The sequence below is a fragment of the Gorilla gorilla genome, chromosome 6 (assembly GCF_029281585.2).
Source record: "Gorilla gorilla gorilla isolate KB3781 chromosome 6, NHGRI_mGorGor1-v2.1_pri, whole genome shotgun sequence".
NCBI classification, from domain to species: domain Eukaryota; kingdom Metazoa; phylum Chordata; class Mammalia; order Primates; family Hominidae; genus Gorilla; species Gorilla gorilla.
This window is the reverse complement of record NC_073230.2, coordinates 12,738,416-13,017,656: the sequence shown is the minus strand read 5'-3', so window position 1 is coordinate 13,017,656 and position 279,241 is coordinate 12,738,416. Positions and strand designations below refer to the sequence as shown.

At 54.6% G+C, this 279,241-nt stretch overlaps 4 protein-coding genes and 2 non-coding genes across 20 annotated transcripts; 5 read left to right on the top strand and 1 right to left on the bottom strand.

The window, feature by feature from the left end:
• The first annotated feature begins 51,902 nt into the window (after positions 1-51,902).
• ACTB (actin beta) lies at positions 51,903-55,393 on the top strand. Its single transcript, XM_031006572.3, has 6 exons — positions 51,903-52,019; positions 52,878-53,006; positions 53,141-53,380; positions 53,826-54,264; positions 54,360-54,541; positions 54,654-55,393. The coding sequence occupies exons 2-6, from the start codon at positions 52,884-52,886 to the stop codon at positions 54,795-54,797; spliced, it is 1,128 nt and encodes a 375-aa protein (XP_030862432.1). The 5' UTR covers positions 51,903-52,019; positions 52,878-52,883; the 3' UTR covers positions 54,798-55,393.
• A 12,994-nt stretch (positions 55,394-68,387) lies between these two features.
• FBXL18 (F-box and leucine rich repeat protein 18) lies at positions 68,388-155,409 on the top strand. 4 transcript variants are annotated; one of them, XM_055346457.2, is made up of 6 exons: positions 68,389-68,911; positions 79,353-79,571; positions 82,931-84,474; positions 93,493-93,711; positions 124,397-124,498; positions 150,834-155,409. In XM_055346457.2, exons 1-6 carry the CDS (start codon positions 68,894-68,896, stop codon positions 151,024-151,026), a joined length of 2,295 nt encoding a protein of 764 aa, XP_055202432.1. In that variant the 5' UTR covers positions 68,389-68,893; the 3' UTR covers positions 151,027-155,409. The 4 variants fall into 4 exon arrangements, with proteins under 4 accessions (XP_063564150.1, XP_055202432.1, XP_055202435.1 ...); XM_063708080.1 differs by lacking the exons at positions 124,397-124,498; positions 150,834-155,409 and adding an exon at positions 94,736-100,075 and having other exon boundaries at positions 68,388-68,911; XM_055346460.2 differs by lacking the exons at positions 124,397-124,498; positions 150,834-155,409 and adding an exon at positions 95,012-100,075 and having other exon boundaries at positions 68,393-68,911.
• Positions 88,988-89,098, top strand: MIR589 (microRNA mir-589). The gene has a single exon (NR_106452.1). It is a non-coding gene; the product is annotated as a microRNA mir-589 (primary transcript).
• On the bottom strand, positions 99,490-99,596 carry LOC115932920 (small nucleolar RNA U13). Its single transcript, XR_004069015.1, has one exon. It is a non-coding gene; the product is annotated as a small nucleolar RNA U13 (small nucleolar RNA).
• Positions 155,410-156,058: 649 nt separating the features above from the next.
• LINC02983 (long intergenic non-protein coding RNA 2983) lies at positions 156,059-156,919 on the top strand. Its single transcript, XM_055346469.2, has one exon. The coding sequence runs from the start codon at positions 156,173-156,175 to the stop codon at positions 156,836-156,838; it is 666 nt and encodes a 221-aa protein (XP_055202444.1). The 5' UTR covers positions 156,059-156,172; the 3' UTR covers positions 156,839-156,919.
• Positions 156,920-157,134: 215 nt separating this feature from the next.
• TNRC18 (trinucleotide repeat containing 18) lies at positions 157,135-277,505 on the top strand. Of its 12 annotated transcripts, none has more exons than XM_055346453.2 (31): positions 160,584-160,967; positions 162,927-163,356; positions 189,765-189,920; positions 193,715-193,858; positions 195,030-196,694; positions 206,169-206,271; positions 206,617-206,822; positions 207,200-207,346; positions 207,970-208,160; positions 209,728-210,154; positions 212,860-213,849; positions 221,408-221,583; positions 222,199-222,335; positions 222,510-222,638; positions 224,634-224,805; positions 226,928-227,288; positions 232,091-232,366; positions 238,403-238,651; positions 251,169-251,596; positions 254,240-254,272; positions 258,920-259,072; positions 259,801-259,942; positions 262,954-263,071; positions 263,551-263,626; positions 263,733-263,841; positions 268,127-268,243; positions 269,045-269,209; positions 270,376-271,730; positions 274,882-275,118; positions 275,316-275,390; positions 275,938-277,505. In XM_055346453.2, exons 2-31 carry the CDS (start codon positions 163,170-163,172, stop codon positions 276,142-276,144), a joined length of 8,931 nt encoding a protein of 2,976 aa, XP_055202428.1. In that variant the 5' UTR covers positions 160,584-160,967; positions 162,927-163,169; the 3' UTR covers positions 276,145-277,505. The 12 variants fall into 12 exon arrangements, with proteins under 12 accessions (XP_055202429.1, XP_055202428.1, XP_030868623.2 ...); XM_031012763.3 differs by having other exon boundaries at positions 209,725-210,154; XM_063708077.1 differs by lacking the exon at positions 160,584-160,967 and adding an exon at positions 161,166-161,587 and having other exon boundaries at positions 209,725-210,154.
• The last annotated feature ends 1,736 nt before the right edge of the window (positions 277,506-279,241 follow it).

Here is a 279,241-nt window from a genome sequence, read left to right as displayed (position 1 = left end):
TTAACAAGAGCTGTCCTTGACACACGTGACTTTTGAGCAATAGTGAGAAACAAACAAAAAAACCCTTTGCCCTTTGATGTGAGAAATGCCAGCCCCCTTAAATTATCAGGCCCAGAAAGGCATTTAAAATGTAACAGCAGTCAATGAAACAAGTCATACCAAAAAGCCACATTGCTCTCTCCCAAGCCCCAACCCCACTCCATTCCTGTGGCCAGTGGTCCAAACACAGAATAACTGGAGAAGACAAGGAGGTCAAAGGATCAGGGAACTAAGCATTATGTGAGTCCACCAGCAAGATGTACAGAATGCTGGTGTTTACATTGCTTTTATGGAACTAGCAGAATAAAAATGATAAAAAAAAAAATGTAACAGCAGTCAAAAGGCCGGGCGTGGTGGCTCATGCCTGTAATCCTAGCACCTTGAGAGGCCGAGGCCGGTGGATGACAAGGTCAGGAGTTCGAGACCATCCTGGCTAACATAGTGAAACCATGTCTCTACTAAAAATGCAAAAATTAGCCGGGCTTGGTGCCGCATGCCTGTAATCCCAGCTACTCGGGAGGCTGAGGCAGGAGAATCACTTGAACCTGGGAGGCAGAGGTTGCAGTGAGCCGAGATCGCGCCATTGCACTCCAGCTTGGGCAACAAGAGTGAAACTCCGTCTCAAAAAAAAAAAAAAAGTAACAGCAGTCACGTCTCACTTTCTATTGAGCTAAATAATTACCTCCTGAAGCTACTTGCTACATGGACTCAGGGCTCTGGACCAGCTAATGCCCAAGTGGCCACAGACGCCATCCACCCTGTGGGTCTGTCTACAACATACAACCAATCACTAGCCAAAGTTATTTCTGTAAACCAATGAGAATTCCGAATGAACAGAGCTTGTAATTGTCTCCTGTCCTGATTCGTCCTTTTCTTCTTTAAAAAGTTGAGCCTCCACACCTGTAATTGCAGCACTTTGGGAGGCCAAGGTGGGCGGGTCACCTGAGGACAGGAGTTTGAGACCAGCCTGGCCAACATGGTGAAACCCCGTCTCTACTAAAAGTACAAAAATTAGCTGGGCGTGAGCCACTGCTCCTGGCCTCTTTTCTTTTTTTGGTGGGGTCTTGCTCTGTCACCCAGGCTGGAGTGCAGTGGTGTGAACTTGGCTTGCTGCAACCTCTGCCTCCTAGACTCTGTAGCAGGATGAGCCGCAGACAAACCTCAGACACCGAGTTAAAGAAGGAAGGGGTTTATTCGGCCGGGGGCATCGGCAAGACTCCTGTCTCAAGAGCCGAGCTCCCCGAGTGAGCAATTCCTGTCCCTTTTAAGGGCTCACAACTCTAAGGGGGTGCACGTGAGAGGGTCGTGATTGAGCAAGCAGGGGGTACGTGACTGGGGGCTGCATGCACCGGTAATTAGATCAGAACAAAACCAGATAGGGATTTTCACAGTGCATTTCTATACAATGTCTGTAGTCTACAGATAACATCACCGATTAGGTCAGGGGTCGATCTTTAACTACCAGGCCCAGGGTGTGGCACCAGGCTGTCTGCCTGTGGTTTTCATTTCTGCCTTTTAGTTTTTACTTTTTCTTTCTTTGGAGGCAGAAATTGGGCATAAGACAATATGAGGGGTGGTCTCCTCCCTTAACGCAAGTGATCCTTCCACCTCAACCTCCTAAGTAGCTGGGACTAAAGGAATGCAACACCATGCCCAGATAAGTTTTTGTATTTTTTTGTAAAGACAAGGTATCATCATGTTGTCCAACCTGGTCTCAAACTCCTGGCTGCAAGCAATCCTCCCACCTCGGCCTCCCAAAGTGCTGGGATTACAGGTGTGAGCCACCACGCCTGGCCCACTTTTTCTAATTCATACATGGGCACTGTCGGGGCAGTGGAGTCTCACCTCACCCCTTCCCTGGGCCATTCCCAGACCCCTTCGGGAACTCCCTCCTGCAGTCATGATAGCTTCAAATGCAAGAAAGAGAAAACTCTAACTCAACTGGCTAACCAGCAAGATGTTTCATTATAGCAAGAAACAAGAAGCCCCAAAGAGGGGAGTTTCCAGGGTTGGTTCACTGTAACAGAGCTGGAAAGGACCCTGGAACTTCCCCCACTTCTCACTCTGCCATCCCTGTCAGGTGAACTTTGCCTTCAGGCTCAGGTCCTCAGAATCTCAAGGCAGCTGCCAGGGCTCCAGACATCACATCTCCCCAACACTATCTAAAACAGACTTTTGAGAAATTATGAACCTTCTCACAGTATCAAGTTTTTAAATGCACAAGATAAAATGCATATGATTATAAAGAAAGCCAGTTATGACCGGGTGCGGTCGTGGTCGATCCCACCACTTTGGGAGGCCAAAATGGACAGATTGAATGAGTCTAGGAGTTGAAGACAAGGCTGGACAACATAGCAAGACCCTGTCTCTGCAAAAAGTAATTGCCTCGGCCGGGCACGGTGGCTCACGCCTGTAATCCCAGCACTTTGGGAGGCCAAGGCCGGCGGATTATCTGAGATCAGGAGTTCGAGACCAACATAGTGAAACCCCATCTCTACTAAAAAAAATACAAAAATTAGCTGGGCGTGGTGGTGGGCGCCTGTAATCCCAGCTACTTGGGCAGCTGAGGCAGAAGAATCACTTGAACCCAGGAGACGGAGGTTTCAGTGAGCCAAGATTTTGCAACTGCACTCCAGCCTGGGTGACAGAGCAAGACTCCATCTCAAAAGAAAAAAAATAAAAGAGTATTATGATTTTTTTTTTTTTTTTTTTTTTTTGAGACAGAGTTTCGCTCTTGTCGCCCCAGGCTGGAGTGCAATGGTGTGATCTCGGCTCACTACAACCTTCACTTCCCAGGCTCAAGTGATTCTCCTACCTCAGCCTCCCAAGTAGCTGGGATTACAGGCACATGCCACCATGCTCAGCTAATTTTTGTATTATTAGTAGAGACTGGGTTTCACCATGTTGCCCAGGCTGGTCTCGAACTCCTGACCTCAGGCGATCCGCCCGCCTCGGCCTCTCCCAAAGTGCTGGGATTACAGGCGTGAGCCACCATGCCTGGCCTAGAGTATTAATTTTTTAAAAAATCACCTCAACTTCCCAGGTTCAAGTGATTCTCCCACCTCATCCTCCCGACTAGGTGGGACTACAGGCATGCACCACCACACCGGGCTAAATTTTGTATTTTTGGTAGAGACGGGATCTCACCATGTTGCCCAGGCTGGTCTCGAACTCCTGACCTCACCTGATCCTCCCGCCTCAGCCTCCCAAAGTGCTGGGATTAAAGGAGTGAGCTGCCATGCCGGGTCATGCTGTGCATATTTTACAACAATTAATTTTTTATTTTAAAGCCATGCCTTGTCCTAAAACCATGCCCCTCCCTGCAAGAAGCCGGGGACCTGGTGCCTGCATTAGACCAATTAATGTCTACACTAGCGGCCCTGGCGAGACGTCTCCACTAAAACCCCAAACTAGGTTTCTGTTGGAAGGAGGAGGAGGAAGTTAGGGGCGTCTGCTGCTTTTCCCTCACTCCCTCTCCAGGCCACTCCTTGCATCCCTGGAGCCTCCAGGAAATCTCTGGCTTCCTCTCCAGGGCGCTTCCTCTCTGCTTCCCTGGCTGCACTCCGAAGACCTGGGTAGCCCATTAAATTGAAAATCCAGAGCACTGGGTCCCTTCCTCCCTGCAAGGAGGGCTTAATTTCCAAACTTTCCTGGCAGGTGAAGAGAAACATCTGCCTCCGTCCCGGCCCCGCTGGAGTAGCCAGGAAAACAAGACTTTTGTTTCCATAGTGAAACAGCTGGGCCACCCCCATCCTGCCCTGCTGGGATTTTCCAAGGCTTCATATCCATTTCCAGTTTCCAGACTGAAAACCACGTGGGCCCAGGTGCGGGAGACCTGGGTGCTGACCTTGCTGGTGCCCTCGACTTGCTGTGTGCCCTTGGGTAAGTCTCTTGCCCTCTCTGAGCTGTGAGTCAGTGAAGGGGTTGAATGGGATGACCTCTGAGGTGCCTCCCAGCACCAGTGCCTCACTGATGTGGTCACTACAGGCTATAAATCCACCAGCCCCCTAAAACGATTGACACGATTGACTCCTTTTTTTTTGGAGATGGAGTCTCATGCTGTTCTGTTGCCCAGGTTGCAGTGCAGTGGCGCGATCTCGGCTCACTTCAACCTCTGCCTCCCGGGTTCAAGCAATTCTCCTGCCTCAGCCTCCCAAGTAGCTCGACTACAGGTGCACACCATCACACTCAGCTTATTTTTTGTATTTTAGTAGAGACAGGGTTTCACCGTGTTGCCCAGGCTGGTCTCGAACTCCTGAGCTCAGGCAATTCACCTGCCTCAGCCTCCCAAAGTGCTGGGATTACAGGCGTGAGCCACCGTGCCCGACTGACTTCTTCTTTTTTTTTTTTTTTTTTGAGACAGACTCTTGTTCTGTTACCCAGGCTGGAGTGCAGAGGTACAATCTCAGCTCACTGCAACTTCTACCTCCTGGATTCAAGAGATTCTCCTGCCTCAGCCTCCCCAGTAGGTGGGATTACAGACATGCACCACCACGCCCAGCTAATATTTGTGGGTTTTTTTTTTTTTTTTTTTTTTTTTTTTTGAGACAGAGTCTTGCTTCTGTCGCCCAGGCTGGAGTGCAGTGGTGCAATCTCGGCTCACTGCAAGTTCCGCCTCCTGGATTCATGCCATTCTCCTGCCTCAACCTCCTGAGTAGCTGGGACTACAGGTGCCCGCCACCATGTCCGGCTAATTTTTGTATTTTTAGTAGAGACAGGGTTTCACCATGTTAGCCAGGATGGTCTCAATCTCCTGACCTTGTGATCTGCCCGCCTCGGCCTCCCAAAGTGCTGGGATTACAGGTGTGAGCCACCGCGCCCGGCCATATTTGTGTTTTTAGTAGAGATGGGGTTTCAACATGCTGCCCAGGTTGGTCTTGAACTCCTGACCTCAGGTGATCTGCCCTCTTCGGCCTCCCAAAGTGCTGGGACTACAGGCGTGAGCCACTGCACCAGCCTGAAGCTTGACTTATTTTAATCCAGGATCAACCCGTCATGGCCTGGACCAGCCGTCAAGGAACCTCCTGTCCCCCCGCCAGGGCAGAAAGTGTATCATGGGTGACAAGAGGGAGGCTTTGAATGCAGTTAACACCATCTTCATCCCCCAGAGGCAGGGCCTGAGGTGCCATTCCGCACAAAAGTTTCAGGTAGAGGACAGGGACATAGGACAGGGAAGGGACAGATCCCAGAGGGTGCATTATCAAGCCAGTTACCATGAGGAATCCCACTGAACGTTCATTCCGCCAGGAACATGTGGGAGACTACAGGTGCCGTGCCTCCCAGTCAGCCCATGCTAGGGCCAAAGGGTCTGGAGGACTCCTGCCTAAACCCAAGAGCCATTTGTTGACAGCTGCTCCTGGCCACGTGTGTGGGCACAGGGACACAGACGGGGACACTGGAGGTCAGCTGGATCTCACAAAGAGCTGGAGGATGTTACCTGGGTACAGATAGCAGCAGCTGCACGTGTAGATGCTCCCGGTGGGAACTTGGGCTTCCTTGGCTGGAATATGGGCACAGAAAGTTTCATTTCTGGCTGGGCATGGTGGCTCACGCCTGTAATCACGGCACTATGGGAGGCCAAGGCAGATCACTTGAGGCCAGGAGTTCGAGACCAGCCTGGCCAACATGGCGAAGCCCCATCTCTACTAAGAATACAAAAAAATTAGCCGGGTGTGGTGGCGGGCACCTGAAGTCCCAACCACTCCTGAGGCTGAGGCAGGAGAATCGCTTGAACCCAGGAGGTGGAGGTTGTGGCGAGCTGCGATCGCGCCACTGCACTCCAGCCTGGTGACAGAGTGAGGCTCCATCTCAAAAAAAAAAAAAAAAGAAAAGAAAAGAAACAAAGAAACAAAGGCGTTCCTCACTTCCACTGGAGATCAAATGAAACATGGATCCTGCGTACAGCATTTACTGGAGGCCGTCCAGTGACCAGGCCTTGACTTTTATCAAAATTCCCAGACATTCAAGGTTAGACGCTATGGAAGCTAGAGGAAACAACCTTGTTGATAATACTGCTACGAAGGCTGCCGTTAATCAACTCCATGTAATCAAATCTCTCTTGCGGTCCCACTCAAAGAAACTTCAAAAGATGAACCACAAATAATTACCAAAGATGGGGCACCAGAGGCTGAAAAACAAAACTGGAAAGATCACGGCTGCTGGTGTGACGATAAAAGAGAACTGTGGTTTGGATCTGATAACAAACCAGTTCTTCCAAATTCAGTGAAATATTCAGTTAACCACGGAACACAGTTTGACTCATCGGGTAACCAACAAATTGATTTCTTTTATAAGACAATATTGGTTGGCAGCATTTAAAAGCTGCAAAAAAAAAAAATGAAACAAAAAAAGAAGAAAAAAGAAAAAAGCTGCAAAAAATGCTTATTTGACCAGTGGCCCCTGCCCTAAGTTTATTTCAGGAAAACCTGTAAGTACTGATTCTGGCTTGTGTGTGTCGGTGTGTGTGTTTGTGTGTGACTGGGTCTCACTCTGTCACCCGGGCTGGAGTGCAGTGGCACGATCTTGGCTCACTGCAACCTATTTTGGCCAGTTTCACATAATTTCCATTTTAGTTACCATTCTCAATCTTCTGACCTAATAGAGCAAACAGATGGAACTGTAAAAACCCACTTGGCTTTTGGAGGCCGAGGCGGGAAATAACGAGATCAGGAGTTCGAGACCAGCCTGGTCATAATGGTGAAACCCCATCTTTACTAAAAATACAAAAATTAACCGGCCGGGTGCGGTGGCTCACGCCTGTAATCCCAGCACTTCGGGAGACTGAGGCGGGTGGATCATGAGGTCAGGAGATCGAGACCATCCTGGCTAACATGGTGAAACCCTGTCTCTGTTAAAAATACGAAAAATTAGCCGGGCGTGGTGGCGGGTGCCTGTAGTCCCAGCTACTCGGGAGGCTGAGGCAGGAGAATGGCATGAACCTGGGAGGCGGAGCTTGCAGTGAGCCGAGATCGCGCCACTGCACTCCAGCCTGGGCAACAGAGCAAGACTCCGTCTCAAAATAAAATAAAATAAAATAAATAAAAATACAAAAATTAGCCAGGCATGATGGCACGTGCCTGTAGTCCTAGCTACCCAGGAGGCTGAGGCAGGAGAATCACTTGAATCTGAGAGGCAGAGGTTGCAGTGAGCCAAAATCAAGCCACTGCACTTCAGCCTGGTGACAAAGAGACTCCATCTCAAAAAACAAAACAAAACAAAACAAAAAAAACAACCTACTTGGGGCCGGGCATGGTGGCTTATGTGGGCCTCCCATTTGGGAGGCCAAGGTGAGTGGATCACTTGAGGTCAGGAGTTTGAGACCAGCCTGGCCAACATGGCAAAACGACCTCTCTACTAAAAATACGAAAATTAGCTGGGCATGGTGGCACATGCCTGTAATCCCAGCTACTCGAGAGGCTGAGGCACAAGAATTGCTGGAACTCAGGAGGTGGAGGCTTCAGTGAGCCAAGATCGTGCCACTGCACTCTAGCCTGGGTGACAGAGCAAAACTTCATCTTAAAAAAAAGAACAAGAGCTCGCCATGGTGGCTCACACCTGTAGTCCCAACACTTTGGGAGGCCGAGGAGTGAGAATCATCTGAAAGGAGTTCGAGACCAGCCTGCCCAACATGGTGAAACCCCATCCGGTTAATTTTTGTAGTTTTAATAGAGACAGGGTTTCACCATGTTAGCCAGGCTGGTCTCGAACTCCTGCCCACAAGTGATGCACCTGCCTCAGCCTCCCAAAGTGCTGGGATTACAGGTGTGAGCCACCAAGCCCAGCCTAAAAGTTAAAAAAAAATTTAAGTAAAGATAAACAAGTGACATCAAATTTCTTTCTTTTTTTTTTTTTTTGAGATGGAGTCTCGCTCCGTCGCCCAGGCTGGAGTGCAGTGGCGCGATCTCAACTCACTGCAAGCTCTGCCTCCTGGGTTCACTTCATTCTCCTGCCTCAGCCTCCCGAGTAGCTGGGACTAGGGCGTCCGCCACCACACCCAGCTAATTTTTTTTTGTATTTTTAGTAGAGACGGGGTTTCACCGTGTTAGCCAGGATGGTCTCGATCTCCTGACCTCGTGATCCGCCCACCTCGGCCTCCCAAAGTGCTGGGATTACAGGTATGAGCTACGGCGCCCGGCCCAAATTTCTTAATGTATGTTATTTAACTCCTATATCCCAAATACTATCATTTCAATATGTAATGAACATGAAACTTATGAGAAATTTTAGGTCATTTTCTTCCCCCGATACTACGACATCAGGTTCATCCCCACTTGGCAGGGCTACACTCTCTAACCACTGGGGCCGGAGCTGTGCCCGTGGGCTTCCACAGGCTGCGATTCGGACCTAGACACACATAACCATGCCAGGAGATGTACTGCAGGTTTATGTACTTTGAGTATGGTAAGTTGTTTTTTTTGTTTTTTTTTTTTTTTTTTTGAGACAGGGTCTTGCTCTGTCACCCAGGCGCTGGAGCGCAGCGGCGCAATCTCGGCTCACTATAACCTCCGCCTCCCAGGTACAAGCGATTCTCCTGCCTCAGCCTCTCAAGTAGCTGGGACTACAAGCGTGCCCCGCTAATTTTTATTTTTGTTGTTTTTGTTTTGAGACGGAATCTCGCTCTGTCACCCAGGCTGGAGTGCAATGGCACGATCTCAGCTCACTGCAACCTCTGCCTCCCGGGTTCTAGTGATTCTCCTGCCTCAGCCTCCTGAGTAGCTGGGATTACAGACGGGTACCACCACACCTGGCTAATTTTTTGTGTTTTTAGTAGAGACAGGGTTTCACCATGTTAGCCAGGATGGTCTCGATCTCCTGACCTCGTGATTCGCCTACCTTGGCCTCCCAAAGTGCTGGGATTACAGGCGTGAGCCACCGCGCCCGGCCAAATTTTTCTATTTTTAGTACAGATGGGATTTCGCCATGTTGGCCGGGCTGGAAAGTAACATAAGTTACTTAACGTAAATTTAATCTTAAGCCGAACACAGTGGGTCACACCTGTAATCACAGCGCTTTCAGAGGCCCAGGAGGGAGGAATTTTTTTTTTTTTTTTTTTTTTTTTTGAGAGGAAGTCTCGCTCTGTCGCCCAGACTGGAGTGCAGTGGCGCGATCTCCGCTCACTGCAAGCTCCGCCTCCCGGGTTCACGCCATGCTCCTGCCTCAGCCTCTCGAGTAGCTGGGACTACAGGTGCCCGCTACTATGCCCGGCTAATTTTTTTGTGTTTTTAGTAGAGACGGGGTTTCACCGTGTTAGCCAGGATGGGGGAGGATTACTTGAGTCCAGGAGTTCCAGACCAGCCTGGGCAACATAGTGAGACTCCATCTCTCAAAAGAAATAAAAAAATTAGCCGGGCATGGTGGTGCACATCCATAGTCCCAGCTACTCAGGCTGAGGCACAAGGATCACACCACTGCGCTCCAGCCAGGGTGATGAAATGAGACCCTATCTCAAAAGAAAAAATAGTAAAAAAGAATAAAGAAACAAAAAGACAACAATTATCTTTGTGCGACTGTGTCCTGCAGCCAGGGGAGGTGCCTCGGCCTGGGAAAGGGCCTCCCCAGACCCCAAGCTCACAGCCAGCCTCCCGTGACCCTGGGGCATGGCTCTGAGGACCTCCCTTTCAAGAAGGTGCAATGAGAGGAGATCTCACTCGAGGCTGCGGGGCTTGGTGGGGGTGGTTTGGCCAGGTCTGCGAGGAAGGGACCTTCCCCAGCAGGCAGTCCGCCGGCGGCTGTGATTCCAGCCCTGACAAGACTCCTTATCTCTGCGGCAGCCGGCAGCCCATTGTCCAGGGAAGGAAGACGACAGGAGGCCGGCCAGCCCCGTCCACCCTCCCCAACCCGTCTTCCCCCTCCCCCACCCCTCCCTGTCCTTCCCACCCTGCCAGGCCCCCTCTCTGACCAGACACAGCCCCTGGATAACCAGGCAGCAATTTTACCAGAAGTTGTATAGTGAAAACGCTGTATCACGTTAAAACAAAAGGAAGTGTGTTCTAGACTGAAGTGCACACGGGGCATGAATTTTTAAGCTAAAACAAGAACCGGAGAAAGCCTCCTTCCTTCTCTTCCCTTAGTGCCTTCCCCTTTCCGTTTCCTTCCAGAATAATCAGTCCCCGAGCCATTTGCTGGAGCAGAGCCAGGTGGGCGTCCCAGTGTGGTGGGGGAGGGTGGTGGCTCTGAGCAGCGTGAATGGGGTGGAGGGGGGTTGGGGGTGGTGGGGTAGGAGAGAGCTGGCTGCTTGGTGGACAGTCAAAATGGGGGAGGATGAGATCTCATTGAGGATAGGGAGCTCAATTAGGCGGGGCCGGTGACCTGGGAGGGGTGACTAAGCTGTCCTGGGGCCAGGAGATATCCCTGCCAAAGGACAGCAAGGCTGGAGGACAGGTCTACAAGGTGAAAGGTGACAGTGCCCAGGAGACACGTGCTACACCCGGAGGGGTTGATAAAAGAAGCAGATGTGGCCAGGCATGGTGGCTCCCGCTTGTAATCCCAGCACTTTGGGAGGCCAAGGCGGGCGGATCACCTGAGGTCAGGAGTTCTAGACCAGCCTGGCCAACACGGTGGATCCTCATCTCTACTAAAAATACAAAAAATTAGCTGCATGTGGTGGCCCGTGCCTGTGATCCCAGCTACTCAGGAGGCTGGTGCACGAGAATCGCTTGAATCCGGGAGGCTGAGATTGCAGTGAGCCGAGATCACACCACTGCACTGCAGCCTGGGCGACAGAGTGAGACTCCAACTCAAAAAAAAAAGAAGCAGATATGGTCAGGCATGGTGGCTCCCGCCTGTAATCCCAGCACTTTGGGAGGCCGAGGTGGGCAGATCACCGGAGGTCAGGAGATCGAGACCACCCTGGCTAGCAGGTGAAACCCCATCTCCACTAAAAAAATACAAAAAATTAGCCGGGCGTGGTGGTGGGCGCCTGTAGTCCCAGCTACTCAGGAGGCTGAGGCAGGAGAATGGCACATGAACCCGGGAGGCGGAGCTTGCAGTGAGCAGAGATCATGCGACTGCACTCCAGCCTGGATGACAGAGTGAGATTCCGTCTCAAAAAAAAAAAACAAAAAAAAAACCCAAAAATAATGTATTAACTTCCTGGCCATTTATATAGCAGAATAACCCTGTTTGAAGGAAATACAAGGGGTGATTGTGGCATCAGGCTAGTAACTTATTTTCAGTTTTTTTCTAGGAAAAAAATTAGTTTGTTTTTTATTTTGTTTTTATTTCAGAGATAGGGTGTGACTCTGTCACCCAGGTTGGAGTGCAGTAGAATGATCATAGCTCACCCACCTTGACCTCCTGGGCTCAAGCAATCCTCCCATCTCAGCCTCTCCAGTAGCTGGGACTACAGGCACAGGCCACCACACCTGGCTGAAAAAAATTTCGCACCGTATTTGTAGCTTTAAGTGTGTGATTGCTTCAAAATTTTTCAAAATTTTGAAAGAAATTGGCCGGGCACAGTGACTCACGCCTATAATCCTAGTATTTTGGGAGGCCAAGGTGGGCAGATCATCTGAGGTCAGGAGTTTGACACCAGCCTGGCCAACATGGTGAAACCCCATCTCTACTAAAAATACAAAAATTAGCCAGGCGTGGTGGCGGGCACCTGTAATCCCAGCTACTCGAAAGACTGAGGCAGGAGAATCACTTGAACACAGGAGATGGAGGTTGCAGTGAGCCGAGATCGCGCCACTGCACTCCAGCCTGGGCGACAGCGTGAGACTCCTAAAAAAAAAAAAAAAAAAAAAAGCCGGGCACGGTGGCTCACGCCTGTAATCCCAGCACTTTGGGAAGCCGAAAAGGCGGGCAGATCACAAGGTCAGGAGTTCGAGACCAGCCTGGCCAATATGGTGAAACCCCGTCTCTATTAAATACAAAAATTAGCCAGGTGTGGTCGTGGGCGCTTGTAGTCCCAGCTACTCGGGAGGCTGAGGCAGGAGAATAGCTTGAACCCAGGAGGCGGAGATTGCAGTGAGCCGAGATCGCGCCACTGCACTCCAGCCTGTGCGACAGAAGGGACTCCGTCTCAAAAAAAAAAAAAAAAAAATCCGTCAGCCTGCAGGCTTGATGTGTGCTCAGGGAGCCCTCCCTGGCTTACCTCATAACTGTGTATCAGGGGTGGGGAGGACTGGGATGTAGAGGATTACACCAGCCACAGCTTCTCCCTTTCCTTCCCATCCCTCAGTATTATTTCTGGGCTACCCCCGACTGCTGTATGACTCGGGGCAGTTTACCCTCTCTGAGCTACAGTTTTCTTAACTGTAACAGTTCCGTTACCTAATAAGTCCACCATCCCCCTCCCCTGGGCAGGGAGAGAAAATAGGGAAGGTCTGGGAACTAGGGGGCGGGGGTCAGTCCCTGGGAGGGATTAGAGCCCCGGGGCTGGGGGCTGGGTAGACAGGCTCCGAATTTTCCCCTCCCAGGTGGGATCGGAGGCTATGGCAGCGCGACAGGCCCTAAGCCAGCGCCTTCCTCGAGTGCTCGAGTTCGGTGCTCACAGCCACCATGGCCGCAGTCACTACTACGACCCCCACGTGGCGGCCGCGGCTCAGCCGCGCCGCCAGGGGCTAGGAGCACGCGGAGTTGGGGCGGGCTGTGCTAGTCCGGCTCTTTGTGCCGACCAGGAGGCGTGGCCTCGCGGAGATGGACCAATCATAGGAGGTCTTAGCTCTGGGAAGCCAATGGTGGGGTGGCGGGCGGGGAGTAGGCGGTGCTGGCAAGAGATGGGCAGCTGGGCTCAAGCGGGCTGCGGTGGCTGAGGGTCGTGCGCGGCCTCAGTGGTGCGGTGGGACACCCGAGAGAGGCGTCCCGGGGGAGCAAGGCCTGGGGTCCTGCAGTGGAGGTCAGCCCCCAATTGTGGACGCAGCTGGAGAGGGGGCGCCCTGGGGTTCACGAGGCCTTGCAGAGCGCACACCCTTAGCCACGCCCTGCCTGCCGACCCCTCCCGGTTGTTTCCCTCTCCGGTGAATCTGGATCACAGCCCTCACCGCCCCTCCACTGGTTTCCTGCTGGCAAAGGCAGAGGGGCGCTCAGCAGGAGCTCTGGGGTGGGGGATGGGGGATGCAGAGGTTTCTGGCCTAGATCCCGATGGCTTCCTGGAGAGTCTGCAAAATCCCTGGGTGCAGGCTCCCTTCCCTAAGGTCTCCTGCCACACCCACATCCCATGCTCCTGCCACCCTCCCTGTGTCTCCCGCTGCGCCCGACACCGCCCGCCCCTCCAACCCCCGCCCCGAGCCACATCCTCTACCAAGCCCTCTCTGACTGCCTAGGGATTTCCTTGTAAATCTCTCGTTCCCCCCACGCTCTGCACTGCCACACATTTCAGGACAGCTGAGATCTTCATTCTGGTGCCTAGAGGGCCACCCTATTCCCACGCAGTCATCGCCCTAGGGATGGGCATGTGAACCTGAATTGCCCCATCAGCAGCGATCTCAGGGCTGTTGCTTGGAATTGCTGCCGCAGAACCCTGCTCTCTAGGAAACACCTGGAGTCACCACGACCCCAAGCAGGCATGTGGCCACCTATGAATACAGACAAAGCTGACCCATGGGAAAGACACTGCTAAGGAAGTCACAGGGATATGCAGCTGGAGCCTTGATCATAGCATACCTGATGTCCTGTCACCTCTACACAGTTACAGAAGCCCTTACGACTGTTCTAGCCAGGATGCACTGGTATTTTCCACTTCTTACCCTTTTTTTTTTTTTTGGGGACAGGGTCTTCCTCTCTCACCCAGGCTGGGGTAGTGCAGTGGTGCAATTATGGCTCACTGCAGCCTCCACTGCCTGGGCTCAACCGATCCTCCCACCTCAGCCTCCTGTGCCACTGCTCTCAGGTAATTTTTTTTTTTTTTTTTGAGACGGAGTCTCGCTCTCTTGCCCAAGCTGGAGTGCAGTGGCGAGATCTGGGCTCACTGCAACCTCCACCTCCTGGGTTCAAGCGATTCTCCTGACTCAGCCTCCCGAGTAGCTGGGACTACAGGTGTGGGCCACCACGCCCAGCAAATTTTTGTATTTTTAGTAGAGACAGGGTTTCACCATGTTGGCCAGGATGGTCTCAATCTCCTGACCTTGTGATCCGCCTGCCTCGGCCTCCCAAAGTGCTGGGATTACAGGCGTGAGCCACCGCGCCCGGCCGCTCTCAGCTAATTTTTAACTTTTTGTTTGGGTTTTTTTTTTTTAGAGTCTCATTCTGTCACCCAGGCTGGAGTTCAGTAGCTTGAGCGTGGCTCACTGCAACTTCTGCCTTCTGGGTTCAGGCGATTCTTGTGCCTCAGCCTCCCGAGTAGCTGGGATTTCAGGCACGCACCACCACGCCCGGCTACCTTTTTATATTTTTAGTAGAGACAGGGTTTCACCATGTTGGCCAGGTGGGTCTCGAACTTCTGACCTCAGGTGATCTGCCTGCCTCAGCCTCCCAAAGTGCTGGGATTACAGGTGTGAGCCAGTGCACCTGGCCTGCTAATTTTTAATTTTTTAATTTTTGGTGGAGACGAGGTCTCAGTATGTTGCCCAGCCTGGTCTCAAACTCGTGGGCTCAAGTGATCCTCCTGCCTTGACCTATCAAAGTCCTTGGATTACAGGCATGAGCCACAGCACCCATCGTATTTTCTATTTCTTGCAACACGAAGATCCTAACTGACAATATGTTCACTGCATCTTCAAATCAACCCTGGGAAGATACTATGTCTTACTTTAGAGTTTAGGAAACCAAGGCTCTAAGGAGCTATTTATTCAGGATACCTCAGAAAGGCAGTGGTAAATTGGGACCAGAGTCTGGGCTTTCCTGACTCTCTACTAGGTGCTGTATTTACTAGACCAAGGTGGTGACAACATGCACAGCTGAATCTCAATTTTGCACCATGGCAGACATTACCAATCAACTACCGAATGATTTCCCCCGTAACCCACAAAAGGAGTCTGACTTCCTGTCCTCTTAGGAGATCAGATCTGTTTCCAAGCCATTAAGAGTTCATCCTGGCTCCCCTTCCCACAACCTCATTCCATCTGGACTGAATGCAATCCAGTAGAATCAAGGGAAAAGAGGATTCCCAAACTCCCAAATCCAAGGGCCTCTGCCCAGCTGCAAGCTGTATGGGGGCAGCCACAATCTCCCCTCCTCCCCAAAGTCTCCAACTGGAGACAAGACATAGAGACCCAGAGAGGGGCCAAGATTTCCTGGAATCACACAGAACCCGGGGGGCAGAGCTCAGAAGTGTGGCTGCTCCAATTCCTTCTTTAAAAAAAATTAGAGGGGGCAGGCATGGTGGCTTATGCCTATAATCCCAGCACTTTGGGAGGCCGAGGTGGGCAGATTACTTGAACTCAGGAGTTGAAGACTAGCCTGGGCAACACGGCAAAACCCCATCTCTACTAAAACTACAAAAACTAACTGGGCATGGTGGCACGCGCCTGTGGTCCCAGCTACTGGGGAGGCTGAGGTAGGAGGATCACTTGAGGCCGGGCGTAGTGGCTCATGCCTGTAATCCCAGCACTTCGGGAGGCCGAGGCGGGCGGATCACGAGGTTAGGAGATCGAGACCACAGTGAAACCCCGTCTCTACTGAAAATACAAAAAATTAGCCGGGCGCAGTGGTGGGCGCCTGTAGTCCCAGCTGCTCGGGAGGCTGAGGCAGGAGAACGGCGTGAACCCAGGAGGCGGAGCTTGCAGTGAGCTGAGATCACCCCACTGCACTCCAGCCTAGGCGACAGAGCGAGACTGTATCTCTAAAAAAAAAAAAAAAAAAAAGAGGATCACTTGAACCCAGGAGGTTGAGGCTGCAGCGAGCTGTGATCATGCTACTGCATGCCAGCCTGGGTGACAGAATGAGACCCTGTCTCAAAAAATAAAACTATTAAAATAAGTTAGCTGCGGCCAGACACAGTGGCTCACATCCGTAATCCCAGCAATTTGGGAGGCCAAGGCCGGGGTGGGTATCACTTGAGGTCAGAAGTTTTTGAGACCAGCCTGGCCAACATGGTGAAACCTTGTCTTTAGTAAAAATACAAAAATTAGGCCAGGTGCAGTGGCTCAGGCCTGTAATCCCAGCACTTTGGGAGGCCGAGGAGGGTGGATCATTTGAGGTCAGGAGTTCAACACCAGTCTGGTCAACATGGTGAAACCCCATCTCTACTAAAAATACAACGATTAGGCAGGGCGGAGTGGCTCATGCCTGTAATCTCAGCACTTTGGGAGGCCGAGGTGGGCGGATCACGAGGTCAGGAGTTCAAGTCCAGCCTGACCAACATGGTGAAACCCCGTCTCTACTAAAAAAATACAAAAATTGCCGGGCGTGGTGGCTCACGCCTGTAATCCCAGCACTTTGGGAGGCTGAGGTGGGTGGATCACAAGGTCAAGAAATCGAGACCATCCTGGCCAACATGGTGAAACCCCCTCTACTAAAAATACAAAAATTAGCTGGGCATGATGGTGCACACCTGTAATCCCAGCGCTCGGGAAGGTGAGGCAGGAGAATCGGTTTAACCCAGGAGGCCAAGAGCGCGCCACTGCACTCCAGCCTGGCAACAGAGCAAGACTCCATCAAAAAAAAAAAAAAAAAAAAAAAAAAATTAGCCGGGCATAGTGGCGCACGCCTGTAATCCCAACTACTCAGGAGGCTGAGGCAGGAGAATCACTTGAACCCAGGAGGCAGAGGTTGCAGTGAGCCCAGATCACGCCACTGCACTCCATCCTGGGTGACAGAGCAAGACTCCGTCTCAAAAAAACAACAACAACAGAAAAAACAAAGATTAGCCAGGTGGTAGTGGCACATGCCTATAATCCCAGCTACTCAGGAGGCCGAGGCAGGAGACTCGCTTGAGCCTGAGAGGTTAAGGCTGTGGTGAGGCCAGATCATGTCATCATGTCACTGCACTCCAGCCCGGGCAACAAGAGTGAGACTCCGTCTCAAAAAAAAAAAAAAAACAAAAAAAAAACGGCCGGGCACGGTGGCTCACGCCTATAATCCCAGCACTTTAGGAGGCCGAGGTGGGTGGATCACGAGGTCAGGATTTTGAGACCAGTCTGACCAACATGGTGAAATGCCATCTCTACTAAAAAAAAATACAAAAATTAGCCAGGCTTGGTGGTGCGCATCTGTAATCCCAGCTACTCGGGAGGCTGAGGCAGGATAATTGCTTGAACCCGGGAGGCGGAGGTTGCAGTGAGTGGAGATCTTGCCACTGCACTCCAGCCTGGGCGACAGAGTGAGACTCCATGTCAAAAAAAAAAAAATTAGCCGGGCGTGCTAGTGTGTGCCTATAGTCCCAGCTACACAGGAGGCTGAGGTGGGAGGATCGCTTGAGCCTGGGAGGTGGAGGTTGCAGTGAGCCAAGATCGTGCCACTGCACTCTAGCCTGGGCACAGAGCGAGACCTGTCATATATACATAAATAAAGTAAATAAATAAATAAAAGAAAATAACATTCGAATATTGGACAGGAGGCCAAGCGGGAGGGCTGCTTTGCATAAGGAGCCCGCTTAAGGATTATTTAATTCTTTCCAGGAAACTTTGGTTTGACTTTACTATCTGCTTTTCATTAAGGGCTGAGGCTCAGTGAAGTTACAGGTTAACTTGTGGATTTGTATCTGAGACAAAAGATAACACGAAAAGTTACTCTTGATTGCAGAAAAGACATTAGTCAGGTTGTTGGGTTTTGTGTTTCTGAATTGAATTTAGGAATCTTTCTTCCTTCATTCCCTTCCTTCCTCCCTCCCTCCTTTCCTTTCTTTTTTTCTTTCTTCTTTTCTTTCTACCTTCCTTCCTTCCTTTCTCGCTTTCTAAGATGGGGGTCTCACTATATTGCCCAGGCTGGAGTGCAGTAATGCAATCATAGCTCACTGCAGCCTCGAATTCCTGGGCTTAAGTGATCCCTCTGGCCTCAGCCTCTCCAGTGGCTGGGACTACAGTCATGTGCCTCCACGCTCAGCTAATTTTTTGTTTGTTTGTTTTTGAGACAGAGTTTCACTCTTGTTGTCAAGGCTAGAGTGCAATGGCACGATCTCGGCTCACTGCAAGCTCCAGCTCCCGGGTTCACGCCATTCTCCTGTCTCAGCCTCCCGAGTAGCTGGGACTATAGGCGCCCACCACCACGCTTGGCTAATTTTTTGTATTTTTAGTAGAGACGGGGTTTCACCGTGTTAGCCAGGATGGTCTCGATCTCCTGACCTCGTGATCCACCCGCCTCGGCCTCCCAAAGTGCTGGGATTACAGGCGTGAGCCACTGCGCCCCGTCGACTGGACTCTTATTTTGCATTTTTGAACCCAGTACTTTTTCTCTACTTCAAACGGCTTTTTAAATTTTTTTCTTTTGAGAAGGAGTCTCACCCTGTCGCCCAGGCTGCAGTGCAGTGGCGTGATCTTGGCTCACTGCAAGCTCTGCCTCCCGGGTTCAAGTGATTCTCCTGCCTCAGCCTCCCAAGTAGCTGGGGCTACAGGCACCCGCCACCATGCACGGATAACTTTTTTTTTTGAGACGGAGTCTTGCTCTGTTGCTCAGGCTAGAATGCAGTGGCGCGGCTCACTGCAAGCTCCGCCTCCCGGGTTCACGCCATTCTCCTGCCTCAGCCTCCTGAGTAGCTGGGACTACAGGCGCCTGCCACCACGCCCTGCTAATTTCTTGTATTTTTAGCAGAGACAGGGTTTCACCGTGTTAGCCAGGATGGTCTCGATCTCCTGACATCGTGATCCGCCCCCCTCGGCCTCCCAAAGTGCTGGGATTACAGACGTGAGCCACTGCGCCCGGCCCAAAGGACTTTTAAATGTGTCTGGCTGCCGGGCGCGGTGGCTCACGCCTGTAATCTCAGCACTTTGGGAGGCCGAGGCAGGCGGATCACCTGAGGTCGGGAGTTCGAGACCAGCCTGGCCAACATGGAGAAACCCCTTCTCTACTAAAAATACAAAATTAGCTGGGCGTGGTGGCACATGCCTGTAATCCCAGCTACTCGAGAGGCTAGTCAGGAGAATCACTTGAACCCGGGAGGCGGAGGTTGCAGTGAGCCGAGATCGCGCCATTGCACTCCAGCCTGGGCAACAAGAGTGAAACTGAAAAAAAAATGTGTCTGGCTGCCCAAAGGGCCCCATCACCGGACGAGTCCAGCCCCACCCAGCTTGGCGCGGCAGGCGCGTCGGTTGCGCCACCTGGCGGTCGCCTGGAACCCCACAACCCAACCAACCAGGTAGGGGAGATGGTGCGAGGGAGGGCGCGCGGGTTGCTGGGGTCTAGGATGGGGCTGTACCTGCTCCAGCTCTTAGGAAGGAACAGATCCAGGGCCGCCCCGCTGCATCGTTTGTTCCGGTTTCCCTAAGGAAGGCGATTTGGGGATGGGCCCTCAGGACGCTGTTACTTCGCCCTCGGTCCAGCACCCCACCTCTCCCAGGTGCAGGGGCCAGAGAGCGGATCTTGCCCTGAATTAGGTGAATTAGGCGGACAGCGCGCAGCTTGCCAGTACCTCCAGCAAGCCTCATTCTTGGGACAGATATGCCCATTGTATGCATTGGAAAACTGTGGCTGAGCTTTTAGACTGGGGCTGAGGCTGCTGGTCGGGTCCAGCGCTTGGACCTTCACTCCAGCCTGCCCCAGTCTGAGGTGGAGGGCTGCCCTCTCCCTCTCTCCCAACACACACATGCCCCATCAGCCACCAGGGAAGGGATCACTCTGGAGGGCCTGTTTTATCTCCGCGGACCACTCCCGGCTGCTGGGTGAAAGATTCCCTTTATTTAGAGGAAGAGAGTTAGTCCCGGAGAGGGCCAGGACTGGGCTGAGTCACTCCGGGGGCCCGGACAGGGCCAACCCTGCCTGCTCCAAGCCAAGAGCCTTGAGCCCCGTTTTGAGGGCAGACTCAGCCCCCACCCCATCACCACCCTAAAATCGGTTGCAGGGACGGGGGTTCCGAGAGGATGGGGCCGTCCCACCCTAAGTCTTCCAGCATCATCCCCGCCTCGTCGCCGCTGGTGCCTGTAGATGTCTGGGCGGAGGGGAGAACGCGAGAGTGGGCGAGCTCCACGGTCCGCAGGAGCTGGGAGGAGGGGCTAGCGCGCGGGCAACGCCCCCTCCCCCAGCCGGTCTGGAGTAAGCCTCGCCCCCACCCCAACTCCCAGGAATTCTGCTGAGTCACTTCCGAGGCCACAGCTGCAACCTTGGGAACAATACGAGTCATTCAATTCACTAGGCAGCGGCCCAGCGCTCACCTGGGGGACCTGGCCACGGTCTCTTATTAGAAGCCTCTTCATGGACAACGTGGCCAACCCCACCTCACCCCTATCGTCTCCCCCGGCCACACCCTGGGCCAATCGGGCTCCCACCTCAGGGTCTTTGCAGTAAGCTGTGTTGCATGCCCGATACCTCCTTCCCGCCGGGGCACCTGTAGCCTGCACATCCTCCCACCCTCACTGCCAAGGCCCCTGCTCCAGCTGAGGCTGCGTCAGGGAAGAGCGAGCGAGCGTCTGCGAGCCTGATCCGCAGGTGGCTCGGATTGGCACTTAGATTGGCAACGATGTCCAGGTACAAACTGCAGACCTGGAGCGCCCACAGGCTGGATGGTACTAGGAGACAGGTGTGCGCCCAGGTCTGTGTGGCCGTGCGCGAGACTGCTCGTGGGCAGCGTGGGGATAGGGGCACCGAGTGTGCCTGTCACAATTTCTCTGCTGACCTGGATGTCGGCCACAGAACTATTGTGTGCCAGCTCCGAGCCCACCCATCACAGCGGGCGCGTGACTCCGGCATAGGGGCTGCACACTACATTTCCCAGAATTCATGGCTGCCAGCTTCCTGCTAGGCTGGACCAATAGGAAGTACCATGGCTGTAAGCTTTCAGGGGCGTGGACGCGATTAGCATTTGATGACGCTTAGGGACCCCTTCTCAGAATCAAGGTTAAAAAAAAATTGTAGTAAAAGATACATAACATAAAGTTTACCACTGTAACTTTTTTTTTTTTTTTTTTTTGAGATGGAGTCTCCCTCTGTCGCCCAGGCTGGAGTGCAGTGGCGTGATCTCGGTTCACTGCAACCTCTGCCTCCCGGGTTCCAGTGATTCTCCTGCCTCAGCCTCCCGAGTAGCTGGGATTACAGGTGCAGGCCACCACATCCGGCTAGTTTTTCGTATTTTTAGTAGAGGAGGTTTTCGTTATGTTGGCCATTCTGGTCTCAAACTCCTGACCTCAAGTGATCCACCTGCCCCCTCTTTTCTTTCTTTAATGAGGATCATGTCAGTGTGGCAGAGGGGGCTCAGGTACAGGCTGATCCAGCCACAAACTCTGTATTTTGGTGGCACATCTTGGGGGCTTGGTTTACACACATGAGTAAAACAACCAGAGTTTCCACTTAAACCTTTACATCAGCATACTCTTGGCATTTTGTTTATTTGTTTATTTTTTTGGAGATGAAGTCTTGCTCTGTTGCCCAGGCTGGAGTGCAGTGGTGCTGTCTCGGCTCCCTGCAGCCTCTGCCTTCCGTGTTCAAGCAATTCTCCTGCCTAAGCCTCCCAAGTAGCTGGGATTACAGGTGCCCACCACGCTTAGCTAATTTTTGTATTTTTAGTAGAGACAGGGTTTCACCATGTTGGCCAGGCTGGTCTTGAACTCCTAACCCCAGGCGATGCGCCCGCCTCGGCCTCCCAAAGTGCTGGGATTACAGGCATGAGCCACTAGTTCTGGCCTGTCTTTTAAAAAAAATTTTTTTTTCATGTTTTAAAAAAGTGACATTGTTGTATTACTATCCGCAGGTGGGACCTGCATGAGGTGGTTGGTGTGCTGGGCTCAGGGGATGTGTGGGCTGTGGAGATGATGACAGAAAGGTTGGAAGAAAAGGGGGTGGGTTTGAAGGCTAGGCCCAAGGGGTCCTCAGGTCTGCTTCTGGGAAGGGACAGCCTTGAGGAAGGAGTCATGGCAAGCCATAGCTAGGCCACCAATCAGCTTAAGAAATTCTGAGAAATCTAGCTGCCCGTCATTGTTGGTGCCCAGTTTCTTCATCACGTGGTCAAGGACACCGGGGTCCTTCTGGTTCTTTGTGAAGGCAGCCAGTTCTGCATTCATGAAGCTTAGGAACTCCGTCTTGGGGAGAGTGCAGTTATAACCACGCTTTCCCACATACTTCTGGAAAAGAGAAATCAGGGACTCGATGCTCAGTCTCTGTAGGGCTGGAGATTTTTGCAGGGTTGGAGCTGAGCAAGGCGTGGGAGCCTTAATCAAAGTTTCCTGGCTGGGTGCAGTGCCTCACACCTGTAACCTCAGCACTTTGGGAGGCCGAGGTAAAAGGATTGCTTGAGCCTGGGAGTCTGAGACCAGTCTGGACAACATGACAAGACTCTGTCTCATGGCCGGGCGTGGTGGCTGACACCTGTAATCCCAGCACTTTGGGAGGCCAAGGCGGGTGGATTGCCTGAGCTTGAGAGTTCGAGACCAGCCTGGCCAACATGGCGAAACCCCGTCTCTACTAAAAATACAAAAAATTAGCCAGGCGTGGTGGCGGGCGCCTGTAGTCCCAGCTACTTGGGAGACTGAGGCAGGAGAATCGCTTAAACTCGTGAAGCGGTGGTTGCGGTGAGCCGATATCGTGCCACTGCACTCCAGCCTGGGTGACAGAGTGAGACTCTGTCTTGAACAACAACAACAACAAAAAAAAAAAACAAAAAAAACCCCCGTCTCTTATTTAATTTAATTTTATTAATTTATGTATTTTTGGGGGACACAGTCTCACTCTGTTTCCCAGGCTAGAGTGCAGTGGTACAATCATAACTCACTGCAGCCTCAGCCTCCTGGCTTCAAGCAGTCCTGCGTCAACCTCCCAAGCTACTGGTATTACAAGCGTGAGCCACCACACCCAGCCCACAGTCTCCTGTTGATGGAGATTGCTTCCTTTGCCATGCTTCAGCTGTACAGTATAAGCTATTTCCTTCCAGGCTACCCTCGGAAATCTGAAATCTGCATTTAGGTAAGGGGTGGAGGTCACAGCAGAGGCGGAACCTGCAGGACAGGGCGTTACCATGACCGTGTCTTCCAGCCAGGGAAAGCTGGATTCCTCAGACGCAGGATGGGGTGCCGGCTCTCTGCTTCGTCTGTCTACCCCAGAGCCACCCCGATGTGGAGACTCAGGGTGCCCAGTTGCACAGGAATGATGACGCGGCAGGCTGAGGGGTGGCGGGGCGGGGTGTGCGATTGTGTGCCTGCATGCTGTCTGTGTCCCCTGGGCTGCTTGGGGACAGGCTTGGATCCCATGGAAACTCCCCAGCTTGGCGACTTGTCGGCCATGACCCTGGACAAGTGCTGCCACCCCTCTAGACCTCAGTTTCCTCATCTGTGTTTTATTGTTGTTGTTGTTTGAGACAGAGTCTCGCTCTGTCGTCCAGGCTGGAGTGCAATGGTGCCATCTTGGCTCACTGCAACCTCCATCATCTCCTGGGTTCAAGCAGTTCTCCTGCCTCAGCTTCCTGAGTAGCTGGGGTTACAGGCTCCTGCCACCACGCCGGGCTACTTTTTGTAATTTTAATAGAGATGGAGTCTCACCGTGTTGGCCAGTCTGGTCTCGAACTCCTGACCTCAGGTGATCCACCCGCTTCGGCCTCCCAAAGTGCTGGGATTACAGGCATGAGCCACCATGCCCAACCAGTTTCCTCATCTGTGTAAAGGGGAAAGCAATACCTCCCAGGGTCCCTAGACCATTTAGTGGATGGGTGATGGCAGAACCCTGGGGCAGCTGAGGATGCTTTCCATGGCCACTTGTCTATCAAAGCCTGGGGGGACGCGACCCGAGCCTGGGGGTGGTGAGGGATGATTGGGATGGGGATGCCCATGGTGGGCGGGGCATCCGGTGGGGACGTCACAGGTCCATCTCTCCAGGGATGACAGCAAAGAAGGTTCCCACTAGGTGGCACCCAAGAGCAGTCTCCGTCTAGTCTGTCCTGGCGGCAGTCCCAACTCTCCAGCTGTCATTGGCTTCTCTGCACCCTGGCCCTTCCCTGGGCCTTCCCCAGAAATGAGGCCCTTCCCTGGGCCTTCCCCAGAAATGAGGCCCTTCCCTCCACCCCTCATTCTTGCTTCTTTGGGCACCCATTCCCGGCAGCTGCTTCCTACCCCCTCCCGAGGGCTTACAAGTCCCCCCAGCCATGTGTCTGTCAATCTCCCTTTTTCTCTCCCTGGGTCCCAGCTTCCCCTGACTGCCCTTCTCAGCTGGTCACCTTGGTCAAGTTGCTTGACCTTGCTGTATTTGGGAGTCTTTTCTTTTTTTGGAGACGGGGTCTCACTGTGTTGCCCAGGTTGGAAGTGCGGTGGCACAATCACCGCTCACTGTAGCCTTGACCTCCTGGACTCAAGTGATCCTCCTGTTGTAGCCTCCCTAGTAGCTGGGACTACAGATGTGCACCACCATGCTTGGCTAATTTTTAAATTTTTTTGTAGAGATGGGGTCTTGCTACATTACCAAGGCTGGTCTCAAACTCCCAGCTTTAAGCAATCCTCCTGCCTTGACCTCCCAAAGTGCTGAGATTACAGTCACATGCCACTGTGCCTTGCCTTGGGGTCTTAATTCCCCTATCAGGGTCATGGGGGACTTTTCTCAGAGAGCCTGGGCGCAGGGCTCAATACCCACGGGTGTTCAAAAATAACATCAGGAAAAGTAGCTGTTCTCCTTTTACTTTCTCTTCTCGTCCTTCCCCTAACCCCACCCCCTCAAGCCCTCCTCCCAGGCCGGCTCTGGCCGCCCACAGCCTTCTGGGGCTCTCTGGGCTAAGATCCCGCAACAGTGCTCCAGCCAGGGCTCCAGGCCTGACCGGCTGGCACCTGCCACCCCAGCGTCCTCACTGCCCAGACAGGCTGCCTGAAGATCCGGCCGCCTGGAATCGGAGGTCTGGTGACCTGCCTGCCTGTGTCCCGTTGGGTACACTGGCCCTGAGTCTCACCCGGAGTGACCCTGGCCCCGGGGACAAGACAGGACAGGATGGAACAGCACAGGCAGGGCCTGGGATTGGCTGGCCCCATTTGTCAGAAACACAAGCCTTCCCAACCAGGCCAGGTCGGGCCAGGCAAGAGCTGGGTGCAGAGAGCTGTGGGCGGAGAACCTTCCCATCCAGGACCCTCACCCCAGCAAGTCCTCCCCTTCCCCCGGGGAGAAAGGGCAGCCCCTCACCAGACCCCTTTGCTGAGCACCTACTCTATGCCCAAGCCTCGTACTTAGCACTTTGCCTGCATTATCGCATATCATTTTAATTACCCCCAAAGAGATTATTGCCTCATGGTATAGAAGAAGAAACTGAGGGTCACAGTGGTTGACCACCATGTCCAACTCTGAGCCTTTGTCCTTTCGCTTTCTTCCCTTTTTTGGAAAGTGTGAAATCTTTTTTTTTTTTGAGACGGAGTTTTGCTCTTGTTGCCCAGGCTGGAGTGCAATGGACTGTTCTCGGCTCACCACAACCTCTGCCTCCCAGGTTCAAGCGATTCTCCTGCCTCAGCCTCCGAGTAGCTGGGATTACAGGCATGCGCCGCCACGCCCGGCTAATTGGTTTCTCCATGTCAGTCAGGGTGGTCTCGAACTTTCGACCTCAGGTGATCCGCTCACCTTGGCCTCCCAAAGTGCTGGGATTACAGGCAGGAGCCACCGCGCCCAGCCGAAATATTTCAAAGATACAGAAAAGTACAGAAGGTACTATAATACACCCCGAATCAAGCAATTATTATTTTGCTATGTTTTATTCAGTTGTTTTCTCAAAGAAATATAGGATCTCAGAATCAGTGGATGCCCCCCTCCACCCCCAGCTCATGCTCTTCTCTGTGCCCCCTCCCATAAATACCTGCCCCTACATCTATAAATAATGCCACCTGTTTGCTGTCACCAGAAAATGTGGGGCTTGTTCTAGAACTTCACATAAGTGGGGCCAGACAGTAGGAACCCGTCTGTGTCTGGGGAACACTGAGGTAGACCCCCGTCGTCCACCATAGCCCTAGTCCCTGCCTTGGCGCAGTGACTGATCCCCTGTTGGTCGCACCCACCCTCCTCCCTGCAGGAACGGGTTCTGGGTGGTTTCGGCCTGGGCGTTTTTCACATTTTACAGACTGGACGTCACCGCCTTGCACTTTTCTCCCAAGGAGGCCTCGCTGAGATTTCTCGGAGCAGGCACTTGGGCCTCCCTCGCCGGCGTCTTCCGGGAGGCCACTCCCTGCTGGACCCAGGGACGCCCCGACCCCGGCCGGAGCCCAGCCCCTTCCCCCGCTCCCGGCAGCTCAGGGGTTAAGGAGCCGCGGGCTCATTCCGGAGGGCGGGGCAGGGCGGGGGAGATCCCCTCCCCCACCCGGCCGATACCCCCTTCCCCCCATGGCTCCGAGGGCGCCCCCTCCGCCGCCCCTTCGGAGAAGCCGCCGGGCATTTCGAAAGTCGCGGCCACACCTCGGACCCCCTCCGGGCCCCGCTCCGAAAACGGGAAGCCCGCGGAGGAAGTCGCTGCGGCTGCCGGCGGGCCGGATGACTAAGTTTGGCAGAGCGACCCGCGCCGTTTGCCTTTTATGGCGGACTCGTGGGCCGCGGACGTGGCCGGCTCAGGGCCCACCCTGCCTCTGAGCCACAGGGGCCGCGGGCCGGAGGCGGGAGGGGGCGCGCTCCCCCGAGGGCCCCCCAGGCTCCCCGCTGCCCGGCTCCTCGCCGCCCTCCGCCCCCTAGGGGGTCAGGCCCGGCCCTGGCCTGCAGCAGGCAGAGGGGAAACTGAGGCCCAGAGAGAGGCGAGACCTGCCCCGGCCCCAGAGCCAGGCGGGTGGAGCCAGATGAGAGCCAAGGCTCGGCTTCCCAGCCTCGCCTGGACCGAGCTGACTCACGCTCCCCAGTGGGGTGGGGCGGGAGGGCGCAGCTGCATTTATGGAGCACCCGGTGTTTGCTTGATGGTGTGCCTTATGTCTAAGTCTCACTGCAGTCTTGCCGGGGCGGGCTTAGGTCCGATCCGTCTCACCCCAAATGCAGGTTCTTCTGAGAGGGGTGTATGCGGCACGGCGGGGGCTGGGGGTGCGCCGGGCCCCGCCCTTGCCCCATTCCTCCTGTTCCCCTGCACTGACCCTTGGCTGGGTGTTGTACTTTGCACAACCCGTTGTGCAAACCCGGCAGATGCAAACCTTCTCCCCCCATTTAACAGACAGGGAAACTGAGGCTGTGAGTAAAAGTATCGTGTGCCCAGGGTCACGTAAGAGCTAAGTGGCAGCGCTGCGGGGAGGGGGGGTTCTGGTCTAAGTGCGGGGGAGGGCCCCCCATCCCTGAGGCCCCCAATCCCTATAGGTGTAAATATACACATGCACCCCACTTGCAGAAAGGTTCGTGTGCGTCTATGAGGAGCTGGCTTGCCACCTGGAGGCACGTGTGGCGTTTCCGGCCGTTCAGTCCCCAACCCCGTGGCCCCAGCCGGGCCACGCACGCTGCGGGCCTCAATTTCTTCAATCGCAAAATGGGGACAGAGAGCGCGGGACTCGCGGGGACCGGCGGGGGGTGCTGTGGGCCCGATCCGGAGTGGGGACTGGGGTCAGGGTCGTGGTCTGGGGGCCCGGGGTGGGGGTCGCGGCAGGGGGGCTGGGCTGCACCCCCGGGCCGGCGAGGGCTCGCAGTGGGGGAGGGGAACACGGTGGGCGGGGGCGGCCCGTGGACCCAACGCCCCCTCCCCGGGCGCTCCCAAACCTCGCCTTTTATGGAGAGGAACTCGGGCCAAGTGGGCCGGGCCGGCCGAGGGGCGGGGTGGGGGCCGGTGAGGGGCGGGCTGGGGGCCGGCCGGGTCCGCGCTGGACTCGCACCGGGCCTGGCTTATCTCCCGGAGCGCCTCGCGGCCCTGGGACGCGGGAGGCGCCGCGAGCCGCGGCCCACGTGAGCCGCGCGGGCCTGGGAGCTCCCGATAACAACTATCCACCCAGCCCGGGCAGAGGCGGCCCCCGCACCCCAAGCTGAGACTCTAGCCCTGGCCCCGGGTTCGAACCCCAACCATGCCAGAAGGCCCGTCTGGGGAAGGGGGCGGAACAGCCTCTTCTCGGGCAGCAGAGAGATCTGAGGGATCACCGACTTGGGGGCAGATGGGGCCAACACCTCTAATTAGCTCTGAACGAGCACCCCCCCAGTGCACTTGTGTGTACACACACACACACACTCTCACACACACACAGCTCTGGGACTCCAGAAGGACCCTTGTCTGGGGCCAGGGACTCCCAGTAGGGAAATCTTGCTCCAAATGCCACCCGCTCCGCCCCACCCGGGTTGTCCAGCGTCCACCTAGGGCCCTAGGAGGCCATTGGCTCCATAATACAGATGGCCACTTTGAGGCCAGACACGGCAGGGCTAACCCTGGATGAGGCAAAGGTTCTGATCTGCTGCTGGGCCGTAAGGACTGACTAGACAGCTCCAGACACCAGGAATGTTTTTCTAGATATTCCCAAGGAGGGTCCCCATGAGCCGCCTGACAGGCTGTGATTTACTGGTTTTCTTTTCTTGCTTTTTTTTTCTTTTGAGACAGGGTCTCACTCACCCAGGTCTGATCACGGCTCATGTAGCCTTCACCTCCCAGGGTCAAATGACCCTCCCACCTCAGCCTCCCTAGTAGCTGGGACCACAGGCGAGTGCCACCACACCCAGCTAATTTTTAGATTTTTAGATTTTCTGTAGAGAGAGGGTCTCGCTTTGTGGCCAAGGCTGGTTTCAAACTCTTGGGCTCAAGTGATCCTCCTACCTTGACCTCCCAAAGTGCTGGGATTACAGGTGTGAGCCACCACGTGCATGTAATTTTAAATTTTTTTTGGTAGAGATGGGGTCTCGCTATATTGCCTAGGCTGGTCTTAAACTACTGGGTTCAAGTGATCTTCCCACCTTAGCCTCCTGAGTAGCTGGGACTACAGGTGTCTGACACCACGTCAGGCTAATTTTTGTTTGTTTGTTTTTGTTTTTTGTTTTGTTTTGGTTTTTTTAGAGACAGGATCTTGCTGTCACCCAGGCTAGAGTGCAGTGGTGTGATCATGGCTCACTGCAGCCTCAACTTCGCGGGCTCAGGTGTTTCTCCCACCTCAGCCTCCCGAGTAGCTGGGACTACAGTCACGTGCCACCACACCCAGCTAATTTTTGTATTTTTTTTGTAGAGATGGGGTCTCACCATGTTGCCCAGGCTGGTCTCAAACTCCTGGGTTCAAGTGATCCTCCTGCCTCAGCTTCCCAAGTTGCTGGGATTACAGGCTCAAGTGACCCTCCTGCCTCGCCTTCCCGAAGTGCTGGGATTACAGGCCTGAGCCACTGTGCCCGGCCTCAGGCTGTGACTTCTTACGACCCACCCAGAAATGTCCAGTGTCAGGGTGTCAGGGCTGTGGCTGGGCGTGACCTCTGGTTCAGCTCCCCAAGGAAGGAATGCACTGTGGCATTTTGACACCTCCCTCTTCTGGGAGCCTCCGGGCCTCCATTTCTGGACAGTATCTGCTCCCTGCCCCCAGGCTGAGGGTGATGGCTCAGTGGGCAGGTGGGGGCAGAGGGGGCCTGCTTGCAAAAGCTCAGAGATAGAGGGCCCGCACCCCACCCGGTGCACCCTTAGGGAAGGATGGCTGTCATGATTAAGCCTAGATAGGCGAGGCACAGTGGCTGTAATCCCACCACTTTGGGAGGCCGAGACGGGCGGATCACGAGGTCAGGAGATCAAGACCATCCTGGCTAACACGGTGAAACCCCGTCTCTACTAAAAATACAAAAAAGTAGCTGGGCATGGTGGTGGGCGCCTGTAGTCCCAGCCACTCCGGAGGCTGAGGCAGGAGAAGGGCATGAACCTGGGAGGTAGAGCTTGCAGTGAGCCGAGATCGCGCCACTGTACTCCAGCCTGGGCGCCAGAGCGAGACTCCATCTCAAAAAAAAAAAAAAAAAAAAAAAAAAAAAGCCTAGATAATGCCCGGAGTGGCCCTTGGATGACAGGGAGAGGCCGAACTCCAGACCCTGCCTTTTGCCCTTTGTCCTCTGCCCTGGACTCAGGTCCCTGGGTGTGAGCTAAGGCATGGCCAGGAAGCTCAGCCTCCATCTGATCCGTGAACACTCTGCTCCTCCTCTCTGTACCTCCCCTGCCCTCCTTCCCTGGAACCTACAGAGAGGCCAGTGGCTCCTGATTCCTCCCTCCCTGGGCACGTAGGCAGTAATGACAGCTAACGTTTTACTAACACGGGAGCTGCGGGCAGCGCTGGTCTGATTCCTGGACACGCTGGCGTTGTCCTCCCAGGAACTCCATACAGCAGGTTTCCACCCCATTTTATTTTATTTTATTTTTATTTTATTTTATTTTTTGAGACAGAGTCTCATTCTGTCGCCCAGGCTGCAGTCCAGTGGCATGATCTTGGCTCACTGCAACCTCCGCCTCCTGGGTTCAAGCGATTCTCCTGTCTCAGCCTCCCAAGTAGCTGGGATTACAGGCGCGTGCCACCACGCCCGGCTAATTTTTTTGTATTTTTAGTAGAGACAGGATTTCGCCATGTTGACCAGGCTGGTCTTGAACTCCTGAACTCTAGTGATCCACCCATCTCGGCCTCCCAAAGTGCTGGGATTACAGGCATGAGCCACTGCGCTCGGCCCACCCCATTTTACAGATGAGAAAACAGGGGCCTGTGCCTCTGTTGGGAATCGACAGGGACAGAGCAGGACAGGGCCTGGCTCCTGATGACCTTTGAAGGATGTCTGGGCCAGAAGGGACAGGGGGTCTTAGCCAGGGGCTCACCACCTCCCCTCACCCAGGTGAGCAACGCCCTGATGGAAGGTGTGGGAGCTGCACACACCGACCGCAACTACTGGCCCAGGGACCCGCAGCTATAAAATGATGTGATGACTTTGGGAGGCTGAGGTGGGAGGATTGCCTGGGGCCAGGAGTTCAAGACCAGCGTGGCAAACATAGTGAGACTCCCCCCAGCCATCTCTATAAAAATAGAATAAAATAAAATATAAAATAAACTGGTGTGATGACAGCTGCCCTGCCTACATCTCGGAGTTGCCATGGGGGCAAAATCAAATTATAAAGCATCAAAACATGGAAAAAGCAACACAGACACACAGGTTGTTACTATTATTATTATTATTATTTTTTTTTTTTTTTGAGATGGAGTTTCACTCTGTTGCCCAGGCTGGAGTGCAATGGCGCCATCTTGGCTCACCACAACCTCTGCCTCCCGGGTTCAAGCGATTCTCCTGCCTCAGCCTCCGGAGTAGCTAGGATTACAGGCATGTGCCATCACCCCTGGCTAATTTTGTATTTTTAGTAGAGATGGGGTTTTGCCATGTTGGCCAGGCTGGTCTCAAACTCCCGACCTCAGGTGATCCGTCTGCCTTGGCCTCCCAAAGTGGTGGGATTACAGGTGTGAGACACTGCACCCAACCCATTATTACAACTTCCTTTTTTTTTTTTTTTTTTTTTTTTTGAGACGGAATCTTGCTCTATTGGCAGGCTGGAGTGCAGTGGCGCAATCTCAGCTCATTGCAACCTCCACCTCCCAGATTCAAACAATTCTCCTGCCTCAGCCTCCTGAGTAACTGGGACTACAGGTGTGCTCCACCATGCCTGGCTAATTTTTGTATTTTTAGTAGAGACGTGGTTTCACCAAGTTGGCCAGGATGGTCTCTATCTCTTGACCTCGTGATCCACATGCCTTGGCCTCCCAAAGTACTGGGATTACAGGGGTGAGCCACCACGCCCGGCCCATTATTACAACTTCTAACACAAACTTTTACTTGGCCAGAGGCGGAGAGAAATCTGAAATCCAAGGTCACAGGGTCTGTGTTGGACTCCTCTTGGGTCCTTTATAATGTAGAGCCACCTCCTGAAACACCTTTTGCTTGTCTCCTGCTCTCATACCCTCCATGGCTCCCCATTGCCCTTAGGGAACAAACCCGAAGCTCCTGAGCCCATGCCCAGCCCTGCGGTCCTCCTCTGAGGACACTCCTGCCCCATGCATTCCAGACACCGGCTAATCTCTAGATTCCAAGGCCCTCTCCCACCTCTTAGCTGAGTTCCAGTGCCACATTCTTGCTGTGTGACCTTGCAAGCTCTGTTTTCTTCTCTGGGCCAGGGCTGAGGGGGAGGAAAAGCTCACCTTCCCCCAGCTTTGGGGGAAGGAAGCCCAGAGGTCCCGCGGCTGTTAGCTGGGAGGCCTGATCCAGAGTTCTAGTGCCTACTTTCTGCTAAGTTTTTTGGCAGGTCTTCCAGTGCCCCAGCGCTGGGCCCAGAAGCTGGCCCAGTCAACTTGCCTCTATGTGGAGCCTAACTCCAGGGGAGCCTGTCTCTTGCCTTCATGGGCTCCAGAACCCAAGCTGAGCTCAGGTGTGTAAGCGTGGGCTCTGTCCCTGCCCACCTCAGTCTTCCCATCTGTACAATGGGTCCGGTCCATTGCTTCGAGCACCCAGGGTCCCCTCTGACTTCTTGTCCCATGCTGTGTCTTGGGATGGATCAGGGCAGAGAGAAAGGGGTAGGCAGTGCTAAGAGGGCTCACCCAGCGCCCATGCCCCCACAAGCCTCCTCATCCAACTAGACTTTCTCAATGGAGTTTGTCCAACTAGACTTTCTCACTCCAGATCTCCCCAACACCTTTTTTTTTTTTTTTTTTTTGAGTCGGAGTCTCGCTCTGTCACCCAGGCTGGAGTGCAGAGGCGCGATCTCGGCTCACTGCAAGCTCCGCCTCCTGGGTTCACACCATTCTCCTGCCTCAGCCTGCCGAGTAGCTGGGACTACAGGCGCCCGCCACCACGCCCGGCTAATTTTTTGTATTTTTAGTAGAGACGGGGTTTCACTGTGTTAGCCAGGATGGTCTCGATCTCCTGACCTCGTGATCCGCCCGCCTCGGCCTCCCAAAGTGGTGGGATTACAGGTGTGAGCCACCGCGCCCAGCCTTTTTTTTTTTTTTTTGAGACAGAGTCTTGCTCTGCTGCCCAGGCTGGAGTGCTGGAGTGCAGTAGTGCGAACCTGGCTCACTGCAACCTCGGCCTCCCGGGTTGGAGCAATTCTCCTGCCTCAGTCTCCCAAATAGCTGGGATTACAGGCGTGAGCCACCACGCCCAGCTATTTTTTTTTTTTCTGTTTTTTAGTAGAGATGGGGTTTCACTGTGTTGGCCAGGCTGGTCTTGAACTTCCGACCTCAGGTGATCCGCCTGCCTTGGCCTCCCAAAGTGCTGGGATTACAGGCATGAGCCGCCACGCCCGGCCTCTTCACTTAACTTTACTGGGTGCTGGCCAGGAAAGAAATGGTGTCCAGTCCAGACCTCCCCACCAAAGTCTCTCCAGACGCTTCCCAAAGAGCCCAGGCACATCAGATACTTGCAGTTTCCCCAACATCCCCCCGTGTCAAGCCCCCCCTAAATTGTCTCTTTGGTGGACTCCTATTCAGACTTCAAGGCCCAGCCCAAAAGACCCTTCCTCAGGAAAGCCTTGCCAGTTCCTCAAGCTGGGTTAGCGGCCTCCTCCAGGTCAGCCTCTAACACACATTCAGGATATCAGACAGTCATTGATTCATTCCCCTGGGGGCCTCTGGAGAACACGCTGCAGTCTGGCGTCTGAGTATTAATATTATCAGAGTCCCGGTGAGTCAGTTACAGCCCAGAGACCCAGGCACTTCCTGTGACACACCCTCCTCTCTGACATCCTTGGAAGGTGTGAGCCCCAAGCCGGCCCAGCCCTTTCCTCCCTAGCACTATTCCTCAACATCTCTGGCAGTCCCGGGACACCATTCCTGCCAAGGGTGTGCCCACACCCTCCTGGGACACACTCCTGGGACAGGACGCTCACTCACTTGACAGATAACACATCCCTTCCGGATGTTACTTCTGTCCCTTCTGACATAGAACGGGGTCTGCCCTCTCTCCCTCTCTCCTCTCCTTTCCTTTCCTCTCCTTCCCTCTCCTTCTTCCCTCTCTCCCTCCCTTCCTCCTTCCTTCTTCCCTTCCTTCCCTCCCTCCTTCCTTCCCTCCCTCCCTTCCTTCCCTCTCTCCTTCCTTCCTTTATTCCTTCCTTCCTCCCTCCCTCCTTCTTTCCTTCCTCTATTCCTTCCTTCCTCCCTGCTTCTTTCCTTCCTTCCCTCCTCCCTCCTTCCCTTCCTTCCTTCCCTTCTTCCTTCCTTCCTTTCTTCCTATTTGCAAGTAGGAGCTGAGTTTACTGAGTCCTAACTACATGCCATGATCCCAAAGTGATCAAAACAGTTATCAAGGCCAGATGTGGTGGCTTGTACCTGTAATCCCAGACTTTGGGAGGCTGAGGCAGGGGGATTGCTTGAGCCCAGGAGTTTGAGACCAGCCTGGGCAACAAGGGAAGGCCCCATCTCTACAAAAAGTACAAGAAATTTGGCCGGGCATGGTGGCTAACATCTGTAATCCCAGCACTTTGGGAGGCTGAGGCGGGTGGATCACAAGGTCAGGAGTTCGAGACCAGCCTGGCCAACATTGTGAAACCCTGTCTCATAGTTGAGACAAAAATTAGCCGGGCCTAGCGATGCACGCCTGTAGTCCCAGCTATTCAGGAGGCTGAGGCAGGAGAATTGCCCTGAACCTCGGAGGTGGAGGTTGCAGTGAGCCGAAGATTACACCACTGCACTCCAGCCTGGGTGACAGGGCAAGACTCCATCTCAAAAAAAAAAAAAAAAAAAAAAGAAAAGAAATTAGCCAGGTGTTGTGTTGTATACTTGTAGTGCTAGCTACTCCGGAGGCTGAGGTGGGAGGATCACCTGAGCCCTGGAGTTTGAGGATGCAGTGAGCTATGATTGAACCACTGCACTCCAGCCTGGGCCAAGAGTGAGACCCTGTCTCAAAAAAGAAACAAACAGATGTCATTCCTGCCTGTGGAGCAGTGAGGCAGAGCATAAACCCATCATCACACAGATACACTTAGTTATCCACTGTGACCAGTATGACAAAAAATACTACAAGAGTCCCGACCCAGTCTAGGGATCAGGGAAGACTTCCTGTAGGAGGTGATGCTGACACTGAGCCCTGAAGGATAAGTAAGAAAGAGCTAAAAAAGCTCTGTGTGGTGGAACTGGCACGGCTTTCCAGAGAGGGAGGGGTCTTTTGGGCTGGGCCTTGAAGTCTGAATAGGAGTCCACCAAGGAGACAATTTAGGGAGAGCCTGACAGGAGGGTATGTCGGGGGCACAGCAAGTGCAAAGGCCCTGTGGCAGGCAGGAGTTTGGTGCTCCAAGGACTAAAGACGACCAGGCACAGTGGCTCACGCCTGTAATCCCAGCACTTTGGGAGGCCCAGGCTGGAGTATCACTTGAGACCAGCCTGGACAACACAGCAAGATCCCATCTTTACAAAAAATAAAACAGTTAGTCAGACATAGTGGCGTGTACCTGTAGTCTCAGCGACTTGGGATGCTGAGGCAGGGAGATTGCTTGAACCCAGGAGGTCAAGGCTGAGGTCAAACCCAGGAGGTCAGTGAGCTGAGATCATACCACTGCACTCCAGCCTGGGCAACACAGCCAGAGAGCCAGACTTTGTCTAAATGGATGGATGGATGGATGGATGAATGGATCGATGGATGAATGGATGTAGGCTGGGTGTGGTGACTCATGCCTGTAATCTCAGCACTTTGAGAGGCCAAGGCAGGTGGACTGCTTGAGCCCAGGAGTGCCACACTAGCCTGGGCAACAGACCCCCGATCCGTCTCTACTAAAAATACAAAAAATTAGCCGGGCATGGTGTCATGAGCCTGTAATCCCAGCTACTCGGGAGGCTGAGGCAGGAGAATCGCTTGAACCCAGGAGGCAGAGGTTGCAGTGAGCCAAGATCATACCACTGCACTCCAGCCTGGGTGACAGAGTGAGATTCTGTTTCACAAAAAAAAAAGAGTAGGACATATATTAAGAAGTGCCCTTGGGGTCAACAGAAGTTGAGCTTCAATGCAGGCCCAGGGACACCATGATGGCCAGGGACACCCCGGCCCATCCCGCAGGAGCTCTGTAGCTGGAAGGCCCTTCAGAGGTGCCTGGCATTGGGCAGAGATGGCCAGGGCTCGCAATCCTGTGGCCAGCAGCTGATGGATGTGGCCACCCTGCCACCACAGTGACTTTGGTCCAGGTGGCTCTGCAGCTCAGGGCCTGGCAACAGGTCTTGCATGTATTAGGCATGCCAGTGGCTCATCATAGCAGCCATCGCACACCCTCAAAACCCCTCTGACCCTGCCCGACCACCGGCTCTCCCTTGCTGGGCTCCACAGTTTGAATATCCAGAGTGCCGGGCGCTATCATGAGGTTCTGTCACCGCATGGGATGGGTCCTCTCCCGGTGCACATTCAGGAGTTTTTCTTCCCCTTTGGGGCGCCCAGGAATGGGCACAGCAGCCTTGGGAGGTGCAGACGTCAGTGATCAGCCCTAAATGCTGATGCCCCAGGGCAGATGCCATCAGTGGACTTCCTGGGTTGTGACACCTGTTTCTTCGAATCAGAGAAACCCTGGCTCCGGAGAGAAATTGGGAACGGGGGGTCTTGTCCCTTAACACTTCCCTCCTTCACCTCCCCAAAGTGGCCCAGGATGGAGGGCACAAACCACCCAAAAGGTGTCTCCAGAACCCATGAGCACCACCCCTCTGTCCCTTCTTGGAGCCCTCAACAGAGGCTCCTCCTCTCCTCTAGCCCCCAACCCCAGCAACCCTGTGACGGCGACGAGGTGTCACTGCCTTCATGTCACAGAAATGCGGTGTGCCCAGCCCAAGATTGCTTCCTGGGGCTGCGCCAGACTTGATTTTTTTTTTTTTTTTTTTTTTGAGATGGAGTCTTGCTTTGTTACCCAGGCAGGAGTGCAGTGGCTCGATCTCGGCTCACTGCAACCTCCACCTCCCGGGTTCAAGCGATTCTCCTGCCTCAGCTGGGATTACAGGCGCCTGCCACCATGCCTGGCCAATTTTTGTATTTTTAGTAGAGACGGGGTTTCACCATGATGGCCAGGCTCGTCTCGAACTCCTGACCTCGCGAACTGCCTGGCTCGGCCTCCCAAAGTGCTGGGATTACAGGCCTGAACCACCGCACCTGGCCTTGGACCTGATCTCTTTATCCCTCCCTACAGATCTTCAAGGTGGGCAAGGAACTGGGCCAAGAGGCTCAGTCACTGGCCCCAGCCCACCAAGACACGCTGGCCGGGCTGTGTCCTCAGCAGAGGAGATGACAGGTCTGCTCCTCCTGACTTCCCATGCACGCCTACTACAGCCACGGTGCCTGCTGTGTGCTGGAACCACAATATCCAAGTCAGAGCCCAGCCTCACGGAGTCCCAGTCTGCAGGGTGGGGGCAGCAGGGGCCTTGGGAGCTGGGAGGGGATCAGGGAGGCCCCCAGCCTCTGAAAGCTCTGTGAGGAAGGAGCTGGGTGGGGCCGGTTCTCCCCTGAGTCCCCTGCACACAGCCCAGGGCTCTGGAGAGCCCAGCACCTGCAGGGAGGATTTGCAGGTTGAATACCTGACATCAGGGGCTGAGATGACGGAGGGCTTCTCCAAGGAGACGGTGGCAGTTATCCAGCATCCATGGTGACCCGTGAGCAGTGTGGCAGGGAATGGAACGGAAGGTGCAAATTTGCAGAAACAAGATGGAGCCTGGCCCTGTGTGGGACCTGCAGGGCCCTCAGACTCAGGGAGGGCTGAGGGATGGGGCTGGGCAGGTTGGCAGGCCAAGGAATGCAGCTCAGGTTGCCTTCATTCATTCATTCATTCATTTAGTTAGTTAGTTAAGGGGTCTCCCTTTGTTGCCCAGGCTGGAGTGCAGTGTCACAATCATAGCTCACAGCAGCCTTGACCTCCTGGGCTCAAGCAATCCTCCCACCTCAGCCTCCCAAGTAGCTGGGACCACAGGCATGCACCACCACACCCGGCTTCGCGGTCCTGCATCCCCCCTGGACAGACCAGCCTGGCCCAGCAGAAGATTCAAATTGTGGCCAGGCTTGGTGGCTCACGCCTGTAATCCCAGCCCTTTGGGAGGCCGAGGTGGGCAGATCACCTGAGGTCAGGAGTTCAAGAGCAGCCTGGCCAACATGGTGAAACCCCATCTCTACTAAAAATACAAAAATTAGCTGGGCATTGTGGCAGGCATCTGTGGTCCCAGCTACTCGGGAGGCTGAGGCAGGAGAATCAGTTGAACCCGGGAGGTAGAGGTTGCAGTGAGCTGAGATGGTGCCACTGCACTCCAGCCTGGGCGACAGAGCGACTCTGTATCAATAAATAAATAAATAAAAATAAAAAAAGAAGACTCAAATTGTCCTCAATATCCCAGCGGCATGCAAGGTGCAGCCCCCCTACCCGGCCCTCCAGGCCTGGGCTCTGGCTCGCCACGTGTGCTGTGTGATTCTGGCTGAGACTTCGATCGTCTCTGAGCCTGGTTTCCCCCCCATTTTTTTTTTTTTTTGAGACGGAGTCTCACTCTGTCGCCCAGGCTGGAGTGCAGTGGTGCAATCTCAGCTCACTGCAAGCTCCACCTCCCGGGTTCACGCCATTCTCCTGCCTCAGCCTCCCGAGTAGCTGGGACTATAGGCGCCTGCCAGCACGCCCGGCTAATTTTTTGTATTTTAGTAGAGACGGGGTTTCACCGTGTTAGCCAGGATGGTCTCGATCTCTTGACCTCATGATCCGCCCATCTCGGCCTCCCAAAGTGCTGGGATTACAGGTGTGAGCCACCGCGCCCAGCCCCCCCCTTTTTTTAATTTGAGACAGTCTTGCTCTGTCGCCCAGGCTGGAGTGCAGTGGCGTGATCTTGGCTCACTGCAACCTCCGTCTCCTGGGTTCAAGCGATTCTCCTGCCTCAGCCTCCCGAGTAGCTGGGATTACAGGCATGCGCCACTGTGCCCAGCTACTTTTTGCATTTTCAGTAGAGATGGAGTTTCACCATGTTGGCCAGGATGGTCTTGAACTCCTGACCTTAAGTGATCCACCTGCCTTGGCCCCCCAAAGTGTTGGGGTTACAGGCAAGAGCCACCAAGCCTGGCCTGGTTTCCTCATTTTGTGTCCAGCTTCTAGAGGGTCTGTGACAAGTCCCTGAAAGGCCTGGAAGCCCCCCCTCCCCAGTCAGTGTCATACACATAGGGTCATTTTTTTTTTGTCTTTTTTTGTTTTTGTAGAGACAGGGGTCTTGCCATGTTTACCAAGCTAGTCTCAAACTCCTGGCCTCAAGCGATCCTCCTGCCTCAGCCTCCTGAGTAGCTGGGGCCATAGGCACATGTTATCACACACAGCCAACTTTTTAAATTCTTTCTGTAGAGATGGGGTCTCACTATGTTGCCCAGGTTAGTCTCAAATTCCTGGCCTCAAGCGAACCTCCCAACTCAGCCTCCCAAAGGATTGGGATTACAGGCATGAGCCGCTGCACCTGACCCACACAGGGCCTTGCTGAGGCTTGTGGGCTTGAAGAGGCTGAGTCACTTTCCAAGGACATCCAGTGTATGAGTGGCATGGCTAAACCCTACTTAATATAATGCCTGAAAGTGGCTCCGAGAAGGAAAGATCAGGGTCCTCAAAAGACTATTCTGGGGGTCTCGCAGTGTGGGAAGGATGCTATGCCTATTTCTGCAGAGCCCCACCGGATCTGGGGCGCTCTTCACTCTGGCTTTTTTTTTTTTTTTTTTGAGACAGAGTTTCGCTCTTGTTGCCCAGGCTGGAGTGCAATGATGCGATCTTGGCTCACCAAAACCTCCACCTCCCAGGTTCAAGCAGTTCTTCTGCCTCAGCCTCTGGAATAGCTGGGATTACAGGCATGTGCCACCAAGCCCGGCTAATTTTTTTGTATTTTCAGTAGAGACGAGGTTTCTGCATGTTGGTCAGGCTGGTCTTGAACTCCCAATCTCGGGTGATCTGCCTGCCTCGGCCTCCCAAAGTGCTGGGATTACAGATGTGAGCCACCGCGCCCGGCTTCATTCCGGCTTTGCTGAGCTAAGAGGGCCCAACGCTTAGCACCCTGGCCTGTGCACAGCTGGCTCACTGCTAAGTCCCACCTGAGCCTGGACCAGCCCTCCAGCCTTACATGTCCCGGGTCACAGCCTCAGGGACTTCTGTGTGCCTTTCTTCACTGTCACCCCCAATGCTACATGTCTGTGCAGCCCAGGTGGCCCCAGGGACAAAGGTCCCAACATTGGGCCTTGGTCATCTCTGGCGTTGATGGCCCTTGGCTATCGGAGAGCCCACGTGACATTATTATTATTATTATTTGAGACGGTGTCTCTACTGTTGCCCAGGCTGGAGTGCAGTGGTGTGATCTCAGCTCACTGCAACCTCCACCTCCCCATTTCAAGCAATTCTCATGCCTCAGCCTCCTGAGTAGTTGGGATTATAGGCATGTGCCACCACGCCCTGCTAATTTTTATATTTTTAGTAGAGATGGGATTTCGCCATGTTGGCCAGGCTGGTCTTGAACTTCTGGCCTTATGTGAACTGCCCGCCTCGGCCTTCCAAAGTGCTAGGATTATAGGCATGAGCCACCGTGCCAGACAAGGTGATTTAAGTAGCAAAAATTACCCCCTAGAGGCCGGGCGCGGTGGCTCAAGCCTGTAATCCCAGCACTTTGGGAGGCCGAGGCGGGCGGATCACGAGGTCAGGAGATCGAGACCATCCTGGTTAACACGGTGAAACCCCATCTCTACTAAAAATACAAAACACAGTTAGCCGGGCGTGGTGGCGGGCACCTATAGGCTACTCGGAAGGCTGAGGCAGGAGAACGGCGTGAACCCGGGAGGCGGAGCTTACAGTGAGCCTAGATCGCGCCACTGCACTCCAGCCTGGGTGACAGAGCGAGACTCCGTCTAAAAAAAAAAAATTACCCCCTAGAGACCTGGGAAACGGAGCGGCGGGGCTTCCTCAGGGAGGTCAGGGAGCCCTGCCTGTGCCTTGTCCCCAGCAGAAGCCGAAGTCCCAAGAGAAACCCCAAACCGCTTCTTGCCTGAGCCGGCAAAATCGAAGACCGGCAGGCCTCTGGGACTCTCCCTGCACTGAGGCTGGGTCTGGGGCTTTCCCTGGGCTTGCACAGGACCAGTCTCATGGGATCAGGGCTGGCCAGCTCTGTGCCCCTGTCCCCAGTGGACAGTGCATGCCAGGGAGGTCCCCTCCTGTCCCCAGCACCTGGCACGGGGCAGCGCATGGGAGACACCTCAGGAAGCCCAGACAGCTGGGCCTGTCCCCCACGGGCCGGCTCAGGTTCCTGGCAAGCCCAGCAGTGGCAGAGATTCCTGGCTGAGGAGGGCCTGGCGATGCTGCGCGGTAGCTGTGATCGGATTTCCCCTTGGGCAGGCGGGCCCCGGGACTGCAGGAGCCCATGCCAGCTCAGGAGCACCAAGTGAGCCCTGAATGCGCCCCACGGCAGGGCAGCGTGGCCAACTGCAGCCACTGAGCCTGGCTCTGCCTCTTCCCACTGGCCACTCCAAACCTCAGCTTACCCATCTGAAACATGGGGCTGAGAACAGCAACCACATAGAGGCCGAAGGACTTGGTGGGCCCTTGGAAGCTCGCCATGAATGGTGGCCCTGGGCCAGGACCTGGATAATCATGTTCCAGAACATCCTGGTAATAGCCAAACTGTGTTAACTATAGGGCCAAGTCTCTCACTTTCCCTGGCCTCGGTTTACTCATCTGAGAAATGGGAGAGTCCCACTTGGCCGACAGGGGTGTGGGGTGCTTTCGATGATGTGATGTGGGCACCACCCTGACACGCGCCCAGCACACAGTAGGCCCTTGGGGCCTCTGTCTTCCCTTCTCCTCTCTGGACTGGGGGCGGCCAAGAGGACAGGCTGAGCCCCAAGGCAGGTGAGCCAGTGGCCTCCTGAGTCAGCAGCTGTCCCGCCCGCCTGCACCTCCCACCACCTCCCTTTTCTCTCCTTCTCCACCCCTCCAAGGGGGCCTCACCCATACCGCCACTGCCCCACCTCCAAGGGACATTTTTTTTTTTTTTTTTTTTTTTTTTTTTTTGAGACGGAGTCTTGCTTTGTCACCCAGGCTGGAGTGCAGTGGCGCAATCTCGGCTCACTGCAAGCTCCTCCTCCCAGGTTCACGCCATTCTCCTGCCTCAGCCTCCCGAGTAGCTGGGACTATAGGCGCCCGCCACCACGCCCGGCTAATTTTTTGTATTTTTAGTAGAGACGGGGTTTCACTGTGTTAGCCAGGATGGTCTCGATCTCTTGACCTCGTGATCCGCCCGCCTCGGTCTCCCAAAGTGCTGGGATTACAGGCGTGAGCCACCGCGCCCGGCCCAGGCAAGGGACATTTTTTTAAAATTTTAAATAAAAAATGTGTGTGTGTGTGTGTGTGTGTGTGTGTGTGTGGTGGAGTCTTGCTCTGTTGCCTAGGCTGGAGTGCAGTGGTGTGATCTCAGCTCACTGCAACCTCCACCTCCTAGGTTCAAGCGATTTTCCTGCCTCAGCCTCCCGAGTAGCTGGGATTACAGGCACCTGCCACCATGCCTGGGTAATTTTCGTATTTTTTTAGTAGAGATGGAGTTTCAACATGTTGTCCAGGCTGGTCTTGAACTCGTGACCACAAGTGATCCACCCACCATGGCCTCCCAAAGTGCTGGGATTACAGGTAGGAGCCACTGCCCCAGACTATTTTATTTATTTTAAAACTTATTTTTTAGAGAAAGGGTCTCGCTTTGTCTCCCAGGCTGATGTGCAGAGGTACGATCATGGCTCACTGCAGCCTCAAACTGCTGGGCTCAGGCAATATTCCCTTTTTTTCTTTTCTTTTCTTTTTTTTTTGAGATGGAGTTTTGCTCTTGTTGCCCAGGCTGGAGTGCAATGGCGCTATGTCGGCTCACTGCAACCTCTGCCTCCTGGGTCCAAGCAATTCTCCCACCTTAGCCTCCCGAGTAGCTGGGATTATAGGCATGTGCCGCCACGCCCAGCTAATTTTTGTATTTAGCCACCTACTTGCTTGCTGGGATTACAGGCGTGAGCCACTGTGCTTCGGCCTCCGTTCTTAGTTCTTCAGGCACCCCGAGGGGCTGAAGGATGTGAGCTCCATCCCAGCCCAATCACGTGTCCCCCACATCAGAACCACGGTGGGAATCTTCACCCCACCTCAGAACAAGGGAGACTGAGGCTGAGAAGTGCCTGGCCTCCCAAGGGGCCTGCTTGCCTGCCTGCCTTCCTTCCTTCCTTCTCTCTCTTTTTTTTTTGAGATGGAATTTCGCTCTTTGTCGCCCAGGCTGGAGTGCAATGGCGCGATCTCGGCTCACTGCAACCTCCACCTCCCGGGTTCAAGGGATTCTCCTGCCTCAGCTTCCCGAGTAGCTGGGACTACAGGTGCCTGCCACCACACCCAGCTAATTTTTGTATTTTTAGTAGAGATGAGGTTTCACCATGTTGGCCAGGCTGGTCTCGAACTCCTGACCTCAGGCGATCCTGCCCGCCTCAGCCTCCCAAAGTGCTGGGATTACAGGTGTGAGCCACCATGCCCAGCCTCTCTTTCTCTCTTTGTCTCTTTCTTTCTTTTTCTTTGAGACTGAGTTTTGCTCTTCTCGCCCAGGCGGGAGTGCAATGGCGTGATCTCGATCTCAGCTCGCTGCAACCTCCACCTCCTGGGTTCAACTGATTCTCCTGCCTCAGCCTCCCAAGTAGCTGGGAATACAGGTGCCCGCCACCACACCCAGCTAATTTTTTGTATTTTTGGTAGAGATGGGGTTTCACCATGTTGCCCAGACTGGTCTTGAACTCCTGACCTCAGGTGATCTGCCCGCCTCAGCCTTCCAAAGTGCTGGGATTATAGGCGTGAGCCACTATGCCCAGCTCCAAGGGGCATTTCTGAGGTCCCAGGCCAGGCAGGAGAGCGTCAGGGATAAGCCCAGCCAGCCAGGAAGGGGCGAGTCCCTCTCACTGACCCTGGGCCTGGACTGCAGACCCCGCCTCACTGGCCCCTCTCAGGGGCCACCTGGGAGCTAGGTAACCCCCTGCCCCTTTTCACAGCTGAGGGCAAGAGGCCCAGGGCAGGGAAGCCACTGCCTGGGACAGTCCTTAGCATGGGAAGGACCCACCCTTGGCCTGTGCAGCACCCCAAGAGGGTGTCAGAGCCAGGGCCTCGGGAACCCCACTTGACCTGAACTTGAACTTACTACTGAACCCCATCTCTCCTGGTCCAACTTGTCACCCAGCTTCTGAGGCCCCACTCGGGACAACCAGAAGGGTCCTGAGTCCCAAGGGCTACCATGGCCTCCAGGAGAGTGGTTGTGAGTCCCGGGGAGGATGAGGGTGCCCGCAGCCTCCCCCTCCAACCGCCCACAGCCTAGGCCTGCAGGCCCCAAAGGATCCAGTTCCTCTCGGCACATGTGGTCTCTTTCTCATCTGGAGAAAGGGGAGAGCTGGCCCTATAGCAGATGGGTCGAGAGAAAGCAAAGAGTTCAGTGTGTGTGTGTGTGTGTGGGGTGTGTGTGTGGTGTGTGGGTGTGTGGTGTGTGTGGGGTGTGTGTGTGTGGGGTGTGGGGTGTGGGGTGTGTGTGTGGGGTGTGTGTGGGGTGTGTGTGTGGTGTGTGGGGTATGTGTGTGTGGTGTGTGGTGTGTGGGGTATGTGTGTGTGGTGTGTGTGGTGTGTGCGTGTGGGGTGTGTGTGGTGTGGTGTGTGTGTGGTGTGTGGGGTATGTGTGTGTGGTGTGTGTGGTGTGTGCGTGTGGGGTGTGTGTGGTGTGGTGTGTGTGGGGTGTGTGTGGTGTGTGTGGGGTGTGTGTGTGTGTGGTGTGTGTGGGGTGTGTGTGTGTGGTGTGTGGGGTGTGTGTGTGTGGGGTGTGTGTGGGGGGTGGTGTGTGTGTGTGTGTGTGTGTGTGTAACGGGGAAGCCCAGGGAACCGCATTTTCTTTTTCTGAATAATTCAATCAAATAAGCAAGTCCAGGAACTCCCTAGGAAGGCTGGAAGGGTTTCTCCGGGTACCCTGCGGGCTGGAGACAGAGGGTAGTTTTTAAGGATTTTTTAAAACTCTCCCAAGAAGTGTTAGAAGTTCCCACTTCCTCTGGGGCAGGGATTCCCCTTAGCCTGGTGCCTCTGCCAAGGAGCTGCAGAGGCCCAGGGCAGAGCTACTGAAGGCAGCCAGGTGACCACCCCAGGCTAGGTCTGGAGGCCAGGTATATGTGGGGACCAAGGCTCTGCTGGTCACCTCCTCTGAGGAGCCCTCCCTGACTGCCTTTTTTTTTTTTTTTTTAGACGGAGTCTTGCTCTGTCGCCCAGGCTGGAGTGCAGTGGCACGATCTCGTCTCACCGCAACCTCCACCTCCCAGGTTCATGCCATTCTCCTGCCTCAGCCTCCCAAGTAGCTGGGACTACAGGTGCCCACCACCATGCCTGGCTAATTTTTTATATTTTTAGTAGAGACGGGGGTTTCACCGTGTTAGCCAGGATGGTCTGGATCTCCTGACCTCGTGATACACCCGCCTCAGCCTCCCAAGTAGCTGGGACTACAGGTGCCCACCACCATGCCTGGCTAATTTTTTATATTTTTAGTAGAGACGGGGGTTTCACCGTGTTAGCCAGGATGGTCTGGATCTCCTGACCTCGTGATCCACCCGCCTCAGCCTCCCAAAGTGCTGAGATTACAGGCGTGAGCCACCACTCCTGGCCCCCTGACTGCTTTCTAAGCAGCACTCTCTGCTGCGTGCAGTGGCTCATGCCTGTAATCCCAGCACTTTGGGAGGCTGAGGCAGGTGGATTGCTTTAACCCAGGAGTTGGAGGCCAGCCTGGGCAAATGGCAAAACTCTGTCTCTACAAAACATTAGCTGGGCATGGTGGTACACACCTGTAGTACCAGTAAGTCAGGAGGCTGAGGTAGGAGAATCAATGGAGGCCAAAAAGTTGAGCCTGGAGTGAGCCGAGATTGCACCACTGCACTCCAGCCTGGTGACAGAGTGAGACCCTGACTCGAAAAATAAAAAAAAGCGCCTTCCTTTTTTTTTTTTTTTTTAAATATAGAGACAAGGTCTTGCTATGTTGCCCAGGCTGGTCTCGAACTCCTGGACTCAAGTGATCCTCCTACCTTGTCTTCCCAAAGTGTTGGGATTACGGGCGTGAGCCACCACACTCGGCCCAACACCCTCCTTCTTTTTTTTTTTTTTTTTTTTTGAGACAGAGTCTCACTCTATAGACCAGGCTGGAGTGCAGTGGCACGATCTTGGCTCACTGAAACCTCCACCTCCCAAGTTCAAGCGATTCTCCTGCCCCAGCCTCCCGAGTAGCTGGGACTACAGGTGTGCACCACCATACTCGGTTAATTTTTGTACTTTTAGTAGAGGTGGGGTTTCATTATGTTGGCCAGGCTGGTCTTAAACTCCTGACCTCGTGATCTGCCTGCATCAGCCTCCCAAAGTGCTGGGATTACAGGCGTGAGCCACTACACCCAGCACCCCCTAATACCTCATTCTGAAGGAAACCTGTTGCTTTTCCTCCTGATGCCATTAAACTTGTTCTCTTGCTCTCTCTCTCATTTAAGATCTGTCTTAGGAATTGTGCTTGCTTTCTTCAGGGTACTTTTCTCATTTCTCAAAATAGTGCCAGTTAACTCTGGAAGCATGTCTGGCTGGTCAGTGACGGTGTGCTGCATGCAGGAGCGGTGTGATCCAGGAGCTGCTCCAGGCAAAAGGCCCTTCAGCTCCTGGCTGTGCCCTTACTGGGTGATCCTGGCTGGGTCACTGCCCGTTTCTGAGCAGGAAACCTTCTGCTGTTAGAGTAGAAGAGGGAGGAAGTCATGGCAGGCTTCCTGGAGAAGGCAGCCAGAAGCTGGACCTTAAGGCTGAGAAGGTGGCCAGGAGGCAGAGAGACCCCACTCTGTTTTATTTTAAAAAATAAAATAGGCTGGGCACGGTGGCTCATGCCTATAATCCCAGCACTTTGGGAGGCTGAGGCGGGCGGATCACGAGGTCAGGAGATGGAGACGGAGACCATCCTGGCCAACGTGGTGAAACCCCGTCTCTACTAAAATACAAACAAAATTAGCTGGGCGTGGTGGCACGCGCCTGTAGTCCCAGCTACTCAGTAGGCTGAGGCAGGGGAATCGCTTGAACTCGGGAGGTGGAGGTTGCAGTGAGCTGAGATGGCACCATTGCACTCCAGCCTGGTGACAGAGGGCGAGACGCCATCTCTAAATAAATAAATAAATAAATAAATAAGTAAAGGCCGGGTGTGGTGGCTCACATCTGTAATCCCACCACTTCGGGAGGCCAAGGCAGATGGATCACCTGAGGTCGGGAGTTTGAGACCAGCCTGGCCAACATGGTGAAACTCCATCTCTACTAAAAATACAAAATTACCTGGGTGGGCTGGTGGGTGCCTGTAATCCCAGCTACTCAGGAGGCTGAGACAGGAGGATCGCTCGAGCCCAGGAGGTCAAGGCTGCAGTGAGCTGTGATCATACCACTGCACTCCAGCCTGGGCCACAGAGCTAGACCCTGTCTCTAAAATTTTTAGAGACCTTATCTCTAAAAATAAATTAAATAAATAAACCTGGAGCTAATTTTTCTTTTTCTTTTACTTTTTTTTTTTTTTTTTTTTTTGGAGACAGGGTCTCTGTCACCCAGGCTGGAGTGCAGTGGCGTGATCTTGGTTCACTGCAGCCTCGACCTCTCAGGCTCAGGCAGTTCTCCCACCTTAGCCTCCCCAGTAGCTGGGACTACAGGCACATGCCACTATGCCCAGCTAATTTTGTCTTTTTTTTTTTTTTTTTTTTTGTAGAAACAGGGTATCACTATGCTGCTCAAAACTCCTGGACTCAAGAGATCCTCCTGCCTCAGCCTCCCAAAATGCTGGGATTACGGTGTGAGCCACTGTGCCCAGCTATTTTATTTTTAAATGAATAAAAGCTGGAGCACCCAACTTTTTTTTTGTTGTCTTTTTGAGACAGAGTTTTGCTCGTCACCCAGGCTGGAGTGCAATGGTGCAATCTCGGCTCACTGCAACCTCTGCCTCCCGGGTTCAAGCGATTCTCCTGCCTCAGCCTCCTGAGTAGCTGGGATTACAGGCACGCACCACTATGCCCAGCTAATATTTTGTATTTTTAGTAGAGAAAAGGTTTCATCATGTTTGCCAGGCTGATCTTGAATTTTTGACCTCAGGTGATCCACCCGCCTTGACCTCCCAAAGTGCAGGGATTACAGGCGTGAGCCACCATGCCCAGCCTGGAGCACCTAATTTTTAAATTTAATTTTTCTTTTTTTTTTTTTTTTGAGACAGGGTCTTCCTCTGTCATCCAAGCTGGAATGCAGTGACTTGATCATAGCTCACTATAGCCTTGACCTTCCACGCTGAAGCAATGCTCCCGCCCCAGCCTCCCAATTAGCTGGGAGTACAGGCACGTGCCACAACACCCAGCTGATTTTGTAGAGATAGGATCTCCCATGTTGCCCAAGCTTGTCTCCAACTCCTGGGCTCAAGCGATCCTCCCTCCTCGGCCTCCCAAAATGCTGGGATTACAGGTACAAGCCATCACACCCCAGTGGGAGAGACCCCACTTGCTGCCATGTGACCATGGGCTGATGGTGTCCTCTCTGGGCCTCAGGTGATAAATGCTGAGGAGGGAGGTAGGGCCCAGGAATTCAGACTTTCAAACAGCCTTTGGACTCACGCCCTGGGGACATTCCAGGGGACCCTTTACCAGGGAGGGGCAGTGTGAGGCAGGAGACGGGGCTGCCCCCTCAGGGGCCCTGAGCCTAGAGTCCTTCCCACCGCATTTGGGGACTTGAGCACTTCACCTGTCCTGACTCAGTTTCCTAGTCTGTGAATGGGGGTGTGTCTCCTGGAATGTTGCCCCCCCTCATTCATTCACTCATTCATTCATTCTCCTCTCACTGAGCACCTACCGTGTTCAGGGTCCCTGTCCTCCTGGAGCTAACTCAAGTCTTGGAGGGAAGCTCTATCTCAGTTCCTTCCTCTACAAAATGGAGCTTGAGGATGGGCATGGTGGCTCATGCCTGTAATCCCGGGACTTTGGGAGGCTGAGGCGGGAGGATCGCTTGAGCCCCCCGGAGCTGGAGACCAGCCTGGGCAACATGGTGAGAAGCCATACCTCTACAGATAATTTAAAAATTAGCCAGGCTTGGAAGTGTGTGCCTATAGTCCCAGCTACTCGTGAGGGCTTTAAGCCCAGGAGGTCGAGGCTGCAGTGAGCTGTGATTGCACCCCAGCCTGGGCATCAGAGCAAGACCTTGTATCAAAAATAGTAATAATAATAAAAAGGAGGTTGGATTCCCTCCTGGCAGGATAGGGAGGGCGCTGCAGTGCCCAGGGCAAGGTGGCTGGGTGGTTGTTTTGCGGGAGGGCCAAGGAGTGGTCCCTGGGTCTGCGCTGTAAGAGTTGGTTGCCTGGAGGCCTTGCAGGGTGGGGGCGTCACCAAAGCAAAGGCTTGGAGGGGAAAAAACAAAAGTCCCAGCCAGGCAGGTGGAGTCCCCTTGGCTGAGTTCAACTGAGGGTTCTCCGGGGGCTGCGTGCGTGCCCCAGTGACAGCTCCGAAAGCTCCCTTACAGGGCAAAGTTCCCAAGCACAGAAGAGAACCTGTTCACTTCTCCCCTGCTCGGCCCGCCCCCTGGCCAGCCAGCTCTACTTCCTCTTTTCCTGCTCCGCTGCTTGCTTTCTCTCTTCAGCTCCTCCCTGCCCCTCACCCCAGGCTGCTCGGCCACCTCCAACCTGCCACCTGAGGACACCCAGGCAGTCACTCATTCAACAGCGAGGAGCCCTGGGGTGGGTGTAGTGGGAAGGAGTGGGGGTGACGGAGACCCTGGGAGGGCTCGCAGCCTGGTGGCTGAGGCCCAGTTCTAAATGCCAGCTGCAAGCCTTGGTCTGAGGTAGGGAGGAAGGCGTGGCTGCAGAGGCTAAAAGGCTTCCCCAAAGAGGGGCTTTCTGGGATGGGACTTGAAGGGTGCATAGGAGAGCACTAGGAAGTGGCCGCTGCAGACAGAAGGAACCACAAGCCAGGAGGACAGGCCAGGAATGCTGCAGCCCGGGGCGGGGTGGGGCTGGAGCTCCTGTCTCTTGGCCAGCTGAATGGAGGCCCAGTGGCAACACAGGTCCTGCCTGGGGATCAGGTCTGCTCTGCACCCCACCTTGCTGCCTGGAGCCGCCCACCTGACAACCTCTCATCCCTGCTCTGCAGATCCGGTCCCATCCCCACTGCCCACCCCCCCCCCCCAGCACTCCACCCAGTTCAACGTTCCACGAACCCCCAGAACCAGCCCTCATCAACAGGCAGCAAGAAGGGCCCCCCGCCCATCGCCCCACAACGCCAGCCCGGTGAACTGTAGCGTTGGCAGGTCCTGAGGCAGCTGGCAAGACGCCTGCAGCTGAAAGATACAAGGCCAGGGACAGGACAGTCCCATTCCCAGGAGGCAGGGAGTATACAGGCTGGGGAAGTTTGCCCTTGCGTGGGGTGGTGATGGAGGAGGCTCAGCAAGTCTTCTGGACTGTGAACCTGTGTCTGCCACTGTGTGCTGGGTGGTGGTCATCTTTCCCACCAGGCTGTGGCCTCTGCAACCTTCAAGGGAGGAGCAGGTCCCATTGGCTGAGCACAGCCTTGTACCGTGAACTGGAACCAGCAGCCTCCTTCCTGGCCACAGGTTCCACGTCCTTATATGGACTCATCTTTGCCTGTTGCGACACACACTCAATGAACACCTACTACGCGCTGCAAAGAGCCCCGCAGGCCTGAGGTGCCCCACCTCACCACTCTTCCTATTTTTGTGTAAAAATCCAGCTTCTTGTCACCACCTCCAAGGAGGGGGAGGAGGAGGAGGACAGGTTCCTCTAGGCTGAGCCGAATGCCCCTCTGTGGTCCCACGCCACTGATCGCTGCATGCCCACCACCTGGGTACACACAGTCTCCGATTCCCGGAGCAGAACGGACCCTGCCCACCAGGTCTTGTGTGCTACTCAGTGGACAGACCCAAGGCAAGAAAGGGTGACAAGGACAGGGTCTTCCCAGGCTGGCTTTGAGTTCCTAGCACCACCCCGCCCCCAATCCTCTGTGGCACATGGAGTCTCGGTCCCCAGAGTCCCCCAGCGGCCTCCAGATGGTCTGGGAGGGCAGTTCCGCTGTGGTTGCGCATAGCAGACATACAACGGACGGTGGGCCCAGACCCAGGCTGTGTAGACCCAGCCCCGCGCCCCGCAGTGCCTAGGTCACCCACTAACGCCCCAGGCCTGGTCTTGGCTGGGCGTGACTGTTACCCTCAAAAGCAGGCAGCTCCAGGGTAAAAGGTGCCCTGCCCTGTAGAGCCCACCTTCCCAGGGCTGCGGCTGGGTAGGTTTGTAGCCTTCATCACAGGCCACGTCCAGCCACTGGACCGCTGGCCCCTGCCCTGTCCTGGGGAGTGTGGTCCTGCGACTTCTAAGTGGCCGCAAGCCCCCTGACTCCCCCAACACCACACTCTCCCTCTCAAGCCCAGGTCTCTCCCTAGTGACCCACCCAGCACATTTAGCTAGCTGAGCCCCACAGCCAGAGGTCCTCAGACCCTGCTTTCAGGGCAGTTGTTCTGAAGTCGGCAAGGGGGAGTGACTGCCTGGCCACTCCATGCCCTCCAAGAGCTCCTTCTGCAGGAGCGTACAGAACCCAGGGCCCTGGCACCCGTGCAGACCCTGGCCCACCCCACCTGGGCGCTCAGTGCCCAAGAGACGTCCACACCTAGGATGTCCCGCGGTGGGTGGGGGCCCGAGAGACAGGCAGGCCGGGGGCAGGCCTGGCCATGCGGGGCCGAACCGGCACTGCCCAGCGTGGGGCGCGGGGGCCACGGCGCGCGCCCCCAGCCCCCGGGCCCAGCACCCCAAAGCGGCCAACGCCAAAACTCTCCCTCCTCCTCTTCCTCAATCTCGCTCTCGCTCTTTTTTTTTTTCGCAAAAGGAGGGGAGAGGGGGTAAAAAAATGCTGCACTGTGCGGCGAGGCCGGTGAGTGAGCGGCGCGGGGCCAATCAGCGTGCGCTGTTCCGAAAGTTGCCTTTTATGGCTCGAGCGGCCGCGGCGGCGCCCTATAAAACCCGGCGGCGCGACGCGCCACCACCGCCGAGACCGCGTCCGCCCCGCGAGCACAGAGCCTCGCCTTTGCCGATCCGCCGCCCGTCCACACCCGCCGCCAGGTAAGCCCGGCCAGCCGACCGGAGCAGGCGGCTCACGGCCCGGCCGCAGGCGGCCGCGGCCCCTTCGCCCGTGCAGAGCCGTCTGGGCCGCAGCGGGGGGCGCATGGGGGGGCAACCGGACCGCCGTGGGGGGCGCGGGGGAAGCCCCTGGGCCTCCGGAGATGGGGGACACCCCACGCCAGTTCGGAGGCGCGAGGCCGCGCTCGGGAGGCGCGATCCGGGGGTGCCGCCCTCGGGGCGGGGGCAACCGGCGGGGTCTTTGTCTGAGCCGGGCTCTTGCCAATGGGGATCGCAGGGTGGGCGCGGCGGAGCCCCCGCCAGGCCCGGTGGGGCTGGGGTGCCATTGCGCGTGCGCGCTGGTGCTTTGGGCGCTAACTGTGCGTGCGCGCTGGGAATTGGCGCTAATTGCGCGTGCGCGCTGGGACTCAAGGCGCTAACTGCGCGTGCGTTCTGGGGCCCGGGGTGCCGCGGCCTGGGCTGGGGCGAAGGCGGGCTCGGCCGGAAGGGGTGGGGTCGCCGCGGCTCCCGGGCGCTTGCGCGCACTTCCTGCCCGAGCCGCTGGCCGCCTGAGGGTGTGGCCGCCGCGTGCGCGCGCGCCGACCCGGCGCTGTTTGAACCGGGCGGAGGCGGGGCTGGCGCCCGGTTGGGAGGGGGTTGGGGCCTGGCTTCCTGCCGCGCGCCGCGGGGACGCCTCCGACCAGTGTTTGCCTTTTATGGTAATAACGCGGCCGGCCCGGCTTCCTTTGTCCCCAATCTGGGCGCGCGCCGGCGCCCCCTGGCGGCCTAAGGCCTCGGCGCGCCGGAAGTGGGCAGGGCGGGGGCGACCTCGGCTCACAGCGCGCCCGGCTTTTCTCGCAGCTCACCATGGATGATGATATCGCCGCGCTCGTCGTCGACAACGGCTCCGGCATGTGCAAGGCCGGCTTCGCGGGCGACGATGCCCCCCGGGCCGTCTTCCCCTCCATCGTGGGGCGCCCCAGGCACCAGGTAGGGGAGCTGGCTGGGTGGGGCAGCCCCGGGAGCGGGCGGGAGGCAAGGGCGCTTTCTCTGCACAGGAGCCTCCCGGTTTCCGGGGTGGGGGCCGCGCCCGTGCTCAGGGCTTCTTGTCCTTTCCTTCCCAGGGCGTGATGGTGGGCATGGGTCAGAAGGATTCCTATGTGGGCGACGAGGCCCAGAGCAAGAGAGGCATCCTCACCCTGAAGTACCCCATCGAACACGGCATCGTCACCAACTGGGACGACATGGAGAAGATCTGGCACCACACCTTCTACAATGAGCTGCGTGTGGCTCCCGAGGAGCACCCCGTGCTGCTGACCGAGGCCCCCCTGAACCCCAAGGCCAACCGCGAGAAGATGACCCAGGTGAGTGGCCCGCTACCTCTTCTGGTGGCCGCCTCCGTCCTTCCTGGCCTCCCGGAGCTGCGCCCTTTCTCACTGGTTCTCTTTTCTGCCGTTTTCCGTAGGACTCTCTTCTCTGACCTGAGTCTCCTTTGGAACTCTGCAGGTTCTATTTGCTTTTTCCCAGATGAGCTCTTTTTCTGGTGTTTGTCTCTCTGACTAGGTGTCTAAAACAGACAGTGTCGTGGGTGTAGGTACTAACACTGGCTCGTGTGACAAGCCCATGAGGCTGGTGTAAAGCGGCCTTGGAGTGTGTATTAAGTAGGCGCACAGTAGGTCTGAACAGACTCCCCTTCCCAAGACCCCAGCACACTTAGCCGTGTTCTTTGCACTTTCTGCATGTCCCCCGTCTGGCCTGGCTGTCCCCAGTGGCTTCCCCAGTGTGACATGGTGCATTTCTGCCTTACAGATCATGTTTGAGACCTTCAACACCCCAGCCATGTACGTTGCTATCCAGGCTGTGCTGTCCCTGTACGCCTCTGGCCGTACCACTGGCATCGTGATGGACTCCGGTGACGGGGTCACCCACACTGTGCCCATCTACGAGGGGTATGCCCTCCCCCATGCCATCCTGCGTCTGGACCTGGCTGGCCGGGACCTGACTGACTACCTCATGAAGATCCTCACCGAGCGCGGCTACAGCTTCACCACCACGGCCGAGCGGGAAATCGTGCGTGACATTAAGGAGAAGCTGTGCTACGTCGCCCTGGACTTCGAGCAGGAGATGGCCACGGCTGCTTCCAGCTCCTCCCTGGAGAAGAGCTACGAGCTGCCTGACGGCCAGGTCATCACCATTGGCAACGAGCGGTTCCGCTGCCCTGAGGCACTCTTCCAGCCTTCCTTCCTGGGTGAGTGGAGACCGTCTCCCGGCTCTGCCTGACATGAGGGTCACCCCTCGGGGCTGTGCTGTGGAAGCTAAGTCCGGCCCTCATTTCCCTCTCAGGAATGGAGTCCTGTGGCATCCACGAAACTACCTTCAACTCCATCATGAAGTGTGACGTGGACATCCGCAAAGACCTGTACGCCAACACAGTGCTGTCTGGCGGCACCACCATGTACCCTGGCATTGCCGACAGAATGCAGAAGGAGATCACTGCCCTGGCACCCAGCACAATGAAGATCAAGGTGGGTGTCTTTCCAGCCTGAGCTGACCTGGGCAGGTCGGCTGTGGGGTCCTGTGGTGTGTGGGGAGCTGTCACATCCAGGGCCCTCACTGCCTGTCCCCTTCCCTCGTCAGATCATTGCTCCTCCTGAGCGCAAGTACTCCGTGTGGATCGGTGGCTCCATCCTGGCCTCGCTGTCCACCTTCCAGCAGATGTGGATCAGCAAGCAGGAGTATGACGAGTCCGGCCCCTCCATCGTCCACCGCAAATGCTTCTAGGCGGACTGTGACTTAGTTGCGTTACACCCTTTCTTGACAAAACCTAACTTGCGCAGAAAACAAGATGAGATTGGCATGGCTTTATTTGTTTTTTTTGTTTCGTTTTGGTTTTTTTTTTTTTTTTGGCTTGACTCAGGATTTAAAAACTGGAACGGTGAAGGTGACAGCAGTCGGTTGGAGCGAGCATCCCCCAAAGTTCACAATGTGGCCGAGGACTTTGATTGCACATTGTTCTTTTTTTAATAGTCATTCCAAATATGAGATGCGTTGTTACAGGAAGTCCCTTGCCATCCTAAAAGCCACCCCACTTCTCTCTAAGGAGAATGGCCCAGTCCTCTCCCGAGTCCACACAGGGGAGGTGATAGCATTGCTTTCGTGTAAATTATGTAATGCAAAATTTTTTTAATCTTCGCCTTAATACTTTTTTATTTTGTTTTATTTTGAATGATGAGCCTTCGTGCCCCCCTTCCCCCTTTTTTGTCCCCCAACTTGAGATGTATGAAGGCTTTTGGTCTCCCTGGGAGTGGGTGGAGGCAGCCAGGGCTTACCTGTACACTGACTTGAGACCAGTTGAATAAAAGTGCACACCTTAAAAATGAGGCCAAGTGTGACTTTGTGGTGTGGCTGGGTTGTGGGCAGCAGAGGGTGAACCCTGCAGGAGGGTGGACCCTGCAAAAGGGTGGGGCAGTGGGGGCCAACTTGTCCTTACCCAGAGTGCAGGTGTGTGGAGATCTCTCCTGCCTTGACATTGAGCAGCTTTAGAGGGTGGGGGAGGCTCAGGGGTCAGGTCTCTGTTCCTGCTTATTGGGGAGTTCCTGGCCTGGCCCTTCTACGTCTCCCCAGGTACCCCAGTTTTTCTGGGTTCACCCAGAATGCAGATGCTTGAGGAGGTGGGAAGGGACTATTTGGGGGTGTCTGGTGGCTCAGGTGCCATGCCTCACTGGGGCTGGTTGGCACCTGCATTTCCTGGGAGTGGGGCTGTCTCGGTCACTGGGCATGGTGTTCCCTTGAGTAGGGGTGTAGTGGGTGTTCCTAGCTGCCACACCTTTGCCTTCACCTATGGGATCGTGGCTGTCAGCCTGGCCCAGGCTCCCATAGGCTTAGGAGAGGCCGCAACTCCTGCCTGTTCACCCAGACAGAGGGGGACCTGGAATCAAAGTCAAGTTGGGGTGGGGTGTCCATGGGGCCATATCTGGCCTGCAGACAGTTCTGGTTAGCTATGGGCTGAGGTCTGGATTCTGCCTTGCGACTGGAGACTGGGCGCCATCCCGTGGCCTCTCAGGGCCCAGTTTGTTCGTGACCCATGATGCAGAGAGAAATGCCCAGGCTCCTGGACCTCAGGGCCTGCCTGGCACTGGCACTGCAGGCCAGGTTCTTTTTTTATTTTTGAGACGGGGTCTTGTGTTGCCCAGGCTGGAGTGTAATGGCACAACCATGGCTCACTGCAGCCTCAACTTTGGGCTCAAGCAATTCTCCTGCCTCAGCCTCCCAAGTAGCTGAAACTACACAGGCATGCCCCAGCACGCGCAGCTAGTTGCAGGTCAGATTCTCATTGTTCTGCAGGGCCCTGAGTTAAATACTCTTGCAAGAAGAAACCAAGCCTGGCCTGCCTTCCCTCTGCTAGAAGCTGTGATTGACACCAGCAGAGAATGAAGGAAGAAAAGGGGGTGAGGATCCCTTGCAGGGATGCCGTTTACCCCAAACACCACCTGGTGCATAGCAGTTGTTCTGGAAATATCCGGTCCCCCCAGGAGGCCTGGACTCTCAACTGCACAGTGGCCTACTGGCAGAGAGGAAGGTGGTACCCTTCCTCCTGGGTTATCTTGCGAGGTCCCCTGAAGGGCTCTCTGGGGTGGTTCTAGCTCTTTTGGTCTGATTTCTGCAGTGGTGAGCCCTGGGCCGCCTTGGGCCACTTAATCATTCAACCCCCATTCATTGAGTGACCGCTCTATGGTGGGGGAGGCTACTGAGACGACCTGGACAAGGACCCTGCCCTAGAGGAGCTGTCAGTCTGGAATTGAGGACTTAATTCATTTGCTCATTCATTCATTCATTGAGGACTTAATTCATTTGCTCATTCATTCATTCATTTGCTCATTCATTCATTCATCCATCCATCCATCCATCCATCCAATCACTATTTGTGCCAGGTAGTGCGGGTATAGAGGAGAACCAACCAGATGTGTTCCGTGTCCTCACCAGGCACCCAGTTTAATGGGGAAGACATCACAAGCACGAAGGCAAACAGATGAGTGTACAGTGACATGCTGTGGTCATAGGAAGAGAGAGCAGAGACTTTGATGAACACGAGCATCGGGTGATGTTCATTATGTCGATTGTGGTGGTGGTCTTGCAGGTGTAGACATACTTCAAACCTTATCTAATTGGGCCTGCTGCGGTGACGCATGCCTGTAATCCCAGCACTTTGGGAAGCTGAGGTGGGAGGATCACTTGAGCCCAGGAGCTCAAGGCTGCAGTGAGCTATGATTGCACCACTGCACTCCAGCCTGGGTGACAGAACAAGACCCTGACTCTTAAAAATTAAAATAGGCCAGGCAGGCGTGGTGGCTCGCGCCTGTCATCGCAGCACTTTGGGAGGCTGAGGCAGGTGGGTCATTTGAGCCCAAATGCAGCCTAGGCGGCATAGTGAGATCCTGTCTCAATTTTTTTCTTCTTTTTTTTTTTTTTGAGATGGAGTCTTGTTCTGTCACCCAGGCTGGAGTGCAGTGGCGTGATTTTGGCTCACTGCAACTTTTGCCTCCTGGGTTCAAGCGATTCTCCTGTCTCAGTCTCCTGAGTAGCTGGGATTACAGGCATGTGTCACCACGCCTGGTTAGTTTTTGTATTTTTCACAGATACAGGGTTTTGCCATGTTAGCCATGCTGGTCTTAAACTCCTGACCTCAGGTGATCCACCCACCTTGGCCTCCCAAAATGCTGGGATTACAGGCGTGAGCCACCACAGCCGGCGGTTGTGCACTCCTTATGAGCATCTAATGCCTGATTATCTGTCACTGTCTCCCATCACCCCCAGATGCGACTATCTAGTTGCAGGGAAAGAAGCTCAGGGCTCTCATTGATCCTATATCATGATGAGTTGTAGAATTATTTTATCACGTATTAGAATGTAATAATAGAGATGGTGTATGCAATAAGCGTAATGTGCTTGAATCATCCCAAAACCATCCCCCTGCCCCCATTCATGGGAAAATTATCTTCCACGAAACTGGTCCGTGGTGTCAAAAAGACAGGACTGCTGACATTGGTGATGCACAGCTGGGACAGCTTCACCCATAGGTTGACCAGCAACTTCAGCAGCTCCTGCTTCTTGCCAAGGAAGTCCCAGCCTTAATCTTGCGTATAGCTGCACAAGCGTCTGCTGCAGCCACCTACTCCAAGAGAAAGAGGAAGAGGGCCAGAAACACAGATTTTAAAAAGCAAAGGGAGACCAGCCTGACCAACATGGTGAAACCTCATCTCTACTAAAAACACAAAAATTAGCCGGGCAGGGTGGCGTGCACCTGTAATCCTAGCTACTCGGGAGGCTGAGGCAGAAGAATCACTTGAATCTAGGAGGCAGAGGTTGCAGTGAGCCAAGATTGCATCACTGCACTCCAGCCTGGGAGACAGAGTGAGACTCTTTCCCCTCCCCAAAAAAAACAAAGGAGCCAGGTGCAGTGTCTCACGCCTGTCATCCTAGCACTTTGGGAGACTGAGGTAGTTGGATCACGTGAGGTCAGGAGTTCATCCCAGCACTTTGGGAGACCGAGGCAGGCGGATCACATGAGGTCAGGAGTTCGAGACCAGCCTGGCCATCGTGGTGAAACCCCATCTCTCCTGAAAATACAAAAAATTATCTGGGCGTAGTGGCACACACCTGTAATCCCAGCTACTCAGGAGGCTGAGGCGGGAGAATTGCTTGAACTTGGGAGGTGGAGGTTGCAGTGAGCTGAGATTGCACCACTGCACTCTAGCCTGGGCAACACAGTGAGACTCCATTTCAAAAAAAAAAAGCAAAGGATCATTGAACATGGGCAGACATGGGGGTAGGGAGAGAGGAGCTGTCACTCTTTTTCTGTTGTTTTATTTTTTGTAGAGATGGGGTCTTGCTATATTGCCCAGGCTGGTCTTGAACTCCTGGCCTCAAGCCATCCACTCGTCTTGGCTCCCCAAAGTGCTGGGTTTGCAGGCGTGAGCCATCACGTCCAGCCTATTTCATTTTTTACAATCAGAGTCTCACTCTGTCACCCAGGCTGGAGTGCAGCACTGTGATCATAGTTTACTGTAACCTCCAACTCCTGCACTCACACAATCCTCCCGCCTCGACCTCCCACGTAGCTGGGACTACAGGTGTGGACCACCATGCCTGGCTAATTGGGCCGTCACTCTTGAGTAGGCTTCCCCAGAGGGCTTCCTGGAGGAAGAATGCTTGAGCTGGCTCCGGAGGCCAGAGGAGTCCCCTGGGGAGGTGGTGTGTCTCAGAGGCATGGATTGACTGGGGACACAGGCCCAAAGAGGAGATACAACCTCCAAGACAGAATGGAGCATTGGTTGATTGTCAGACACATTGTCTATGTGGCTTTGGGAAGTCACATCACTGCCCATGTCCCCATTTGAGAATTGGGCATATCAGTGACAACTGGAGGGCGACTGTAGCGGGTGCACTCCATCAGTACTTTCATTTTATTTTATTCTTGTTATTTTTTTGAGACAGAGTCTCGCTCTGTCACCCAGGCTGGAGTGCAGTGGTGCGATCTCGGCTCACTGCAACCTCTGCCTCTCGGGTTTAACCAATTCTCTTGTCTCATCCTCCCTTGCAGCTGGAACTACAGGTGCGTGCCACCATGCCTGGCTAATTTTTGTGTTTTTAGTAGACACAGGGTTTCGTTATATTGTACAGGCTGGTCTCAAACTCCTGACCTCAGGTGATCCGCCCACCTTGGCCTCCCGAAGTGCTGGGATTACAGGCATGAGGCCCTTTTATTTCATTTATTTATTTTTTTAGATGGAGTTTCACTCTTGTCACCCAGGCTAGAGTGCAATGGCGTGTTCTCGGCTCACTGCAACCTCTGCCTCTTGGGTTCAAGCGATTCTCCTGTCTCAGCCTCTTGAGTAGCTGGGATTACAGGCACACGCCATCACACCAGGCTAATTTTTTTTGTATTTTTAGTAGAGATGGGGTTTCACTATGTTGGCCAGGCTGGTCTCGAACTACTAACCTCAGGTGATCCACCTGCCTCGGCCTCCTAAAGTTCTGGGATTACAGGTGTGAGCCACTACGCCCAGCTATTTTATTTTTATTTTTAGAGATGTGATCTTGTTCTGTTGCCCAGGCTTAGTGCAGTGGTGTAATCGTCGCTCACTGCAGCCTCGAACTCCTGGCCTCAAGTGATCCTTCTATCTGTTGGTCTGCTAGAGGGCTGGGATTACCAGCATGAGCCACTGCGCCTGGCCAAGACTTTCCTTTCTTTTTTTTTTTTTGAGACAGAGTCTTGCTCTGTCGCCCAGGCTGGAGTGTAGTGGGGCGATCTCGGCTCACTGCAGCCTCCGCCTCCCGGGTTCACGCCATTCTCCTGCCTCAGTCTCCCAAGTAGCTGGGAGTACAGGCACCTGCCACCACGCTAGGCTAATTTTTTGTATTTTTAGTGGAGACGGGGTTTCACCGTGTTAGCCAGGATGGTCTCGATCTCCCTTCCTCGTGATCCGCCTGCCTCGGCCTCCCAAAGTGTTGGGATTACAGGCGTGAGCCACCATGCCTGGCCTAGAGATGGGGTTTCACCATGTTGGCCAGGCTGGTCTCGAACTCCTGACCTCAGATGATCCGCCCACCTCGGCCTCCCAAAGTGCTGGGATTACAGGCGTGAGCCGCCGCGCCCGGCCTCACCTGGCTAATTTTTTAAAATCTTTTGTAGAGATGGAGGTCTCGCTATATTGCTTGGGCTGATCTGAAACTCCTGGCCTCAAGCAGTCCTCTTGCCTCCACCTTCCAAAGTACTGGGATTACACATATGAGCCACCTGTAATTAAATGCAAATATTTAATCAAATATGAATAATTACTTAAATATTTAATTAATTAAAAATGCATATTTAATTAATTAAAAATGCATATTTAATTACCCACGATGATGGTACACTTGATCTTAGCCAAAACGCTGAGTAGTGATAACTATCCACAGTGATAAATGCCATCTAGGAATATTCCGAGGGACAATGGCAGAGGATGCGACGGAATCGTGACATGGTCTAGGGAAGGGTAGGGCTTCTGCAGAAGGGATGTGAGGAAGATGAAGAGAAATTAGCCGTAGTTGGGGTGAGGGCCACTCACCAAGGCGAGTAGCTCATGCAATGGCCCTGAGGCCATTAGGCATGAGTGGGAGGATCCCCAGGAGTGAGAAGGCCAGATATGCAGTTCAAGCCTGGCCCGGTGGCTCACACCTGTAATCCCAGCACTTTGGGAGGCTGAGACCGGTGGATCACTTGAGATCAGGAGTTCAAGAGCAGCTTGGCCAAATGGCGAAACCCCGTCCCTACTACAAATACAAAAATTAGCTGGGCATGGTGACACGTGCCTATAATCCCAGCTAGTCAGGAGGCTGAGGCAGGAGAATCACTTGAACCCAGGAGGTGAACGTTTCAGTGAGCTAAAATCGCGCCATTGCACTCCGGCCTGGGTGACAGAGTTAGACTCCGTCTTGGGGAAAAAAAAAATTAGCTGGGTGTGGTAGCACATGCCTGTAATCCCAGCTACTCAGGAGGCAAGGCTGGAGAATTGCTTGATCCTGGGAGGCAGAGGTTGCAGTGAGCTGAGAATGCACCATTGCACTCCAGCCTGGGCGACATGAGCAAAACTCCATCTCAAAAAAAAACAAAAATGCAGTTCCAAAAAAATTAATAGACTTTATTTTTTAGAGCAGTTTTAGGTTCCCAACAAAACTGAACGGTGAGTGCAGAGTTCCCAGGTACCCGCTGTCCCCAGACACCCACAGACTCCCCCTCTATCCACACGCCCACCAGAGGGCTACAAGTTAAAGTTGATGAAACTGCGTTGACACGGTATCACCCACAGAGTCCACGGTTTACACTAGAATTCATACTTTTTTTTTTTTTTTTGAGACAGAGTCTCGCCCTGTCACCCAGGCTGGAGTGCAATGTCACCATCTCGGCTCACTGCAACCTCCGCCCCCTGAGTTCAAGCAATTCTCCTGCCTCAGCTTGCCGAGTAGCTGGGATTATGGGGGTGTGCCACCACACCCGGCTAATTTTTGTATTTTTAGTACAGACAGGGTTTCACCATGTTGACCAGGCTGATCTCGAACTCCTGACCTCATGATCCGCCTGCCTCGGCCTCCCAGAGTGCTGGGATTACAGGCGTGAGCCACAGCGCCCAGCCTAGAATTCATTCTTGAGTTTAGAGACTAGCCTGGGCAACACAGTGGGACTCTTTCTCTATTTAAGAAAGAGAGAAAGAAAAAGAAAAGGAAAGAAAGATAGATGATGGCGACCAGGCGCGGTGGCTCACACCTGTAATCCCAGCACTTTGGGAGGCCGAGGCGGGTGGATCACCTGAGGTCAGGAGTTGGGGACCAGCCTGGCCAACGTGGCGAAACCCCGTCTCTACTAAAAATACAAAAAAATGAGCTGCGTATGGTGGCAGGTGCCTGTAATCCCAGCTACTTGGGAGGCTGAGGCAGGAGAATCACTTGAACCCAGGGGGCAAAAGTTGCAGTGAGCTAAGATCATGCCATTGCACTCCAGCTTGGGAGACAAGAATGAAACTCCATCTCAAAAAAAAAAAAAAAAGAAAGAAAGAAAAGAAAGATAGATGGTAGCATTGCAACCATCCTGGCTAATTTTTGTCGTAATGGGGTTTCGCCACTTGGCCCAGGCTGGTCTCGAACTCCTGGACTCAAGGAATCTTCCCACCTCTGCCTCCCAAAGTGCTGGGATTACAGCCACTGCGCCTGGCTTCGGACCCCACTGTGGATGAATTGAAAAGGAGTGAGAGTGAGGCGGTCACAGACCACTGCCATAGCCTGCCTCATTTCCGGGTCCTGTGCCAGGGTCTCGGTGAACTCACAGGGCCTAGTGCTCTGTCCTGGCCTCAGAGTCCCACCGCCCACCGCAGTCAGCCAGGCGCTCCAGGGGGCTCTCACACCATGAGCTGTGGGGACACTGTGAGGAACTGTCACCCAGATCCGGCCTCTCCAATCCCAGAAAGGCCTGTGTGAGAATAAGAGCAGCCAGGTGCTGGCACCGACTCTGCCCCTGGGGTCTTTGCACCCAGCACTCACTGGTTTCCATCTTTCTTTTTTTTCAAGATGGAGTCTCTCTCTGTCACCCAGGCTGGAGTGCAGTGGCGCAATCTCGGCTCACTGCAACCTCCGCCTCCTGGGTTCAAGTGATTCTTACGTCTCAGCCTCTCGAGTAGCTGGGATTACAGGTGCCCGCCATCACACTGGGCTAATTTTTGTATTTTTAGTAGAGACTAAAGTGCTGAGGTTACAGGTGTAAGCCACTGCGCCCGGCCTCATTGGTTTTCATGTTGAATGTTCCTGAAACTTGGGGACACCCATGCAATGTGGGAGTCCTTCCTTACTAGAATTCATAATAGTATTAGTGGTTATAGTTTCTGTTGATTGAATCACTCCTCTGCACTGGACACGAGATGCATCATCTCATTCAATTCACCATTTATTTGGCAAACATTGATCAAGGGCCTGCTACTGCCAAGCACTGTTCTAGTGGAGGACAGAAAATAAACTGGTCAGGCTGGGCAGAGTGGCTCATGCCTGTAATCCCAGCACTTTGGGAGGTGGGAGGATCGCTTCAGCCCAGGAGTTTGAGATCAGCCTGGGTAACAAAGTGAGACCCTGTCAGTACAAAAAATAAACAAAATTAGCTGGACATTGTGGTGCATGCTTGTGGTCCCAGCTCCCCCTTGGGAGGCTGAGGTGGGAGGACTGCTTCAGTCCGGGAGTTGAGGCTGCAGAGAGCTGTGATTGTGCCATTGCGCTCCAGCCTGGATAACAGAGCAAGATCCTGTCTAGGAAAGGAAAAAAAGGGAGGGGAGGGGAGGGGAGGAGAAGGGGAAGGGGAGGGAAAGGGGAAGGGAAGGACTGCTGCAATGAAAAACATATCTTGTGGCCAGGAGCGGTGGCTCATGCCTGTAATCCCAGCACTTTGGGAGGCCGAGGTGGGCAGATCACCTGAGGTCAGGAGCTCGAGACCAGCCTCAACATGGAGAAACCCCGTCTCTACTAAAAATACAAAATTCGCCGGGCGCAGTGGCTCACGCCTGTAATCCCAGCACTTTGGGAGGCAGAGGCGGGCAGATCACGAGGTCAGGAGATCGAGACCACAAGGAAACCCCGTCTCTACTAAAAATACAAAAAATTAGCTGGGCGCAGTGGCGGGCACCTGTAGTCCCAGCTACTCGGGAGGCTGAGGCAGGAGAATGGCGTGAACCCGGAAGGCGGAGCTTGCAGTGAGCCGAGATCCCGCCACTGCACTCCAGCCTGGGCGACAGAGCGAGACTCCGTCTCAAAAAAAAAAAAACAAAAAAACAAAAAAACAAAATGAGCCAGGCATGCCTGTAATCCCAACTGCTCGGGAGGCTGAGGCAGGAGAATTGCTTGAACCTGGGAGGCAGAGGTTGTGGTGAGCCAAGATCGTGCCATTGCACTCCAGCCTGGGCAACAAGAGCGAAACTCCATCTCAAAAGAGAAAAGGCAAAACAAAAAAAAAAAAAAAAAAAGAAAAGCACATCTTGTGACAGATTATAGGGAAAAAAGGAGGAATGGGTCAGAGAGGCTAGGAAAGAGAATTCCAGGGAAGACGTGCTAGGAAGATGCGACGTTTGAGTTATGGCCAGAACCAGCAAGACCAGGGGGAAAGTATTTTCCCCAGAGAAGGGACCCTTGCAGTGCGTAGATGAGACCTTGAGTGTTTCACACATGATGGACCAGAGTGGCTGGGCAGAGGAGAAAGGAGGAGGACAGGCAGGTGGCAGGAGGCCTGGAGGATAGAAACTTCAGGGTTCTGTGAAACTCTCCCAGATGCTTGCCTGGGCCAGAATTAGGCCCCAATAGCAAACAATGGGAACTATCATTAACATTCTTTTTTTTTATTTTTTATTTTTTGAGGCAGAGTTTCACTTTTATCGCCCAGGCTGGAGTGCGGTGGCGTGATCTTGGCTCACTGCAACCTCTGCCTCCCAGGTTCAAGAGATTCTCCTGTCTCAGCCTCCCAAGTAGCTGGGATTACAGGCGCCCGCCACCATGCCCGGCTAATTTTTGTATATTTAGTAGTGATGAGGTTTTGAATGTTGGCCAGGCTGGTCTTGAACTCCTGACATCAGGTGATCTGGCCTCCTTGGCCTCCCACAGTTCTGGGATTACAGGTGTGAGCCACTGCACCTGCCCCAACACTCATTTTTGTGATACCTAAAGTTGTACTTTACTGTGGACGAAACCATGAGCTCTTTGGGGGCAAGGACTGTCCCTCTGTTCCCCAGCCACCCCCGTGATCCACAATTGGAGCTCACCAGAGACCTCTCCGTACTAATAAGTGATCAACCCTATGATGTTGGTGGGGGGAAAGAGGCCTGGGGGTTATGAGATGAAACTCAATGTGCTAGGGTAAACAGTGTCCCCCAGATATTCATGTCCACCTGGAACCTCAGAATATGGCCTTATTTATTTATTTATTTATTTTTTGAGACGGAGTCTCGCTCGTCGCCCAGGCTGGAGTGCAGTGGCGCGATCTCCGCTCATTGCAAGCTCCGCCTCGCAGGTTCATGCCATTCTCCTGCCTCAGCCTCGGGAGTAGCTGGGACTACAGGCGCCCGCCACCATGCCCGGCTAATTTTTTGTATTTTTAATAGAGATGGGTTTCACCGTGTTAGCCAGGATGGTCTCCATCTCCTGACCTCGTGATCTGCCCGCCTCTGCCTCCCGAAGTGCTGGGATTACAGGCGAGAGCCACCGCCCCTGGCCTAGAATATGGCCTTATTTGTAATGGGGTCTTTGCAGATGTAATTAGTTAAGGTGAAATCATGTTGGATTGTAATTAGTTAAGGTGAAATCATGCTGGATTAAGATGAGCCCTGGTCGGGTGCGGTGGCTCACGCCTGTAATCCTAGCACTTTGGGAGGCTGAGGCGGGCGGATCACAAGGTCAAGAGACTGAAACCATCCTGGCCAAAGTGGTGAGACCCCGTCTCTACTAAAAATACAAAAATGAGCTGGGTGTGGTGGCACGTGCCTGTAATCCCAGCTACTCAGGAGGCTGAGGCAGGAGAATCGCTTGAACCCGGGAGGCGGAGGTTGCAGTGAGCCAAGATTGCGCCATTGCACTCCGGCCTGGGCGACAGAGCCAGACTCCGTCTCAAAAAAAAAAAAAAAGACGAGCCCTTAAATCCAACATGACTGGTGTCCTTAGAAGACGAGGAGAGGACACATAGAGAGACAGTGGGGAGACGGCCACCTGAAGATGGAGGAAGACATTGCAGTAATGAGCTGCAGGCCGAGGGACTCCAAGGATTTCAGGGAACCACCCAAGCTACGAAAAATGTTGGCATGGTGGTTCACACCTGTAATCCCAGCACTTTGGGAGGCTGAGGCAGGAGGATCACTTGAACCCAGGAGTTCAAGACCAGACTGGGTAACACAACAAGACCCTGTCTCTATTAAAAAATATATGAAATTGGCCGGGCATGGTGGCTCACGCCTGTAATCCCAGCACTTTAGGAGGCCGAGGTGGGCAGATCACAAGGTCAGGAGATCGAGACCATCCTGGCTAACACAGTGAAACCCTGTCTCTACTAAAAATACAAAAAATTAGCTGGGCGTGGTGGCAGGCGCCTGTAGTCCCAGCTACTCAGGAGGCTGAGGCAGGAGAATGGCATGAATCTGGGAGGTGGAGCTTGCAGTGAGCTGAGATCACGCCACTGTACTCCAGCCTGGGCGACAGAGCGAGACTCCACCTAAAAAAAAAAAAATGTATATATGTATATTTATATATGTGTATATATATAAAATTCAAAGGAAAAAGCAAGGGAGGATCCTCTAGAGCCTTTGAAGGGAGCATGATCCACTATCAGCTTTATTTACAATTTCTGGCCTCTGGAACTGTGAGAGAAGACATTTCTGCTGTTTACGCTACCCCGTTTGTGAAACTTAGGCCAGCCCTAGAAAACGGATACACTTGCTTAGGGTTACCCAGAATTAGTTCCAGTATTCAAACCCAGTTCTTTTTTCTTTCTTTCTTCTTTTTTTTTTTTTCATGATTTTAAGATTTTATTTTATTTTTTTGAAATGGAGTCTTGCTCTGTTGCCCAGGTTGGAGGTACCATCTTGGCTCACTGCAACCTTCATCTCCTGGGTTCAAGCAATTCTGCTGCCTGAGCCTCCCAAGTAGCTGGGATTACAGGTGCACACCACCACGCCTGGCTAATTTTTGTATTTATTTTTTTAGTAGAGACGGGGTCAGGCTAGTCTTGAACTCCTGACCTCAGGTGATTCACCTGCCTCGGCCTCCCAAAGTGCTGGGATTACAGGTGTGAGCCACCGCGCCTGGCCTTTCTTTTTTTTTTTTTCTTTCTTCGTCTTATTTTTTTGTAGAAAGAAGTCTTGCTGTGTTGCCCAGGCTGGTCTCAAACTCCTGGGCTCAAGCGATCCTCCTGCGTCAGCCTCCCAAAGTGCTGGGATTACAGGCGTGAGCCACTGTGCTTGGCCTCAAACCCAGTTCTTTTGATTCCAGAGAATGAACTTTCCCCAGGGATTTTTATTAGTAAAATATTTTTATGTATTTATTTGTTGAGGAGACAAGAGTCTTGCTCTGTCATCCAGGCTGGAGTGCAGTGGCGCAATCTCAGCTCACTGCAGCCTGGAACTCCTGGGCTCAAGCGATCCTCCCGCCTCAGTCTCCAGGAAATGTTTATTTTTTGTAGAGGGCGTGGGGGTTCTTGCTGTGTTGCCCAGGCTGGTCTGGAACGACTGGCCTCAAGGGATCCTCCCGCTTGGGCCTCCTGAAATGTTGGAATTACAGGCGTGAGCCATCCTGTCGGCTATAAGTATGTATGTATGTATGTACGTATTTATTTTGAGACGGAGTCTCACTCTGTTGCTCCATCTGGGGTGCAGTGGCCAGATCTCAGCTACTGCAACCTCCGTCTCCCGGGTTCAAGCAATTCTCCTGCCTCAGCCTCCCGAATAGCTGGGACTACAGGCGTGCGCCACCACGCCCAGCTAATTTTTGTATTTTTAGTAGAGACGAGGTTTTACCATGTTGGCCGGGCTAGTCTCAAACTCCTGACCTCAGGCGATCCGCCCGCCTCGGCCTCCCAAAGTGCTGGGGTTACTAGCATGAGCCACCAAGCCCGGCCGGGTCTAATTATTTTAAAACGCAAACGCTTAAGTGTGAGGGTACATACATTCGTGTTTACTTAGCAAGTATGTATTCAGTCAGTGTCTATCACATTCCAGGGATAGTTTCAGGTATTGGGAAATCCTGTCCCTGCTTACAGTTTATTAGAGGAGGATCAAAAAAAATAAAAATAAAAATAAAAAGATACCGTCGGTCAGATGGTGCAAAAATCTATAGAGACACAGGATGAGAGGCAAGTTTCGGGGCGTGTGTGAAGGTAGAGAGGAGGCGACGCTATTCCATGAGGGGTGCGGTGCTCAGGACCTGTGGCTTTTGCACACGAAAGACAGTGGGAAGAGCAAATGCAAAAGCCTGGCGCGGGGAACGTGCTAGGCCGGCATCGGAGGCCGGGTGGCTGGAAATGAGCGTGCAGACGGCAGAGGGGCCTAAGAACGAGCTCAGAGAAGAGGCAGAGGTCCTTGGAGCTCTTCTTGGCTCCCTCGTGCTCCAGCAGCTCCCCGGGCGGAGCCACATTCAACATGGCGGCCGCCTAGGGCCCACCGGCGGACGAACGGAAGTGCGTGTCGGCGGGCGCCGGAAGTGACGAGAGCCCGCTCCTTGCCGGGGTGTCGGTTGAGCCGTGGACGCGCCGGCTTCGAGCATCCCTAGCCGGGCAGGTGGGAGGCCCGGGGTTGCGGATCCCGCGGCCGCGGCTCGGACCCGCCGGCGACATGGCCAGCTCCGGAGAGGTACTGTCCGCGACTGTCTCCGCTCTGCTTCTGCCTCGGCGGCCTCGGTCTCCCTGGGTTCTTCCATCCCGACCCGGGTTCCTTTGCATCCTTTCTATCCCGACCCCTACCCCGCCCCGTCCTTCCCATCCTGACCCTGGCCTTGCCCCTGCTCCCGTCCTTCCCGCATCCTGTCCCCAAGACTCCTACCCTGCCTCGGAAGGCACAAGCTGTCTCCCCCTTCGCTCGTCCATTCCTGATCGCCAGAGTTGTCCCCGTCTCTCCGTCCCCTGAGGGTCCAGGCTCCTCCGAGACCCCTTTCTCAGTGCCCCGGTTCCTTGGCTGGGCCCCTGCAGCCCTGGGACATTCCCCCTCCGTGCCCACGTCCTACTCCATCTTCTATCTCTGGATGCTCAGCTTCAGCCCCAGCCCACTTCTCCCTGGAGCCTGCTTGCTGAATGACGTGGGGGGTGGGTGATGGAGGAAAAGCCATTTCACCTGAGGGACTTACGACGTACCCTGGAATTCTTTCCCAACACTCCCCAAATCTGGGTCCGATGGAGAAGCCTGCCGCGTCCCTGTAATGTGGTGCAAAGTATTGTCTCTGCAGACAGGGGTGCGTCGGGGGCTCTAGACTCTGACTAGTGGCTTCCCGTTGATGCCTCCTGCCTATCTGTATGGGCACCTGGGTTGGTATCTGTCACCTTTCAGGTCTCAGATCGTTGGGTGCACTTCGCAGATTTAGGAGCTTGCCTGGGTTCTAGGGAGCAAGAGTGAGAGGCTCAAGTGTCTTCCTCAGAGTGATGGGGCAGGGTCTCTGGAGATGGCTGGGGGTCGCTGTGCTCACCGCCCTTCTACATTTGCAGTGAATTTGGCCTAGAAATGATCCCAGTGGCTTCTTGATTGACAAGGAACGGTGTGTGGCTCAACTGCTGATTGATAAGATTGAAATGAAGATTCCAGTTAGCTGTGTGTGCTTGGGGTCAGGGAAGAAGGGGGGTCCTGGTACCTTTGTCTTACAGAATTACAGCTCAAAGCCCTCTCTGTTCCTTGTTTGTTTGTTTGTTCTTTGTTTTTGAGACAGAGTCTCGCTCTGTCGCCCAGGCTGGAGTGCAGCGGTGTGATCTGCAACCTCCGCCTCCCCTGCTCAAGCGATTTGCCTGTCTCAGCCCTCCAAGTAGCTGGGATTACAGGTGTGCATCACCACACCTGGCTAATTTTTGTATTTTCAGTAGAGAGGGGGTTTCGCCACGTTGGCCATGCTGGTCTCGAACTCCTGACCTCAGGTGATCCACCCGCCTTGGCCTCCCAAAGTGTTGGGATTACAGGCGTGAGCCACAGCACCCAGCTGGACTCTGCTTTTTTTTTTTTTTTTTTTAAATAGCACTTCACATGGTTCAGTGCCTCTTTTTCTTTTTCTTTTTTTTTTTTTTGAGACGGAGTCTCGCTCTGTTGCCCAGGCTGGAGTGCAGTGGCGTGATCTCGGCTCATTGCAAGCTCCGCCTCCCGGGTTCATGCCATTCTTCTGCCTCAGCCTCCCGAGTAGCTGGGACTACAGGTGCCCGCCACCATGCCCAGCTAATTTTTTGTATTTTTTTTTTTACTAGAGACGGGGTTTCACCGTGTTAGCCAGGATGGTCTCAATCTCCTGACCTCGTGATCCACCCGCCTTGGCCTCCCAAAGTGCTGGGATTACAGGCGTGAGCCACCACGCCCGGCCTCAGTACCTCTTTTTCTCGAGTATTAAAAATGATCCTGGCAGGGCATGGTGGCTCTTGCCTGTAATCCCAGCACTTTGGGAGGCCAAGGTGGGTAGATTGCTTGAGCCCAGGAGTTCGAGACCAGCCTGGGTAACATGGAAGCCCTGTCTCTACAAAAATTAGCTGGCTGTGGTAGCTCACGCCTGTAATCCCAGCACTTTGGGAGGCCGAGCGGGCAGGTCAAGAGGTCAGGAGTTCGAGACCAGACTGGCCAACATGGTGAAACCCCCATCTCTACCAAAAATACAAAAAAATTAGCCAGGCATGGTGGCACATGCCTGCAGTCCCAGCTATCCTAGAGGCTGAGGCAGGAGAATCCCTTGAATCTGGGCAGCGGAGGTTGCAGTAAGCTGAGATCATGCCAGTGCACTCCAGCCTTGGCGACAGAGCGAGACTCTGTATCAAAACAAAACAAAACAAAACAAAACAAAAATTAGCCAGGTATGGTGGTGTGCACCTGTAGTCCCAGCTACTGGGGAGGCTGAGGTGGGAGGATTGCTTGAGCCTGGGAGGTGGAGGTTGTACTGAGCTGAGATCATAGCACTGCACTGCATCCTGGGCAACAGAGTAAAACCGTGTTCTCCCTAAAAATAAAAAACCATAAAAACCCCACAAAAACTCCCTGGCTAGGCGTGGTGGCTCTTGCCTATAATCCCAGTGCTTTGGGAGGCCAAGATAGGAAGATTGCTTGAAGCCAGGAGTTCGAGACCAGCGTGGGCAACATAACAAGATCCCATTTCTACAAAAATTACAAAATTAGCCTGGTGTGGGGGCATGCGGCTGTAGTCCCATCTATTCGGGAGGCTGAGGCAGGAGGATCACTTAAGCCCAGGAGGCCATCGCTGCAGTGAGCTATGATTGTGCTACTGCACTCCTGCTTGGGAGATGGAGTGAAATCCTGTCTCAAAAAAAGTAAATAAAAAATGCTCCCTGTTCAGAAGGCATTCCTGGAGTGGTGGGGAAATCATTAGTTTGTCTGATGAGGCTGGAAGGGGAGACCTGGTCAGCTGTGGGAGGCAGTGAGTTAAGTGTGCCTGGAGAGTACTGGGAGGGCTTCCCTGAGGAAGGAGCTTTTCAGCTGAAGTTTGAGAGTGTAGCAGTTTCCCTTGCTTGGTGGCATGTCTGGTCAAGGGGACAGCTTGTGCATAGGCTGGGTAGCAGCAGTGCCGTATCTTAAGGGACGGCCTAGAAAATGCCAAGCAGACAAGCAAAGTCCTAAGAAGAGGGGCATTGGAGAAACAGTAAAGACTTTAACATCATTTATCCCTTTAGATCACGCCTGCGATTGAAGACTTTTCAAATTTCTTGCTATATTGCTTAGGCTGGTCTCCAACTCCTGGGCTCAAGCTGTCCTCCCACCTTGTCCTTCCAAAGTGCTGGGGTTATAGGTGTGAGCCACCGTACCTGGTCAGTTTTTTGTTGTTGTTGTTGAGACAGGGTCTTGCTCTGTTACCCAGGCTGCAGTGCAGTGGCACGATCTTGGCTCATTGCAGCCTCTACCCCCTGGATTCAAGAGATGCTCCTGCCTCAGCCTCCCAAGTAGCTGGGATGACAGGTGCCTGCCACCACGCCTGCCTAATTTTTGTATTTTTGCAAAGATGGGGTTTTACTATATTGGCCAGGCTGGTCTGGAACTCCAGGACTCAAGTGAGGCCCTCCTCCACCTCCCAAAGCTCTGGGATTACAAGCGTGAGCCAGTACGACGGTCTGTTTTTGTTACTTTTCTGAGACAGGCACTCATTCTGTCATCCAGGCTGGAGTGGAGAGGCACAACCAGGGCTCGCTACAACCTTGAACTCCTAGGCTCAAGAGATCCTTCTGCTGTGGGCTCCCAAAGTGCTGGGATTACAAGTGTGAGCCGCTGTGCCTGGCCCCTAAACACTTTTGTTTTTTTTTTTTTTTGAGACGGAGTCTCGCTCTGTCGCCCAGGCTGGAGTGCAGTGGGGCAATCCCAGCTCACTGCAGCCTCCGCCTCCTGGGTTCAAGTGATTCTCTTGCCTCAGCCTCCTGAGTAGCTGGGATTACAGGCGCCTGCCACCACATCTGGCTAATTTTTGTATTTTTAGTAGAGACGGGGTTTCACCGTGTTAGTCAGGCTGGTCTCAAACTCCTGACCTCGTGATCTGCCTGTCTAGGCCTCCCAAAGCGCTGGGATTACAGGCGTGAGCCACTGTGCCCGGGCTTTTTTTTTTTTTTTTTGAGATGGAGTTTCACTCTTGTCACCCAGGCTAGAGTGTAGTGGCATGATCTCAGCTCACTGCAATCTCCGCCTCCCGGGTTCAAGCGATTCTCCTGCCTCAGCCTCCCGAGTAGCTGGGATTACAGGCACCTGCCACCATGCCTGGCTAATTTTTGTATTTTTAGTAGAGATGAGGTTTCACCATGTTGGCCAGGCTGGTCTCGAACTCCTGACCTCAGGTAATCTGCCTGCCCCTGGCTTCCCAAAGTGCTGGAATTACAGGTGTGAGCCACCATGCCCAGCCAACACTATTTTATAATGTAAAACTTAACCCATTTGTAGAAGAATGGCATAATGAACTTCTTTCTTTTTTTTTTTTTTGAGATGGAGTCTCACTCTGTCACCATGCTGGAAGGCTGGACTGCAGTGGTGCGATCTTGGCTCACTGCAACCTCCGCCTCCCGGGTTCAAGTAATTCTCCTGCCTCAGCCTCCCGAGTAGCTGGGACTACAGGCACGCGCCTCCACGCCCGGCTAATTTTTGTATTTTTAGTGGAGACGGAGTTTCACCATGTTGGCCAGGATGGTCTTGCTCTCTTGACCTTGTAATCTGCCCACCTCGGCCTCCCAAAGTGCTGAGATTACTGGGGTGAGCCACCGCGCCCGGCCAATGAACTTGTTTCTACACACTCGTTGTCTAGTTTCAGTAGTTGTCAACATATGACCCATCTGGGTTCATCTCTGTCTCCCCCTCTCCCACTACTCTTCCCCACCTCTCCCCCCACTCTTCCCCACCTCTCCCCCCACTCTTCCCCACCTCTCCCCCCACTCTTCCCCACCTCTCCCCCCACTCTTCCCCACCTCTCCCCCCACTCTGCCCACCTCTCCCCCCACTCTTCCCCACCTCTCCCCCCACTCTTCCCCACCTCTCCCCCCACTCTTCCCCACCTCTCCCCCCACTCTTCCCCACCTCTCCCCCCACTCTTCCCCACCTCTCCCCCCACTCTTCCCTACCTCTCCCCCAACTCTTGCCCACCTCTCCTGTCCCCCGTGGATTAAAGTACATCCCAGATGTCTTACCAGTTGATTTGTGAATCCTGTGATTTCATTGGGTGCCTGAGTCATAAATAGGTTGGGGCCCATTCTTTATTTTTTATTATTATTATTATTATTATTATTATTTTTTTTTTTGAGACGGAGTCCCACTCTGTCACCCAGGCTGGAGTGCAGTGGTGCGATCTCGGCTCACTGCAAGCTCCGCCTCCCGGGCTCACGCCATTCTCCTGTCTCAGCCTCCTGAGTAGCTGGGACTACAGGCGCCTGCCACCAAGCCCGGCTATTTTTTTGTATTTTTAGTAGAGACGGGGTTTCACCACGTTAGCCAGGATGGTCTCGATCTCCTGACCTCGTGATCCACCTGCCTCGGCCTCCCAAAGTGCTGGGATTACAGACTTGAGCCACTGTGCCTGGCCTTTTATTATTAAGACGGAGTTTCACTCTTGTCACCCAGGCTGGAGTGCAATGGCACGATCTCAGCTCATCACAACCTCTGTCTCCCGGGTTCAAGCGATTCTGCTGCCTCAGCCTCCCAAGTAGCTGAGACTACAGGCGTGCGCCACCATGCCTGGCTAATTTTTGTATTTTTAGTAGAGACGGGGTTTCACCATCTTGGCCAGGCTGGTCTTGAACTCCTGACCTCGTGATCCACCCGCTTCAGCCTCCCAAAGTGCTGAGATTACAGGCATGAGCCACCGTGCCCGGCCCCTGGCTAATTTTTTTGTTTGTTTTAGTAGAAACGGGGTTTCACCATGTTAGCCAGGATGGTCTCGATCTCCTGACCTCGTGATCCACCTGCCTTGGCCTCCCAGAGTGCTGGGATTACAGGCGTGAGCCACCATGCCCGGCCAAGATTTCAGATCTTAATTTTGCTTAACTTTTGAAAAAAACTAGGCCGGGCACAGATCACTTGAGCTCAGGAGTTTGAGACCAGCCTGGGCAACGTGGCAAAACTCCATCTCTACAAAGAAAGGGTTTTGAAAAAACTGTGAAATGTTACATATTCTGAAAAGTACATAAAACACAGAGTTTAGCGAATAACTAAACACTTTAAACCACTTTCAAGTTGTCATTATAGCCGGTGGTTCCTAGTGTGCCTGGTAAGCACATTCCAGGGCCTGCCACTCACACCAGAATTGGAATTTCAGGAGACCCCAGGAATGAGGTGCCTGGTTGGGACCTGTCTGGAAGCCTCAGCTGCCCTTTCCTGGTGGTGGAGGGAAGGGAGGTTCTGGGCTTAGGAGCCCAGGCCCTGTGGGAGGCATTACTTGGCCTTTGACCTCCGGCCAGTTACCTAGATTTTTTTTTTTTTTTTGGAGACAGGATCTCACTCTGTTGCCCAGGCTGGAGTGCAGTGGCGTGATCACGGCTCACTGCAGCCACCACTTCCCGGGTTCAGGTGATCCTCCCACCTCTGCCTCCTGAATAGCTGGGACTGACTATAGGCACATGCCACCATGCCTGGCTAATTTTTGTATTTTTTGTGGAAACGGGGTTTCACCATGTTTGTCAGGCTGGTCTCGAACTCTTGGCCTCGTGATCTGCCTGCTTTGGCCTCCCAAAGTGCTGGGATTACAGGCGTGAGCCACCGTGCCCGGCTCAACTAATTTTTTAATTTTTTTGTAGAGACGAGGTTTTGCCACATTGCCCAGGCTGCAACTTGGGGTTTTTTTTCTTTTTTCTTTTTTTCTTTTTTTGAGACAGAGTCTTACTCTTTCGCCCAGGCTGGAGTGCAGTGGTGGGATCTTGGCTCACTGCAACCTCCACCTCCTGGGTTCAAGCAATTCTCCTTGCCTCAGCCTCCCAAGTAGATGGGATTACAGGCGCCTGCCACCATGCCCAGCTAATTTTTGTATTTTTAGTCGAGATGCGGTTTCACCATGTTGGCCAGGCTAGTCTCGAACTCCTGACCTCAAGTGATCTGCCTGCCTCAGCCTCCCAAAGTGCTGGAATTACACGCATGAGCCACCGCGCCCTTCCTGCACCCTGGTTTTTGTTTCCTCTCCAGAGTTTGCCACCTTTTTTGGTGCAAGGTGCCTTAACTTAACAAAATTGTCTCCGGAAGCTAAGTTCCAGGGAAATGACTCAACTCGCCCGCCCAGCAGCTGCCTCCTAGGGTCCTCTGGCCGGAGATGGAGAGTGGGGGTGGAGGCCCATTCGAGCTGCTTCCTGGGCCAGTTTCTCGTCTTGTCTGGGCATCACCCCTCAAATGCCTGCCCCACCAGGTTGGGTGCTGGCCCCACAATTGCATCAGGGGTCTGGCCTGAGATGAAACTTCTCTTTTTTTTTTTTTTTTTTTTTTTTTTTTTTGAGATGGAGTCTCACTCTGTCACCCAGGCTGGAGTGCAGTGGCACAATCTCAGCTCACTGCAAACTCTGCCTCCCGGGTTCAAGCGATTCTTCTGCCTCAGCCCCCCGAGTTGCTGGATAGTTGCTGTGGACAGTAGCCCACCACCACGCCTGGCTAATTTTTGTGTTTTTAGTAGACATGGGGTTTCACCATATTGGCCAGGCTGGTCTCGAACTCCTGACCTCATGATCCACCTGCTTTGGCCTCCCAAAGTGCTGGGGATTACGGGCGTGAGCCACCACGCCTGGCCAAAATTTCTCTTTTATTTGGAGCACAGCATGTGGAAAAAATGATGTTGTGGAATTTGCTGTGGCTGGATGGAGAGAGCTGGAACTTAATTCCTGGCCTGCTGTCTCTCCCTCTCTTTTTAAAAAAAATTATTGTGATTTCTGTGCGGTTTTAAGAAAAATTCAGTATGGTCGTGTAACTGTGGAATCTATATGATGCTGGATTTTTTTTTTTTTTTGAGACAGAGTCTCACTATGTCACCCAGGCTGGAGTGCAGTGGTGCAATCTCGGCTCACTGCAACCTCCACCTCCCGGTTTCAAGTGATTCTTCTGCCTTGGCCTCCCGAGTAGCTGGGACTACAGGCACATGCCACCACGCCTGGCTAGTTTTTGTATTTTTAGTAGAGATGGGGTTTCACCATGTTGGCCAGGCTAGTCTCGAGAACTGACTTCGTGATCCGCCTGCCTTGGCCTCCCAAAGTGCTGGGATTACAGGCGTGAGCCAGCACGTCTGGCCTAGTTTTTGTATTTTTAGTAGAGACGGGGTTTCACCATGTTGGCCAGGCTGGTCTCGAGAACCGCCCTCGTGATCTGCCCTCCTCAGCCTCCCAAAATGCTGGGATTACAGGTGTGAGCCACTGTGCCCAGCCTGTCTTGCTAATTTTCTTTTGAGACAGAGTCTTGCTCTGTTGCCCAGGCTGGAGTGCAGTGGTGTGATCTTGGCTCCCTGCAATCTCTGCCTCCCGGGTTCAAGCAATTCTCCTGCCTCAGCCTCCTGAGTAGCTGGGACTACAAGCGCCTGCCACCATGCCTGGCTAATTTTTGTATTTTTAGTAGAGACGGGGTTTCACCATGTTGGCCAGGCTGGTCTCGATCTCTTGACCTTGTGATTTCCCCACCTCGGCCTCCCAAACTGCTGGGATTACAGGTGTGGGTCACCGTGCCCGGCCTTGTTCTGCTAATTATTGAAATATTAGGAGGGAAGGTAGAAGTAAGTGTCGAACCTCTGACCCTCGTGAGCCTCATGGGTCCTTACGGGCCATGTCCTTTGGTTTCTGTGTGGCTTTCTCTTTTGGAGGATGGAGGGTACTTCTTTGTTTCCAGGGAAGAAAGGTGGGACACATTCCAGCACACCTGTCTAGGGCCTGGTGAGGGCTTAGCAGGATGGAAATCCTGTCTGGAGAGGGTGAAAGAACTGTTGCAGTCAGAGTTCCCAGGAAACCTCCGATACCCATGTGGGGTGTGCAGATAGGCTCTTCCTCCACGGCCTTTACAGTTGCCATGGTAGCAGCCTGGCTTTGCAAAACTCAGAGCTTCCATCCAGGCAAATATGTACAGGAAGCAGGAGCAGGCTGGAGCCAGAGGGTCGTGTAGACACAGTCCCCGGAAAGATGATGCAGTAGAGATGATTCTGGGCACTGTCTCCTCGGCGTGGTCTTTACAGAGAGCAGCTGCTCTGAGAGGCTCCCCTTGTTAAAGCCTTCTGCCTTCCTTTGTCCCCGATCTGGGGACTTCATGTCTCATTAGGTCCAGCTCTTCTCCCTCTTCATCGTATAAAACAAAAAGGCATCAGGCATTTTGACTCAGGCCCACATTAGGGAAGAACACCTTGTAATTTGCCAGATATGAACTACAGCAATGGAAAAGGAAGTGTGCATGGCCAGGTGCTGGGCTCATGCCTGAAAGGCCAGTGTTGTGGAGGGCAGATCACTCGAGGCCAGGAGTTCAAGACCAGCCTGACCAACAGGGCAAAACCCCGTCTTTACTAAAAACACAAAAATTAGCTGGGCACGGTGGCACATGCCTTTAATCCCAGGTACTCAGGAGGCTGAGGCACGAAAATCTCTTGAACCTGCGCGGTGGAGGTTGCAGTGAACCAAGATCGCACCATTGCACTCCAGCCTGGGCCACAGAGTGAGACTCTTTCTCCAAAAAAAAAAAAAAAAAAAAAAAAGGCCGGGCGTGGTGGCTCACACCTGCAATCCCAACACTTTGGGAGACTGAGGTGGATGAATCACTTGAGGTCAGGAATTTGCGACCTGATTGGCCAACATGGTGAAACTCCGTCTCTACTAAAAATACAAAAATTAGCCGGGCGTGGGCGTGGTGGCAGTCGCCTGTAATCCCACGTACTTGGTAGGCTGAGGCAGGAGAATTGCTTCAACCCGGGAGGCGGAGGTTGCAGTGAACTGAGATTGTGCCACTGCACTCCACCCTGGGTGACAAAGCAAGACCTTGTCTAAAAAAAAAAAGAAAAAAAAAAAAGAGGCCGGGCATGGTGGCTCACACATGCAATCCCAGCCCTTTGGGAGGCTGGAGCCCAGGAGTTCAAGACCAGCCTGGGCAGCATAGCAAGACGCTGTCTCTATTATAACAAAACACCCTTTGGGAGGCCAAGGCAGGAGGATCACTTCTTGCCCAGGAGTTTAAAATCAGCCTGAGCAACATAGGGAAACCCCATCTCTACAAAAAACCAAAAAAATTAGCTGGACAAAGTGGCATGCGCCTGTAGTCCCAGCTGCTTGGGAGGCTGAGGCAGGAGAATCTCTTGAGCCTGGGAGGTGGAGGTTGCAGTGAGCCGAGATCACGCCATTGCACTCCAGCCTGGACAACAATAGTGAAACTTCTGTCTCACAGAAAAAGAAATAAATAAACACATGATGATCTTTTTTTGTAATCTTTCATTTTTGAAGGGAGACCCTGGCTTACAGCTCTATAATGGGGTTTTGAAGGATTTCGTGAATTCTTTGCCATGCAGTTGAGAGTTTTAGTAAAAGCACCTTCTTTCCCATGGATAAGGGCTTCTCTTTGCTTCTCTCCCTAGCTGCAGTCTAGGCTGACAGCCATCCTTGGGGATCCTGTGGGAATTTGGTGTCCCCCTTATTTTCAGGACATTTCCAATGATGATGATGACATGCACCCTGCAGCAGCCGGGATGGCGGACGGGGTCCACCTCCTAGGGTTCTCTGATGAGATCCTCCTTCACATCCTGAGTCACGTCCCCAGCACAGATCTGATTCTGAACGTCCGGCGTACCTGTCGGAAGCTTGCAGCCCTGTGCCTTGACAAGAGCCTCATCCACACCGTGTTGCTGCAAAAGGACTATCAGGTGAGCAGGCATGGGGGCAGGAGATGAGAAACAAGCTAGATCTCAGTCTTTGAGGACTGGGCACAGCCCTGCAGTGGAACCCTGTGTGCTGATAGATAGGCGGCAGGAACTCCAAGTCCTGACTGGCACCGTCTGCAGGATGCATTGAGGGACAGAAGCAAGGGGCAGAAAAACGTGGGTGGTGTGCCGCCTGGGGAGGAGGGTGCAGATGTATGTGGACATGGTTCTGGGAGGGAACCTAGGGCCTTGGGAGTTGGGGAGAGGGGTTGGAGATTTGCTTTCTGGTGGATCCCTAGGAGTGGAATTGCTGGGTCTTGTTTGTTGTAAAGTTAAATATGCAGCTCTCCAGTGGTGCAGTGGGAGGGCACCATTTTGCACCCCCCAGCAGGGTGCGGGAGTTCCAATTGCTCTGCAGCCTTGTCAACACTTGGTACTGTCAGTTTTTTAAGTTTTAGCCATTCTTTTTTTTTTTTTGAGACGGAGTCTTGTTCTTTTGCCCAGGCTGGAGTGCAGTGGCATGATCTCGGCTCACTGCAAGCTCCGCCTCCCGGGTTCACGCCATTCTCCTGCCTCAGCCTCCCGAGTACCTGGGACTACAGGCACCCGCCACCACGCCGGGCTAATTTTTTTGTATTTTTAGTAGAGATGGGGTTTCACTGTGTTAGCCAGGATGGTCTCGATCTCCTGACCTCGTGATCTGCCCGCCTCGGCCTCCCAAAGTGCTGGAATTACAGGCGTGAACCACCACGGCCGGCCTGGTAATGCATCTTAAAGATAAAAATAAGGCCAGGTGCAGTGGCTCATGCCTGTAATCCCAGCACTTTGGGAGGCTGAGGTGGGTGGATCACCTGAGGTCAGTAGTTCGAGACCAGCCTGGCCAACATGGTGAAACCCTGTCTCTACAAAAAATTAGCTGGGCGTGGTGGTGGGCGCCTGTAATCCCAGCTACTTAGGAGGCTGAGGCACGAGAATCCCCAGGCTGGAGTGCAGTGGCACAATCCCGGCTCACTGCAATTTCTGGCTCCCAGATTTAAATGATTCTCCTGGGTCAGCCTCCTAAGTAGCTGGGATTACAGGTGCCCACCACCATGCCCAGCTAATTTTTGTATTTTTAGCAGAGGCAGGGTTTCATCATGTTGGCCAGGCTGGTCTTGAACTCCTGACCTCAAGTGATCCACCCACCTCGGCCTCACAAAGTGCTGGGATTACAGGTGTGACCCATTGTGCCTGGCAAGCTTTAGCTCTTTCGGCTGGAGGGTCTTCAGTGGATGAGGGAGCTGAGTGTGCTCCCTGCAACGCTGGTATCAGGCTTCCAGGCCTCCTGTCCATGAAGCTTTGTTCTCTGCAGAGGAAGGGCTGGGCGCCTCTAGCCAGTGCCTCTCGGTGTACATCCAGAGCATTTTTTTTTTTTTTTTTTTTTGAGACGAGGTCTCACTCTGTTGCCCAGGCTAGAGTGCAGTGGTACTATCTCAGCTCACTGCAACCTCCACCTCCTGGGTTCAAGCGATTTTCCTGCCCCAGCCTTCTGAGTAGCTGGGATTACAGGCGCCTGCCACCACGTCTGGCTAATTTTTGTATTTCTAGTAGAGACGAGGTTTCACCATGTTGATCAGGCTGGTCTCAAACTCCTGACCTCGTGATCCGCCCATTTCGGCCTCCCAAAGTGCTGGGATTACAGGCATGAGCCACTGTGCCTGGCCTGGAGCATTTTTTTAATTTAATTTTTTGTCCGGGTCTGGTGGCTCATGCCTATAATGCCAGCATTTTGGGAGGCTGAGGCAGGTGGATCGCATGAACTCAGGATTTCAAGACCCGCCTGGACAACTTGGTGAAACTCCATCTGTACAAAAAAAAAAAAGAGAAAAATGAGCCTGGCATGGTGGCACATGTCTGTAGTTCCAGCTACTCAGGAGGCTGAGGTGGGAGGATCTCTTGAACCCCGGGACATCAAGGCTGCAGTAAGTTATTGTTGTACCACTGTGCTCCAGCCTGGACAACAGAATGAGACCTTGTCTGAAAAAACAGAAACAGGCTGGGCGTGGTGGCTCGATGATAGCTCACTGCAACGTCCACCTCCCAGGCTCAAGCCATCCTCCTGCCTCAGCCTCCCAAGTAGATGGGACCACAGGTGTGCGCCACTACGCCTGGCTAATATATTTTTTCTTTTTGGTAGATATGGGGTCTCGCTATGTTTCCTAAGCTGGTCTCCATCCCTTGAGATTAACTGATCTGTCTGCCTTGGGCTTCCAAAGTGCGGGATTAAAGGCATGCGCTGAAGCGCCTGGCCTTCCTTCCCCTTTGTGGCTGGATCACATTTCCCTGTGTGGACAGTTGGCATTTGGTTCGTCCGTCCACCTGTTGATGGACACTGGGGCTGTTTGTACCTGTGGCTTCTTGTGAATCTGCCACAGTGAACAGGCACAGAGTAGGGAGGCTGAGTCTCAGTTTTCAGTTCCTTTGGGTCTGTCCCTAGGAGTGAAATTGCTGGGTCATGTGGTAGCCCTGTGTTTAGCTTTTTGACGAACCACCACCAAACCGTTTTTTTTTTTTCTTTTTTGAGATGGAGTCTTGCTCTGTCGCCAGGCTGGAGTGCAGTGGTGCCATCTTGGCTCACTGCAACCTCTGCCTCCCAGGTTCAAGCGATTCTCCTGCCTTCTCCCCAGTAGCTTGGCTTACAGGTGCCTGCCACCACACCCAGCTAATTTTTGTATTTTTAGTAGAGATGAGGTTTCACCATGTTGGCCAGGATGGTCTCGACCTCCTGACCTCAGGTGATCTGTCTTCGTTGGCCTCCCAAAGGGCTGGGATTCCAGGCGTGAGCCACCGGGCCCGGCCTTTTTTTTCTTTTTGAGACAGAGTCTCTTTCTGTTGCCCAGGCTGGAGTGTAGTGGCAAGATCTTGGCTAATTGCAACCTCCACCTCCCAGGTTCAAGCGATTCTCCTGCCTTCGCCTCTGGAGTAGCTGGGATAAAAGGCGCGCACCACCATGCCTGACTAGTTTTTATATTTTCAGTTGAGATGGGGCTTCACCATGTTGGCCAGGCTGGTCTCGAACTCCTGACCTCAGGTGATCCATCTGCCTTGGCTTCCCCAAGTGCTGGGATGACAGGCATGAGCCACCGTGCCCGCCTACCAAACCGTTTTCTACCGTGGCTGCACCCCTCTACCAGTCCCACTTAGCTGGGGACTCTTGACTCTTGGCTCCAGGTCAGAGTGCGGGCAGGTAGGCAGGGAGAGGTGGGGAGCTTCCCTCCCGGTGGAGCAGCTGCTGCAAGGGGGAGTGTGCACACTGAGGGTTGGAGACCCGTAGGTGCCTTCAGCCCTTTCCTTCCTCTCCCCGCCCTGCCTCTGTCCCGCAGGCGAGCGAGGACAAAGTGAGGCAGCTGGTGAAGGAGATCGGCCGGGAGATCCAGCAGCTGAGCATGGCTGGCTGCTACTGGCTGCCTGGCTCCACCGTGGAACACGTGGCCCGCTGCCGCAGCCTGGTGAAGGTGAACCTCTCGGGCTGCCACCTCACCTCCCTGCGCCTCTCCAAGATGCTCTCGGCCCTGCAGCACCTGCGCTCGCTGGCCATTGACGTGAGCCCCGGCTTCGACGCCAGCCAGCTGAGCAGCGAGTGCAAGGCCACCCTGAGCCGCGTGCGGGAGCTCAAGCAGACGCTGTTCACTCCCTCCTACGGCGTGGTGCCCTGCTGCACCAGCCTAGAGAAGCTGCTGCTCTACTTCGAGATTCTGGACCGCACGCGCGAGGGCGCCATCCTCTCGGGCCAGCTTATGGTGGGCCAGAGCAACGTGCCGCACTACCAGAACCTGCGGGTCTTCTATGCGCGCCTGGCCCCCGGCTACATCAACCAGGAGGTGGTGCGGCTCTACCTGGCTGTGCTTAGCGACCGCACTCCTCAGAACCTCCACGCCTTCCTCATCTCCGTCCCTGGCAGCTTCGCGGAGAGCGGCGCCACCAAGAACCTCCTGGACTCCATGGCGCGCAATGTCGTGCTGGATGCCCTGCAGCTGCCCAAGTCCTGGCTGAACGGCTCTTCCCTCCTGCAGCACATGAAATTCAACAACCCGTTCTACTTCAGTTTCAGCCGCTGTACCCTGTCAGGCGGCCATCTGATCCAGCAGGTCATCAACGGCGGGAAGGACCTGCGGAGCCTGGCCAGCTTGAACCTCAGCGGCTGCGTCCACTGCCTGTCCCCAGACTCGCTGCTCCGCAAGGCGGAGGACGACATCGACAGCAGCATTCTGGAGACGCTGGTGGCGTCCTGCTGCAACCTGCGCCACCTGAACCTCTCGGCCGCCCACCACCACAGCTCGGAGGGCCTGGGCCGCCACCTCTGCCAGCTCCTGGCCCGGCTGCGTCACCTGCGCTCCCTCTCCCTGCCTGTCTGCTCTGTCGCTGACTCCGCGCCGCGCGCCGACCGCGCGCCCGCCCAGCCGGCCATGCACGCAGTGCCGCGCGGCTTTGGCAAGAAAGTGCGTGTGGGCGTGCAGTCCTGTCCCAGCCCCTTCTCCGGCCAGGCGGGGCCCCAGCCCTCCTCCGTGTTCTGGTCTCTGCTGAAGAACCTGCCCTTCCTGGAACACCTCGAGCTGATTGGGTCCAACTTCTCCTCTGCCATGCCCCGCAACGAGCCCGCCATCCGCAACTCGCTCCCACCCTGCAGCCGCGCGCAGAGCGTCGGGGACTCGGAGGTGGCCGCCATCGGCCAGCTGGCCTTCCTGCGGCACCTGACGCTCGCACAGCTGCCCAGCGTCCTTACGGGCTCCGGGCTGGTCAATATCGGCCTGCAGTGCCAGCAGTTGCGGTCCCTGTCGCTGGCCAACCTGGGCATGATGGGGAAGGTGGTGTACATGCCCGCGCTCTCAGACATGTTGAAGCACTGCAAGCGGCTGAGGGACCTCAGGTGAGGGGGCCGCGGGGACCTCTCGGGCCTCTGCTGGAGGCTGGCGGAGGGAACTGGGGCGTTCGCGTGGAGTTCGGAGGCTGGCCTGCCCTCCAGGAGCGCAGAGGCTGGGGCGGGGCCTCGCAGCGTGCCACGTCGGTCTCGGGGCTCTGGGGAGAGCGACATATAGAGGAGCTGGGGGTGCAGGAGGCGGATGTCTGAGCTTATTGTCCTTATTCCTGATAGTGTTTGAGTGATTGCCTGGCCCTACTATGAGTCATCCTGTGTAATCGTCTCAGGACCCCGCCAGGTGCATCATTGTTGCCACTCAGCAGAGCCAGTAGGTGGGGGAGGCAGGATTCGAACCCAGGCCTTTCTGACCTGACTTTGCAATGCAATTCCTTTTTTTTTTTTAATTTAAATTTTATTTATTTATTTATTTTTGAGACAGGGTCTCGTTCTGTCATCCAAGCTGGAGTGCAGTGGTGCCATCATAGCTCACTTCATCCTCAATCTCCTGGGCTCAATCCTCCTACCTCAGCCTATCAAGTAGCTGGGACTACAGGCATATGCCATCATGCCTGGCTATATATATATTTTTAAAATTGTGCAGAGACAAAGTCTCACTATGTTGCCCAGACTGGTCTTGAACGCCTGGGCTTAAGTGATCCTCCATCTCGGCCTCCCAAAGTGCTGGTGCTGGGATTACAGGTGTGAGCCACCGCCCTTGGCCTCCATCTTTGCTTTTTTTTTTTTTTTTGGAGACAGAGTCTCATTCTACACACCCAGGCTGGAGTGCAGTGGCGTGATCTTGGTTCATTGCAACCCATGCCTCCTGGGTTCAAGCGATTCTCCCACCTCAGCCTCCGGAGCAGCTGGGACTACAGGTGTGCACCACCACACCTGGCTAATTTTTTTGTATTTTTAGTAGAGACGGGGTTTTGCTGTATTGGTCAGGCTGGTCTTGAACTCCTGACCTCAGGTGATCCACCTGCCTCAGCCTCCCGAAGTTCTGGGATTACAAGGCATAAGTCACCACGCCTGGCAAGGCAGATGCTTTCTGGGTCAGTAAGTACCATGTGAAGAAACCACAGAGACTTGGAAGTATGTCAGAGAGCAGTCGTTTCAGAGAGCAGTCGGTTCAGAGGGTCCAGGGAACAATGGGAGGTGGGAGGGAGTAGGGAAGATGGGGCAGACAAGGAAGGTGGTCAACAGTGCCGAGGGGTTTCACCCGGGAGAGGGAGCAGCCTCCCTGGGCATCCCAGATGGACTGCAGGGCACAGGATGGAGGAGACAGGAGAGGTCGGCTCAGGAGGGGGACCACAGACTCCTGGGAGGTGATGGTCCTTGGGACTAGGAGCAGGACCCATCCCAGAGCGGGGAGGAGGTGGAACAACAGGCCTGGGAGAGCTCCACACCAGACAGTGTCCAGGGACCATGGCATTTCCAGAGCCAAGCACAACATGAATTTATGCTGAATTGTGCTGTGGAGTGAATGGTGTTCTTGTCAGTTCCTAGTATTTAAGGAATAAGAATTCGTTAACTTGAGATGAATTTGAAAATCTTGGCCAATAAATCTGATCTTGAAAAATTACCCAAAATGGGTTTGGGCATGGTGGCTCACTCTTGTAATCCCAGCAGTTTGGGAGGCCAAGGTGGGCGGATCACCTAAGGTCAGGAGTTGGAAACCAGCCTGGCCAACATGGTAAAACTCTGTTTCTACCAAAAACATACAGAAATTAGCGGGGCGTGGCAGCAGGCACCTGTAGTCCCAGCTACTCAGGAGGCTGAGGCAGGAGAATTGCTCTTTACCCGGGAGGCAGAGGTTGCAGTGAGCCAGATCACACCACTGCACTCCAGCCTGGGTGACAGAGTGAGACCCTCAAAAAGAAAAGAAAAGAAAAGAAAAATTACCCCAAATGGGCCGGGCGCGGTGGCTCATGCCTGTAATCCCAGCACTTTGCCAGGGAGGCCAGAACACGCGAAGAGCCCTGAATAGGTCGGGTCTGTACCTGGAGTTGACTGAGCGTGTGAAGCCCCCTGGCCTTTGTCCATGTGGCGAGTCTTTAAAGTAAAAATCAAAATGGCCTCGGCCGGGCGCCGTGGCTCACGCCTGTAATCCCAGCACTTTGGGAGGCCGAGGCGGGTGGATCATAAGGTCAGGAGATCGAGACCATCCTGGCTAACACGGTGAAACCCGTCTCTACTAAAAATACAAAAAATTAGCTGGGCGTGGTGGCGGGCGCCTGTAGTCCCAGCTGCTTGGGAGGCTGAGGCAGGAGAATGGCGTGAACCTGGGAGGCGGAGCTTGCAGTAGGCTGAGATCGCGCCACTGGCCACTACACTCCAGCATGGGTGACAGAGTGAGACTCGGTCTCAAAAAAAAAAGAAAAAAGAAAAAAATTACCCAAAAGGTAGTGAAGGCCTTGAGCCTCAATACTACCAGGGACTGGGTGGGGGAGAAAGTTGAGGCAGGGCTTAGATGAGTGAGCTGGTGTCTCTGTGAGTCCTTAGCTGGTGGGGTGGGTTGTGGGTACATGAAGTCATGCTCCAGCCTAAGGGGCACGTGGGCATGTGTCATTGTCCCCAGAATAGTTAGCATTCACCTTGTGCCTTTGCTGAGAGCCATGCACTGAGCCCATCCTCCCTGCCATAATCTGCTGAGATTGCAGCCTTGATCATTCCCATTTCCCACATGAGGCTGTGGGAGCTCAGGGGGAGCTGAGTCTCTCGCAAACACCAGTGCTTGACCTTGGCCCTGGAGCCATGCAGAGTAGAGATAAGGGCGCCCCTTGTAAATCTCCACTCTCCCGCAGAAGTCATGGCAGGAAGTGGCCGGGTCTGCTCGGGAGCAGCCGAGCTGGAGGCTCACACCCTGGAGTCCCCCTGGCCATGCAGCCAGCTTGGTGCCGCCCTCCCTCTCGACCTCCTCCCACTGCAGACCTGTTAGTGTTGGGTTGAGAAGCCCAGGATCAAACCCAGGACTTTCAAATGGCAGAGCAGATTGCTAGAAGCCTCTGTATTTCCTGTCTGGTGGAGTCACCAGGCCCTGGATCGGCCGCTTTGATTCTTAGCTCGAGCCACTGCAGGGCTCCGTGCATGGGGAGCGGGGTGGTTATTCATGCTCTGACCCAGGCATCCTGGAGACCGTTGCTTTGAGAACCAGACGGGCGACTTTTCAGAATCTCCCTGCTTTAGAAATTTGACGCAACATGCATGTAAAATTTGGGCTTTCCCCACTTTTTTTTTTTTTTAATGGTCGCATTCTGTCTCCCAGGCTGGAGTGCAGTGGCATGATCACAGCTCACTGCAGCCTCGACCTCCTCTGGCTCAGGTGATCCTCCCACCTCAGCCTCCTGAGTAGCTGGGACTACAGGCACATGCGACCATGCCTGGCTAGTTTTTTTTTTTTTTTTTTTTTTTTGAGATAGAGTCTCACTCTGTCACCCAGGCTTGAGTACAATGGCATGATCTCAGCTCACTGCAACCTCTGCCTCCTGGGTTCAAGCGATTCTCCTGTCTCAGCCTCCAGAGTAGCTGGGATTACAGGCGCTCACCACCGTACTCGGCTAATTTTTTTTTTGTATTTTTAGTAGAGACGGGGTTTCACCATGTTGGCCAGGCTGGTCTTGAACTCCTGACCTCAGGTGATCCGCCCACCTCGGCCTCCCAAAGTGCTGGGATTACAGGCGTAAGGCACTGTGCCCGGCCACCCGGCTAGTTTTTTGTATTTTTTGTAGAGACGGGGTCTTGCTATGTTGCCCTGGCTGGTCTTGAACTCCTGGGCTCAAGTGATCCTCTTGCCTGGGCCGCCCAAAGGGCTGGGATCACAGGTGTGAGCCACTGTGCCCGGTCCGGAGGGTCTGTTAAGTGTGGCCTCCTAGTCGATGGGGCTAAGCCAAGCCCTGAGTCCAGGCTGAGGTCTGGCCTGGGAGAGTTGCTTTGGCGTCCTCAGCTCACAGGTGGCCTTTAGCCACCTATGGAACCAGGTGAGCCCACAGATTGGGCTGGGGCACACGTGACAAGGATTGGCCAGGAAGAGGAAGAAAAATGTGGAAGGGAGACTGAGCAGAGGCTGTCAGCAAGGGAGGCACTGGCCGGAGGGAGGGGGTGTTCCGGAAGCAAGAGGCAGAGGTGATGGCAGCCACCGCGGGTGGAGGGGACCTTTGGGCTCATGTGACTTTTGCCAGGTGCTTTTCATGGGTGTACAGGTCTTGACCCCTTTGATATTCTCAAGAACCTCTGAGTGTCGACACAGTTGTACCCACCTAATGGATGAAGAAAGTAAGGCCCAGAGAGAGCATGAACTTGCCTAGGTCACGTGGCTGCTTGTCTCCGGCCTCCCGAGGTCAGCGTGATTTCATGGTCGTCCCCGATGGCCTCCGGAGTCTGGGACGGAATCCCCGTGGCCAAGGGCCTTCCTCAGGAGCAGGGCCACGGAGAAAGCGCGGAGAGGCTTGCGGGTTCTGTGGGTTTTGTGGGCCAGCCTGAGAGCCCGACCCTGCTCATAATGCCGTCTCTGTGGACAAACTCCAGCCTGTGCCCAGCAGCCCCTGAGAACCACGTCTGCTCTGAGCTGGGTACTGCCTGTTCAGAACAAACGCCGGTTCCCAGACGCTGCCAGCTGGCCCCGTTCCTCTGGATTCCTGCCTTCTGCGGCAAGGGAGCCCGGGACGCTGCAGTGGAAGGAGCAGGTGGCACTCGCTTGCCCGTGGGCAGGAGCTGTGCAGAGGAAACGGCGCTGGGATCCCTGGGGGCTGGCACGATGCTCCGAGGCCGCATCCTGGGGCGGCCGGAGTCTCTTTCGTGGGAGAGCTTGGAATCCCAGGCCAGCCGTCTGCTGCCACTGGCAGCCCCCACACCGTGACCCCCAGCTTGGTGCCTGCTGGGGCTCCTGGCAGGGAGGGGGTGGTGCAGGAAGGAGTCGCTCTGGCTGGGACTTGGACACACCTCAGTAGTAAGGGGATTACAAATTGGGCAGAAAAGACACCTTCTTTCCCTAGACCAGCTAAGCCCTGCTTGCGGTGGAGGGCGGGGGAGCGTGTCACCCTGAGTCACCCGGGCTGCTGTGAGCGTGACCAGGGCAGCATCTGGGCAGAAGCCAGCCATCCTTTTCAGAGCCAGGCCCCGGAGCCACCCTAGGGACACCTCGGAGGCCTGGGTGCTGCTCTCACGGCCCGTGCAGTGGGTGGCCAGATGGGAGCCCCCGCACTGTGAGCTCAGCACCTTTCATGCCCACAGAGTCACCAGGAGACCCAGGTGCCCCCTCAGGGAGCAGGATGGGGAGGCTTGATCCTCACTCACAAGGTGAGGCCCGGCGCAGTGGGAGCCTTTTCCTCGTCCCCATCCTCCCTGCAGACGCTGCCGGTCACTCGAGTCAGGTCAGCTCTGCCACCGTCCTGGGTGCCGTGCCCTAGGCGGCGTGCCGTGGGAGCCTAGGAAGCTTTAGATATGCCAGGCCCCCTGCCTGACCAGTCACTCCCGTGGGCCTGCCACATCCTGAACACCTGTGACAGGTGACTTCCTCCGGGGCGGAAGAATGTGGATGTGGTTATCTAGTGGAAAAAAGGTTTTTTTTCCACGCTCTGCGGACTTCGTTTTTAACCCCAGAGGCTCAGGGCGATCTGGGGCGGGTAGCACGGACCCGCATCGCCACCTAGTGACCACACGACGGCACCGTCCTTGCCCCACGCCCCGTTTCCATCTCCTGTTGTCTGGAGCCTCCTGCTTTTGCTTTGGAGAGAAATCCAGAGGTGACTTTGCAGCTCAGCAGATGCGGCGCCTGCACCGTCTTTTTTACCCCTTCCCGTTTCCCACCTTCCGGTCTGCAAAGGGTTGTTTACTTTAGGATTTTTTTTAGGGAGAGGTGGTATTTAAAATATACTTAATGAAAACATTTTATTACTGTCTTTAAATAAAAACAATTTGAATAGCTTAACAAAACAAATATAGAAAAATAAAGACAATTTGGATGTTTTATTTTATTATTTATTTAATTTAATTAATATATTTTTTGTGTGAGACAGAGTCTCGCTCTGTCACTTAGGCTGGAATGCAGTGGTGTGATCTCAGCTCACTGCAACCTCTGCCTCCAAGCAATTCTCCTGCCTTCGCCTCCCCAGTAGCTGGGATAATGGGCATGCCCTGCCACGCCCAGCTAATTTTTTTTTTTTTTTTGAGGTGGAGTTTCACTCTTGTTGCCCAGGCTGGAGTGCAATGGTGCCATCTTGGCTCACCGCAACCTCTGCCTCCCAGGTAGAAACGATTTTCCTGCCTCAGCCTCCCGAGTAGCTGGGATTACAGGTGTGTGCCACCACGACCAGCTAATTTTGTATTTTTAGTAGAGATGGGGTTTTTCCATGTTGGTCAGGCTGGTCTCAAACTCCCGATTTCAGGTGATCTGCCCTCTTCGGCCTCCCAAAGTGCTGGGATTACAGGCGTGAGCCACCGCGCCCGGCCTGCCTGGCTAATTTTTGTATTTTTAGTAGAGACAGGGTTTTGCCATGTTGGCCAGTCTCGAACTCCTGACCTCAGGTGATCCGCCTGCCTCAGCCTCCCAAGGTGCTGGGATTATAGGCGTGAGCCACCGCACCTGGCTGAGAATTTCTGCTTAACTCAATTAAAAGAAAATTAACTGCCAGGCATGGTGGCTCACACTTATAATCCTAGCACTTTGGGAGGCTGAGGCAGGAGGACTGCTTGAGCTCAGGAGTTGGAGACCAGCCTGGGCAACATAGTGAGCAACTATGGCAACAGGGCAACCCTGTCTCCACACACACACATGCACGCACGCACACACGCACACACACAAAAGTAAATAACCAGTCTCTCATGAGCCACACTTCCTTTATTCTTTTAAAAAAAAATTTTTGGCCAGGTGCAGTGGCCCATGCCTGTAATCCCAGCACTTTGGGAGGCTGAGGCGGGCGGAGCAAGTGGTCAGGAGATTGAGACCATCCTGGCTAACACGGTGAAACCCCATCTCTACTAAAAATACAAAAAATTAGCTGGGTGTGGTGGCAGGCGCCTGTAGTCCCAGCTACTCGGGAGGCTGAGGCAGGAGAATGGCGTGAACCTGGGAGGCGGCGCTTGCAGTGAGCCCAGATCACGCCACTGCACTCCAGCCTGGGCAACAGATCGAGACTGTCTTGCTCTGTCATCCAGCTTGGAGTGCAGTGGCACGATCCTAGCTCACTGCAGCCTTGACGTCCTGGGCTCAAGCGATCCTCCCACCTCAGCTTCCTGAGTAGCTGGGAGTACAGGTGTGTGCCACCATGGCTGGATAATTTTTGTACTTTTTGTAGAGCTGGGCTCTCACTATGTTGCCCAGGCTGTTCTCAAACTCCTGGGCTCAAGTGATCCTCCTGCCTTGGCCTCCTGAAGGGCTGGGATTATAAGTGTGAGCCACCATGCCCGCCGTGCCTTGGTCTTTTTGTGTCACCTACCAGGGAAGAATCTCCATGCCTGTGGCGCCTTCTGCTGTGGCTGCCCTCAGCATCTGTGCTAGGATCCTGGGGCTGCCAGGACAATTGATCACAAACTGAGTGGCTTCATGCAACAGGCATTTATTGTCTCACGATTCTGGAGCCCAGAGGCCCAAAATCAGGCTGTGGGCAGGGGTGGTTCCTTCTGAGGATGGTGAGGAGGAACTCGGGCGCCTGCCAGCCACGCCTGGCACTGCTTGGCTGGTGGACACGTGGCCCCAGTCTCTGCCTCTGTTGTGACCTGGCCGCCTTCTGTCTGTGTCTGGGTATCTCTGTGCCTTCACCTGACCTTATAAGGAACCAGTCATTAGATTTACAGCCCCCATCATGCAGGATGCATCCTCCTCTTAACTCCCTTGCATCCGCAACAAACCTGCCTCCAAATAAGGCCACACCCTCAGGTCCCAAGGTGAGGACTCCTGCATAGTGTGTGTGTGTGGGGGGGCATCACAGCTCAGCCCACACTAGCCCCTCCCCATTCGCCTCAGCCCGACCCTCCAGCGGCTCCTCCCTCCACCCCGGGAGTTCCTGGCAGCCCCTGAAGTCATGTGAGTTCCCCTCCAGCCTCTCTGCTCCCTCTTGATTCTTATCTCAGGGGCTCGCTGCACCCCATAACCTGCCACAGTCCAGGTCTTGCCCAGTCCCACAGCCTGGTTCTCCAAGGGCCCCCGGGCCTGTCCTCAGCAGCGCCACATCCCCACATCTGCCACTGCACCTCGAGACGTGGCCTGTCCTGCTTTCTGTCTGCAAGGACAGACTCCCCAGGAAGGATCTAGAATGTCGTCCCCTGCTTCCCTTTCCCAAGTCCTCCCCTTCCCCCTGGGTTCTCCCATCTTGGTCTCTGTCACTGTAGCCTTGGTGCGCACTTGGGCCTCCTCCCTGCCCTGTGGCCTGGCCTGGCCCTGCCCTGGCTGCCAACATCTTAGCTTGGCCCCACTCCCCTCGGCGTCCTCCTTTGGCCCTGCAGCCGTCCAGCGCTGTCTTCCCATCTGTCGTGGCTGAAGTGGCCCCCATCTGGCTGAAGTTCCTGCCCACCCTAACCCCCTCCTCCCAGATTCTCGCCCTCTCCCTGCCCCGCACCAGCCTCCCGGATTACCGCCCTCTCTCATGGTGTTCAGTCCTCATCTGCCTCCCTGTCCAGCTGAGCTCCCCAAGGGCAGGGGCCATGTGCGGGGTCCTCTTTGCATCCGCTGCCCAGCACACCAGCGTTTGAGGAAGATAGGGTGCCTGGGGGTCATTGGGGTGCACCAGGCAGGCTGCGGACACAGATGCTGATGGCCTCGGCTGGTGACTCGAAGCCGGGCTCTGTAGACACTGGCTGGCTGCTTGCATCAGGCCCGCCGGGTCCCCTCCAAATCAGATCTCCAAGGGGGACCCTGGGGGCCTGAGTCGGCACCCAGTACTCCAAGGGATAGTGGTATTGGTGGGGGGTGGTGGGAACAGCTGGGCTGGGCCCCAGGCCAGGAAGCTTCCACTGGCAGCACCTCCAGACGCCCAGCTGGCCTGGCCCGTGAGCCCCTCCCGCGGACCTCACAGATGCCCTCTCTCCCCGCAGGCTGGAGCAGCCCTACTTCAGCGCCAACGCCCAGTTCTTCCAGGCGCTGAGCCAGTGCCCCTCGCTGCAGCGCCTGTGCCTGGTCTCTCGCAGCGGCACCCTCCAGCCCGATGCTGTGCTGGCCTTCATGGCTCGCTGCCTGCAGGTCGTCATGTGCCACCTGTTCACCGGGGAGTCCCTCGCCACCTGCAAGAGCCTGCAGCAGTCGCTTCTCCGCAGGTGAGTGATGTGGGTTGCGTACAGCTTCAGGGGCCGCAGACATCACCAACATCCCGTGACCTGGTCCCCAGCCTTCACTGAGTGCCTACCAGTGATTTCTTGGAATTGACGAGCACCAGGCAGTGACAGGGTGAAAGCAAGGGGTTTGGTCTCCCACGGCCCGGCCTCTGCTCCTTGAGCACTCCCTAGCCACATGGTAAATTTTCTAGATAGTTCAAGCTCTCCTCTCCCACAAGTACAAAAGTCTTCTTCTTATTATTATTATTACTTTTGAGACGGAGTCTCACTGTGTTGCCCAGGCTGGAGTGTAGTGGCGAAATCTCGGCTCACTGCAACCTTCGCCTTCCGGGTTCAAGCGATTCTCCTGCCTTGGCTTCCTGAGTAGCTGGGATTACAGGCTGGGATTACACCACCAGCGTGTATTTTGTATTTTAGTAAAGATAGGGTTTTCCCATGTTGGTCAGGCTGGTCTCGAACTCCCAACCTCAGGTGATCCGCCTGTCTCGGCCTCCCAAAGTGCTGGGATTACAGACATGAGCCACCGCACCCAGCCTGCAACCATCTTTTAACTCTGGATTTTTCACATCTCTGCACATTGTTTAGATCTAGAAGCAGTGGTTACTTGGGCAGTTGTGGGTAAAGGCGGTAGATCTAACAGAGAACCCTTCCTTTTCCCTCTCCCTTGCCACCTGCTGTCAGGCCCTTTCTGGAGGGCCCACATAGTCTGGCCCCTCTTCCCTTAGCTAGCTAGCATCTCCGCTTCCCCTCGTGACAGGGCATCCTGGAGTTTGATGCTCTGCTGCTGCGCAGGAAGTCAGGTGAGCACCTAGAATTGAACACAAATTAGGAGGAGGCGATTCCTGGAGAGAGCTGGAGCTTGGTAGGCGATGTGGGGAGTGACGCATTTCAAGACCTGTCAGGAGGACGGGCTGACTGCTCGAGTGAGCAGGGCTCCTGAGAGAGGCGTGCGCCCGGCCAAGGGGGCAGCAGGACATGAACGCCCTGAGTGTTCGTGTCCCTGCAGGTGGGGAGAGGTGACAGGAAGGAGGCCCCAGCTGTTCACAGAGTTGCGAGAAGAGCCATCAGCCAGGATGTCTCGAGCCACTGGGCGCCGACAACCCTGCTTGCCAGACTCTGGGGTAGTCTGTTGTCCTTGCGGTCTGCCGCTGGCTGTCTCAGGAATAATCCTGGTTGGGGTTTCCCCCTCTCTGGTTGTAAAAACAACTTGTGTTTATAGAGTAGTTTTTAAAAATTTAGACTATGCATCAATCTTTTTTTTTTTTTTTTTTTTTTGAGACAGAGTCTCAGTCTGTCGTCCAGGCTGGAGTGCAGTGGCGGGATCTCAGCTCACTACAACCTCTGCTTTCTGGGTTCAAGCGATTCTCCTGCCTCAGCCTCCTAAGCAGCTGGGATTACAAGTGTGCACCACTATACCTGGCTAATTTTTGTATTTTTCTTTTTTGAGACACAGTCTCGCTCTGTTGCCCAGGCTGTAGTGCAGTGGCACGATCTCGGCTCACTGCAAGCTCCGCCTCCCAGGTTCACGACATTCTTCTGCCTCAACCTCCCAAGTAGCTGGGACTACAGGCGGCTGCCACCACACCCGGCTAATTTTTTGTATTTTTTTTTTTTTTTTTTTTAGTAGAGACAGGGTTTCACTGTGTTGGCCAGGATGGTCTCGATCTCCTGACCTCATGATCTGCCCGCCTCAGCCTCCCAAAGTGCTGGGATTACAGGCGTGAGCCACCGCGCCCGGCCTAATTTTTGTATTTTTAGTAGAGACGGGGTTTCACCATGTTGCCTAGGCTGGTCTCTAACTCCTGACCTCAGGTGATCTGCTTACCTCGGCCTCCCAAAGTGCTGGGATTACAGGCGTGAGCCACAACGCCTGGCCAACATCAACCTATTTTTAAGTGAAGGTTTCCCAACAGTGAATACTGCCAACTTTCCCTGGAGAATGAACTGGAGATAGGGTTCTCATATTGTTTTGTAATCTGATTTTTAAAAATGTAACACTACACCGTGGAGTCCTCTTGTGTCAGTAAATAAAGCCCTAAGTGATTATTCTCAGTGCTGGCCTCATGGCTCTCATCTGGGTGTCGTGGTCAGCCCTGGTTCATGGCTGTTTTAAAAACACGGTCACTGTGTCCTCGACTTTGCTTTGGATCTTGACTTCGCCTGCGGTGGAACCAGGGGGGCAGCCTGGGTGGCAGCTGGAATGTTGCAGCTCAGCCCCTTGGCTCTGCTTCCCCACATCTTAGCATCCTTGTGCTGTGAGCTGGATGTGACACCTGCTGATGTACCCCATTTTAGGAGGGCTGAGTGGGTCACAGGCTCCAAAGGGCTTAGTCGAGTGGGCTTGGAAACAGGCGGTAGCTGTTGGGGGAAGGGGTACACTGTGCTCTGTGAGGCTGTGGTACCGAGATGCTAAAGCTGGGTTTTCTCAGGTGTGGCGGATTCAGGCAGCTCCGCCCTAGCTCTGTCCTGTCAGATGCGGGAAGAGCCTCGGGCCTTCGCCCCCCATACGCTTGCGGCTGGGCTCCACTCACAGGCCCTCCAGCCAGTGGGAGGCTGCGACTGTGCACCTAGAGCTGCCACCTCCTGCGTGGGTGTTTTGTTGAAGGGACTTGGGAGTGGGCGTTGCCTCTCTTCTGTTGCCTGTGAGTCTGGGGCCCTCAGACCCAGCCCATGCGGGACAGTCTCAGCTCCACAGGGCCCCAGCCCACGCGGGATGGTCTCAGCTCCGCAGGGCTGGGGCGACTTCCTGTGGCGATGGGGGCCGGCTCTGGGAGTTGTCTGTTTCCTTGCTGCAGCGGAGAACGTCCACGATCCCCAAGCAGTTCAGGACGGCTGTGCTCACGACGGGGCAGCCCCCCGCCCCACCCTTGAAGGCCTCCTGCTCCGATGAGCCTGCTTTTCCTTCTGGTCCTCAGAATCCTCTCTGCATGGCGCTGCAGGCGGGTTGGTTGGACGTGGCACCGGATGCCAGCCCCTGCTCTGAGCTGCTCTCCTCCATTCACCTACTGCTGCCTGTGGCCGGCTCCATGCCGCCCCTTGCAGGCCGGGAGCTTCCCCTCTGGCCTCATGGGGTGACCTGCACCTTCGTGGTTTTTAGGCAAGTCTGATGATCTAAGGTGGATGCAGTAAGCTCTTTGCGTTCCCCGGTTGGACGGTGCATTTTTTGAAGGCTGGTGCTCCACAGCTCTTTGGCGTTTTTGTGTCCTCAGGCACAAGCTGAGCCCGGCGCTGAGCTTGCAGGTGGCCCCAGAGGGCGCTGGTTACACGCAGGTGCCTGGGAGAGCCCTTGATCACCCATGCTTGCTGCGTGGTGTTGGAGAGCAGCCTCAGGACTTCCTGGACTTCCTGGGCAGAAGCCATGCCCATCCCTCTGTGCCAGTCCCTCTGTGACCCCACCCACCCCTCCCCCTCCGATGTCCCGCACCTGGTGCAGCACCCAGGCCTGTGGTGGGACCCACGGCGCGCTTGCTGCCAACCGAGTGGGATGAGGGTGTTGAGGCGTCCGTGTTCGCAGTGTGCCTCCCATGTGTGCCCCTCCAGGGCGCCTGCCTGGGGCCCCCATGGTGCCTCTGTCTGCTCCAGGCACTGCGTCTTGCCTCTTGTTCAAGCCTCACAGAAGCCCTGTGAGGTCAGTGCTATCAGCCCCAGCTTACAGATGGAGAAACAGTCTTCGAGAGCTGCCCTGAGCAATGAGGCAGGGAGTGAGTGCTGGAGGGATGGGAGTTCACGCCTAGAAGAGGAGAGGGGCCGTGTTGGGGGCTGTGCAGGGCCATCCAGGGCTGAGGGGACCTCCGTGGGGACCTCCAGGCTCTGTGCTGGGCAGGCTGTGTCAGGATCTTCTGCAGATGACAGGGTCACAGCATTGCAGGGACCTCTGTGCTCACATAAGCTGGATTCCCCCAGGGCTGCTGAAAGCCTTTCTCTTCCCACCCTGCTGGCAGTCAGATACCACCCCAAAGCCAGGTGGGAGAGGCCCCGTCCACAGACACCTGTGCCACAGCTTCCTCGTGGCCTCAGTGCCTGTGCCTGGCTCCACGCCGGCCCCAGTCACGGCAGTGTGGCCCGAGCCGCAGGTCCCAGCTGACCTGCAGACAGGGTCTGACCGGCCTTCCCCAGGCTTTCCAGCCCAGGGCACCTGTGTGGGCCTAGGGGTCAGTGTCAGCCCTGCAGCTCTGGCCTTTGCAGCTGCGCCCAAGGCCCAGCAGGTGGCGCTGGGGCTCCCGGGAACCGGCCACAGGCCCCGCCCCCTGCTTTGCGCCCTGGGCGCGGAAGGAGGAGGAGGAGCAGCGGTTTGCTGTCGCTTTTCCTGACGCTTTTCTCTTTCTCATCTTTTTTCCTGCCTGGAGGATTTATGGAGCCAGAGGGAGGACCTGGCCCCGGGCTGTTGTGCGGCTCACCCGTCCTCTCCCTGGGTGGCCTGGGGTCTCAACCGTCTCCCTGTGTCTCAGCCTGCAGGGCCGGCCGGTGTCGTGGCTGCTGACCTGTCGCCGGTGACCTGTTGCTGGTGACCGCGCTGCGTTTTTTGATGGCCATCACCCTCCTGTCTCTGACAGACTCACCTTCACACACGACTGGGTATCGGCCGCCGTCTCTTCTTTCTCTTTCTTTTTCTTTTTTTAGAGACAGGGTCTCTCTCTGTTGCCCAGGCTGGAGTGCAATGGTGCAATCACAGCTCACTGCAGCCTTGACCTCCCAGACTCAAGTGATCCTCCTGCTTCAGCCTCCTCAGTACCTGGGACTACAGGTGCACGCCACCACTCCCGGCTAATTTTTACATTTTTTTATAGAGATGGAGTCTCCCTATGTTGCCCAGGCTGGTTTTTTTTTGTTGTTGTTGTTGTTGTTTTTTGTTTTTTTTTTGAAACAGAGTTTTGCTCTTGTTTCCCAGGCTGGAGTGCAGTGGCACGATCTTGGCCCACTGCAGCCTCCACCTCCCAGGTTCAAGAGATTCTCCTGCCTCTGCCTCTGGAGTAGCTGGGATTAGAGGCATGTACCACCACAACCAGCTCATTTTTTTTTTTTTTTTTTTGAGATGGAGTTTTGCTCTTGTTGCCCACGCTGGAGTGCAATGGTGCCATCTCGGTTCACTGTAACCTCTGCCTTCCAGGTTCAAGCAATTCTGCCTCAGCCTCCCGAGTAGCTGGGATTACAGGCATGTGCCAGCATGCCCAGCTAAATTTTTATTTATTTATTTATTTATTTTTGAGACAGAGTCTTGCTCTGTTGGCCAGGCTGGAGTGCAGTGGCACAATCTCGGCTCGCTGCAACCTCCGCTTCCCCGGGCTCAAGCAATTCTCCTGCCTCAGCCTCCTGAGTAGCTGGGATTACAGGCGTGTGCCACCACGCCCGGCTAATTTTTTTGTGTTTTTTTTTAGTAGAGATGGGGTTTCACCATGTTGACCAGGCTGGTCTCGAACTCCTGACCTCTCAGGTAATCCACCCACCTCAGCCTCCCAAAGTTCTGGGATTACAGGCGTGAGCCACGGCGCCCGGCCACACCCGGCTAATTTTGAATTTTTAGTAGAGACAGGGTTTCTCCATGTTGGTCAGGCCGGTCTCGAACTCCCGACCTCAGATGATCTGCCCGCCTCGGCCTCCCAAAGTACTGGGATTATAGGTGTGAGCGACCATGCCTAGCCCCCGGGGTGGTCTTGAACTCCTGGACTCAAGTGATCTTCCCACCTCAGCTTCCCAGAGTGCTGGGATTACAGGTGTGAGCCACTGCGCCTGGCCTCCCTTTTTTTTTTTTTTTTTTTTGCACATCTGATGGGTAATGTGTCTGCAGCATCTGAACAAGGTTTGAGAGAGGCACATCTCGCCAATGAGTGTGAACACCCAGTCATCACATTGAGGAACTATAGGAGGATCTTAACTTTTCCCAAACTCAGTCTTTTTGAGCCTCATTATGTACGTAGCAGACTATGAAGCCGCACGGGAGTGCCCTCTGACTGCCAAGAAGGGCTGGCCTTTCTGTCCCAATCCACAGAGACTCCCCCTCTGCCCCAGGTGTCCCCTCCACACACTAGTCTAGAGTGGCACCTTCTCACATCACCCAGGGACCTCCAAAGCAGGCTGCTCCTTCCTGGCCACAGAGACAGCTGCAGCCTGTGACCCCCTCAGGGTGTGTGGAAGAGCAGGCCCCCCTGCTTCATTCCTTGCTTGTGGCAAGAATGAAGCGAATCCTGGCTGGGTGCCATGGCTCACACCTGTCATCACAGTGCTTTGGGAGGCCAAGTGGGGAGGATTGTTTGAGCCCAGGAGTTTGAGACCAGGCTGGGCAACATGGTGAGATCCTGTCTCTACAAAAAATAAAAAATAATGGCTGGGCATGGTGGCTCACACCTGTAATCCCAGCACTTTGGGAGGCTGAGGCAGGTGGATCACTTGAGGTCAGGAGTTCGAGACCAGCCTGGTCAACATGGTGACACCCTGTCTCTACTAAAGATACAAAAATTAGCTAGGCATGGTGGCGGGCACCTGTAATCCCGGCTACTTGGGAGGCTGAGACAGGAAAATTGTTTCAGCTCAGGAGGTGGAGGTTGCATGGAGCCAAGATCACGCGATTGCACTCCAGCCTGGGCGACAGAGTAAGACTCCGTCTCAAAAAAAAAAATTAGCTGGGCAGTGTGGTGATGTGTGCCTGTGGTCCCAGCTACTGGCTTCAGTGAGCTATGATTGTGCCACTGCACTCCAGTCTGGGAGATAGACCAAGACCCTGCCTCAAAAAAAAAAAAAAGAAAAAAAAAAGAAAAATCACCTTCCATGTCCCGACAGCAGCTTTTTTTTTTTTTTTTTTTTTTTTTTTGAGACGGAGTCTCCCTCTGTCGCCCAGGCTGGAGTGCAGTGGCGCAATCTCTGTTCACTGCAAGCTCCGCCTCCCGGGTTCACGCCATTCTCCTGCCTCAGCCTTCCGAGTAGCTGGGACTACAGGCGCCCGCCACCACGCCCGGCTAATTTTTTTTTTGTATTTTTAGTAGAGACGGGGTTTCACCGTGTTAGCCAGGATGGTCTCGATCTCCTGACCTCGTGATCCGCCCGCCTTGGCCTCCCAAAGTGCTGGGATTACAGGCGTGAGCCACCACGGTCAGCCGACAGCAGCTCCTTAGCAGCCTCAGGAGCTGGAGCCAGAGGGGATGGAGTTTGATGCAAATCAAGTACATGGCATGACGGTTTCACAGGCCAGGATGCGTCTGCCACATGACCTGTGGTGTTCACGGTCATGGACATCGCTGCCCACGTGATTACTGTGCGGAACGAGGTGTGTGATGGCGTCTTTATTGCCGAAACCTCGGCTTTTGTGAGTGCCTTTCTGCTGTTGACTGTGTGTCGTGAGTCCAGCACCACCTCAGGCAGGGTCACGGCGAGAGGCTGGACCCTGTCGTCCTCTTCCCTTTAAGTGGCCGCTGTGGCCGGGGGGACTTGACTTAGTGTTGGCAAACGGTGAGGTTCTTTGTCGTGGGTACCTCCCTGCCTTGCACCCACTGAGACTCTGGGCAGAAGTTTCTGGATTTTTTTTTTTCTTTTTTTTGAGACGGAGTTTTGCTCTTGTTGCCCAGGCTGGAGTGCAGTGGTGCAATCTCGGCTCACTGCAACCTCCGCCTCCCAGGTTCAAGTGATTCTCCTGCCTCAGCCTCCCGAGTAGCTGGGATTACAGGCATGCACCACCATGCCCGGCTAATTTTGTATTATTAGTAGAGATGGGGTTTCTCCATGTTGGTCAGGCTGGTCTCGAACTCCCAACCTCAGGGGATCCACCCGCCTCGGCCTCCCAAAGTGCTGGGATTACAGGCGTGAGCCACTGAGCTCAGCCTCGATTTTTTTTTTCTTTTTTGAGACGGAGTCTCGCTCTGTTGCCCAGGCTGGAGTGCAGTGGCACGATCTCTGCTCACTGGAAACTCCACCTCCTGGGTTCGAGGGATTCTCCTGCCTCAGCCTCCTGAGTAGCTGGGACTACAGGCATCCGCCATCATGCCTGGCTAATTTTTGTATTTTTAGTAGAGACGGGGTTTCACCATGTTGGCCAGGCTGGTCTCAAACCCCTGACCTCAGGTGATCCATCTGCCTCTGCCTCCCAAAGTGCTGGGGTTATAGGCGTGAGTCACTGTGCCCGTCCTGGATGTTTTTGTCTTGCTCTCTGGGGCACTGCTATGTTTTTCCTTCTGCCTGGAGCTCCCGGGCTGGCACTTGGGTCGTCTTTGTATTTTCTTTTCTTCTTCTTTTTTTTTTTTAGAGACAGGGTCTTACTGTGTTGCCCAGGCTGCAGTACAGTGGCGTGATCTTAGCTCACTGCAGCCTCTACCTCCTGGGCTCAAGTGGTCCTCCTGCCTCAGCCTCCCAAGTAGCTGAGGTGACAGGCATGCACCACCATGCCTGACTCATTTTTTTAAATTTTTTATAGAGACAAAGTCTCCCTATGTTGCCCAGGCTGTTCTGGGACTCCTGGCCTCAAACAATCCTCCCACCTCAGCCTCCCAGGTGTTGGGATTACAGGGGCAAGCCACAATACCCGGCTTGCATTGCATTTTGGCCTAGTAGGGCCAGTAGGGCTGTGCTGGTGGCCTGCTCTGACTGTGGAGGGGTCCCTGTTCTGCTTCATGGCCCGCTGGGGGACTATGGTTGGTTGTAGGGTTGTGGGGAAGGCAAAATGAGGTCATGTCTGTCAAGCTCAATGCAGCGTCTGGCACTCGGTGGGCACCCCATGGCAATTGTGCATGAGTTTTCATGCACAGCATGGTGGGGGCTGGTCGCCTGGGGGTGGGGGCATTGGGGGGGGTCGCTTATCTGCCATTTGTCATGCGGTCAAACGTGTGCTTTTCCTGAGTGGCCGCCTTGGTATCTGCTCCTCCCAGCGACTGCTGCTGCCTCACTGACTTGGCAGTCGCACCCCCTTGAGGTGGCCCACCTGCGGCTGTGGGGTGTGGGCACCTGTCCCTTCTCTCTGTCCTGGCCGTGGGGCTTCCGTGGGCCAGGGGCCTCGGATCTGCCACTCCTGCAGTGGGGTCCCTCTGCTGCCCTGGGGCCCAGCAGCACGTCTGCAGAGCAGGGTTGGCCTCCAGGGCCTCTGATCCTCGTGGCTGGCATGGAGCGGGTGCCCCCTGAGCCTGGAGAGAAGCGTGTGGCCTGTTCCCGGCTGCCGTGCTCCTCCCCGGCTCTGTCTGCCATGTATAGGGCCCTTGAGGCACGTAGAGGGTGACTCTCGCAGGCCTGGTCTGTCTGGGAGCCCCAGGTGAGCCCGGGACGGGGAGGCAGGTGTGAGTGCCTCCTGGGCTTCCCCAGCAGGCTCCGCCCGCTCCGTGGCCACCCATGTAATCCGCTGACCGCCTGTCTCTGGTTCAGCTTCCAGGCCGAGCGGCCCGCGTTAAACGTCGTCATCTTCCCTCTGCTCCACGAGGGCCTGACCGACGTCATCCGGGACGTCCCCCTGGTGCACCTGGATGAGATCACCTTATTTAAGAGCAGAGTGGCTGAGGAACCGCCGAACCTGTGGTGGTGAGAGGCGGAGCCGCCGCCCATCGGTCTCAGTCACCTCGAGACGCTGCAGGAGCCTGGGACGCCAGGGACCCTTGGTTTGTCACAAGAGGAAGGGGGCCTCTCTCCCGGCCAGCCACGCCCCACCTGGCTCCTGGGGCTCCCGGCGTCTCCACGGCTCTCTCATGGGAACTGTTGCTTTGTGAAGTTTGGGTCGAGGGGATGCGTTCTGGGTGACATGAGGGGGCTCGGGGGACGGTCGATGTGGGGGGCTGGCTGAACCAGGCTGACCCTTGGGGCCTGGCTGGGGGGTTTGTGCACTGAGCCTCAATCCCTGGGGGTCCTGTCCATGGGCCTGGAGGGCCCGAACCCCATGCCACTTCTGACCGGGAAGCGTGTCCCTTGGCTATTGTGTTTGTGGTCACCTGCCACCGGGGCCCCGTGGATGGGCGGCCACATGCTGTCCCCCTGAAGTCCAGTCGGCCGGGCTGGTCACCGTGTGTCTGAGTGTCCCCTTGCATGGTCGAGTGTGACATGGGGAAGGGCCTGCCAGTTTAGTGGCTGCAGACTTGGGACTCTCCATCCCATTAGGACACAGTTGAGCCCACTCATGTCTCTGGGGCTTTTCTAGCCAGATGATGCCTGTGGCCCCAGAGAGGTCCCCTGAGGTTGGGACTGCTGGTTGGAGCCTCTCCTGTGACTTTTCAGCCCAACCAGCAGGGCCCGTTTCTCACGAGAGAGGCCTCCTCCCCGTCCCACCCACCCCACGGCCTTCAGCTTCCCTGGGAAGGTCCATGCGCGTTCCTGGGGAAATCGATACACATTCGGCTTTGTTAGAATAACGCGAAACATTAAAACCCAGAAAGGATTCTTAAGGCTGGAGTAGCAATCACATGACCCCATTTCAAATGACTTCATTTAAGACTAAAAATACTCAGCTGGGCACGATGGCTCACGCCTGTAATCCCGGCACTTTGGGAGGCTGAGGTGGGTGGATCACGAGGTCAGGAGTTCAAGACCCGCCTGGCCAACATGGTGAAACCCCATCTCTACTAAAAATACAAAAATTAGCTGGGCGTGGTGGCGGGCGCCTGTAATCCTAGCTACTCAGGAGGCTGAGGCAGGAGAATCGTTTGAACCTGGGAGGCGGAGGTTGCAGTGAGCCGAGATCACACCATTGCACTCCAGCCTGGACAACAGGGCGAGACTCCGCCTCAAAAAAAAAAAAAAAAAAAAAAAATATATATATATTCAACACACTTTGGGAGGATCACTTGAGCCCATGAGTTTGAGATCAGCCTGGGCAACACAGGGATACCCCATCTCTTAAAAAGAAAGAGAAAAAAACAAAGTTATTCCAAAAATGAGGACGTCCTCCTGGCATCTGAGTCCTCACCCCATGTGCCACGCTGGCCGCTTCTGCCGTCCTCCACCTCCAGGCGCTCCTAGAGCTGTCCCTGGGCCGGTGGCTTCCAAAGGGGGCTGTAGTTGGGTCCTGCTCGCCTGGACCGCTGCCCTGGCTGCTCTTGGTGAAGGGCCCCTTGTCCAGCCCGCCTTCCTCCTCCTGGGTTTCCGTGTGACAGGTGCCCCGTCCTGTGGGGTGGTGTCTCACATTTGCTTTGCTGTGAAAAAATGGGGTACACCATCCCCGGGCCTCCAATCACCGGCCCTGCCCCTGAGTGGGGATGGTTTTCAGCAGCTCCTTGCTCTGGGGGCCAAGCTCCTTGTCCGGGAGGCCTTTGGAGAACTGGGGTCAGAGCTGTGGGGAGGTACAGCCCTCCTGTGCAGGTTGCCTCCCAGCTCTCCACCTGGCAGTCTTGACCCCACCCTGGCACCTCTGCTCACTGGCACAGGTGGATCTGGGGTTCGAGGTCTCCTCCCACTTCACCCTGACTTTCTTGTATGTATGGGGTCAAAGCCTCCTCTCTGAAGCCCACGGGCCCTCTCCCGGCTCCAGGCTGCACCCAGTGCAGAACCTTTGCCTCCTGGCCGGAGGGACCCTTCTGCAGGCTGATTCCAGCAGTGCCCGATGGTGGGACCCACACCAGACCTAGCCTTCACCTCCCAGAGGCCTCCTGGCCCTCCTGTCATGGCCTGTGAGAGCCACACCCCTAGGCCCCGTCTCCTGGTCTGCAGGCCGCAGGACCAGCTGCCCACGGCCCAAGGGGGCAGGGGCTGTAGATGAGGGTCTCAGAGGTGGTGGGAGCGCCCCCCCACCCACAGTTCCTGGGCATTTCTTTAGAGCTTTAAAATGGCACCTGGAGACCACCAGGCGTGGTGATCAGATCTGGTGGTGTGGTGCCTCCCGGGACTGACCACTTCTTGCTCTCCGACCGAGGTGTGGCAGGCAGGGGCGAGTGGCCTGGGAGGTTCCCGGACCCTCAGGGGGCCTGTGTCTCTGGGCACTGCAGCTCCACGCCCCGCTCCTTCCTCCAGAACATTCCCCACTCGGGCTAGAGAATTGCGTCTGCTCCAGGAATGCATCCTAGCGTGTGTACGATCGCGCCTCGGTGTCCTGTTCTCATGAGCAAGCGGTTTTAACCAGCAGCATAATTTATACTCATAGACAGGACTGGGGGAAGGGCCATTCCTGAGGCTGGGGTGCAGTGCCTTGGAAAGCACCCCTGAAACAGTGGACCTTGTATTTTTAGTGTCCCCTGCAACCATCCTTTGACTTAGAGCAAGAATTTCTGCTGCTGCTACACCCGAGATGGGCTTCACCAGATGTTAATAACGTGCTTATTTTCTCTAAGTGCTATTTTGGCACCAGTGTTAGTTGCAATTTATATTCTGCAGCATTTGATGCTGGGAAAAGAACCCACCCTAATGGTCCCCAATTGGCAGAGCTCGGCTGTTAAGCAGCGGACCATATGCTGCCTGCTGGAGGAGCGTGGTCAGCACTTGTCCCTGTGCCTGCGTGCGTGTGCCTGCGTGCACGTGTGCCTGCGGGTACCTGTACCCTGTGTGTGCACATGTGCCTGCATGCGTGTGCCTGCGTGCACGTGTGCCTGCGTGTACATGTGCCTGCGTGTACCTGTGCCCTGTGTGTGCACGTGTGCCTGCGTGTACCTGTGCCCTGTGTGTGCATGCGTGTGTGAGTCACGTCTTCCGTGTGTGTATGTGAGGGAGAGACTGCGGGGTTGGAGGGAGGGTGGAGGGGAAAGTGTATGTATCCCTTTGTTCTTTAAAAGGGAGAGCCCCAACCTCTCTGGCTGCCCCCTCCTGCCTGTGCTCCCAGCTCACCCCACACCTAGCTGCTATTTATTCTCCTGACCCCCTCCCGGCCCTGCAGCCCCGTGTCCCGCAGCCTCCGCCCCGCCGCCTGCTCCACGTCACCAGGCAACACTCGGCCCCACCAGGCTTCCGAAGGTGGCCCAGAGCAGGCACTTGAGCCTGATGACCCAGAGCAAAGCTGCCTTTCTGGGCCTTGAGTACTCCTTTCTGCTATGGGAGGCTTTTCTTGTTTTCAACGGCCCATCCAGCCCAGGGGGGCTGGGTGAGGGCTGCTTCCTTCTGCCGCAGAGGGGGCGGGCTCTATCCCTGCCATCTGCTGCCCCCAGAGGCCCTGCCAGGACACGGGCCTGAGCGGTTTCTTCTCCAAGAGGCCCTCCCGGGACCTGTGTGTGCACAGGGCGGGAAGACACTTGCTGCTTCAACCCAGGACTGCAGCCAGGACGGGCTGAGCTCCTCTTGCGCTACAAACACACAAGGGGTGCCTGCCAGCTCAGCAGCGCCCTCCCTCAACCACACCCTGGGCCCGGACCCAGAGCCACAGGCCGCTGGACCCAGGGGACCGGGGCTGGGCTCAGGCTTGGGCCTGGAGGGCTTGTGGAGGGGCCAGACCTAGAGCAGTAGGGCTGCAACAGCTGAGGGCTGGGCCCCTGCCGGCCAGTGAAGCTCCAGACCAGTGCCCCGGCCTTGGCGGTGCCAGCAGTGCTCCTGCAGGGATGGAGGGTGCTGGAGGCCTGGATGCGGGGACCTTGATCCCCCAGCAGGCAGCGCTATGGCAGCCTCCCACCTCCTCTTCCCCTGTTATCTGCTCCTTTTAGGATCTGAAAATTACAGAGCCTTTTTTTTTTTTTTTTGAGAGGGAGTCTTGCTTTGTCCCCCAGGCTGGAGTGCAATGGCACGATCTTGGCTCACTCACTACAACCTCCACCTCACAGGTTCAAGCGATTCTCCCACATCAGCCTCCCGAGTAGCTGGGATTACAGGCGCCCGCCATCATGACCGGCTAATTTTTGTATTTTTGCAGAGATGGGGTTGCACCATGTTGGTCAGGCTGGCCTTGAACTCCTGACCTCAAGTGATTCTCCTGCCTTGGCCTCCCAAAGTGCTAGGATAACAGGTGTGAGCCACCGTGCCTGGCCCATTACAGAGCTCTTGTAAGAAAACATGTGAAATTCATGGACAAAGTGAGGTGATGAAGTGTGGAGCCACTAAACCAAAGGCAGAGGAGGCGTCGGCCGCTTCCTGTGGACGTGGGCAGAGCGCTGCTGCCAGTTCCTGGTAGCCTTGACCACGACGCTGGGGGGTCTTTGTGATGGTCATGGGTCTCATTTGCACTTGGGGGTGTGAGATTCAAGTTAGAGGTTTCTAGATCTGGCCGGGCGCGGTGGCTTACGCCTGTAATCCCAGCACTTTAGGAGGCTGAGGCAGGCGGATCACGAGGTCAGGAGATCGAGACCATCCTGGCTAACACAGTGAAACCCCGTCTCTACTAAAAATACAAAAAAGTAGCCGGGTGCGGTGGCGTGCGCCTGTGGTCCCAGCCACTCAGGAGGCTGAGGCAGGAGAATGGCATGAACCTGGGAGGCGGAGCTTGCAGTGAGCTGAGATTGTGCCACTGCACTCCAGCCTGGGCGACAGAGTGAGACTCCGTCTCAAAGAAAAAAAAAAAACAAAAGAAATTTCTAGCTCTACTGGGCATGATGAGCACAAACCCCACAGACACTGAGAAACCCAGTGGTGGCAGTGACTCGGGCTGTCATCGGGGCTCCTCTGCTCTCTAAAGCTCCTTCGAGAAACACAAGAGGGGCCGGGCGTGGTGGCTCACGCCTGTCATCCCAGCACTTTGGGAGGCTGGGGCAGGAGGATCGCTTGAGCCCAGGAGTTCGAGACCAGCCTGGGCAACATAGTGAGACTCTATCTCTACATAAAATAAAAAAAAAAAGTTAGCTGGGCATTGTACCTGTGCCTGTGGTCCCAGCTACTCAGGAGGCTGAGGCAGGAGGATTGCTTGAGCCCAGGAGTTGGATGTTGCAGTGAGCCAAGATCGCACCATTGCCCTCCACCCTGGGCCACGGAGCAATACCCTGTCTCAGAAAACAACAAAAAGCAGAAACGCTGAAGGGGTCGGTTTACGGGAAAACCGCCGGTCAGAACACCTGGCTACTCCTACCCCAGATCAGTGGACCCGGGAATGAGGGTTGGTCCCGGGAGGCTTTTCCCCAAGCTGTTGCCACCAGACCCGCCACGGGAACCCTGGCCACAGAAGCCTCCCGGGGAGTGAGCCAGAGCCTGGACCGCCGTGCCGATGTGTCTGGGGTGGAGGGAGGGTGGGGAGTGTGCAAGGGTGTGTGTGTGCCCGGGGGGTGTTCATGGGCAAGCATGTGCGTGCCTGTGTGTGTGCGTGCCCCTCCCCTGCAGCCGTCGGTGGTATCTCCCTCCAGCCCCTTCGCCACCTTCTGAGCATTGTCCGTCCACGTGAGACTGCCCAGAGACAGCAGAACTCCACGTGGTTTTAAGGGGAGACCTTTCCCTGGCCCTGGGGGTCTCGCCATATCTCATGACCAGGTGCTAAATGACCCGACATGCATCACCTGCCTTTTGGTGACCCACCTCCCTGTCCCCGTCCCGCTGACTTGCCCCCGTGGCGTCTCACGGTGATGCCTGCTCCTGACATTGGTGTTCACTGTAGCAAACTACATTCTGGATGGGAATTTTCATGTACATGTGTGGCATGTGGAAAATTTCAAATAAAATGGACTTGATTTAGAAAGCCAGGCGGCTGTGTGGTCCTTCCAGCAGGGATACTTTGACCTCTTGCCTACAACCCCTTCCTTGGGTCCGAGGCTGGTAGCTTTGTTCACTTCAGATGGTTGGGGGCGGGTGCCGTGCTTGGGGAGGCGGGTTGTCTGAAACAGAGGTGTGTGGATGGAGACACAAGACACAAAGCGGGGGGCAGACACTCCCCAGGGGGCATCAGGAGGTGACAGCTGAGACAGCCTTGGCCTGGGGAGGCCAAAGGTGAAAGAGGAGGCTGCGTAGGTCAGGATGGGCCTGGCAGGGAGCAGTGCAGGTACACTGGCACGGTTGTGCAGGCTACACACTGCAAAAGCCTCCCTGTGGTCTGGTGGCAGCTCAGACAGCAAAAGTGGTGGCTGGCTGAAGGCAGGCAGGGCCGAGTCAGCTTAGGCTTTCCCTCAGGGCTGTGGAAACAGCCTCAGCATTGTTCATTTTATTTTATTATTATTTTTTGAGATAGAGTCTTGCTCTGTCGCCCAGGCTGGAGGGCAGTAGTGTGATCTCAGCTCACTGCAACCTCCACCTCCTGGGTTCAAGCGATTCTCCTGCCTCAGCCTCCCGAGTAGCTGGGATTACAGGCACCCACCACAACGCCCAGCTAATTTTTAAAATATTTTCAGTAGAGACGGGGTTTCGCCATGTTGACCAGGCTGGTCTCGAACTCCTGACCTCAAGTGATCCGCCCGCCTCGGCCTCCCAAAGTGCTGGGATGACAGGCGTGAGCCACCAGGCCTGGCCCATCTTAACCATTTTACAGTGCATAATTTGGCCAGGCGCGGTGGCTCACACCTGTCATCCCAGCACTTTGGGAGGCCGAGGCGGGCGGATCACGAGGTCAGGAGATCAAGACCACCCTGGCGAACACGGTGAAACCCCGTCTGTACTGAAAATACAAAAATATTAGCCGGGTGTAGTGGCGGGCGCCTGTAGTCCCAGCTGCTCGGGAGGCTGAGGCAGCAGAATGGCCTGAACCCGGGAGGCGGAGTTTGCAGTGAGCTGAGATCACGCCACTGCACTCCAGCCTGGGTGACAGAGCGAGACTCTGTCTCAAATAAATAAATAAATAAATAAATAATAAAGTGCATAATTTGCCAGCGGACGGTTTTTTTGAAGAAAAAAAAGTAAAATAAAGTGCATAGTTCAAGCTGGGGACGGTGGCTCATGCTTGTAATCTCAGCACTTTGGGAGATCGAGGCAGAAACATCACTTGTGCCCAGGAGTTTGAGAGCAGCCTGGGCAACGTAGTCAGACCTTGTCTCTACAAAAAGTACAAATATTAGCCGGGCATGGCAGCACACGCCTGTCTGTGGTCCCAGCTACTTAGGGGGAGGCTGAGGCAGAAGGATCGCTTGAGCCTGGGAGGTCACTGTTGCAGTGAGCCGTGATTGCACCACTGCGCTCCAGCCTGGGTGACAGAGTGAGACCCTGTCTCAGAAAAAAAAGAAACGAACTGCACAGTTCGGTGGCATTAAGCACATCACAATGTTGTGTAGCCATCATCACCATCCGCTTCTAGAACTTTCTCATTTTCCCCAACTGAAACTCTGTCCCCATTAAACATTCACTCCCCAGCCCCCTCCCTCAGCCCCAGGCACCCACCATTCTACTTCCTGTCTCTATGAGTTTGACTCCTCTGGGTGCCCCATAGAAGTGGAATCTGGGCCAGGCACAGTGGCTCACGCCTGTAATCCCAGCAGTTGGAGAGGCCAAGGCTGGTGGATCACCTGAGGTCAGGAGTTTGAGACCAGCCTGACCAACATGGTGAAACCCCATCTCTACAAAAAGTACAAAAATTAGCCGGGCATGGTGTGGCGCACGCCTGTAGTCCCGGCTACTTAGGAGGCTGAGGGAGGAGAATCACTTGAACCTGGGAGGTGGAGGCTGCAGTGAGCCAAGGCCACACTATTACCCTCCAGCAGCCTGGGCAACAGAGTGAGACTCCACCTAAAAAAAGAGTGGAATCTGCAGTGCATGTGCTTTTTTTTTTTTTTTTTTGAGATGGAGTCCCATTCTGTCGCCCAGGCTGGAGTGCAGTGGCACAATCTCGGCTCACTAAAACCTCTGCCTCCCGAGTTCAAGCAATTCTCCTGCCTCAGCCTCCTGAGTAGCTGAGATAAGAGGCATGTGCCACCATGCCCAACTGCTGTTTTTTGTATTTTTAGTAGAGACGGGGTTTCACCATGTTGGCCAGGCTGGTCTCGAACTCCTGACCTCAGGTGATCCACCCACCTTGGCCTCCCAAAGTGTTGGGATTACAGGCATGAACCACCGCACCCGGCACGTGTGCTCTTGAGGCTGGTGTATTTGCAGTGTCAATTTGGGGCAGAGACCTCCTTTACCTGTCCTGGGCTCTGGGAAGAGGCTTGGCCCAAGTGTGGCAGGAGGTGGGAGGAGGCACCAGGATCCGGATGGGGACAGGGCTGCCGGCAGAGGGTGGGCTCCAGGGCTGCTGCAGAACGGAGTGGCCAGGGTGGGGCCCCTCACATGAGCCAGGGACTCAGCAATGCCTCCTTCTGGCTTGGTTCTTGAGGTGATGGTGTTTCTCTGGCAGAAATGGCGACATAGGGCTGGGAGCCTCCCATCCTGCCCAACGTTGTCTGAGCCATTGCCTGCAGCTTGACATGTACACACCGTCCCCTGGTGATGTCTTGTGTCTGGCTGGAGGGAAATCAGGGGTCGGTGCTGGGGAATTGGGTAGTGGGTGGGGGCTGATCCTCTGTGCTGCCGACGCCAATGGCTGCAGCAGGGGAGAGAGGATGGGAATGTGTGCAGCGAGGAAGCCCAGGAGCCCTTCTTTCAAAGGAACATGTGAGACTGTCATTACAGTGACAGGCAAGGGGGGAGAGGTGTGCCAAGGCTGAGCAATAGCCAGAAACATTCTGTCTTGTACATAACAAGGCACTCCCAAGTTCAGGGTCCAGAACGGCCACTGTGGGGTGCTCACAGCTTCTCCAGGGCAGGTATTTGCACAGGGGATGGCACTACGAGTTATCTGTTCCATGGTATCTGGAGCCTCCACCACAGTGACTCAGCAGTTGGGGACTGAAGTCTCCTGGAAGCATCTTCACTCGCAGGTCTGGTGGTCAATGCTGGTGTTGACCTGGACCTCAGTGGGGCCCGTGGCCAGAACACCTCCATGTGGCCTCGTGTGGCCTCTCCATGAGACCTCTCCATGTGGCCTTGTCATGCGGCCTCTCCATGTGGCCCCTCCATGTGGTCTCTCCATGTGGTCTAAGTGGCCTCTCCATGTGGTCTCTCTACATAGGCTAGTTGGGCTTCCTCACAGCATGGCAGCTGGATCCCAAGAGCAAGCGTCTCCAGAAAACCAGAAGGATGGGCCCTGGCTTTGGCTGTCACATGGCATCACTTCCACACCCTGTTGACCAAGGCAGTCCCAGAAGCTGCCACATTCAAGAGACAGGGCACAGACCCCCCACTTGCCAAGATGAATGATGAGCTGTCATTGCAGAAGACCTCTTGGGGTGGGAGGTCATGTTGTGGCCATTTTTAGAAAGTGTGTCATAGTGCACTGGGCCTGTTGGTGTTGGCCTTGGCCTTGCTGAGGTGCGTGCTGGGGGTGTGGTGGGGGCAGTGGCTTCAGCCCAGGTCTGGGGGAACTTGTGTTTTTCCCACACACCTCCTGAGCTGATGCTCCTGCTTCGTTTTTGTTTTGAGATAGGGTCTTGCTCTGTCACCCAGGCTGGAGTGCAGTGGCGTCATCCTACTTCACTGCAGCCTCGACCTCCTGGGCTTGAGTGATCTTCCTGCCCCAGCCTCCTGAGGAGGTGGGACTGTAGGTGTGCCCCACCACACCACACAGGGTCTTACTGTGTTGCCCAGGCTGGTCTCAAACTCCTGGGCTCAAGAAATCCTCCCGCCTCAGCCTCCCAAAATGCTGGGATTACAGGCGTGAGCCACCGCGCCTGGCCATGATGCCCCTGTTTTGTGGGGGGCACTACGCCAGGGAGGCCAGAACATGCGAAGAGCCCTGAAAAGGTCAGGGGTCTGTACCTGGAGTCGACTGAGTGTGTGAAGCCCCCTGGCCTTTGTCCATGTGGCGAGCCTTTGAAGTAAAAATGAAAAGCACTTTGGGAGGCCGAGGAGGGCAGATCATGAGGTCAGCAGATCGAGACCATCCTGGCTAACATGGTGAAGCCCCGTCTCTACTAAAAATACAAAAAATTAGCCAGGCGTGGTGGCGGGCGCCTGTAGTCCCAGCACTTTGGGAGGCCGAGGCAGGCGGATCACGAGGTCAAGAGATTGAGACCATCCTGGCTAACACGGTGAAGCCCCGTCTCTACTAAAAATACAAAAAATTAACTGGGTGTGGTGGCGGGCGCCTGTAGTCCCAGCTACTTGGGAGGCTGAGGCAGGAGAATGGCGTGAACCCAGGAGGCGGAGGTAGTAGTGAGCCGAGATCGCGCCACTGCACTCCAGCCTGGGCGACAGAGCGAAAAAGCCCAGGCCTGTGTGTTCCGAGGGTTTGCACTGGAAGCCTCGGGAGTCGTGGCTGGAGGAGGGCGGAACAGCCAGCTCGAGAGGCTTTGGCTGCCCCCAGGAGCCCTGCACAGCGGTTGATTTATTGCGGGTGTTGAACTTGCAGGATAGTGGAGATGGCGTGACGGAATCCTAGCTTCAGAGCCATGGTTTGCCGTGACCCTTGCTTTGCAGATGAAGTCGGGGCGCCTGGCGGTCAGCTGCCTGCTTAAGGCCACGCAGCTAGTGGTGGTTAGCGTGTCGCACGGTCACAGAGCCCGGGTGAGATGCTGCACGCTGGGCCTCTGCTCTGCACGGATGAGGGAGGGGAGGCCCTACTCAGATACCATTGGCAAGGACACAGGGACGCCTCTGTGTGGCTGGAGCAGCCTGGGAACCCGGCCAGCCTTTCTCAGCCACCGCCATCTCCAGGCCTTGGGTGAAGGAAGAGAGCTCCCAGCCGGCCGCGCTGGGAGAGCAAAGGATGTCACCTGTGTCCCTTCACAGGTGCCGGGGGCCACTCTGCTGTGTTCCAAGCTCAGGAAGTGGACATCTCCCCCCCGGGAAGGGGAGGGGGCAGCCTCTGGGCCGGGGGTTGGAGAAGCCTCTGCGGAAGGGGCCTGGGGGTCTCCCCTTCCTTTTGTGTGTTGTGTCTTGTGTCTGCCTGCCCTGTGGAAGGCTGGCCGTGGTGACACTCAGGAGCCGGGAATGGTGACTTGCTGGCCAGGCCCTTCCTGCGGTTTCTCTGGGCAGCTCAGAACTGCGGGTTTCCCAGAGTTCCTGGCTCTCGGGTTTCGTGGCAGCTCAGGCTCCCGTGGGCACGGGTGTCTTGGGAACTCTCATGTGGAGGGTCCAGGAGCTGGGGCAGCTGCCCGGGCCTGCACTGGGTACCCGCCTTGGGGGCAGGGTGGATGGGTGGATGTGTGAGGGGCAGGGAGGGGCACGCCTTGGTCATGGGGCCCCTGAGGGTGGCGCTGTGTCCCCTGCCATGATGCCAGACCCCTGCTGTCCCTCTGGGGATTGGCCTCTGTGTGCCAGGCCCCCTCGGCCAGCATGCAGCTGAGCCTTGCAGAGCCTGGGGAAGATGATGGCTGGCAGGGGAGGTGCCCCAGCGTCACTGCCCGAGGCTGATCTCTAGCCCCTGCTGGGAAGGCACATGCTCCATCATTCCCTCACCCACACCCGCACAGACTGGCACACGCACACGCATGTGCACTCACTCCTCCAACGGCCACACGCCCACGCCCGTTCATGCCTGTACACTTCAGACACTCTGACAATCACATGCCACATCCCACACTCTGACATTCACACACGGACGTTTACTCGCACACTCCGCATTGACACACACCACACCCATACACATGGCGTCACACACACACCTGCACACTCACACTCAGGCTCACAAACCCTCTCCCGTGTCACACCCATATCACACACACACAATTCCACCAGTGCTCACACTTCCACATGTCCACAAACACCGCCTAAGTCCACACCTCCACCCCCGCCACACAGACACACCTCTGCTCACCCCACACACACTCTACTTACACAGACACCCCATGCTTTCCACGGCACACTCCCACGCTCACATCCACACACGGAGCTTCCTATATGCACACCCTTGCATGCTCACACTTACACCCACACCACACACGTTCTCATCTCCACACAGCACCCGTGTGGATTTGCACGTACACCCCCCACACACACTCACCCACACACTGATAGCTCACACATTCACACTCACGTGCACAAGTACAGATGTGCTCATTTACACACACATGCCCGTGTTCACTCATGTAGCACACACATGCTCACATAACTCACGTTCTTTTTAAAAAAATTTTTTTGAGACAGTCTTGCCCTGTTACCCAGGCTGGAGTGCAGTGACACGATCTCAGCTCACTGCAACCTCCGCCTCTGGAGTTCAAGCGATTCTCCTGCCTCAGCCTCCCAAGTAGCTGGGATTACAGGTGCACGCCACCATGCCTGGCTAATTTTTGTATTTTTAGTAGAGACGGGGTTTCACCATGTTGGCCAGGCTGGTCTCGAACTCCTCCTGACCTCAGGTGATCCACCCACCTCGGCCTCCCAAAGTGCTGGGATTAGAGGCGTGAGCCACAGAGTCCACTCATAACTCATTCTTACACACATTCTTCATACATAGTCACTCAGACATGTCCACACAGATGCAGACACACACACAACCCCCACTGCTCACACACAGTCTCCTATGTCTCATCACACCCGCACACCACACACTCTCACTAAATTCACACACACATTCACACACCAAAACAAAGGGACTGGATTAATTTTATACACCTAGTAGTGAACACAACCAGTTTGATTAAAGGTGAACTTAGGCCCTGGCATGTTGGCTCATGCCTGTAATCCCAGTACTTTGGGAGGCTGAGATGGGAGGATCACTTGAGGCCCAGAATTTGAGATCAGCCTGGGCAACATAGTGAGACCCTTGTCTCTACAAAAACTAAAAAGTTAGCCCGTCATGGTGGTGCGCGTCTGTAGTCTCAGCTACTTGAGAGGCTGAGGTGGGAGGATCGCTTGAGCCCAGGAGCTGTTGTCTGCAGAGAGCCGAGATCACCACTGCACTCCAGCCTGGGCAACAGAGTAAGACGCTGTCTCAATAACTAACTAACTAAATAAATATAAAAAGAGGTAAACTTAGTTCTATTATGTTCCTTTTCTAGAAAATGTGAAAATTTCAGAAAAGTAGAACAGGGGGAAAAGATAGTTCACACCCACGTTCTCACCCGCCTGGCAGTGCATCCGTTAATATTTCAGTTAATGTCTTTCCAGTCTTTGTTCTAGGCTCTTAAAAAATGTCTGAGGTGGCTGGGCGCGGTGGCTCACGCCTGTAATCCCAGCACTTTGGGAGGCCGAGGCGGGCAGATCATGAGGTCAGGAGATCGAGGCCATCCTGGCTGACACAGTGAAATCCCGTTTCTACTGAAAATACAGAAAAATTAGCCGGGTGTGGTGGCGGGCGCCTGTAGTCCCAGCTACTCGGGAGACTGAGGCAGGAGAATTGCTTGAACCCGGGAGGCGGAGCTTGCAGTGAGCCGAGATCGCGCCACTGCACTCCAGCCTGGGTGACAGAGCGAGATTCCATCTCCAAAAAAAAAAAAAAAAAAGTTCGAGGCTGCAATCATTGGATTTCGGGTCCTGCTTTTCTGCTCACACACACAGTGCAGCCTCTTGGGTTCCTCCATCATTTTAATGACAGGGCTTTGCTGTCACAAGCTCTTTCTGCTGTCAGACAATTAGGTTGTCTCCAATGAGTCAGTCTCCTAAGGAAAGCAGCTCCCATGTCCTTAGGCTGCTGTTTCTCTATCTTTATCTTTAGGGTTGTTTCTTTAGAAGAGACTCTCGTTAGTGAAACGGCTGGAGTGGAGGATTAATATTTTTTGACGGGGAGGAGCTTTGAGGACCCCAGAGGCGGCGCTGTGTATCAGGTGTGGCCTTAGTGTCTTTCCCTGGCGTGATGTGGCCCTCGAAACGGGAAGGACAGCTCTCAGCTGCTGCCCAAAAGGGTATTTTTATTTGCAAAGTTCACTGATTTCTTTTTTTTTTTTTTGGAGACGGAGTCTCACTCTGCCTCCCAGCTGGGGTGCGGTGGTGTGATCTCGGCTCACTGCAACCTCCGCCTCCCAGGTTCAAGTGATTCTCCTGCCTCAGCCTCCCGAGTCACTGGGATTATAGGTGCCCGCCACCGCACCCGGCTAATTTTTTGTATTTTTAGTAGAGACGGGGTTTCACTGTGTTAGCCAGGATGGTCTCGATCTCCTGAACTCGTGATCCACCCGCCTTCGCCTCCCAAAGTGCGGGGATTACAGGCGTGAGCCACTGTGCCCAGCCAATTTTTAAATTTTTAATCGAGACAGGGTTTCGCCATGATGGCCAGGCTGGTCTTGAACTCCTGACGTCAGGTGATCCGCCCGCCTTGGCCTCCCAAAGTGCTGGGATTACAGGAGTGAGCCACTGCCTGTACATTTAAATTGATGTAAATTCTGTTGCGCATTTGTACCCCACAAGCGCACTGAGTTTGCTTTTGTGTCCAGAGATGGGGCGACCTCCAGCTGGCTGCCTCCGGGATTGAGGATCAGGGTGATAGCTGCAACCTTTGTCACCCCCAGGAGTCCCGGGCTCCTGCCTCCCTCCTGCCTCCTGCACAGGCCTTGGCTGGGTCATGGCACGGCGGTGCTGTGACCAGCTGTGGAGGCAGAATAATGAGCCCCAGAGATGTCCATGCCCCAGTCCCAGATCCCATGATTGCGGGTTCGGTGGCAGAGGGGAACGGAAGTTGCCCATCAGCGGATCTTGAGATGTGGGGAGGCTCTGGGATTATCCTGGTGGCCCAGTCCAATCACCAGGGCCCTGGAGGCAGGAGAGGAAGAGCCGAGGGCTGGCGGGGGAGAAACACGGGCAGTTGCTGGAGGGAGGACCTCTAGCAGCTCTGTGTGCTGGAGAGGCCGCACTCTGTGTGTGAGGTCCTCCCTCCAGCCAAGGAGTGCAGGCAGATTCTAGAAGCTGGCAAAGGCCAGGAAAGGGGATCATCCCCCAGCACCTCCAGGAGGAGCGCGGCCTGCACTTGACCTGAGCCCAGGGAGACCTGTCTCGGACTTCTGACCTCCAAGACTGTAAGAGATTTAACCTGCATTTCTTTAAGGCACTGTGTGGTGATTAACACCGTTTCTTCCAGATGGAAGGGTTTCTGGTGACCTCTTTTTTTTCTTTTCTTTTTGTTTTTTAAATTCTCTGATGTCTTTTACCAGACTTGTTTTTTAAAAATAGATTCAGGAGGGCCAGGTGCGGTAGCTCACGCCTATAATCCCAGCATTTTGGGAGGCCGAGGCGGGCAGATCACCTGAGGTTAGGAGTTCGAGACCAGCCTGCCCAACATGGTGAAACCTTGTCTCTACTAAAAATACAAAAATTAGCTGGGCATAGTGGCTGGCGCCTGTAATCCCAGCTACTCGGGAGGCTGAGGCAGGAGAATCGCTTGAACCTGGGAGGCAGAGGTTGCAGTGAGCTGAGATTGTGCCACTGCACTTCAGACTGGGGGACAGACTAAGACTCCATTTCAAAAAAAAAAAAAAAAAAAATTTAGGAGGTACCTGTGCAGCTTTTGTACATGGGTGTATTGAATAATCTGGGGTTTGGGCTTCCAGTGAACTCATCACCCAAATAGTGAACATAGTACCCAATAGGTAGTTTTTCCACCATTTCTCCCCTCCCTCCCTCTCTCCCCCTTTTACCAGATTTTATTTTTGTTTATTTTTATTTTTATTTTTGAGACACAGTCTTGCTCTGTCGCCCGAGCTGGAGTGCAGTGGTGTGAGGTGGGAGGACTGTTTGAGTCCAGGAGTTCAAAGCTGCCGTGAGCTATGATCGCACCACTGCACTCCAGCCTGGGCAACAGAGTGAGACTGTCTCAATCAATCAATCAATCAATCAGTCCACTTTGAGAGGCTGAGGTGAGTGGATCACTTGAGGTCAGGCGTTCCAGAAGAGCCTGACCAACATGGTGAAACCCCGTCTCGACTAAACATACAAAAATTACCTGTGTGTGGTGGTGTGCGCCTGTAGTCCCAGTTACTTGGGAGGCTGGGGCAGGAGAATCACTCAAACCAGGGAGGCGGAGGTTGCAGTGAGCTGAGATCATGCGACTGCACTGCAGCCTGGGCGACAGAGCACGACCGTCTCAAAAAAAAAAAATCAATAAAATCGTACCTATCATAGATCTGGTAAACAAAAAATAGTTCACAGTCTATTGATCCCAGAGAGAAGTTGCAGAAACTAGATATGATATGATCTTTTATTTTGATTGTAAGAAAGTTTTTTATTTTATTAGTATTATTTTTTGAGATGGAGCTTCGTTCTGTCGCCCAGGCTGGAGTGCAATGGCACAGTCTTGGCTCACTGCAACCTCCATCTCCTGGGTTCAAGTGATTCTCCTGCTTCAGCCTCCTGAGTAGCTGAGATTACAGGCGCACACCGCCACAGCCGGCTAATTTTTATATTTTTAGTAGGACGGGGTTTCACCGTGTTGTCCAGGCTGGTCTCAAACTCCTAGCCTCTGGTGATTTGCCCACCTTGGCCTCCCAAAGTGCTGGGATTACAGGCATGAGCCACCACGCCCAGCCACTGGTAGTTTTTTTTTTTTTAATATCCAAACAAATGTGAATATATATTCCATGCTCCCACCCACTTTTTTTTTTTAATTAACCATCTTAGTGTTTTTGTTTGTTTGTTTTGTTTTGTTTTTTTTGAGATAAGTGTTTTGCTCTGTGGCCCAGGCTAGAGTTCAGTGGTGTCATCTCGGGTCGCTGCAACATTCGTCTCCTGGGTTCAAGCAATTCTTCTGCCCCAGCCTCCCAAGTAGCTGGGACCACAGGCACCTGCCACAACGCCCAGCTGATTTTTGTATTCTTATCTTATTTTATTTTATTTTATTTTATTTTATTTTATTTTATTTTATTTTCGAGATGGAATCTTGCTCTGTCGCCTGGGCTGGAGTCCAGTGGCGTGATCTCGGCTCACTGCAACCTCTGCTTCCTGGGTTCAAGCAATTCTCCCTGCCTCAGCCTCCCGAATAGCTGGGATTACAGGTGTGCGCCACCATGCCTGGCTAATTTTTGTATTTTCAGTAGAGACAGGGTTTTGTCATGTTGACCAGGCTGGTCTTGAGCTCCTGACCTCAGGTGATCCGCCTGCCTCGGCCTCCCAAAGTGCTGGGATTACAGGCGTGAGCCACCATGCCCAGTTAATATTTGTATTTTTAGTAGATACAGGGTTTCACCATGTTGGCCAGGCTGGTCTTGAACTCCTGGCCTCTTGATCCGCCCACCTTGGCCTCCCAAAGTGCTCCGATTACAGGCCTGAGTCACCGTGCCCGGCCAGTCATTTAAAAATGTATAGTTCAGGCCAGGTGCGCGGTGGCTCACACCTTAATCCCAGCACGCTGGGAGGCTGAGGTGGGTGGATCATGAGATCAGTAGTTTGAGACCAGACTGACCAACATGGAGAAACCCCGTCTCTACTAAAAATATGAAAATTAGCTGGGTGTGGTGGCGCACGCCTGTAATCCCAGCTACTCAGGAAGCTGAGGCAGGAGAATCGCTTGAACCTGGGAGGCGGACATTGCAGTGAGCCGAGACTGCACTACTGCACTCAAGCCTGGGCGACAGAGCGAGACTCCGTCTAAAAAAAAAAAAAAAAATATATATATATATATATATATAGTTCAGGGGCATGAAGCACATTTATGTTGTGCAATCATCACCACCATCCATTCCAAAACTTTTTTTTTTCTGTTTTGACACAGGGTCTCGCCCTGTCACCCAGGAGGGAGTGCCGTGGCACAATCGTGGTTCACTACAGCCTCGACCTCCTGGGCTTGAGCAATCCTCCTGCCTCAGCCTCCCAAGTAGCTGGGACTGCAAGCATGCACCACCATGCCCATCTAATTTTAAATATTTTGTGGAGATGAGGTCTTGTTATGTTGCCCGGGCTGATGTGGAGCTCCTGGCCTCAAGTGATCCTCCTGCCTTGACCTCCCAAGGCGCTGGAATTATAGGCCTGAGCCACCGCCCCAGCCCTCATGGCCAAATTCTTAGGTGGACGTGTTTTCAATTCTCTTGGATATATACTAGAGTAAAATTGCTAAGTCATACGGCAACATTTTCAGGAAATGCCAACCTGTTCTCAGCAGCTGCACCATTTTATATTCCCACCAGCAATATTTGAGGGTTCCAGTATCTTCATGTGCTTGCCAACACTTGCTGTTTTCTGTCTGTTTGATTACAGGCATCCTAGTAGATGTGAGGTGGTATCTCATGATACTTCTCATTTGTATTTCCCTGTTGGTTAATAAGGTTGGGCTTCTTTGCATGTGCTCACTGGTCATTTGTGCATGTGTGTGTATATATATATTTATTTTATTTTATTTATTTATTTTTTTTGAGACCAAGTCTCGCTCTGTTGCCCAGGCTGGAGTGTAGTGGCGCGATCTCGGCTCACTGCAAGCTCCGCCTCCTGGGTTCACACCATTCTGCTGCCTCAGCCTCCGGAGTAGCTGGGACCATAGGCGCCCGCCACCACACCTGGCTAATTTTTTGTATTTTTAGTAGAGATAGGGTTTCACCATGTTAGCCAGGGTGGTCTCAATCTCCTGACCTCGTGATCCACCCGCCTCGGCCTCCCAAAGTGCTGGGATTACAGGCGCGAGCCACCGCACCTGGCAAAATTATTTTCATATTGCTATTAAGATGTCATTTGCAGCTGGGTCCCCAGTAAGAGAGTGGAGATTCCTGAGAGCAAGCGTTTGAGAGCTGCAGGTGAAAACATCGTCTCTCAACCTCATTTGGCCACAATCCACGGCGAGCTGGGTACTGCCTGCAACGCCTGACCCAGCCCGGGGCCTCCCTCTGCCATGGCTTGTGACATAGTGACTGATTCTGTTTTATGTAATTTTATGTAAAAAGGAAATGCGTGCCAACAGGAGATGAATTCATCTCCCAACGTACCAGTGGGTACCCACAGTGGGGTAGGCGATGCCTGGCTTCCTGTACCAGCCTCGGGCAAGTGAATACTTTCATTTTTTCTCTGTAACATGAGATAATGATGGATGGGCCCACCTCATGGCATTCTGTGAGGATTTTGTTTCTTTTCTTTTATCTTTTTTGGAGACAGAGTCTCACTCTGTTGCCCAGGCTGGAGTGCAGTGGTGCGATCTTGGCTCACTGCAGCCTCCACCTCCTGGGTTCAAGCCATTCTCCTGCCTCAGCCTCCTGAGTAGCTGGGATTATAGGTGTGTGCTACCATGCCAGCTAATTTTAGTAGACGGGGCTTCACCGTGTTGGCCAGGCTAGTCTCGAACTCGACCTCAGGTGATTCAGTCCCTCATAGTGCTGGGATTACAGGAGTGAACCACTGTGCCCCGCTGATTTTGTTTCTTTTTTTTTCTTTCTTTTGAGACGGAGTCTTGCACTGTCTCCCAGGCTGGAGTGCAGTGGCATGATCTCGGCTCACTGCAACCTCTGCCTCCCAAGCTCAAGTGATTGTCCTGCCTCAGCCTCTCGAGTAGCTGGGACTACAGGCGCCCGCCACCATGCCTGGCCAATTTTTGTATTTTTAGTAGAGACGGGGTTTCACCATACTGGCCAGGCTGGTCTCAAACTCCTGACCTCAGGTGATCTGCGCGCCTTGGCCTCCCAAAGTGCTGGGATTATAGGCCTGAGCCACTGCGCCTGGCCAATTTTGTTTCTTTTAGAGACAGAGTTTTGCTCTGTTGCCCAGGCCAGAGTGTAGTGGCACGATCATAACTCACTGCAGCCTTGACCTCCTGGGTGTAAGCAATCCTCCTACTTCAGCCTCCCAAGTAGCTTGGACTACAGGCACTCACCACCACACCTGGTAATTTAAATTTGTAGGGATGGCATCTTATAATTAGGTTGGTGCAAAAGTAAAGGTGGTTCTTGCCATTCCTTTTAATGGCAAAAATAATAATTACTTTTGCATCAACCGAGTATGTTGCCCAGGCTGGTCTGGAACTCCTGGGCTCAGGCGATCCTCTGGCCTCAGCCTGCCAAAGTGCTGGGATTACAGGTAGAAGCCACCGTGCCTGGCTGGAAGGAAGAAAATGCAGCCGATTAAGGAAGTGCCCAGTGCAGTGCCCAGCACATAGTAGGTGCTCAATAAATGTGAACTCCTGCCCTTGTTATTCCCTGACCTATCCCTGAGCTGCTGAGCTGGGCTCAGGTCCGGCTGTGTTTGCAGCCACCTGCCACCCCGAGAGTGCAGGACTGGAGCCCTTCGGGGAGGGTTGGGCACCAGGACACCAGGAGAAAGGCTGGCGGGGACCTAATGCAGAAGGCGATTTATGGTGCAAACACAGCACTTGTGCGTGGAAGGAAAAGATTTTCTTTGAACAAACGAGACTCTCAGCCCTGTTTCCCAGTAGCACGATTACTTCAGAACCGTGCAGCTTCCACAAAACAAAAAAATATGGTGAGGGATGAAGGGAGGTGAGAACGCCCTTGCAGCCGGTGGAACAAATGTTTCGGGGCTGCAGAGGGGCGGCAATGTGCAGATAGCGAGGCCGGGCTTGGGATGGAGGCTTGGGTGCACATCCCAAGCCTCTGCCATCAGATTAGGCCTGAGGCCGGCCATGGTGGCTCACGCCTGTAATCCCAGGGCTTTGGGAGGCCGAGGTGGGCAGATCGCTTGGGGTCAGGAGTTCAAGACCAGCCTGGCCAACATGGTGAAACCCCGTCTCTACTAAAAATACAAAAATTAGCCAGTGTCGTGGCACACGCCGGTAACCCCAGCTGCTCGGGAGGCTGAGGCATGAGAGTCACTTGAACCCAGAAGGCAGAGGTTGTGGTGAGCGGAGATCGCGCCATTGCACTCCAGCCTGGGTGACAGAGCGAGAACCTGTCTCAAAAAACGAAAAAACAAAGTTATGAATTGAGGCATTATTTGAGGAAGGGGAAGGAAGGGGCGTGGGAATGACAGACTCATGGTATCTCTGTGTCTTCAACTATTGGCCTTTGTATTTGCAGAGTGTTTCATGATTATATTAAATTTCACAATGTCTAACAATTAATAGTAGCCCTATTCCACTATGTGTCAGGCACTGTCTTTTTTTTTGTTTGTTTTTTTGCAGACCGAGTCTCACTCACTCTGTCGCCCAGGCTGAAGTGCGATCTTGGCTCACTGCAACCTCCACCTCCCAGGTTCAAGTGATTCTCCTGCCTCAACCTCCCAAGTAGGTGATATTACAGGCATGCACCACCACACTTGGCTTATTTTTTTTGTAGAGATGGGGTGTCACTATGTTGCCTAGGCTGGTCTTGAACTCCTGGCCTCAAGCAAGCCTTCCGCCTCAGCCTCCCAAAGTGTTGGGATTAAAGGCACGAGCCACTGTGCCTGGCCAAAAGGCTGCGTGACTCATCAGGTGACTGCTATGCCCTTGTGCCATTTATTTATTTATTTATTTAGAGACAGAGTCTCACTCTGCTGCCCAGGCTGGAGTACGACAGCGTGATCTCAGCTCACGGCAGCCTCTGCCTCCCGGGCCCAAGTGATTCTCCTGCCTCAGCCTCCCGAGTAGCTGGGATTACAGGTGCACGCCACCATGCCCAGGTAATTTTTTCTATTTTTTTTTTTATTGAGACGGAGTCTCACTCTGTTGCCCAGGCTGGAGTGCAGTGGCGCAATCTCTGCTCACCGCAAGCTCTGCCTCCCGGGTTCACGCCATTCTCCTGCCTCAGCTTCCCGAGTAGCTGGGATTACAGGGGCCTGCTACCACGCCTGGCTAATTTTTTGTATTTTTAGTAGAGACGGGGTTTCACCATGTTAGCCAGGATGGTCTTGATCTCCTGACCTCGTGATCCACCCACCTCGGCCTCCCAGTGTGCTGGGATTATAGGTGTGAGCCACCGTGCCCAGCCAGCATTTTTTGTGTTTTTAATAGAGATGGAGTTTCACCATGTTGGTCAGGCTGATCTCAAACTCCTGACCTCAGGTGATCCACCCACCTTGGCCTCCCAAAGTGCTGGGCTTGCAGGCATGAACCACCACGCCCGGCCCCCTTGTGCTATTTATTGATTACTTACTGTACTGGGGCTGAGCCAAGGCCAGGGCCCTGTGGTCCATCTCTGCAGACCTGTGTCTGGTAAAATCCTACCCCTGGCATGAGTTCTGGAGTAGGTCACACGTTTGTTTTCTTTTCTTCTCTTTCTGTTTTTTTCTTTCTTGAGACAGTGTCTTGCTCTATCATCCGGACTGGAGTGCAATGGCATGATCATGTCTCACTGCAGCCTCGACTTCCTGGCCTCAGGCAGTCCTCTACCCTCAGCCTCCTCAGTAGCTGTGACTATAGGTACATACCACCATGCCCAGTTAATTTTTTGTAGAGATGGGCTGTGGGTGGAGGGGTCTTACTATGTTGCCCAGGCTGGTCTCAAACTCCTGGGCTCAACCAATCCTCCCAACTTGGCTTCCCAAAGTGCTGAGATTACAGCTGTCAGCCACCACATCCAGCCCACACTTGCATTCAAAATGCCCTGCCAACCCAGCAGCCAGCGTTGACATTTCTGCTCTGTTAAGACATTGTTTGCCTCCGGGTTCAAGTGATTCTCGTGCCTCAGCCTCCAAAGTAGCTGGGACTATAGGCATGTGCCACCATGCCCAGCTAATTTTTTTTTTTTTTTGTGACGGAGTCTCGCTGTGTTGCCCAGGCTGGAGTGCAGTGGTGCAATCTTGGCTCACTGCAACCTCTGCCTCCCGAGTTAAGCGATACTCCTGCCTCAGCCTCTTGAGTAGCTCGGATTACAGGTGGATGCCACTATGCCTGGCTAATTTTTGTATTTTTAGTAGAGACGGAGTTTCATCACGTAGGTCAGGCTGGTCTCGAACTCCTGACCTCGTGATCCGCCCACCGCAGCCTCCCAAAGTGCTGGGATTACAGGCATCAGCCACCACGCCCGGCCAATTTTTGTATTTTTAGTAGAGACGGGGTTTCACCATGTTGGCCAGGTTGGTCTCGAACTCCTGACCTCAAGCGATCTGCTCGCCTTGGCCTCCCAAAATGCTGGGATTACAGGCGTGAGCCACTATGGGTGGCCAGAAACCTCTCTATACAGAGCAAGGCCTTGGGGAGGTGGTTTTATTGGCGGACAGTGTGGACCCCTGTCTCCCTGCCCGTTCGCTGCTGTGTTGCCCAGAAACAACTGACTGTCCCTTATCAGCTCTGAGACAAACTTCAGCCAAATCCTGAAACGGTCCCACCTGCTTTTCAGTTTGTGGTTTAAGGTTTTGGGGTTGTTTTTTTTTTTTTAAGGAAGTTAAATGAACAATTCTCCTCTGGAAGAGAAAGATAAGGCTTGAATCCGCCGGAGCGATGTCTGCTGGAAAGAAATATTTTTTAACTTGTGGGCAGTTCTCCAGCTGGGCTGTGTGAGTGAGGAAGCTGGCAGCGCTCTCGCTGAGAGAATTGAATAGACGCTCCGTCGTGGCAGGGGTTCCTTTGCCCGGCGAGGCAGGCTGTGGGCCTGGGCCAGCCAGGCACAGCGATAGGGATGGCCTTCCGCCACAACGTGGCCTGGAGATCTGGTGAACTGGGAGGCCTGGACCCATTCCCCAGGCCAGCCACCTCCTCCCTCCAAAACACCCACTCATGGCTGATGGGGGCCACTTGGGTCACCACAGACCTTTGCTATCTAAAAGCTGCATTTCCCAGGCCTTCCGTTGCTTTTTAAAATACAGCTTGACCCTCCCTGACACTGCAGAGTCATTCTCTAGCTTGCTGCCCTCTGAGACTGCTGTGTATGGCTTCCGAGGTGGCCTTAATGCTCCATTGAGTTTCTGCAGGGACTCACTCCCACCACCTGTTGCAGGATGTGTTTGGTAGCAAATAATAAAAAACCTAGCTCGAAACAGCTTCACAATGAAGGGAATTTGGTGTGATGGAAAATGTGCAGTGGTAGGGTAGGCTTCAGGTCAAGCTTGATCCAGCAGCTTACATATCTAAGGACTCAGTTTAGGACAGCTGCCAGCCAACTAGGCTGTGGGATTCCTTGTTTATTCCTACTACTGAACCAATTGCTCTGACCAGGGGAATGAGAACACCTTGATTTGCTTAGAGTAGTCACCCATTCTGTGGCACCCACACCACACAGCTGCCACAGAATGGGACAGATTGAATTTTGTGGTGCTCACAGAGTCCCCCCAATCCCTTTGTAAAATTTACTATAGTGACTCCTGTGGAACTGACCTGAGCTGAGCTCATCTGAGCTGTCCTCTGACCATCACCCACAAGTCTGTGTGTTCTTAGAGGGGACAGCCCTAGGTCAGGTGCAGTGGCTCACGTCTGTAATCCCAGCACTTTGGGATGCCAAGGCAGGTGGATCACTTGAGGACAGGAGTTTGAGACCAGCCTGGCCAACATGGTGAATTTCAATCTCTACTAAAAACACAAAAATTAGCTAGGCATGGTGGCGTGCACCTGTAATCCCAGCTACTTGGGAGGCTGAGGTGGGAGAATCACTTGAACCAAGGAGACGGAGGTTGCAGTGAGCCGAGATTGCACCACTGCACTCCAACCTGGATGACAGAACAAGACTCTGTCTCAAACAAACAAAAAAAGGGGACGGGCCCATTCTGTTCTGAGTCTCAGCACCTAGGGCCGTCCCTTCTCACCTCCCAACCTCCTTTCTCTGTTCTCTGCTCCCAGCCACGCTGGCCTCCTTTCCATGCCTTTTTTTTTTTTTTTCCATACCTTAAGTGCTCTGCCCTTGTCCTGCCCCAGGGCCTTTGCTCAAGCTGTTCCCTCTGCCTGGAGCCCCCCCACCTTGCTGAGTTTGCTGCTTCTGCTTATTCTTCAGGATTCAGAGAATCTGCCCCCAGGCTCCGCCTCCCTGCTCTCAGGGCCTCTTGGGCCTCGCCTGCCCCCACTTCCCAGGGTTTGTAATTGACCTTGTGAGATGAGGGGTTTGTGTGCGAGCACATCGTGATGAGTTTGAGATCCCCCTTGGTTTGTCCTCCCACTGATTCGAGCTGCCCCCAAGCTCACTGCCTTGGGAAGGGGTGAAGTGGAAACTGAGGGATGGCTGGCTTTGCCTCCTGAGAGCCCAGGGCGGGCTGACTGGTGCAGGGGGAGCACTATCCCCAGAGAGCAGATGCCGTGGGCCTAAAGGACCAGGGATGGGAGCAGGCAGCGGGTTCCTGGGCAGAGCTGAGCCTCGGGGAGGACAGCAGTGGGGACTGGTCTGCTTTTAGGTCCCATGATGACGTTAGGTGGGAGCAGGAGTTGCTAGTTTCGGTGGGGTGACCGGGCCAATGCAGAACGGAGGTTGGGTTATTCAGGAAGCAGATGCTGAGAAGGACTGCGGAGGGCAAACGGGTTCTTGGGGTTTGAGGGAGGAGTGACACTGGGGAAGGAGCACAGAGGGAATGAAATGCGGCAGGGAGCTGTTAGACTGCGATGCTGGAGCCAGCACGGCCCATGAGAGAGTCCCGCATGGGGCAGAGATGGCCAGGTCTTGCCCGCTCATTGGCTGGGGCCATATGGAGAAGAGTGTGATCTTGCTGAAGGACCAAAGTCTCTCCTGGCGCCATGGAAGTGGTGTGTGTGTGTGTGTGTGTTTGTGTGTGTGTAGTGGGGGTGGGGGGGAGGCACCATCTAGGGACATCCAAAAAGTTCTGTTTCCCACTTCCCCGAATTCACAGCCTGGGTTTGAGGCCCCCCTCTGTGGGGAAGTGGATGGTCAGCAATCCTGGAGGATCTTCTCAGGACAGACTTGGCGCCATGGGAGTGCAAACCCGTAATAGGAGCCCATTCCCACCGAGGGGATGGCACTGTCCTGTGGGGAACCAGGGAGGACAGGAGGGGCTGGGCTTGTGGAATTGCTTCTGACACCAGTGAAGCCAGTGGCCAGCAAGGAGACTAAGGTAGTGCTCCCACGAGAGTGCTCCTTGATGCTACTCCCCAGATAGGCTCCCCAAGAGTACTCCCTAGAGTACTTCCCTGAGGGTGCTCCCCAAGTATGTGGCCTGAGAATGTTCAAGTATGTGCCCTGAGTGCTCCTTGAGAGTGCTCCCCAAGCATATGCCCGAGAATACTCCCTGCAGGTGCTCCCGATACTGCTCCCCAGATATGTTCCCCCCCAAGAGTGCTCCCCAGATATGCTCCCAAAGAGTACTCCTTGGAGTGCTCCTCTGAGAGTGTTCTCAAGATAATCCCCAAGAGTCCTCCCCAGTAGTGCCAGGGTTGCTCCCTGAGCAAGAGGACAGGAAGCCAGCCTCGACTTTGCTGACGAGGCTAACCTCACAGCAAACTCCTAAAGTGACGGCGTGGAAGGTGGCCCTCGGACTGCCAGTGTGACTGGGATCACTCTTAGAGCACCGCCCTCCAGGCTCTGGTTTCCCCAACTGTAGGGGTGAGGGTGGCATTGGTAAGCAAACTCTACCCTTTAGGATTCGAGAGATAGAAAATCCCAAACAACAGCAGCTTAGCCAAGCAGCGCGTCCTCTCTCACTGGCAGCTCGGGTGGCCATCTGCGCTGATGGGCAGTGGGGGAGGCGTCTTATGCCCTGGGGACGCCTTCTCCTCCGTGAGTCCCCACTCTGCAACCTGGCTGCTGATGGGGCCCTGCAGGCTGGAGGGTGGCCCTGTCCTCGGCCCCCAGGCTCTGTTGCTCCCTCGCTGTGTGCCCCGGGGCAGCTTCCTGAACCTCTCTGAGCCTCACTCAGGGCCCCATCTGTAAAATGAGGTTCTTTCTTTTCACTCATTGAGGAACTCATATCTTTCCTCCTGCTTCTCAGAAATCAGTCTGGATGGGTAACAAGACATCAAACTGATACTAATCCAGTGGCCTCTGGAGTAGATGCACAAGGTCATTTACTTACGTGAGAAAAAAAAAAAATAACACTTTCTTTTTAAGTTATTCTTTTCTATAAAATAAGAATAAAACAGCCGAGGCAGGAGGATCACTTGTGGCCAGGAGGAGTTCAAGACCAGCCAGGGCAACATAGTGAGACCCCATCTCTACAATAATCAGAAATTTAAAAAAATTAGCCGGATGTGGCTGGGCACCGTGGCTCACACCAGTAATCCCAGCACTTTGGGAGGCGGAGGCAGGTGGATCATGAGGTCAGGAGTTCGAGACCAGCCTGGCCAACACGGTGAAACCCCATCTTTAATAGTAATACAAAAATTAGCCAGGTGTGGTGGCAGGCACCTGTAATCCCAGCTACTCAGGAGGCTGAGGCAGGAGAATCGCTTGAACCTGGAAGGCAGAGGTTGCAGTGAGCCGAGATTGTGCCACTGCACTCCAGCCTGGGCAAAAGAGCAAAACTCCGTCTCAAAAAAAAAAAAAAAAAAAAAAAAAATTAGCCGGGTGTAGTGGTGCATGCCTGCAGTCCCAGCTACCTGGGAGGCTGAGGCAGAAGGATCGCTTGAGCCCAGGAAGTGGAGGCTGCAGTGAATCATGATTGTGCCACTGTTCTCCAGCCTGGGTGACAAAGCAAGACTCTCAAACCAAACAAACAAAAACTTTGCAGGCCAGTAGCAGTGGCTCACGCCTGTAATCCCAGCACTTTGGAGGCTGAGGCAGGAGGATCACTTGAGCTCGAGTTCAAGACTAGCCTGGGCAACACAGTGAGACCCTCTCTCTAAAAAACAACCAACCAACCAACCAAACTTTGCTAACATTGAATGTACAGATTTGCCTGACTTGTGCTGGTAGGGATCTGGAGCAATCACATTTATCTGAGGCCCTGGCTGTATGGCTCTGTGCAAGCTGCCCCTTTCCTGAGGCCTCAGTTTCCCCCTCCTCCTTTGGGAGGAGACACAGAACAGTCCATGAGATGCTTGGAACAGTGCCTAGAAGGGAGCTGCCGAAAGTCGTAGCTGTCCCTGTCCCATGGGAGAGGTGGATCCTCCCAGGGGAGGAGGGCCGGCCCGAGGTGCTCTGCTCACCCTTTGACTTCGTGTTTGGGACACTCGGAGGCTGGCGTGCAGCCGAATAAGTGGATCTATAGATTAACAAAACTAATCCTAATGAGATGGGTGTATGGCTTAAGAAGATTCTTGCTAAAAAAAAAAAAAAAAAAAAAAACCTTCCCCCCACGCAAACCCACAAAATCCATCTCAGATTAGAGAGGAATGGTGCAAGCCTCTTGCTCCTTGGAACCCGAGGAGACAGTGGGGGTGACAGTGACGTCATCACATGCTGGCCTGTTGCTATTGGCTGGATGGCCAAGAAGTACCACCCAGCGACCCCCCGCAGGAAGAGGCCCAAATCCATGACATCATCCAGAAGATCCTTTCAAAAAGGGATTTGTCCCCAGTGCCCTTCACAGTCACTGCTGGGAGGAAAAGAGGGGTTTAGAGATGTTTCTTGGCTGGGCATGGTGGTTCACGCCTGTAATCCCAGCACTTAGGGAGCCCAAGGCTGGAGGATCACTGGAGCCCAGGAGTTGAAGACCAGCCTGGGCAACACAGCAAGACTCTGTCTCTATATAAAAGAAAATTCTAAAAATAGAGAGAGAGATGGAGAGACAGAGACAGACAAATAGGCAGAGACAGAGAGAGAGGCAGATGGAGACAGAGATAGCAAGGCAGAGACAGAGATCGAGACAGACTGAGACAGAGATAGAGAGACAAACAAGACAGAGACAGATGGAACTGACAGATTAACCGGAGCGGGGAGAGGAGGCGGGAGGGCTGGGAAGCTGAGCCTGGCGGGCAGGACCTGGAGGCTGACCAGGCCTGGGGCCTCCCCGGGCTGATGCGTGGCCACTATTTCCAAGGCGTGGCCAGACTGGCCCAAGCTCCCCTGATGTTCCGGCCTCTCTGGGCAGAGCGGGGCGGGGCAGGGCACTCAGTGTGCCCTCTGTGTGGGGACAGGGTGGGTCTGCACCTTGGAGGGGAGGAGAGGGGGGCAGGTTCCAGCCCTCTTTCCCCCATGGGGTCAGCTGAGGTTTGGGGATTTCAGGGACATTCCAGGTGCGGGTGCACCAGCTGCCACCAGACTGCGGGGTGTGGGGCCAGGGACAGGCATGCACCAGGCCCCCAGGAGCGGCTGGGCTCTGAGCCGTCCCCAGGGTGTGGTGGGCATCAGGGGCAGGGCTGGCCACCCCCTTGGCCCCTGCAGTGTGGCCAGGCATTGCCAAGCCATGGGGTCAAGTGTGCCCACCCGCTCCAGTGCAGATGGGGAGACTGAGGCCCCGAGAGGTGGTGGCCAGCCCAGGACCACAGGCCACCCTGGGGCAGGCGGGAGGACCAAGGCTCTGTCTCCTGAGCTCGGCCTCTCCACACAGCCTCCCTCCAGGTGGTTCAACGTCCATGACCAGCCCCCGTTACTCGAGGAGCCACTTGGGGGTCTCCAGGGAGGTCCCTTAAGCCCTCTCCTTCTGTGCACTGCGTCCCTGGCTGTGCCACGCTGGGTACGTGGGCTCAGGTTGTGCCCCAGGACTGCCTCTGGGCAAAGTGGTGGCCCAGCTGCTCCCTGCAGACCCTGGGAGGAGGGGAGAGTGGGGATGGGGAGGACCCTCCTGGGGTGGGAATGGGGCCTGGAGTGGGAGGGTCAAGAGGATCAGGGCAGCAGACACCTCCTAGGTCGGCCCTGGGCTCAGCCCTGGACACACGGGGATCCCAAAATCATGGCAGCACCACGGAGGAGGCCTGGCTGGGATGGGACAGTCCCCAGGCCATGACAGTGTGAGGAACACAGAGCAGGGTTTGGGGAGGTCACAGCCGGTGGAATGTTCTGGAAGGCTTGGCTGAATCACTGTTAGCAAGACTGAGGAAGCTGGGAAAAGCATTCTGGGGAGGGGGCCGCAGGTGCAGAGTCCCCGGGTGGGAACCGCAGGGCTGTTTATGGGGCTGGCGGTGCAGCTTGGTGGGACCTGCGCCTCTCCCTGAGGCACAGCGCGGGCAGGACAGGTGTGTGCGTGTCTGCGAAAGCCTGCTGAGTCTGTGGGGGCCACAGAGAAGCTGGGGATGGGGCTGAGCTGTGACGGCGCCAAGGTGACAGGTGACAGTGTCCGGGTGACGGGAGATGGGCTCCGTTCAGGGCATGGTGAAGGACTTGGGATGAAGTGGACACAGGCCAGGGGGACTGAGCAGAGGGACCCAGAGGAGCTGGAGGGGGGCGGCGGGAGGTGGGGCCCCTCTGAGCTGAGGCCTGGGGCCCCACACAGTGGGGGTGGAGTCGTTGTGTCTGAGATGGGAACCTTGAAGGCCTGTGGGGAGGTGATGTCTCAGCTGGAGTCACTGACTGGGGGCTGGGTGAGAACTCCGAGCTCTCGGAGCCGTTGGACAGGAGAAGGGGAGAGAGTAGGAGGGGACCTAAGCCGGGCACAGGAGTCTCCTGGGGCTGAGAGTTTCCCATGAGGAAAGAAGATGGTGGGTCAGGCAGGTGTGCTCTGCCCCCAGTGCCTCCACACCCCCCACCCTCCAGCCTGGGTGAACCCACCCATCCCAGCCTTGCTGGGGGCTGAGAGGCCCAGCCTGGGTTGCTATGGTGATGGGATGCGTGGCCAGCAGGTGTCACCAGAGCCTGCAGAATCTGGAAGGAGCAGGCGCGGACTGGTGGGGGCGCCTGTGGGACCCTCTCCTGGGGCCCCCTCCAGCCAGACCAGGCCCAGAGAGGTGCCCTCAGAGCCACCTAGGCCAGGAGCCGGAGACACAGCCCCGCCATTGGGGACACAGCCCAGGACAGCAAGGAGCTCTGGGTGGGATCACGGGAGGGGGATGTTGGCTCAGGGGGAACCCTGCGAGGAGTTTCCAGTCGGCAGGCCTGTGAGAAGCCGGCTCTACCACCGTGGGATCCTGGGCCTCATTTTCCCCATCTGTAAAATCGTGCCCAGGCCTTGCCCAGAGCAGGGAACCAGTAAGACTTAGAAGTGGCCAGGTGCAGTGGCTCACGCCTATAAACCCAACCTTTTATTTTGTTTTTTTTTTTTTTTTTGAGACGGAGGCTCGCTCTGTCGCCCAGGCTAGAGTGCCGTGGCACGATCTTGGCTCACTGCAACCTCCGCCTCCCAGGTTCAAGCAATTCTCCTACCTCAGCCTCCGGAGTAGTTGGGATTACAGGCGCACACCACCATGCCTGGCTATTTTTTGTATTTTTAGTAGAGACAGGGTTTCACCATGTTGGCCAGGCTGGCCCCAAACTCCTGACCTCAAGTGATCTGCCTGCCTTGGCCTCCCAAAGTGCTGGGATTACAGGCATGAGCCACCGTGCCTCGCCTAAACCCAGCTTTTTGGGAGGCCAAGGTGGGAAGACTGCTTGAGGCCAGGAGTTCAGGACTAGCCTGTGCAACATAGCCAGACTCTATCTCTAGAAAAAATTTAAAAATTAGCTGGGGATGGTGGTGCACATCTGCAGTCCCAGATACCTGGGAGGCTGAGGCAGAAGGGTTGCTTCAGGCCAGGAGTTCAAGACCAGCCTGGGCAACATAGCCAGACTCTGTCTCTAGAAAAAATTTAAAAATTAGCCAGGTGTGGTGATGCACGCTTTCGATCCCAGCTACTTGAGAGGCTGAGGCAGGAGGATTGCCTGAATCTAGGAGTTTGAGGCTGCAGTGAGCTGTGATCGCGCCACTGCACTCCAGCCTGGGTGACAGAGCAAGACCCTCTCTCTAAAAAAAAAAAAAAAAAGAAACTTCAAAGTATCTCTGGATCAGAAGCCACTTTGACCCAGGAAGCAAGGCACACGCACATGCACACGCCTTTGCACACGCATGTCCGCGGCGTATACAGAGGCACGAGTCTGAATTTCACTGCATTTCACTTCTTGGTTTGAATCTCCTGACGGGGCCTCTGAGGTCAGAGCCCCAGGCCTAGAACACGAATTCCACTGTCTAGAACCATCTACTGAGGCCCCAGGGAGGAAGCTTGGGCCAGGCAGGTCCTGGCTTTTAAAAAATTTGTGTATATATATGTACTTTTTTTTTTTTTTTGGCAGAGACAGAGGTCTCACCATGTTGGTCTTGAACTCCTGGCTTGAAGCGATCCTCCTGCCTCTGTCTCTCTAAGTGCTGGGATCACAGGTGTAAGCCACCGTGCCCAGTCCTGGCTTTACTGCTCCTGCCGTGCACCCCTCTCTGAGCCTCAGAGGGGTCCCTGGCCTTGACATCTCCCCCCGGCTGGGACATAGGACAAGGCCTGGTGACTGATGAATGCGGAAACTAGGTGGGGCCTCTGGAGAATGATGGAGGGCACGGTGGCTGGTCAGCAATTCCACCCTGGAATTAGGTGAATCTGCGGGCTCCCTCTAGCCCAGTCTCCCTCCCCTCCCCAGCCTTCCCCTCCTCTCCTCCCAGGAATGCTGCCAATGCTAGGGATATGCCGAGGCCTGCTCTTCTCCTAAATGAAGTCTCCGCTGCCGGCATTAGCTTATTTTCTGCAGAAAGCAAATTAAAGGGGCTGCTGAGGAAGGTATTTGGATCCTTGGGGCCGCTCCCGGAGTCCTTGCACCTGTCCAGGGGTGGATCTGGCCTGGGGGGCCACCATGGTTCCAGGGGCCCAGTCCCAGGCACCTTCCTGGAATTCCCCTTCCCAACCCCTGCTCCTGCACGTCCAGCTTTCTTTTCAAAGTCTCGCCGGCCCAAGTGGGGAGGGGAGACTTGCCTGCTTCGTGCCTGGGGCCCTAGCATCAAAATGGCCAGTCGCCTGTCCCTCTGCGGGCTGTTTTGGCCTCTCAAGGTCACAGACCATGTCTTTAAGTCTCACTATATATTTTTTGTGATTATAAAAGCAATCAATTTTACCATAGAAATGTCAGGAAATAAGGCTGGGGGTGGTGGCTCATGCCTGTAATCCCCAAGATTTGGGAGGCTGAGGAGGATCACTGGAGGCCAGGAGTTCAAGATCAGCCTGGGCAACAGAGTGAGACCCCATCTGTACAAAAAATACAAAAATTGGCCAAGCATGGTGGTGCATGCCTGTTGTCCCAGCTACTTTGGAGGCTGAGGCAGGATCACTTGAGCCCAGTAGTTGGAGGCTGTGGTGAGCTATGATGGCGCACTGCACTCCAGCCTGAACAAGAGTGAGACCCTGTCTATAAAAGAAAAAAGGCAGTGCCTGCGTCTACCCTCTGCCTCTCTTCGGTCCATTTTTCTGCCTTTGTCTTAGGAGTCTGAGGCTCTGGCCCACCCCTCCCCACCTTCAGTGTGTTTCCTTCCACGGGGTGAGGTACAAAGAGGGAGGGCTGGGGTTAGGGCTGGGCACAGGGCGGGATGAGGTGGGTGAGGGTACCCGTGAGCTTCTTGCCAGGTCTCCTGCCCCACCCACAACTCCCCCAGCCGCTGAGGAGCCCCTGGCAGAGCTGGGGTTGAAGAGGCAGCTTGTCCCCCCACCTTCAGGAATGGCAACCTGCAGCAACTGGAACAAGGCCCCACTGTAAAGCTCTGTGTGTCCCAGGTAAGGCTGAGAGAGAGAAAAAAGACCCCGACAGCTTTTGTCTGTTTCCTGGCAGGGATGGGGTTCTAAGCTCTCTTCGTCTAGCTGGGGAAGTGGCTTGTAGACCAGGTCAAGGGACAGAAAGCACTAATTCATCCATCCATTAGCCTATCTGTCTGTCTGTCTATCTATCTATCATCTATCATCTATCCATCCATCCATCCATCCATCCATTCACCCATCCACCCACTCTTCCGTTCACCTACCCACCCACCCACCTGTCCATCCATCTACCCACCCATCCACCTATCCATTCACTCATCTATCCACTTCTCCATCCATCCATCCATCTATCCATCCACACACTCATCCATCCATCCATCCATCCATCCACTTACCCATGTACTCATTCACCCACCCATCCACCTGCCCACCCACCCACCCATCCACCCATCTACTCATCCATCCAAACACCCAATGTGGTAGCGTGTGCCTGTGGTCCCAGCTACTCAGGAGGCTGAGGTGGGAGAATCGCTTGAGCCCGGGATTTTGAGGCTGCAGTGAGCTATGATTGTGCCACTGGACTCCAGCCTCAGTGACAGAGCAAGAGCCTGTCCCTTAAAAACTAAAAGAAAGTGGCAGTTTTGGAGAGCAAATGCAGCCAGTCCAGTGGCTGGAGAGGCCCCAAGTGGTACTAGAGCAGGTGGCTGTGGGATTGGGTGTTCTGTCTGGGCCTCCCTTGGCCATTCCTGGTCAGCAGTGGTTCGTGAGTTCTGGGCCACCAACCCTCCCTGTATCCTCTTTAGCAAAGTGGAGGGGCCTACAGGGTCACCAGCCCCCTGGGATATGCTGAGGGGGCAACTCTGGGCCAGGAACCCCTCACTGGGTGGGCACGCAGGGCAGGTGCCCTGGAGACCTGTCCCCCAGAATAGCCGCCTGGTATGCCCCTTCGTGGCCAGGCCCCGTTGGGTAAAGGGGGGCATGGCGGAGAAGGTGGGAGGGAATCAGGAAGGACCCCACCTCGGAGCACCAAGTCCTGTCCACCCGGCCCCACCACACTTCGATCTCAGAGCCCCCAAGGGTGGGGAAGGAACCCATTTTCAGAATCCATTTCCTCCCTGTCAATTACAGGGAAATCAGAAGAGAGAGACAATGCCAGAAAAAAACAAAACAAAACAAAACAGAAAGCCCTCCACAAACCATTAAAACATCCCCTCTCCCCGGCACTCCACCCTGGCCTCAGCATTGTTTTCCAGAGATTTCTTGGGTGAGAAGAATGAAATTCAGTTCAAAGAAATGTTTACGGAAAACAGTGTCCAGTGTCCAGTGCTGGCGGGGCAGTGGGGTCCTCTCCTGGGAGGAGCCTCGGCCTGTTGGGGGGACGGCTCTGAGAGTCCCCTCCTGTGTCCCCCATGGGGTTGGGCACTGCAGGGAGCACTGCAGGTCGAGGGAGCAACGCTCAAGGTCAGTGCCCAGCAAGCTGAGGTAGGAGGCTCCGGGTATCCGAGAGCAGCCAGACCTCCTAGGGAGATGGGCGGGTGGCCACAGCCTGGGTTGCTTCTAATGACAGGAGTTTGCTCTTGCACAGTGCTGGAGGCCAGCAGTCCGAACTCAAGGTGTGGGCAGGGCTGGCTCCTTCTGGAGGCCGTCGGGGAGGCTCCGTTCCAGCCCTCCCTGCAGCTTCCCGAGGCTCCAGAAATCCTCGGTGTTCCCGGGCCTGTAGCTGCATCGCTCCCATCTGTCTCCGTCGTCACGTGGCCTTCTCTGTGCCTGTGTCCCCTCCTTTTCTTTTCTTTTTTCTTTCTTTTTTTTTTTTTTTTGAGATGGAGTTTCTCTCTGTCACCTAGGCTGGAGTGCAATGGAATGATCTCAGCTCACTGCAACCTCCACCTCCCAGGTTCAAGTGATTCTTCTGCCTCAGCCTCCTGAGTAGCTGGGACTACAGGTGCCCACCACCACGCCTGGCTAATTTTTTGTGTTTTTAGTAGAGACGGGGTTTCACCATGTTAGCCAGGATGGTCTCGATCTCCTGAACTCATGATCCCCCCGCCTTGGCCTCCCAAAGCGGTGGGATTACAGGTGTGAACCAGCCCGCCCGGCCCCCCTCCTTTTCTTGGAAGGACACCGGTCACTGGATTTAGGGCCCATCCTAAGCCCAGGATGGTCTCATCTTGAGATATTTAACCAATGACACCTGCAAAGATCCTGTTTCCAAATAAGGTTACATTCTGAGGTCACAGGTGGACAGGAAGTTTTGGGGGAACATCATCCAACCCCCTGCAATGGGAAAATTGACATGCAACTATTTTTTGTTGTTGTCGTTGTTTTTGTTTTGAGAAGGAGTCTCCCTCTGTTGCTCTGTCGCCCAGGCTGGAGTGCAATGGCACAATCTCGGCTCACTGAAGCCTCCACCTTCCGGGTTGAAGAGATTCTCCTGCCTCAGCCTCCCGAGTAGCTGGGACTACAGGTGTCTGCCATCACGCCTGGGTAATTTTTGTTTTTGTTTTTTGAGATGGAACCTCGCTCTGTCACCCAGGGTGGAGTGCAATGGTGTGATCTTGGCTCACTGCAGCCGCCGCCTCCCAAGTTCAAGCAATTCTTCTGCCTCAGCCTCCCAAGTAGCTGGGATTACAGGTGTCCACCACCATGCCCAGCTAATTTTTTTACTTTTAGTAGAGACGGGGTTTCACCATGTTGGCCAGGCTGGTCTTGAGCTACTGACCTCAAATGATCTGCCTGCCTCGGCCTTCCATAGTGCTGGGATTACAAGCATGAGCCACCGTGCCTAGCCAAATTTTTGTATTTTTAGTAGAGACAGGGTTTCACCATGTTGGCCAAGCTGTCTCAAACTCCTGACCTCAAGTGATCCACCCGCCTGAGCCTCCCGAAGTGCTGGGATTACAGGTGTGAGCCATTGTGCCCATTTTTTTTTTTTTTTTTTTGAGACCGAGTCCTGCTCTGTCGCCCAGCCTGGAGTGCAGTGGTGCGATCTCGGCTCACTGCAAGCTCCGCCTCCTGGGTTCACACCATTCTCCTGCCTCAGCCTCCCAAGTAGCTGGACTATAAGTGCCCGCCACCACGCCCAGCTAATTTTTTTGTATTTTTAGTAGAGACGGGGTTTCACCATGTTAGCCAGGATGGTCTCGATCTCCTGACCTTGTGATCTGCCCGCCTTGGCCTCCCAAAGTGCTGGGATTACAGGCGTGAGCCACCACACCTGGCCATTTTTTTTTTTTTTTTTTTTTTAAAGACAGGGTCTCACTGTGTCTCCCAGGCTGGAGTACAGTGGCACAATCAAGGCTCACTGCAGCCTTGAACTCCCAGGCTCAAGAGATCCTCCTGCCTGAGCCTCCTCAGTAGCTGGGATTGCAGGTGCATGCCACCACACCCAGCTAGTTTTTAAATTTTTTGTAGAGAAGGGGTCTTGCTATGTTGCCCAGGCTGGTCTCCAACTCCTGAGCTCCAGTGCTCCTCCCACCTCATCCTCCAGAGTAGCTGGGACTACAGGTGTGCACCACCACACCTGGCTAGTTTTTCAATATTTTGTAGAAATGGGGTCTCGCCGTGTTGCCTAGGCTGGTCTTGAACTCCTGGCTTCAAGTGATCCTCCTGTCTCGGCCTCCCAAAGTGCTGGGGTTACAGGTGTGAGTCGCTGTGCCTGGCCCACCTACTGTGTTCATTCCCTAGTGCTGCGGTTACAAATGCCCACATGCTGGGTGGCTTCAGCAGCAGAAACCTATTGTCTTACAGCTCTGGAGGCCAGAAGTCCCAGATCAAGGTGCAGGCAGGGTTGGCTCCTTCTCTAGTCTCTCAGGGAGAATCCTTCCCAGGCCTCTCTCCAGCCTCTGGTGACTGTGGGCCACGCTTGGCGCTCCTGGGCCCGTCGCTGCCTCTCTGCAGTCTCTGTCCTGGCCGTCAGGCACTCGTTACGTGGGAGTGCGCTCCGTGTCTCTTAAGGACGGGAGTCATTGGATTTAGGGCTCACTCTAATCAGGCACGCTTATCTCGAGAGCCTTACCTTAATTCCATCTGCAGAGTCCGTTATTCCCAGTGAGAGCCTATCTGAGGTTCCAGTGGACATGTCTTTTCGGGGGACACCCTCCAACCCCCTACCGTGCTTATCTGTGGGTGGCTGGGTGACCCACCGTCCCAGGGATGAGAGGGTGCCTGGATGGAAGGTGTTCAGTGAGAAAACTGGGGCATTCCCGGGCACGCCGGGTTGGTCGGTCCCAGGGGCATTGAGTAGGGACTGGGATGTGGGTTTTGTAGCCTCAGTGGTAGGCAACACTTCCGAATGGAAGGAGGGGTTCTGGGTGGGAGGAGGGGGACCTGCTGCCCACCGAGGGCCCCTCAAGGACACAGGCTCTGAGCTCAGGTCTGCCTTGGGCAACTCCCTTTTACTTCTAGAGCTGAAAGCCCCACCCATAGAAGGGGCAGCTGGTGTGGGTGCTGGGGGCTCCGAGATGAGGGTAGGGAGCTCCTGGTATAGGGTGGGCACACGTCACCCCTGTGGGCCCCGAGGGAGATGCCTGGGGGGTTTTTGGAAGCCTCCCGGTGAGGGCTAAAAATGGTCCCAATTAAAATGGGAAGCTGGCAGAGCCTGGGGCCAGAAGCTTGCATCTTCCTTGGCAAGTTTGATTCTTTTAAATCCCCAGAAGGGATTAGGTCTCCAGGGACAGCCTGGTTCCAGGATGATGGCAACCAAATTAAACCGCACAAGGTGCCCTCTCCAGGTGGACGGATCGCTGCAGGGGTGAAGCCTGTCTGGCCTCCACACCCATGTGGCCCACCCAGGAGTGAAGGTCGAAGGTGCCCTCTCGGGGCATCCCGGGGGGGTAGAGGCAGTGGTGCAGCATGACTTGAGGGGGGGGTGGTGAGGAGGGGTGTCAGCTCCAGAACGTGTCCCTGGAACAGATGCAGCTCAGGTACGAGGCTATGGTTGTCAGTGATACTTTGCATGGGATGCAGTTGGACTGCAGGGCCGTGGGGACATCACTGTGGCCGCGGAGCAAAGTACCCACGCAGATCCCCAAAGATCCCCCTCCCTTTTATTTTTCATTTAAAAAATGATGGTAAAATAGGCCGGGTGCAGTGGCTCAAGCCTGTAATCCAGCACTTTGGGAGGCTGAAGCTGGCAGATCTTGAGCCCAGGAGTTTGAGACCAGTTTGGTCAACATGGTGAAAATCCATCTCTACTAAAAATACAAAAATTAGCCCGGTGTGATAGCGGGTGTCTGTAGTCCCAGCTGCTTGGGTGGCTTGGGCCGGAGGATTGTTTGAGGCCAGGAGTATCGAGACTTTGTCTCTATAAAAAGATCAAAAATTAGTTGGGCGTGGCGGTGCATGCCTGTAGTCCCAGCTACTCAGGAGGATGAGACAGGAGGATCGCTTGAGCCCGGGAGGTTGAGGCTGCAGTGAGCTATGATTGCACCACTATACTCCAGCCTGGGTGACAGAGGGAGACCCTGTCTCTAAAAATAGTAATAATAAAAAGGAAGAAAAGAAAGAAAAAAAAGGAAGCAAGCCTTTAGCATCAGCCGAGTCATGGTGGCTGCTGTTTTCCAAGCCAGACCCTGTGCTGAACATGTTTTCCTGTCTTCCCAAATTTCCCTGGCAGGCTGGGAGGTGCTCTGTCTGTGGGGAGGAAATGGGGTTCAGAGGAGCTGGGGGTCCACTCTGGGTCACACTGCAAGCTGGGGGCTGAGCTGGGATGGGAAACCCTTAGGCAGATGTTGGCCCCAGGCCACTTGCAGGCAGTCGCCTATGACAGCTGCTGCCTGACAGATCACACAGCAGAGCACAGCTGCCCAGGGCTGCAGCAGGGACTGGGGACCCAGAGCCCGCGGGAGAGGGTCTTACCTGCCCAACCCAGGGAGGGCTTCTCTGGGGAGGTGTCCCTCATGCTGGGCCTTTTGGGATGACAAGAGAAGTCAGGGTGGGCGACGGGAAGGGTTTTCCAGGAAGAGGGAATGGCAGGAAGGGAGTTCCAGGAGGCTGGGACGTGGGATGTGCCAGGGACCAGTGCTGCCCAAGCTTTGGCTGTGGGGGCAGGGAGGGGGGTGGTAGAGGAAGGAGAGGCTGGGCTGGGGTAGGGAGACCTGGTGGAGGGTCGGCCAGCCTTGGCAGCAACCCTGGGGGAAAGAGGGGCTGCTATGGAGCTGTGGGGACCACCACCCACTCTGGGAGGGTCTGGAAGATAGGGCAGGTGTGTACGAGGAAGGCCTCTGAGACCCTCTTAGCCCCATTTCCAGCAGCCAGGCCTTGGTTTCCTGTTCCCAACAGTGAGGGCTCACCACTGCTGAGGGCTGTGCCTTTTTTTTTTCTTTTTTTTTGGTAATTGATGTAAAATTCCCATGACATAAAATTCACAGGCTGGCAAGGTGGCTCAGGCTTGTAATCCAAGCACTTTGGGAGGCCAAGGAGGGAAAATCGCTTGAGCCCAGGAGTTTTGAGACCAGCTTGGGTAACATGGCAAAGCCCTGTCTCTATAAAAAAATTCACAAAATTAGCCAGGCACGGTGGCGCACGCCTGTAGTCCCAGCTACGCGGGAGGCTGAGGTGGGAGGATCTCTTGAGCCCAGGAGTTTGAGGTTGCAGTGAGCCAAGATCACACCACTACCGCACTCCAGCCTGGGTGACAGAGCAAGACCTCAAAAAATAAAATTCCCCATTTCAAAGCGAACAAATCAGTGGCAGTTAAAACATTCACAGTGCTGTGCACGCACCACCTCTATCTAGTTCTAAGACGTTTCCATTGCCCCCAAAGGAACCCCGTATCTGTTAAACACTCACTCCCACAGGCCCCTGGCAACCCCCAGTCAGCTTCTGTTATTTGCCTATTCTAGACATTTCATATAAATGGGATCATTTTATAGGTGACCTTTTGTGTCTGGCTGGAATGTTTTCGAGGCACACCCATGGCATAGCACAGATCAGGACTTTGCTCCTTTTTAAGGCTGAATCATATTCCCAAGTATGAAAATACCACAACTGGGCCGGGCGCGGTGGCTGACACCTGTAATCCCAGCACTTTGAGAGGCCAAGGCAGGTGGATCACCTGAGGTCAGGAGTTTGAGACCAGCTTGGCCAACATGGTGAAATCCCGTCTCTACTAAAAATACAAAAATGAGCTGGGTGTGGTGGTGCACACCTGTAATCCCAGCTACTTGGGAGGCTGAGGCAGGAGAATTGCTTGAACCCGGGAGGTGGAGGTTGCAGTGAGCCGAGATCGAGCCACTACACTCTGGCTTGGGTGACAGAGAGACTCCATCTCAAAAAAAAAATTAATAAGCCACAACTGGTCCATCCCTCTGTTGCTGGACGTTGGGCTGCCCCATGTGCCACTATTGAGCAGTTCTTATTGCCAGGACGTTCTTTTGTCATAGAGGGCAGCCCAGCCTCCCTCCGACACCTCCCTATCTGTTCCTGTGACTGGGGTGGTGTCTAGGGTTTTGAGAGGTGAATGGGGTTCTCTCCCGATCAGATCTTAGCCTTTAAGCCCAATGCCACTTCTGCCACCATGTTGGGGTGCACCTACTGGGCATAGCACCCACTGTGTACCAGTCAGGGGTGGGACCCATGCAGGGTGGGGATGGCAGTGCCTGCACAGGTGGGTGAGCGGGGCTTCTCGTGAAGCAAGCATGATGGTGCCACCTTCTCAGGACCATGCACCCACAGCCCACACTCCTTTCTGGTTTGAGGCTAAGTCCAGGACCATGGGTGGGGCACGCTGCTGGACGCCTGTCACGTCCTCACTCTGGCCCTTCAGGTGCTGTTGACTCCTTGGGCCCCTCTGTTCCCCACCCCCGAGCCATCATCCCCTGCACCTGTGGGAATTCCAGGGCCCCAGCCCTGCCCTTGAGCCCTAGGGCCCCGATGGCTCTGATGACCGTGGGGTCATAAGTGGGTCAGTGAAGGCCTGCCCATTCCCAGCTCTGCGCCAGCCCAGCTCACCCAGCACCCAGGTCCTACCCCAAAGGGGTCTCAGTCTCGGGGGAGGAAGACAGCTGAGGAAGTGGACCCCAGGAGCCCCAGGAGGGGCTGAGGGGCTGGAGACAGTGAAGACTTTCCAAGCAGGGGAAGCCATGTTCCCAGCACGGGGGTCAGACAGGCAAACACCTGCTGGATCCATGGCGGGGAGAGGGGGCAGGGGGGCCTCAGGCTCAGGGAGGGCAGTTCCTGGCAGAACCCGCCTGGCCCAGCTAGACTTCCCGGCAGCCAGGTGGGGGCGGGGCGGGGGGCTCTCTGCACCCTGGGGTGTGGGTACAGGGCCCAGGGCACTATCAGAGGGATGAGAGCGGAACCAGCAGTGCCCACCCCAGTCCCTGCTGGCTGTTGCCCCTTGTACCAGACATGCCTTGTCCCCCCAAGACACTAAGGGCTGGGGCTCTGGGGGTGAGAGGTGGGCACATCCCATTCCTGGCCTCTCACCCTCTTACTCTGCCAGATGGGGTTGTTTTTTTTTTTTCCCTAGAGACAAGGTCTCAAGAGGCCAGGCATGATGGCTCATGCCCGTAATCCCAGCACTTTGGGAGGCTGAGGTGGGAGGATTGCTTGAAGCCTGGAGTTTGAGACGAACATAGTGAGACCCCCATCTCTACAAAAAAAAAAAAAAAAAAATTAGCTGGGCGTGGTCATGGGTGCCTGCAGTCCCAGACACTTGAGAGACTGAGGTGGGAGGATGGCTTGAGCCTGGGAAGTTGAGGCTGCAGCGAGCTGTGATTGCACCACTGCAATCAGCTTTTATTTTTATTTTTTGGGATAGGGTCTTGCTCTGTCACCCAGGCTGGAGTATAGTAGTGCAAACATAGCTCACTTTGGTAGAGACAGGGTTTTGCCATGTTGGCCAGGCTGGTCTCGAACTCCTGTCCTCAAGTGACCCGCCTGCCTCGGCCTCCCAAAGTGCTGGGATTCCAGGTGTGAGCCACTGGCCCTGGCCTTTATTTTTAAAAAAGAAGAAAAACAACAGAGGAATGCTAAGGATGACTGGCACCACGAGAAGCCAGGAAGAGACAAGGAGAGAGTCCACCCAGAGACTTGGAAGGCCACGGCCCTGCCAACACCCTGATCTCAGAATTCTGACCTCCAGGACACAGTAAATTTCTGATTTTTTTTTCTTTTTTTTGAGATTGGGTCTTCCTGTCACCCAGGCTGGAGTACAGTAGCGTGATCACAGCTCACTGCAGCCTTGACCTCCCGGGCTCAAGACATCCTCCTGCCTCAGCCTCCTGAGTAGCTGGGACTGCAGTTGTAAGCCACCGTGTCCAGCCAGTTTCTGTTGTTTGAAGCCCCCAGTGAGTGCAGCTTTGTTACGGCAGCCACAGGACACTAACGCAGATCTGGAGGGGGACCTGGGCAGAGGTGGGGGACAGCTCTGGAGCCTGAGGCTACCTCCTCTGGCTTCTCAGGGGAGCAGGTGAGCATGCATGTGTGTGAGTGCATGTATGTATGTGCCCGAGTGTGGGTTTCTGATGTGCTTGGGGAAGGTTCAGGTTCCCAGAAGAGGCTTAAATACCAACATCAAAGCAGGAGCTAGACCGGCAGAGCTGCATTGCAGACAAAACAAAGGACTGGTGGCTGCTATTTTAAACCAGGGCCCCTGGCCAGCCCTGTCCTGGCCTCTTCACCCTGTGTCTGAGGTGGTGTGGGGCTGGGTGGGTATTTAGTGTGGCAGGAGTCAGCATGGCACGGAGGTGGGCAACTTGCCCACAAATCCCCCTGGCTCCTGCTAAAGCCCTGTGGGGGCTTTCAGTCCCAGGAGCAGCGGCCACTGAGGCCCATGAGATACCCTTCCAGAGGGCTGTCAGCCTTGTCACTGGCTTTTTCTCACGATGTTGGCAGGGCTGGAGCACGTCAGACTGGCATGGATTCTCCCAGTCAGGCGTAGGTGAAAGGTGCTCTGGCCTGGTTCAGCCCCTCCACCCCTTTAAGCATCATCCCACACTGGACTCAGTGGCCCCACTAGTGACTAGTGCTGTGCTTCAAATTGCTACAAAATGTAGCACTTTAGAACCATCCCCTTATTTTGCTCACAATTTTGCGGGTCAGAAAGTCAGGACGGGCTCAGCTGGGTGGTTTTCTCCTGGGGGTTACTCATGCAGTGAAAGCCAGCACCGCCGGATGCTACAGTTATCTGTAGTGCAAATGCTACATAAGTGAGCGACTACACATCTCTTCCCAAGTCTGAGTTCAGTGACATTACGTTGGTAGCTTGAAGCTGGGAGAATTTACACCACAGACATTGGCAGAGGCTACACGTCAGGTTCTCTCCTTATCCCCCACCCCCATCTCAGGCTGAAGCCACCTGAGAACTTGTTAAACATTGATCAGTGTCTCATTGCTGTGGTCCCCACATGGGCAGGTCTGGAAAATGTGTGAAACCGGGTTCTGCACCTGTTGGAGTTTTTTTTGTTTTTTGACAGTCTCACTCTGTGGCCCAGGCTGGAGTGCAGTGGCATGATCTTGGCTCACTGCACTGCAACCTCCAACTCCTGGGTTCAAGCAATTCTCCTGTCTCAACCTCCCGAGTAGCTGGGACTACAGGCACATGCCACCAGGCCCAGCTAATTTTTGTATTTTTAGTAGAGACAGGGTTTCACCATGTTGGTCAAGCTGGTCTCGAATTCCTGACCTGAGGTGATCCGCCTGCCTCAGCCTCCCAAAGTGCTGGGATTACAGGCGTGAGCCACCACGCCCGGCCTGCACCTGTTGGAGTTTTATGAAGCATAGCCTCAGATATCCTCTTCTGCCAAACCCTGTGTTTTAGCTATTTTTTTTTTTATTTTTTAGAGAGTCTCACTTTGTTGCCCAGGCCAGAGTGTAGTGGTGCAATCATAGCTTGCTGCAGCCTCCAATGCTTGGGCTCAAGTGGTCCTCCTGCCTTAGCCTCCCAAGTAGCTGGACTACAGGTGTGAGCTGCCACACCCAGCTAATTCTTTTTGTTTGTTTTTGTGGAGACAAGGTCTTGCTATGTTGACCTGGCTGGTCTCAAACTCCTAGCCTCAAGCTATCTTCCTGCCTTGGCCTCAAAGAATGCTGGGTTTACAGGTGTGAACCACTGTGCCCAGCTGACCACACCTTTTTCTTTTTCTTTTTTTTTAAAGATAATGTCTTGCTCTGTCACCTAGGCTGGAGTGCAGTGGCATGATCATGGCTCACTGCAGCCTCGAACTCTGGGCACAAGAGAGCCTCCTGAGTAGCTAGGACTACAGGAGTGCACCACCATACCTGGCTAATTTTTTTTTTTTATAGATGGGATCTTGCTATGTTGCCCAGGCTGATCTCAAATTCCTGGGCTGAAAGGATCTCTCTGCCTTGGCCTGGCAAAGCGCTGGGATTACAGGCATGAACCACTGTGCCCAGATGACCCCATCTTTCAATAGGAGGAACTTTTTAGGGCTGTGTTCTCATGCCACCACAACCCAGGGGGCCAGATTAGCTGAGGACGTGTCCTCTAAGCCCTTCTGTGTCCCTTCTGTTTTCAGTTTCTCTTCTCTATGAGTATCTCTGTCTCCTTTCCTTGGAGGTGACAGAGGGCACCCATGTGCCCAGGCTCACCTGGCAGTGGGTGACACCAGTGGGTGACAATGTGGATGGCCCGCCATGCCAGACACTCACTCCAATGCCCATTTTACAGATGAGAAGACTGAGTACTGAGTGGCCAGGTAGACTGAGCAGGATCGCAGAGGGAGGATTTGTTCCTGGGCCAATCCCCTTGTTTCCCATCCATGTTCCCTATCCTTGGCAACTTGGGGGACAAAGACCTATTCAGGCCCCGCCACCTCCAGCCAGACCCATCTTCCAGAGCAGCTGAGCCTCGGTGGCTTGGGGCTGGGTCACAGCCCCCGACTGATGGTGAACTGGCCTGACAGGTAATTTGTACCTTGCATAGGAAGATGCGGTCATTGCCGGAAGAGAACCGAAACCAGCCATGAATAATTCCTGCGCTTTCAACAAAAACACCAATACAATGAAAGTTAAATAAATACGTTCAAGCCACCCAGGCGTGAAGGGTAAAAGACACAGCGAAAATCATCTGAGCCAGCTCCTGTGAGCAGAGGCACTGGGGTCCTGGTCCTTGTGGAGGTTGGCTGGGCTCCAGCTTGTGGGGAGCAGGTTGGCCTCTGCGGACTGAGAGGGGCCACAGCTCTCTTCCCTGCCCCAGATCTGGCATGTGACCTGCGAGACAGGCAGCCCCGCTGGGAGGCTTCCAGGCCTTGGCCTAGGCTGTTCTTTAAGCCTGGAATGCCCTCTGTGCCTTCTCTGCCTAGCAAACTCCTATTCATCCTTGAAAACCCTACCGAGATGACATCACTTCATTCATTCATTGAATGGACATTCACTGAGGTCTGATGGGCCAGGCATGGGGGAGAGAGTGACAGAATAAAGGGAGGGACACGCCTGTCATCACAGCACTTTTGAAGGCCAAGGCAGGAAGATCGCTTGAGGCCAGGAGTTTGAGACCAGCCTGGGCAACATAGTAAGACCCTGTCTCTCCAAAAAATAAAAAATTAGCTGGGTGTGGTGGCACACGCCTGTAGTCCCAGCTACCCAGGAGGCTGAGGTGGGAGGATCGCTTGAGCCCAGGAGATTGGGGCTGCAGTGAGCTGTGATTGTACCACTGCACCCCAGCCTGGGTGACAAGTGAGACCCTGTCTCAAAAAGTAAAATAAAACAATAAAATGAAGAGCCTCTGATATAGGCTGAATTATGTCCCTCGCAAATTCATATGTTGAAGTCCTAACCCCTAATTCCTCTGAGTGTGACTGTATTTGGAAATACGGTCTTTAAAAGAGACGATTAAATTAAAAGGAAGTTATTAGGTTGGGCCCTAATCCAATATGCCTGATGTCCTTATAAGAAGAGGAGATTAGGACACAGACACGCACAGAGGGACGACCATGTGAGGACGTAGGAGAAGACGGCATTTACAAGCTAAGGAGAGAGGCCTCAGGAGGAACCAGCCCTTCCCACTCCTTGATCTCGAACTCCAGTCTCCAGAACTGTAAGGCAATTAAGTTTCAGTTGTGTAAACCACCCAGTTTTTATTCTGGGGACCCTGGGAAGCTCACACAGCCTCACAGGCTTGTAGAGGTGACAAGCATGTTGGGAATATCAGAATATTATTCAGCCCTGAAGAGGAAGGAAATTCTGCCACCCGCTGTGATATGGACAAACCCTGAGGACATTATGCTGAGTGAATAAGCCAGACTAAAGGACAGATATTGTATGATTCCACTCATACGGGGTTCCTAGGGTTATTAAATTCATAGAGACAGAAAGTACAATAGCCAGGGGCTGGGAGAGGAGAATCGGGAGTGTTTAAAGGGGACAGGGTTTCAGTTTGGGAAGACAGAAAACAGCTCTGGAGATAGATGGTGGTGATGGCTGCACAACAAGGCGAATGTGCTTGAACCACTGACCTGTGCACTTAAAAAGGGTTAAGATGGTGGCCGGGTGCGGTGGCGCACACCTGGAACCGCAGCACTTTGGGAGGCCGAGGTGGGTGGATCACCTGAGGTCAGGAGTTTGAGACCAGCCTGGCCAACATAGCGAAATCCCATCTCTACTGAAAATACAAAAAAATTAGCCGGGCATGGTGGCGGGTGCCTGTAATCCCAGCTACTTGGGAGGCTGAGGCAGGAGAACCACTTGAACCTGGGAGGCAGAGGTTGCAGTGAGCCGAGATTTTGCCACCGAAGACTCCATCTAAAAAAAAGGGGGCGGGGGCCGAGCGCGGTGGCTCACGCCTGTAATCCCAGCACTTTGGGAGGCCGAGGTGGGCGGATCATGAAGTCAGGAGATCGAGACGATCCTGGCTAACACGGTGAAACCCCGTCTCTACTAAAAATACAAAAAAATTAGCCGGGCGTGGTGGCGGGCGCCTGTAGTCCCAGCTACTCGGGAGGCTGAGGCAGGAGAATGGCATGAACCTGGGAGGCGGAGCTCGCAGTGAGCCGAGATAGTGCCACTGCACTCCAGCCTGGGCGACAAGAGTGAGACTCTGTCTCAAAAAAAAAAAAAAAAAAAAAAGGGATCAGGGGACGATTAAGATGGGTAAATGTGATGTGTATTTTACCACAATTTTAAAAGAAGTGCCAAAGTTAGCAACTCAGGAGATGTGGCTTTGCAAGTGTGGCCAACGTTGTCTAAACTCACCAATACCTGTTTTTTCTCCCCTTCCTGGGCACAGCAAGACTCTCCTCTCCAGCACCCCTCAGCTAAGTGTGATCGTGTGGGCTGTGAGCACCAGGGACATGGGAGTCTGTGCATGCCCCGTGGTGACCTCACATGGAGGTGGACAACTCGTGAACTCTAACTGGCTCAGGCTGGCCAGACACCACAAGGAGGTCAGCAGGCTGAGAGCAGCGCCTGGGCTGTGTTGACAATGTGAAGAGGAGAATACGTTTTCCTGTGTTGCATCAAGCCATTGAGATGTAGAGGATGTTTGTCACTGCAGCATAACCTGGCCTATTCTGCCTGATACACCAGCTTCCCAGGAACAACAGCAGATCTGGCACCCTGGAGATAGCTGGCTGGAACTGCCAGGAGCTACAAGGGTCAATGGTTCCCACTTGACCCTTGTAGGCTCTTAGATTTGGGATGGTGTCTGAGTCTCTTTGAGCTGCTATAGTGAGGTGTCACTAACTGGTGGTTTAAACAACAGAAATTTATTCTCTTACCATTCTAGAGGCTTGAAGTCCAAGATCAAGCCTCTAGTCCAAGGTGGCAGGTGTTGGCAGGGCTTGAGGGGTCTGTCCCAGGCCTCTCTGGTGTGTCCACCCCCCTCTACATCTTTCTACTTTGTCTTCCCTCCATAGCTGTTTGATTCCAAACACCTCCTTTTATTGGTGATAGGATCTTGCTCTACTGCCCAGGCTGAAGTGCTGTGGCATGATCACAGCTCACTGCAGCCTCGACCTCCTGGGCTCAAGCCATCTTCCCACCTCAGCCTCCTAAGTCACTGGGACTACAGGCATGTGCCACCATGCCTGGCTAATTGAAAAAAAAAATCTGTAGAGGCAGGGTCTTACCCAGGCTGGTCTCGAACTCCTGGGCTTAAGCAATCCTCCTGCCTCAGCCTCCCAAAGTGCCGGGATTACTGCACTTTGGGCCACTGCACCCAGCCCAAATGTCCTCTTTTTATAAGGACATCATAAGGAATTAGGGCCCACCGGACTCCAGTGTGACCTGATCTTAATTACATCTGCAATGACTGTCACTCCAAATAAGGTCACATTTCAAGGTATTGGGGGTTAGGAATCAAATACATGAATTTGGGGGGGACTTTGTTCAATCTACAACAGACGAGGATCTGCGGTAATGGGGCCAGGTGAGGAAGGCAGGGGCAGGGGCAGGTGGGGGACAACCGAACCCCTCCAGCAGATGGAACCAAGTGAGCAGGTCTTTCTGGCAGGAGCGGCTCTAGAAGATACTTGTTTTGTTTTTTTGGAATGGAGTCTCGCTCTGTTGCCCAGGCTGTAGTGCAATGGCATGATCTCGCCTCACTGCAGCCTCTGCCTCTCGAGTTCAAGCAATTCTCCTGCCTCAGCCTCCTGAGTAGCTGGGACTACAGGCACCCGCCACCAAGCCCTGCTAATTCTTGTATTTTTAGTAGAGACGTGGGTTTCACCATGTTGGCCAGGCTGGTCTCAAACTCCCGACCTCAGGTGATCCGCCCACCTCGCCCTCCCAAAATGCTGGGATTACAGGTGTGAGCCACTGCGCCTGGCTTAGAAGGTTCTTTAGAGAGTCTCCATAGCCACAGAAGCTGGGTGTGTGTGTGCCTGTGTGTGTGTGCCTGTATGTGTGTGTGCCTGTGTGTGTATGTGCCTGTGTGTGTGTGTGTGTGCGCCTGTGTGTGTATGTGCCTGTGTGTGTGTGTGTGCCTCTGTGTGTGTGTGTGTGTGTGTGTGTGTGTATGATAGGATTCCTACCTCGTGCTCCTCTCTGGGGTGAAGGCAGACCAATACATGAAGAGAAGAGTGGAGGGCAGCCGGGAGGGGGCCAGTCAGGCTTGATCTTTGTGGGTTTGTTTTTGACTTGACGCTGGCTCTAGAAATGGATTGACATTGGGGTGGGTGTGGGATGGAGGCTGATAGGAGAGGGAAGCTTTCAAAGCTGTAGCCATGGGAAATGTTTTTATTTTCTGCTTGAAAGAAAATGCCAAAGAAGGATAAAAAGGAAAAAAAGGGGGGGGGGGAGGTGACTCTGTGTGTGTGTGTGTGTGTGTGTGTGTGTGAGAGAGAGAGAGAGAAAACCGGGATGCCTTTTTGTATGAGAGACTTCTAGATTGGGAAACGAAGCTCGGCTGGGCGTGGTGGCTCACACCTGTGAGTGGCTCCCAGCACTTTGAGAGGCCGAGGAGGGAGGACTGCTTGAAGCCAGGAGTTCAAGACCAGCCTGCACATCACGAGACCCGCCCCCCTCCCCCAATCTCTATAAAACATTAAAAAAAAAAAAAAAAGCTAGCCTGGCGTGGTGGCACGCATCTGCAGTCCCAGCTACTTGGGAGGCTGAGGCGGAAGGGTTTTTTGAGCCCGAGAGGCTGAGGCTGCAGCGAGCTGCGGTTGTGCCGCTGCACTCCAGCCTGGGCGACAGAACAAGTCCCTGTCTCAAAAAGAAAAAAAGAAGAGACCCCAAGGGAGGCCAAGCTTGGTGGTTTGGGCCTGTAATCCCAGCACTTTGGGAGGCTGAGGTGGGAGGACTGCTTGAGGCCAGGAGTTCAAGACCAGCCTGGGTAACATAGTGAGACCCCCGTCTCTCCAGAAAAAAAAAAAGATGATCCCAAGGGAGAGGGGATATGGATTCTCCAGGTTTTTCCTGAACCTGAGTCTGCGCTAGGTTCTGTGGAATCACACAGGAGCTCCTGCTTTCCAGCCACGGCTCTCCTGATCTCCAAGGCGACCCCTGGGTTACCTTGACCTCAGCACCCCACCCTGCCCCAGGCCAAACCAGGCTCTCCTACTACTCCTCTGACCTTCACTGCCCCCCTCCTTCCTCATGCCAGGTCAGGGAAGGAGACAGCCCTTACCGAGTGGCAGGGAGGACTGATGGTTATAACGCACAGTACAAGGGTGGCAGGTTGTGTCCTGTGTCATGGGAGTGGCCTTTGCCTCTACCTTCTCTAAGCGAGTCTCAACCAGGCTGGGGGCTCCCCGAGGCACATGGCCTCCACAGTGGGGTCCCCAGCGAGCTGCCTGGTTTAGTTCAGGGTGCCTGCTACTTCCTGGCTGCATGGGCTTGTCACATCTCCTTTCTGCACCTCAACTTTCTCATCTGTTAAATGGGTATGCAGGTACCCAAACCATAGGGTCGTCAAAGCCTGCCTGAAGCAGGGCTCAGAGCACACCATAAGGAGTTCAGATGGGAAAAGAGCAAACTGGGAAGGCTCTGCCTGGGAAGGGGGTGGGACAGCCTGGATTTGGGACGCGTGGCGTGTGCTGGGGAGGTGGGGCTGGGAGAGGTGGGGCGTGCAGAGGTGCCTCTGAGGGACAGGCTGGCCGTGGAACTTGCTGCAGAACTCTTGGCGTGCACAGGCCTGCCCCGGAGGGGTTCAGAGGCCTCAACAAAGCTGGGAGCCGGCAGGGAGGGGGTGGGGGAAAGAACCTCTAAGAGAAGGGACAGTCCTCTCCCGGGGTACCCACTCCCCACCTAGGTGCAGCACCTCTCCCCAAACACACGTGCTGCCAAGCCCTTCATCAGTCACCCTGGCACTGACATCCATAAATCCCATTAGTCACACCGACACAAACACATCCAGTCCCAGGCAGACAAAGACTCGGGGCCCCAAAGCGGCCGTGTCTGTCCCCAGTGGTGCTTTCCCCATGCCTAGACCTGTGCGGACACCGCAGGCGCTCCAGCAATTGTTGAACCGACAGCAAGCAGCCCTGCTCGCAATCACAAACGCCTCCTGACCGCGCACTACAGGCCCCCGGATAACCACAGTCGCCCCTTTCTCCCATTCCAAGCCTTTCCCATCTCCTCTGGGTACACACGTACTGCTGTAATCATCCACGAATGCCCTTGGCCATTCCCTCTTCCGCGTCTCTCTGAAGGGGGTAGGGCTGACACTGCGCCCTCCTCCCCAAAGCCTGGGCTCGGACGGGTCAGGCAGAAAAACCATTCCCCAAGGTCACCAGAGCTCTTCAGCAGGCCCCCGGGAGCTGATTTATTGGCGGTTTATTTGGAGAAACGCTATCGCTCTTAGATTCCGGAGGGGGGAAAAAACACGCTCGCGGTGGACTTTAACCTTGAGCTGAAACCACAGCGCTTTGTTTTCGGAGGTGCTTCCTGGGGCGCCGCGGCAGGGCTGGGGCCTAGCGGGGGAAGCTGGGCCGGAATGTGGCCCAGCAACCTCTCCACTCCCAGGCTGCGCTTCTGCCTGCCCGGGCAAGCGCTCAAATTCCTCTGGGCCCGGCCGGAAGCCCTCGGTCCCTCCAAAAGTGCTTCTAGAAATTCTAGGAAGGAGCCGAAGCTCCTTAGGTGAGGGCGTCCTTGGAGCGAGGTTCCCAAACCCTCCCATCCCAAGCCCCCGGCATGTGCCACCCGCCGTTTGCAGTCGTGTCACTGACATGGTGAGGTTTTCGGGAGGCACCCATGAAGGGCTGAATGCTCCGTTTTCCGTGCACCTTAAGTCTGGAGCAAAACCCCACTGGAGGTGGTTGGCTCCAATCGCGCCCATGGTTTGCTTGGCTGATGTAAGACACCAGCGCGAAGGCCTGTTCCCGCCCCTCTGGCAGAGATAAACTAAGCGTTATTATTGCAAATGCACCCTCTCTGGATCTGCTCCCCACGACTATTCGTGTGTCAAAACCGCCGCTTCCACCAGGCAGCCACAAGGGCGAGACCCATTCCCGCTTTCCCCGTGGCTGAGCCAAAGCTCGCAGCCAAGGAGGGCTCCAAGCCGGGACCCCGGTTGGAGAAAATCCTGGGGCATCCAGCGGCACGGAGGGTGGGAACCAGATGAGCCTCCGCCTCCGCGCACGGTGCCCACAGTCACACCCCACCTTGGTCCACCTTTGCCAAAAAAGAAAAAAAAAAAAAAAAAAAAGGCCCTTCATGCGCCCGCAGAGGGCTCTGAGGAGGCACGAGATGAAGGCAGGGTCCGCGGAGAGGTGGCAAGCTGAATTCTGAGAAGCCGCTCTGACCCTGACCCTGGCGTCGCCCCTCCGTGGTGCAGGTGGCACCGGAGTTGGGCTCGAGCGGAGAGCCGCATGCCCATCCCAGTCTCACCGAGCCTTCCTAGGAGGAAATGCCAGGCCCGGGCGCCCCTACCCCAAGGCGGTGATCCTGTGAAGCTCGGGCCACCTCAGGGTCCAGCGCCCTCAGAGATGGATGGTGTTGGCACCGAGGAACGAGGCCGTTCCCTCTCTTTGGTGAACGGAGAAGCTCCTGGCGTGGTTCCCTGCGCAGTCTCCGTGTCCCCAGGCCGTGATGGGGTGAGCAGGGTGCGCGGCGTGGCCCGGGACACGAGACCGGCCCGCAGCACCCCGGCGTGAGCAGCGGGAAGGAGGGCCCGCCCGGAGATTTATGGCCGCAGCCGGCCCCCTGCGCACCGAGCGCGTCTCGGTCCTTTCCCAGCCAAACAGTGGAGTGGAGGACCCGACCCCGGCTGGAGGAAGAGGCCAGGGCCGGAGGCGGGGCCGAGAGGAGCTGGAATCCATCGGGGCTGGGCCTGGCGCATCAGTCCCAATTCTGCCCGCCTTGCGCCCTGGTCTCGGTGGGGTGTGGGGCGCTGGCGCCGCGTCCCTGGTCTTCCAGGCAGGTCCGGGCAGCTCCTGGCTGGGTTGGCCCGACCTAGACTTGGCGCTGTATCGCGGCTGGGCCTGTCGCAGCGAGGGGACGGCGAACGTGGCTTTCCCGGGCACAGCCTCTCCGGGTTTTAGCCGCGCCCGCCAGACACGGGACCTGCGGAAACCGGCGCTTAAGACACCCAGCCACACGGCCTCTCAGCCGGCAGCAGAAGCTGGCAATCCCTCAGGGGGGTGCCCTTCAATGAGATGCCAGCGGAGAGTGGGGGCTTTGGTCCCCACCTGGAAAGGCGGTTGGCGCGACGGGTGGAGTGGCTCGCGTGGCCGCGCCAAGGAAAGGATCCTGGCTTTTTCTTCCCCCGCTGGGGGAGGGATAAGGGGAGAACGTGTCCAAGCGGCCAGCAATACCAGAATTCGGGAAGAACCAGGTTCAACGCCGAATTGAGAGAGGCAGTCTGATCGCGGGAGCTGCACCAGCCCGGTGTAGGGGGCCGAGCCTGCGCCAACAAAAGCGCGACAGGGGTGACGGCCGGGCTCAAGGTTGGCCTGTCCTTTGGTTTTAAAACAAAGAGGGAGAATTTTGTCAGTCGGGAGGCGTCCAGGGAGCAGAGGCTGGAGCCAGCGGCCGAGGAACACAGGAAAGGCCTCGGCTCCGGTGGCCCAGGCTGGCCGCGGAGAAGCACGCTGGGCCGGGCCTCGGCTAGCCAGGGCAGATGCTCCCGCAGCTGCGGCTTGGGGCTACAAGGAAGACCCCCCCCCAACCTCCAGCCGATTTTCTACCCAGTCAAACACACACACACAGACACGCGCGCGCGCGCATACACACACACATACACGCACTTTCACTCAATTGCGTCCACAGTTTTTGGCCACCTATCCCGCTGGGTAAACAAAAGTATGAGGGGGTGGGGAGAGGGAGGGGATGGAACGGGGGTGGGGCGCGGAAGATGGCGGCTGGACCTGGTGGCCTATGGCCTGTGCCCTATGGCCACAGCGCCCAGGCCTGGTTTTTACATTTCAGTGTGGCCCGCCATACTGGGGAGGGCGTTTCCCTGGACCCTGAAGCCTAGTTAGGGATGTCCTAGAGGCTCCCCTTTACGAATGGGGGCACCCGGGCTGCAGCCACTACTACTTCGCTTGGGATCGGTCCTCCGCCCCAAGATGGCTCCCAGTCGCTGTTTACTCAGCGACTGCAGGGACACCAGGGCGCGGGGCTGGGGAGCGGGCGAAGATCATGGAGCGTACAGATTGGCCCGGGCAGGCGGCCTCTCCGCGTGGCCCGCCCGCGCCCCCAAGCACGCGGCAGCCCTGGAAAACCGCGTGGGCAGGATGCGTCCTGGCCGCCCCGCCTGGTGGCCAGGAACTGGGAGCCACCACCACCACCGCGTCCCCAGGCCCTGCTCCCCGGCCGGACTCCGGTGGCTGCAGGGCCGCGCAAATATGGAGTGGGTGCCAGGGGCAGGTATGGAAGGGCCGGTGCAAGGGGGCTGGGCGCACAAAGCCCAGGCGGGGAGGGGACCTCCTCTGCCCCGAACCGCGGCCCTAATGAAATACCGGCTGGGTTCGTCACACCGCCGAGGCGCACACTTGAAAAATGCAAACGCCATTGGCAAATCCAGGGCAAACAGGCAGAATTTTTATTAGCAACGAAATGATTTATGGCACACGTACCCCGCTGTCACAATTAAGGCGTCTCGGAGCATCCAGGGGGTGAAAACATTAAACATTTATAAAAATAGGCCTTTGTTTTTTCTACTCCGCAAGGCTTTTGTTTTCCCCACCCCAAATCTCTCAAGATATACAATTTTTTCCTTGAGTTATATTAAAATAAAGAAAAACATTCCCCAAATCCAGGGCGGGGTAATGCGATGGGGAATTAGGATCTGGGCTTGGAATATTGGTGGGTAAAGAGGGTGGAGAGGAAGCGATGGGGCCTCGGGCGTGGGAGGGCTTAACTAGGAACACACAAGACCTCTGCGTAAGGCTCAAGGGCGCTCTGCGCCCCCACACACGGCCCCCTTCCCCCGCCTGGGCTTCCAGCAGCCCCGCGCAGCTCGACTGCGTTTATTCGATTCCTGTAGTCCCCTCCTCCCCTAAGGCACACAGACACAATACCTCCTTTCTCTAACCCCCCTCTCCTCTCCGTCTTTGCTCCTGGCCGTCCCGGGGATGCACCGGGCGCCTCCCGCCGCCCCGAATGCCGAGGCCGCCACTGAGACCCGCACGCCCAGCTCCAAACGCGGACACCGTGGCTTGTTCCCCTCGGCTCCGGCTATTTTCGTTCCTTTCTTTCCTTCTCACTCCTCCCTCCTCCCCAGCGGAGCTACAGCTTCCAAAAGAGGGCAGCCTAGAAACCAACGCAGGAAGCTCCAGGAAGGGCAACTTGAAACTGCCCTCAAGAGGCTGAACTTTTTTCCTCAAATTTATCCTGGAATTAAATTAGACACCCCCCAGTTCGTTCTCGAAGCCTCCCCTCACTTTTTTCTAAAAGTGGAGAAAAGAAAATAGAACGAATGGGCACTAACTCGCTCATTTTTCCCCCCTCCCAAAAAGTTGCCTTAAAAATTGATTTAAAAAAAAAACAGAACGGGCAATGCGAAAACGCTGAGTCCGCAGCGCGGGGCGAAAGAGCGGGCTTCTCTTGTTTTAATTAAAATCTTATCACTGCAGTTGCTCTTCGATGCAAGATTGGAAGGATTTCTGCCCCTCCAAGCTTCCTTTCCAGGGTACGTAATGCCTAGCCGGGCTCGGGGGGCTGCAGAGAGAGGGTGCGGGGGCCCCCAGGACAGTCCTGCTGGCCTGGTCCGCACTCCCTGCGCCCCCGGTCAGGTAGGTCGGCCGCGGGCAGCTCACCGCTACTCAACCCAGAAAGGATTTTGCTGAAAGCGCAAAATAAAAGTACAAAGTCTGGGGGATTGGGGCTCCCTTCCCCCTACGGCCGCCGTGGCCAGCCAAGCACTTTTTGGGCTTGGCGGCTACTTCCTCTGAGCTCAACAGATTTTATTTTATTTTTTTCCCGGTCTCGCCCTCCCTGGAGGGGGCGCGGCGGATGGAAGGCGAGAGAGGCCCCCAGCCAAGAGGTTTTTAATATTACACTTTAATAGGTTTCAGAAGGCTCCGTGGAGAAATGCTAATAGGCTGAAATGTCAGAATCGAGAGGGATTCAGTTCGCGCTCAGCCGATCTAATCCTTTTTTCTGCTCTGATTTTTTGTTGGGGGGGGGGAAGGAGAGGGGAGCGCCCACGCAAAGAGGGGCTTTGGGGAGGGGCGCGCTGTGCGAAGCGCCGCAGCCCGGGCCTGGGCCGAGCGGGGGGCGCGCCCCGCTCCGCGTTTCTATAGGAACCCCTTTTAGAAGATTAGAGACTCACCCGCTGCCTGCCGCCGCGGCCTCTCCAAAATATTAATCAGTAACCATCTGACACCGCGTTTCAGGGAGGGACCCGTAGGTCAGTGCTAGGAAAACGGCCTTCTCGCCTGCCCATCCCACCCGACCGTGCTGCTGGGGGAGAGGGAATGAATCGCTGCTTTGTTTTAAAAGGAAGAAAAAAAAAAACAAGGGAAAAAGCAGCCCTTGTCTGTTTCGGCGTCTCCACCGCGCGTACTAGAAGCGCACCCCAGGGGAGGCCGGGGGCCGGGGCCCGGGGTGCGGGGTGCAGCCAGCCGGGCCCCAGGCCCTCTCCGGCTCGCTTGGCTTGTCACCTCCTCCTGCGAGCAGGAAGCTGACAGGCGGCCCATTAAACCGCGCCTTGCAAAGCCCTGGATTGCGGCGACAACCATCTTCCTCTATTTTGATCACTCAGCCCAGACGCTGGGGGAGGGGAGAAGGAAAAGGGAGGAGAAGGAGAAAGGAGGGAGGGGGGGTCCGAGCTGGTGGAGGGGGAGGGCTGCCTAGAAACGGCCCGGAAAAATTCTCACCACCAGTTTTGATCATTCAGCCCCGCCGAGGGGAGCCTGGAAACTGCTGGAGCCCCTAGGTCCGTAATTGGTTTTATAGGAATGGCTGTGGGCCAAGGTGTTTACATGCGCGTGATTGGCGGCGCGCGCGGCCAATGCGCGGCGGCCGGGGGCCGGGCTGGGGGGGGGCGGGCACCCGGGAACAATGCGTGTTTCTTCGCCGGAGAGGGCTCCCCCTCCCCCAACCCCCTCCAACCCCCCCCCCCGCTGCCTTTTTTTTTTTTTTAGATCCTGCGAGAGGAACTTGAAAGGGGGGTTGTGTAATGTACCTTTTCCAATCCCGGGCTGTATATGGAGATTTGGGATTCTTTAAACCGGCGCTACCTGGATTTTATTAAAAAGCGGGGAGCTCGGCGGGAGGAAAGCTGGCTTTTCCGGGGGCTGCGGGAGCCGGGCCGCGGGAGGGCGGAGGAGTTGGCGCGCCGAGCGCTCGGCCCGGGGAGCGGTTTTCTACCAAAAAAAGGAAAGGCGGGCAAAAAGTGTGAGGCGGCTGCGGGTGGCGGAGGGGAGCGGCGGCCGCGGGATGGCGGGCAGCAGGGGCGCCTAGCTGCGCCGGGAGCCGGGGCCGCCGCCGGAGTCGTTGTCGCCGGAGCCTGGAGCCGTGAACCCAGCCGCGCCAGGTACGCCGCCGGTCAGCCTGCCGGCCCCCGGCCGGGCGCGATGGTCTCCAAACTTCTCCAGCTCGCCCCCCAACCACGCCTGCCCCTCGGGGTGCGCGGGGGGATCCCCGCTACTGTCTGGCTCCGGATTACAGAATCGGGGACCAGGGCCGGCGGGGAGGGGGCGCCCCGGGAGGGGTGGGGGTGGGCTGCTGGGCCCCGGGCACCCACGCGAGCCCCCAGCCCTGCTCCGGCCCCCCTGGCCCGGCCGAGGGGCGGCGGTTCCTCTCTCGGTTCCCAGCAGGCGGCGGGGGAGCCCGGGACGCCGAGACGTTTTCGATTATAGGCTGTTTTTAATTAAAAGCCGGAATTCAGCCATTTTAACTCCATTTAAGAGGGGGAGAAAAGTAAGGAGAACGCAGCGGAGCCCGCAGATGGCAGAGGCAGCTTCTTTGCCAGTGTGAGGGTGTTCCAGGGGGCTTCACCCCGACTTCCCCAAACTGGGGCGCCTGGGCATACTAAGAGGCGCTGGCTTTTAAAGAAAGCTACCCAAAGAATCTCTTACAAAAAAAAATCACGGGAAGCTCATCGCCTCCTTAAGACATGTATCCTCGGATGTGGCGATCTTAGATTTTTCCAAAGTAAACGCGGATCTGGTAACCAGAGCCTGATGGGAGAGAGGGAGGGAGGGGGTGTTTGTAACCAAAACCGGGTTAAAATAGGCACCCTTAGCAAAGTTGGGGAGGGAGGCTGGAGAGGAAGGCCGGCGGGTTTGGCTAGGGGTTTTGCAGCCGAGGGGGTCTCCTGCTCGGGGGGCTGGGCGCGGAGTGCAGGGCGCCGGGCGGGCACCCGGGAGCCGGTGGCTTTGGCGTGATCGGCTTCTCTTAAGAGCGCCCAGGCCTCCCGGAATCAGGAATGTGAGCTGCTGCAGACAGACAGAGATCGAGGGAAGGGTGGGCTCCAAGAACCCCTCCCATCCTCACGAGAATCGGCAAAGGACAAATCTTTTAAACAAACAGCTTTAAACTGGAACTACAGGGGGATTTACCCAAAGGTGGGGGAGGCGCCCCTTGGCCGGCCCGCGTTGCAACGGCTTTCTTTGTAGGTTATTTTGGGGGGTGGTTGTGGGGGGGAAGCTAGAGTAGGAGCGAGACCCTTGATCCTTTTCCTTCCCCTCTTGACATCCCCCAAATCCCCCACGCCAGGCCACGTCCTCGGGCTGCAGGAGCTCAGGCCAGGGCGTTGGAAAATGAAACCAAAGCTTGTTTTGTAGGATTCTTTCCAGTCCTTAGGCGAGAATGCCACGTCTCGGGTCCTCGGACTCGAGCTCTGGGACTCACAGTGCCCCCCGGGGGGAGAAAGGGGGGGGACCACGAGCCTCTTTAAAAATAATAAACCCGTTTTGGACCCTCCCTCCTCCCACCCCCAGAAAAACACCATTCCGTCGGCGGTTCAAGGCGAGCTCAGGAAAAACCAAACTCGGAAAAGGGAGGCGAGGTCTCCAAAAGGTTAAATATTAAACTTTGCGGATCAGATAGTGCCAGAGTGTTTTGGGAGACACTTCGGACCCCTTGTGGCAAGGCTTCACGGTTTTAAACCCCGGAGCATTTGACGCCTAGGAATAAAATACACTTAGGAGGTTTGTATTTACGCTGTCTGGGCGCAGCCGAGGAGCCCTCCCCGGTTTCGGGAGGACCCGGCAGCCGCCGAGGCAGAGTCCGGGCTGGGGCGCAGCGCGCCACCGCCGCCGGTCACTTTTCCGAGCCAGGTCCCGGGAGCCTGAAGCCGCCGGCGGAAGGAGTTTGGATTTCATTTTTCAGTGGAAAGGGGCTACTCCCGATTTCATTTCTGGCCACTCGGTCGGCACCCCCCGATCCTGAAGGGCGAGGCGACTTTCTGCAACTTGTTACTTTATTTTTTTTTTCCCTTTTTTCTTCTCCCTTTTCTGTTTCTTCCGCGGCCTGTCTCCTCCCCGCCAAGACGCCGTGTGCGCCGCCTCGCGCAGCTCCGCCTGGCCGCCCGGAGGGGCCCCACCGCCGGCCGCCTGTGCGCCCCGGGCCGCGGGCCCGCCGCCGAGCGCAAGCCCCGCTGGCCGCCGCCATGCACGCCGCGGAGCCCCCGCCGCCCGAGGACTCTGGGACTACGCCGAGGCCGAACTTTTAGGTCCCACTGAGCTAGGCCTGCGGGCCGGGTGGGGGGCTGATCGCGGCACTCCCGCGGAGGATGGATGGCCGAGACTTCGGGCCCCAGCGGTCCGTGCACGGTCCGCCGCCGCCGCTGCTGTCCGGCCTGGCCATGGACAGCCACCGCGTGGGCGCGGCCACTGCCGGACGCTTGCCCGCCTCGGGCTTGCCCGGCCCGCTGCCGCCCGGGAAGTACATGGCCGGCCTGAATCTCCATCCGCACCCGGGTAAGTGCCCCGCGCCGTGCCCGTCCCCTCCTGTCTTCCCAGGGAGATCCACTCGGCCGGGTCCTCCTGTGCACTCGCGGCCGGGGCTCGGCGACTCTCCTTCGGTCGGCCACGGGGGTGCGGGCGGACTCAGCTCCCAGGGCTGGGAAACTCCTGGCCCCGGAGCCAAGGCCAGTCCGGCGGCCCCGGCGGTGGAGAGTGTCGCGCGGCTCGGCTACCTTTTCCGTAGCGTGCTTGGCCCTCGTGAGCCGAAAGCGGGTGCCGTAGCCCGGAGCCACCGGGGGCGATTCCAATCCCCGGGGCCCCGGCGGCACGAGCCTGGGCTGGAGTTTTCAAAATCTGGGCGAGAAAAGAACAAACCGGCCCCCGCACGACACCCGCTCCCCGAGCTCGAATCTTTTTCTTGGCAAACGCTCCTTTTGGCGCTCGTGGGCCCTCCTGGGTTCTGTTCCCAGCTCCACCACCCGCGCCGAGCCGGGTCCCTGGCAGTTACCGAGCGCCGGGGGATGCGGGAGTACGCCGGGGGATGCGGGAGTACGGTGACCCCAGCCTTGGGACCCTGGCCTCGGGGCGGGCGGGATGCCCCTTTCTTCCCCGGGAGAACGGCGGCCCTGGGAGCCTGCACCCCGGTAGGAGGGCGGCGACCCAGGCCCTCGGGGACCCCTTGTTTTCCAGCGCGAAAGAGGGTGCGGAGGCGCGGCAGGGACATTGAAACCGGGCCATCGCCGTCCCGAACCTAGGGGGAAAGAAGAGAGCGGGTCGGGCAGGGCCCAGGCGGCGGAGGGGAAAACCCTGGGTCTCACATCGAGCTGCTGGAGGAGGTGGCCGAGAAGGTCCCGCGGCCTCCGCCATTTCCCGAGAGGGGCTGCCCAGGCGCGGTGGGGACGGTGCCGGGGCGGGAGACTCTCGCTCCAGTCAGTCCGCGGCCGCTGCAGCCAGAGGGGTGAGAAGGAGACTCGGGGACCTCCAGACCTGCCCGGCGGCCGCCCCAGGACACCTGGTCCCTCCTTCCCGGGCTGTCCCTGGCTTTTGTGCTTGGCGTCCCAAGTTTCGACTTAAAAAAAAAAAAAGTCCATCTCCTGTTCGAATTGCAGTTTCGGATTTTTGCAATTTCCAGAGTAGCCCCCGATGCTCCCCTCTTCCTTGGGGTCTCGCAGGAGCTGCCACCTCGGCCTTGCCCCGCCCGCTCGGCGGAGCTCGCCGATTTTGCTCTCTCTTTGATTTTTCTCCTGGAACTTTTCAGGAACTGGAGACCCGGGGGCTCGGCGGGACAAAGGGCCTTTGTGAGGCGCCGGGCGGGGGAGGGGCGCGCACCCGGGGGCCGGGAGCTCGGAGATCCCCGCCAGCCGGGGCGCAAGAACCAGGTCTTGGCCCCCGGACCTGCTTGTGTCCCTCCGGAGCTGGGGGCGTATCCCGCCCGGGGTCTGTGACCGGGGCAAGGGTTTGTTCCCTAGTGGCGTGTTGTGGCGAGGGAGGGGCGCGGGGGACCCCCGAGGAAGAACTTGGGGGGCGGCCCTGGGGTACAGAGACCATCTGAGCTGTCCCCTTTTGCGCTCCCCACAAGTCCACCGTGATGTGTGTGTGTGTGTGCATGCGTGTGTTTTTTGGGTCATTTGGTCCAGCCCGGAGTGGTGGCAGGGGGCCCCCCCCCAAGCCTGGGAATCGGTGCCCGGGTCTCTCTGGCTGGCTGGGCCTGCGCTTGGCTTTTTCGAGGCTGGGAAGGGGCGTCGCGCACTCCCCGCCTGCGATCTGGCTCCGGCCTGGCAAGGCAAAGTGCCCTAATGCGAAGCGGTGAAAACAGCTACTACTCATGCATGCGTGCACCGTGCCAGGGCCGCGCCTAATCTGACGCAGCAGTCAGACGGCCTAATGCCCATTTGCTGGATGGTGAGGCTGAGGTGGAGGGAAGGCCAAGCCACCAGCCTCGGAAGCCCAGCGGGAGGTAGCCTCGGAGCCCTGCCTCTGCGCACCTTCTGCACTTGCTGGGAGCTGCCTGACTTCTGCACGCCGAGGCTGAGGTCGGGGAGGAAACAGCAGGAGGACAGCTGCCGCCCCCTGAACCCCGTGCTCACCCGGGAGGGAAAGGTGGGGGCCGGTGCTGGTTCTGGCTGTCCCCCTCCCCCACTTTGAGTGGCCGCAAGGAGACCTCGGACCCCAGGCCAACGCCCAGAGCCAAGCCCGTGCTAATCCCATTAGCCACGAGGTGGGAGCAGCTCCCATTCACTCTCTGCTTGGGGATGGGCCGGATTACACATTCCTCAACCCAGCACACCCTCCCCCTCCCGCTTTTTCTTTGTGGGGTGCAGGTGCTAAATTTTCCCTTCTGACGCACCTCCCTCTCTTCCTTGGCTGTCGGCGCCTTGGGTCTTGCCAGCGTTATCAGTCCCATCTTTATTTGTTTATTTTTGTACCGGGAAGTCCTGAGCGGTTGAGCCACTTGCTTGGGGTCACCCAGCTAGGGAGAGGCACATTAAGGTTGGGCTCTGCGGACGTGGATGAGCGCTGTCAGGGCTTATAAAGCCCCTCCTAGGCCGAGGGAGGTTCCCTGGAGAGAGCTCAGAGCTGGAGGGGCCCTCGGAGAAAGATCCCCGGGGAGGAATCCAATCCAAGCTAGTATTGACAGCCATCTGCTGTGGAAGGTCCTCTGGAAGAGCTGGTTTCTGCCTTATGGGTCAAGATGGAGGGGTTTGGCCTCTTTCTCTGCAGAAGAGGAGGTGAATTTAAGAATGAATGGGGTTTGGGATCAGGAAAGGGTGGTTTTTAAGTTTCCTATTACCTTGAGCCTTGCTACATTGTGAACAAAATATTTACAGCCTGATCTGGGAGATGGGCATGTAACTGACAAGCACCTGGGGCTTGGCTCTGTGCTCTGGGCTTGGGAGGCCTGGACTCAGTTGTCCTCACAGGCTGCAATTAAAGAGCTATTAGTAGGATTTTGTACTTGGATGTTTATTCTCCCTGCCCCCACACCCTAGGCTGGCCCTGGGGGGGGGGTACATGAATAGAGGGTGGGACCCAGGGATCTGGGTGGGGAGGCCCTGCACTCTGGCTTGGCTAGCCGGCAACAGGGGGGCCACAGGCCTTCTCCAGGGTCTGATCAGATCCATCTCTGGAATCCAGTCTGTCAGCCTACTGGGATTGATTTAGAAAGATTAATCAGTGAAGACCGCTGGCAGAGTGATGGAGAGATAAGGACGATTTGCAAGGGGCTTCTTTCTCTGGTTAGAGGCGACAAGGAGGCCCTGGGAGGGTTCTGGAATCTGGAAGGGCCACTTGGTGGGGAGGGGGCTGTCTCTCTTGGTTCTTCAGCTCCCAACCCCAGCGCTTTCCTTCTTTCCTCACTTGCTCATTTACTCAGCAAATAATTTCCAAGTGCTTCCTGCGTGCCAGGCACCGCTCGGGTCCCAGGAATGCGGCAGTGAACCCAACAGACAGAAGTCTCTGCCCTCATTGGAGCTCATGTTCTTCCGGGGATTCAGGGAGTGAACACACAAATCCGAGAAGGAAATGTTTTTTGTTTGTTCGTTTTTGAGATAGGGTCTTACTCTGTCACCCAGGCTGGAATGCAATAGCGTGATCTCAGCTCATTGCAACCTCCACCTCCCAGGCTCAGTCCATCCTCCTACCTCAGCCTCCTGAGTAGCTAGAGCTACAGGCATGTGTCACCATGCCCTGCTAAGTTTTTGTATTTTTTAGTAGAGGTAGGGTCTTGCTATGTTGCCCCGGCTGGTGTTGAACTCCTGGGCTCAAGTAATCCTCCTGCCTTGGCCTCCCAAAGTGCTGGGATTTCAGGTGTGTACCAAGGCGCCCAGCTGATTTTGTTACTTAAAATTTTTTTTTTTTTAGAGACAGGGTTTTACTCTCACCCAGGCTGGAGTGCAGTGGTGCAATTATAGCTCATTGCAGCCTCAAACTTCTGGCCTCCTCCTGCCTTGGCCTCCCAAAGTGCTGGGATTTCAGGTGTGCTCCACTGCACCCAGCTGATTTTGTTACTTAAAAAAAAATTTTTTTTTAAGAGACAGGGTTTTACTCTGTCAACCAGGATGAGTGCAGTGTTACGATTATAGCTCATTGCAGCCTCAAACTCCTGGGCTCCTCCTGCCTTGGCATTTTGAGTAGCTAGTACTACAGGTATGTACCACCATGCCTGGCTAATTTTAAAATTTTCTGTAGAGACGGGGTCTTGCTATGTTGTCCAGCTGGTCTCGAACTCCTGGGCTCAAGAGATCCTCCTGCCTCAGCCTCCTGAGTAGCTGGGATTACAGGTGTGCGCTGCGACACCCAGCTAATTTTTTTATTTTTAGTAGAGACGGGGTTTTACCATGTTGGCCAGGCTGGTCTTAAACTCCTGTCCTCAAGTGATCCGCCTGCCTTGGCCTCCTAAAGTGCTGGGATTACAGGCATGAGCCACCATGCCTGGCCTCATTTTAAAATTTTCTGTAGAGACAGGGTCTCCTTATGTTGTCCAGCTGGTCTTGAACTCCTGGGCTCAAAAGATCATCCTGCCTCAGCCTCCCGAGTAGCGAGGACTACAGTCCAGCACCACTGTGCTTGGTTAAGCAAATTTTTTTTCTTTCTTTTTTTTTCTTTTTTTGAGACGGAGTCTCGCTCTGTCGCCCAGGCTGGAGTGCAGTGGCTCCATCTCGGCTCACTGCAAGCTCTGCCTCCCGGGTTCACACCATTCTCCTGCCTCAGCCTCCCGAGTAGCTGGGACTACAGGTGCCCGCCACCATGTCCGGCTAATTTTTTTGTACTTTTAGTACAGACGGGGTTTCACCGTGTTAGCCAGGATGATCTCGATCTCCTGACCTCTTGATCCACCTGCCTCGGCCTCCCAAAGTGCTGAGATTACAGGCTTGAGCCACCGCGCTTGGCCGATTTTTTTTTTTTTTTTTTTTTTGCGAGGGAGTCTCACTCTGTCGCCCAGGCTGGAGTGCAGTGGCACGATCTAGGCTCACCACAACCTCCACCTCCTGGGTTCAAGCGATTCTCCTGCTTCAGCCTACCCGAGTAGCTGGGATTACAGGCGCCCGCCACCACGCCCAGCCAAATTTTTTTTGTATTTTTAATAGAGATGGGGTTTCGCCATGTTGGCCAGGCTGGTCTCGAACTCCTGACCTCAGGTGATCCACCCACCTAGGCCTCCCAAAGTGCTGGGATTACAGGCATGAGCCACCACTCCCAGCTTAACTTCGACCTATTTTTAAGTGAAAATTTCCCAACAGTGAAAGTTGCCAACTTTCCCTGGACAACCAACTGGAGATAGGCTTCTCATATTGTTTTGTAATCTGATGTTTAAAAATGTAACACTATACCGTGGAGTCTTATGCAGGCTGGGCACGGTGGCTCACGCCTGTGATCCTAGCACTTTGGGAGGCCTAGGCAGGCTGATCACCTGAGGTCAGGAGTTCGAGACCAGCCTGGCCAACATGGCGAAACAGCATCTCTACTGAAAATATAAAAAAAATTGGCTGGGTGTGGTGGCGGGTGCCTGTAATCCCAGCTCCTCGGGGAGGCTGAAGCAGGAGAATCACTTGAACACGGGAGGCGGAGGTTGCAGTGAGCCAAGATCATGCCACTGCACTCCAGCCTGGGCGACAGAGACAGACTGCATCTCAAAAAAAAAAAAAAAAAAAAAAAGGGACACAGACCACGCAGTAAACAAAATGGTAAAGGTCTGGTCTGGTCTGAGGTGAGGGGCTGTATCAGCACAGCCTACCCCCACCCGACTGATCTGGAGGGGTGACCTTTTTCCTGCATGCAAAGGGCAGAAAACTGTGGTGAAGGTGGACGGAACACAGAAGTCCGAGCCTGGCGTATCTGAGCTGGCAGAATGGCTGGAGCTGGTGGGAGGGTATGTGGGGGAGGTGGGATCCTTCAGGTCCCTGAAAGCCAGTCATGAGGTCTTGGAATTTTAAACTGAGGAATGAGGAGGCAGTGGAGGGTTTTAAGTGGAAGGAGTAATTGAAATTGAGGGACATTTCACAGAACTGGTCTGGACTCTTAAAAAAATGTCAATGGCATGCAAGGCAGAGGAAGGCGGAGAACTGTTCCTGATTAAAAGAGACTGGAAAAATGCAACTGCTAAAGGCTATGTATGGCTCTCTATTGGATCTTGGGATCAGGGAAGAAATTGCTACAAAGAACATCACTGGGACAATTGACAAAACTGGAATATGGACTGTAGATTAGTTGATAGATCACTGTTAGGTTTTATGAAGTGGATAACTGCGTGTGGTTCTGTAAGAGAATGTCCTTGTTCTTAGGAAATAAGAATACTGAAATGTGGGCCGAGTGCAGTGGCTCACGCCTGTAATCCCAGTACTTTGGGAGGCTGAGGCGGGTGGATCACGAGGTCAGGAGATCGAGACCATCCTGGATAACATGGTGAAACCCCGTCTCTACTAAAAATACAAAAAATAGCTGGGTGTGGTGGCGGGCGCCTGCAGTCCCAGCTACTCGGGAGGCTGAGGCAGGAGAATGGCGTGAACCTGGGAGGCGGAGTTTGCAGTGAGCCGAGATCGCGCCATTGCATTCCAGCCTGGGCAACAGAGTGAGACTCCGTCTCAAAAAAAAAAAACAAAAAAAAAGAATACTGAAATGTTTACGGGCAAGGGACATAGAGTCTACAACTTGTCCTCGGAATGGTTCAGGAAAAGAAAAAATACCTATTTTATATATGTAAATATATATATATATATAAAACATATATATTTATGGGAGACGATGGTACATCAAGTATTACATCAAAAAAGACAGTGAGGCTGCGCACGAGGTTCATGCCTGTAATCCCGGCACTTTGGGAGTCTGAGGTGGGCGGATCACCTGAGGTCAGGAGTTCGAGACCAGCCTGGCCAACATGGTGAAATCCCATCTCTACTAAAAATACAGAAATTTGCTGGGTGTGGTGGAGGGCACCTGTAATCCCAGCTACTTGGGAGGCTGAGGCAGGAGAATCGCTTGAACCTGGGAGGTTGCAGTGAGCCGAGATCGTGCCACTGCACTCCAGCCTGGGAGACAGAATGAGACTCCATCTCAAAAAAAATAAGACAGTGAGAGCAGTTCACAGTTGTTGGATCTGGTGAAGGTCATAGGACAATTCATTGTACTATTTCAAACTTTTCTCTGAATTGGAAATGATTTCAAAATAAGCATTTAAAGAAAAACTAGGGGCTGGGCATGGTGGCTCATGCCTGTAATCCCACCACTTTGGGAGGCCTAGGTGGGTGGATCGCTTGAGGCCAGGAGTTAGGAGAGAAGTCTGGGCAACATAGCAAGACCTTGTCTTTACAAAATATTTAAAAAACTAGTTAGGCATGGTGGCGAATGCCTGTAAGTCCCAGCTACTTGGGAGTCTCAGATGGGAGGATTGCTTGAGCCCCAGAGATCCAGGCTGCAGTGAGTTGTGGTTGCACCACTGCACTCACAGTGGTCTGGCAACAGAGTGAGACCCTGTCTCAAAACATAAAAGAAACGAGGCTGGGTTGCTAGCCAGAGACAGTCTGGTAGACGAGGAGAGAAGCAGGAGGTAATTAGGAGGTGTTGGTTACCAGGGAGGGAGGCTGGAGGTGTCCAGGGTTATGTGCCCTTTGGAGGTTGGGCAGGTAAGACGGATGGGGAGAGGAGGGAAGGAGGGAGGAGAACTCAATGGCTTGGGTCCGAGCCACTTGTGGAGGGATGGGGAGGGGCAGATTTGAGGAGAGGCTGGGGACTGGGCATTCTTGTTTTGGATGTGGCTGGTGGGGGCTGCTCTTGGCTCCCTGGCATGAACCAGTCTGTGGTCTGGCCCAACTCCTCCCGCCCTCTCATGTACTGTAGCCTTGTCCTCCAGCCAGACCCTTGCCCCGGCTTTTCAGGCATCCCAGCTCAGCTTTTTAGAGGATGGGCTGGAGCTGTTCTCAGCACAGGTCTCGGGCCTCCCCAGGGCCTGCTGGGAGCCCTGGTTAGTGGTCAGTCAGGGCCAGGGTCCTTACCACATCTGCTGCCCACAGAGGCCTGGCATGTGAGTTGGGAGGAAGTCTAGGCCACTAGGTGGGAGCCACTCAAGTGTCACCTCTCCCAGGCCACCAGTGTACTCAGCATTGCATGTGAGGTTTTTTCAGGGGATAAGCAAAATGGTGGACCCTCAGCCTGGGGGGAAACCCTGACTTCCCACATCTCCACCAACCATTTGACACATTTCTGAGCATTTTGGGGGTCCCTGGAAGCTCCTTGTAATCCCCAGATAGAACACTGCTCCATCTAGAGGCAGGATGGCCTCCAAGCTGAGGTGTGGATGTTGCTTCTCCAGTTAAAGGGCATGTGATGACTTTCTAAACCTCAATTTTTTCATCTATAAAATGGGTTCATTAGAGTGAATGAGTTCATTTGGTGGTTGTGAGGTTTGTTTTTATTTTTTTATTTTTATTTTATTTTATTTTTTTGAGACAGTGTCTTGCTCCGTCTCCCAGGCTGGGCTGCAGTGGCGCGATCTCAGCCCACTGCAACCTCCACCTCCCGGGTTCAAGCGATTCTCCTGCCTCAGCCTCCCAAGTAGCTGAGATTACAGACGCCTGCCACCACTCCCGGCTAAATTTTGTATTTTTAGTAGAGATGGGGTTTAACCACGTTGGCCAGACTGGTCTCAAACTCATGACTTCAGGTGATCCACCCACCTCGGCCTCCCAAAGTGCTGGGATTACAGGCGTAAGCCACCACGCCCAGCCGAAAATTCATTTTTCTGGAATTAATGTCTTTTTTTTTTTTTTTTCTTCATTTGGAATTTCTTAGAATATCTGGCTTCCAGTTTCTCTCTCTCTTTTTTATTAAGACGCTGGGTCTCGCTCTGTTACCCAGGCTGGAGTGTGGTGGCATTCTCGTGGCTCACTACAGCCTCAACCTCCTGGGCTCAAATGAGCCTCCCACTTCAGTGCCTCCTAAGTAGCTAGGACTACAGGTGCGTTCCACCACACCTGGCTAACTGTTAAATTTTTTTTAGAGATGGGGTCTCTCGCTATGTTGCCCAGGCTGGTCTTGAACTCCTGAGCTCAAATAATCCTCTTGCCTGGACTTCCCTAAGTGCTGAGATTATAGGTGTGAGTTACCATGCCCAGCCAGCCTTCTGGTCCCTTGATGCATTTTTTTCATTTGTCATATCTATTGGATGAGCTGCTTTGTTTTGTTGGAGATTTCCTTCCTGGAATTTTCCATCTTCCTTCTCTAGTCTGGTTGGCCCGGTTCTTGGGTGTGCTGGAGAGCCATTGTTCTTCAAACTCCCTTTGCCTCTCTCCTGTGTGTCTGATTCCCTTTCCTTCCCGTTTCCTGTTTTACTCCCTTCTTTCTGTAGAGCACATCCTGCGGTGGCTTTCTGTGAAAGGGTGAGAGGAAGGCAACATTTTTGGGGCCTAGTATGCCTGAAAAATGCTTTTGTTCTACCTTCACACTTGAGTGCTATTTGGGAAATACTTTCCCTCTAGGAATTTTTTTTTTTTTTTTTTTTTTGACAGAGTCTTGCTCTGTCACCCAGGCTGGAGTGTGATGGTGTCATCTTGGCTCACTGCAACCTCTGCCTCCCGGGTTCAAGTGATTCTCCTGCCTCAGCCTCCTGAGTAGCTGGGATTACAGGTGTGAGTCACCACACATGGCCTTCCCTCTAGGATTTTGAAAGAATTGCAACATCACCTTCCATATTCGACTGCTACTTTTCAGGAATATGATGCCATTTTTGATTCCTGATCTTTGTGTATGAACCTTTTCCCACCTCCCCCTTCCTTTTCTTTTTTCTTTTTTTTTTTTTTTTTTTGAGATGGAGTCTCACTCTGTAGCCCAAGCGGGAGTGCAGTGGCACGATCTCAGCTCATTGCAACCTCCACCTCCTGGGTTCAAGCGATTCTTCTGCCTCAGCCTCCCAAGTAGCAAGTAGCTGGGATTAACAGGCATGTGCTACCACGCCCGGCTAATTCTGTATTTTTTAAAATGGAGACGGAGTTTTACCATGTTGGCCAGGCTGGTCTCAAACTCCTGACCTCAAGTGATCCACCTGCCTCGGCCTCCCAAAGTGCTGGGATTACAGGTGTGAGCCACCACACCCAGCCTTCTCCTTTCTTTTCTCTTCTCTTCTCTTTTCTCTTCCCTTTTTTTTTTTTTTTTTGAGATGGAGTCTCACTCTGTTGTCCAGACTGGATTGCAGTGGCGAGATCTCAGTTCACTGCAACCTCCACCAGGGGTTCAAGCGCTGAAGCCTCAGCCTTCCAAGTAGCTGGGATTATACGCTTATGCCACCACACCTGACTAATTTTTGTATTTTTAGTAGAGATGGGGTTTTACCATGTTGGCCAGGCTGGTTTCGAACTTCTGGCCTCAGGTGATTGACCCACCTCGGTCTCCCAGAGTGCTGAGATTACAGGCGTGAGCCACTCCGCCTGGCCACGGTTATTGTTATTCTTCATCACTGTTCTGAAATTTCATGTTGATATGTTTTGTTATGGGGTCTTTTTGCATTTACTGTCTTGGGTGCTGCATAGACTGTAGCAAACTGGAAACTCAAGTCTTTCATTCTGAAATTTTTTGTATTATTTTTATTTTTTAATTTCCTTCCCAGTATTTTTGCTGTTCTCTCTAGTATTCCTATTAGTCAGATATCCTGGGTCTCCTGGGCTAATCATTGAATTTTTTCTTTTTTTCTTTTTCTTTTTTTTTGAGACAGAGTCTTGCTCTGTTGCCCAGGGTGGAGGGCAGTGGCATGATCTTGGCTCATTGCAACCTCTGCCTCTTGGGTTCAAATGATTCTCATTCCTCAGCCTCCCGAGTAGCTGGGATTTCAGGCGTGTGCCACCATGCCTGGCTAATTTTTGTATTTTTAGTAGAGATGGGGTTTCATCACGTTGGCCAGGCTGGTCTCAAACTCCTAGCCTCAAGTGATCCACCCGCTTCAGCCTTCCAAAATGCTGGGATTACAGGTGTGAGCCACTGTGTCTGATCTGATCATTGAATTTAAAAAAAAAATTTTTTTTTTTTTTTTTTTGAGACGTAGTCTTGCTCTTTCACCCAGCCTGGAGTGCAGTGGTGCGATCTCGGCTCACTGCAAGCTCCACCTCCCGGGTTCATGTCATTCTCCTGCCTCAGCCTCCCGAGTAGCTGGGACTACAGGCACCGGCCACCACGCCTGGCTAATTTTTTGTATTTTTTTTTTTTTTTTTAGTAGAGACAGCGTTCCACCATGTTAGCCACGATAGTCTCGATCTCCTGACCTCGTGATCCACCCGCCTCGGCCTCCCAAAGTCTGGGATTACAAGCGTGAGCCACTGCGCCTGGCCTTCTTTTGTATTTTCTATATCTTACAGTTTCTTCTTTCCAGGAGATTTTCTTAATATTTTCTTAATGGTATCTTCTAACCTTTCGATTTAATTATTATTATTTTTTTGAGACGGGGTCTCCCTGTGTTACTGGGGCTGGAGTTCAGTGGTGCAATCACTGCTCACTGCAACCTTGAACTCAAATGACTGGGGCTCAAACGATCCTCCTGCCTCAGCCTCCTCAGACTACAGGGGTGCGCCACCACGCCTGGCTAGTTTTTGTCGAATTTAATTTTTAAATTTGAGCTATCATATTTTTATGTCCCAAGAGCTCTTATAACCTGAGTTCGCTTTTTTTTTTAATAGCATCCTGTTCTTGTTTCATGCATACATTAATTCCCGTTACTAGGATATTAATTGTATTTTTTTTCCCCTGGCGTTTTCTTCTTTCATGCATTGTCTTTGTTTTCTCTGAGTCTTTTTTCTCTTTTCTCTTTCACCTTGGAGACTTCCCGTGGGCACCTGCTGATGATCATTCTCAGGTGCCCCTTCTTTAAGAAAAAGCAGATGGGATTCAGATGTAAGGGTGGAGCTTGTTGGCCATTGAGGAGCTTCTTGAATGTCCTCTGTAAAAAGATCTTTCCTTGTTGACCTTGTAAATCTCACAGGCAAGAATTCAGCGGTTTCTTGTCTGTTGACGTTGAAGCCAGGCTGTTCCTGTCCCAAGAGCTGAGTGTGCATGTTAAGGTTGATGATTCGCACTCTGATTCCTGTCTTCCCTTTGGTCCACACCCTAGTCCTGAGAATGCATACCCTCAATGGTTCCATCTTTCCCTAGTAAACAGAGGGGTCAGTGCTTCTGTGGTGAAACCAACTCTCTTGTCGTCAGCTTTTCCGTGATCTCTGGCTTTACAGGTACTAGGGTCTCTGGATTCAGTCTCCAGAATTGCTGGTTTCCTGATTGTCTGCTCCAAGCTTAAGTGTTTCTTTTCCCCACTCTCCACTGTGCCAGGCCGCACATCTCTTGTCTCTCTGCTTTCTTGCTTCCAAATGGTTTTTTTTTCTTTCTTTTTTTTGAGACGGAGTCTCATTCTGTCACTCAGGCTGGAGTGCAGTGGCGTGATCTCGGCTCACTGCAACCTCCACCTCCTAGGTTCAAGCGATTCTCCTGCCTCAGCCTCCCAAGTAGCTGCACGCGCTGCCACAACCGGCTAATTTTTATATTTTTAGTAGAGACAGGGTTTCATCATGTTGGCCAGGCTGGTCTCAAACTCCTGACCTCAGGTGATCTACCCGCCGTGGGCTCCCTAAGTGCTGGGATTACAGGCGTGAGCTATGCACCTGGCCAGGGGGATGTTTCCTCCTTTCCACTTCTCTCCTATTTTGCTTTCGTTCCATTTTTTTTTTTTTTTTTTTGAGACATAAGTCTTGTTCTGTCGCCAGGCTGGAGTGCAGTGGCACGATCTCAGCTCATTGCAACCTCCACCTCCCGGGTTCAAGAGATTCCCCTGCCTCAGCCTCCTGAGTAGTGGAGACTAGAGGCGCGCACCACCACGCCCAGCTAATTTTTGTATTTTAGCAGAGACGGCGTTTCACCATGTTGGCCAGGATGGTCTCGATCTCCTAACCTCGTGATCCACCCCTACTGCGCCCGGCCACTTTTGTTCCTTTTTGTATTACTGTCATTTTTGTGAGGTTCTGGTGTTTGGGAAAGGATTTGTGAAGATCAAACACTGCAGTCTCTTGTAGGCTCACACTCCTTCTCTTGCTACTTTGCCTGGGAGATCTGGTTCTTTTGTCTCTGCTAAGAGGCATCTGATGTCTTCTAGCTTTTTCTGGAGCAGTTCCTAGAAGGCCCTCCACCCCTACCTCTTTTTCCACCCTGGGAGGTGGAGTCTCCGTAGGGGGGAAACCAGTCACTGGGGAAATCCTTTGTGATTGCATGAGAATTGACAAAGTCTGGAGCCCTAGGGGCAAGGCTGAGATGGACGTATTTGCATATCATTGGCTGGCCTGAGGCCTTGACCTCTCCTTGGCGGCCTTTGGGATTCCCTTTATTTAAATTCGAGCACTTATTTTGTGGGCTGGGTACCTGATTGGAGCAAGACAAAGTCCCTGCCCATATTTGAGGATGGGAGAGGGACTGGAATTAAGCCAGAATTGCCGGCTGGTGCTGTGATCCCGGGTGGGGAGTCACTGGGAGCCCAGCTTGATGGATCTTCTTTGGGAATCTGCTCACCTGGTGGGGAAGTCAGGGATGGCTTTCCGCTGGAGCAGAGGCTGGAGGTGTAGGAGGGGCAGGATGGGGTGAAGAGGTTGGGGTGGGCCTCCCTCCTCCCTGGGGCCAGCCCCCAGGCTCTCCTGCCCCAGGTGGGGCAGGGCTGAAGCGGGTTGATCTGGGCTGGTGGCTACTGCAGTCTTGGTCCTGGTTCTGGTCCCAGCATAGCTTGGAGGAGACTGCAGCCTCGGACTCTCACGTGCCTCTTTTCTGCGCCGATGGGAGTTCCAGAATGGCGGCGGTGGCCACAGGTCTGATAGCCCAGCCGCAGTGCCAAGGACGTGCAGGGTGAGCCCCCTGTCCCACCACCCCAGCTTCGAGCTCTATCACCGGAGTGTGGGGGTGCCCCAGACGTCCCTGCGAGGCCGGGGCACAGAATCTTGCCATTTTAGGCTCAGAGAGTGTGAGACACCCTCCCCCAGGTCCCACAGCGGGAGGTGAGGGGTTCAAGGCCCTGGCTCCCTGCAGGAACGCTGGGGGCTGGCAGGGAGGTGGGGGTGTTGATAGGAATTTGTCTGTTTTCCTTTTTCACTTCTTGGCTCTTCTTTTCTTTTCTTTCTTTCTTTTTTTTTTTTTTTGAGACAGAGTCTCGCTCTGTCGCCCAGGCTGGAGTGCAGTGGTACAATCTCGGCTCACTGCAACCTCCGCCTCCTGGGTTCAAGTGACTCTCCTGCCTCAGTCTCCTGAGTAGCTTCAATTACAGGCATCTGCCACCATGCCCAGCTAATTTTTGTATTTTTAGTAGAGACGGGGTTTCACCCTGTTGGCCAGGCTGGTCTCGAACTCCTGACTTCAGGTGATCCGCCCGCTTCTGCCTTCCAAAGTGCTGGGATTACAGGCTTGAGCCACTGGGCCCGGCCTCTACTTTCTGCTTTCTGTCTCTGTGAATGTGAGTACTGTAGGTACCTCAAAAGTGGAATCACACACAGTATTTGTCTTTAAAAACATTAAAAAAATTTTTTTTTTTGAGACAGAGTCTCGCTGTATTACCCAGGCTGCAGTGCAGTGGCGCAATCTCGGCTCACTGCAACCTCCGCCTTTTGGGTTCAAGCAGTCCTCCCACCTCAGCCTCCCGAGTAGCTGGGATTACAGGTGCTGCCACCACAATGGGCTATTTTTTGTAATTTTTGTAGAGATGGGATTTCACCATGTTGGTCAGGCTGGTCTCCAACTCCTGACTTCGAATGATTTGCCCATCTCGGCCTCCCAAAGTGCTGGGATTACAGGCGTGAGCCACTGCACCTGGCCCTAGTATTGGTTGTTTATGTCTGGCTTATTTCACTCAGCTTCAGGTCCTCAAGGTACGTCCACGTTGTTGTAGAATGTATCGGATTGTCCTTCCTTTTCAGGGCTGAATAATATTCCACTGGCTGGATGGACCCCATTTTGTTTATCGATTTGTAGATGGACAGCTGGGTTCTTTCTACCCTTTGACTGTTGTGAATAGTGCTGCTATGAACATGGGTGTGCAAATATGTGTTCGAGTTCTGGATTTCAACGTCTGCATACTTTTCTATTTTTATTTTTTAAAATAGAAACGGGTCTCTTGATGTTGCCGAGACTGGTCTCAAACTCCTGAGCTCAAGTGATCCTCCTGCCTTGGCTTCTCAAAATGTTGGGATTGTGGGCATGAGCCACTGTGCCTGGGCTAATTTCTGTATACTTTTTATTTTTATTTTTTGTTTTTGAGACAGTCTTGCTCTGTTGCCCAGGCTGGAGTGCAGTGGTGTGATCTCGGCTCATTGCAACCTCCCCCTCCTGGGTTCATGTGATTCTCCTGTCTCAACCTCCCGCGTAGCTGGGACTACAGGCACAAGCTACCATGTCTGGCTTTTTGTTTTGTTTTGTTTTTTTGAGACGGAGTCTCGCTCTGTCACCGAGGCTGGAGTGCCGTGGCACAATCTCGGCTCACTGCAACCTCCGCCTCCCGGGTTCAAGGGATTCTCCTGCCTTAGCCTCCTTAATAGCTGGGATTACAGGTACAGGTGCGCACCACCACACTTGGCTAATTTTTGTATGTTTAGTAGAGACAGGGTTTTACCATGTTGGCCAGGCTTGTCTCAAACTCCTGACCTCAAGTGATCCACTCGCCTCAGCCTCCCAAAGTGTTGGCATTACATGTGTGAGCCGCAGTGCCTAGCCTTGGCTAACTTTTGTATTTTTAGTAGAGACAGGGTTTTGCCTTGTTGGCCAGTCTGGTCTTGAAATCCTGAGCCCAAGTGATCCTCCTGCCTCAGCTTCCCAAAGTTCTGGGATTATGGGTGTGAGCCACTGTGCCCGGCCTAATTTCTGTATACTTCTTTTTTTTTTTTTTGAGACGAAGTCTCACTCTGTTGCCCAGGCTGGAGTGCAGTGGCAGAATCTCGGCTCAGTGCAACCTCTGTCTCCCAGGTTCAAGCAGTTCTCCTGCCTCAGCCTCCCAATAGCTGGGACTACAGGCACATGCAGCCATGCCCAGCTAATTTTTTTTTTTTTTTTTTTGTATTTTAGTAGAGACTGGGTTTCACCGTGTTGTCCAGGCTGGTCGTGAACTCCTGAGCTCAGGCAATCTGCCCGCCTCGGCCTCCCAAAGTGCTAGGATTACAGGCATGAGCTACCGTGCTCTGCCATTTCTGTATACTTTTTAGAGACACCTTTTCATTTGACACACACACACACACACACACACTCAAAGTGTGCATGCACTGCTGGGGTTTTGATGGGGATTGCATATGGAATCTGCAGATCATTTTGGCTGCAGCGAGCATCCCAGTACGTAGGTCTGCCTGGGGATCCTTGGGAGGGATCCCCAGAAGTGGGTCTGGGCGCCTGCAGTCCTCGGTAAGCCTTGCGGATTTGTTTTCCAAAAGCTGGAGATGAATTGGCTCAGTTCTCATCCTTCCCGGGCAGCTAACCACCCAGCGCCCTCCACAACTAGAAGCAAAAATTTGCTGATTTGATGGAATGAAAATGACATCACTGTTTCAATACTTCTTTGTAATGCTAATGGCCTTGAAATTTCGATGGAGTTCAGCCATTTACAGGTTCTCTTTTTCAAATTGCTTGGGATTCTTTTTTTTTCTCAAGACGGAGTCTTGCTCTGTCGCCCAGGCTGGAGTGCAGTGGCGCGATCTCGGCTCACTGCAACCTCTGCCTCCCAGGTTCAAGCAGTTCTCCGGCCTCAGCCTCCTGAGTAGCTGGGATTACAGGCATGTGCCACCACACCCACCTAAGTTTTGTATTCTTAGTAGATACGGGGTTTCGCCACATTGGCCAGGCTGGCCTTGAACTCTTGACCTTGTGATCGAACCGCCTTGGCCTCCCGAAGTGCTGGGATTACAGGCATGGTCCACCGCACCCGGCCCTGCCTGGGATTCTTACGGCATTCTGAGAATCTTTATATAGCCAGAGTGTTAACCCATTCTTTGGCTTAGATATTACAGAACTCTCTGGATCTTGTGATCTATGGGAGTTTGAAGGTCATTCTATCCAGAGGGTCCTTGCAGGATTTTTAGCTGCTATCTCGGAAACACCTATGTTAACTGTCAGTGTTTAGGGCCAGAATAATGCCTTTCCTGGGTGACAATTCTGGTTTGACTGAGTCTATGAGATGCTCTGATAGTCTGTTGACATTTTAAGGGATGCAGTTTTTTTTTTTTTTTTTTTTAAACAGACAGAGTCTCACTCTGTTGCCCAGGCTGGTGTGCAGTGGTGCAACCATAGCTCAATGCCTCTAATTCCTGGGCTCAAATGATCCTCGCGCCTTCAACCTCCCACGTAGCTGGGACTACAGGTGTACACCACTAAGCCTGGCTAATTTTTAAATTTTTTTGTATAGATGGGGTCTTGCTAGGTTGCCCAGGCTGGTCTTGAACTCCTGGCCTCAAACGACTCCTGCCTCAGCCTCCCAAAGTCCTAGGATTGACAGGTGTGAGCCACCACACCGCAGTCTGGGATGCAGTTGTTGTGAGAGGTCAAGATGTTTTAAAATGTGAAGATAAACCGGGCATGGTGGCTCACGCCTGTAATCCCAACACTTTGGGAGACCGAGGCGGGCGGATCACCTGAGGTCGAGAGTTCTAGACCAGCCTGACCAACATGGAGAAACCCCGTCTCTACTAAAAATACAAATTTAGCTGGGCGTGGTGGTACATGCCTGTAATCCCAGCTACTGGGGAGGCTGAGGCAGGAGAATTGCTTGAACCTGGGAGGTAGAGGTTGCGGTGAGCTGAGATCACGCCATTGCACTCCAGCCTGGGCAACAAGTGAAACTCTGTCTCAAAAAAAAAAAAAAAAGTGAAGATAAAATGTAATGTGTTTGGTTATGAAGGGCTGTCTGGGATTGAAAATGTGCAACCTATGTCTAACAGACGCTTCTGCTTTGTCTGGGTGGTGCGGCTGAGTGGAGAAGTGTAGGTTTGGGAGTGAGAGCCTCAGTCTCCTTATCTGTAAAAGGGACACCAATCCCTCTCCCCATTGACAGGAGTGGGGAGCACAGGGTAGAGAAGCAGGTCCCAGAGAATGCTGCAGAGAAGGCCTGGGCACCCTTCCTCCAGCTAATCAGGACCTTGCCCCCCCATTCCACACCATAAATATTTTTTTTTTTTTGAAACAGAGTCTTACTCTGTCGCCGAGGCTGGAGTGCAGTGGCACTGTGTCGCCTCACTGCAACTTCTGTCTCCTGGGTTCAAGCAGTTCTCCTGCCTCAGCCTCCCGAGTAGCTGGGATTATAGGCGTCCACCACCACGCCCGGCTAGTTTTTATATTTTTAGTAGAGATGTGGTTTCCCCATGTTGACCAGGCTGGTCTTGAACTCTTGACCTCAGGTGATCTGCCTGCCTCGGCCTCCCAAAGTGCTGGGATTACAGGCGTGAGCCACTGCGCCCAGCCGCATAAATATTATTTTCTATTTTTTTTTGTCTTTTTGAGACAGGGTCTCGCTCTGTCACAGGCTGGAGTGTGGCGGCGCCATCTCGGCTCCCTGCGACCTCCGCCTCCTGGGCTCAAGTCATCCTCCCACCTCAGCCTCCTGAGTAGCTGGGATTACAGGCCCACAGCGCCATGCATGGCTAATTGTTTTTAATTTTTGTAGAGATGGAGTTTCACCGTGTTGCCCAGGCTGGTCTCAAACTCCTGACCTCAAGTGATCTGCCTGCCTTGGCCTCCCAAAGTGCTGGGATTACAGGCATGAGTCACTGTGCCTGGCCTAAAAAAATTTTTTTGGGATGGGGTCTTGCTCTGTTGCCCAGGCTGTTCTTTTTTTTTTTTTTTGAGACAGAGTCTCGCTGCGTTGCCCAGGCTGGAGTACAGTGGCACGATCTCAGCTCACGGCATGCTCCGCCTCCCGGGTTCATGCCATTCTCCTGCCTCAGCCTCCCGAGTAGCTGGGACTACAGGGGCCTGCCACCACGCCCGGCTAATTTTTTCTTTTTGTTTTTAGTAGATGGGGTTTCACCGTGTTAGCCAGGATGGTCTCGATCTGCTGACCTTGTGATCTGCCTGCCTTGGCCTCCCAAAGTGCTGGGATTACAGGTGTGAGCCACTGCGCCCGGCCAACCAGGCCGTTCTTAAGCTCCCGGCGGTCCTCCCACTTTGGCCTTCCAAAGTGTTGAGATTACAGGCATGAGCCACTGTGCCCAGCTCCTACCGTAAATACTACTTGAGTACCTCCTATGTGCAGCATGGGACTAGGAATAAAAAATAACTTGTAGCATACCTAGTAATGCTGGGGTGAGCAGTCTGGCCAAATGTGGCCCATGTCTTGTTTTTGTAAATAAAGTTTTATTGGTACAGAGCAACGCCCAATTGTTTACTGTCTGGGTGCTTTCCTGGCAACAGGCAGCAGACGCCCTTTCAAAGAAAAGCTTGCTGTCTTCAGTTGGCAGAGACAATAAGGAACTAACACCTGTGATAACAGGTGATAAGCAGTGGAGAAAAACATTTCAGGAAAGGGCGTGGCAGGGTAAGTTGCAATGTTAAAAAGGACAGTTAGGGAAGGCTGAGCTGTAAGAGAAGGGAGTGAAGGAGTTAGGGTATAGACAGGCAGGAGTGTGCAGGGTCTTCCCTGTATATCTGGAGGGAGGACCTGATTCAGGGCGAGGGGCAGAGGTGGGCTGGAGCTACTCTGGACCAGCCCATTGGCAGTGACAAAGCCTTCTGGTTCTTTGCTGTTTAAGGAACTTATATCCCTATCATGATCACATGCAGCCCCCCCGCCCCCCGCCCCCCCCTCCCGACTCGAACCAGGGAGGACTTCAGGTGCCCACCATACAGTTTCTAGAAGGGTCCCCAGCAACTACTGTTGCAGAGGGAAGATTGCATTGGTAGGCCAGACATGGTGGGTGGGTCACTTGGCCTCCCAAAGCATTGGGATTACAGGCGTGAGCCACCGCACCTGGCCTTAGTTTTAATTTTTAATAAATGTTTTTTGAGACAGGGTCTTGCTCTGTCTCCCAGGCTGCACGAAATCTCAGCTCACTGCAGCCTCAGCGTCCTGTGCTCGAGCGATCCTCCCACCTCAGCTTCCAGGGTAGCTGGGTTACAGGCGTGCACCACCACACCCAGTTAATTTTTTTGTATTTTTTTGTAGAGATAAGAGTATCAGCCCAGGCTGGTCTTGAACTCCTGGGCCGAAGTGATCTGCTGCCCACCTTGACCTCTGGTAGTGCTGAGATTAAAGGTGTGAGCCACCACGCCGGGCTACAGCTTGCATTTTTTTCCATGGAGGTGAAATTCACGTGGCATACAATTAACCATTTGAAACGTGTATACTTTAGTGGTATTTGGTGTATTCATCCTGTGTAATCACCAGCTATCTATGGTTTCAAAATTGAATATTTATTTATTTGAGAGAGAGTCTCACTCTGTCGCCCAGGCTGGAGTGCAGTGGCGTGATCTCAGCTCACTGCACCTTCCACCTCCTAGGTTCAAGTGATTCTCCTTCCTAAAAACCTCCCGAGTAGCTGGGACTATAGGGACATGCCACCATGCCCGGCTAATTTTTGTATTTTAAATAGAGACAGAGTTTCACCATGTTGGTCAGGCTGGTCTAGAACCCCTGACCTCAGGTGATCCGCCCGCCTCTGCCTCCCAAAGTGCTGTGATTACAGGCATGAGCCACCACTCCCAGCCCTGAATTTTTGTTTTAAGCAAGGACAAATGGCATTTGACTAGAAGCAGACACGGACTCTGACCTTGTAGTAGGTGCTTTTAGCTTCTCTGAGCTCCAGGGTTTGTAACCATAAATAATAACAATAATCATAGATCAGGCTCAGTGGCTCAGGTCTGTCATCCCAGCACTTTGGGAGGCCGAGGTGGGAGGATCGCTTGAGCCCGGGAGTTCTAGACCCCAGACTTGGCAACATAGTGAGATCCTGACTCTACGAAAAAGAAAAAATAAAAATTAGCTGTACATGGTGGTGCACGCCTGCAGTCCCAGCTACTCAGGAGGCAAAGGTGGGGCGATTGCTTGAGCCCGGGAGGTTGAGGCTGCAGTGAGTCATGATCGCACCACCTCAGCTCCCCAGGTAGCTGGGACTATAGGCGCCTGCCACCATGCCCAGCTAAGTTTTGTATTTATAGTAGAGACGGGGTGGGGGGCATTTCGCCATGTTGGCCAGGCTGGTCTCGAACTCCTGACCTCAAGTGATCCAAGATCCACCCGCCTCGGCCTCCCAAAATGCTGGTATTATAGGTGTGAGCCATCGTGCCGGCTGTGTGTTTTAGGTTTTTTTGTTTTTGTTTTTGAGACACAGTGTCGCACTGTTGCCCAGGCTGGAGTGCAGTGGTGCGATCTTGGCTCACTGCAGCCTCTGCCTCCTGGGTTCAAGCAATTCCCCTGCCTCAGCCTCCTGAGTAGCTGGGATTACAGGTGTGCGCCACCACGCCCGGCTAATTTTGTATTATTAGTAGAGATGGGGTTTTACCATGTCTGCCAGGCTGAACTCCTGGCCTCAAGTGATCTGCCCGCCTCGGCCTCCCAAAGTGCTGGGATTGTAGGTGTGAGCCACTGTGCCCAGGTGTGTGTTTTAGGTTTTGACGGTCATTGGTCTTAGCTTCTAAGGTGTCGGGTGAGATAATAACTGGGGTGAGTAGGTGGCAGCCAGTTACTTGATTTGGGGAGCCAGCTCTTGAGCTCAGCCTAGGGCAAGAGGCAGGGAGACCCCCATACCGCAAGTTGGTATGAGGGATTCCAGTCAAGTCTTTGGAGAGGCCAGTGAGCTCTGGGCCTAACTCTGAGTGCCCCCTGGCACCCTGAGGCCTGCACCCTTCTTGGTGAAACGGGGGGATGGCAACTGCTCGGTCCTTGGGTGTGGGTGTGAGCAGTGGGTGGGGCAGGGGGGCACTGTGGGGGCTTGGAGTATAGTCTGGAGATGGAAGGAGACCAGGCAGGATGGCCTGGCATGGGCTGTGCTTCCTCGGGGTTTATTTTAGAGCCTCTTTTGTGAGTTGCGGGATGCCTTGATCCTCTCCTCACCCTAATGTGTATCTCTTTGCTTTGGCCCTGGGAACATTGGAAATCACATTTATGGCTGGACAGGGTGGCTCATGCCTGTAATCCCAGCACTTTGGGAGGCCAAGGCAGGAGGATCGCATGAGGCCAGGAGTTTGAGACCAGCCTCGGCAACATAGTAAGACCCCATCTCTACAAAAAAGAAAAAGAAAAAAATTAGTGGGGCGTGGTGGTGTGTGCCTGTGGTCCCTGCTACCCAGGAGGCTGAGGCTGGAGGATTGATTGAACTCAGGAGTTGGAGGATGAAGTGAGCTATGATTGAGCCACTGCACTACAGCCTGGGTGAACAGAGAGAGACCCTGTCTTTAAAAAAAAGAAAAGAGGCCTGGCGCGGTGGCTCATGCCTGTAATCCCAGCACTTTGGGAGGCCAAGGCAGGAGGATTGCTTGAGGCCTGCAGTTTGAGACCAGCCTGGGCAACATCGCAAGACCTCATCTCTGCAAAAAAGAAAAAGAAAAAAATTAGCTCGGTGGCCAGGCACAGTGGCTCACGCCTGTAATCCCAGCACTTTGGGAGGATGAGGCGGGTGGATCACCTGAGGTTGGGAGATCGAGACCAGCCTGACCAACATTGAGAAACCTCATCTTTACTAAAAATACAAAATTAGCCAGGCGTCGTGGGGTATACCTGTAATCCCAGCTACTTGGGAGGCTGAGGCAGGAGAAACGCTTGAACCCGGGTGGCGGAGGGTGCGGTGAGCCGAGATCGCGCCATTGCACTCCACCCTGGGCAACAAGAGCGAAACTCCCATCTCAAAAAAAAAAAAAAAATTGTTTTTGCTGGGCCTGATGATGTGTGCCTGTGGTCCCAGCTACCCAAGAGGCTGAGGCTGGAGGATTGATTGAGCTCAGGAGTTGGAGGCTGCAGCGAGCTATGATCAAGCCACTGCACTGCAGCCTGGGTGAATTGAACAGAGTGAGACCCTGTCTCTAAAAAAAGAAACAACACTCGTGCAATCGGGTAATCCCAAATAGAAGTATGTCCTGGGTGGCAGGTCACAGGTGGCAGGTTCCAGCCACTGTGATATGGCAGGAAGTAAGGAAGATAGTCCCCGCCCTCAAGGAGGGAACTGTCTCTTGGGGAAGACAGAGGCATGAAATCCACAAGGAGGCTGGCAGATCTGTTTCCGAGGGGTTGTGGGTGGTTACAGGTCACTTGGGGCCTGCTTGGGTCATGTGGCTGTTGGAGGCTTCTCTGGGGCCCAGGGAGACCCGAGGTGGGAGTGAAGGAGGAGCATTCTAGGAGGCCTGGGAGTTTGTGCCTGAGGGGCCAGGCGGGAAAGGGGCAGGCTCGGGGACGTGACCAGGGAGAAGTTTGTTTGTTCTGGAGAGTGAGGTGAGGGGGGTGGCACACTGGCCTCATCGCCGTAGCTGAGTAGGGATTGTGTGTCCATTTTACAGAGTTGCAGACTGAGGCACTGAGAACGGCGCTGCCTTGCTGGGGATGCTGGGGGTTCCCGGCTGCCCCGCCCAGCCTGGGAGGAGGGGCTTTGGGTGCCGTTGAGCCCTGTGGTGGGCAGGAGCCGTTGGCTGGCATCCGGGCCTGGGTGCTGCTGGGCGGGTTTCACAAGCCCGGGCAGGGGCCGGCCTGGGCCACTAGGCTTCCGTGCAGCCTGGGGCAGGAAGAGCTGGCGGCTGATGTAAGCTCTTGCGCAAACCCTGGCTGCTGGCTTCCGGAGCCTTCTACCCACCCGCCTTCCACAGCAAGACGGAAGCCTGGGGCTCAGCAGGGCTTGGAGGCCCTGCTGCCCCGGCTTGGGCCGCATGGATGGACTGACTGGCCACCGAGGCCCCGGGGCCCGAGGGCTTGGCGCTGGAGTCCGGTGAGGGGGCTGGGCCTGGCTGGACTGGAGTGTTGGGGGCCGGACACGGGGCGGTGGTGATGGCGTGTGGCCAGAGGGCACCCCTTGCTGCTCTGCCCACTCCTGTGTTTGGGGCCCAAGGTGGAGGCCCTGCCCTTCTTTGCCTCAGTTTCCCCACATGTACCCCAAAGAAGCTGGGTTGGATATTCTGGGATCCTGTGCCCCTGGGAGGCGGTCAGTGAGCACTTGTATACAGGCCCTTTATTGGGGAGAAGGGGGGCACTGGGGACTCAGAGGCTGGACTGGGATCTGTGAGCTCCCGCAGGCTGGACCGGGGCCATCTGGGAGCCCACATCTCCTGCAAAGCCACATAACTTATCCATGCCCCCTGTAAACAGTGCTCACAACACAGGGCCTTAAAGGAGGTGGCTCTAGGGTACACACGGAATCCCTCCGCTGGGGCTGGCCAGTGGTAGCACCCAGCTGGAGGTGCTTTGCTGCCACCTCCTGAGGGTGTTGCTGGGAGGATATGAAATCAGCTGCACGGTGCCTGGTGCATGCCAGCTTTTAGTGAATGGGTGCCATGGCTGGTTATTATTATTATTTATATTTTGAGTCCAGGTCTTGTTCTGTCGCCTGGATTGGAGTGCAGTGTTGTAATTGCAGTCACAGCTCACTGCAGTCTCCCAGCTCTTGGGCTCAACCCATCCTCTCGCCTCAGCCTCCAGAGACTATAGGCGAGAGCCACCTTGCCCGGCCTGTTGTCATTATTTATCATTATATTGTTTTTTTTTGAGACGGAGTCTCACTCTGTCGCCCAGGCGGGAGTGCAGTGGCACGATCTCAGCTCACTGCAACCTCCACCTCCTGGTTTCAAGCGATTCTCCTGCCTCAGCCTCCCGAGTAGCTAAAATTACAGGTGCCCGCCACCACGCCCAGCTAATTTTTTGCATTTTTTTTTTTTTTTTTTTTTTTGAGACAGAGTCTCTCTCTGTCACCCAGGCTGGAGTGCAGTGGAGCGATCTCGGCTCACTGCAACCTCCGCGTCTGGTCTTCAAGTGATTCTCCTGCCTCAGCCTCCCGAGTAGCTAAAATTACAGGTGCCCGCCACCACGCCCAGCTAATTTTTAGCATTTCTTTTTGTTTTTTGTTTTTTGTTTTTTGAGACGGAGTCTCTCTGTCGCCCAGGCTGGAGTGCAGTGGAGCGATCTCAGCTCACTGCAACCTCCGCGTCCCAGCTTCAAGCGATTGATTCTCCTGCCTCAGCCTCCCGTGTAGCTGGGACTACAGGTGCCCGCCACCACATCCAGCTAATTTTTTGTATTTGTCTTTTCATTAGGGGTGGGGTTTCACCATGTTGGTGCGGCTGGTCTCTAACTCCTGACCTCGTGATTCGCCTGCCTTGCCCTCCCAGAGTGCTGGGATTATAGGCTTGAGCCACCGTGCTCGGCCTCATTATATCGTTATTGTGGTTAAACACATGCTTCCTTCCCTATCATTCCCGAAGGGAGGCACGTTTATCTCCATTTTGTTGATGTGCAAAGCGAGACCTGGTAAGGGAAGCCCCTTGCGCCAGGGCCTGCATGCTTCTCTCTGACCTGTGACCCAGAGGCCTGCCAGGGTCTTCCCTTAGAGGGGATGGCGTTTGGGGCTTGTGGGACAGAGCGCCTGGGTGGCAGCTGGGAGGCACCCTGTCCGATGTGGGCCTGGCCACGTGGGGCATGGCGGGGCTGGCTGTGGCTTCCACCCAGGCCCTGCTGATTTCCATCATCTTTCTGAGCAGCAGTCGGCCCCGTGGCCCCTATTGGCAGTGACCCCGGGGTGGGGTCTGCTGTCTGGAGGGGTTGCCCTCCACGGGGCTCCCTTAGCGGCCCCCACGCCTGCCGCTCCATTCATCACGGATTCATTCCCTAAGCCACTGTGGCTCGGTGGTGCCAGCCACGGGCTGGGGGACACCCTGCAGGGCTGCATTCTGAGTCCCTGCTTTCTGGCTGTGTGACCTGGCACTTCCCATCTCTGAGCCTCACCTTCTTTTTCTGTGAAATGGGCACACGGGGCTGGCTAGGGTTGCTGTGGGAGGTGATTCTCTGGCTGGAGGGTGGGTGTCCTCTCTGGGCCTGTAGAGCTCAGCATATGAGCCCCCCGCCTGTAAGTCCCCCACCGCCTTGCCCTGTGGTCTCTGGAAGTCCCAGTGCGCCACCGACTTCAGGATTCCACCTGCAGATGGGGAGAATGGTGCCGGGCCGGATCTGGGCTGGTTGGGCGGCAGGGGTGGAAGGCCCTCCTCCGAGGGTGCGGGGTGCCCAGGGCTGAGGGTCTGCTGTGGGGGCTTCCTGCCGTCTTGTGCTTTCTCAAGCCCTGGGTCTGGTTGGGTTGATCCAGGACCATCTTGCAGCCCAGGGGTGGGGCCGGAGCAGGGGAACCCTCTTTGGTCTCCTGGCCGGCATCAGCTCCACACAGCTGGGGAGAGGCGGCGGTCTCGGGGCGGTGGGTCGGGGCGGTGGGCCGGGGTGGCGGCGCCCCCCTGGTTGTCTGCCTGACGGTCCTCCCAACTTCTCTCTGCAGGCGAGGCCTTCTTGGGCAGCTTTGTGGCCAGCGGGATGGGGCCCTCGGCCTCGTCCCATGGGAGCCCGGTGCCACTGCCCTCTGACCTCTCCTTCCGCTCCCCAACCCCTAGCAACCTGCCCATGGTGCAGCTGTGGGCCGCCCACGCCCATGAAGGTAAGGAACATGCCGGGGTCGGGGCTGAGGGCTGCTGGGCTGACGTCCCAGCCACTCTGGCCACTTCATGTGCCCCTCTGTTGTCATCGCTGAGCTGGGGCTGGTGGGTCCCAGGTCACCTGGCTTCCCTGTTGTTTCTCAAACGCTCAGGGCTTCTTCTTGTCACTGTCACAGGGCATTTGTATGAGCTGTTTCCTCTCCTTTCAGCCTGACACCCCATGCCACAGACCACCTTCCAGTCCTCCTCTGGCTCAGCTCAGAGACCCCCTCTTCCCCACCCACTTCCATCACTTGCTTGTGACGACAGATTATCTCATCATTCATGAACTACCCGCTTTCCCACTGGAGTGAGCCCTGAGTTCAGGGCCTAGTGTGATCTACTCAGCACTGTATCCCTGGTACACAGTAGGCTCATTAATAATTACAGGAGCAGGCCGGGCATGGTGGCTCACAGCTGTAATCCCAACAGTTTGGGAGGTTGAGGTGGGAAGATCACCTGAGGGCAGGAGTTCGAGACCAGCCTGGGCAACATAGCAAGACCCCGTCTCCACAAAAAAAATTTCCCGGAGCTGGGGGAACTGGGGCTGTTGGGGCCTTTTCTTCTGCATTTCTGCAGCCATGCCCCTCAATGTAGGGGCTCTGCAGGCCTGGCTTCCCCCGGGGTCGTGAGCAGATTCTGGATTTCTCTAGAGCCTCACTTTCATTTTCTGCCTGCAAAGGAATGGGCCTGCAGACCTCCAAGCTCCTCTGTCTTCTCTGGCTTTGACAGGTTCTGGATGTTGGGCGCTAGGTACTTCCTCCTCCCTCCTCCCTCCTCCCTCCTTCCTCCTCCCAGGTGTCCTGTAGGTGCTCGTGGTTCCTGGAAGGTTGCAGCCCTGGAGCTCCTGCTGCAGGCTTAGGGCTCTTCCGGCCCTCCCCAGCCACTCTCCCTCCACTTCCTCCTGCGGGGCCAGGTCTGACCGTCATCCTGAATCCTGCGGCTGCTGTGTTCAGCCCAGCAGGAGACAGGTTCAGCCAGAGGCGTCTCTAGCCACAGCACCCCATCCAGTCCTTACAGTACTTTGCCCATTGTACAGATGAGGTCAGCGAGTCTGCTCTTCCTGGACACTCTGGGGAAGGCATCTGAATCCAGGCACGAGGGTGCCCAGCCTGCACAGAGTGGGCCTTCTAGGCTGGGGTCGCACCTGAGCCTCCCACTTTAACCAGCCAAGGCAGATGCCAGAGGGTCTGGATGAGGAGAGCCTGCCTCTCGGGACTGTCTGCCACTACCTCTCTGTCCCTGAGACTTTTCTCTTTGGCCAACAAATCCTAGTGATGACCACAAACACACAGGGTCCTTACCACAGCCCAGTGCACACTCAGCTCACTTCAGCCTCAGAGCCAGCCCTGCCTGGGGGAGGGACTGTTAGGCCTTTTTTTTTGAGACAGGGTCTTGCTCTGTCGCCCAGGCTGGAGTGCAGTGGTGCAATCTCAGCTCACTGCAACCTCCGCCTCCCAGGCTCAAGCCATTCTCCCACCTCAGCCTCCTGAGTAGCTGCGACTACAGGTGCACACCATCACGCCCGGTTAACTACTGTATTCGTTTTTGGTGGAGTCGGGGTTTCACCATGTGTCCCAGGCTGGTCTTGAACTGCTAGGCTCAAGCGATCGTCCCACCTTGACCTCCCAAAGTGCTGGGATTACAGGTATGAGCCACTGTGCCCAGCCTATTAAGCCCATTAGGTCCATTTTACAGACGGGAGAGCAGAGACCTGATGCCTGTGTGGGAGTGCTGTTTTTTTATTGTTGGTTGTATTTTATTTATTTATTTATTTTTTGAAATGGAGTCTTGCTCTGTCGCCCAGGCTGGAGTATATAGTGGCACAATCTTGGCTCACTGCAACCTCTACCTCCCGGGTTCAAGCAATTCTCCTGCCTCAGCCTCCTGAGTAGCTGGGATTACAGGCGTGTGCCACCACGCCTGGCTAATTTTTGTATTTTTAGTAGAGGCAGGGCTTTACCATGTTGGTCAGGCTGATCTCGGTTCACTGCAACCTCCGCCTCCTGAGTTCAAGAGATCCTCCTGCCACAGCCTCCTGAGGAGCTGGGACTACAGGCGCCTGCTACCACACCCGGCTAATTTTTTGTATTTTTAGTAGAGATGGGGTTTCACCATGTTGATCAGGCTGGTCTCGAACTCCTGACCTCGTGATCCACTCAACTTGGCCTCCCAAAATGCTGGGATTACAGGCATGAGCCACTGCACCGGCTGGGAGTGCTGTTTGAATGATTGGATGAGAGAACAGATATCGGGTAGCCCTTTTGTTTGTGGGTGTTGTCAATGGCATGATTGACAAGGCGGTGCTGGAGAGAAGACATCAGCCCAGTGGGCCAGGGACAGGTCCTGCATCCCTGGCCTCAGCAGGGGCAGCTGGGTGTGGGGTACCTGAGTCCCTGAGAGATCTCTAACAGGCCTGGGATCTCATAGGACTCTGGGCTTAGGCAGAGAATCAGGACCCTTACCCAGCACCCTAGCACCTGCCTGCCTCTTAGGGCTGCCATTCTGTGTGCCCTTTAAAAAAAAAAACTATTTAAATTTTTTTTTAAATAGAGATGGGGTCTCACTATGTTTCCCAGGCTGGTCTCAAACTCCTGGGCTCAAGCAATCCTCCCCCATCGGCCTCCCAGAGTGCTGGGATTAAAGGTGTGAGCCACCATGCCTGGCCTCTGTGTGCTCTCTTAGGTGACTTCTCCTCTCTCCATGGCTACCCCTTCCTTCTTTGTCCTGCAAGGTCCCAATTCTGTTTATTTTTATTTTTAAAAAATTCTGAGCCGGATGTGGTGGCTCACACCTGTAATCCCAGCACTTTGGGAGGCTGAGGTGGGTGGATCACTTGAAGCCGGGAGTTTGAGACCAGCCTGATCAACATGGTGAAACCCCATCTCTACTAAAAATACAAAATTAGCTGGGTGTGGTAGCAGGCGCCTGTAATGCCAGCTCCTCAGGAGGCTGTGGCAGAGGATCTCTTGAACTCAGGAGGCGGAGGTTGCAGTGAACCGAGATCCTGCCACTGCACTCCAGCCTGGGCCACAGAGTAAGACTCTGTCTCAAAAAAAAAAAAAAAAAAAATCTGAATAGTTGAAGTCAGCACATCCTGATGCTGGTGCTGGGCATTGCTGGTGAGGGGGTGGCCTTTGGGGAGGCGGGGAGGATCCTTGGTGGGAGGAATTCCTTCCTGGCAGCTCCTGCCTGGGAGACCCAGCAGCTGAAGATGCTGGGTCCGCTGAGGTTCAGAGAAGGCAGGTGACCAGCTTGGGGTCACACAGCAGAGAAAGGGCCCATGTTAGGCTGAGGTTGAGTCCTGGCTGCAGGGTTCGATGGCCTCGATCCAAAGCCAGGCAGCTCTGCTGTATCGTCTTGGGCAAGTGGCCTGCTCTGAGTTTTCTCGTCTTTAAAGTGAGGACATTAAGTCTCTTCCTTATAGGTTGTTTTTGAGGTTTAAATGAGGATGACAGTGGCAAAGCTCTTGGTCATGTTTGGTAGGCTGTTATCGGGCCCTGCTAGTTGGATCCATTCTGATCCTCTTTCTGGGGGGACTGGAGACCCCAATCCCCCGTGAGGGCTGCCTGGGCCTGGAGAGAGACCCAGGGTTGGGAAGCAGGAGAATGCATTGCCCTGAGGAGCTGCTGTTAAACCTCGAGGCGCCCTGCACCAGCGGTCGGCTGCCAAAATAGTTTATTTCCAGGAGCTGGAAGGAAGCTCCTGGTGAGCAGCACAAATTGGCCCAGCCCAGCTTTTCTCTTTTCTGTTACAGGCTTCTCCCACCTGCCCAGTGGGCTGTACCCATCCTACCTCCACCTGAACCACCTGGAGCCCCCCAGCAGTGGGAGCCCCCTCCTCAGCCAGCTGGGTCAGCCCAGCATTTTCGATACCCAGAAAGGTCAGGGGCCAGGAGGAGGTAAGACTGTGGAGTCCGGGGTTGGGGGTGGCACAGGGGCCTTCTGAGAGGCTTCTGGGGCCTTTGGCAGCATCCAGGTAGCCCCCAACTCTGTCCAGGATGCTGGCTTTTTTTTTTTTTTTTTTTTTTTTGAGACAGGGTCTCACTATGTTGCCCAGGCTGGGGTGCAGTGGTGCGATCATAGATCACTGCAGCCTCAAACTCCCAAATGATGCACCTGACTCAGCCCCCCAAGTAGCTGGGACTGCAGACACACCCCACCACAGCCAGCTGACTTTTTAACTTTTCTGTAGAGGTGGAGTCTTGCTATGTTGCCCAGGATGGTTTCAAACTCCTGGCCTCAAGCAATCCTCCTACCTCGGCTTCCCAAAGTGCTGGGATTACAGATGTGAGCCATTGTGGCCTAAGATGCTTTTTTGAGACCTGAGTCCCTAAGACCCCCCACAGGCTTCTTGGGCCCACCCACAGCCCTGGGTGCCTTCTGGTCACACTGTCCTCTTAGGGGCCCTGCTAGGCCTTCTGGGCAGCTCTGAAAACAACCCCTGGTCTCTCCTTTTACAGATGAGGAAACTGAGGCTTGGGAAGGGTAGATTTAAACTTGGTTCTAGGTATTTCCAGAGCCTGCGCTCTCTAGGGCTGGGACGCCCATTTCTTCTTGCCCTGGGGGGTGCCTTGCCTTGGTGTGAAACCTCGGGGCTCCCTGCACCAAAACCGTTTAATTTCCAAGAAAAAACACTGGGTCGAGTGCGGCTCAAGCCTGTAATCCCAGCACTTGGGTGGCCGAGACGGGTGGATCACCTGAGGTCAAGAGTTCAAGACCAGCCTGACGAACATGGTGAAACCCCGCCTGTATTAAAAATACAATAATTAGCCGTGCGTGGTGGGGTGCGCCTGTAATCCCAGCTACTCGGGAGGCTGAGGCAGGAGAATCGCTTGAACCCAGGAGGTGGAGGTTTGCAGTGAGCCAAGATTGCGCCACTGTACTCCAGCCTGGGTGAGGAGAGCGAGACTCTTTCTCAAAAAAAAAAAAAACAAAAAACCGAAAACAAAAACCAAGTCACTGGGGGAGGCATGGGTTGGTCCATCCCCCTCTCAGGGGTCCGCCTCCGCCCAGGCAGTGGTGGGAGGGGAGGTGGCGCTCGCTCACTGCCTGCTGTTCCCTTCTCCGCAGACGGTTTCTACCTGCCCACCGCGGGGGCTCCGGGCTCCCTGCACTCTCACGCGCCCTCGGCCCGGACCCCTGGCGGCGGCCACTCCTCGGGCGCCCCGGCCAAAGGCTCGTCGTCGCGGGACGGTCCAGCCAAGGAGCGGGCGGGCCGCGGCGGTGAGCCGCCTCCGCTTTTCGGCAAGAAGGACCCGCGCGCCCGGGGCGAGGAGGCCTCGGGGCCACGGGGCGTGGTGGACCTGACCCAGGAGGCGCGCGCCGAGGGCCGCCAGGACCGGGGGCCCCCGCGCCTGGCTGAGCGCCTGTCGCCCTTCCTGGCTGAGTCCAAGACCAAGAATGCGGCGCTGCAGCCGTCGGTACTGACCATGTGCAACGGCGGCGCCGGGGACATGGGGCTGCCCGCGCTGGTGGCCGAAGCGGGGCGCGGGGGTGCCAAGGAGGCTGCCCGGCAGGATGAGGGCGCGCGGCTGCTGCGGCGCACGGAGACCCTGCTACCTGGGCCGCGCCCCTGCCCCTCACCGCTGCCCCCGCCGCCCGCGCCCCCCAAGGGGCCTCCCGCACCCCCCGCGGCCACCCCCGCCGGCGTCTACACCGTCTTCCGCGAGCAGGGCCGCGAGCACCGCGTGGTGGCGCCCACCTTCGTGCCTTCCGTGGAGGCCTTCGACGAGCGCCCGGGGCCCATCCAGATCGCGTCCCAGGCGCGCGATGCCCGGGCCCGCGAGCGCGAGGCTGGCAGGCCAGGGGTCCTGCAGGCGCCCCCCGGCTCCCCGCGGCCTCTGGACCGGCCCGAGGGCCTGCGCGAGAAGAACTCGGTCATCCGCTCGCTCAAGCGGCCGCCCCCCGCGGATGCCCCCACGGTGCGGGCCGCACGCGCCTCCCCGGACCCCCGCGCCTACCTGCCTGCCAAGGAGCTGCTCAAGCCCGAGGCGGACCCGAGGCCCTGCGAGCGTGCGCCCCGCGGCCCAGCCGGTCCTGCAGCCCAACAGGCCGCCAAGCTCTTCGGCCTGGAGCCCGGGCGCCCGCCGCCCACCGGCCCTGAGCATAAGTGGAAACCCTTCGAGCTGGGCAACTTCGCCACCACGCAGATGGCCGTGCTGGCCGCGCAGCACCACCACAGCCGCGCCGAAGACGAGGCCGCCGTGGTCGCTGCCTCCTCCTCCAAGAAGGCCTACCTGGACCCTGGGGCTGTGCTGCCCCGCTCGGCGGCCACCTGCGGCCGGCCGGTCGCTGACATGCACTCTGCGGCTCACGGGCCTGGAGAGGCCTCGGCCATGCAGAGCCTTATAAAGTACAGTGGCAGCTTTGCCCGGGAGGCCGTGGCCGTGCGCCCTGGTGGCTGTGGCAAGAAGAGCCCCTTTGGAGGTTTGGGCACCATGAAACCTGAGCCCGCGCCCACCTCTGCGGGTGCCTCCCGAGCCCAGGCCCGTCTCCCACACTCAGGAGGCCCTGCAGCCGGCGGCGGCCGGCAGCTGAAGCGGGACCCCGAGAGGCCCGAGAGCGCCAAAGCTTTCGGGCGCGAGGGCTCTGGTGCCCAGGGTGAGGCAGAAGTGCGACACCCGCCTGTGGGCATTGCAGTGGCTGTGGCCCGGCAGAAGGACAGTGGCGGCAGTGGCCGGCTGGGGCCTGGGCTGGTAGACCAGGAGCGCTCTCTGTCGCTGAGTAACGTCAAAGGTAGGTCCTGGGCAGAGCCCAGGTGCGGGTAGGATCTTGGGTCTCTCTGCCGTTTCCCGTACATTACAGTGTGGGCCCTTTCCCTTTGCTATTGCTAAGTCTTTATAAGTATCATTTTTTAAAATGGTCTTGAATGTTCTGTTGCAAGCATGTACCATGGTTCAGTTTTCCACTCCCTTGGTGGGCATTTTCGTTTGTTCCTTCTCTGATGTTTTGTGTTCGGAACGTTGCTTTCAGTCTTTGTGTGCATTGCATCTTCGTGATACTTTTAGTCATTTCCTGAGAATAGATGGTCTTGGGAATAGACAAATATCAAACCTTCAATTTGAAGTCATCGAGGGACATAACTGTGCCTTACCGATTCCAGTGTCCCCGGTACCTAGCCAACCTGGGCTCTGGCACGTAGTAGGTGTTTGATGGATGAGTGAATGAGTGAGGAACAGACAGAAACTGGGGTTCCAACATCCTCACGGGCTTGATACTCAGTACTTGAGTGACTTTTTAGGTAGGTAGAGAGTTTACGTGCCTGTAAGTGGTTTATGAGTCTCTGTTATATTTTGGATTCTTTAGAATTGTTTTATTTATTTATTTATTTTTGAAACGGAGTTTCACTCTTGTTGCCCAGGCTGGAGTCCAATGGCACGATCTCAACTCACCGGAACCTCCGCCTCCCAAGTTCAAGTGATTCTCCTGGCTCAGCCTCCTGAGTAGCTGGGATTACAGACATGCGCCACCATGCTTGGCTAATTTTGTGTTTTTAGTAGAGACGGGGTTTCTCCAAGTTGGTCAGGCTGGTCTCGAACTCCTGACCTCAGGTGATCCGCCCATCTCAGCCTTCCAAAGTGCTGGGCATTACAGGCGTGAGTCACTGTCCCCAGCCTGTTTTATTTATTTTTAGTTTATAAATTATTATTTTGTTTTAGAGATAGAGTCTTGCTCTGTCACCCAGGGTGGAGTGCAGTGGTGCGATCATAGCTTACCGTAGCCTTGACCTCCTGGGCTCAAGCGATCCTCCAACCTTAGCCTCCCAAGTAGCTGGGACCGCAGGTATGCGCCACCACGCCCGACTAATTTTTTCTTTTTTTTTTTGGAGACAGAGTCTTGCATTGTTGCCCAGACTGGAGTACAGTGGTGCCATCTTGGCTCACTGCAACCTCTGCCTCCTGGGTTCAAGCGATTGTGCCTCAGTCTCCCCAGTAGCTGGGATTACAGGTATGCATCACCATGCCTGGCTAATTTTTGTATTTTTAGTAGAGATGGGGTTTTGCCATGTTGGCCAGGCTGGTCTCAAACTTCTGACCTCAGATGATCCGCCTGCCTTGGCCTCTGAAAGTACTGAATCTCCTACCTGTGTCACTTTTTTTTTGTTGTTTTTTGAGATGGAGTCTCGCTCTGTCACCCAGGCTGGAGTGCAGTGGCACAATCTCCGCTCACTGCAACCTCTGCCTCGGGTTCAAGCGATTCTCCTGCCTCAGCCTCCCGAGTAGCTGGGACTACAGGTGCGCGTCATCACGCCTGGCTAACTTTTGTATTTTTTAGTAGAGACAGGGTTTCACCATATTGGCCAGGCTCGTCTCAAACTCCTGACCTCAAGTGATCCACCCGCCTCGGCCTCCCAAAGTGCTGGGATTACAGGCATGAGCCACCGCATGTGGTTTTTTTTTTTTTTTTTTTTTGAGACAGACTTTTGCTCTGTTGCCCAGGCTGGAGTGCAGTGGCATGATCTTGGCTCACTGCAACCTCCGCCTCCTGGGTTCAAGTGATTCTCATGCCTCAGTCTTCTGAGTAGCTGGGATTATAGGTGCAAGCCACCATGCCCAGCTATTTTTTTGTATTTGTTTTTCTTTAGTAGAGACAAGGTTTCACTGTGTTGGCCAGGCCGGTCTCAAACTCCTGGCCGCAGTTGATCCACCTGCCTCAGCCTCCCAAAGCTCTGGGATTATAGGTGTGAGCCACCATGCTTGACTTTTTTTTTTTTTTTTTTTTGGATGGAGTCTCGCTCTGTCACCAAGCTGGAGTGCAGTGGCATGATCTTGGCTCACTGCAACCTCCACCTCCTGGGTTCAAGTGGTTCTCCGGCCTCAGCCTCCCGAGTAGCTGGGGTCACAGGCACCCGCCACCATGCCCAGCTAATTTTGTATTTTTTTTAGTAGAGATGGGGTTTCACCATGTTGGTCAGGTTGGTCTCGAACTCCTGACCTCAAGTGATCTGCCCACCTTGGCCTCCTGAAGTCCTGGGATTACAGGCTTGAGCCACCGCGCCCAGCCAGCTGTGTCACTTTCCCACCACCCTGATGCCTGCCCCAGCCGGTCCTGGGTATCTGGTGCTGGACCTCCCACCTGCAGCGCCCTTCCCACTTCCTGCACGGCCATGTCTCCCCATCCTCTGTGCCTTCACCTCCCCGTGGAGCCACCTTGGACCGGGCCTGTCTCTGGCCGAGCTCCAGATGCTCCTGCCTTCCGGGGACGGCCCTGAAGTCTTTGGATTTTGAGTTGGGAGGTGGGGCTCTGTCAGGCTTGTCTTGGAATTCTCTTCATCCAGCAGGGCTGGCTCATGGTGAGCAATGCTCAGTGAGTGAGTGTTGACTGACTGAATGAATACACTGCTCTGTGCGGAGCTCGTGGAGCCAGGGAAGCCCCGCTACACTCTGCCCCTGGGGCTTTGCATGAGAACCTGCCTTATTCTGGGACAGAAGGAGGGAGGAGCCAAGAGCCCTTGGATTGGAGGTGGCCAGCTTGGTGATGGAAAAAGGTCTCCTGCTCAGAGGTTTGGGGCTGTGGGCCCCCCTGGGAGGCAGGAGATCTCTTTGAGCTTTTCTCTGGAAGGATCCTCCTGTCACATGGGGTGGCACCTTTGTTGGGGGCTCAGGGTCACTGGAGTCCATCTGAGATCCCAGAGTACCTGTCTGTGCCCAAGAGGCTGTGAGTGTGTTTGTGTGGGGGAGGGGGACATGTGAATGTGAGGGAGGGAGGGAGGGTGTGCCAGAGGTTTGGGGTGAGATGTTTGGGGATTTATTTGAAGCTGCTCTTCTCTGTTGGTGCTGATGTTTGAAAAGTAGGTGACTGGTTGGGGGCCGGGTATGGTGGCTCAGGCCTGTAATCCGAGCACTTCGGAAGGCCAACGTAGGAGGATCACTTGAGCTTAGGAGGTTGAGGCCAGCCTGGGCAACCTAGCAAGACCTTGTCTCTACAAAAAATAAAAATAGGTTGGGCGTGGTGGCTCACGCCTGTAATCCCAGCACTTTGGGAGACCGAGGCGGGTGGATCACCCGAGGTCAGGAGTTTGAGATCAGACTGGCTAATGTGGTAAAACCCCGTCTCTACTAACTAAAAATACAACATTAGCCAAGCGTGGTGGCACATACCTGTAATCCCAGCTACTTGAGAGGCTGAGGCAGGAGAATGGCTTGAACCTAGGAGGAGGAGGTTGCAGTAAGCTGAGATCGTGCCATTGCACTCCAGCCTGGGCAACAGAGCGAAACTCTATCTCAAAAAAAAAAAAAAAAAAAAAAAAAAAAAAAAAAAAAAATCATCCGGGTATGCTGGTGTGCCTGTAGTCCCAGCTACGTGGGAGGCTAAAGTGGGAGGATAGTTTGATCCCGGGAGGTCAAGGCTGCATTGAACTATGATTGCACCACTGCACTCCAGTGTGGGCAACAGAGTGAGACCTGGTCTCTAAAAGAACAAAAAAGTAGGGGGCTGGATTCTTTCTCTCCTTAAAAAAAAAAATCCCGTAAGAAGTGGTCATTTCTCTCCGGGCAGTCCAGCCTGAGTGCTGAGCAACTTTGAAAGGAGGGAGGAGAGAGACGCCCTGGGACGCCTGTGTCTGGGCAGTTCCCCCAGCTGAGGACAGTCGGATTGTCACACTGGTCTCCTGGGGTCTCGCCCCAGTCTCTTGCTTTTTGGAGCGAGCCCTCTGCCTTTGTCAATGGGTTTAAGTCCAATCTCTGCCTTTTGTAGCTACGTAACCTTGAACAAGAGCCTCGAGCCCTCTGGGCTCTGGGGGCGGCTCATCTGCCTGATGCTGGGTGGGCTGACGGGCACATAGTGGGTGCGTTATAAACGCCTCTCTCTCATCTGCTCATATTCAGGCATTAGGGTCTTAGAATGCACCTGCCTGTGCAGGGGAGCCCTGGGTGTTCCTGTCCTGACATAGGATCTAGGTCTGGCCTCAGGGGGCCTTGGACCTTGAGATGGATGAAGGACAGGCATTACCTACATTTGTGAGCCCCACACAGTCAGAGCCCCCATGCCCGAGAAGCCAAGAACGATAAGGGGCATCCTTGCCAGATGCGGCGGCTCATGCCTGTAATCCCAGCTCTTTGGGAGGCCAAGGTGGGCAGATCGCTTGAGCTCAGGAGTTGGGAGACTAGCCTAGGCAACATAGTGAAACCCCGACTTTACAAAGAAAAATAAAAATAAATCATCCGAGCATAGTGGTGTGGCATCTATAGTCCCAGCTACTGGGAGGCTGAAGCAGGGAAGGATCACTTGAGCCCAGCAGGTTGAGGCTGCAGTGAGATCGCACCACTGTGCCCCAACCTGGGTGGCAGAGTAAGATCCTGCACGCCCCCCAAAAATAGAAAGCAATCGTTGCCATTGAGCCAGCAGCCTGTATGAACAGACAGCTCCATGAGGTCTCCTGTGAGGGCGTGGACCTGTGCAGAGGAGGAGCTGTTACTCTCCCCATTCAGATGGGGAGACAGGCCTGCAGGGATGAGGCAAGGCTGAGCGGGGAGCCCTGAGCTGAGCTTTGTCTCTCCTACCTCTTCACTGGCCCATCACCTCTAGGGTGGGGCCAGGTCTGGGAGGGAGGGGCTGTGGGGATGTCCCCACCTCCAGCATCACAGGGGGCGGCTGGGGGTGCAGAGCCGGGTGTACGCCATGGTGTTGGTGACAAGCCTGCTGGGGCCTCTATCCAGTCACTCCCCCTCATCCACTTCCCCGGACCCCTGGAGAGCAACCCTATCTGGAACTGCTCAGAGAGAGGCCAGGAAGGGGTTGCCATGGGAACGGGGCCTCTGCGTGAGCCTTGGGTTCCTAATGGCTGCGACGTGGGGCGTGTGACCTGTGAGTGGAGTCGTTAGCGCTGCGGACTCGGGGACTTTTCCTGCAGGACACCCTCACCCCACCATGGGCCCTGGGGTGGGGCTGGGCCTCTGGGCGGCCTGCAGATAGGGGGCGGCAGTGACGTGGCTGGAGAGGGCCCCGTGGCACTCCCTGTGTGGGGCCGTGTATGTTGGTGGTCAGCAGGGCCGACTTGGACGCCGATCCCAGCCATGACGCCTCCATGTTAGTCTTGTGACTTGGGCATGTTTCTTTATCTCCCTGTGCCTCAGTTTCCTCATCTGGAAGATAGGGATGAGGGCTGAGATCTGCCTCCTGGGTTGATGGTGATTGAATGAGTTCATGTGTGCAAAGTGGCCTGGGGCCCTGCTGGGCACAGGGACAGCCTTTGTTTATTTATCCATTTTATTTTATTTTTTATTTTTATTATTTTATTTATTTATTTATGTATGAGATGGAGTCTCACTTTGTCGCCCAGGCTGGAGTGCAGTGCTGTGATCTTGGCTCATTGCAACCTCTGCCTCCCGGGTTCAAGCGATTCTCCTGCCTCAGCCTCCTGAGTTGCTGGGATTACAGGCACCTGCCACCATGCCCAGCTAATTTTTGTATTTTTAGTAGAGCAGAGGTTTCACCATGTTAGCCACGCTGGTCTTGAACTCCTGACCTTGGGTGGTCTGCCCACCTTGGCCTCCCAAAGTGTTGGGATTACAGGCGTGAGTCACTGCACCCGACTTGAGTTTACTTTTCTTTCTTTCAGTCTTTCCTTCTTTCCTTTCTTTCTCTCTTTTTCTTTTTTTCTGGAAACAGGGTCTCACTCCGTCGCCCAGGTTGGAGTTCAGTGGTGCAGTCATGGCTCACTGCAGCCTCGAGGACACACACAGTGAATGATCAATAAGCAGAATAGCTGTGTATAGTCAAGAGAACGTGATGGAGCAGAGGTGGTCAGGGAGGGCTTCCTGGAGGAAGTGGCACTTGAAGCTGAGCTCTGATGGTGGAGGTCCAGGTGGTGGGAATGGTGTGTGTGTGGCCCAGAGGTGGGGAAGGGGACAGGTGTGACATGTGCAGAGACGGTGGGGCATCCTGGAGAGGCCGGCCAGGTCCCCACTTGGCCCTGTGGGGTGACATAGGACCAGGATTAGAGCGCATGGAGGGCCACAGAGTGAGGAGGGTAGAGGAGGGGCCCGGCCAAGCGCAGGGGTAGGGGACAGAGGGCTCACTATCTCTCTTCAGAGGCCAGCCACATTTGCAGGGAGCAACCTGGGGCTGTGGCCCTTGAGGCCCTGAGGGTGGCAGGTGCTCTGAGATGGGGCTGGCCAGCAGACTGGCTTCTGTGGCAGGTGGCTCCTGGGATGGGAAGCCCCTGAGACCATTCACAGTGACAGCCGGGACAGTCGGGGGGACAGAGGGCTTGGGGTCGAGCCCAGGCTGCACTCTAAGTGCCTGCCTCTTCTGGGGGCACCGGGAGAGCCCTGTGCTCAAAGCTTGTCCCAGACTCCAGGAGGACCCAGGGGGTGTGAGGCTGGCCCCCTCAGGTGGCTGAGCCTCTGGGATTCTGTAAGCTGGGACGGCTGTCTCCCCTGGGAGAAGGAAGCTTGAGCTCATGACTCGATTTCTCAGCACAGCTGTGGGACTCTGGAGTGGCCCCCCGTTGCCCCAGTCCTGCCTGAGACCTGTCACTGCCCTTCTGGGCCTCAGTTTCCCCGTGAGGTCCACAGGCAGGGCCCCTTGCAGTCCTGACTGAGGGGTGCATGGTGGGCTCAGCTTCTGCTTTGATACAGGAGCTACGTTGATGTTGGAGGTCCAGGTAGCCCTGGAGGCCCGTGTCCAGGCGCCCTCGTCAACACGCCTCTCCCCGTGCCGGGCTGCCCAGCTGTCCCTCCGTACACTCGGTCCTGCAGGCGTCTGGGCCGGCTATGGCTGTGCCCCTCTCTGGGTTCCTCTCTTCTGCTTCTGGGACTGGTGGGTTCCCACCTTCCTGCAGGGAAAGGGAGATGCTCTGGTGGCCTAGGCTGGAGTATGGTGGTGTAATCACAGCTCACTGCAGTCTCCACCTCCTGGGCTCAAGCCATCCTCCTGCCTCAGCCTCCTAAGTAGCTGGGACCACAGGGGCATGACACCATGCCTGGCTAATTTTTTATGTTTTTGTAGAGATGGGGACTCACTGTGTTGCCCAGATTGGTCTCAAACTCCTGGGCTCCAGTGATCCTCCCACCTCGGCCTCCCAGAGTGCTGGGATTACAGGCGTGAGCCATTCTTTCGGGCCTGGGGTGCTGCTCATTAGGAGCTCCTGGTATTTGGGGGTGTGGGAAGGGAGAGATGAGAGGAGAAGCTTGATTCCAAGGTTCCTCACCCATTAGGGTCATGGCTGTGGGGCCGCTGTAGACCCCAGTTAGGGCAGCTGGGTGGGGACCTTGTCTCCAGCAGAAGGATAGTTTCTCTGTGCTGGCGGCTGATCCCCTGACATTGCAGCTGGCGGTGCTGGACTGGGCCCTTGGGGGTGGCTGATGGCCGGGGTCTGCCCACAGTAGCTCTGTGTAGGAGGACCTAGCTCCCAGCCCACCCCTGTTCCTGGAAGCCCTGGGAAGGCTGGCCCCAAGGGGAGTATCAGCCGTGCCTCAGCCTGTGCGAATGGCACCTGGGAGCCGATGGGCAGGTTTTCGAGCTGCACACCTGGTAGTCTCTGCCGTGGTGCTCAGCTTCCTCCCATTCCCGTGCCTTCACCTGTCCGGTGTGTCCCATCTCTGGCTCATGGTGTTGAACACTCAAAGAGGGGCCAGGGCAGGGTGGCAGGGACAAGGAGGGACCGGGAGGGCCAGACGGGGCTCCTGCCACTCCACCGCTCCCTGTCCCCTCTCCTCTGGTGACCATCCATGTGCCAGGCCTGGGACTCAGGGGCTGGCTATAGGGAGGGACAGGGATGGGTGAGCCCGGTAGCATCTCCCACTCAGGGGGCCAAGGCCACCCCCTCCACCCACGTGGATAATGTTCTTTGGGTTTACTTTTCTATGTTGATTTTTTTTTTTTCTTTGGAGTCTGGGTCTCGCTCTGTCACCCAGGCTGGAGTGCAATAGTGCAATCATAATAGGGAATCACTGCAGCCTCGACCTCCCCGGCACAAGCGATCCTCCCACCTCAGCCTCACGAGTAGCTAGGACTACCGGGGCATGCCACCATGCCCGCCTAATTTTTGTGTGTGTGTGTGTGTGTTTTTTTTTTTTTTTGACGGAGTCTCATTCTGTCTGTTGTCCAGGCTGGAGTGCAGTGGCGCAATCTCAGCTCACTGCAACCTCTGCCTCCTGGGTTCAAGTGATTCTCCTGCCTCAGCCTCCTGAGTAGCTGGGATCACAGGTGTGCACCACCACGCCCGGCTGATTTTTGTATTTTTTTTAGTAGAGACGGTGTTTTGCCATGTTCGCCAGGCTGGTCTCGAACTCCTGACCTCAGGTGATCCGCCCCCCCCCCCCCCCCCCCCCCCCCCCGCCCGGCCTCCCAAAGTGCTGGGATTACAGGTGTGAGCCACCTCGCCTGGCTAGCCATGTGTATTTAAACTGTCTTGGGACACACAGGCCTGCGTGGTTGGGACCACAGTCTGGCTTCATGTGACCCAGGTCCGGCTAGTTTTTGGGTTGTGTTTTTTTTCTCCATTTGGACTCCGCCCTGTCCTCACCAAATCCCCAGCTCAGAATCTGCCTTCCCGTCATTAAAATAGCATTAGTGGCGGGGCACGGTGACTCACGCCTGTAATCCCAGCACTCTGGGAGGCTGAGGTGGGTGGATCACGAGGTCAGGAGATCGAGACCATCCTGGCTAACACGGTGAAGCCCCGTCTCTACTAAAAATACAAAAAACTAGCCGGGCGTGGTGGTGGTTACCTGTAGTCCCAGCTACTTGGGAGGCTCAGGCAGGAGAATGGCGGGAACCTGGGAGGCAGAGCTTGCAGTGAGCAGAGATCGTGCCACTGCACTCCAGCCTGGGTGACAGAGCGAGACTCCATCTCAAAAAATAATAATAATAATAATAAAAATAAAATATAAAAATAGCATTAGTAAGTGCACCCAGCCTCACGTTTCATTGTTGTGTGACAGGTTTTATGACATTTTCTTACAATATCCATGGCTGTTGGTCTAATTATCGCCACGGTTGTCTGTCTAGGGGACATAGACCGGCCTTTTGGATGGGGGATGACAGATGGGATGGATGATTTCTGGCCCTGAGGAACCCCAGTTGGGGTTTGGGGGAGCTTGATGCGTCATAAGGAAAGGTGTTGGGGTGAAGGCACTACACGGATGGCTGTGCAGGACCGTCGGGGCTCTGGGGGGCCCAGGGAGGGGTGAGGGCAGTGGGGCCAATGGGTCTGGGGTGGGCTCGGTGCTGGCTGGGGGCTCACTTCCACCTGGCCCCCTGCAGGGCACGGCCGAGCAGATGAGGACTGTGTGGACGACCGGGCCAGACACCGGGAGGAACGGCTGCTCGGGGCACGGCTGGACCGGGATCAGGAGAAGCTGCTCAGGTGAGGATCTCGGGGGATCCTGAGGGTCTAGGGGGTATCTGGGAGCCCCTGGGGGTGAGGGGCAGCTGGATGACCCCAGGTGGGCTTAGCCCCTTGACCATGGATGCTATGGTACTGAGAGCGGGAGTCGCCCTGGTCCTCAGCATCGGGCTAGCCCTGCCCAGGCCAGGTGGCCCCACTGCCCCTACAGTGAGTGTGGAAGGCCCTGGGAGGCCCTTCAGTTCCGAGCGGTGGTTGTCCTGACTCATGGCCTGGTGGCAAACAGTTCCTTGGGGCAACCCCGCTTCTCCCTCTCGTCCCCTGGGCTGTCCGAGCTGTCGCTGACACCTATGATCCTCCTTCCAGAGAGAGTAAGGAGCTGGCTGACCTGGCCCGCCTGCACCCTACCAGCTGTGCTCCTAACGGCCTGAACCCCAACCTCATGGTGACGGGGGGCCCGGCGCTGGCGGGCTCAGGTCGCTGGTCTGCCGACCCCGCAGCCCATCTGGCCACGCACCCCTGGTTGCCCCGCTCGGGCAACGCATCCATGTGGCTCGCTGGACACCCCTACGGTGAGTGTGGGGCACAGGGTCTCTCCCCTTCTCTGAGGGAGGGGTGGGAGGGGGCGGGTGCAGGACAAGAGCTCAGGGCTGGCTCCTGCCTGCCGTTTCCTGGGGGGCCTGGGCCTGCCTCCCGCATTCGTCCGAAGAAGGAATGATAATGGCCTCTGCCTCGTGGGGCCCCTCTGCCATGCCTGTTTGGGGCAGATGCCCAATACGGGTGGCTCTGGGGTGCTCTTTGCAGCCAGCCAGCACCCCTGTCCCTTGGCTTCCGCACTGGAGGCCCCAGGAGGTTCAGGACTTGGGAGGTGGTGCTGGGCTGGGGCTGCCCGAGGACAAACCGCTTGGGGGCTCCCAGCACTGACTCAGGCCTGGGCTTCTCCTCCTAGGCTTGGGTCCCCCATCTCTGCACCAGGGCATGGCCCCTGCGTTCCCACCCGGCTTGGGGGGCTCCCTGCCATCAGCCTACCAGTTTGTCAGGGACCCCCAATCGGGCCAGCTGGTGGTCATTCCCAGTGATCACCTGCCTCACTTTGGTAAGTGGACCTTCCATGTGGCCACCATGGGCCAGACTGGCCATGCCCAGCGAGATGGTCTCTGATGCCAAGGGCTTCCTGCTGAGGGGTGGCGGCCGGCAGATCTGGGGGCTGGGGAGGCGGACCGGGGTTCAGAGAGAACATCTGTTGCCAGTGTCGTAAAGCCTTGGGGTCCTTGTTGCAATGAGCTCCTGCCCAAAAACTCCATAAAGAGAAGCGAGACAGGCAGCCCTGGGTGGGGGCTGGGATTCCCCCTACCTGGCGCCACCGCCTCCCCAGGAATCCAGCTTGTAGACCACTGGGGGCGGTGGGAGAAGGCGTTTCCTAGGTCCTCACAGTGGTCCTCGTACGTGTCTGCGTGCTGACCTGCTCTGGTTGCGAGGCTGTGGGGACATCCCACCCCGGGTGTGGACAGGGCTGTGTTCTCCGGGCCTGGGGTGCACACGTGGCCCATGGAGGACAGGACAAGCTTCCTGGCCCCTGGGGAGCAGCCGGGGGCCCGCAGAGAGCCCAGCTCCCCACTGTGTGGGTGTGGCCCCTCTCTGGCTTCAGCTTCCCCTCGTAATGGGCATGGTGGTGTAGCATCAGGCCGCAGGTGCAGCGCACTGTCTCTGTCCCTGCAGCGGAGCTGATGGAGCGGGCCACCGTACCGCCCCTCTGGCCCGCCCTGTACCCGCCGGGCCGCAGCCCCCTGCACCACGCCCAGCAGCTGCAGCTCTTCTCACAGCAGCACTTCCTGCGGCAGCAGGAGTTCCTGTACCTGCAGCAGCAGGCGGCCCAGGCCTTGGAACTGCAGAGGAGCGCCCAGCTCGTGGTAAGTCGGGGAGGATGAGGCGCAGCTCCCTCTGGGGGCCCCCGTGGGTGACGAGGCAGACGAGTCAGCCAGCAGAAACTCCAGACAGTTACAGGGAGAGAGAAAACAGCAGAGGGGCAGGTGGTCAGGGAGGGCTTCTGGAGGAGGCAGCACTGGAACCGAGACCTGGAGCCATCATCTGTGGAAGAGTTCTCCAGGCAGAGGGAGCTGTGAGCAGAGGTAGATGGGGACTGGCAGGGCAGGGTGCAGGAACGAGGAGGAAACCAAGGCAGAGAGGTGGCCTTGGGGACTGGGGAAGGGTGATTGGACACTGAAGGAGTCCAGTGGGCTCCCGCTGTTGCCTGAGCCCAGCCTGGCCTCTTCTCTCCAGGTGGCCTCTCGGAGAGGCACAAGGAGGCCTGGCCAGCTGCCTCCTGACGGCATGGTCCCATAAGATAGGGGACACAAAGGGTCTGCTCTGGAGGAGTCGGCCCAGGTGCTGCATACAGCAAGAAGCTCTCAGAGCCTGAGCCCTGGGTCTGAATCTTAGCTCTGCCAGGCCTGGCTGTGTGCTCATGGGCAAGTGCCTTTACTTCTCTGGGCTTCAAGTTTCCTCTACCAGAAACAGATGCTAGCGTTGCCTAGTCCTTGGGTTGCTAAATGTGACTTTTAGTAATCGGGAGAGCAGCCTGTCCTTGGAGCGCTTTGTTCTGGTGTTTTTTTGTTTGTTTGTTTGTTTGTTTTTGTTGTTTTTTTGAGGTGGAGTCTTGTTCTGTCGCCCAGGCTGGAGTGCAGTGGTACTATCTCGGGTCACTGCAACCTCCGCCTCCTGGGTTCAAACGATTCTCCTGCCTCAGCCTCCCAAGTAGCTGGAATTACAGGCACATGCTGTCATGCACGGCTAATGTTTTTCTCTATTTTTAGTAGAGATGGGGTTTCGCCATGTTGGCCAGGCTGGTCTTACATTCCTGGCCTCAGGTGATCCACCCGCCTTGGCCTCCCAAAGTGCTGGGATTCCAGGCGGGAGCACTGCGCCCGGCCCCTAGTGTGTTTTGTGTATTGAGTGACCGGCCCAGGTAGGCATTGGTGGTCGCCGAGCCGACTCCCTCCCATTTCCTCATAAAAGACATGCCTGGCTTCCTCCTGCCCCCTTTGGGGCATTTTGAGACCCTAAAATGATGATGCAGTGAAGCAGGAAGGTTTAGCAGGTAGTGAGTGCGCCCAATGCCATCGACGTGTGGGGCCTTGTGCCCCCCATCTGGCCCCCCTTGTCCTGACTGTGAGGGTCCGTGCAGGGCCGGGGTCCTGGTGGAGGTCCCCCATCAGCCCTGGTTCGAAGGGGCTCACCAGAGCTCCTCACCCCCAGCACTGCCTTTTGGGGTTCTGCGTGGAACGCTGTGCTTATGACACATGGGCTGGGATGGAATGTCTGTCTCTGGCCTGGGAGGGGGTGGGCAGCCTGGACCCCAGGCCCTGCATGAGGTTCTCCTCGGACTCGGGGACCCTTGGGGGGACAGGGCAGGTGCGGGCGTCGGGGAGGGGGGAACTTGTGCCGTGCTGACCCTGCCTACCGGCCCCTTCCCAGCAGGAGCGGTTGAAGGCGCAGGAGCACCGGGCGGAGATGGAAGAGAAGGGGAGCAAGCGGGGCCTGGAGGCTGCGGGCAAGGCTGGCCTGGCCACCGCCGGCCCCGGGCTGCTGCCGCGGAAGCCCCCTGGCCTGGCCGCCGGCCCCGCGGGCACCTACGGCAAGGCCGTGAGCCCGCCACCATCACCCCGCGCATCCCCTGTGGCTGCCCTGAAGGCCAAGGTCATCCAGAAGCTGGAGGACGTGTCCAAGCCACCCGCCTACGCCTACCCCGCCACCCCCAGCTCCCACCCCACCAGCCCGCCGCCCGCCTCCCCACCGCCCACCCCAGGTATCACCCGCAAGGAGGAGGCTCCCGAGAATGTGGTCGAGAAGAAAGACTTGGAGTTGGAGAAGGAAGCCCCCAGCCCCTTCCAGGCCCTGTTCTCAGGTAGGATGCAGCTGAGACCCTCAGGGTCTCACTCTGCCCCTGGAGCGGTAAAACTGCTCATCCATCTTTTCATTGACCCGTTTGATTGTTCATTCATTCCAACTCCACGGAGCACCTCCTGCGTCCCAGGCCCGCCGCCAGACACTGAGACAAACACAGGAGCTCACAGTCAAATCCAGCCTCTCCCCAGCCCCTCCTCAGCGGCAGTGTCAGGGAAATGGGTGTAATATTAGAAACTGCTTCAGGACGAGTTGTTCTGAGTTTTCCACCGAGCCAGACTTGTCACACGCTCAGCATGCAGTCGGCGCTAAGTTCTGCCTTGGTGATGACGGTCCAGGGACGCCCATTCTGGGCAGCTGTCCCCCCGTTCCGTGGGTCACACGCACACACCCACTCTTGTCTTCTTCTGCATCAGAGGGGACCTGCAGCAGGTGGCTTTGGGGGCTGGGACTGTGTTCTTCCTCCCTGGGGGGTATCAGGCGTGTGAGCGTGTGCTTGGGAGGACTTTGGTTCAACTTCAGATTCTGGCACCAAGGCTGGGTGAGCTTGGGCCCCAGTGGTGGCAATCACTGAGCTTGGCCCGGCGCCTGTCTCTCCTTTGTCAGTTTCCTTTTGTGTGCCTCCAGCTGCTGGGCTGGGAGTGGTGCAGAGAATCAGGGGCACACAGCCCTGCTCTCAGGGAGATTATACTTGGGGACAGAACTGGGTTGCTATTCCTTTTCTTTTTTTTGAGATGGGATCCTCACTCTGTCGCCCAAGCTTGTACTGCAGTGGTACAATCACAGCTCACTGCAGCCTTGAACACCTGGACTCGAGCGATCCTCCTGCTTCAGCCTCTCAAGCAGCTGGGACCATATGCATGCATCACTGGACTTGGCTATTTATTTATTTATTTTTGAGACAGAGTTTTGCTCTTGCTGCCCAGGCTGGAGTGCAGTTGGGCAATCTCGGCTCACTGCAACCTCCGCTTCCCAGGTTCAAATGATTCTCCTGCCTCAGTCTCCCTAGTAGCTGGGATTACAGGCATGTGCCACCATGCCCGGCTAATTTTGAATTTTTAGTAGAGACGGGGTTTCTCCATGTTGGTCAGGCTGGTCTCGAACGCCCAACCTCAGGTGATCCGCCCACCTCGGCCTCCCAGAGTGCTGGGATTACAGGCGTGAGCCACCATGTCCGGCCAATTTATTTTTTATATTCGTACAGATGTGTCTTGCTTTGTTGCCAAGGCTGGTCTTGATCTCCTGGGCTCAAGCAATCCTCCCACCCTGGCCTCCCGAAGTGCTGGGATTGTAGGCTTGAGACCACTGCAGCTAGCCCTGCTGTTACATTTTGTTTTGCTTTGAGATAGAGTCTCACTCTGTCACCCAGGCTGCAGTGCAGTGGTGCCATCATAGCTCACTGCAGCCTTGATCTCCCAGGTTCAAGTGATCTTTCCTCCTTTGCCTGTGAAGTAGCTGGGATTACAGGGGTGTGCCACCATGACCAGCTAATTTTTTTTTTCTTTTTTTTTTTAGTAGAGATGGAGTCTTCCAGGTCAGGCACAGTGGCTCACGCCTGTAATCCCAGCACTTTGGGAGGCTGAGGCGGGTGGATCACCTGAGGTTAGGAGTTTGAGACCGGCCTGACCAACATGGTGAATCCCCGTCTCTACTAAAAATATAAAAAATTAGCCGGGCACGGCCGGGCACAGTGGCTCACGCCTATAATCCCAGCACTCTGGGAGGCTGAGGCGGGCGGATCACGAGGTCAGGAGATCGAGACCATCCTGGCTAACGTGGTGAAACCCCATCTCTACTAAAAATACAAAAAAAAAAAAAAAAAAAAATTAGCCAGGCATGGTGGCGGGCACCTGTCGTCCCTGCTACTTGGGAGGCTGAGGTAGGAGACGGGCGTGAACCCAGGAGGTGGAGCTTGCAGTGAGCCGAGATCGTGCCACTGCACTCCAGTCTGGGTGACAGAGCGAGACTGCGTCTCAAAAAAAAAAAAATTAGCCAGGCGTGGTGGGTCATGCTTATGCTTCTTGTCCCAGCTGCTCGCGAGGCTGAGACAGGAGATTCGTTGGAATCCAAGAGGCGCAGGTTGCAGTGAGCCGAGATGGCGCCATTGCGTTCCAGCCTGGGCAACAAGAGTGAAGTTCCGTCTCAAAAAAAAAAAAAAAAAAAAAATGGGGTCTCACTTTGTTGCTCAGGCTGGTCTTGAACTTCTGAATTCAAGCGATCATCCCTCTTTGGCCTCCTAAAGTGCTGGGATTACAGGCGTGGCCCACCACGCCTGGCTCTGCTGTTAGATTTTGAACAACTGCTTTAATGGGGTGGAGCAGTAGGTTCCTGGGGAGTGGAGGCCAGACCACACAAGGTGGGTAAAGGCAGCTGTAGGCCTTTGCAGACCTCATGAAGTGTTTGCTTCTGGTCTAGCCTTGTGCTGGGTGCTGAGTGGGAAAGGAACAAGAGAGACAACTGTGGTTCTTTGCCTTCAAGACCACAAGACCTTGGGGACAAGAAGGTGGCTGGTTTTTCACTGTGGGGCCACTGCATGGCCCTGGGGTCTCTGAGATCCCACCTAGAACAGCTCCCACCCTGTAGCTGGGTGAGCAGAGGGCGGCTGTGTCCTGGGTCTCTGTCTGGGGTGGTGGGCAGGTGTCAATGGGGACATGGGATATCAGATCCTAGGGCTCCCATGCTGACTGACCCCTGTGTCCTTGGCAGATATCCCGCCCAGGTACCCGTTCCAAGCCCTGCCACCGCACTATGGGAGGCCCTACCCTTTCCTGCTGCAGCCCACGGCGGCCGCCGACGCGGACGGCCTGGCCCCTGATGTGCCGCTCGCGGCTGATGGGCCCGAGCGCCTGGCACTCTCACCCGAAGACAAGCCCATCCGCTTGTCCCCCTCCAAGATCACAGAGCCGCTGCGGGAGGGCCCGGAGGAAGAACCGCTGGCTGAGCGGGAGGTGAAGGCAGAGGTGGAAGACATGGACGAGGGCCCCACAGAGCTGCCGCCTCTGGAGTCGCCGCTGCCACTGCCCGCCGCGGAAGCCATGGCTACCCCCAGCCCTGCAGGGGGTTGTGGAGGTGGCCTGTTGGAGGCCCAGGCGCTGAGTGCCACCGGGCAGAGCTGCGCGGAGCCCTCTGAGTGTCCAGACTTTGTGGAGGGGACTGAACCACGGGTGGATTCCCCGGGCCGGACAGAACCCTGCACCGCCGCCCTGGACCTGGGGGTGCAGCTGACACCCGAGACGCTGGTGGAGGCCAAGGAGGAGCCGGTGGAGGTGCCTGTGGCGGTGCCCGTGGTGGAGGCAGTGCCCGAGGAAGGCCTGGCGCAGGTGGCACCGAGCGAGTCCCAGCCCACCCTAGAAATGTCAGACTGTGATGTGCCCGCCGGGGAGGGACAGTGCCCGAGCCTGGAGCCCCAAGAGGCTGTAACTGTACCCGGCAGCACCTGCTTCCTGGAAGAGGCAAGCTCTGACCAATTCCTGCCCAGTCTGGAGGACCCACTGGCTGGCATGAACGCCCTGGCGGCGGCTGCGGAGCTGCCCCAGGCCAGGCCTCTGCCCTCCCCGGGTGCTGCTGGAGCCCAGGCCTTGGAGAAGCTGGAAGCAGCCGAGAGCCTTGTGTTGGAGCAGAGCTTCCTGCATGGCATCACCCTGCTAAGTGAGATCGCAGAGCTGGAGCTGGAGAGGAGGAGCCAAGAGATGGGAGGTGAGAGTGCGCGACCTCTGAGTTCTGCAGATTCGTGAATTTTAGTTTTGTGGTGATGGGGTCTTGCTATATTGCCTAGGCTGGAGTGCAGTGGCACAGTCTTAGCTCACTGCAGCCTCAAACTCTTGGGCTCAAGTGATCTTCCCTCCCCAGCCTCCCCAGTAGCTTGGGCTACAGGCATCCACCACCATGCCCAGCTAACTTTTTAAAAAGTTCTTTTTTTTTTAGAGATGGGGTCTTGCTCTGTTGCCCAGTCTGGTCTCAAACTCCTGGACTCAAGCGATTTTGCCCACCTCGACCTCCCAAAGTGCTGGGATTATAGGTGTGAGTCGCTCGCTGTGCCCGGCCTCTTAAACATTTTTTTATAAGATTTTTAAATTATGAAAAACCCAGAATGTGGTTTATTCATATTAATTTTTTAAAAAATTGTGGTAAGATACACATAACAAAATGTTCCATCTCGAGCATTTTTAAGCATCCTGTTGAGTGAGTGGCATGTTAAGTGTGTTTGCACTGTGCAGCCAGTCTGTGGGTTTCCTGGTGGTGACATTTCTCATTCTATCGATGGTGTTAGGATTTCTTGGGTTGCAAGGAACAGAAACTCTCATTTAAATTGGTTTAGGCAGGAGAGAATTAATTGGCTCTTGGAACTGAAGTCCGGCAGTAATTAGGTAATTTCAGGTATGGCTGGATCTAGGTGTCCAAGCCAAGAAACCAAGTTTTTCTTTTCCTACACAGGCCCTTCCCTAGTCTCTCTCTCTCTCTCTCTGTGTCCCCGTCTCCTTCCCTCCTTCCCTCTTGCTGTTCGACTTTTCTCTCTGTTGGCCTCATTCAAGGCCGACTTACCGTCCTCACTGGGGTAGGGGGTGGTCTGTCAGTTCCTCCCAGGTCCCTGGACCTGCTCAGCAGCCTTCCGAAAGAGGCCACCTCTTTCTTGCTAGCTTTGGCAAAAACACTGAGATACATTCTCAAGGGCTGACTGTGGTTCATGCTTTGCTGTTGTTTTTTTTTTTTTTGAGACATAGTCTCCCTCTATCACCCAGGCTGGTGTGCAGTGGCGTCATCTCGGCTCCCTGCAGCTTCCGCCCTCCCGGGTTCAAGTGATTCTCCTACTTCAGCCTCCCAGGTAGCTGGGATTACAGGCATGTGCCACCATGCCTGGCTAATTGTTGTATTTTTAGTAGAGATGGGGTTTTGCCATGTTGGCCAGGCTGGTCTCGAACTCCCGACCTCAAGTGACCCGCCTGCCTTGGCCTCCCAAAGTGCTGGGATTACAGGTGTGAGCCACCGCTCCCAGCCTCGGTTCATGCTTTTTGCGGGCATCAAACTGAGTTCTGGGACATGGGCTGGGCTGATCATTACCTGTCCTTTGATCTGGGATGTGTTGCCTCTGGGGTGTAGGGAAGGGAGGGTAGTTCTCAAAGAGAATGGGATGCCTTCAGCAGAAAGGGCACTGAATGCTGGGCCAGACACAGAATGACTGATGTTCAGCATGGAAAACTGGGCCTAGAACTGGTTTGGAGGAAGGGCCGGGGCAACACCCGTTGAAGAGACGATATCCCTGCCAGTGTTTTAGTATATTTCCTCTAGAACACACATACACATATTTACTTCTCAAATTAAGATCTTTTTGTAAATAGTGTTCTGTAACCTGCCCTGCCCTTTTCACTTAATTTTTTTTTTTTTTTTTTTTTGAGACAGAGTCTCACTCTGTCACCCAGGCTGGAGTGCAGTGGTGCCATCTCGGCTCACTGCAACTTCCGCCTCCCAGGTTCAAGCGATTTTTCCTGCCTCAGCCTCCTGAGTACCTGGGATTACGGGCACGCACCACCATGCCTGGCTATCTTTTTGTATTTTTAGTGGAGATGGGGTTTCACCATGTTGGCCAGGCTGGTCTCGTACTCCTGACCTCAGGTGATCCACCCGCCTCGGCCTCAAAGTGCTGGGATTACAGGCGTGAGCCACCATGCCTGAACATTTTACTTAAAATGTTCTTTATTAAACATTTTTCAAAGCTGTGGGTTTTTTAATTTTTTTTTTTTTTTTTTTTTACAAAAAATAGAGATGGGGTTTCGCCATATTGGCCAGGCTGGTCACAAACTCTTGAACTCAAGTGATTTTCCCACCTTGGACTCCCAAATTGCTGGGATTACAAGCGTGAGCACCCGGCTTAAAGCTGTGGTTTTTAAAAAATCGTTGTTTTAGGGACTGCCCAACTTTCTGCCTGGTGGTGGCCCTGGCCCTTCATGACCCAGTCTTAGATGGTCAGGCATTTTCGTCTGCTTTAAAACAAAGTTTTTTTTTTTCTCCGTTGCAAATAACATGATGGTTATCCTTGAAGAAAAAAAAACTTTGTCCATATCTCTGATTTGCCTCGGATTGTATGCCCAGAGGCAGAACTGTTGGGTCCAAACAAGGCCACATTTTTCAAGGCTTTGTGACTGTCATGGTCAGATGGCCCTCAAGGAGGCCTGGAGAAGCCACGCTGCCATTGGCCTGTGTGAGCAACGCCCCCCTCCCCACTGGGCGATGCTTGTCCTAAAGTTCATTGCTGCTTTTCTCTCACTAAAATAATTCAATAGAAACTTTTTTTTTTTTTGGGTAGCAGAAAATCAAAATTCCCTTGGTTGGCCAGGCACGGTGGCACACGCCTGTAATCCCAGCATTTTGGGAGGCCGAGGCGGGCAGATCATCTGAGGTCAGGAGTTCGAGACCAGCCTGGCCAACATGGTGAAACCCCATCTCTACTAAAAATACAAAAATTAGCTGGGCGTGGTGGCGGGTGCCTGTAATCCCAGCTACTCGGGAGGCTGAGGCAGGAAAATCACTTGAACCCAGGAGGCGGAGGTTGCAGTGAGCCGAGATGGTACCACTGCCCTCCAGCCTGGGCAACAAGAGTGGAACTCCATCTCATAAAAACAAAACAAAACAAAAAACAAAACAAAACAAAAAAACATTCCCTTGGTCTTCCCACCTGGTACTGGGTTTTTTTTGTTTTTTTTGTTTTTTTGTTTTAATTATTTTTGGGACAGAATCTCCCTCTGTTGCCCAGGCTGGAGTGCAGTGGTGTGATCTCTGCTCACTGCAAGCTCTGCCTCCTGGGTTCAGGTGATTCTCCTGCCTCAGCTTCCCAAGTAGCTGGGATTACAGGCACATGCCACCACATCCAACTAATTTTTGTATTTTTAGTAGAGACAGGGTTTCGCCATGTTGGCCATGCTGGTCTTGAACTCCTGGCCTCAAGTGATCCGCCCGCCTCAGCCTCCTAAAGTGCTGGGATTACAAGTGTAAGTCACTGCACCCAGCCCAGATTTCTCCACCCTATTAGGACACCAGCCTTACGGAATGAAGGCCCACTGTCATGACTTGAACTTGACCACCTCTGCAAATGCCCTGTCTCCCACAGAGGTTACCTTCTGAGGTTACTAGGGGTTAGGACTCTCGCATATTAAATTAGTGGGGACACGACTGAACCCATCACCACTGGCCTAGAGGTCACTTGGGCGTCCCTTGCCTGATCAGTTAAGAGCTTAGGGATAATAGGTTTGTGGGAGGGTGAAGGAGGTGACAGAGTTGTGCCTTGGTCCCCTCCTGGAGAACAGAACAGCCCTCCATCCTTACCTGACATTGTAGACTCTTATTTCTCGCAGGACCTCGAGGCGGGGGTATGGGGTGGGTGAGACGGTTTCAATCTAACATCAACCTTTGGGAGCTGATCAGGTTTGCAGCTTTGTGGCCTTAGTTTCCCTAAAGATACAAGAAGAGCGGCCAGCTGCGGTGGCTCACGCCTGGAATCCCAGCACTTTGGGAGGCCAAGGCGGGCGGATCACTTGAGGTCAGGAGTTTGAGACCAGCCTGGCCAACATGGGGAAACTCCATCTCTACTAAAAATAAAAAAATTAGCTGGGTGTGGTGACACATACCTGTAGTCCCAGCTACTCGGGAGACTGAGGCAGAATTGCTCGAATCCAGGAGGCGAAGGTTGCATGAGCCAAGATTGGTCACTGCACTCCAGCCTGGGCGACAGAGTGAGATTCTGTCTCACAAAAAAAAAAAAAAAAAAAGATATAAGAAGAGCAAAACAAGCATTCTCAACTAGGGATGATTTTGTTCCCCCAGGGGACATTGGCAACCACATTTTTGGTTGTCACAGCTTGGGGGGAGCACTACTGCCATCTAGTGGGTAAAGGCAGGGACTCAGCAAGACACCCTACAGTGAAGGCAGAGGACAAGCCCCCAGCAGAGATGCGAATGAATAGTGAAATGTGAATAGTGCCAAGGAAGAGAAGCTCCCCCTCAGCAGCATCATTTGTCATGTCTGTCTCTGGAACTTTGCACACTGCCAATAGAGAATATGGTTTTCGGCTCACCGCAGTCTCCGCCTCCCAGGTTCAAGCGACTCTCCTGCCTCAGCCTCCTGAGTAGCTGGCATTATAGGCATGCGCCACCAGGCCTGGCTAATTTTTTGTATTTTTAGTAGAGATAGGGTTTCTCCATGTTGGTCAGGCTGGTCTCGAACTCCTGACCTCAGGTGATCCGCCCGCCTCGGCCTCCCAAAATGCTGGGATTACAGACGTGAGCCACCACGCCCAGCCAAAAATTGGTATTTTAGATCACAAAGAAAATGTCAGCCGGGCATGGTGGCTCACGTCTGCAATCCCAGTACTTTGGGAGGCCGTGGCAGAAGGACTGCGTGTGCCCAGGAGTTTAAGACCCGCCCGGGCAACATGGCGAGACCCCGTGTGCATTAAAAAAATGAAATGTCAATTGAAAAATTATAATAGAACTCATTTAAATTTGGTAGAGACTAAAGCAAGATCTCTGTGGTTGGAGCACCCTTCCTGGAGGGTAGGGGGAGTATTTATCAGAGAGAGAACTGCACACACCTGGTCATATTCATCACACTGGTCAGGCTCTTCCTGTCACACGTGTCCCAGCTATGTGCCCATGTGCTCCTATTACAAAAAGATAGGAGGCTGGACATGGTGGCTTACGCCTGTAACCTCAGCACTTTGGGAGGCTGAGGCGGGAGGATCACTTGAGCCCAGGAGTTCAAGACCAGCCTGGGAAACACAGCAAGACCCCATCTCTACAAAAAAATACAAAAACTAGCCGGGTGTGACGGCATGTGCCTGTGGTCCCAGCTACTCAGGAGGCTGAGGCAGGGTGATTGCTTGAGCCTGGCAGCTTGAGGCTGTGGTGACGTGTGATGGTGAACTCCAGCCTGGGTGGGGGACAGAGTGAGACCCTATCTTGAAAAGATAGGAAACAATCTAAATGCCATCAATGGGAGATGACTTTGATGAATCAAAACTCACCAATTCAAGAGTGTTCTAGGCTGCCCTTCTGCCCCGCCCCCCCGCATGATTCTGCGTAGGCTTCTTTGCACGTTTGGCCATTTAAAATTGCTGGCATTCTAGTGTTTTTGACCTTTAGAGATGGCAGTTTTTATAAGGTCCAAGCTGATAATGAGGAGGTAGATGTTTGCTTTGCGCTAATATGAGGAAAGACATTAAGCAGAAAAAAAGCAAAATGTGATACAGTGTGTATTGATTGAGATCTTTTTTTTTTTTTTTTTTCCCTGAGACAGCCTCCCTCTGTTGCCCAGGCTGGGGTGCAGTGGGGCTGTCATGCCTCCCCGCAACCTCTGCCTCCTGGGTTCAAGCGATTCTGGTGCCTCGGCCTCCCAAGTAGCTGGGATTACAGGTGGTCACCACCATGCCCAGCTAACTTTTGTATTTTTAGTAGAGAGGGGGTTTTACCATGTTGGCTAGGCTGGTTTCAAACTGCTGGCCTCAAGCCATCCACCCGCCTCGGCCTCCCAAAGTGCTGGGATTACAGGCATGAGCCACGTGCCCAGCCTGAGATCATTTGTGTGTGTGTGTGTGTTTGTGTATGTGTGTGTGTTTGTGTGTGTGTGTGTGTGTTTTCTTTGAGACAGGCTCGCTCTGTTGCCCAGGCTGGAGTGCAGTGGTGTGATCATGGCTTACTGCAGTCTCAACTTCCTGGGTTCAAGTGATCGTCTTGCCTCAGCCTCCCGAGTAGCTGGGACTACAGGCACCCAGTTTACATTTATATTTTATTTAATTTTGTTTTTGAGCTGGAGTCTCGCTATGTTGCCCAGGTTGGAGTGGCTCAATCTCAGCTCACTGCAACTTCTGCCTCCTGAGTTTAAGCAGTTCTTATGCCTCAACCCCTGAATAGCTGGGACTACAGGTGCTTGTCACCATGCCCAGCTAATTTTTGAATTTTTAGTAGAGACAGGGTTTCACCATGTTGGCCAGACTGGTCTCAAAACTGCTCACCTCAAATTATCCGCCTGCCTTGCCAACCCAAAGTGTTGGGATTACAGGCGTGAGCCACTGCGCCCGGCTTATTTTTATATTTTAAAGGATGCCCGTGGATGTCGTGTGCATTTGAATATGCATAATCATTTCTGGAACTGTCTACTGGAAACTGCACCCACAGTAGCCTCCCGAGGGAGGGACCTGTGTGTTGGAGGAGAAAGGAAGCGGGCTGTCTTTTTTTTTTACACCTTTCTGCTTGGTTTGTGTTTTTCATCCTGGGCTTTTTTCTGATTATAAGAGCCATGCATATTCACTATGGAAAAATGTACGTACAAATAAGTGGAAGGAGAGCCGTACTGCTGGAAAGAACCCTTCGGCCTTTGGAGGCCCTCCCTCTGGAGGCTTATGCTGTGCCTAGCCTGTACTCTGTGAATAGAGCACAGGACCCTGTGCCAGGCATGCTGCCTTCTCTCCTGTTCGATTGATTGATTGATTGATTGAGATGGAGTCTCCCTCTGTCGCCCAGGCTGGAGTGCAGTGGCGCCATCTCGGCTTACTGCAAGCTCCGCCTCCCAGGTTCTCGCCATTCTCCTGCTTCAGCCTCCCAAGTAGCTGGGGCTACAGGCGCCTGCCACCACACCCGGCTAATTTTTTGTATTTTTTAGTAGAGATGGGATTTCACCGTGTTAGCCAGGATGGTCTCCATCTCCTGACCTCATGATCCGCCTGTCTCGGCCTCCCAAAGTGCTGGGATTACAGGCGTGAGCCACCGCGCCTGGCCTATTTATTTATTTTTTTTGAGATGGAGTCTTGCTCTGTCGCTCAGGCTGGCATGTGGTGGTGCAAACTCAGCTCACTGCAACCTCTGCCTCCCGGGTTCAAGCAGTTCTCCCGCCTTAGTCTCCCGAGTAGCTGGGATTCCAGGCGTGTGCCACTACACCCGGCTAGTTTTTGTTATTTTTAGTAGAGGTGGGGTTTCACTGTTTCACCATGTTGGCCAGGCTGGTCTTGAACTCCCGACCTCAGGTGATCTGCCCGCCTCAGCCACCCAAAGTGCTGGGATTACAGGCGTGAGCCACCATGCCTTCTCCCCGTTCTTGTTTAGAGATGCTCAGGACTTCCGGCATGTCACAAAGGCCTCTGTCCACTCAGCACCTTGGGGGATGGGCACGTGTGGCCTGGGGCCTGTGCTTGCTTTGGGCCTCGGCATCCCTGCTTGGGGTTGGGGAAGGGGTGGCGGCAGCGCCCTGTTACCTACCTCCTGTCCACAGGTGCAGAGCGGGCCCTGGTGGCGCGGCCCTCCCTGGAGAGTCTGCTGGCAGCTGGCAGCCACATGCTGAGGGAGGTGCTGGATGGGCCCGTGGTGGACCCGCTCAAGAACCTGCGGCTCCCGCGGGAGCTGAAGCCTAACAAGAAGTACAGCTGGATGCGCAAGAAGGAGGAGCGGGTGAGCGGCTGGCTGCTTCCTCCCTGGGGTCCGCGGGCGGAGGCTGGGTGGGAGGCCCCTCTGCGGAGGTGCCCTACTGCCTGGGGCGTGGCTGGCTTTGGCGCCAGAGAGGCCTGAGCTACATTCAGGTCCTTGTGCTGATGTGCTGTGTGGTCCCAGTCAAGTGGTTGCCCTTCTCGGGGACTCAGTTTACCTGTCTGCTAGCATGTCAGGCTCATCACACAGGTCATGGTGTGATCCAGTGGAAACAGAGTAGCCCAGGGTCACATGTAGCTCTGGCCTTAGGTGCCCACGGGGCCTGGGGCCGCAGCATCCCCTTGCTGAGCCTTCCGTTTATAAATGACACAGTGGCCCTCACTGATGGAGCAGGTGTCACACGCAAGCACTGTGCTTCAGGCATGACATCTAATTGAGCACTGCCACGGCCCCGCAGAGCCAGCACAGGGTCCCTTGCATACAATGAGGCCATGGCCACAGTCAGGAGGTGGCAGCGGTGGGACTCGAGCCCCAGCTCCCAGTGCAGTCTCCCCTTCCTCAGGGGCACCTGGATGGGCGGTGGGCGTCGTTAGGCAGTGGCATCCTCACCCCCTCCTCCTCTCCCGGTTCTTCCCCCAGATGTACGCCATGAAGTCCTCCCTGGAGGACATGGACGCCCTGGAGCTGGACTTCCGGATGCGGCTGGCCGAGGTGCAGCGCCAGTACAAGGAGAAGCAGCGTGAGCTGGTGAAGCTGCAGCGCCGCCGGGACTCCGAGTGAGTGTGTCCCCCGCCCGCCCCGTGGGGCCCCTGCCCCGGCCCACCAGGCCCCCAGGCGCGCAGCAGCCGTCGAGGTGTGCGTGGACCCGGCGCCGTGTGTGCATCGTGTGCCCGTTCTCTGCGCCCCGCCCGCCCCCCAGCGTCACAGCCAAGCGTGTGATTCTTTTTAAGGGACAGGCGCGAGGAACCCCATAGAAGCTTGGCACGCAGAGGCCCTGGCAGGCCGCGGAAACGGACCCACGCCCCGAGCGCCCTGTCGCCCCCCCGCAAGAGAGGGAAGAGCGGCCACAGTAGCGGAAAGTAAGGCTGGCCCCTCGGTGGGTCGGGGACTGGCACACAGCTTGAGGGGAGGAGCCCGGGCCCCACGCAGGGCCTGCCTCGGGGTGCTGGGGGACCTCGCGTCCCTCGGGCTCTGACCTACCCGCAGCAGTGGCCCTCGGGGAGCACGGCCTGTGCTGCCCGGGCCAGGAGGGAGCGAGGCCGGTGCTGAGCCGGGAGGATGGCTCCTGCGACAGATTTTTCCCGTGTCCTAACCCAGCGCTTCACCTGTCTTCCTGCCACGCCTGCCTCCTCACGCCTAGGGCCTAATTCCTCCTGTTTTCCATGCGCCTCCTCCCTGCGGAAGGACCCGCTGGGCTGCCAGCCTTGCTTGCTGGGACGGGCTATGACCCGGCTGTCGCTCGGTGTCCGCCGTGCTGGACCTGCTGGCTTGCCCCGAGACCAGGGCTGGCCCCTTCTGGCACTTGGGGACAAGCTTCTCCTCCTCGGGCGGCGGTCGCAGCCTTGTGGGGCGCCTGTGTGGGTCTTTCTGAACGCCAGCTGGAATGAGAGCTTTTCCCGCAGGGCGAGGCGTGCACAGAAAAGATGCTTCGTCCTTCCCTCGGTGTCTGTAGCACGATCAGAAAGGGGCCCGTCAAGGAAAGGGGTCGGAGTGTTCGGAGCCTGGGGCAGGAGGGTGGGGTACACGCTAGGCGGCTCAAGACCTGCTCTGAGGAAGCAGAAGGAGCGTGGGGGGACCTTCGGAGGGCACAGGACAGGCAGTGGGAAGGCCACAGGTCTTCTCAGGATAAAACAGCCCCAAGGCCCCCATGTCTTGCATTTAACATTCTTGGATGTTTCTGACCGAAGAGAGGATGGAGAGAGGTAGAAATCTCCCTCACCAGCCGCAGCAGGGGCAGGGAGAGTTTCCCGGAGAAGAGGGCAGGAGGCTGCGGCCACCAGCAGCGTGGTGGTCAGGGGTGTGGCCTGCACTGGTTAAATTTCCTGTTCTTGAGTCCCAGCACCACCCCTTAGTGTGACCGACCTCAGGCCAGGTGTTAGCTTTTCCGAGCCTGTTTTCTCATCTATAAAAAAATAAGTACACAGGTTGGCCACGGTGGCTCACGCCTGTAATCCCAGCACTTTAGGAGGCCGAGGCAGGCGGATCACTTGAGGTCAGGAGTTTGAGACCAGCCTGGGCAACATGGAGAAACCTTCTTTACTAAAAATACAAAAATTAGCCAGGCGTGGTGGTGTGTGCCTGTAATCCCAGCTATTCGGGAGGCTGAGGTGGGAGAATTGCTTGAACCTGGGAGGCAGAGGTTGCAGTGAGCTGAAATCGAGCCATTGCACTGCATCCTGGCAACAGAGTGAGACTCCATCTAAAAATAAATAAATAAATAAATAAATACAGCAGCAGCAAACGTTTGTGGCCAAAATATAAAGCCACTAACACAGTGCAAGACACAGTGAGTGAGTGCCAAGTACAGATCGGCTGTTTCGATCACCTGTGAAGTTTCAGCTTAAAGCAAGCAAGTGGGGCTTCTAAGCCATGTCTGTGTCCCTACTGCGCACGGGATTCCAGAGACCAGCAAGTGGCTCCTTCTTCATTTTTTTTTTTCCCTTACTGGAAAAGACAGACTGGAATCCTTCTTCGTGTAAACTTGTGTTCTAAACTCCCCCTGCCATCCTGGTGGATTTCCTTGGCGTTTCTGATCTTTGTTCTTGGCACGATTTGGTAAATAGGTATCTGACCGCACAGAGGTGTGTGTGTGTGAGTGTACGCGTAAAAGCGCACAATAAAGAAAAATGCTTTTTTCCTTCTTTCACCTTAAACTCTCATTCTGCCTCATTCACAAATATCCCAGAATTCCAGCACTGTTTTTTTTACAAGATCCATCTCCCCACGCCCATCACTCTGCCATCACCGTCCACGCTCAGGGTCCAGAGCCCAACCCTTCAGGGCCATGAGGGTGGACCCCAGCCTGCGAGTCTTGTCTGGCCAGGGTGCTGACCGGCAGTGTGTCTGCGTTTCAGGCTGAGCAGCAAGTCTCTGCTGACATCAGATGATTATGAGCTGGGAGCAGGGATAAGAAAGAGACACAAGGGGTCTGAGGAGGAACACGATGCCCTCATCGGAATGGGGAAAGCCAGGGGGAGGAACCAGACTTGGGATGAACATGAGGCCTCGTCCGACTTCATCAGTCAGGTGAGTAACCCAGTCTTCCAGGTGTGTGAGATCTTTCAGGGAGGTGTCTGGAGGGTGTGTTAAGAGTTCACATTCCCTTCGCAGGCCCCTTGTTCCTGTACAGAAACCTTAGAAGTGGTTGTCTTTAGTGCCGGAATGACTCTTCTCCAATCTTCCTTATTGTACAGAGGGGGAGATTAAGGCCCAGAGGAGGTCAGAGACCTACCGACGTAACACAGCCTCAGAGACAGGAGGCCTAAAAGCTATCTCCCTCTGTGTGCTGCATGACCCTTTGCTAAAGCCAAGGAGAGACACAAGTTCTTAACCAAGTAATACAATTGCTCTGTTGTTTAATGGTGTAATTGTTTAATGAGCAGCTTTGCCATTCTGTAGTTCTAAGAAACAAGGGCTTGGTGCCATGGTAATTTCCTCTCTGAACTCTCCAGGGGTAATGGGCTGAGAGCCAACTCCTTGATTCTTCTTATTTCTTCAGAACATTGAAATCATCCACTTAAGGTGCCTTTTTATAAATACTAATGTACCTTGCCATCCCTCCCCATAAAGTCCAGTGCAAAGGGGTAGTTTTTTTTGTTTTGTTTTGTTTTGTTTTTGAGACAGAGTCGCTCAGTCACCCAGGTTGGAGTGCCGTGGCACGATCTCGGCTCACTGCAACATCCGCCTCCCAGGTTCAAGCGATTCTCCTGCCTCAGCCTCCCAAGTAGCTGGGATTACAGGTGCCCACCACTATGTCCAGCTAATTTTTGTATTTTTAGTAGAGATGGGGTTTCACCATCTTGGCCAGGCTGGCCTCAAACTCCTGACCTCAAGTGATCCGCCTACTTCAGCCTCCCAAAGTGCTGGAATTCCAGGTGTGAGCCACTGCACCCAGCTGAGGGGTATTTTGGTTGACTTGGCTGAGAGGGGCAGGCTCATGGAGGGAGACGGGTTCTAAGAGGAGAAAGATTGCCAGTGTTACACCAGATTGTTTTTACTTTCAAATTGTGGTGAGGGATGCTTTTGTTTTAATTGACACCATCCTAGCTTTTTTCTTCCTTAAGAAATGTCACCTGATTAAAGAAAATCGAGATAAAATGTTCAAACCTGGGGCATTAATGGCTTTGAAACTGCATGTTTCGCTTCAACAAATGACTACAGCTGACGATAGACATGCAGGCAGGAATTTAATCTGTGAAATCTCTAATTGTTCTTTCTGCTTCAGGCATCCAAGGAACACTTGAGGCATTTTTTTGGCAGCTTCGGCCCCTTTAGTTGGACGAACTGGTTTGGAGTGTGCACTAGTCTTTGTCAGCTGCTGTAGGTGGCTGAGATAGGCATATCAGCTGCGCTTCCATCTGGGTTTTTGATCTTGATTCCTTCCCTCCTCCCTTAATCCGGCTGCCTTCTCCAGGCCATCGGCAGCAGCACTTGGTCGAAGTACTTCCTTAGGAGGCACCAAGCAGTGCCACGGAAAGCCAGGGCCAGCGATCAGTGTAACCACAGCACCAGCTATTTAATAAGTTGTTACCTTGTACCAGACGTTGTGGTCACTGCATACCTTATCTGAGTTCATCTTCAGAAGCACCTTGCGATACCCAGACACAAGTACCCCCATTTTACAGAGTTACACATTGAAGCTGTCCAGTCGTGGTCAGCCTGGAATCCCAACAGTTTGGGAGGCTGAGGTGGGAGAATGGCTTGAGCCTAAAAGTTTGAGACCAGCCTGGGCAACATGATGAAACCCCAGCTCTACAAAAATAAAAATAATAAAAATTAGCCAGGAGTGGTGGCGCACGCCTGTATTCCCAGCTACCAGAAAAGCTGAGGCGGGAGGGTCACAGAGCCCAGAGGTCGAGGCTGCAGTGACTTGCGACTCCCAGCTAGTTGGGAGCCTGAGGCAGGAGAAATGCTTGGACCTGGGAGGTGGAGGTTGCAGTGAGCCGAGATCGCGCCACTGAACCCCAGGCTGGGCGACAGAGCGAGACTCCGTCTCTAAAAAAAAAATAAATATATATGCATGCTAAGAAGAGTTAAATCACAGAGGCAGGTGAAGGATTGGAGCCCAGGCTGGGCAGAGCATGTGCACTGAAACCCACTACACTGTTTTGTCAAATCTTTTAACCCATGACCCACCTTCCCTTTCCAGCTAAAGATTAAGAAGAAGAAGATGGCCAGCGACCAGGAGCAGTTGGCAAGCAAGCTCGACAAGGCCCTCTCCCTCACCAAGCAGGACAAGTTGAAGTCGCCCTTCAAGTTTTCGGACAGTGCTGGGGGGAAATCGAAAACTAGCGGGGGCTGCGGCAGGTACTTGACTCCTTACGACAGCCTGCTGGGGAAGGACAGGAAGGCGCTGGCCAAGGGCCTCGGCCTGTCTCTGAAATCCTCCAGAGAAGGTAAACACAAAAGGGCAGCCAAAACCAGGAAGATGGAGGTGGGGTTCAAGGCCAGAGGCCAGCCCAAGTCGGCCCATTCCCCGTTTGCCTCGGAAGTGAGCAGCTACTCTTACAGTAAGTAGCGTATGCCGCGCCACCTCTGGTCCGCTACTTCTCTCCTTTTCTCCCCTCTTCTCTCCACCGTCCTCCTCCTCTCTCTCTCTCTCTCTGGGGCGCACTACAGTGCCTGAGCTTGGCATGGCCTCCAAGCCGGAAGTGGGGGGGAGGTCGCCTGAAGCGGATATGCCTGTGACTGGCGGGTGTGATGCTGGGCAGGTGCCTGTGATTGGTGGACGCCCGTGATTGGCGGTTGGGAGCCGACCTCCGCCGGCCTTGTCTTGCCCGCCTTCCGCTTGCCTAACGGATGTCATAGGCGAGGAGGCCTTGCGCGTCATAGAGTTTGCGGCTGTTTGGCCTAGAGAGGCCTGGAGCGCTACTGCTCTTGAGGGTCCTAGAGGTGACCGGACTACCCTACCCACAGGAAACATGCCGTCTGTTGCGGACCACGGCTTTGTCGCGAAGTGTTGGCGGAAGCAGTGTTTATGGAGCGCCCACCGTGCTCGGCTCTGGATGCAGGGGTTCATTGGCGTTACTGTGTCTGTGGCAGCTCTGACAGTGGTACCCCCATGTTGTTACTGGGGATGATGTGGCCCGAGAGCCAGGGGGGAGTGTGTGCGCTCGGGTGCGGAGAGGCGACTCGGGGTTAAACCTGGTTCGGCCCGACCCACCTACACACTGGAACCTGCTGCCATCATGGCTGTGTCCCACTATTGAGTTTTTTTTTTTTTTTTTTTTTTTAATTTGAGACGGAGTCTCACTCTGTCGTCCAGGCTGGAGTGCAGTGGTGCGATCTTGGCTCACTGCAACTTCTAGCTCCTGGGTTCAAGCGATTCCCTTGGCTCTGCCTCCCGAGTAGCTGGGATTATAGGCACCCACTACCACACCCAGCTAATTTTGTATTTTTAGTAGAGACGGGGTTTTGCCATGTTGGCCAGGCTGGTCCCGAACTCCTGACCTCAGGTGATCCACCTGCCTCGGCCGCCAAAGTGCTGGGATTATGGGCGTGAGCTACTGCGCCGTGCGTTTTTTGAGACAGGGTCTCTTCTTATTGCCTAGGCTGGAGTGCAGTGGGGCCATCATAACTCACTGCAGCCTCGAGCTCCTGGGCTCAAGTGATCTTCCTGCCTTAGCGCCCCGAGTAGCTGGGACTAGGTGAGCACCACCCCACCCGGCTAATTTTTAAAATTTTTTGTAGAGACAGGGTCTTGCAGTGTTTCCCAGGCTGGTGCCTGGGCTCAAGCAATCCTCCCCTCTGAACCTCCTGAGTATCTGGGACTACAGCTGTGTACCACCACGTGCAGCTAATTTATTTTTATTTTCGTAGAGATGGGGTCTCCCTGTTTTCCAGGCTAGTCTGGAACTCCTGGCCTTAAGCAAGCCTCCCACTTTAGCCTCCCGAATAGCTGGGACCATAGGCGCACACTACTACTGTTTTTATTTTTATAGAGGCTGAGTGTTGCTATGTTGCCCATGCTGGTCTTAAACTCCTGGGATCAAGAGATCCTCCTGCCTCAGCCTCCCAAAGTGCTGGGATTACAGGCGTGAGCTGCCTTGCCTAGCTGCTATTGAGCTCTTGAAATGGAGCAGTCCTGATGGGACTGAAGAATGGAGTTTTATCTCATTTAACAAGAGACTGTCAGATTGGAGCGTCCTCATGGTCATGGCCTCCTGTGACCCAGAACCTGCTGCCTGGCAGGTAGTGGGTGCTTGCTCAGTATTTGTGGACAGAGCACCTCATGCCCAGGGTGGACAGGTGCTAAGTTTGTGGCTAGCTGCAGGGAGGCCAGAAGGAGGGAGCTTCCTGGGTTCTGGCCCATGTCAGTGTCAGTGGTGTTTGTTCTGGGAATCCCCAGGCCCTGGGGCGGGTGGAGAGCTTTTGCATTGGCAGCTGCCTGGTTCTGTGTGTGGGGCTTTTGATTGGCTCTGGCCGGTTCATGGGCGGAGAAGGGGGAGTTTGAATGTCAAGGGCAAAAAGTGGACATGTTTATTGATACCGTAAAGCATGTTTTCTTAAGAAAATAAAAAGTGTTTATGGACTCAGAGTTAAGATATCGTCACCTGCTTTACGGGGTCGTTGGGGGCCTTAAGTGAGCTCACGTGGGCAGAGAGCTGAACGTGGCACCTGGCACAGAATTAAGCTGCTGGTTTTTTCAGGGTGCATGTGTTTTGTCTGTCCTAGGCTAGCAGGTCACTAGGACTGATGCTCCCTATGGGTGTGAGTTAAGCAGCTGGCTCATGCCTTCTGTGCTGAGGACATATGAGAGTGTCGTGGTTTCCATGCTTCTTTGATTGGGACGGGTGTGATCAGAGCAGTGTAGCCCAGGCTCCTGGCCAGTGTGTGGGCACAAGCAGGGAGAGACAGTGCCAGAGACTCATCACTCTGAGGGGGAAGGGAGGGGCTTTATTTTGCTCTCTCAATCTCTGCTCATTTTGGAAAAGTGAAGGGGGTTCAGGGAAGTCGGGGGAGATTGCTGTTCTTTTCATCTTCTGAGGGATTGGGGTCTGTGGATGCAGTTTGGGTGGTAGCTGAAAGAATTCCCCACTTTCAGGTGGACGTGGATGGGGTGGAGCTGGAGGTCAGAGATGAGCTCTGTCTCTGATGTCTCTGGGGTGCTCTGAGCTGGTGTGTTCACTCTTGGCACGTGTGAGGGAATGTCCGTTTTATGTATTTATTATTACTATTATTATTATTATTTTGAGATGGAGTTTTGCTCTTTTTGCCCAGGAGGAGTGCAGTGGCATGATCTCGGCTCACTGCAACCTCCGCCTCCTGGGTTCAAGTGATTGTCCTGCCTCAGCCTCCTGAGTAGCTGGGGTTACAGGCACGCACCACCACGCCCAGCTAATGTTGTTATTTTTAGTAGAGACGGGGTTTCACCACATTGGCCAGGCTGGTCTTGAGCTCCTGACCTCAGGTGATCCGCCTGCCTCGGCCTCCCAAAGTGCGGGGATTAGAGGCATGAGCCGCCGTGCCTGGTCTGGGAATGGTCAGATGGGCACCCTCACTCCATTGTGCCTGTGTCGAAAACTCCACTGTCCTGGATGAGAGAAACGGACTCATGGAGCAGTGAGGAATTCAGTGGGCCTGGCTCCAGCAAGACGGTGGCTGTGGGATTCACCTGGCTCTGCAGAGCGCTCCTCTGTTTATTTTTTATAATCTGCTTTTCTGCAATTCTGGGTCAGAGAGAGTGCAGGGTCCACAAGGAGGTAGGGGTGTGTCCAGCAGGGAGTTGCTGAGCAGGACGGAGGTCGAAGCGAGAACAGTCTCCTCTTGCTTTTTCAGTTTCGATTGTAGGGGTCGCTGGCATGCCCTGTGGGTTTTTTTTTTTTTTTTTCTTTAGATGATGTCTTGCTCTGTTGCCCAGGCTGGAGTGCAGTGGTGTGATCTCGGCCGCACTGCAACCTCCACCTCCTGGGTTCAAGTGATCCTCCCACCTCAGCCTCCGGAGTAGCTGGGATAACAGGCCCTGTCCACCACAATACAATACAAATAGAAAATACAACAGTTTGTATATTTTTTAAAAATACAGACGGGCTTTCGCCATGTTGGCCAGGCTGGTCTCGAACTCCTGGCCTCACGTGAGCTGCCCTCCTCAGCCTCCCAAAGTGGTAGGATTACAGATGCAAGCCATTGCACCCGACCTCCCTGTGGGTTCTTGTAGGAGGCCAAGTGTTGTCACCCACTTGGCCTCTCCAGCCTGGGACACAGCCTTGGGAGGGACAGATTGGAGCATACAAGAGAGAGCGCACTTTGACTGGTTAGATGGGCAGGGGCTGGTAGCCTGGCGGGGCTGGACCCTTGTCCCACCCAAGAGTTGCCGGACCATCCTGAGGTTGGGGTCTTGCTGGAGTGAAAGCTTAGGTGTTGGTGGGAGCAGTCAGAGGAGTGCCCGCCATGGATGCGTGCATGTGGTTTCTCTTGGACTCGGAGGTGGCAGGTGCTGCCAGAGCTGTAGCTGTGTTGGTTCACGTTCCCCCCCGTCTGGAGTGGATTTCAGCAGATCAGAGGATTATTCTCTGTCTCTGGAACCCCTGTCTTCCCATCTTGCCCAGTAAGAAAAGCAGATCAAAATGGCGTGAGCATGGCGGGGGCCGGAGCATTGCCTGCCTGGCAGGCTCCCCTCCCAAAGCTGGCTGGTTGTCTCCCCGGAAGATTTGAAGACTCTTGTCCTCTGTTGTATAGTTAGGCTGGAGACTTTGGGGAAGCCAGCAGTGGTGGGCCGGCGCACCGGCTCGTAGAAAGAAGGGCAAGGGATCTGCCAGCGGTAACAGCGTTTGCCCATTCCCGTGGTGTAAACACCCTTACTGTGGCCTGTTTCGTGCTGCCACTGGGAGGCTGCTGGGAGGGGCATTGGGAAGAGAATGCGTGATTGGCTGTCGTGAGCCCTTTCCCTCCTGAGTCAGGGACCTGTCTGCGGTTGTCGCCCTTGGGCCATCGTAATCCCATGGGACAGGCAGTGACCACCGTGACCAGGGGACAGTCCTTCCTGAGCATAGGGCTTCTCTCATCCCCCGGTGCCCGGAAAGGCTGGAGTGACTGGTGGGTGAGGCTGGCAGCATCCAGTCTAGGAAGGGCCTGGGTCCAACACTCGGAAGATGCCATGCAATGACCGAGGCACCCGGGGCAAGGGAGAAGCCTGGACTGGGAGGGGAGGTGGTGACATGGGTCAAGGCCTTTGCACAGCCGCCTACTAGGTATTCGGACCTGTTTGTTCTGGCACCTTCCAGTACGTTCTCAGAACCATTAAAACCAATAAAATGACACCAGCTCCTGCTGCCCTGTGACTTATCTCTATTAAAAACTACTTTGACTGCAGATACGGACTCAGAGGAAGACGAAGAATTCCTGAAGGACGAGTGGCCCGCCCAAGGCCCCTCCAGCTCCAAACTGACGCCTTCCCTCCTGTGTAGCATGGTGGCAAAGAACAGCAAGGCAGCTGGCGGCCCCAAGCTGACCAAGAGGGGTCTGGCGGCCCCCCGGACTCTGAAACCCAAGCCGGCCACCAGCAGGAAGCAGCCGTTTTGTTTGCTGCTTCGAGAGGCCGAGGCGCGTTCCTCCTTCAGCGACTCTTCGGAGGAATCGTTTGACCAAGGTTACTAGCTCCAAACACAAAATACCTTCCGTGTTTCCTAGCGAGAGAGTGCGTGCGAGTGAGCGAGAGGGAAGCGAGTGGGCGCACGGGAGAGGTGGTGGGTGAGGAGGCCCGTGCGGATGGCCGCAAGAAGGCTGCCATCTGGGTTCTTGGCAGCGTAGCCTGCTGTTATCAGCCGAATGATTTTGATTTTTGCTTTGATTTATACTGTATCATTGTGATAATATCACCGGCTGGCTCTTTTTGAGCTGTTATATGGACTGCTTTTGAGTCTGCGTTTTTCTCCACTTTCCCTCGTCCTTGCCCTCCTCCCCCTCCCCCGAGTTCCCCCCACCCCCGCACTCACGTTTTCTGCCCACCCAGAGACCCCAGGCTTGGTTCGGGCTCTCTTTGGGCACGGGTTCGGTGGAGGCTTCCCGAGGAACATTTTGTAAATGGAATTCTGTCGTGTGGGCGTGTGACTTGATGTTTGTACCGCGATTTTGGTAATACCAAGCTTTATTAAACATATCGAGTTCATTTTTAACTAAACCTGTGTGCCTTGTCTCTCTTGCTGTGTCCTTACTAGACATTAGGTTGATGCTTCCCTCTCATTTTGTTTCTCCCCCACCTCCTCCCCTCCCTCCTCCCCACCCAGAAGGAGTAGGGACGGGACCGTGCCGCCTGCCGCTTGCCTGTGTTATTCAAATATCCCTGGTAGCGATTGGCATTCATTTCATTTTTCAGGTTTAAAATCAAGCGCCTTCACCTCCAGCATCATCATGTTTTTTTAGTTGCTTGTTTTGTCTTTTATTTTCTTAAAGCTGTATTCTTACTTGCCAGTGGTTAAAAACTATTATTTATAAACACTTGTCTTCTCACGTGTATTTCTGTTTTGAAGGGCGCGTAGGCAGCGCAGGGCCCAGAGCCTTTGACACCCCTGGTCTCTGTCATTCAATACGAAAGCGGCTTTGTTGCCGCATCAAGGGACGGAGCATCGTGCTCTGTTTGGAGAGAGGCTGGCCTGGTCCCAGCCCGGGGTCCTCAGCCACCTTGGTTCTCAAGAGAGAGCTGCCAGGCCCCTGAGAACCCGCTGGCCTTGCCCTTTCCAGTGTCAGAATTGTGCTTCTGGGGTTAGACATGTGTGAGCCTTTCGGGCCCTTCAACCAGAAATGCCCCAAGAAAGGGAAGCAAGTGAATCTCTGACATTTTTTCCTAGCCCTGGTTTTAGGATTTGCTTCAGGGCGAACTCCCCCTAGGGCCAGCTGAGGGGATCCCCCAGGCCCTGGGTAGCCACACCTGGATGTCAGCTACTCCCTGAGGAAGGCCTGGAGGTGTCATCGTGTCCCTGGGTCTGACCTGGCTCGGGCACCCCGGGACCTGAACGCTGCCCCCGCCCCCCGCCCCCCGCCCTCCCTGTTTTTCCAGCCCTGCTCTCGAATTCCTGGTCTACCGCCTCCCCTCCCAGACCTCCCCTCCAAATTGGCAGAGATCCATTTGGGTGACCAGGAGGTGGTATGGCGAGGAGTACGATGCCCCGGGGCCCATGTTCCCCTGGGCTGCTACTACTCCTCTGAGCGAACGCCACCCCGGACCAAGAAGAGAGGCCCCCGACCCACTGGCCAGCCTCGTTTTCCGAGGCCTCCCCCTGCCCGGGCTGTCCGTGGATGAGTTGGGTTAGTTTACGATCTCCTTCTCCCTCCCCGGCCTCCTCCCTTTCCCCCATCTCCCCCATGGGCTGGACCCCACGCCCCCACCCCACGCCCCCTTAAAGCCACGGTTTCCGCTTCCAAGTTTTTGAGCCCTCCTGCCCCAGCTGAGACCCCACAGAGAAGCAGGCAGCCCCCTAGGCCTCTTAGGAAGGGGCTCCGGGCTGGACGCCGCAGTGCCAAGTGGACAGGACCCAGATAGGGGAGTGCGGGGGGTGAGGGGAGGCGGGGGAGGCCCAGGCTCCTCAGTGCCCCCCTCCACCCCCGCCAGTCCACCACTGAGCAGGTCTTGAAAGGGATATTTGGGTAATAGGGCCTCGCTGACCTGGTACTAAACTCCGTAACTGGCTTGGCTTTTCTAGTATGTCTGCTTCTTCCAGCAGCCCGACCATCCCTCCACCCTTGACCCCTCCCCATGACGCTTTGAATGTCTGTTTTGGTCTCTTGCATTTGCTCTCACGCTGCACTCTGGACGCAAAGCGAAGGCTGGGAGTAGGGCAGACGGCGCAGCGGGTCACTGAGCTTGGGTGCGAGCCTGGCTCGTTGCTCCGTAGGTAGGCAAAACGCTTTTCTTTCTGTCCTCCGTGCACCTCCCTCCTCGGGGTTCGCCCCCACCGGGTCTGGCAGCAGCAGATCGCTCTGACATTTACCACCAACCTGTCACCGCCAACCCCATGTCCTGAGCCAAGATCTTTTTTTGTTGTTGTTTTTTTCTTTAAATAATAATAATAAAAACAAGTTTTTCTGCATTTCCTTGGGTTACTTTGATGGGACTTTTTTTCCTCCTCTCTGTCCCCAGCCCTCGGCAAGCTCCATTGCCTCAGGTGTGGACAACTCCAGAAAGGTTTTCTTGGTCCTCAGAGCCCCTCTGCTCACCAGCCTGCTGCGGACGCTAGCGGAGTGTGCACCAGACCCCGCGGGAGCAGCGGGTGTGGCCTTGTCAAGCACGCAGGGAGGCGGGAGGGTCTCCCATGCCGAGGTGCGGGCATTGGGCTGCTCTCGGCTTTCTGGGCTCTGGCGTGGACGTTGCGGGCATCCAGAAACCCAGAGCTCGCCCTCCCCCCGCAGCCCCAGCTGCTTGAGAATTCCTCTGGATGGGAAAGATTTCTGGAGTCTGCGCACCTGAGTGGCTAGAAGGGAAGATCCCTGGCCTCACGTCCAACCCCCTGCCCCCACCCCCCAACCAGCCCCCTGCCTACCACCCTGCTCAAATTGGCCCACCCCAGGGAGACCTGATGTGGGGGACCCAGGCGCTGTTGAAAGTCTGCCTACACTTAGCCTGCTTTGCCGCTGTGGCCCACTGGGGCGGAGACAGAGCCATGTGACGCCTGCACTGTGAATGATCGCAAGTGTGCACTGCCTGCCTGCCTGCCCCCGCCTGCCTGGCTGGCCTCTCCAGCCTGCTTCATCCATTGCTCCGGGGGCCAGTCTCCCCTCTCACCCTCTTAACAAACCTCCTCCCTCTCCCTCTGGCTCCTCCCTGCCTCCCTCCCTCCCTCCCTCTACTCCTCTGCGGACTCCTCAGACTCATCACCGTCACCGCCTTCCTCTCTGAGGTGGCCCAGCAGAGATCCGGGCTCTCTCTAATACATGAGTAGACAGAACCTCTGCCCTCATTGGCACCTCTGGGGCCACCACTTTTGGCCACAAGTTGCTTAAGCAAGCAGGCGGCTTGGGGCGTTGGCAGGAGACTGTGGAGTTGGCTGTCCGTCTTCCCCGTCTGTCTATCCGAGCCTAGACTGCTCCCCGCCCTGGAGAGAAAGGGTCTGGTGTCCACCTCTTTTTGCTCGAAGGGGCCACCTTCCAGCCCTGCGGCCCCTAGAGTCACTTTCCCGCTCCTGGCATTCTGGTCCGCGAGGCAGATGGGCACCCCTGTCACCTGCTCATGGGTGGCACTTTGGATGTGGCATCTCAGGGCAGAGTTTGCTCTCTCAGGCCTTCCACCTGCCCGTCCTTGGAAGCAAGTGTCTGCCTCAAGACAGTCTCTCTTTTTGGTGGGGGGTTTTGGTTTGTGTGCAGGGAGCCTCCTGTCTGCCAGCTGCCTTTGTCCTGAGAGCCTGGGCTGGGCTCCGGGGACTGCAGACTCTCAGGCAGGCAGGGAAGGTTACTGGATGAAGCTCATCTTAAGTCACCGACCAGAGAGGCAGGCTGGGGCTTCTTTATGTTTTTAAAGTTTTTATTACTTATTATTATTTTTTGAGACGGAGTCTCGCTCTGTCACCCAGGCTGGAGTGCAGTGGTGCGATCGCGGCTCACTGTAACCTCTGCCTCCGGGGTTCAAGTGATTCTTCTGCCTCAGCCTCCTGAGTAGCCGGGATTACAGGTGCCCGCCACTGCACCTGGTTAATTTTTGTATTTTTAGTAGAGATGGGGTTTCACCAGGTTGGCCAGGCTGGTCTCGAACTCCTGACATCATGATCCACATGCCTCGGCCTCCCAAAGTGCTGGGATTACAGGCGTGAGCCACTGCGCTGGCCTATTTATTTTTGAGACAGGGTCTTGCTCTGTCACCCAGGCTGGACTGCAGTGGTGCCACCATAACTCACTGCAGCCTTGGATTCCTGAGCTCAAGCGATCCTCCCGCTTCTGCCTCCGGAGTTGCCAGGACTGCAGGTGTAAGCCACCACGCCTGGCTAATTTTAAAATTTTTGCGGGGGGGCCGGGTGTGGTGGCTCATGCCTGTAATCCCAGCAGTTTGGGAGGCTGAGGCGGGCAGATCATGAGGTCAGGAGATGGAGACCATCCTGGCTAACACGGTGAAACCCCGTCTCTACTAAAAATACAAAAAAAAAAAAAAAATTAGCCTGGTGTGGTGGTGGACGCCTGTAGTCCCACTACTCGGGAGGCTGAGGCAGGAGAATGGCGTGAACCCAGGAGGTGGAGCTTGCAGTGCGCCAAAATCGCGCCACTGCACTCCAGCCTGGGTGACAGAGCGAGACTCTGTCTCAAAAAAAAAAAAAAAATTTTTTTTTTGTAGAGACAAGGTTTGCTCTGTCGCCCAGGCTGGTCTTGAACTCCTAGCCTCAAGAGATCTTCCCGCCTCAGCCTCTCAGAGGGCTGGGATTACAGGAGTGAGCCACCTTGCCCGGCCCTGGGGCTTCTTTAGACAGTCTGCCAGCTCTGGGTTCGAGCCTGCTCTTCTACTGCCCGAGTGCTTAACCCCATTGGGCCTCAGTCTACCCCTGCCCTTCCTGGGCATCCCATGAGTGAAGAGTCACAGCTGACTTTAGCTCCCTGGGCATGGGGACAGCACAGTTCCTGCCTGCAAGTCATGGGGGTGGCCCTGTTTCTGTTTGATTGTCTTTAAGCTTGCAAATCGCTTTCTTCTCCATGCAAATGATTCTCTCTGGACCCTGGCCTTGGCTGAGCCAGTGGGCTGGGAGTGTCACCCCTTGCTGCAGGTGAGAAAATAGAGGCTCAGAGAGGGCCGAGGACTTGCCCAGCCTCCCCAGAATGGGGGAGTTGCTAGGAGTCAACTTAATTTTTTTTAATTAATTTTTCTAAAAAATTAGTCACGGGGACTCTGCGTTGCCCAGGCTGGTTTAGAACTCCTGGGCTCAAGTGATCCTCCTGCCTCGGCCTCCCAAAGTGTTGGGATTACAGGCGTAAGCCACTGTGCCCGGCCGGGATCAACTTTATTTTATTTTACTTTTTCGAGACTGAGTCTCACTCTTGTCACCCAGGCTGGAGTGCAGTGATGCGATCTCAGCTCACTGCAACCTCCGCCTCCCGGGTTCAAGCGATGCCAGGAGTCAACTCTAGACTTCAGATCCCTTCTCGGGGCTGAAACCATGGGGGTCCCCTGGCCCCCAGGAAGAGTCCGAACTCCACCTTCTCCTGCCGCCAGCCCCCAGGACTCAGCTGGCGGAGCTGCCGCGGGCACCTGTGCCCAGAAACCCTAGCCTGAGTCCCCAGGGCCCTCTTCCCTGCTCACCTCCCTCCGCTTCCTCTTTCCTTCTCCTCCTGCCTCTGTGTTGTGTGTTGGGGCGTGTGCGCGTGTGACCGTGGAGAACGCTGTCTCCAGTCCTTGTCCGTGTGTCTGGCCCCTGCCACAGCACAGGTGCATGTTGGTGCCCCTCACAGAAGCCCACCCTGACACACAAGGCCGCTGCCCACCTCTGGGCTTTCTGGGATGCCCGCGTTGGGTCAGCTGGCCGGGGGCATTGGGCCATCGGGCCATCGGATGGGGGGAACCCGTGGGCTGGGTCTGCATCCACCCCCAGCGGCCCCCTGCTGAGGACTGAGGGGCTAGGCTGGAGCCCAGAGGCCACTCTGGGCCAGGGGGCGGTGGGGGGTGGCCCTCGCCAAGGCCAAGGCTCTGACTCGGTCCCTGTTTTCTGCACACCAGATGAGAGCTCGGAGGAGGAGGACGAGGAGGAGGAGCTCGAGGAGGAGGACGAGGCCAGCAGTGGCGGCTATAGGCTGGGTGCCCGGGAGCGGGCCCTGTCGCCGGGCCTGGAGGAGAGTGGGCTGGGCCTGCTGGCACGCTTCGCCGCCAGCGCCCTCCCCAGCCCCACGGTGGGTCCATCCCTGTCTGTGGTACAGCTGGAGGCCAAGCAGAAGGCCCGGAAGAAAGAGGAGCGGCAGAGCCTGCTGGGTAAGTGGCAGCAGGCGGGCTGTGGTGGGGGTGGGTGGGAGGGGTGGACGCCATCGCCCCATCCCACAGGTGAGGAAACTGAGGCTCAGAGATGCAGGTGCAGAGCTGGGAATGGGCAGAACCCCAGCCTCGTGGGCCAGCCCCGTGCTGATCAGGGATGGTGGCGACAGGCGCCCTGGCCTGCCATCTCCATGGAGGGGATTCTTCACCTTGCAAAGGGCGACCTCCTTCAGTCTCACACTGCCAGCAAACACAGCCCTGTTTTGGGCACTTGAGGGGCTGCGGGACCTCCATGGAGGTCCCTGACCCAGCCTGTGGTTTGCGGGGGCCACTCCAGGTTGGTGACACCCAGTTTGACCCGTGAGAGAGACGTGGGGCTAGCCGAGACAAAGGTGCAGGAGAAGGAACAGCCACGTCACGGTAGAAAGAAGAGAGCATATCTCATTCAGACTTCGTGGGATGGTGGGGGTGCGGTCTGTGCCATGGGAGAACAGGTGGGACAGGCCTCATGCGGACTGGGCTTGAGCCTGGAGGAGTCAGGTGGGGTGGGCAGGCACCAAGCTCTCTTTGACTTGCCCACAATCCAGTTAGGTAAACCAAGGCAGCAGGCACTCACACTTGGGCAGGCAGCTGGCGCTTACCCCGGTCCATGTCTTTCCTGTCTCTCCATCTCTGATTGTTTCCCTGCATCAGGGCCCTGCCTTTTTGGGACCCTCTCGTGGGCCCTCCCTGTTCTCACCGGGCTGAGTGCCCTCACACGGACGCAGCTCACCTGCAGCTGGGGTCAGTGCCGGAGATGGAGATGGTCATGCATGTGTTCAGGCTCTGAGTTCCCCTGGCCCCAGCAGGGGAGGGACCTTCTGACCCCCCCGGCATCCTTTTCTGAGCCACAGTAGGGGTAGATATGAGGCTCTCCTGGCAGGGGCTAGGACAGGAAAACAGGTATTGCTGCCCCTGAAGGCCCCCCAGCTGCCCCTGGCTTCATGCCCTCTGCAGGTTCATGGAGCAGAGCCCCACCCCTGACCTCCAGTGTCTTGGAACCCCATTTGTGGCACCCACGGCAGGCTCCAGGCCCTGCCTTCCCCCTCCTCCCTCTCATGCCCTGCCATTGTTTGCTGGGCTCCAGGCCTGGCAGTCCTGGAAAGAGGCATCAGGGCCCCCTACAAGGCTACCTATTGTTAGGTGTTCTTCATACAGAAGCAGCTGGAGGGTGTCTTCAGAGTGCACACTTGGCCAGGCCACTCTTCTGCCCAGAACCTCCAAATGGCTTCCCGCTGCCCTCTGATCAGTGCTACCTGTCTGACCCACGACCATCAGACTCTAACTGCTTGGACAGCATTATCCTGTCCACAGCCCCTAAAGGCACCAGCCAGGCTAGTACCCTCAGACATCTACACTTGCTATTCATACAGCCCCAAACATCCATTTCACCCAGACCGCCCAAGGTATTGGCATATGGTCCAAATTATTCCTTTATTCTGCGTTGACTGTCTGAAGGGTCTGTAGTGATGTCTCCTTTTTCATTGCTGATACAGATTGTTTCTTCTTACTCTGTTTCTTGGCCAGTCTGGCTAGACGTGATTAGTTTCATTGGTTTCTACTCTTTGTTATTTTCTTCCTTCTCATTCCTTTGGGTACACAAGCATGTCTTGGAGATACTGCAGGATTGCTTCCAAACCATAAAGCGAATATCACAGTAAAGCAAGTCACATGAATGTTTTGGTTTTCCAGTGCATATAAAATTACGTTTAAACTATACTGTTGCCTATTAAGTGTGCAGTAGCATTATGTCTGAGAAAACAGTGTACGTACCTTAATTAAAAAATAGATTATTGGCCATGCATGGTGGCTCACACCTACAATCCCGGCACTTTGGGAGGCCAAGGCAGGAGGATTGCTTGAGCTCAGTAGTTCAAGACCGGCCTGGGCAACAGAGCGAGACCCCATCTCTACAAAAAATAAACAGAAAAATTAGCCAGGCACGGTAGCACGCGCCTCTGGTCCCAGCTACTTGGGAGGCTGATGTAATAGGATCACTGGAGCTCGGGAGGTCGAGGCTGCAGTGAGCCGAGATTGCGCCACTGCACTGAAGCCCAGGCAAGAGAATGAGACCCTGTCTCAAAAATAAAAGACCAAACCAAAAGCATATGTTTACACTATCCTGTAGTCTCTTAAGTGTGCAATAGTATGATGTCTTTTTTTTTTTTTTGAGATACGGTCTCGCTTTGTCACCCAGGCTGAAGTGTAGTGGCGTGATCTCTGCTCACTGCAATCTCCACCTCCTGGGTTCAAGTGATTCTCCTGCCTCAGCCTCCCGAGTAGCTGGGATTACAAGCACACACCACCACGCCTGGCTAATTTTTGTATTTTTAATAGAGACAGGGTTTCCCCATCTTGGCCAGGCTGGTCTCGAACTCCTGACCTCAGGTGATCTGTCCGCCTCGGCCTCCCAAAGCGCTGGGATTCCAGGCGTGAGCCACCGCGCCTGGCCGTAATAGCATTATGTCTAAGAAAACATTGTACATATCTTAAAAATAGTGTATTGCCAAAAATGCTAACGATCATCTGAACCTTTAGTGAATTGTAATCTTTTTTGCTGGTGGAGGGTCTTGCCTCGATGTTGATGGCTGCTGACTGATTAGGGTGGTGGTTGCTGACAGTTGGGGTGGCTGTGGCAATTTCTTCAAATAAGACAACAGTGAAGTTTGCCGCATCGATTGACTCTTTCAAGAAAGATTTCTCTGTAACATGCAATACTGTTTGATAGCGTTTTACCTATAGAACTTCTTTCAACATTGGAAGCAGTCCTCTCAAACCCTGCTGCTGGTTTATCGGCTAAGCTTATGCAATATTCTAAATCCTTTGTCATTTCAACAGTGTTCACAGCATCTTCACCAGGAGTAGATGCCATCTCAAGAAACCACTTTCTTTGCTCCTCCATAAAAAGCAGCTCCTCATCTTTTCAAATGTCTCATGACATTGCAACAATTCAGTCCCATCTCCAGGCTCCACTCTAACTTGAGTTCTATTGCTGTTTCCACCACGTCTGCAGTAACTTCCTCCAGTGAAGTCTTGAGCCTTTCATAGTTGTCCGCGAGGGTTGGAATCAACTTCTTTTTTTTTTTTTTTTTTGAGACTGAGTCTCGCTGTGTCGCCCAGGCTGGAATGCAGCGGTGCGATCTTGGCTCACTGCAACCTCCGCCTCCCCAGTTAAAGTGGTTCTTGTGCCTCAGCCTCCCGAGTAGCTGGGATTACAAGCGCCTGCCACCACACCGGGCTAATTTTTGTATTTTTAGTAGAGACAGGGTTTCGCCATGTCGGCCAGACTGGTCTGGAACTCCTGGCCTCAAATGATCCACTTGCCTCGGCCTCCCAAAGTGCTGGGGTTACAGGCGTGAGCCACTGCACCCGGCCTAGAATAGTGAATTCTTTCCAGAAGATTTTCCATTTACTTTGCCCAGATCCATCAGAGGAATCATCATCCGTGGCAGCTGTAGCCTTACAAATTATATTCCTTAAATAACGAGACTTGAAATTCAAAATTACTCCTTGATCTATGGGCTGCAGAATGGGTGCCGTGCTAGCAGGCATGGAACCAACATTCATCTCCTTGTATGTCTCCCTCAGAGCTCTTGGGTGACAAGGTACATTGTCAATGAGCAGTAGTATTTTGAAAGGAATTTCTTTTCGTGAACAATAGGTCTCAACAGCAGGCTTAAAATATTCAGTAAATCATGCTGTGAACCGAGGTGCTGTTACCAAGGCTTTGTTTTGTTATTCCCTTTTTTTTTTTTTTTTTTGAGACGGAGTCTCACTCTGTTGCCAGGCTAGAGTGTGGTGGTGCGATCTTGGCTCACTGCAACCTCTGCCTCCCAGGTTCAAGCAATTTTTCTGCCTCAGCCTCCCGAGTAGCTGGGATTACAGGCATGCACCACCACATGTGGCTGATTTTTGTATTTTTAGTAGAAACGGGGTTTCCCCATGTTGGCCCAGCTGGTCTTGAACTGCTGACCTCAAATGATCCTCCTGCCTTGGCTTCCCAAAGTGCTGGGATTACAGGTGTGAGCCACCACACCTGGTCTGCTGTTCCATTGATAGAGTAGTGGCAGAGGTGATTCAGCATCTTTTTTTTTTTGAGATGGAGTCTTGCTTTGTCGCCCAGGCTGGAGTGCAGTGGCGTGATCTCTGCTCCCTGCAAGCTCTGCCTTCTGGGTTCATGCCATTCTCCTGCTTCAGCCTCCCGAGTAGCTGGGACTACAGGCACCTGCCACCGCGCCCGGCTAATTTTTTTGTGCTTTTTTTTTTAGTAGAGACAGGGTTTCACTGTGTTAGCCAGGATGGTCTCCATCTCCTGACCTCGTGATCCGCCTGCCTCAGCCTCCCAAAGTGCTGGGATTACAGGTGTGAGCCACTGCACCTGGCCTGTTGTTCCACTGGTAGAGCCCTGGCAGAGGAGATTTAGCATCATTCTTAAGGACCCCGGGGTTTTCAGAATGGTAAATGAGCATTGGCTTCAACTTAAAAGTCCCCAGCTGCATTAGCCCCCAGCAAGAGTCGGGCTGTCCTTTGAAGCTTTGAAACCAGGCACTGACTTCTCGTCTCTAGCTATGAAAGCCTTAGATGGCATCTTCTTAGAAGGCTGTTTTGTCCACATTGCAAATCCATTGGTTGTTGTAGCCACTTTAATCAGTGACCCTAGCTGGATCTTCTGGAGAACTCGCTGCAGCTTCTCCATCAACACTGGCTGCTTATCCTTGCATTTTTATGTTATGGAGACGCCTTCTTTCCTTTTCTTTTTTTTTTTTTTCTCTGAGATGGAGTCTCACTCTGTTGCCCAGGCTGGAATGTAGTGGTGCAATCTCAGCTCACTGCAACCTCTGCCTCCCGGGTTCAAGTGATTCTCCTGCCTCAGCCTCCCAAGTAGCTGGGATTACAGGCACCCGCCACCACGCCTGGCTAATTTTGGTGTTTTTTTTAGTAGAGATGGGGTTTCACCATGTTGGCCAGGCTGGTCTCGAACTCCTGACTTCAAGTGATCCTCTCGCCTCGGCCTCCCAAAGTGCTGGGATGACAGGCGTGAGTTACCGTGCCCAACTGATAGCTTCTTTCCTTACACCTCATGAGACAATCTCTGCTGGCTTCAAACTTTTCTTTTGCAGCTTCCTCACTTCTCTCAACCTTCACAGAATTGAAGAGAGCTGGGGCCTTGCTGTGGATGAGGATTTGGCTTGGCTTAAAGGAATATTGAGGGTGGTTTGATCTTCTCTCCAGATCACTCAAACTTTCTCTATGTCAGCAATGAACCTGTTTCACTTTCTTATTTGTGTGTTCACCAGAGCACTTTAAATTTCCTTCAAGAACTTTTTCTTTGCATTCACAGCCTGGCAGTTTGGCACAAGAGGCCTTGCTTCTAGGCTATCTTGGCTTTTGACTGGCTTAAGCCTTCCTCACTAAGTTTAATCATTTCTAGCTTTCTATTTAAAGTGAGAGACATGACTCTTCAATTCACTTGAACATTTAGAGGCCATTGTAGGATTATTAATTGACCTAATTTCAGTATTGTTGTGCTTTAGGGAATAGGGAGGCCCAAGGAGAGGGAGAGAGATGAGGAAGGCCGGTTGGCGAAGCAGTCAACACACACTTTTTTTTTTTTCTTCCTTGCTATATAAAGAACATACGGCCGGGTGTGGTGGCTCATGCCTGTAATCCCAGCACTTTGGGAGGCCGAGGTGGGCGGATCACTTGAGGTCAGGAGTTCGAGACCAGCCTGACCAACACGATGAAACCCCATCTCTACTAAAAATACAAAAATTATCCAGATGTGGTGGCGGGCACCTGTAATCCCAACTACTCTGGAGGCTGAGACAGGAGAATCGCTTGAATCTGGGAGGCAGAGTTTGCAGTGAGCAGAGATCGGGCCATTGCACTGCACTCCATCCTGGGTGACAAGAGCGACACTCTGTCGAAAAAAAAAAAAAACCAAACACACACACACACATTGGCCGGGCACGATAGCTCACGCCTGTAATCCCAGCACTTTGGGAGGCCGAGGCAGATGGACCATCAGAGGTCAGGAGTTTGAGACCAGCCTGGCCAACATGGTGAAAGCCCATCTGTACTAAAAAGATAAAAACTAGTCAGGTGTGGTTGTGGGCACCTGTAATCCCAGCTACTTGGGAGGTTGTGGCATGAGAATCGCTTGAGCCTGCGAGGCAGAGATTGCAGTGAGCCGAGACTGCACCACCGTACTTCAGCCTGGGCAATAGAGTGAGACTCCATCTCAAAAAACAAAAAAACACCAAAAAAAAAGAAAAAAAAAGAAACAAAAAAACACATTTGTTGGTGAAGTTTCCCATCTTATATGGGCACTGTTCACGGAGCCCCAAAACAATTGCAATTTTTTGTAGAGAAGAGGTCTCGCTCTGTTGCCCAGGCTGGTCTCAAACTCCTGATCTCAAGTGATCTGCCCTCATTGGCCTCCCAAAGTGCTGGGACTACAGGTCTGAGCCATTGTGCCTGGCCTTGTCTAGTAATTTTGGATTGTGTGTCTTGGACGTTGTGGGGCTGAGGTTGTGGAGAGCCAGAATGCCTTTTTTTTTTTTTTTTTTTTTTTCCTTTTGAGATGGAGTTTCGCTGTCGTTGCCCAGGCTGGAGTGCAACGGCATGATCTCGGCTCACCACAACCTCCGCCTCCCGGGTTCAAGTGATTCTCCTGCCTCAGCCTCCCAAGTAGCTGGGATTGCAGGCATGCGCCACCATGCCTGGCTAATTTTGTATTTTTAGTATAGACGGGGTTTCTCCATGTTGGTCAGGCTGGTCTCAAACTCCCGACCTCACGTGATCTGCCTGCCTTGGCCTCCCAAAATGCTAGGATTACAGGCGTGAGCCACTGTGCCGAGCTTTTTTTTTTTTTTTTTTTTTTTTTTTTTTTTAACGTGCAGCGTTGCCCAGGCTGGAGTGCAGTGACACAATCTCAGCTCACTGCAACCTCTGCCTGTTGCCCAGGCTGATCCTGACCTCAGATGATCTGCCCACTTTGGCCTCCCAAAGTGCTGGGATTACAGGCCTGAGCCACCATGCCCGAGCCCTTTTATCATTTTAGAATGTTTTTCTTTGTTGCTAGTAACAATTTTTGTCTTAAAAAGTCTATTTTGTTTGTTATTAGTATAGCCACGCCAGCTCTCTTGGTTACAGTTGGCGTGGTATACCTTTTTCATGCTTTGCCTTTCAGTTTATTAGTGTCTTAGTCTTTAGTTTTTTGTCTAATTTTTGGTTCTCCTTTGCTGCCTTTTAAACAAATTTATTTGAATATGTTTAAGAATTCCATTTTAATTTTCCTGTTAGCTTTCTCAGTATCATTTTGTCATTTTTAAAAATAGAAAATAGAGATAACAATATACATTCCTTTTTACATCCACTTACCATGTTTTTTTCCCATAAAATACAGAAATCTTGCAACTTTGTAAGTCCATATCATACCTCATATTTTATATTATATGTAATACTTTTTCACATGGTATCAACCTCTAAAGACAATGTTACAAACTTAGTTTTTTTTTGTTTTGTTTTGTTTTGTTTTTTGAGATGGAGTCTCACTCTCTCACCCAGGCTGGAGTGCAGTGGTGTGATTTTGGCTCACTGCAATCTCCGTCTCCAGGGTTCAAGCGATTCTCCTGCCTCAGCCTCCCAAGTAGCTAGGATTACAGGCACCTGCCACCTCGCCTGGCTAATTTTTGTATTTTTAGTAGAGTTGGGGTTTCACCATTTTGGCCAGGCTGGTCTTGAACTCCTGAGCTCATGATCCACCCGCCTCAGCCTCCTGAAGTGCTGGGATTACAGGCATGAGCCTCCGGACCCAACCACAAACTTAGTTTTAATCATTTAAATGGCTTATAAGGAAATTAAGAGGAAAAGTGAACAAAGTCTTTTGTATTTGTTCAGATATTTATTATTTCTGTTGCTTTTAATTCTTGTCTGAGGATTCCAGTTTTCCTGCAGTTTCAGCCCAAAGAACTTCATTTAGCAGTTTTGCCTTGTAGAGCTGCTGGTGAGGAATTTTCTTGGTGTTCCTTTTTTTTTTTTTTTTTTGAAACAGTCTCACTCTGTCACCCAGGCTGGAGTGCAATGGCGCGATCTTAACTTACTGCAACCTCCCCCTTCTGGGTTCAAGTGATTCTCCTGCCTCAGCCTCCCGAGTAGTTGGGATTACAGGTGTGAGCCATCACGCCTGGCCTCTTAGTGTTCTTTTACCTGAAAATGTTTCTATTTTACCTTCATTCTTCAGTGATGTTTTTACTGGATATAGAATTTTGGGTTGACAGTTTTTTTTTTTTCTTTGAGTGCTTAGAAGATATCCTGCTCTCTTCTGGCCTCTGGTTTCTGATGAGAAGTTCACCATTAATCAGACGATTGTTTTGGAAGTGATAGGTTACATTTTTCTTGTTGTTCCTGGGGGTTCGTGTTTATCTTTGTCAGCCGTTTCACTGTGGCATGCCTCGTGGCGGATTTGTTTATGTTTATTTTGCTTGGTGTTTATCTGACACCCAACATCTGCAAGTTTCTGTTTGTCATCAAATTTGGGAAGATTTCAGCTATTGAGGAAAAGCAAATATTCAAGCATTTTTTCTTGTTCTTTCTTTTCCTGTTAACATACATTTGACCATTTGTTATCTGACAGGTCTCTGAGGCTGGTTCCCCCACACCCAAACTCATAAACTCACTCGCTTACTTTTCTCTTAATCATATCCATTCAGCTCTTAGATCCCCTCCATGGATTTTTTATTTCTGAAATTGTACTTCTTAGTTTTATAATTTCTTTGTGTTGTTTGAGACAGGGTCTTGCTCTGTCACCCAGGCTGGAATATAGTAGCACAATCATGGCTCACTGAAGCCTCAACCTCCTGGGCTCAGGTGATCCTCCCACCTCTGCCTCCTGAGTAGCTGGGACCACAGGTGCATGCCACCATGACTGGCTAATTATTGTATTTTTTGTAGAGACAGAGTCTTGCTATGTTGCCGAGGCTGGTCTTGAACTCCTGACCTCAGGGATCCTCCTGCCTCAGCCTCCCAAATTCCGGGATTACAGGTGTGAGCCACTGTGCCTAGCCAGTTCTATACTTACAATTGGTTCATTTGGTTCTTTTCTGTTGTTTCTTTTTGTCCTTCCTAGTTCTCTGGTGAAATGTTCATGCATTGAAAAAAAGTTGCATTGAAAACAAGTTTTATTTCACCTCTTTGAGGATTTCAGAATCCTTGGCTGTTCGTTCCAACATGTGGTTCATCTCAGGGTCAGGTTTAGTTGGTTTTCTTTTCTCTCTGGAATGTGATGCATTTTCTTGGTTCTTCATTTGTCTAGTAATTTTTTTTTTTTTTTTTTTTTTTGACACAGAGTCTCGCTCTGTTGCCCAGGCTGGAGTGCAGTGGTGTGATCTCTGCTCACGGCAACCTCCGCCTCCTGGGCTCAAGTAATTCTTGTGCCTCAGCGTCCCAAGTAGCTGGAATTACAGATGCATGCCACCACGCCCAGATAATTTTTGTAGAGATGGGGTTTTGCCATGTTGGCCAGGCTGGTCTCAAACTCCTCACCTCAACTGATCTGCCCGCCTTGGCCTCCCAAAGTGCTGGGGTTATAGGTGTGAGCCACTGTGACTGGCCTTGTCTAGTAATTTTGGACTGTATCTTGGACATTGTGGGGCTGAGGTTGTGGAGAGTCAGAATGCCTTTTTTTTTTTTTTTTTTTTTCCAGTGAATATGATCTCCTTTGTTTTAGCAGATATTTCCTTGGTGGGACTTGAAGTCCAATTTCTTAGGTGGTATCTCTGGCCTCTGTTCAGATCACTTTTTGCTGAGCCCTGGGCTGCTTGGAGTCTATTCTGTGTATAGGTAGTTTCAGGGCCATTTAGAGACATTGGGGAGAGAGAGAGCATGGGGACCTCTCTCTGGTTCCCTTTCTAATTTTTTTTTTTTTTTGTAGACGGAGTCTCACTCTGTCACCCAGACTGTAGTGCAGTGGCGCGATCTCGGCTCACTGCAACTTCTGCCTCCTGGTTCAGGCAATTTCCTGCCTCAGCCTCTTGAGCAGCTGGGACTACAGTGCCCACCACCATGCCTGGCTAATTTTTGTATTTTTATCAGAGATGGGGTTTCACCATGTTGGCCAGGCTGGTCTTGAACTCCTGACCTTGTGATCTGCCCAAATTGGCCTCCCAAAGTGCTGAGATTACAGGTGTGAGCCACTGTGCCTGGCCAAATTTTTTTTTTTTTTTTTTTTTTTGAGACAGATTCTTACTCTGTGGCCCAGGCTGTAGTGCAGTGGTACAATCTCTGCTCACTGCAACCTCCACCTCCGGGTCCAAGTGATTCTCCTGCCTAAGCCTCCCGAGTAGCTGGGACCATAGGCACCCGCCACCATGCCCGGCTAATTTTTGTATTTTTAGCAGAGACAGGTTTCTCAGCATGTTAGCCAGGATGGTCTTGAACTCCTGACCTCAGGTGATCCGCCCGCCTTGACCTCCCAAAGGGCTGGGATTACAGGTGTGAGCCACTGTGCCTGGCCACTGGCTCGCTTTCTATTCTCTTCTGTGTTGCCAGTTTCTAGACTTCTCTTTCCTGGTGCTGAGGTCAGCGGGACTCTACTTCTTTTCTATGTGGGCCCCACCTTCCCTGCTGTGTGTGCCAAGAAGACCGTGTCAAGTGCCAGGGTGGAGGGTGCAGGGAGATCTGCCTCCTGTGACTTCACTCTCTGCCTTCCCCGTGAGCCTCCTCTCTGTCTACTGTCCCTCCCTGCACCATACACAATGGGCCTGTGAAGGATTACGTACGCCAGGTGTTCCAATGGATCTCTGGGGGGACTGTTACGGGGTGGTACCTCATTCCGTCATACCCAGAGCAGAGCTCTCATGCCTGTGGCCTGCACCCACATCAGCCTCAAAAGCCCCTTGCTGCCTCCTTGCACAGTGGAAAGTTGGAAAGTCTGTTAGCAAAAGATTAATGATCACACCTGTAATCCCAGCACTTTGGGAGGCCGAGGTAGGCAGATCACAAGGTCAGGAGTTCGAGACCAGCCTGCCTAACACGGTGAAACCCCGTCTCTACTAAAAATACAAAAAAAAAAAAAAAAAAAAAAGCCAGGCGTGATGGCGGGCACCTGTAGTCCCAGCTACTCAGCAGGCTGAGGCAGGAGAATGGCATGAACCCGGGAGGCGGAGCTTGCAGTGAGCCGAGATCGCACCACTGCACTCCAGCCTGGGCGACAAAGCGAGACTCCATCTCAAGAAAAAAAAAAAAAAAGTTAATTAATAGGATTATTACACTTTGCTGGTGACCTTTTCCCACTGGGCAGCCCCCGCCAGCCCCTGTTGCTGTGGCTTCATCTACCGGGGCAGTGCAGGGCAAGCCTCTCACGGCTGCCCCCCGGGGTCAGTAGGCCTGGGATTGGGCCTTGGCTTTTCGGCTCCTGCGCTGGAGGATTTAAGGCAGACCACTGGCTCTCCCTGAGGTTGTTAACGCAAGGGACTGTCACAGAGATTGCATCCCTGAGTGAAGGCACCTTGGAGCCCCTGTCCTGGGGAGCAGTGCCATCTACGCCTCACTCACACTCTTTTCCTGGACACCAGCTCTGACCTGGGGCTTGAGCTGGAGATCCCAGAGAACTCGGATCTGCTTCCCAGGGTCAGGGCAGGCTGGGGTAAGCTGGGACCTGGGCATGGACAGAAATGCTAAGGTGTGGCATTGCCTGTGACAACAGAGGTGCGGCCAGAGAGGACTTCCCAGGTTGTGGGGTGTGTCTCCTTCTGAAGGACTTAGCGCCGTTCCAAGGAGAGGTCGGGGGAGCTGGTGCTTTGTACAGAGGGGATGGCAGAGAGCAAAGCTTGCAGCTGGGAATGAGTGGGGATGGTGGGTGCTGGGTGAGTGCTGGGTGGCTGTGCTCAGAGGCTGTGCATTCAAGGAGCCCAGGAGCTGGGACCCAGGATCCAGGACAGAGGGAAGCAGGGCCTTGGCTGTGCAATGGGTGGGGCCTGGGGTGGCTCTGTCATGTAGAGAGGGCAGTGGGAGTGGACGATTCCTGGGACCACCCAGCTCCGACAGGCAGCACCAAGAACGGGGGAGAGAAGGCGAGCGGGGCTTGGGGATTCTCTGCGGGTTTCCCCGCCTGCCTGCCTTAGAGGGCTGCTGCCCTGCAGGTGTGGGGCCCGGCCCGCCCAGCTGCCCTGGCTTCTGGGATTTCCACAAGTCACATGGGGTTTTGGAGGAGCTCAAGGGGCCCAGGATCTTCCCATGGGGCAAGGGGCTGGGAGCAGCGTCCGGGCAGCCGAGGTGGCATAGGGACAGGCGTAGGGACAGGCGTGGTCCCGGTGAGTCTTTCTCCTCTGGGCCTCAGTTTCCTCTCCTGGAAACGGGCAGAAGCGCTGCCATTGGCGGGGAGGTCCCGCGGGGGAGGAATGGTGTCCATATGGCTGGGTGGGAGGGAAGGGGTCCCTACGAGGCTGTGACCAGCACGCCCTCCTCCCGCGTTCAGGCACAGAGTTCGAGTACACCGACTCAGAGAGCGAGGTCAAGGTGCGCAAGCGGTCGCCTGCGGGGCTGCTGCGGCCCAAGAAGGGGCTGGGGGAGCCGGGACCCTCCCTGGCCGCACCCACGCCTGGCGCCCGCGGTCCTGGCCCTAGCAGCCCGGACAAGGCCAAGCTGGCGGTGGAGAAGGGGCGCAAGGCCCGAAAGCTGCGGGGCCCCAAGGAGCCTGGCTTCGAGGCGGGGCCCGAGGCCAGCGACGACGACCTGTGGACGCGGCGCCGCAGCGAGCGCATCTTCCTGCACGACGCCTCGGCTGCTGCACCTGCGCCCGTCAGCACCGCGCCCACCACCAAGACCAGCCGCTGCGCCAAGGGCGGCCCCCTGAGCCCGCGCAAGGACGCCGGGCGTGCAAAGGACAGGAAGGACCCCAGGAAGGTAGGGGCCGCGCTGGGAGGGGGGGCCGCAGAAGGGTCCCTGGGGTTCCGTGAGGGAGGGGCCCTCTCCCCTCCCAGCCTAGGGAAGTGGCTTCACTGTTAACCATGTACTCGGCTCCAGGCCCGCCCGGAGCCCCTGCTAGGACTTAGCCCCAGCAGGAGCTGGCCACCTGTTCCTTTGTTTCTTAAGAGTCAAGTCTTGCTCTGTCACCAGGCTGGAGCGCAGTGGCCTGATCATGGCTCACTGCAGCCTTTATCTCCTGGCCTCTAGCAGTCCTCCTGCCTCAGCCTCCCAAATAGCTGGATCTTCAAGCACATGTCACTGCCCCTGGCTAATTTATTTTTTGTAGAGACGGGATCTCGCTATGTTGCCCAGGCTGATCTTGAACTCCTGACCTTTAGTGATTCTTCTGCCCCAACCTCCCAAAATGCTGAGATTACAGGCATGAGCCACCATGCTTGACCACCCGTATCTTACAGAGGTCCTTACTCTCTTTTCTCCTGTCTCAGAAGACGACTTTAAAAAGTGAATAAGATACCTGGGACCCCAAAGGAAGACAGTGATAGTGACCATAGTTATCAAAATATTGAAAAGACCCTTCTGTGATATGGTACCTATACGTTCCTTTAGGGATGTATTTAATTAATAAACACATCTGCCAATGGGTCTAGTAAATACTGTACTTAAAATTTTATTATTTTATATTTTAGAGACAGAGTCTCACTCTGTCACCCAGGCTGGAGTGCAGTGCTGTGATCATGGCTCACTGCAACCTTGAACTCTCGGGCTCAAGCAGCCCTCCCACCTCAGCCTCCTGAGTAGCTGGGACTACAGGTGCATACCACCGTGCCCAGCTAATTTTTAAATTTTAAGTATAGACAAGGTATTGCTGCATTGCCCAGGCTGGTCTCAAACTCTGTTCTCCTGCCTCAGCCTCTCAAAGTGTTGAGATTCCAGGCGTGAGCCACTGCACCTGGCTAGTGCTGTACTTCTGAAGCAGTGTAAAGGATGTTTTAAGGTCCCTGGAGTAACTATTGTGTGCTGCAAGTCTCTGTGGTTTCCGTTGCTGCAAGACTGTGGTTTCACCATCGCTGCTGGTACTTTTGTGGTTTGTGGCCTCCACTCTCACCTGAAGGAAAACCCCATTTTTTTTTTAGAGGTTAAAATGTGAAAATGCAGGTGGGATTTTCTTTCCTACCCATTTACAGATTTCCTAAATTCTCTCTATGAACACCCCAGATTAAGAAAACTTGCTTTTAGACAACTTTATAATCGGGCCTGTTACCCTTTTTGCACTGGCCACTAGGAAGCTGATGGCCAGTTGCTTCCTCCTCCTCTTTGGATGCATTCAGACTAAGCAGCTAGGTTTTGACGGTATTCTGTCAAAATACCTCTCCACCCTGAGCCCTTGATATAGGAGGAACCCTCAAATAACGGTGACATTGTAGAGAAGATCACAAAAAAGATGAGAGTCACATTGATTTCCTGACAAAGGGGTAGTAGTGAGGAAGGGGCCAGTGTAAGCACCATCCATAGGCACCTTGGATTTGTGCTCTTGTCTCCTGGTGGCAGAGGCCATCTCAGGTTTTTGAAGGCCTTGCAGGACAGGTGTCACAATTAGTCACAATAATAATAATGATTCAGCCGGGCGCGGTGGCACACACCTGTAATCCCAGCACTTTGGGAGGCCAAGGTGGGTGGATCACTTGAGGTCAGGAGTTTGAGACCAGCCTGGCCAACATGACGAAATCCTGTCTCTACTAAAAAATACAAAAATTAGCCAGGCATGATGGCGGGTGCCTGTAATCCCAGCTACTCAGGAGGCTGAGGCAGGAGAATCTCTTGAGCCCGGAAGGCGGAGGTTGCAGTGAGCTGAGATTGTGCCACTGCACTCCAGCCTGGGCAACAGAGTGAGACTCTGTCTCCAAAAATAAAATAATGCTACCAGGTAGCACATAGTAGGCCCAGACATGTTCTAACCCCTTCACCTCGCACACTTACTGTGCAGGACTGTGTGAAGTGGGTCCCTCCTATGAACCGCTCTCTATAGGTGGCTCACATATGGACAGGCACCAGACTGGCTGCGGTGGCTCACGCCTGCAATCCCAGCACTTTGAGGTGGGAGGATCCCTTGAGGCCAGGAGTTTTGAGACTGGCCTGGGCAACATAGCAAGACCCTGCCTCTACCAAAAAAAAAAAAAAAAAAAAAAAACAATTAGCTGGGAGTGGTGGTGATCAGTGCCTATAGTCCCACCTGCTCTGGAAGCTGGGGTGGGGGGATTGCTTGAGCCCGGGAGGTGAAGGCTGCAGTGAGCTATGATCATACTGCCTCACTGCAGCTGGCAACAGAACCCACAACTCTGTCTCAAAATAAAGAAAAAGGCTGGGTGCAGTGGCTCATTCCTGTAATCCTAGCACTTTGGGAGGCCGAGGTGGGCAGATCACCTGAGGTCGGGAGTTCAAGACCAGCCTGGTCAACATGGTGAAACTCCGTTTCTACTAAAAATAAAAAAATAAGCTGGGTGTTTTGGGGGGCGCCTACCACACATTAACAGTGTCTGTTCTTGGGATGCTGAGATGTGGGGTGATTTTCCTTGGGTGTCTGAGCCTCCATTTGTCAACAATGAATCTGTTCTGTTCCAGGTTCCTGCTACAGTATCAAAAGGCAGACACTGGGTGAGCCTCTGGTATTATAGCTGGATATAATAGCTGGGTATTCAGCTGTTCAGATGCCAGGAATTGGAAACCCTGGGCCTCCAACAGAAGGAACTCTTGGGAAAGGCCCAAAGAGGCAATGTAGCCCCAGTGGTTAAGGAGCCAGAACTGAAGCTGCGTCCCCAGTGTTCAAAGCCCAACTCTGTTGATCATTCACTGCTGTAACCTTGGACAGATAGCTATCCTTTTTTTTTTTTTTTTTTTTGAGACGGAGTCTCACTGTGTCACCCAGGCTGAAGTGCAGTGGCACAAACTCGGCTCACTGCAACCTCCGCCTCCCAGGTTCAAGCAGTTCTCCTGCCTCAGCCTCCCGAGTAGCCGAGATTACAGGTGCCCACCACCATGCCCAGCTAATTTTTGTATTTTAGTAGAAACATCGTTTCACCATGTTGGTCAGGCTGATCTTGAACTCCTGACCTCAAATGATCTGCCCGCCTCAGCCTCCCAAAGTGCTGGGATTACAGTTGTGGGCCACCGCGCCCGGCTGTATTCTGCTTTTCAGACTTAGTTCAGTCTGTGTTATATCATGTGTACTGCCACATGTGATGGGCTTTTACTTTTATTTTCTATCTTTTTTTTTTTTTTTTTTAAAGACAGAATCTGTCCTACTGCCCAGACTGGAGTACAGTGGTGAGATCTTGGCTCGCTGAAACCTCTGCCTCCCAGATTCAAGCGATTCTCTTGCCTCAGCCTCCCGAGTAGCTGGGATCACAGGCGCTCACCACCATGCTGGGCTCATTTTTGTATTTTTAGTAGAGACAAGGTTTCGCCATGTTGGCCAGTCTCGTCTCGAACTCCTGACCTCAGGTGATCAGCCCACCTCAGCCTCCTAATGTGTTGCGATTATAGGCATGAGCCACCACGCCTGGCCTTCTATCAATATTTTTATTGTATTTATTTATAAGAGACAGAGTCTTGCTCTGTTTCCCAGTCTGGAGTGCAGTGGTGATTGTAGCTCACTGCAGCCTCGAATTTCCAAGTTGGAGCAGTTTTCCTGCCTCAGTCTCCTCTGAGTAGGTGGGACCACAGGGGCACACCAACACACCTTGCTAATTTTTCTTTTAATAAGAGACGGTGGTCTCAGCCGGGCGCAGTGGCTCACACCTGTAATCCCAGCACTTTGGGAGGCTGAGGCGGGTGGATCACGAGGTCAGGAGTTCAAGACCAGCCTAGCCAATATGGTGAAACCCCGCCTCTACTAAAAAAATACAAAAAAGTAGCCGGGTGTGGTGGCGGTCACCTGTAGTCCTAGCTACTCGGGAGGCTGAGGCAGAAGAATCGCTTGAACCCAGGAGGCGGAGGTTGCAGTGAGCCGAGATTGTGCCACTGCACTCCAGCCTGGGTGACAGAGCGAGACTCTGTCTCAAAAAAAAAAAAAAAAAAATGTGGCGGCGGGGAAGGTGGTCTCACTGTGTTGCCCAGGCTGGTTTCAAACTCTTGGGCTCAAGTGATCCTCCTGCCTCGACCTCCCAAAGTGCTGGGATTACAGGTGTATACCACCATGTCTAATTAAAAAAAAAAAATTATTTTCATGCAGATGGGGTGGGGTCTCCTTATGTTGCCCAGCCTGGTCTTGAACTCCTGGGCTCAAGCAGTCCTCCTGCCTTGGCCTCCCGAAGTGTTGGGATTACAGGCGTGAGCCACCACACCTGGACATCAGTATTTTTTTTGTTTTTTGAGACAGAGTCTCACTCTTGTGGCCCAGGCTGGAGTGCAGTGGTGCAACCTCAGCTCACTGCAACCTCTGCCTCCCGGGTTCAAGTGATTCTCTTGTCTCAGCCTCCCGAGTAGCTGGGATTACAGGCTCGTGTCCTCACGCCTGACTAATTTTTGTATTTTTAGTAGAGACGGGGTTTCACCATGTTGGCTGGGCTGGTCTCGAACTCCTGGCCTCAAGTGATGGGCCTGCCTTGGCCTCCCGAAGTGCTGGGATTACAGGCGTGAGCCACCGCGCCTGGCTGTCATTATTTTTAAATGGTTGAATGCCATCCCACTGCCTGCCTGTCTCCCACCACTGACCCTGCTGGCGGTTGGTGGTTTGGGTGATGATGGTGTTTTGCTGTCGTAATTACCAAAGCAGGCAGCGTCTCTGTTTTGCGTACAGAACTTCTATCACGTCGGAAGTTATTTTCTTATTTACTTTATTACTATTATTTTTTTTTACAAAAAAGTAGGGGAAGGCACCCAGCTGTGGGTTTTCTGATCAAAGGGAAAGAAACAGTTACTGGCTTTATCTGATTATAACAGTAATTTGGAAGATAAAGAAAAGAAAAATCCATTCAGGCCTTTTTTTTTCTGCTGTCATTTCCTTTTGTTCCCCCGTGGGTACAGCTGCAGGGGCATGTACCAGGAGCTGCAGCTATCTGCTTAATGACGGATCCCAGAGATAAGGGGACAGCGCCACTAACATTCCTTCAGCGCCTAAGATGCCTCTGATTCCAGAAGGATGACTTGCATTAAAGAGTTCAGCAGCAACAAGAAAATAAAACACACAGACACACACACACACACACACACACACACACACACACGCATATATATTTTTCCCCCCCAAAATGGGGATTAAACTGTATATTCTCTTTCCCTAGAACATGCCATTTTTTGTTTCTTTTAATGCCCTCTGCTTTGACTTTCATTTTGGATATGGACGCTGTGACTTCTGTTGTTGTCTTGGTAACATTTGACCATTGTTATCTTTATTTATTACTTTTCTACCTCTCCTGGCCTTGGCCATTTGTTTTGGTTGTTGTTGTTGTTTGTTTTTTGACACAGAGTCTCACTCTGTCGCCCAGGCTGGAGTGCAGTGGCACGATCTCGGCTCACTGCAACGTCCGTCTCCTGGTTCAAGCGATTCTCCTGCCTCAGCCTCCCGAGTAGCTGGGACTACAGGCGCGTGCCACCATGCCCAGCTACTTTTTTATATTTTTAGTAGAGATGGGGTTTCACCGTGTTAGCCAGGAGGGTCTCGATCTCCTGACCTCGTGATCCGCCCGCCTCGGCCTCCCAAAGTGCTGGGATTACAGGCATGAGCCACCGCGCCTGGCCTTTTTTTTTTTTTTTCTTAATTTTATTTTATTTTTGAGACAGAGTTTTGCTCTTTTTTGCCCAGGCTGGAGTGCAATGGCGCGATCTCGGCTCACTGCAACCTCCGCCTACTGGGTGCAAGTGATGCTTCTGCCTCAGCCACCCGAGTAGCTGAGATTGCAGGCACCCGCCACCATGCCCAACTAATGGCCATTTGTTTTAGACGTGTCCCTTTTAGAAAGTGTAGATTTTTTAGCTGGGCATGGCGGTACATGTCTGTAGTCCAAGCTACTTGGGAGGCTGAGGCAGGAGGATTGTTTGAGCCCAGGAGGTTGAGGCTATCAGTCAGCTGTCATTGTGCCACAGCACTCCAGCCTGGGCAACAGAGCGAGACCCTGTCTCAAAAACAACAACAAAACAGAGAGTGAAAAAACGGAGGCAGCCTACAGGCCCTTCTCATCACGGGGGTGGTTAAAGTAAGTGCATTACGGTTTCTCCATACCTTGGCTCAATAGGCTGCTGTTAAAATGAAGCTCCTTTCATATGTATCAGTCATGTTAGGGGGGAAACGTTGCAAAGCAGAACTATTGGTAAATTCCCACTTTTTTTTTTTTAATACTGTGTGTGCATGGTTGTGTCTGCGTAGCCTTCATATTTATAGGGTTGTGTGTGCTTGTGGAAAGTTCTAGAAGGATACACCATGCTGTTACTAGTAGCTAACTCTGGAGTTGGTAGGAGGGTCACTGGAGAGGAACTTGCAACATATATACACTTCAGTGTTGTCTTTTTTGGGCAGACGGGGCAACAAGTAATATATACTAGTAATGAGATAATACACATTAAAAACAGCCTGTAATCCCAGCACTTTGGAAGGCCAAGGCGGGAGGATTGCTTGAGGCCAGGAGTTTGAGACCAGCCTGGGCAACATAGCAAGACCCTGTCTCTAAAAAAATAAAAAATAAAAACTTAGCTGGGTGTGGTGGTGTGCACCTGTAGTCCAGCTACTCAGGAGGCTGAGGTAGGAGGATAACGTGAGCCCAGGAGGTCGAGGCTGTATTTAGTGGTGATGGTGCCACAGTCCTCTGGCCTGGGCAACAGACCGAGACCTTGTCTCTAAAAAAAAAAAAAAAAAAAAAGGCAGGGCGCAGTTGCTCACGCCTGTAATCCCAGCACTTTTTGGGAGGCCAAGGCGGGCGGATCACAAGGTCAGGAGATTGAACACGGTAAAACCCCGTCTCTACTGAAAATACAAAAACATTAGCCGGGTGTGGTGGCAGGTGCCTGTAGTCCCAGCTACTCGGGAGGCTGAGGCAGGAGAATGGCGTGAACCCGGGAGGCAGAGCTTGCAGTGAGCCAAGATCGCGCTACTGCACTCCAGCCTCAGTGACAGAGCGAGACTCCGTCTCAAAAAAAAAAAAAACCCAAAACCACTTGCAAGGAGAGAGAGAAGGGGTGTTTTGTTCCTCCCGGGAGGGCACAGTTGGGGTGGCACAGAACTTGGGGGTGAGTGAGTGAGGGGGACAGGGGTGCTGCCTGCACTTTCCCTGCCGTTTGATGGCTCCTCTCTGTTGCTTCCTCCTCCAGAAGAAGAAAGGGAAAGAGGCCGGGCCAGGAGCTGGGCTGCCGCCGCCCCGAGCTCCCGCCTTGCCCTCTGAGGCCAGGGCTCCTCACGCCAGCTCCCTGACCGCTGCCAAGAGGAGCAAAGCCAAGGCCAAAGGGAAGGAGGTGAAGAAGGAGGTGAGGCTCACCGTGCCCTGGTGGGGGGCTGTGGGGGGCTCAGCCATGCTCCTGTGGTCAGGGCAGGGGGCTCCACCTGCTGCTCTGTATTCACCCTCCCTATAGCTGTGGCTCAGACAGGTTGCGGGTGACGAGGGTGACGTGGCCGTCCCCACGTTCCAGAGATAAGGAGATACTGGGGACTCTGTTCCTGTCCTCAGGAAATGTCTGCTCTAGCGGGGGCGAGGGACACCAGGAGACCTGGGTTACAGGCCCCCAGCCCAGCACCAGGTCCTCACAGGGCCCTCAGGCTTGGGTGAATCTTCCAAAGTGGCAGATGATGGCATGTCCACTCCCCACACCTGCTAGCCCCTGCCCGAGTGGTTTTTCCTCAAGCCCCTTGGGTGGAAATGCTGGAGATGCTGATGAAGTTTCTCTAAGAAGGGAACGGAGGCACCTGCCATAGTGATGGACAGAGGTATGGTAGTGAGTACTGAGTGCTGAGTGCTGATACTGAGCACAGAGTACTGAGTATCGAGCACCAAGTACTGAGCATGGGCCAGCTGGGTTTTGGGCCGATTTCACCTTCCCCCTGGCCTCTGGGGTCCCCCTAACTGGGATCCCTGCCATGCACATGACAGAGTCCCTCTGCGGCCTGACTGTGGCTCCAGGTTTCCAGAGAGGGTCCCCAACCCGGCAGGACCCCCATTCAGGTCCTAAGTCATCTGCCGGCCATGTTCTGTCCCCAGAACCGCGGCAAGGGGGGCGCCGTGAGCAAGCTGATGGAGAGCATGGCAGCCGAGGAGGACTTTGAACCCAACCAAGACTCGAGCTTCTCTGAGGACGAGCACCTGCCGCGTGGCGGGGCTGTGGAGCGGCCGCTGACCCCGGGTGAGTGGCCGTGATGCCACATGTGCCGGGCGGGGCTGCTGGAGCCTCCCTTGGGGGAGGCAGATCTGAGCAAGGCTTGAGACGGAAGGGCTGGGCTAGCTGGGGGCAGGGAACCGCAGGAGCAGAGATCCTGAGGCTGAGTTACCCGGGTCGATGAGAAGGCTGGACTGGCTGCAGCTTAGTCAACTGCATATGAGGCAAGAGAGCGGCCTTGGGACTAGGGAGGAGGTAGGTCCTGCGGGGCTTGGGAAGGAGTTCCGTGTTGGCCCTAAGGAAAATGCGAAGCTCTCTGAGGTTAGATGTGGGGATGTGATATGGTCAGATTGGCTTTAAAATGATCTGTCTGGGCCAAGCGTGGTGGCCCATGCCTGTAATCCCAGCACTTTAGGAGACCGAGTTGGGCAGATCACCTGAGGTTAGGAGTTCCAGACCAGCCTGGCCAACATGGTGAAACCCTGATTCTACTGAAAATAAAAAAATTAGCTGGGTGTGGTGGAGGGCGCCTGTAATCCCAGCTACCCGGGAGGCTGGGGCGGGAGAATCACTTGAACCCAGGAGGCGGAGGTTGCGGTGAGCCAAGATCATGCCATTGCACTCCAGCCTGGGCAAAAAGAGTGAAACTGTGTCTCAAAAAAAAAAAAAAAAAAAAAAAAAAGCTGTCTGGTGCTGCACAGAGAATGAGTGGGGGCCCCAGGGAAGGCAGGGAGTCCAGTTAGGAGGCTGTGCTGTCCAGGCGAGAGTGGGTTGTAGCCTGGGGCTGCCATGGGGGCAGCAGGGAAGGAGGCGGGGCAGGATGTGCACATTAGGAGGGAGAGTGGATGGGAGGTGGGGTCAGGGGTGCAGGCAGAGGAGAGGGGAAGGGAAGGGTGAGGACAGGTGTGGGGGTGGGGGGAGGCCCTGTCCCTGAGACCCGGGTCAGGGAGGGTCATGTGCTGGGCTTTGATGACTCAATCGGGAAGTCACGCCCAGGCTAGGACCCAGGGGTCTGTAGCCCAGAGGCGAAATCGTGGGTATGGATGGGGGAGCGAGTGAGAAGGAGTCGGCCGCCCCAAGGCTGCATTGGTCACCTGCTGCTATGTGACAACCAGCTGCCGCCTGTGTGCGTCTCAGGGGCACGTGGGGCTGCTGGGTGGCCATGCAGACCCCCAGTGGCCTTGCTCCTGTGGTGATGGGTTGGCCAGGGGTCAGCTGCTGCAGGTCTGTGGTCCTCTCTGCGTGTGTTGTTTATCTTGCCAGACCTGTGGCTTAAGAGGAAAAGTTGGGCTTAAGAGCTCTCTCGAGGCCTAGGCTCAGCATTGGGCCCCGGCCACTTCTGAGAGCCACATGGCCAAGCCCAACGTCAAGGCGTGGGAAGTCGACTCTGCCAGTGACAAGGCCACAGGCAGGCACAGGCAGGGATACGGCCGTCCCAACCATCCCTCTCCCAGCGAGCCATCTGGGTAATGGGAATGTCGGGGACAGAGCAGGTGAAAGGTCCCACTGAGAAGGAAGGGCAGGCCCAAGTGTCTTGGCAGGGGCAGGGAGAGGAAGGGAGCAGAGGGTTGGGGCAATGAGAGGTGACCGCCGTCGGGAAGTTTGCCCCCGGGCATTCATTTCCACCAGAAAGAAAAAGTGGATGGAAAGTCTCAGAGGTAGGTGGGGTGTGGTCACATGCACCTGTAATGCCAGTGCTTTGGGGGGCCGAGGTGGGAGGATCACTTGAGACCAGGAGTTCGAGATCAGCTGGGCAACGTAGTGGACCCTGTCTCTACAAAAAATAATTAGCCAGGCATGGTGGTGTGCACCTATAGTCCCAGCTACTCACGAGGCTAAGGTGGGAGAATGGCTTGAACCCAGGAGTTCGAGGCTGCAGTGAGCTATGATCTTGCCACTGCACTCTAGGCTGGATGACAGAGCAAGACCTTGTCTCTGACATCATGATGATGATGATGATGATTATTATTATTGAGACGGAATCTCACTCTCTGTCACCCAGGCTGGAGTGCAGTGGCGTGATCTCGGCTCACTGCAGCCTCTGCCTCCCAGGTTCAAGCAATTCTCTTGCCTCAGCCTCCCAAGTAGCTGGGACTACAGGCGTGCACTGCCACACCTGGCTAATATTTGTGTTTTTAGTAGAGACAGGGTTTCACCATGTTGGCTAGGATGGTGTTGATCTTCTGACCTTGTGATCTGCCCGCCTCAGCCTCCCAAAGTGCTGTGATTACAGGCGTGAGCCACCGCGCCTGGCCTGAAAAAATTATTAAAAAAAAGAAAGAGGCCGGGCATGGTGGCTCACACCGGTAATCCCAGTACTTGGGAGGCCGAGGCGGGTGGATCACCCGAGGTCAGGGGCTCGGGACCAGCCTGGCCAACATGGTGGAACCCCGTCTCTACTAAAAATACAAAAATTAGCCAGGCGTGGTGGTAGGCACCTGTAATTCCAGCTACTTGGGAGACTGAGGCAGGAGAATCGCTTGAACCTGGGAGGCAGAGGTTGCAGTGAGCCGAGATCATGCCATTGCACTCCAGCCTGGGCAACAAGATTGAAACTCCATCTCAAAAATAAATAAATAAATAAATAAAGTCCTAGAAGTTTGGCTGTGGGCAGCAGTAAGAGGGGGTGGACATCATGATGGAGGATAGTCGCTGTGAGTGTCCGGTGATGGCTGGCACCCAGAGCTTCATGCCAGGCCCAGAGGCTGCTGGTCTTGAGGTGTGAAGAGGCAGCAGGTGCAGGCTTTCATCCCTGGGTTCACACCCACCTGGGGTCTTTGCAGACATCTGGGGCCAGGCAGGGGAGGGGGCTGGGAGGAGAGGGGCTGGCCACGGCACCCTGTGCGTGCCCACTGGTACACACAGGTCTGCACGGGTACACACAAAGGCAGACGAAGAAGTGCACACGTCTCAGCCCCACAGGCCCACGTGGCACCAGGGCCTCCATTCCAAGGGGATGACTTGGGGGTAACGGGAGGAGGGAGAGGTGTCACAGACGCCCCTGGCTCCAGCCTCGCCTCACGATCCAACCCCTGCAGCCCCTCGCTCCTGCATCATCGACAAGGATGAGCTGAAGGACGGCCTGCGTGTGCTCATCCCCATGGACGACAAGCTGCTGTACGCCGGGCACGTGCAGACCGTGCACTCGCCAGACATGTGAGTGGGGTGGGAGGTCCGGCACAGAGCCCCATGTCCCATACCCGCCCCGTGTCCCGGCCGCCTCTGTGCCTGGCTGCTTCTCCTTTCTCGGCTGTGGTTTCCCCCGATGGCACAGGGCAGGGGCATGAGTGGGCTCAGAGCTGACGGGGAGGCCCTGGGCCCTTTGAGGGAGTACTGGGTGAACCCTCCCAGGGGCTGGGTGCGGCTGCTTCACAGTGGGAAGGGGTGAGAGAGCGTGCTGGCCTCTCTCAGGATCTGGACTGCGCCAGCCTTGCGTGCTCTGCAACCCCTAGTCCTACAGATGAGGAAAATGAACCCAGAAAAGGGGGAGAATTCCCAAATTCAGCAAGTCAGCAAACCTCTGAGTCCTGGTGTCACCTCCCAGTGGTCTAGGAGGCAGTGCTGGTGTTGGTGGGATTGAGGCCCTCTGGGGAGGTCTCGGCCTCTGCCACCTCACGCCTCGTTTGCTCCTACAGATACCGCGTGGTGGTGGAGGGTGAGCGGGGCAACCGGCCCCACATCTACTGTCTGGAGCAGTTGCTGCAGGAGGCGGTGAGAGGGGGAGGGGCGGGGCCTCGGGAGGCTCGGGGTGGGCTGGGTGTCCAAGGCCATGGCCATAACTGTGTCCACACCTTGCACTCATCCCATGCCCTTCTAGATCATCGATGTGAGGCCAGCCTCCACTCGCTTCTTGCCACAAGGGACCAGGATTGCAGCCTACTGGAGCCAGCAGTACCGCTGTCTCTACCCAGGCACTGTGGTCCGAGGTGAGATGCCTCCTCCCCAGCTCTCCCCTGCTGCCTAACATCTCAGCATGGACTTGTTTGGCTACTAAAACCCAACTCTAACTGGCTTAAGAATGAAGACTTGTGGGCTCACATAACTGAAAACTGTATGGCCTTCAGGCATGATTGGATCCAGGCACCATTTAAACGATGTCATCAGGACTCCAGCTCTGAGTATCTGTCAGCAGTGCTGTCATCTGTGCTGGCTTCACACTAGCTCCTTGGAGATTGTATTTTACCATCTTAAGAAATCTTATCATTGGAGGATTTCTCAGTCTCGGTTTTCCCACACAAGTTCTAGTGTGAACTGACTTGGGCCACATGGTTTTCATTGATCCTACCGCTGTGAGTCTGATCGACTGGGCCTGGGTCAGATTCTCATCCCTGGGGCTAAGGAGTGAGGTCACCTCCCTTTTATTCGTGGGCTGAGAAAGATGGGAGGGTGGCTTCCCCTGCAAAGTGGACATGTTGTCAGAATAAGAGAGAATGAGGCTGGATGTGGTGGCTCAAGCCTGTAATCCCAGCACTTTGGGAGGCCAAGCTAGGTGGATCACTTGAGGTCAGGAGTTCAAGACCAGCTTGGCCAATGTGGTAAAACCCCGTCTCTACTAAAAATACAAAAATTAGCCGGGCGTGGTGGCAGGTGCCTGTAATCCCAGCTACCTGGGAGGCTGAGGCAGGAGAATCACTCAAACCTGGGAAGTGGAGGTTGCAGTGAGCCAGGATTGCACCACTGCACTCCAGCCTGGGTGACAGAGTGAGACTACGTCTCAAAAAAAGAAAAAAGAATGGTGGCTGGATGGAGAAAAACAACCTAGGAAACCCTAGGAAATGTAGGTGTGGATATCAGACAGGCAAGAAAGACAGTCAAATGGTCCAACCCTTAGCTTTTGCAAAAGCAATGTATCCTAGAGAGGGGGTATGGATGTGGATTAGACATACCCCGCCCGTGCAAAAAAAAAGCCCACTCACATGCCAAATACAGTCCACTGCTTGGCCTACCATCCATTCATACCCAGAAGATGGAAGCCAATGCCAGCTCAGCAAAACAACAGATGAGTGGTCCAGCCTGAGTAGAGGATCTCAGGCTAGGAAGACTTAGTTTTTTCCATCGTATTAGTCACTCATTTATCATCCAAATTCTGAAAGTGCTGTTAATAAGGCAGAAGTTGGCCTTAGATTCGGATTTCCTGGCACATGCTGTCCCCCTGTACTGGGAGGTGCTGGCTGTGTTCTAGGCCTGCCTCATGGGTATCATTCTGGATTCTTGGGCCTTCCCTGTCCCTCATCCTGGGAACCGCTTTTGTTGCGTTGCATGTTTTTCTCTTTTTTGGTTCAGTTCCTTGTTTTAAGCAGTGGATCTTTCAGTAGCTTTCTGAGGAAGAGTCTGTGGGAGTTAAATTTCTCACATCCTTGTATGTTTGTGATCTCTTCATTCTACCCTGATTTTTTAGAGATAGCTGAGCTGGGTACCCTTATTCTTTAGAGATAGTTGAGCTGGTTATAAATTCGCGACTGGAAATAGTTCCCCTTACCATTTCAAAGACATTTTTCTATTTTTATCTTGGTTCCCATGTTGAAGACATTCAACATTGTGATTCCAAAATCATTGTAGGAGACCTGCTTTTTTATCTCTGGAAACTTTTAGGATCTTCTCATTATCCCTAGATCTGGAATTCCGTGTGTGTGTGTGTGTGTGTGTGTGTGTGTGTGTGTGTGTGTGTGTGTTCTCATCATGCTGGGTATCTGCAGAGGGAGGCTTTGATTTTGAAGCAAATTTCCTTGATTCTTGGAAGCTCTGCTTGTAGCACAACTTGGATAACTTCTCTTGTGAATTTCATGTTTTCCCTGGAACTTGGGCTAGTCCCATGGCCCCTGGTGTGTGTGTCTTTTTTTCTGTTAATATTTTCTTATTTTGTTCAACTTACAGAGAGATTTTCTCTACTTTTATCTTCTAACCTCTTCTGTTTTCTTGAATTTTAAAATTTTCTGCTGTCATTTAAAAAAATTCTCCACCAGCTGCGGTGGCTCATGTCTGTAGTCCCAGCAATTTGGGAGCCTGATGCGGGTAGATCACTTGAACCCAGGAGTTCAAAACCAGCCTGGGCAACATAGCAAGACCCTGTCTCTACAAAAAGATACAAAAATTAGCCAGGCCTGGGCCAGGCGTGGTGGCTCACACCTGTAATCTCAACACTTTGGGAGGCCAAGTTGGGCAGATCACCTGAGGTCAGGAGTTTGAGACCAGCCTGGGCAGCATGGTGAAACCCCGTCTCTATTAAAAATACAAAAATAAGCTGGGCGTGGTGGCAGGTGCCTGTAATCCCAGCTACTCGGGAGGCTGAGGCAGGAAGGAATCACCTGAACCAGGGAAGTAGAGGTTGCAGTGAGCCGAGATCACACCGCTGCACTCTAGCCTGGGTAACATAGTGAGACTCTGTCTCAAAAAAAAAAAAAAAAAAAAAAAAAAATTATCCAGGCTTGGTGGTGTGCACCTGTTGTCCTAGCTACTTGGGAGACTGAAGTGGGAGGATCACCTGAGACTGGGTGTTCGAGGCTGCAGTGAGCTATGATTGCGCCATTGCATTCCAGCCTGGGTGACAGAATGACACCATCTCAAAAAAAAAAAACAACAAAAAACCTTAAGCGTTCTTTCTTATTCTCTGAATATTCCTTAAATTTTTTTTTTATCAACACATTTCTTTTTAAACTTTCTCAGAGGATTGTTTTTCATTTTAACTTTCTGTATTTTTTTTGAGACAGAGTCTTGCTCTGTCACCCAGGCCAGAATGCGGTGCAGTGATCTCAGCTTACTGCAGCCTCCACCTCCCAGGTTCAAGTGATTCTCCTGCCTCAGCCTCTGGAGTAGCTGGGATTACCGGCATGCACCACCATGCCCAGCTAACTTTTTGTATTTTTAGTAGAGACAGGATTTCACCATGTTGGCCTGACTGGCCTCGAACTCCTGACCTCAGGTGATCTGCTTCTCTTAGGCCTCCCAAAGTGCTGGGATTACAGGCGTGAGCCACTGGGCCTGGCCTCATTTTAGCTTTCTGCAGCTCCCTCTCTCTTCCGGTCCCCTCTCCTTCTGCTTGCTGGTGCTGTGCCCTTCCTCTGGTTAGAACTCCTTAGGCGTCTGGGGACCCTGAATGAAGGGAACCTTATGAAGCCGATGGGAGCTCTGTGCACTCATGAGTGTTTGTCATAGCGGGTGGGCAGGAAGGTTTTGTTAGGGGGCTGCCCAGATTCTGCAAGACTCACATCCTTGGGGATATAGTACCAGCATCTGGCATTTGGGAAGAGGGCTGGGCTATCACCCTTTGGGGGGCCTGTCCAGCCTCCTCCCTGCCCTCAGTGTCCTTCAGTCTGGAGCCTCTCTCTAGGGTGAACCTGCCAGCTCCTGCCAGCTGGGCCACCCTCAGCCTGTTCAGTGTTGAGGTCTCCCTCAGCCCTGCCTCCGGAGGTGCTTGGGGCCTCTCGAGCCCGAGCCTTGGCAGGATTCTCTTGGGAAAACCACCTCCTCCTCGTGGGTATCACCTCCTCCTAGGAGATCAAAGCCCGTTCCTGCACGTTCATCCCGGCATCTCTCTGGAAATGCCACAGTCTCCCACTGCCGCCCTCCCCTTTCCCATTCTTTGTGTCCTTCAGGGTTGACACCTGCGTCCCTCCTTTGCTGTGGTTGCAGGAGGGTCTTGTGCGTGAGCGGGCACAGGTGCATGTGCTCAGCTGTCTTGTGTCACCCAAAGTCAGCTAGAAATGGGAGACCCAGGCAAGAGACAGTGGCTCACGCCTGTAATCCCAGCACTTTGGGAGGCTGAGGTGGGCGGATCACCTGAGGTCGGGAGTTCGAGACCAGCCTGACCAACATGGAGAAACCCCATCTCTACTAAAAATACAGAATTAGCCGGGCATGGTGGCGCATGCCTGTAATCCCAGCTACTTGGGAGGCCGAGGCAGGAGAATCACTTGAACCCGGGAGGCGGAGGTTGCGGCGAGCCAAGATCACGCCATTGCGCTCCAGCCTGGGCATTGACAGTGAAACTCTGTCTCAAAAAAAAAAAAAAAAGGGAGACCCATTTTTCCTGCCCGGGTGGCCTGGCTCTAACACCCACATTCTGAGCCACTGTATACCCTCCACCGATGTCCCCACTGCTGTACCATAGAGACCAGGGCTGCACAGGGGCCGGTTGCTGCCGTCCTGACCCTTGTGCCTCACTAGGGAGCTGGAGGTCCGAGGGCCTCCCCTGAGCCTCCCCTCTTCCTACAGGGTTACTGGACCTGGAGGACGATGGGGACTTGATCACCGTGGAGTTTGACGATGGAGACACGGGCAGGATCCCCCTCTCACATATCCGCCTCCTGCCCCCTGACTATAAGATACAGTGTAAGTGACAAGCTCATGACACCCGGGCTCCTGCCAGGGGCCGCCCACCCAGGCTCTCGCCCTCCAAGCCCGGCTCTGAGCTCTGTCTGAAGTCATTTGGAGCCACAGGTGATGGAAGCAGCAGAATCCATGGGTGGGCTCCCGTGAGATCTCAGGGCTCCTAGGTCCTGGGTCCATGAGGACAGCACAAGCCCAGTGGCCCAGGCCATGGGAAGCTGATCAAAAATTGTTAATGGCTGGGCGCGGTGGCTCACGCCTGTAATCCCAGCACTTTGGGAGGCCAAGATGGGCGGATCACGAGGTCAAGAGATCGAGACCATCCCAGCCAATATGGTGAAACCCTGTCTGTATTAAAAATACAAAAATTAGCCGGGCGTGGTGACATGCGCCTGTAGTAGTCCCAGCTACTCGGGAGGCTGAGGCAGGAGAATCCCTTGAATCTGAGAGGCGGAGGTTGCAGTGAGCTGAGATCCTGCCACTGCACTCCATCCTGGCGACAGAGCGAGACTCTCTCTCAAAAAAAAAAAAAAAAACCCAACAAAAGTCAGCATCTTTATCCACCTGTCCCAGTTCCACAAAGTGCGTTGTTTTACTTCATTATTCGGGAGCCTCTGGCTGCTCCCTGCAGACGGGGTTTCCCCTGCTGGACCTCACAGCCTGTCATGGGAGCCCACCCGGGGTCAGCCACCTGGTGTCGGTTGCTTCCGCCGCCATCCCTGATCCCCGGGACAGACCAGGGTCTTGGAAGCTCCAAGCTGGGGACCCCAGGCCTGATGAGCTGCTCTGTCGTCTGCCCCACAGGTGCTGAGCCGTCCCCGGCCCTCCTGGTGCCAAGTGCCAAGCGCCGCAGCCGGAAGACCAGCAAAGACACTGGGGAGGGCAAAGACGGTGGCACGGCTGGGTCGGAGGAGCCAGGAGCCAAGGCTCGTGGGCGTGGGCGGAAACCCAGCACCAAGGCCAAGGGTGGTAGGTTGGCCCGGTCCCCCGGGCAGGGCGGTGGGCGGAGCTCCTTCGTGCATGCAAACTCCGGGCTTGGGAATCTGCCGAAGTGCCTGCCTGCTGTCTGTAAGAACTCTGAGCCGGGTGCAGTGCCTGCCTGCTGTCTGTAAGAACTCTGAGCCGGGTGAAGTGCCTCACACCTGGAATCCCAGCGCTTTGGGAGGCCAAGGCGAGCAGATCGCCTGATGTCAGGAGTTCAAGACCAGTCTGGCCAACGTGGTGTAAACCCCGTCTCTACTAAAAATACAAAAATTAGCCGGGCATGGTGGTGAGTGCCTGTAATCCCAACTACGTGGGAGGCTGAGGCGGGAGAATCGCTTGAACCTGGGAGCTGGAGGTTGCAGTGAGCCAAGATCGCACCATTACACTCCAGCCTGGGCGACAAGAGTGAAATTCCATCTCAAAAAAAAAAAAAAAAAAAAAAAAAAAAAAGAGAACTCTGCACCTGCACTGCAGGGCCATTCTGACCAGGTGACAGATGAGGAAACTGAGGCTGAGGGAGGCAGCTTGGTTTGTCAGAGGCAGAGCTGAGCTGCAGCTGGCCTGTGTTTCTTTCCAAAATCCAGAGAAAATACTTCGTGCAGGCTGAAAGCAGAGGAGGACCAGCTTGGGGGCCAACACAACTTAAGGTTGTTATAGGGGAAGCGCCGAAGGAGGCCTAAGAAGGCTGCAGCCAGGTTCCGCTCAAGAAGTAGCAGGGCCAGGATTGAAACCAGGCCTTTCTGCTGGGCGCAGTGGTCCACGCCTATTCTCAGCACTCTAGGAGGCCCAGGCACACGGATCGCTTGAGCCCAGGAGTTTAAGACCAGCCTGGGCAACAGAGCAAAACTGTATCTCTACAAAAAAAAAAATAATAATACAAAAAATTCCCTAGGCATAGTGGCGCATGCTTGTGGCCTCAGGTTACTTGGGAGACTGAGGCTGGAGGCTCACATGAGCCCAGGCAGGTTAGGGCTGCAATGAGCCCTGATCACGCCACTGCACTCCAGCTTGGGTGACTGAGACCCCATCTCAAGAAAAACAAAAACAAAAACAAAAACAGAACTCACAGAAGCAGGCCTTGCTGATAAAAGCCACAGCTCATCCCTGCTAGGAAGCCCCCGCCCCAGCCTCTCATCTGTTTTGTTTTGCAGACAGAGCCGCTACCCTGGAGGAGGGGAACCCAACAGACGAGGTCCCCAGTACCCCCTTAGCCCTGGAGCCGAGCAGCACCCCAGGTTCCAAGAAGAGCCCCCCAGAGCCTGTGGACAAGCGAGCCAAGGCCCCCAAGGCGCGCCCGGCACTGCCGCAGCCCAGTCCCGCACCACCTGCCTTCACCAGCTGCCCAGCACCCGAGCCATTTGCAGAGCTGCCAGCTCCTGCCACCACCCTGGCCCCAGCACCCCTCATCACCATGCCTGCCACACGCCCCAAGCCCAAGAAGGCGCGGGCAGCTGAGGAGTCGGGTGCCAAGGGCCCTCGGAGGCCGGGGGAGGAGGCCGAGCTGCTTGTCAAACTGGACCACGAGGGTGTCACGTCACCCAAAAGCAAGAAGGCTAAAGAGGCCCTGCTGCTCCGGGAGGATCCGGGGGCGGGGGGCTGGCAGGAGCCCAAGAGTCTCCTGAGCCTAGGCAGCTATCCCCCCGCGGCCGGCAGCAGCGAGCCCAAGGCACCCTGGCCCAAGGCCACTGATGGGGACCTCGCCCAGGAGCCCGGGCCGGGGCTCACGTTCGAGGACTCTGGGAACCCCAAGAGCCCAGACAAGGCCCAGGCTGAGCAGGACGGGGCCGAAGAGTCCGAGAGCAGCAGCAGCAGCAGTAGCGGCAGCAGTAGCAGCAGCAGCAGCAGCAGCGGCTCGGAGACAGAAGGGGAGGAGGAAGGCGACAAGAACGGGGACGGGGGCTGCGGCACCGGGGGCCGTAACTGCAGCGCTGCCAGCTCCAGGGCGGCCTCACCAGCCTCCTCCTCCTCCTCGTCATCCTCATCCTCCTCCTCTTCCTCCTCCTCCTCCTCCTCTTCCTCCTCCTCCTCCTCCTCCTCTTCCTCTTCGTCTTCCTCCTCTTCCTCCTCTTCCTCCTCCTCCTCTTCCTCGTCCTCATCCTCCTCCTCCTCCTCTTCCTCTTCTTCTTCCTCCACCACAGACGAGGACTCTTCCTGCAGCTCGGACGATGAGGCAGCCCCCGCCCCCACGGCTGGCCCTTCCGCGCAGGCGGTGCTCCCCACCAAGGCCACCAAGCAGGCCGGCAAGGCGCGGCCCTCGGCCCACTCCCCAGGCAAGAAGACGCCCGCGCCCCAGCCCCAGGCGCCTCCTCCGCAGCCCACACAGCCTCTGCAGCCCAAGGCTCAGGCCGGAGCCAAGAGCCGACCCAAGAAGAGAGAGGGTGTCCACCTCCCCACTACCAAGGAGCTGGCCAAGCGGCAGCGCCTGCCGTCCGTGGAGAACCGGCCCAAGATCGCCGCCTTCCTGCCAGCCCGGCAGCTCTGGAAGTGGTTCGGCAAGCCCACCCAGGTGAGCAAGCTCGCGCCCGGGCACGGCCGAGGGGCCGGGGGCCTTGTGTCTCTCTGCTGGGCCCACGGCTTCACGCTGTGTCTCCGCGTGTGGTAACCTCCCACAACCCTAGGGTGGAGGGCTGGCGTCCCACTTTATGGATGGGCACACTGAGTCTCAGAGTGTCCTCAGGCACCTGGGTCTGTCGGACTCCGATGCCTGAGTCCTTCAGAGCAGAGCGGTCCTGCCCTCTGATCCCGGGCCGCAGAGCCACCCTCATGTGGGGCCCAGATGAAGGAAACGTGCAAAGATCAGCACAGACCCACAGGCGTCAGCGCCACGTGGAAGGGGCTTTCCAGGCCTCTGGGATTTCTTCCTTTTTCTTTTTTTGAGACTGAGTCTCTCTCTGTTGCCCAGGCTGGAGTGCGGTGGTGTGATCTTGGCTTACTGCACCCTCTGCCTCCCGGGTTCAAGCAATTGTCCTGCGTCAGCCTCCCAAGTAGCTGGGATTACAGGCGCACGCCACCACGCCTGGCTAATTTTTGTATTTTTAGTAGAGATGGGGGTTTCCCCATGTGGGTCAGGATGATCTCAAACTCTCCTGGCCTCAAGTGATCTGCCTGCCTCAGACTCCCAAAGTGCTGGGATTACAGGTGTGAGCCACCGCGCCTGGCTTTTTCTTTTCTTTCTTTCTTTTTTTTTTTTTTAGAGACAGGATCTTGCTCCGTCACCCAGGCTGGAATGCAGCGGTGCCATCATGGCTCACTGCAGCTTTGAACTTCTGGGCCCAAGCAGTTTTCCCGCCTCAGCCTCCTGAGTAGCTGGGACTACAGACATGTGCCACCATGCTACCCAGCTGATTTTTAAATATTTTTGTAGAGACAGGGTCTCACTGTGTTGCTTGGGCTGGTCTTGAACCCCTGGGCTCAAGTGATCCTCCTGCCTCGGCCTCCCAGAGTGCTGGAATTCCAGGTGTGGGGCCTGACAGCCTGTTGTGTGTGGCATTTGAGTGCTCCCAGCCACGCCCCGGGCTCCTGGCCACTAGTGTGGCAGTCCCAGCAGAAGGTACCTCCTTCCCGGGTTTGCTAGCAAAAGTCCAGATTGAATCTCCTTGTCCTGGCCAGGATCATGTGCCCACCCCTGAGTGAATCAATATGGCCTGGAAGACAAAGTCCTGGCTGGCCAGGTCGGGGTCCCGTGTGCCTTGCCTGCAGCAGTGGGTTAGCTGTTCAGAAGGAGCCCTTCCAGCCTACCTGTGGCTGTCTACACACACGCACACACACTTGCACACAGTGCACTCAAAAGCACAGGCACATGCACACACATGCGTGCACATGCACACACATGCGTGCACATGTACACACGAATGCACATAAAGCCACACACAAAAGCAAGTACACACGCACGCAGATGTACATGTGAATGCAGGCACGTACATGAACCATGTAAACATGAACATGCACACATGTGCACACAAATACACTACACCCACACAAATGCACACTTGCACACGTACACATAGGCACATACATGAGTGCACATGCATCCATGCACATGTGCACGCACATGAGTACACGTGCACACACACGAACACGTGCACACACACAAACGTGCACACACATGAACACACATGCAGAAATGCACAGATGAACATGTGCACACACAGGCACATATACATGGCAGGACCCAGTGTGAGAAGTGAGGGTGGTTCAGATAGGCTGGCAGGGAGCCCCCAACGTGCTGTAGGTGTGGGGCAGGAGCACCTGCATGTTCCAGAAGGGGTCAGTGGTGTCTCAGGCAGCATTTCCAAAGCTGCTCTAGAATGGAGTTTCAAGTCTCTCTTGCCCAGGTGCAGTGGCTTTAGTCTGTAATCCCAGCACTTTGGGAGGCCCAGGCGGGAGGATCACTTAAGCTTGGGAGGTCAAGGCTGCAGTGAGCTATGATTGTGCCACTACACTCCAACCTGGGCAATAGTGTGAGACCTTGTCTTGAAAAAAATAATAGTTTTAGCTGGGCGCAGTGGCTCACACCTGTAATCCCAGCACTTTGGGAGGCCCAGGCAGGAGGATCACTTGAGGTCAGGAGTTCGAGACCAGCCTGCCAACATGGTGAAACCCCGTCTCTACTAAATATACACACACAAAAATTAGCCAGGCGTGGTGGTGCACGCCTGTAATCCCATCTACTTGGGAGGCTGAGGCAGGAGAACTGCTTGAACCTGGGAGGCAGAGGCTACAGTGAGCCAAGATCGTGCCACTGCACTCCAGCCTGGGCGATAGAGTGAGACTTCATCTCAAAAAGAATAATAATAATAATAACAATTTTTAAAAGATAAAAAAGGCCAGGTGTGGTAGCTCACGCCTGTAATCCCAGCTCTTTGGGTGGCTTATGTGGGAGGATCACTTGAGGCCAAAAGTTCAAGACCATCTTGGGCAACATAGTGAGACCCCCATCTCTACAAAAATAAAAATATTAGCCGTGCATTCCTGTAGTCCCATCAACTCAGGCGGCCGAGGGAGGAGGATGGCTTGAGCCCAGGAGATTGAGGCTGCAGTGAGCTATGATATTACCACTGCAGTCCTGCCTGGGTGACAGAGCAAGACCCTTTCTCTGAAAAAAGTATTTTCAAAAGAAAAATAAGGCCAGGTGCAGTGGCTGACACTGCAGTCCTAGTGCTTTGGGAGGCAAATGTGGGAGGGTGGTTTGAGGCCAAAAGTCTGAGACCATCCTCGGCAACATAGTGAGATCTTGTTCTCTACAAAAATAATCAAAATTAGCTGGGCGTGGTGTGCGCCTGTATTCTCAGCTCCTCAGAGGCTGAGGTGGGAGAGGATTTCTTGAGTCTAGGAGTTCGTGGCTGCAGTGAGTCATAATGGCGCCACTGCGCTCCAGCCTGGGCAACAGAGGGAGACCCTGTCTCAAAAATAAAAAGTCTCGTAGCGGCAGAATGCTTAGATCAAGGGAAGCGCCTCTTGGAGACCCAGCATGTCAAAGAGATGGAAGAGGGGCTTCCCCACTTGAAGCGAGACAAGGAGCTTCCTCCTCTCCCCAGAGTTGGATAGGGGTTGACTTAGAGGCCGAGGGCCCAGAGTCCCAAGCGGCAGAGCCTGCCAGGCGGCGGGCTCCTTGGGGCTGGGCCAGGGCCTGTGCCGTGACACACGTGTCCTTGCAGCGGCGTGGCATGAAGGGCAAGGCCCGCAAGCTCTTCTACAAGGCCATCGTGCGTGGCAAGGAGATGATCCGTATCGGGGACTGTGCCGTGTTCCTCTCTGCCGGCCGCCCCAACCTGCCCTACATTGGCCGCATCCAGAGCATGTGGGAGTCGTGGGGCAACAACATGGTGGTCCGTGTCAAGTGGTTCTACCACCCCGAGGAGACCAGCCCGGGCAAGCAGTTCCACCAGGGCCAGGTGAGCCTGTGGCCTGGCTGCGGCCCCCCCGGCTGGGGCCCCCAGTCCTAGGTGGTGTAGGGCAGACCTGAGGGCGAGGCGTTCTGGGTGCTGGAGCATCAGCAGCCCTGCCCAGTGGGTCAGCCCTGTCCTGGGGCCTGGGGTCAGGTGCAGCAGCCCCCGGGCTCACCCAAGCCCCTCCTCTCTCCCCCACACAGCACTGGGACCAGAAGTCCAGCCGCAGCCTCCCGGCGGCCCTGCGGGTCTCCAGCCAGAGGAAGGACTTCATGGAGGTAGGTGGTGGTGGTGGTGGGTGGGTTGGGGATGGCTGCCTCCTTCCGGGCAGCTCAGACAGGACCCGGCTCAGCATCTGCTGCTCTGTCCCACATGGTCTCCCTCAGCCTCTGACCTCCTGTCCCTGCCACTCTCAGTGCCTGGCTCCTGTTCTCTGTCTCTCCTGGTCTGTGCGTCTGTCTCTTGGTCTTCTCTGCTCTCCCAGTGTCTGTCTCTGAGTCTCTGGCCATTCTTGCCCTCTGACTCTCTCTGGGTCTCTCCCAACCTCTGTCTTTCAGTCTCTGTGTCTCTCTGGGTCTCTCTCGATCTCGGTCTCTGTCTCTCTGCGTCTTTGGATCTCTTGGTCTGTCTATCCTTGTCTCTCATTTGCTCTCCATCTCTCGGTCTCTGTCTCTCTTTTGTTGGTCTGTCTCTTCCTCAGCCTCTGTCTCAGACTTGGTCTCTGTCTCAGTCCCTGGGGCTCCCTTTGCTTCTGTCTCTGTCCCTGGGGCTCCCTCGGCCTCTGTGCCCCCCATCTGCCATCCTGACGTCCCCGCGTGCCCGCAGCGCGCACTATACCAGTCCTCGCATGTGGACGAAAATGACGTGCAGACGGTGTCGCACAAGTGCCTGGTGGTGGGCCTGGAGCAGTATGAGCAGATGCTGAAGACCAAGAAGTACCAGGACAGTGAGGGCCTGTACTACCTCGCGGGCACCTACGAGCCCACCACGGGCATGATCTTCTCCACGGACGGCGTGCCCGTGCTCTGCTGAGTCCGCCGGGCCCTGTGGGCCCCTGGCCACCTGTGCCCCGAGGGCGGCCAGGGACCCCTCTCCATCACTGCCATGGCGCGGAGACCACTTGCGTTGTGTGCATGCGAGCGCTCCTGCAGGCGTGTGCATGGGGCCAGGTGTGCACGTGGACGCCCGGGTGAGTGTGTGTGTGCATGCACGTGTGTGCACGCATGTGCACATGCCTCCAGCCCCACCTTCCAACCCCTCAGTGCCCCCAGGACAGGGGCCCCTCTTAGCTATCAGGGTATGGCCCTGCCGTCCCCCTCAGGGCAGCCTCGGCCGGGACCGGCCCTTCCTGCCCAGCACGTTGCAAGCACTTGGCCAGGCCGGCCCTCCAGGCTGCTGCTGCGTGGGGGCCCGGGTGCCCCCAGGTCCATGCAGACTGGGGATTCGGTGGGGAGGGGCGCTTCTAAGAAACCAAACTGACGCTCACTCTGGGCTTCCCGAGCACCCTTAGCACGGAGCCCACCCCAAGGCCTCCCACCGTGCATGGGACAGGGCAGCCCGATGCCAGCTGGCCTACCTGACTGTGCCAGGGGCCCTGCCCCCACCCTCTCAGGATGGCCTAGACTTGGGGAACAGAGCCGGGTGGGGTTGCAGCCCGGAGTGTCAAAGGCACCAGGTGGAGAGGGCCCGGCACAGGCCCACCCTGGTCCAAACCCTCACACTACAGAAAACCCCAATGGTGCTGAAACCCTCGCCCGGCCACGCCCGGCCCCTCCCCACCCAGGAGGGAGGTGGCACTTCTTAACCTGTACAGTTTTATTGTACCAAGAGACTCGCCCTGCCCCTGTATCATAAGCCTTTAAATGGAGTCAACTTTTTAATTATATATATAAAGATAAATATATATAAATATATATAAATATAAACTTTTTAAAACTGTGAAAAATAGCTATGAAATTATAAAAAAAAAAACATTCTGACGTGCAGAATATTATTTTTTATTTCCTGTTAGATTATAGTGTCTAGCACCGGCTTCACCGGCCTCCCAGTCCCCAGCACACCCCCGCCCACCCCGCCAAGTGTACTGTACTCACCCCCCAGGATAGAGAAGTGTTAGGGAGAGAAGAGGGAGAGGCAGGAGCCGGCCCAAGCCCAGGGTCCCTGCTTGGGCCCCAGAAAGCACTTAACCAGGCCCCAAGCCTTCAAGGGAAACCAAGGCCTCGACCAGACAATCTTGAGGGAAGGAAAAGCCAGACTTTGGGTTTGTTTTTTTGGGGGAATTATTATTGGTTTTTTTTTTTTTTTTTTATGTTTCTTTTGGAATTATTTTGTTTGTTGGCAAATTCTGTGTGATCTTTTTTCATAAAAAAAAAGAAAAGATTTAATTGGAAAAATTGTCTGGAGTGGTTTATTTCAGGGGCTGGAGTAGGGGTGGTGTCTGGGGGGCATTCTGCCATATCAGGGCACCAAGAAGCAGGATTCGACTGGAAGTTGGGTGCCACTCGTGCAGGGGCAGTGACCACATGCAGCCATCTAAATGAGCTAATCGGCTGGGCACGGTGGCTCATGCCTGTAATCCCAGCACTTTAGGAGGCCGAGGCGGGAGGATCACTTCAGGCCAGGAGTTTGAGACCAGCCTGAGCAATGTGGTGAAACCCCGTCTCTACTAAAAATACAAAAATTAGCTGGGTGTGGTGGCCCACACCTGTAATCCCAGCTACTCGGGAGGCTGAGGTGGGAAAATCACTGGGACCCGGCAGGTGGAGGTTGCTGTGAGTTGAGATTGCACCACTGCACTCCGGCCTGGGGGTGACAGAAATTGTCTCAAAAAAAAAAAAAAAAAAAAAAAAAGAAATTGAACAAATTTACATGAGAAAAAATTAAAAGTTAAGTTGGCTGGGCATGGTGGCTCACGCCTGTAATCCCAGCACTTTGGGAGGCCAAGGCAGGCGGATCACTCAAGGTCAGGAGTTTGAGACCAGGCTGGCCAATATGGTGAAACCCCATCTCTACTAAAAATACAAAAAAATTAGCCGGGTGTGGTGGAGCGTGCCTGTAATCCCAGCTACTTGGGAGGCTGAGGCAGGAGAATCACTTGAACCCACGGCAAAGGTTACAGTGAGCTGAGATCGTGCCACTGCCCTCCAGCTGGGGTGACATAACGAGATTCCATCTCAAAAAACCAGTGCCAGGCACGGTGGCTCATGCCTGTAATCCCAGCACTTTGGGAGGCTGAGGCAGGTGGATCACCTGAGGTCGGGAGTTCAAGACCAGCCTGACCAACATGGAGAAACCTCGTCTCTACTAAAAGCACAAAATTAGCCGGGCATGGTGGCACATGCCTGTAATCCCAGCTACTCGGGAGGCTGAGGCAGGAGAATCTCTTGAACCCGGCAGGCAGAGGTTGCAGTGAGCTGAAATCGAGCCATTGCACTCCAGCCTGGGCAACAAAAGCGAAACTCCTCAAAAAAAAAAAAAAAAAAAAAAAAAAAAGCAAAGCTGCACATTTCCAGCCATGCCTACCACAAAAAGATACTAGAAGAAAATGATACAAATGCTAAGAGTGGCCCCAAGCCCTCACCTAGATGGGGGTGGATGGCATCTCTGCACTGGGGCCTAGGGAAGCTATAGGTGGGGGTCTGGCTGTCCAGTGACTGACCTGGTTAGTGTGGGTGGCCTGCAGAGGACATTCGGGGCTTTGCAAAGAGGGTAACCCATGGAGGGCAGCCAGCCGGCCTCGGGCAAGGGAAGGGCCCAGCGTGGGCTCTGGGAAACACTCTGGTGTCACCTGGCACAGTCTTGGCCCAAGTGGCCGCCCACCTGGGCCCCAGGGAGGATGCCTGCCAGAGCACAGGTGGCCCTCGTGCCCTCCTTTAAGGGACCCACATCAAAACCTGGACCAGCCCCATTCCTTGGGGAAGCTAAGGACAGAACAGGCCGGGCGCAGTGACTCATACCTGTAATCCTGGCACTTTGGGAGGCCAAGGCAGGGGGAACACTTGAGGCCCAGACTTTGAGACCAGTCTGGGCAACAGCAAGACCCCATCTCTACACAAAATAAAAGAATCTGGCCAGACGTGGTGGCACGTGCCTGTATTCACAGCTATTTGGGAGGCTGAGGTGGGAGGAT

Coding starts and splice junctions, on each gene's coding strand:
- ACTB (XM_031006572.3), top strand. CDS start 52,884: ATGGATGATGATATCGCCGCGCTCGTCGTCGACAACGGCTCCGGCATG. Junction 53,007..53,140: donor TGGGGCGCCCCAGGCACCAG/GTAGGGGAGCTG, acceptor TTTCCTTCCCAG/GGCGTGATGGTGGGCATGGG. Junction 54,542..54,653: donor CCAGCACAATGAAGATCAAG/GTGGGTGTCTTT, acceptor TTCCCTCGTCAG/ATCATTGCTCCTCCTGAGCG.
- TNRC18 (XM_031012763.3), top strand. CDS start 163,170: ATGGATGGCCGAGACTTCGGGCCCCAGCGGTCCGTGCACGGTCCGCCG. Junction 221,584..222,198: donor TGCGCAAGAAGGAGGAGCGG/GTGAGCGGCTGG, acceptor TTCTTCCCCCAG/ATGTACGCCATGAAGTCCTC. Junction 222,639..224,633: donor AGCGGCCACAGTAGCGGAAA/GTAAGGCTGGCC, acceptor TCTGCGTTTCAG/GCTGAGCAGCAAGTCTCTGC.
- FBXL18 (XM_055346457.2), top strand. Junction 84,475..93,492: donor AAGCGGCTGAGGGACCTCAG/GTGAGGGGGCCG, acceptor CTCTCCCCGCAG/GCTGGAGCAGCCCTACTTCA. Junction 124,499..150,833: donor CTCCTGCCTCAACCTCCCAA/GTAGGTGATATT, acceptor TCCTGGGCACAG/CAAGACTCTCCTCTCCAGCA.
- LINC02983 (XM_055346469.2), top strand. CDS start 156,173: ATGGCCGCAGCCGGCCCCCTGCGCACCGAGCGCGTCTCGGTCCTTTCC.